This window comes from Delphinus delphis, chromosome 10 (genome assembly GCF_949987515.2).
Source record: "Delphinus delphis chromosome 10, mDelDel1.2, whole genome shotgun sequence".
Taxonomy (NCBI): domain Eukaryota; kingdom Metazoa; phylum Chordata; class Mammalia; order Artiodactyla; family Delphinidae; genus Delphinus; species Delphinus delphis.
Genome location: NC_082692.2, coordinates 3179162 through 3467519, shown reverse-complemented (window position 1 = coordinate 3467519; position 288358 = coordinate 3179162). Strand labels below are relative to the sequence as shown.

The 288358-nt window shown below is 46.7% G+C and overlaps 3 protein-coding genes, 1 long non-coding RNA gene and 1 other non-coding gene across 9 annotated transcripts; 1 reads left to right on the top strand and 4 right to left on the bottom strand.

The window, feature by feature from the left end:
• Positions 1–14699: 14699 nt before the first annotated feature.
• Positions 14700–18492, bottom strand: PPP1R3G (protein phosphatase 1 regulatory subunit 3G). Its single transcript, XM_060023702.2, has one exon. The coding sequence runs from the start codon at positions 18259–18261 to the stop codon at positions 17194–17196; it is 1068 nt and encodes a 355-aa protein (XP_059879685.1). The 5' UTR covers positions 18262–18492; the 3' UTR covers positions 14700–17193.
• Positions 18493–30772: 12280 nt separating this feature from the next.
• RPP40 (ribonuclease P/MRP subunit p40) lies at positions 30773–78405 on the top strand. 4 transcript variants are annotated; one of them, XM_060023700.2, is made up of 11 exons: positions 30773–30809; positions 34795–34925; positions 63925–64127; positions 66761–67056; positions 69586–69730; positions 71015–71083; positions 72392–72487; positions 73742–73867; positions 75933–76131; positions 76260–76394; positions 77468–78405. In XM_060023700.2, the coding sequence occupies exons 4-11, from the start codon at positions 66874–66876 to the stop codon at positions 77664–77666; spliced, it is 1152 nt and encodes a 383-aa protein (XP_059879683.1). In that variant the 5' UTR covers positions 30773–30809; positions 34795–34925; positions 63925–64127; positions 66761–66873; the 3' UTR covers positions 77667–78405. The 4 variants fall into 4 exon arrangements, with proteins under 4 accessions (XP_059879683.1, XP_059879682.1, XP_059879681.1 ...); XM_060023699.2 differs by having other exon boundaries at positions 66667–67056; XM_060023698.2 differs by having other exon boundaries at positions 66450–67056.
• On the bottom strand, positions 31157–35561 carry LOC132432859 (uncharacterized). Its single transcript, XR_009521013.1, has 3 exons — positions 35525–35561; positions 33115–33658; positions 31157–31379 (listed from the first exon to the last, which is right to left on the bottom strand). It is a non-coding gene; the product is annotated as an uncharacterized lncRNA (long non-coding RNA).
• A 16583-nt stretch (positions 78406–94988) lies between the features above and the next one.
• LOC132432987 (U7 small nuclear RNA) lies at positions 94989–95050 on the bottom strand. Its single transcript, XR_009521041.1, has one exon. It is a non-coding gene; the product is annotated as a U7 small nuclear RNA (small nuclear RNA).
• Positions 95051–123923: 28873 nt separating this feature from the next.
• On the bottom strand, positions 123924–277349 carry CDYL (chromodomain Y like). 2 transcript variants are annotated; one of them, XM_060023703.2, is made up of 8 exons: positions 249651–250032; positions 249409–249520; positions 193408–194074; positions 136091–136347; positions 134680–134852; positions 130093–130303; positions 126338–126481; positions 123924–125546 (listed from the first exon to the last, which is right to left on the bottom strand). In XM_060023703.2, exons 1-8 carry the CDS (start codon positions 249770–249772, stop codon positions 125388–125390), a joined length of 1845 nt encoding a protein of 614 aa, XP_059879686.1. In that variant the 5' UTR covers positions 249773–250032; the 3' UTR covers positions 123924–125387. The 2 variants fall into 2 exon arrangements, with proteins under 2 accessions (XP_059879686.1, XP_059879687.1); XM_060023704.1 differs by lacking the exons at positions 249409–249520; positions 249651–250032 and adding an exon at positions 276938–277349.
• Between the last annotated feature and the right edge of the window lie 11009 nt (positions 277350–288358).

Sequence of the window (288358 nt, the reverse complement as noted above, 5' to 3'; positions counted from 1 at the left end):
CCCTCCCACCCCCCGTCGCTCATCTCATCTGTTCAGTGTTGGCTGGGAGCCAGGAGCCGGGGACATACCAGCGACCAAGCCCCGGCCCTGCCTTCAGAGCCCACAGCCTCGCAAGAGGGTTACGTGAGAAAACGGTGGGTCTGCCGAGTGCGACAGATGGGGAAACAGGTGCTGCAGGAGGGGACAGTGAGGGTCGGGGAGGCCTCCCCAGGAAGGGGGCTTTCAGATGAAATGAGAGGCGGGTGGGCTGGGCAGAGGGCAGGGAGAGGAGCTCTCCAGGCAGGAGCGGCAGCACATGCGAAGCCCTGAATCAGGAAAAACAGTGCAACCCAAGGAACTAAAGGAAGCCCAGGATGGCTGGTGGCGAGGCTGGGTCAGGAGGTGGGGACCCGAGGACTGCAAGAAGCTAGTGGGGTTTTTAAGCAGGATCTTGTCTGTATTTTTAAAAGGTCACATTGCTATAGCGGGAATAGGATGCAGGGCGACCAGCTTTTGGTGGGAGAAATGGGGGGGTCAGACTGAACACTTGTAATCCAGGCAAGAGATGGTGGTGACTTCACCGAGGCCGGTGATGTTGGAAACAGTCAGCATCACCCTGAGAAGAACTTGCCTCGGCCAGGGCTCTCCTCCCGGCGGGCAGGAGACACGTGGGGCAGAGACGCCCTGCAGAGCCCCCCAGGCCAGTCTAGCTTAGGTGAGCTGGCTTTAGCCACCCCTTAGCTCTGTGGTCAATAATCAACTACTGTCTAAGGCACTGAGCTTTGGGGTGGTTTGTTATGAAGCAGTGACAAACTAATACAGAGAACTAGTAGAAAACCTTAATTTATTACTTACTCAGGGCCACAGAGCAAACTTTGAAGAGTAGGCAGGCAACCTCAGCCCAAACTGTGGGTCTCCTGTGCAGGGCCGTTTCCACGAGTATCTTCAGGGCACAGGCGTCACGTGTCTTACAGACAGAAGGGCTTGCTAACTACTGGACCCCACTGGGGGGCACATTAGGAACAAAACAGGACGAAAAAAAGAAAGAAAAGAAAATAGAGTCAACAGGACTACCGACTGGGTGGGTGTGAGGTGTACGGGGCGTAAGGGGCACCTGGAGCGCCAGGTTTGGGGCCACGGTGGCTGAGCAGACGTAGGCCACCACCTGAGACAGAACAGGAGGGGACACTGTCTGCGCTTTCTCCCCCTGTTAGGTCCAATCAACTTCAAGTTCAAACAGAAAGTCTAGCGCCTACAAATGTGTCTTCTACCTCCAAATGTTGAAAATATCATTTCTGTAGATTCGTTTTATTTTTTTAAAAAAATCCACTGGAATAAAGCAGCTTGAAAGACCCTTATAAAGAGACTTCCCCTTAGCTCTCTGAAGAACAGATATTCTCCTTCTTTAGGTTAAAGCCTATAGATGTATATCATCATTAGGAACAGGACAAGTAGGGGAAATTTTTCCATATTTAGCAAAAGGTGACACGAGATTAAAAAAACAAAGGGCTGAGGAAAGTTGGTCGACATATTCTGAGAATGTGCTTCCAAGAATGAAACTAAAAGGCACAGTAAAACCTCAGCAGGTACATACAGAAAGTGCGCAAGTACATTTTAGAACAGAAGGGGCTGCTTTCTCATGAGGCACTTCCTGCAAACTGTTGCCCACTTTCTAGATGAAAGGATTGCTCAGGTATTGAGGCCAGGCTACACTTGTAGCAACAGCTGAAGAAATGACAAGCACTCAGAAGGCAGAAGGAGAAAGCGTTTCCTACACCGAGGATCATGTCCTCTGAGCTTGGGACGGTGTCTTCTGAACCCACCACGGTATGGACACAAAGTGCCTTGATAAATATGGTCAGAACCCAGATGACCAAATCTTGATTGCAGACAACCACGGGGACGGTTTGGAGAACATTTTAAAAGTTCTGCCTTCTAAATTGTGCAGTGGCCTCATGACGGTGGTCATCGCCTGACTCAGAAGCCACGGGAAGCAGCCACGCCATCTGGGTCATGGGCACGGACACAGCTAGTGAGGTCGGCAGACAAAGGCGGAACCCTGTGCTGATGCTCATTCTTACAAAGGGAACAGCCCACAAGGACTCGTGCTCCGTGCGTCCCAGGAGCTCGTCTCATGTTTGCTTTGTTACAAGAAAGCTGGAACTTGGTGGAGAAAGCGTGCTTTTCCTCTGAGCATTTGCCCAGGATCTCTATGGACAAAGGTTCACCTCACCCCGAGAACAAATAGGATTTTCCCTTTCCAGTCTGTCTGCAGCCCTTATTAGTCCTTCAGGGACCCTTTCACGAAAACGGCTTCTCGTGCTGAAATCTGTTTGGGGGGTAAGATAGATGCTCGTGCTTTTGCTCAAGGGCAAAGCTTTAAGTCCAAAGACCCTCAAGAGAGAACCCAGAGGAGAACTCTGAGATAAATCTGTCTGTGTTTCTACTTGGAGGGACCACTGCACCGTAAGAGCGACAGCAAAGAAAGTCGGTGCCTTATTGTCTCGAAATTAGACCATGAGCAAGCGTTGACACCAGTGGAGCTGGAATTGAGCTTGTTCTCAGACTCCACATCCCTGTGCTGACCCAAGGGCCGTGTCAGTCATTGGACATGCTGGATGCCCCTTCCAGAGGAGCTGGACTTCCAGGGGTCTAGTCTCGGCAGGAAAACAAATGACTTGCATCCTTTTCCTACTAAAGTGATGAGCTTTCAAAGGAAGTTCAGTGGTACAAAATAGAAACGCTTCCCTCTCATCAGCCAGAAAGTTACGGAGGGTATCACCTAAATGTCAACTAAACATTGTTAAAATATTTCAGTAGAACTTCCCATTAGTTACTAAGTGAATTCATGTGGCTTCATCTGTCTGGAATACAGAGACAGTTCAATAACAGTATAACTGGTTCTTAGTTCTTAAAGGAGTATTTCATTTAGGTGCATATGTGTGGTATACGAGGCACATATAGGCTATATGATGAAGGACTCCAGTATTAACGCTAAGAGTCTTACCAAGATTTGCCAGATAGACTCTTCCACTCACACTTCAAACAGGTAACATATTTAGGATTATTAATTTGCCAAATTTTAACAAGTATTTTCACTTTAAAAACACAGCCTTGAGGGCTTCCCTGGTGGCGCAGTGGTTGAGAGTCCGCCTGCCGATGCAGGGGACGCGGGTTCGTGCCCCGGTCCGGGAAGATCCCACGTGCCGCGGAGTGGCTGGGCCCGTGAGCCATGGCCACTGAGCCTGCGCATCCGGAGCCTGTGCTCCGCAACGGGAGAGGCCACAACAGTGAGAGGCCCGCGTACCGCAAAAAAAAAAAAAAAAAAAACCCCACAGCCTTACACTTCCTAATGGGACTCTACAAACAGAAGCTGATTCAAAGAGGTGAAACAATATATCCGTAACTCAGACTGCAAAAATAAATAAAACAATTCTTTAAAAAAAAAATTTGGAAGACAGGAATATGGTGTGATGGGAGGAATGCAGGTGGTGGGAGGAAAAAAAAAAAGCCACTGGGTGGGACAGCCCGAGACCTGGGAATGCTGTTGCGTTTGTGTTCGAGGGTGAACTGGCCAGACCCCTAATGACCTTTCTAGCTCTAAAAGCTTGCAATTAATCAAAAGGAAAGAAACCATCCTCGAGACCATCTGAAAGCTAGGGGTTTGGTTTGGTTTGGTTTTTGTTTTTCCTTTGGCCACACCGCCGGACTTGCGGGATCTTAGTTCCCTGACCAGGGATCGAACCCGGGCCCCGGCAGTGAACGCGCTGAGTCCCCACCACTGGACCGCCAGGGAAGTCCCTGAGTGCTAGTTTTTGGCACAATTCAGCAAGAAATCTTCAGGATCCGTCCCCAGCTTCATGTGGAACTTTGGTGCTGCCTGGGGTTGGCCAGAACATTCAGCCCAGCCCATGGTCCATAAGAATATGAATTTGGGATTAACTGGACAGTGAAGCCAGCTGGCCCTCTGCAAAGGCACAGGGAACTCATGGATGGGCTGGGGGGCCGGGGGGAGGGGGGCCCTTGGCCCCTCGGAATCCTCACCAGCCACCAGGCCAGTGTCTGACCCAACAAGTGTGTTTCCAGCTTCTTCTGAACGAAAAACTTTTTCTCCCTGGCTTCTGCTGGCTTCTGCGATTCCTAAAGCAGAATTTGGACCCAGCTGAAAAAGAAAGGGACATCTGGCTCCTGCTCACCCAGCAACAACTGTTCCCTCACATGTCTTCCCAACAGGCACAGGCTTAAAAAGAAAGCTCTGAATGCACTCAAGGCAGAGCAAGCAGTTGGGTGGAGGCACATGTGGGCCAGGCGTCCCTGCCCCCGAGAATCTGACTTCATTGTTGGGGGGCCCAACACGTGGACAACAACCAGAAAACGACCAAGTGCTGGCCAAGCCGCAAGAGCAAGAGAGCAGCATATGGGCCAGACAGAACTCACAGAGATCCTGGGGCTGGAATAAGCCTCGGGGGAGAGTGGAGAGTCGGTGCTGGAGGGTGGAGAGCGTATCAGTTAGCGGGCAGGGGGACTTCCCTGGCGGTCCAGTGGTTAGGGCTCTGTGCTTTCACTGCAGGGCCCAGGTTCAATCCCTGGCCAGGGAACCGAGATCCCACAAGCCGCATGGCGCGGCCAAAAAAAGGAAAGAAAAAGGGAGGCAGCACGCCAGTGAGTGTTCACTGGGACGGGGCAAATCCTGGTTCCTCATGGGCTTCCTATGGAGAAAGTAGGGACAGGGCCTCAAGGTCGCCCGAGCTACAGACACCCCAGAAAGTCGTCCCTTCCTTCATCCTCCAGCTCTGCCTCTTCCTCATGGCATCTCTAAACTTCTGTTTCCTCATCTATGAAATGGAGCTGGTCACATCCTGGACGTACAGGGTTGCTGTCAGGATTGTAAACACATAAGGCACGTAAAGTCCTCCTCCTGTGTTTGCTACCGAGTAAGCCAGCAGTAACTGGTAGCCGCTTTATCGTTCATTTAGAAACTGTGTCAGACGCCCTAGGGGATGTACAGATGGACCAGATGTGGAGCCTTCCCTTAATTACAGTACATTTAGCACCGTAGTGAAGATGTGTGTAAATGGCTAAGGGGATAAGTTACCTGGGAGAGTCAGAGATCAGGTAGTGCTGGAAGCGGGGAGGCGGTGAGATACAAAAGGAGAAATTGCTTCCTTCTGAGCCACAGGTTCTGGCTGAGCAGTCTGAGCCTTACTCAGTGAGAGAGGGAGCATTTAAGCAGGGAATGGCGTCTGCAGCAGATTGACTGGACGGCAATGCAGAGAACGCCCGTGAGTGAAGAGCTGGCCAGGAAACTGATGCCATAACGTAGATCTGAGGGGGCTGCAGCCTGGCTGAGGACAGTGGTGGTGTGGACGGGATACAGGGGAAAGAATGAATCCAAGTGACAGGCTTGATGAGAGACTGGAGACACAGAAGAAAGAAGGGAGTGAAGGAACTCCAGTGCTTCAATCCTGAGACGCCGGCAGGGTGGCTGCCCCTCGCTGCGATGCTGAGATTCAGGGCAGCGTTGCAGCCCCTTAAGGCAAACGCACGTCCACACGCACACACTGCACGGCTGGACGTCGACATTTCACATCATCGTGTGTGTGTTTTATTTGCAGTGGGGACACTGGGGTATCCGCTGTCTCACGAGAGCCCTGCCTGCCCCCTCACAGCAGGAATCGGGGGCTCCCAGCAACCATTCTGCATCGTGATCCTTCCCCCACTTCCAGCCACAGCTCATGGAACAGGGATGGACCCCTCACCCACAGTGGACCAAATTTTTTCCCTTAGAAACTCAGCACTGGGAGTGAGAGTTCTGTTTCTACCTGAGCTGTGTGCTGGGACTCAAGTGACAGACTCGGGAGGGACAGAGCAGACTTCGATCTCTCCTGGAGACAGAGGCAAGGAGAAATCCAGTCTGCAGGGAGAGAAGACGGCAGCACACAGAGCAGAGACAGTGAGGCAGAGACCCTCCAGGTTCCAGGAGCGTCGCATGGGCCTCCAGGCCCGGAGAGGCCCAGCTGCCTTTTGGTTGGTTGGTTGGTTGGTTGGTTTATTTTTTGCTGCGTTAGGTCTTCGTTGCTGTGCACGGGCTTTCTCTAGTTGCAGCGAGCGGGGGCTACTCTTCGTTGTGGTGCACGGGCTTCTCATTGCGGTGGCTTCTCGTGTTGCGGAGCACAGGCTCTAGGCACGCGGGGCTCAGTAGTCGTGGTTCGCAGGCTCAGTAGTTGTGGCGCACGGGCCTAGTTGCTCCGCGGCCTTCCTTCCAGGAAGATTCCTTCCGGATCTTCCCGGACCAGGGCTCGAACCTGTGTCCCCTGCATTAGCAGGTGGATTCTTAACCACCAGGGAAGCCCCCCAGCCGCCTTTAGATGCCACAGGAGAGCCCGGGATCCAGCACACCAATGCCCCACTTGCTCAAGATGGCTTGACGTTTCTGTAACTTGCAGTTTGGAACACTGACTAATGCTGTGTTTTATTGAAATATGGGACCTGCAAGAAGTTAGTTCACATTTTTTAGTAGGTAATTTCCCCAGTAAAAAGGGAACTTGGTCCCAGTGTCAGTCCCCCAGAAGAAGCAGGGAACAGGAACTCTGATGACAGGACCGAGGTAGGAGGCAGAGGGAGGTTGCCCTCTTGTCCAGATATGAAGTCTAGCTGTGTAGGGCCGCACCACTGAGAGGCCCAAGGAGGAAAGGAGGAGCAAGGGCACCCTCCTCCCTCTGCTGCGGCCGAGCTGCGGAGACGCGGTCTCTTCTGTGTCTGTGTCTGTTGCAGCAACAGTGGGTCTGGGTCAGTCTCCTGGGTTCAAATCCAAACTCAGCCCCTCTCTCTTTTTTCTTTACTGAATTTTTGTTTTATATTGGTGTATAGTTAATGTACAGTGTTGTGTTGGTTTCAGGTGTGCAGCAAAGTGACTCAGTTATGCATATATGTATATATATCGATTCTTTTCCAGATTCTTTTCCCATATAGGTTATTACAGAGTATTGAGTAGAGTTCCCTGTAGTACACAGTAGGTCCTTGTTGATTATCTATTTTATATATAGTAGTGTGTACAAGTCAATCCCAAACTCCTAATTTATCCCTCCCCCCCGCCCCCCGCCTTTCCCCTTTGGTAACCTTTGGTTTGTTTTCTGTGAGTCTGTTTCTATTTTGTAAATAAGTTCATTTGTATCATTTTTTTAGAGTCCACATGTAAGTGACGTCATACTCTGACTTAGTACGGTCATCTCTAGGTCCATCCATGTTGCTGCAAACGGCACCATTTCATTCTTTTTTATGGCTGAGGAATAGTCCGTCATCTGGATGTAGAAGCCCAGCCTCTTACTCGCTGGGCACATTATCCAACCCCTCCGAGCTCAGCTTCTCCAGCTGTAACATGGGAGTAATGCCCATCTCCTAGAGTTGTGTTGGAGTCTCTGAGGTTCCCTGTAAATGGCACCCAGCCTCCCAACCCAAGTCTTGCGCCATCTAAGAAACAAGGAAAACAAGGTCAGTAGAGACAGAATGTCGTCTTTCTTACTGGTGTGGGCCACAGGGAACAATACTGCCGAGTGTGAGAGTCAGCATGGGTTAAATAAATCCGTTTTCCCAAGGAGACCCTCCCAGCAGGAGAGTACACACGCCCTAGCTGTGGCCTCCCGCCCTCAGACGGATGGGTGACGGATGAGCTCACACACGCAACCAGGATCCGTCGAGCAGGTCACTGTGGGCAGCAGTGAGGGGCGGGCGGGAGGAATCCCTCAGCATCCATCCCTGACTGATGGCTGTTAGGACTGGGTGAAATCTTCTCAGCCAACAGCACCACATCCTGGGGGGATCTAACCAAATCTCAATCAGCCATTCCCCCGCAGCAAGAGGGAGACATAACTGCGGAGCTAGGACACGGCGGGTTTGCGCACCACTGCACTAACGGGCTCTGGGTGTGTGGACCTGGGTCTCCCTCCTCTGTGCCATCCACGCCGTCTCAGACGCTGCGTGAAGATCTCCAGGTGCCGGTCAGGGCTGTAGCACATGTTTCCTGCATCTCAGGGAGCTGTGACGTGGGGCGTGTGGACCTGGGTCTCCCTCCTCTGTGCCGTCCACGCCGTCTCAGACGCTGCGTGAAGATCTCCAGGTGCCGGTCAGGGCTGTAGCACACGTTTCCTGCTTTTGACTGTTACAAACAACACTGCTGTAAACCTCCTGCACGTGTCTCTTGGTGCCCACGTGTACACACTGATGTTCGAGTGTGGAGTTTCTGACCAGGGGGTTATGTGTATGGTCAGCTTCAGTAGATGCCGCCAAACAGGTTTTCACCGTGACAGTCTCACTCGCTGGATGTCTGGACATATTTGCTCGTGAAACGGGTTTGATGTAAAGGGTGGATGGACAGACCAGGCTGTAGGCTGAGAAGCAGCTCCCTGTGGTAGAAGGCAGCAGCCTTTGTCCAAAGACCACCCGCACCCTCCACCACGAGGAAGACCCACCTGAGGGAAGCAGGCAGGGCCACGTGGCCTCCCAGCCCTCCCCTAACAGAGATTCTCACAGCACCCACCGGGGGTGCTGAGCGCCAGAGTTACGGGGCGAAATGGCACTTCCTTAACATGCGTGCAGCTAGCTCGCTGGGGCCCGGAGAGGAAAGGAAGGTGGACGTGTGAGCGCAGACGCAGCTTGGGAGTTGTCCACACACAGCCCCAACCATCCCGGATGCGAGCTTCATGACGGCCATGCCCCGCATGTCTTAATCCCCACATGTCCCAGGGCCACGGCTGTGCCTGCCACGTGGGCAGTGCCCCGTCGACACTTGCAGAGACAGTGAATGGATTCTGTCAAGCTGACTCAGGGCATGCTGGCCACTGCCGGGGGCACGAAAAGAACTAGACACAGTTCCCACACACACACACCCCGTGGAATTCGTAGCCTCTTTATAAGAGAACAGAATGTTGAAAAATGTTTGGAGGACAGGGTGATGGGAGAATCAGCCCCAACAGAGACTGAAAAGGAGCAGCTTGAGGGGAAGGGGGTGAGTCAGGAGTGGGCGGCCACAGAACCAAAACAGGCCACAAAGAATGGGTGTTCAACAATGTCAGACAGCAGTCGACAAACAGGAGGCCCCCAAACGTAGCTGCTTAACACAGGGCAGATGATCTCTGAAGAAGCTGTTGCAAGGAAGCGCAAAGATAGAAGTCAGATGAACGTATGTACATTGTCCGTATATATGTGTAATATACCTGTAATATACATCCCGTCCTGCGAACAGGTACCAAGAACAGTCTGTCAGGTTCGCACAGTGGGAGCCCCTACAATTTGTTCCCCAAGTTAGAAGATTCATTCACTCTTCCTCTATTCAGATGAAGTCAGACGGTTTTCATCCTCAGAACGGAGCCAGTAGAAACCAGCCGGCAGAGGCCAGAGAGAAAGAGGAAGATGCTGAGAACAAGGTGTGTGCTTGGCACTCCACAAATAACTTCCCTTCACGCTCACAGCTATGTGGTAAGGCAAGAATTACTGCCCCCATTTGGCAGACGTGAAAACTCCTGCTCCCTAGGGAAGGGGCGTATCTGAGAGCACACGGCCAGCCGGTGCCGAGCTGTGTCCGCTGCCAGCCTGGCTCACCTGGAGCAGGTGCATCTGTCCCACGTCAGGCCACCTCCCCGGTGGCTAAGCGCGCTTCCCCACTAGCACAGCGCCTCACGACGCTGTACACGCTTCACAATGGCAGGTTTTCTTTTTTAAAAAAAAGTTTAATTGGACGTTGTTGTTGTTAACTTTTTATTTGAAATGGTTTGAAGCTCACAGGAATTTGCAGAAAAGGCAGAGAATTCCCCTATATACTTCACATAGCTTTCCACAGTGATAGTGTCTTCTGTAACCTTAGTACATTATCAAAACCAGGAAATCAAAGCTGGGACAATATTATCAGCTCAGGGTTCTCCAGCCTCAGCACTGAGATTTCAGGACCCCTTTGCTGGGGGCCGTCCTGTGCCTCGTAGGGTGCTGGCAGCACCCCCAGCCTCTGCCCACTAGGTGCCGGTGGCCACCTCGACCCCCCGCCCCCATCCCAGTGTGACCACCAGATACGTCCGCAGACTCAATGACAGCTTTCAAAGTCCCAAATTGCTTTACATTCTTTATTCAAATCAGGACTTTGGGTTCAGCATTTTTTTAGGTGCAACACATACAGAAATATCACCATACAGCAGAGCAGCAAGCAAAATTTCCCAAAAAATCCTTAGAATTGAAAAGACATTTTCAAACCACAAAAATATAATCATCCTTTTAAAAACCAAGGAGAAACACAAGGGCTGTGTTTGGACTACAGTAGTTCTCAGTTTAAATAAACAGTATCAAAAATCACATTCACAGAAATCTGTTACTCACCCCAGACATTCCACGGGGCACATTTCTCAGGCAGATCTCAAAAGGGAGGGTAATGAGGTTATTTTCTCTCACGTTGTTAGAAGGAACTGTACAAAATTCCACATAATCGCATTAAAATATCCTGTCTGGAAGAGTGCCCACTCTTGCCACTGCTGCCTGGCTGATAAAGGACCACTTGGGCCCCCTGGTTCCGGCTCGCGAGGGCAGGCTCTGTGCCCCCAACAGCCATGGTCATCTTGGACCCTGAGATCCGCCCCTACCCCACACAGGGCTGGGAGCCTCTGTCGAGTCAGAGCTGTCACAGGCAGTCCGCTGAGAGAGCTCGGGGATCCCAGACACACCTGGGTGAGCTACATTGCACTTTCAGACCCTGGAGGAGTGACGTGGGTGTTTGGTGATATTGCAATGGCCGTGGACCTCAACCACGCCGGGCTCTGGGCTCACCCGCAGAAGTCAGACCGTCGCTCACAAAGGGAAGGCCTTCACAGAAGCTGGAACTTACTGCCAGACGATGCCCAGCCTCCGCTGTCACCTACAGGTAACACGTCACAGATGTCTGCCAGGGCCCCTCATGCCTGTACCCACAGAGGATGGTGCCGTGCCGATGGCTTCAGAAACCCTTGGCTCTAACAGATTCATCTGGTGAGGTCTCCTGAACCACCTGGATGTGGCAGAGTCGAAAACAAAGGCCCAAGATGCTACGCCTTGGCCTTCACGGCAGCCCAGGTCCGGGCCTCGGGGCAGGGGAGGCTGCCGCAGGCAGGCCCAGGCCCAAAGCAGCGCTTCCTCCCCTGTACCTTCTCCTGGCTCCCTTCTGGTGGGCCGTGCAGGGCAGGGCCGCCCCCAGCTTCAGAACTCAACACCTTACAGCCGTTTTGAAGGTGTTTCCTTGGCCAGAAAATCTACTCTTTCAGGGCAGTCACACCAATAGAGAAATTCATTTTAATGACTATCTGGTCAACAGCAAAGTCCAAAATCACTCAGGATCTGGTAACAAAAGCAACCTCTAGTTCAGATTTGGGAGTCAGGGGGCGGGGAGGTTGGGAGTTAAGCAGGGGACTCACAGATTTTTCTAAATGTGGACTATTTTTTTTCCCAAAAGAACATATTGTGTATTTCATTGTTAAGGACTTGCCTGCAATTTAGTATCCATTTATATCTGTACTTATCCACACTATCGATTTTTAGATATCCCAGGGACCTTCAAACCGAATTCGATTTATATTTCCAATCCTAATACAACAAACAGACTCACTAATTCCAGGGTCGGCGCTTCACCGTGACATGGGCAACACACAGGCTTAGGGGTTTTCTGGCCGAAAAATATAATTTTATAAACAACATGCCTTAAGTCTGTGCGTAAAAACACAACAACTTAACCAGACTGAAAAGGACATACAAATGGAATCCTCTAGGCCATTTAAAGTGGTTCTGAATATAAACACACATTTCCTCTTATATAATGTAAAAATTAGGCAAAGCCTAACTCCCTCCGAGAAAGAGTAACCTCTTCCGCCTACTTAGGGTATACAAGGTCCTGCTTCAGCTGCCCCAGAACAGCCTCCTGATAACGGGTTCTTCACCCAAAGCTGTCCAGAGAGGCGCTGGACCCACAAACACTAGAGAGCCCTGCCAGGGGCCCCTATAAAGACCATGAGTTTCCCATAACCATAAACTTCTTATCTTTTGGAGTGGATGCTTCCTTGACATAACACATGTAGCTATTTGTAGAAAGACCTTCTGTGGGATGTGCTCATGAATTTTTCAACTTGGAGATTAAATGTTCCAAGCTTAGTTCACAAAACCCACCTGCTTTCAATCTTTATTCAGTTCAGATTTTCAGAATGAGTTTCCCGTTCTGGGATACTTCAGGGTGCTGTCGGTTCTCCTGGGGCAGTGACTCGAGCCAACAAGTTTCAGAGAACCTGAGCTGTGCCAACAATATGAACGGGATGAGTAGTTACACTGCTCTAATGTTTTTAAGTGTCTGTAAGTGTCTCTAAAATGCCTTTGCTTTACCAGAGGTGTTTGTGTATCTGAAGATTTTCTGGGTTGAAGTGGCTCTGAACTCATGACCTAAATAGACTTCTGCTCTCCTATTAGATCCACGAGGCACATCTCACTAGCGCGTCTTAAAAGCAAGCCCTTGATCTTCGCCATCTCAAAAACTCTCCATTCAGCCCAAATGTCACTCACTTCTTTCCTTGCCAAAATGTGTCTGCTCACAGAGGGCAAAGCCAAAGAACTAAACTCTACAAGATGCAAATACAACGTGTCCCAAAAAGATTTAAAGGAGTTTAGGTCCTAATGAACCGAAAGTTACAGTGTTAGCTCTCTAGCAACCAGCCCTTGGAGGGTTAACGGACCATTTAGGGCTGCATCCTGACAGCCTCCCCGATCAGAGGGAGTCCAGAGGGGAACAAGGAAACACAGCAGGTCACCTAGTGGAAAGTGTCCATCACTAGTCCCGAGGAGAAGCCAGGGTCAGCCTCTTCCGGGGGTTTCCAGGCACCGGCCCGCTTATCGCCAATAAGGCCAGGATGGCCCTGTAGGAGGACAGGTGGGGTCACGGGGCTGGGCCCAGGTTGTCAGTTTCTGCCCTGCTCCCAGCCCCTTGCCGCTGTGACCGTACAAAACACAACCCCCATCCTGAAGACCGTCCAGGCCTGGCATCACGGGGACTGACCGGGCAAAGCTGGACAGCAAACAGCTCACCATTTGCCAGGGCTGCCTGTTAAGTTACCACATGCCACGGTGCCCTCTTTTAACCTATAAACCCGTGTCCATTGCATGAGCCGAAAAGGCACGTCTGTCAGTTCCATGATGTCACACGAAGGCAAAGCCTGCCAGTTCCTCCTGAAGGCTGTTCCTTGCACTCCTGACACAGTACACATGACACAGACCACAATTCCCCAAGTGCTCCAAGCCACATGCTCCTACGAAACAAGCAAATGAGTCGGGGAATGAGAAAACTTAGCACACTAAAATGTACAAAACCCGTTGGACCAGAAAGCAGAAATATGGACCACTCGTAAAATGACATAGCCAGAGTCCAACACAAATCTCCAAAAATGAAATGAGCAGGTTCTGCGTGGCCCAAAACCCACAGCATCACCGGGGAAGCCCTCCCCGACTCAGGGCAGAAGGAGGGCCCGGGAGGCGAGGGCGCGGCCAGGTGGAAAATGCACTGCGCACCTGTCAGAAGGTTCCCGTCCCTACAGCCCAGGCTCTGGATGACAAATGCCCACTCCCTGGTGCCTCAGGAGAGCTGCCTGAGCTGTGGCCCTGCTGCCTGGACAGAGACACTTGGTGGCCCCAGAGCTCGACCAGCTCCCAGGCTCCACTGCCCACACCCTGGAGCGGGGTCACGTCCTCCCCAGTTAGGTCTTGGAAGCGACTGGTCACCTTGCTTCATAAACCTGGGGCTTATCAGGGGACATTTGTTCCGTACAGAAGGCCACATTTCCAGCCACTGCTTCTGACACGTGTTTGGTTTTTTTTTGTTGTTTTTTTGTTTTTCCACACTACGCAGCTTGCAGGATCTTAGTTCCCACACCAGGGATTGAACCCGCGCCCTCAGCAGTGAAAGCGCAGAGTCCTAACCACTGGACCGCAGGGAATTCTCTTCTGACACTGTTTAGATTGGGACACTTACTTCATTCAACATCCCCTGACCCAGTGATCCATGGACCCCCTTGCTTATAGAGAAGAAACTGGAGTCTGTCTGGTGGAGGTCAGGACCATTAGCTGAGCTAAGCAGAACTTAGTTTTTGATCACTAGAGCCGGGTGAGATGTTGAAGCTATTACATTTTCAAGTAGGATGACTCTCACTTATCAAGTTGATAAATATTACCACAAAAAAGCCAAGCTGCATTGTGGGAATTTTGCTCTGGAGATAAGTGTGTGTGTGTTCATTCCATTCAGGAAATACAGTCGTAAATACTTCCTCAGTATTGCCTCTTCCTTTGAAACTTTTCAAAAACAAACAAAAAGACCTATTTTAACGTCCCTACATTTCTTCACAAAGTGAAGCCTACAATAAAACGTTGGCACTTCATAAAATAAAACTGACACTTAGGAGACTGCCGGTTCCAGGACTTTGAAAGGCTATAACCACATGCAGAAAGACTGGGCTGTTGAAAATATTTTACAAATTTCTGAACCTTAGAAGAGCTTTTCTCCAAGATTTATGGGAGAGCAAAACTAGATTTCCTTTCCTAACAGCCACGTTTGAAGTTCTTACATTATTAAATAAGTACTCTTAAAATTGTTTGAATTCCAAAATATACTTTTGAAAATCAGTAATGGTTTTTATAAGAATAAAATTTTTGCTGTAAATACCTCTTAAAAATCCATTTCTTATTTATTTTATTCTAGATTTAATGGGTTACCATTTTAAAAGATACCAGACAAGAGGCTCTCTATTTTGATCATTATACTGTGTTCCTAATTTAATTTTAAATAATCTAAAACAATTCAAAAGAGTGCATTACTACCATATAAACTAGCATTTCAAACTGTGTTATAGGCCATATACACTATCAGTACTTTTCAACTAAAATGTATTCCTAAGTACATAAGAAAAATACTAAATGTATTTAGGTGTTTTTATTATGCAACAATGTGCTTTTAAAAAGGAAGTGATATACCAGACCCCATACCAGACATAGAATGAAAAGGCTTGATTGTGTTTGTATTTAGTAGCAGAAAAATTATGTAATTCTAATAAATGCTTATTGATTTTTATAAGCACATGTGAATTAGGTAGTGTTTCATCCACGTGACCATTGTTTAGTCCGCTTTACTCCAAGAGTAAATTGTAATTCATTAACTTGATGGCTTTCCACTAAGAAATTAGTACTTAAATTTTTTTCCCATGATCAGTTACCCCTGGCAAACACTGCTGTAGTCAAAAAGGATGTCTACAAACCGGAGTTCAATCTAAATATTCCTATAGCTTGAGACACATCCCATTTTGAAGCATTGACATACCTGGCAGTTTTCTGTAGCCTGATGTGAATTCGGATGGTGCTATATTTTAGCTACCTTGACTTTCTGTTATTTCTTAGAAGTAAGAAGCAGGTAGATGCCCCTCCCCAGTACAGTAATAACTGTACATTTGGTGTCTTAGTGTTTACTGTAACCAACCAAGATTCCTGAGAGTAATGTAACCAGTTTTACCTTTACTCAGAGGAGGTTTACTTCAAGTGACAAATTTTACTAAAAGTTTAACTGATTTATTAAGTATGACTCTCAACATATAGTTTTAAAAAAATACTACTTCTCTAGAGCAGGGGTTGGCAGACTTTCTATGAAGAGCCAGATAGTAAATATTTTAGACTTTGCCATATGGTCTCTGTTGCATCTGCTCAACTCTACTCTTGTAGCAGGAAAGCAATCATGGATAGTATGTGAACGAATGTGCATGGCTGTGTTCCTATAAAACTTTATTTATGGACACTGAAATTTGAATTTCATACAATTCTCATGTGTCACAAAAATAGTATTCTTCTTTTGAATTTTTCCAAATCTTTAAAAAATGTAAAAAACATTCTTAGCTCTCAGGCCCTACAAGCACAGGATTAAGGCTGAATGTGGCCCATGGGCTGATTGTACTAGCCACGTGCTCGAACGTATGAGAACAAAAGACAGACAAGTTACCAAGGCAGGACCAAGGTATGAAGAAATCCAGTCCTCAGGAGGCTCACCAGCCCTGATCTTGGCATCCACAGCCATCAGTAGTGAATGAAGAAGGCCAGCCAGGCTGGTGCCCACCGGACTCGGAGCAGGATTTTCTTGCTGGGCATGCTTCATCATTCAAGCCACTGCTCCCTGCTGTGGCTCCAGGAGGGACAGAAAGCCACCCTTCCATCCCTCATCTCCCCGGCTTGGAGTCCAGCCACCGAGAGTCCGGCGTCTCTGACTGCTAATGGCCCAGGAGTCGAGCAGCTACGATGTGCTTTGCCTACACATCGCGGCTGGAGGCCAAAGACCGGCTCTGACGGCTCACCGCCAAGGCCTGCCCATTATGCCGGCATTTCAACTCACCAAGCATCTTATTTTGCCCGGGGAAAGAACGACTTCTACAAAACACTTTTAAGAACACTCTAGCCCATTATGGGAAATCTGGGCCTTTCCACATCAGACAGGAGGGATGAAAGAAGGGAAATTTGAAAATATTGTTGTTACACCACTTTAAAGTGTAGCATCATCCGCTGAAGAAGACGGCCCGACCGCCAAGGTCTCCCAAACTTCCGGGAGCTGAAATATCAAGTAACAGCCGTGCACGTGACCTTTACTTTTCAAAAGGACATTTGTACGCAAGCGCACGAGTCTCAGCAAACATTTCCCAGATCCCAGGTAAGAGAAAAGGACTGCCCGGCCAAGGCCCCACCTGGTTTTCTCGAGAAACAGGCCGCGGGCTCCCGCGGGCCCGCAGCTCACGCCGTCCCTCGGCGCGAGGCGGCGGGATGCTTCGACCGCTCCCTGAGACCCGAGGGGACGTCCACAGTTAAAGACAAATCCCAAGGGTTTGCAGCCTCGCTCAGGAGTCAGGAGTCTTTTTCGTGGAGAAAGCCACTGCTCGGAATCTTGAGGATTTCTTCCCATTCGACGCGCGGCGAGAACTCCAGAGGCCAAAGCGACGGGAAAGAGGCCGGGAAGGTAGGGCGCTTCGCCGGGTAGGGCTCCGTGCTTGCTGGCGGGTTCTGTCTGGGGCGCGAGCTTGCGGGGAGCAGCTTCTTCTCTCCAGGAGGATGACGCTCCGCAAAGCGTCGCGGCTGCCTGGGCTCCGCGCGCCGTCGGCCCGTTCCCGCGTCCCTGCGAGCGCTGCGGTGCCGAGGACTGCGGGCTCAGCGCGCGTCGGCAGGGCGCACGTAGCGCAGCGTGTAGTTGGCCCCCGAGTTGTTGTCCCAGTACTCGCCCTGGGCGCAGCTGTAGCAGACGGCGAAGTGGACGGCGACGTCCGGAGCGTCCACGTCCTCCCCCTCCTTGAGCTGCAGGCCCGGGGGCAGGCACAGCGCGAAGTGGAAGCGCTCGGCGCTCGGCTCCTCCTCGGCCTGCCCCGGGCCCCACGACGGCGCCTCTGGCGGCAGAGGCTTCCCTGGCTCGGGCCGCAGCTCAGCCGGCACGTCCAGGAAGGAGCGCCACTCGGTGAAGGTGTAGCGCACGGCCACGACGCGCGGCCCCGGGCAGCCCAGCACCCGACCGGAGCCGGTCACCTCCGCGCCCCAGGGTGCCGAGCACTGCACGCGCTCCAGGCACACGCGCTGTCGCCGCAGGCGCTCGTCTGCGGCGCTCGGCCCGGGGAGCTCGAAGAGAGGCTGCAGTCGGGGACGCTGTTCGCGGAGGGGCGCGGCCGCCGCCGCCGCGGCCAGCACGCCCGGGAGCTGCTCCAGGTCTTCGGCGCGCGCCGGGAGGCTGCGCAGGCGAGAGAGCACGGCGGGCGGCACCTGCGGCTCCTCGGCCACGCTGAAGTGCTTCACGCTGGCCAGGCTCAGCCCCAGCGCGTCCGCGAACTGCACCCGCTTCTGGCACTTGGCGCAGCAGCCCGGGCTGTGCGGCGCGTCCTCGGCCTTCTCGCCGCCCTCCGCGCCCGGCCCCGGGGCAGGCGGCCGCTGCCGCTGCAGGAACTTGGCCGCCTGCAGGATCGGGTCGGCGGGCAGAGAGAAGGAGCGCGCGCCGCAGCGGCGGCGGCGACGGCTTTCCAGCAGCTCCTCCTGCTCCCAGGGGGCAGTCTCTTCCTGCGGGGACGGGCCCTCGGCGTCGGAGCTCGGGGTCGCCGACGTGCCGCCGCCGTCCCCGCCACCCTCGGTGCAGAGGACTCCCGGGGCGGGCGGCTCCTCGGCAGGCGGGGGGTCTTCAAAAGGCGCAGGTCCCGGCGCCTCCAAACTTAGCAGCTGCGGCCCCGGGGGTTCCATGACGCCGTCTGACCCCGGGACTTGTTCTCTGGAGACTTGATGCCTGGGGTGGTGGAAAGAGCGCGCAGCGCCCGCCCCGGCCCGAGCGGAGAAGACAGTCCCAGTCGGCAGGCTCCGGGTTTCAGCCGGGGTGCTCAGGCCGGAGCGGGAGAAGGATGCGGGCCGGGCCGGGGCCGGACGCGGCCGCTCGGTGATGCGCCTGCCCGCGGCGCGGGAGGGCCCGGCGCCCGGAGGCGCGGCCGCTGGGCCCGGGCGGGCGGGGTCCGAGGGCTCCGCGGAGAGGGGGGGACGGCGCGGAAGTCGGGGCTCCCTTTCACCCCCTCCCGCCCAGCGGGCCCGCGCCCGCCCTGCCTCCGGAGCTCCGGGGTGAACTCGCGCTCAGCTTCCGTCGTCCTCCAGTCCGCAAAGTTGGCCCCGCGGGTCCCGACGGGCCTGCCCTCTGGAGGGTCGCAGAGGGTCTCCTCCCGGCGGTCGCATCGGCCCAGGAGGTCCCCGGGGCAGACGCACAACTGCGGAAAATCGCTTGCGGGGACAGTCTCTTCCTTCCTTCCCAAGTTCTGGGCTCTCGGAAGCGGGCCCGGCCCGGCCCGGCCCGGCGCGGGGGGCACTCCGACCAGTTGTGGGGCGGAGGCGGTGCGGGGACGCGCGGGGCTGGGGCCGGGGGGGAGGGGGGCCGCCGCCAGCCGAGAGCGACCGGAGGCCATTCGCGCGGGGCCCGGGGGCACGTCCCCGCTCCTCCCCTCGTCCCGCCCGCCGCGCTCCGAGCTCGTGCCCGAGCAGAGGGGCCCGCCGCTCGCCGCCGGCCTTCCAGGGACGCGAACCCGGGGGCGGGGGAGGAGACTGCCCGAAGTGTTTTCTCACTGTTGGTTTTGCTTTGCTTCGTTTCTAGGGCTGACTCCACCTGCCGCTAAGTAGGGGCTTCTCAAGCTCTGGCGCGCGTCAGCGTCATCTGGCGGGGGTGTGCGAGCTCACGGCTGGGCCCTACCCTAGGGCTTCGGAGTCAGTAGGCCCGGGATGGGCCCCAAAGTATATCTACCAAGAACGTCCCCTTGCTGGGATCTTTCGGGCCCGCCCGTGCCCGGCGTGGAATGCCGTGACGGCATCTCAACTTGGGGACTTACAAGAGGCCCCAGATACACCTGGCTTGTCTGCCTGTTGGAACAACATCAAGATTTGGGGAAGAAGATGGCAACTCCCTGGCGGTCCAGTGGTTAGGACTCCGCGCTCTCCCTGCGGAGGTAAGCCGGGAGGTGTGGGGGGAAAAAAAAAGATTTGGGAAAGAAGATCACTGTTTTTACATTAACGTAAACATTGACGTATTATGGAGTGAAGTACAAAATTTGCCAACTATCTTAAGGATGAAATAGGACTTCACAGAGACTGTGAGGTTGTGGTGAGCTTCTTGGGCTCCGACCTCATTGCGGCTGGAGCTGCTCCAGGGCGGGGACAGGAGGGAGCCGAACTTACTTAAGGAGGCCCCCGCTCTCAGGGCCCTCGGGCCGTGGTCGCAGCCCTGTCCCACTCTTGTTTGGTGGGAACGTCGGAGGTCCCACCCTCGGGGCCCTCTCCATATATCTATCGGAGGAGACCAAGGTTAACCAGAAAGCCACACGGGTACAGAGAGAGTCAGCCCCTGCAGCAGATGCTAAGAAGGTGGGATCCGACCTGGTCAGGGAGGCCAGGGAGCCTCTGTGAGGGAGGAGACTGGGGGCAGCAGCAAGGCTGCAGGGGTCACCTTTCAGCCCTACAGAGGCCCTGGGGGAAGGGGAGGGGAATGCGCAAGCGTGGCCGCAGGCGGCACCTCCTTCCAAGATCCTTAAGGCAGCCTCTGACTATTGCAGCCGGCCTGGGGCTGGTACCCACCTTGCTCGCAGGTGTCCCACCCCTCCCCCACGCGGCCGGCCCCCTCCTCCAGAAGAGCTCCTGTCTCATCCGACCCTAGGAGGCGTTCAGGAATGAGCAAGTGACCCAGCCAGTAAGACCGGGGGAGGGCGGGACGTCCAAGGGGAAGCTTCCATCCTTTTGCCAAGAGGGGGTGCGACGGTGCTATAGCGCCCACGACAGTCGAGGCCACCTTGCCAACCGTCAGAGTGTTGCGATTCCTGAGCATGGGAAACACAGGGTCCTTGAGGCGCTCGGGTTTCTCAGTGTGAACGCTACTGGCACTGTGAGCAGGACAGTTCTTTGTTGTGACCGTCCGCTGCAAACAGTCTGAGCCCAAACATCCATGAGCCCTACCCTCAGAACGCCACCAGCAGCCCCAGGAATCGCGACAACGGAGAAATCCGTACCCCTGTTTGCAAACACGCCAGCTTGGGGGGTGGCACGGCCCCTCCGTCACTGAGAACCAAGGAGCTTGGTCTTTGGACCTCCCACCATGTGAGGTTTTAAAAATAAATAAATAAATACAACCTTCTGGTTCCGTCAGCGTGACTGGGCTTTCTGCTGCTTGCAGACCAGTGTCCAAACAGGAAGCCATTATTATCAGAATCTTGAAAGAAAGAGTAAATGGAGCCTCACAGAGGTCAAGGGATGTGCTCTCAACTCATAGGGGATAGAGCGGGATCTGGCTCCAGGTGTCACGCCAGAGCTTGGCCGTTTCCTCCCTGTCTGCTTGCCCTCCAGCCACGTGGAAGTTTCTTTGAACTTTCCTGTTCTGAGTTTTCTCCTTCCCACCAACTTCCCCCAAAAGAACAAAACTGGTTGATTTGTTTGGTTGGGGGGAAAAAGAATGAACGAGCAAAAAAACAAAGGATATTTATGTGGACAAAAACTGATATATACAGAACACATCTCTGTGTATGCCTGGCGTATCTCTGGAAAGATCTTGTCGACAGAGGAATGGCTCTGGGGAGCCGTACCAAGGGACTGGGGGCGAGAGGTGGGAGGGAAACTCTCTTTTCATGGAATTCTTTGTCTCGTGCAGATGTCTTGTGCGCAGCCCTGATGGAGGAATCGTAGCCTGCTGTGACACCACTGTGCACATCTGCTACGTATGCTCCAGACCCCTCACCTGAGATCATGTGACTCCATCTGCTTTCACATCCTCCTGTCTAGTCCCCTTCAGATGACATTTTCTGCACAGCTCCCTTAGGAACCCCCTGGGCTGATGTGAGCCGAGGCAGCAGGGCCCCAGGCCTGCCTGAGACAGGGCAATCCTACCTGGTTTACACACTGGGCTTCGCCAAGCTTTGGTTTGGGCAAAGCATTCCACAGCAGAACCACAATGTCACCATCACCATCCTCACCATCATATTAAACCAGCACTCTAGAGGACGCTCTTCCCTTGAAAGCACCGGTGCTCTCCTCGTTGCCTGGAGTGTCCTGCCCCCCACCTCCACTTACTGAACTTGCCTGGTCTTTAAGGCAATTTCCAAATGTTTGCCTCCTTTGGGACGTTTTTCGGGAGCAGCCCAGTTAGTAATGATGATTTCCGCTCAGAGGCAGATTTATGATGAAACTACAGAAGCTTGAGTATTCTCGGGCCCCTTCTGATGTGTTCACGTAGTCATGCAATGAAATAAAATACATATTTTATGGCAAGATAAGAAAAGTTTAAACATGCATTTTTTTTCTCTGCTCATGTGGGCCTCCTCACTACCCCTTAGAGTGTATTTCGCCCCTGCGGTAACCAGACCTCCTTAGGAGATACCATGCCTCTTAATCTTACAAATCCACTACTTGCTTTGTATATGCAGATCAAGATTGTATAAACTGTAAATAATATATCATTTGACGTATAACCGTTTGTCTCAAAAACTTATAGGACTGTGCTTTGACAGTCCTCAGAGCTTTCTGAAAGACTGTCTCCCCAATTAAAATCGTCAGCTTGGCTTGAATAAAATTTTCCATTTCTTTATTAGATCAACTAACCGTTTTTTTCCTCAACATAGTTTTTTTTCATCGACAATACCATCTTAACAAACAACCATATATATGTAGAGAAGAGACAAGGAAAGGGGGTTTATAGTTTTAGGAGTGGCAAACACAGGAAGATAAATATATGAGAGAAACTCATGGAGGATAAGGGTTGTCTAGTAAGGTTTGTTGTGTAGATTCGTCTGGTGCTGTCTCTGGGCTGATAAGAGCCTGGAATCAATGAGTCTATGAGTTCTCTTCCTCCTGGTATGAGGGAGGGAGACAGCTTCACAAATGGAAATTGCGTCCAGCTTTTAGCCAGATTCGGGGAGGGCAGAGAGGGGTGTTTTTCTTGATTTTCTCAACGTTATGTCTTGATTTTCTTCAGCTCAAAATAATCCTTATGCCAAAGCGGTGGCCTGTTCTGATGCCCTCCAGTGTTCGGTGTGATGCCTTGTCCTTTAGCATGGGCAGGGCCTAGAGATGCCTTCCTACTCAACAGTGATGGGGTGTCGCTTCTGTGATTAGGTCTCTTGCTGGCACTGAAGAAGCCAGCTGCCGTGTTGTGAGATGCTCTGGGAAGGCTCGTGGGGAAAGGAACATTTTTTGATGGTTATCATGTGAAATAGAATTGATCAGAGCCCTGGGGACTTCCCTGGCGGTCCAGTGGTTGAGACTTCGACTTCCAATGCAGGGGGTTCAATCCCTGGTCAGGGAGCTAAGATTCCAGACGCCTCGCAGCCATAAAACTAAAACATAGAACAGAAGCAATAGGGGCTTCCCTGGTGGCGCACTGGTTGGGAGTCCGCCTGCCGATGCAGGGGACGCGGGTTCGTGCCCCGGTCCGGGAAGATCCCACATGCCGCGGAGCGGCTGGGCCCGTGAGCCATGGCCGCTGAGCCTGCGCGTCCGGAGCCTGTGCTCCGCAACGGGAGAGGCCACAGCAGTGAGAGGCCCACATACCGCAAAAAAAAAAAAAAAAAAGCAAAACAGAAGTAATATTGTAACAAATTCAATAAAAACTTTAAAAATGGTCCACATCAAAAAAAAAATGTAAAAAAAATTAAAAAGTTGATCAGAGTCCTGTGTTCGGGGGCACAAACCTATAATACAACTTTTACAGCTGATATATGAAGGAAACTTGAAAGGGATTTTCCAAAATATTCCTACAAAAATATAGGGGGAAAACATGATAGAAGCACTTTAGGCAGTTAAAAAATTATGTTTTCTGGATTTTGTGATGTTTGTGGTATAGGTTAGGTTTTTAATAATTTATACTTCGTTGTTACTTATTTCCTCGTTCTAAATATTCATACTTACCTAATTTTTACTTGTGATTTTGTAATCTTTTTCTTAAAGAAGCCTCCCTTCTCCCCTGTCCACAATTACATGTTCCAGCCTCCATATAACCGGGATCTGCCCTTTTTTTTTTTTCCTAGTTCTGTTTTTATTTAAAATTTCAGGGACTTCCCTGGCGGTCCAGTGGTTAGAACTCCACACTCTCACTGCCGAGGGCCCGGGGTTCAATCCCTGGGCAGGGAACCAAGATTCCACAAGACACACGGCACAGCCAAGAAAACAAAAATACGATTTAGATGTTTTGTTTCTCGTGGATTTTTTTGCACTAATTTGGATTTTTTAAATATTGAATTAACATATTATTTATCTTGATTGCTGAGGTTTTGGTGCCCCTTAAATTTTGTGCCCAAAGCAGGTGCCCATCTTGCCTCACCTGCGTCCTGGCCCTGTTTCTTGGAGGCAGGTGAAGCCTCACCTGCGTCCTGGCCCTGTTTCTTGGAGGCAGGTGAAGCAAAAGCTGAGATACGTTTTCTTCCTCAGCAGCCCATCCTGACTCCTTGGGTTAAGGTTTTAGTTTTGTGTTGGCCACACTGCGTGGCTTGCAGGATCTCGGTTCCCCGAGGAGGGATTGAACCTGGGCCACAGCAGTGATAGCACTGAATCCTAACCATTAGACCACCAGGGAACTCCCGGCTTAAGGTTTAATTTAATGTGGTCCTGAAAAAAAAATCTTTTTAAGTATATATAGCATATGCCTGTACATGCACAGAGTATATTTAAAAAGTTATTTTAATTAATTAATTTATTTATTTTTGGCTGTTGTGTCTTCGTTGCTGCACGCAGGCTTTCTCAAGTTGTGGCGAGCGGGGGCTACTCTTCGTTGCTCTGCGCGGGCTTCTCATCGCGGTGGCTTCTCTTGTTGCAGAGCACGGGCTCTAGACGCAGGGGCTTCAGCAGTTGTGGCTCGTGGGCTCTAGAGTGCAGGCTCAGTAATTGTGGCGCACGGGCTCTAGAGCACAGGCTCAGTAGTTGCAACGCGCGGGCTTAGTTGCTCCGTGGCATGTGGGATCTTCCCGGACCAGGGCTCGAACCCGTGTCCCCTGCATTGGTAGGCGGATTCTCAACCACTGCACCACCAGGGAAGCCCTGAAAAGTTATTTTAAAAACAGTAATACAGCGTGCTTTGTGGGAGGGCAAAGGAAATGACAGGGAGGGAGCTTGCTTTGGAGACTTGCCTTAGAACGTGTATTTTTAAATTTTTAAGGGAAAAATTTCTTAAGATAAATATTTTTTTTCTTATTACAAAAGCAGTACTTATTCACTATGGGAAAATTAGGCAATACAGATAAAGTAGGAAACAGAAAGCATAACCATTCATAATCCCATCACTCAACAAGAATCCTGTTAATATCTTTTCCTATCTGCCCCGTTCGCGTCTGCAAACCCATAGCATCACTGCCTGCTTCGCTGGGATGCTTCTTACCACTTACTGCTTTGGCTGGTTCTGACTTGTTTCCAAATTTTATCTCCAATTAGCACATCTTTGCTTGCAGAACAGGGACTGTGTCTAACTGGTCTTTGTTACTTTCCAGAGTGTAGAATGGGAGGCTTGGTCGGACCTAAAGACCCAAGAGACAGAATAGCTGAGTTCAAACCTCAGCACCATCATTTCTACAAGTTATGTGACCTCTCTGAGCTGCAGTCTCCTCATCTGTAAAATGGGACCAGGTGACTGCCCGTGCAGAGGAAAGAGGGAAAACCCTCGCAGAATGCTTTGCACAGAGCCCACCGTGCTGATGCACAGTAGTTGTTTTCCGTTATTACCTGCTGGCACAACGTCTTCATTCGTTAATTCACCATGTATTTATTGCATGCCTGCTCTGTGCCACACACTTCTCGGTGCCGGGGACACAACAGTCAACCAAATGCGAGGCTCTGCCTCCCGTGAGCTCACATTTTATACATTTATTTATTTTATTTATTTATTTTTGGCTGCGTTGGTCATTGTTGGTGCACGCGGGCTTTTCTCTAGTTGCTGCGAGCTGGAACTACTCTTTGTTGCGGTGCGCGGGCTTCTCATTGCGGTGGCTTCTCTTGTTGTGGAGCATGGTCTCTAGGTGCGCGGGCTTCAGTAGTTGTGGCGCGTGGGCTTGGTAGTTGTGGCTCGCGGGCTCTAGAGCACAGGCTCAGTAGTTGTGGCGCGTGGACTTAGTTGCTCCATGGCATGTGGGATCTCCCCGGGCCAGGGCTCGAACCCGTGTCCCCTGCATTGGCAGGCGAATTCTTAACCACTGCACCACCAGGCAAGTCCCATCACATTTTAATGTTGGGATCGGAGACAAACAACACACAAGTACATGAAATATACATCATCCCTGATAATGATACCTGCTACGCGATATAAATCTTTGCATGTAGTAGTTACTCATTAGACATGTTGGTTGAGTTGATTTCTTTTCCCTACCCTCCCGTCCCACATCTTCTCTCGGTCCCGAGATCCCATTTCCAGTGTGGTTACATAACATGAGGCCTAAACTCTCGAGACGGACAGTTGCAGACATGGCCCTGGGCGTATGCCTGGGAAGGGCTGCAGCACCCAAGAACGAAGCCCAGAGGTCACACGACATCCGTACCTGTGACATCGGGAGACGCCAGCAGGTGTCTTGACGTGCATTTTCCTCTGGGTGATCACACTGTTGTACTCCTAAGTTTGCACTCCTCGGCGATCGATGGTCACTGTTCTGTGAAGTCAGGACAGTAAACAGCGGACTGTGCACCGGGCAGGGTGAGAGGTCGGGAGGCGCTGGCTGGACAGTGTGTATGACCCTGTGTGCCTGTCTCCAGGGGTGTCGCCTGGCCTCGTGTTTCTGCTGCAGGAACCGCCACGTGTTTACCTTTCCTCTGCTCCCTCCTGACCCTGGCGTCCAGGAGCCCAGCTTGGACCTCGCACTGTGTCAGGGCCAACAGACAACACCACTGTAGGGCAAACACCTGCTTGTCAATAGCAGAAGACCGAAGGCCCAGGGTCAAAATGTATGAGCCCAAGCCCAAAGCAGATGGGAGTGTGGAGACCTGGGATCCTTTTCAAAGGGAAATATAAAACCTAGGGTGTATCCTTACACTGTGACAATGTCGGGTTCTTGGATTAAATGCGTGAAAGTTAGATTATTCCTGCCATATGCCCATAACCCAGCATTAACATATTAGTTCACATAAATTTTAAACCTTCATACTATATATTAATATTTAATCATTATGATTCCATTATTATGATGGTTGAAATTCCTCAGCCATCATAATGGACCTTGGGGAATTGGAACAATAATAAAGGAGAGGTAACTGCACTGGAGCCTAAGGTAGAGGGGTGAGTCCCCCAAACCACTGAACGAAGACAAGTAGGTGTGTCATCCAGAGTGAGAGAACTTGGAGCTCGACAGCTAGAGCCCCTGGGTCTCCCCCATGGACCTCTTTGGTCCCAAGGTTGGGACAGAGGATGGACAGGGGAGGTGGGGGGGGGAGACTGGGGAGGCCTTGAGCCCCCGCTTTAGGTTCAAGCATGTGCCAGGCTCTCAGTTGCTGCCGGGCTGGGCAGCAGGGTCACTGCGCATCTGGAGCAGGGCGTGTGATGTCAAAATACTTTCGTAGCAATATTAAGACATTACTTGCCTTTTGCACTTCACAGACATCCGCACTGCACAAAAGCAGTGGTGGGTAAAACCGTGCCAGCATCCTTTAAGAATATCCTAGATAAACCAGTGAAAATTATAAATTTTATTAAATCTCAACACTAGTACCTGACTTTCAATATTCTATGTGACGAAATGGGAAATACGCACAGAGCACTTCTACTACTGACATGTGATGACTGCCCAGAGGAAGAGCACTGGGAAATTGTTGTGAGTTGAACCAGCTGCTTTTTTTCGTGAAACACCATTTTTTCTTAAAAGAATGACATAAACCACGGACATTCACATTTGGGCACGTAGAAGACATTTTCTTAAAAATCGCTGAAGCGAGTCTCTGACTTCAAGGAAAACAACAGAAAGAATGTGTTGCCGATTCTGAAATCTGAACTTTGAAGGAAAAATTGTAATTTGAAATACTTGCATCTACCACGGGATTGACAGCTTCCCAGCACTTGCAGGCTTCTCTGATGAGATCAGCAGTGAAACAAATGTGATTTTTTAAAATTTATTTATTTTATTTATTCATTTTTGGCTGTACTGGGTCTTCATTGCTGCACGCGGGCTTTCTCTAGCTGCGGCGAGCGGGGGCTACTCTTCATTGCGGCGCGCGGGCTTCTCATAGCGGCAGCTTCTCTTGTGGAGCATGGGCTCTAGGCACACGGGCTTCAGTAGTTGTGGCATGTGGGCTCAGTAGTTGTGGCTCACAGGCTCTAGGGCTCAGGCTTAGTAGTTGTGGCGCACGGGCTTAATTGCTCCACGGCGTGTGGGATCTTCCCGGACCAGGGCTTGAACCTGTGTCCCCTGCATTGGCAGGCGGATTCTTAACCACTGCGCCACCAGGGAAGCCCACAAATGTGATTTTTGATAGTGGCTGATGAAAGGTGGTGATGTTTGGAAGAACTGCATTTCTCATTAAATCAATATTTTCCAAACAGGCAATGTATGATGTTACAGAATGGCGTGTGGGCCACTGTATATAAAATAGATGAACAACAAGGATCTACTGTAGAGCACAGGGAACTATATTCAATATCTTGTAATAACCTATACTGGAAAAGAATCTGGGAAAGGAGATATATATGTATATATATATATAATCTGAGTCACCTTGCTGTAACCTTGAAACTAACACAGCGTTGTAAATTAACTATACTTCAATTTTTAAAATGGTGAAAAAAAATTTTTAATTATCGTTATAGGGCACCTCTGTGCTGGAGATCCACGAGAGGAACAAACTCCAGGTCTTCTCAGGGCTCTCCTGAGCCTGCTGGAGATCCACGAGAGGAACAAACTCCAGGTCTTCTCAGGGCTCTTCTGAGCCTGCTGGAGATCCACGAGAGGAACAAACTCCAGGTCTTCTCAGGGCTCTCCTGAGCCTGCTGGAGATCCACGAGAGGAACAAACTCCAGGTCTTCTCAGGGCTCTCCTGAGCCTGCACCCTTCCTAAGGTATGTGCTGGGATTTTCTAGATTTCTCTGTATATGTGGTTTCTTTTGAACGTTTTAGTCCTTTGATGTCTGACTCCCAAAGGGGAAAAAAACCAGAACGTAAAAACAAGCACCAGTTCTTTAAATTCTCTGGAAGTTGTTTCCGCTGGAGGCTGCAGGGTTTGTAGCAAAAACAGTGAAGGCTGCAGCAACGCTGCCCGTCTCTGTGTCTGCACCGCTGTGATCAGAGCAGCAATCCGTGACCATAGCACAGATCCCTGTTATTGGAGCACAGGGTCCTTGCCTACCCCAGCTCCTGCAAGCTGCATGCAACCTGTTCTCAGAAATTGTGCTCAGCTGCTTGCCGGGTTGGGGGGTGGGGGCTGGAGGATACGGAGTGCTACTGTGATAAGAGCTGAAATTGACCAAACTTCACAACTATGAGAAGTGGTCACAGAGTGTGGTTTTCAACCACCAGTTTTTTCCTTTTTAATTTTATTACTATTTTTTTGTTTAAGAATTTTTTATTGAGGTAGCAATGGTTTATAACATTATATAGATGTGTCGAAATTTTTTTGTTTAAAAAAATCGTGATAAAATAAGACACATTAAATTTACCATCCTAACCTTTTTAAAGCGTGCACTTCAGTGGCGTTAAGTACATTCACATTGTTGTGCAACCATCACCCCTAGAACTCTTTTCTTCTTCCCAAACTGAAACTCTTCACTCATTGAACAATAATTCCTCATTCCCCCTGCAACCCAGCTGCTGACAACCACCATTCTCCTTTCTGCATCTATGAATTTGATGACTCTGTGTACTTCCTGTGAGTGGACTCATACTATGACTGGCTTATTTCACTCAGCATAATATCTTCAAGGTTCATCCCTGCTGTAGCTCATGTCAGAATTTCCTTCCTTGGGCTTCCCTGGTGGCGCAGTGGTTAAGAATCCGCCTGCTAATGCAGGGGACACGGGTTGAAGCCCTGGTCCGGGAAGATCCCACATACCGTACAGCAACTAAGCCCGTGCGCCACAACTACTGAACCTGCGCTCTAGAGCCCGCGATCCACAACTACTGAGCCTGCGTGCTGCAACAACTGAAGCCCGCGCGCCTAGAGCCCGTGTTCTGCATGCAAGAGAAGCCACTGCAACGAGAAGCCCGCGCACAGCAACAAAGAGCAGCCCCCGCTCGCCACAGCTAGAGAAAAGCCTGCACGCAGCAACGAAGACCCAACGCAGCCAAAAATAAAATAAATTAAAAGAAGAAAAGAATTTCCTTCCTTTTAAAGGCTGAATAATATTCCATCGTGTGTTTATGCCAAAGTTTGTATTTAAAGGCTGAATAATATTCCATCGTGTGTTTATGCCAAAGTTTGTATATCCATTCATCCACTGATGGACACTAGGGCTGCTTCCACCTTTTGGCTACTGTGAATAACGCTGCTGTGAACATGGGTGGGCAGATCTCTCTGAGATCCTGCTTTTGATCCAAGCTACAGAATTCTGAGGTGCTTCATCACATAGCAGTAGACAGCCAGCACGTTGAGCTGTGATTAGACCTCACCGGCTGAAATGGTGGGAGGATGATGGTTGCTGAAGCAGAGAAGCGCATTGTCTGTGTCAGAGCATGGGGTCCAGCTTTAGAGACTGGTCGCTGACTGGGTGCCACCAGGTCCTCCACTTAGGCGGTGGAAGCTCTCACTTCCCTGGCTGTTCGGTAGAGAGGATGAAGCAGGTTACCGAACAGCAGCAGTTTATAAAAGGATTCATGACTGTCATCAATAAGGAGGAGAGACTACTGAGACTACTCCGTCTGTATTCAGGCTGGACCGGCTGCTAACATGTCCCCTCCACCAGGACGATACTAGAGCCAAGTGTGGAAAATCAGAGGTGATTTGGTCAGGCCAGTGCTGGAGAGTTGAGAACCAAGAATTAAATCAACCTTAGCTTTCTCTCTTCTTTTTCTGTGTGTGGGGGGGGGGGGGCGGGGGGGCGGGGCAAGGGGCTGCGCTGCACGGCTTGCGGGATCTCAGTTCCCAGACCAAGGGTTGAACTTGGGCCACGGCGGTGAAAGCCTGGAATCCTAACCACTGGGCCACCCGGGAACTCCCTCAACCTTGGATTTCATCACAGGCCTGATGGGATGGACTGTCACAGTCGAAGTTCACCAAGGCTGACAAAGGAAAGGAAGGAACTACGGCCACCTTCCTGGAGCAAGTCCAGTGGAGGTCAGCTCCAGGCACCAGGGAGCACCTGGGGATCCTGCTCTGAGGAGGTGAGCCTCACCCTCTTGACGTTGGTAGTGGGGAATGAGAGCTTCCCCAGCTGTTTTTAAAAATAGTGTATTAGGGCTTCCCTGGTGGCACAGTGGTTGAGAGTCCGCCTGCCGATGCAGGGGACACGGGTTCGTGCCCGGGTCTGGGAAGATCCCACATGCCGCGGAGCAGCTGGGCCCGTGAGCCATGGCCGCTGAGCCTGCGCGTCCAGAGCCTGTGCTCCGCAACGGGAGAGGCCACAGTAGTGAGAGGCCCGCGTACCGCAAAAGTAAAAAAATAAATAGTGTATTAATAGAAAATTTGGGTTATACTAAGGCCAACATCAGGAGACAATGGCTATTGAAAAGATGTTTTATAATCACAGCTCCTGAGAGGAGGGGGCGTGCCATGCCATGGGGGGGTGGGGCACACGGAGAAGCACCAGGGTTGGTCAGGAGGCAAGCCTCTATTGTGGTTTCCATGACAACAAGCCAGGGACACTTCCCGCCTCCTCAGACCTTCAGGGTTTGGAGCTGCCCCCATGTTGGCTCTGGTTGTAGCCATCTGGGTTGTTTCGTGGCCAAAGGCCCCTGTGAAAGAGATAACAAAATGAGTGAACTTTCCTTCCTCTTGCTGGACACAGTGACCCAGAGGAGGGAGGAATTAAGTCCTTAAACCAGCGTCATTGCTCCTGGTTTGCAAAGAGAAATGCTGGGAATCCCCAGGGAGTGTCTTCAGCAGGCTGGTTGGGGAGGAGTGTATCCTGATCCACGGGAGGGGGAAGGACGGAGGGGGGCTGAGGGCTGAGGCAGCACCTCTGGGAAGCACGGTAGGACACTTTCCTTCCCAGCAGAGGCCCACAAAGATGAGGCAAGGGAAAAGCACAGTCGTCTGTGTTCACCTCTGGACCTTTCCTCCGGCTCCTGCCACCTCCCACCTCCTGGTTAGATCAGTTCCTGGTCCCTAGGGTCAACTCTGCGCAGAATCCAGGTGCTAAGACAAGAACGTTAGAAACTTACAGAATCCAGAAAGGCTGAGTTGATGGAGTAAACAGACAGAGAGGAGAGGAGGTGGGGCAGGCGGACCCTGTGGACTGGCTATCAGGTGGTCGAGCAAAGCAGAGGTAAGGTCTCCGGGGGCTGTGATGAAGGCTGTGGGGTTGAGGGGCAAGAGGGAGATGAAGAAATATAACTTCCTGGGACTTCCCGGCGGTCCAGTAGTTAGGACTCCGTGCTCCCACGGCAGGGGGCACGGGTTCCATCCCTGGTCCGGGAACTAAGATCCCGCGTGCAGGCACGACCGAAAAAAAAAAGAAGAAATATAATCTTTTATAGATGTCTTCCTGGGTTTTAAGAAAAAAGAATGTTTCCTCTTTAAATTTCTCTCCAGATTTGCACGGCTTTCGGTCCTACTTTTATGTCAGGCTGTTATTTCCTGGAAGGTGACACCATGCCGGGACTGGGCCACGTTGAGGTCCCACGTTTATGTGGGTTACCTTGAATTGAGATGTGTGTTTTCATCAGCTACATCCAGGGATGATTTTGCTGCTGCCCGATTTTTATAGAAAAGCAGAAAAAGCATCCCTGGCTTTCATGTTTTGGGAGAGAGAGAAGCCTGGGTGTGGCCCTAAGGCCCACAGATGCTCTGATTTCATCTCCCTTCCCAAGCGCCCTATTCTGATCTCAGGCTCGGAGGTAAAGTGGGTCTGTTTTCTGAGGGAGCGTCTACGCAATGCCAGACAAACTGGAGGAAAAGTAAACAGTTAACAGAAAGCGGTTTGGTCTCCGGATTGCAGAGCGGTCAGAAGGGGTGGTTCGGCTCACGGTCTATGGTTTATTTCACAGTTTTCCCTTCCCTCAACGGTCTTATCCGAGTGACTGTTTCAGGTTTAAGCAGGGGAACCAGGGCTCTGCAACTTTTCTCAGCCAGAGAGATCTGGGCTTCTTTGTTTTGGAAAGCAGTAATGTCACGCCCAGTGTCACTTACTTCTGGCAAGTGGGACAGCTGATGGATGACTTCAGGACGGGGACCTGAAGCAGGAGAGCGCGAATGGGAAGAAAAACGTGCTGCCGGCGGGCTGCCGCTCTCTGGCGCCTCGGATGGTAAACCTCTGTGGCAAGAGACACCCCCGACCTCCGCCCCCTGCGGCAGTGTAAAGTCAAGAGTAGTGGCTTGCTACTTGTTATTTTTAACTCTGAGGGGACGATTAGGGCCTTGCGAGCTTGTCCCCAGAGGCCCCGGTCCGAGCTGCTGACTCAGAAGACACAGACACACTCCCTCCCGGGGGCAGTAACAGGGCTCCTTAATTGGTTTGAAAAATGGCACCTGGATCCCAACAGCTGCTGCTCTCTGGCTGCGGCGGGGGAGGGAGGAGGACGCCAGCTCCGCTGCAGCCTGCAGAGCCCCGCCTCGGCTTACCCTCACGCACCGCCTTTCCGTTCCTTCTCCGTGTTGTTCATTTCTGGCGCCCCTCCCCCAACGCTCTTTCCGAGCCTGGTCACGTGACCAGGCCTCTGCTCATCCTCTGCGCTGACGCTGCTGGAGGCAGCACTTCCTGCCTGTGCTGCGGGCTGGTAAGTCCTTAGTGAGAGGTTCCTCTTCTGTCCCTCTGGCCCTAGGCAGCCCTCGTCTGCTCGTACCTCGGATGGAAAACTTGCGTCTTATTTTCTCTCGAGCATTTGTCCGTCTGTCCTTAACTGCTCCCTTTGCTGCCTCTGAGTTCCGAAGTGTGCTCACTGTCCGGCAGGGCTCCAGGCGTCCTTCTCGGGAAGCAGGGACACTGGAACACACCGGCCCCCCACGGGTGAGAGCAGGTTCCCCACTCTGGCTGGGAGGAGAGCTGAGTTTTCTTTTGCCTTGGTTTCCTCATCTGTCAATGAAGAGGGTTGGGTTCAATCAATTTGTTCTCAAATTCCTTTTTTCTTTCAGCGGTTTTATTCAAACAAAAACTAGCAGGAAACACATCCTGCAGAGCCCTGTCCACTGAGCTTCACGCCCTCTGTCCCCGGCTGACCCCTCTCCCCTGGGGCTCCGCAGAGCACAGCTCGGAGATCACCAGACTGGACTCTCCCCAAGGCTCCTTTCAGCTCTAACAGGCTGGGATCTTGGGGCTGGAGTTCTCAGGCAGGACCCCAGGAGAGGAGAGGGGTCTGCAGTGGGGCAGCCTGGCCCCTCCCATCTACGTGCTCGGGGACAAGAAAGCGCCGATGACAACTGCTCGTGCTAGTGGCCCCGCAGCCTCTGGCCTCACTTTACCTCAAATCCAGTTGGGGAAACGGATGGGCATTTGCCAGCACCCTGGCCCCCCCTGGGCGGTTGAAGAGGCAGAGGCCACGTGGAGGTTTTTGCACTTTTTTTCAGTACAGTGGAAAGTTGTTGAAAGGTTTTAAATACAGGCTCAGCAAGATCTGATTTACACACTTAAAAGATCTACATGCTTAAAAAGCTCTAGTATTAGGTTGGAAAGTGGATTGCGAGGATAAACCTGATAGCAGGAAAATCTGCAAACGTATTAGTTCATTCATTAGTCTTACTGAGAGATGACAGGATACCCAGGAGAAGGGAACCTCGTGTCTACACAAAAGCCTGCGCAGCAATGTTCAAGCCGCACTGTTCATAATAGCCCAAAAGTGGAAACAACCCTAACGGCCACCAGCTGCCCAATGGATAGACAAAATATGGGGTATCCATATGGTAAAAATTAATGAATGGAAACCTCAGTTAAATAGAGTCGGGAGACCATCCGGGGGAGGTCTCACCCCTGCGTGGACAGCAGAGCCCAAGGGGGAAAGAAGAAAGATTCCCCTTCTTTCTGGCCAAGACTCAGCCAATAAGAAACAGGGGCTCTGTTTACTAAGCCCGCCCACCATCCTCTCCCCTCTATAAAAGCGGCTCCTTCCCTCGCCTCACAGGGCCGCCACGGTTGAAACCTCGAGTTGCAGTTCTCTGCCGATCCCGAGTAAACCCGTCCTTGCTGGGGAATAGCTGGCGGTCTTTTCACTTCAGGTCAACATTTTGGCGACCCATCTGGGAACCAGAGAAGACCCCTGACAGCTCCTGGGCTGCTGAGCAAACAGGTGCGGTGCCCACCTGGAGCTCGTTGTCACTGCTTTTCTCACCGACCCTGGATTTTGAAGGTACATCTTTCTCCTGGGTCCAGCTTCTTTGCGTTTGGAAGCTCTGCAGGTTCTATTCAGGATGGATGTTAAAGTCTGGTCCTTTCCGGTCCAGGCCTTGTTCTGTGTGCACGTACTCATTCGGCACTTCCTGTTCCAACTGGCATAGGCTTGCCTTTTGGGTGGATCCATGGAACGCGGTCTGTTCTAGGGAGCCAGGCTGAGGAGCCTTTGCCCAGGCTCCTCTGGGACCAGACTGTCCCCTTAGAACTGGCCGGTGTTAGGCCTGTGGGCTGTTTGAGCTGTTTTGGCTGTTTGAAAATTAGTCTTGGGAGTTCCCTGGTGGTCTAGTGGTTAGGATTTGGCGCTCTCACTGCCGAGAGCCCGGGTTCAACCCCTGGTCGGGGAACTGAGATCCCGCGAGCCAAGCGGCCAAAAAAAGAAAAGTCACTTACTCCTGCCAAACAAACAAAAAATCACCTCTGAGAAACGGGATCCCAGTTATTCAAATATTTTGAGGGTGCTCGTCTGCGCTACTAACAGCCTCCTGATATCTGTCTGATGTTATGTTTTAAAATCGTGGTCCTTCCTCATTCACTTTTCTAACTAAACGGACTCACCTGACCAAAGGCAATTTAGAATCTCAGCAGCCGTTGTGCGGAACTTCTGAAATCCCCGAACGTTCTTTTCTTAAAACTGAATTGGACAACCACAGTTTTCAAATTTCCAGAACTGACTGGAACACCTACTTCTGTTGGTATTTTGAGGCTTCCACATGTTGTTAGGAGCCTAAAGTTGCCTCTCTGCAAAATAAGATGTTAAGATTAACCGAGGCCAACAGACAATTAAAGCTAAAGTGGTTCCTGAAGCGCAGGCTCTTCCTCGGCGTCTTTGCCTCAGGCGCGGCCCCCCAGCACTGTCTTCCTTCTGCCCTTCTCTGCCGCCCGCCCCTCCTCTACACCCTCAGCTCCCCCCAGACTAATTCTCTTGCCCAACTTCCCTTTTTCTCTGAAATTCTTTCCACTCCCTTTTCCTCTAAACTGGTCAGAACCTGTCCCTTTAAAATTCAGCCTTTTGAGAATTCAGAGGCTAAACCCTTAATTTCTTTTATTTTCTCGCAATAAAGCAGGATTTTTAATACTCATTTTACTGGTGAAGAAACTTAGGCACAGAGAATATTAAAGGTTTTTTTGCCCATACTCAAATAACAGGAACTCTTCGGAGTTACTGCATGAGTGTGAATGCGTGTACGCTAAACCGTAATGAATTACAGAAAGAGTTACCGTGTCTGGGCATTCCCAACAAACGTTATAGGTTGAATTTTTATGGAATGCAGGTGGCGTTTCTGTAGTTGTCTCCTATCTTGAGAGATACTCAGTGGGAGTCACTGCCTGGTGCAACAAGTGTTTATGTCTTTGAAACCCTCGATTTCTTATACTCCCTGGACTAGAGCTGAACTGTGAGCCACAGTCACAGATATTCCTCAAGTAACCAAGGATCCTCACACATTTGCTGAGGGATTTCACACAGTCATTCAAACCTAGCAACCTGGATTCTCCAGCTTATCTCAACCAGTTCATATGCTTGTCAGGGAAGCCAGGCCCAGCATTCAGTTTGCGGCTAATTGGCAGAGTCCTGAAGGATCTCTAGAATTACAACTGGGAGACCTGGCCATTTACTTATATGATCAGACTCAGGCAATCACTCAGTGACTTTATCAGGCCATTCCTAGGACTTTTCCAAAGACTGTTGATGGGAACAAAATTCAGGCTTGCACACAAAAATCTGATGAATCTGTTCATGACTATTACAATCAACTTCAGATTATTTTAAAGGAAAATTCTGGTCTTCTTTAGATGTTGATTCCACCTGGGTAGCTTTTAACTCTGCTTCTTAATGGGCTGAAACAGGACCTTTCCCTTCTAGTAAAAAGCACCAGGATGGAGTGGGAAACCCTCCACTGCAGACTTAGTAAATCTGGCCAACCAGCTGTCTCATGCTGGATGCGTCTCCTCAAAGAAAGGCCGCCAGAAGTCTTAATCTTCAACTGAAGCAAACAAAGGCCCCTAAACAAAACCAAAACCCTCCTAGTTTCTGCTGTTATTGCAAAGAGCCAGGACATTGGGAAAGAGACTGTTACAAATGTAAGTGCTTCAGGCGCCTTCAGCCTTCTAAGGTGCCTTTCCAACATCCTCCTGATTCTGAATGACCCAAGGAACTACAGGGGCTCTTCCCAATCTTCCCTCTTAATTGGCTTGGAGAAACAGTTCTCCAGATTGGGGTTGAATCTCTTCCAGTCCTAACTGACACTGGAGCCAGAGTGCTCAACCCCACTACTACGAAACAGCCCCTGCCTCAGAGTGCTGAAACCGTTCCAATAGTGGGGATCTGTGATGCACCTCAAAAGGTTCCTGTCTCTGAACCTATTCCCTTTTGTTTAGGCCCTTTGAGAGACAGACACGCCTTCTGCTTAGTTCCTCTGCCCCTACCCACTTATGTGCCTGAGATTCCTTAGAGAAGTATCACGGCAGAATTTCTTTCTCCAAAAGGGGGAAATAACTCTAGAACTTGACGGCAGTCATCAAAGCAGCCAACCAGGTGAATTAAATGACCCTTTGACATCTTTTATTTGCTCCACCTCTGTTGGTGCTAGAGCTGATTCTGGAAACACTGATCGTTTGTCCCCTTTGAATCAGCTACCACCCTCCTTGTGGGCAAAATCTCAAACTGATATTGGCAAAATTCACAGCGCACCTCCCATCAAGATTCAAATAGATCCCTCAGAACTTCTTCCTGGAATTACTCAATACTTGTAAGTAAAGAAGCCCTTCAAGTCATACAGCCCATAATGGAAGACTGCAAGGCTCAGTGTCCCCTCTATTAGTCCCTGTAACTTTCCCATTTTACTGGTGAGAAAACCTAAGGGCCGAGGGTGGAGGCTAGTCGAAGCCCTCAGAACAATAAACAACGTTGTTATCCTTCGACACCCTGTGGTCCCTAACCCTCACACTTACTAACGTCCATTCCCACCGGGAGGCATTCTTCACTGTAACTGGCTTATGCAGTGCCTTCTTCAGTATCCCAGCTGAGGAAGCTAGCCAACACTTTTTTGCCTTCACTTGGGAAGAAAAACAACTCACCTGGACAGTAATCCCTCAGGATCTTACTGAGAGCCCTTCTTATCTTTTGCAAATCCTAAAGGTTGATCTGAGTGATACAGAGTTCCCCAGAGGTTCTGCTTTGCTGCAGTACGTGGAATGATTTGCTTCTTCACTTTCCTCAAGCCTCCTCACAGGATGACTGCATCCACTTGCTAAAGCTTTTAGCCTTAAAGGGACATAACGTCGACAAGGAAAACTGCAGTTTCAAAACCAGATTCCATATTTGGGGCATCTGATATCAGAACAAGGGCTAAACCAAGGTCCAGATAGACTTCATCATGTCCTAAGTTTCCCAAAACTAAGTGCCAACTGTGAGGTTTTCTTGGGCTAGTTGGTTATTGCTCTAATTGGATTCCAAATTTCTCTTTTATGGCCAAACTTCTGTATGTTTTACTAAAGAATAACAAGCCTGACCTAATTTTATGGGAAGAATAGGACTACATAGGCTCTAAGGCCTTAAAGGAGAGTTTGATGAACCCACCTGCCCTTGGCCATCACTTTTATCAGGTTCCCTCTTTCCTTTTTGTATGTGAAAAGGAAGGGAATGCCCTTGGGGTGTTTATCCCAAAACACAGAGGCCACCATTGACCCATAGGGCATTATAGCCAGCAACTGCCCTGTAAGGGGGGGGGGGGAAATACCCTCTGTTGCCTGAGGGGCATTACTGCCACTACCCTTTTGATTCTAGAGCTCTCAAAGAAAAGGAATAGAAATTAGTGACAGGTTGGATCTCAGGCATGAGAGAGAGAGGAGTCTGGTTCTTAGGCTCCAGAAGTGTTAGCCTGCGTGGACGGGAGTGCCACTGAGCAGGGCGAGTACAGAAGATGAGAAGCAGATTGAGTGGGAGCCGTGGGGTGAAAGGGGGCGTCTGTGCTGGGAGGGCTCCCTTGAGGTGGGACTTCCACGGGGGGTGTGGCCAGCGGACAGAGGCAGCAGTCTGTCCTGAGATGTAGATGTGGGCGCTGTCACGGAAACAGCCCAGCCCACCATGCTGTCTGGTTCTCCGTGTCTTAGGCACGCAGCTCCCTCCATCCTGAGCACCTTCCCACCTTCTCTGCTCTGATGCCACCTCCATCCTAACCACTCTTCCCCGCCCCTCCCATCCCAGGCAGGGCCCTGTGCTTACATTTACCTATGTTCTGACTACTTGGTACTGATGCTGAGTGGGTTTCAGTCTGTGTCCCCCGCTGGGACAGGGTTCCTAGTACATGGCAGGCAGACAGGCATGTGGTTATTGAACTGGAGTAAAACTTTAGCGTTGGTCCATCCTCTTAACTATTTGCGATTGTTTTCCCCACCGACCCCCGTTTTTAAGCCACAAGACCAGAACCTCATGAGGCATTCCAGGTCTGGACCTATGGTGAGGCGGCACGCGGGAAAGGGCCCAGGAGTGAATTTCACTGGTCTGGTCGCCAGTGTTGGTTCTGCCCTGAGCTCACGGCTTCTCTTTAGGTAGATTATTTTATACATCCTCTAGGACCTAGTGGCTCAGCTATAAAATAAAATAACGCCCGTGACCTAGGTATTCTCTGAGACAGTGCATCTGACAGCTTGCTGTGGTGACAGAGATTCTCCATGTCTGCGCTTCCAGTGTGACACCAATCGCCCCAAGTGCAGCCACTGAGACTGAAATGTGTGTGACTGTGTTGGAAGCTCAGCCCTGAGACCCCTTCCGGCTTGGTGATATCACTTCCTTTGTTGCGCTGTGCATTCAGTCTAATTTTCAAGTTCTGTACATATGAAAATAGAAAAAGATAGGCTGTCTTTTATCAGGTTTTTGTTTGTTCAGCAAAATGTCAACATGTTTATAATATTAACTAATCATAGAGAAAACTTTTTATATAATTAGTTTGAGGAGCTGAGGGACAAACAAAAGGCTGTTCCAGCTGCAGGGCATAGGGAGGTGAGTCAAGGGTCCTGGGAGGAGGGACAGTGCCTTGAACAGACCAGACTTGCCCATGACCCCAGCTCCTGACAGGTGCCATGCAAACAGCCCCACCTGTGCCTCCGCTTCTGCCTGGGGAAGGGAAGGGGGTCCAAGCACTGAGGAGCTGCTGCATCTGCCCACCTATTGGGAGGTGCCAGTTTGGGCACAGACTCACTGCTGTCTATGGACCTGTGGCCCCCCCAGCCCAGAAACGCTGTCGTGGGAGCGGTCCTCGCTAGGGGCCATTTGGCAATGTCTGGAGATGCTTTTGGTTGTCACCAGTTGGGGTAGGGAGTGCCACTGGCTTCTAACGAGTAGAGGCCAGGGGTGCTGCAAACATCATACAATGCACAGGACGGCCCCACAGCAAAGAATGATCCAGATGCCCCGAGTCTCAGTAGTGCTGAGACTGAGGAGCCCTGACTCGTAGCTGTGTGGACTCTAGAAATGCAAAGCTCCGTCACGGCAACTCCTGGATTCCTGCAGCAGAGTGACTTTTGAATAAATGACGTGGTGTATCTTCAGGACAATTTCATCATTTGGTTCTCCTTATTCTGTAGACAAAAGCCAGCAGTTGTTATAGTTTCCTAATATTTACATCACGTTCAATTTTATATGAGCTAGGCAGAGCCCAGATGACATTAAACAATGAAGTGAAAAAAGATCAGTTGCAAAATTTTTTTATTATTTTGATCGATCGCAATCATTTTCTATGAAAGAGATTTTCTCTCTTTGTTCATTGATAATTGTGGCTTTTTCTCCCTACTGGTATATATTGATATATGCATAAATTTGTATATACTTTCAAATGGGCTATAATTTGTTATTCCAACTTGCCTGTTATTTATAAATGTGGTTAGATAATATTCACCAGACAATAATCAGTATTTAATACTTTTATTCAGGAATTTCATGTGTGTTATAAGCCATGAGCAAGATGAGATTCCTGTTTCACGGTGAGGGAAAGCAAAAGCCAGAATGCGGCATAAGTGGTTTCCTCAAAGCTGCAAGAGGATTGAGTTCCAGATATTCAGTATTTCTGTCCCTTGGGTCTCTGTATACAAAACACCTTAGAAAATAATTACTTTTTTGTTTAAACAGCTAAACTTTTCATTTGCTCTGTCTTAAAACTGTGTTTTATTGAGGTATAATTTACATATATTAAAATACACGGTTTGAGTGTTAAAAAACAGAATTCAACTGAGTAAATCTTGAAGATTTTATTGGCTTTATTCCATGATTCATGGACTGGGCATCATTCAATCCAGCAGATAAAAAGGAGCTCTGAGGAGCTGCACAAAATGAGATTTTAAAGGCAGAAGGGAGCGGGAACAAGGAAATTATACCAGGCCAAAAGTACGGTTGCTTATTGTAAGGTTACTTTCCTTTAGGGGATGGCGGGGGTCTATCAGGCAGATGACCTAAGTGGTGCTGGCCAGGTGATTTCTGATTGGTCGAAATTTCATTTCTGGGAGAGGGGGCAACTGTGGTTAAGTCTCTGTTTGGTGATGTGGGGCTTGGCATAAGTAACTCCATTTTGGATCTGTTGTCTGATTTTTAACATGAGTTATGACTTTAAATTTTTTTTTTTTTTTTGTGGTACACGGGCCTCTCACTGCCGTGGCCTCTCCCGTTGCGGAGCACAGGCTCCGGACGCACAGACTCAGCGGCCATGGCTCGTGGGCCCAGCCGCTCCACGGCATGTGGGATCTTCCCAGACCGGGGCACGAACCCGTGTCCCCTGCATCGGCAGGTGGACTCTCAACCACTGCGCCCCCAGGGAAGCCCTGACTCCAAATTTTTTTAAAACTTTTTAGAGCTTGATTTGTTAAATGTACACTGTAAATAGATCTAAGAGGCACAGTTTGGTTGACTATACAGCTCCTTAGTACATGGAGAGGTCAATAGCTGTTCTCATGTCAATAACATCTCACTAATTTTGTCAAATTGAGAAAAAGTACAGTGTGACTTAACAGGAACAGTTTTTTTTTTTTTTTGGCTGTGTTGGGTCTTTGTGGCTGCGCGCGTGCTTTCTCTAGTTGCGGCGAGCGGGGGCTACTCTTCATTGTGGTACACGGGCCTCTCATTGCGGTGGCTTCTCTTGTTGCAGAGCACGGGCTCTAGGAGCACGGGCTTCAGTAGTTGTGGCACACGGGCTCAGTAGTTATGGCTCATGAGCTCTAGAGTGCAGGCTCAGTAGTTGTGGCTCGCAGGCTCTAGAGCACAGGCTCAGTAGTTGTGACGCACGGGCTTAGGTGCTCCACAGCATGTGGGATCTTCCTGGACCAGGGCTCGAACCCGTGTCCCCTGCATTGGTAGGCGGATGCTTAACCACTGCGCCACCAAGGAAGCCCAACAGGAACAATTTTGAATTCAGAATATTTGTTAAAGAAAAGTATTTTATTATTCCTTAGGTATTAGGGTCTCCTGCTACAAAATCACAGTGAGACCTCAAGCAACTCACTTCACTTCTCTGCATCTCGATTTCTTCATCAGGATAGATTAGGGGATTCAACTGCAAGAGCTCGCGGGTCCCTCCTGGCTCGAAAGCGCTGTCCTGCGCGGAGCCCTGACTCAGCACCCTTCCTCCCGGAGCTCTTCCCTCCTGACTCCCGTTGCCCAGCGTCCCCTGGCTCTTCTGCTTCTGCTGCTCTTTCTCCGGCTCTGTCGGGCGCTCCTCTTAAATGTCGGCTTGGACCTGTGATGCTGGAGCTACCCAGTCTTCATGGCGGTAGCAGCTACCTACCTGCTAACCACTGCCCGCTGCCATCTCTGCTTCAGGGTCATGTCACCGGCCAACCGGGTGTGGCACACAGATGCCCACAGGCACGTCCAGCTACTGTGTCCAGCGGGAGTCCCCCCCCCACCCCAAATGCGGCCCCTTCGCCTACTTTCCTTATTTAAGTGAAAAGCACCTGCAGTCATTTCAACCTCAGAGCAGCTCCGAGCGGTGCTGTTGTCCCATCACACAGAAACTGTACACGAGAGGTGAAAGCAGTGAAGTGCAGAGAAATTAGGGAGAGATCTAAGGCAACACGGCAGTGAGCGGTGCATTGGACGTGCGCCCAACGTCTCTGCTCCAAGGCCAGAGCTCTCGCCCCCTGCCCTACGTGCTCTCTTCCCAGCGCAGGAGCCTGGGGGTGGCCCCCAACCCTCAATCCCTCCCTCACCCCCCATGCCCAGCCCCACGCCAGGGCCTGCGGACCAGAATGGCCCTCGGGCAGCTCCTCAGACCTCCCAGCTCATGCTGTGAACAGCTGTCCTTTCTACTGTCTAGCCAGCGCCGTGTGTTTTGTATTTTTGTGCTTTTTGTGGGTGATTTTGCTGTTTAAATGGCCCCCAGGCCTAGGGCTGGAGTCCTGTCCAGTGCCCCTAAGAGCAGGAAGGCTGTGACCTGCCTTATGGGGAAAATGGGTGTGTGAGGTGAGCTTCGATCAGCGTGAGCGGCAATGCTGTTGGCTGTCAGGTCAGGCTGGTGAGTCAGCAGCACAGCACACCACAGAGAGGAAGAGGGGCTTCCCGTAAGGACACTCCTCCAGAAAGCACTAAAGGCAGCGCGTGATGAAGTGACGGAAAAGGTGGAAAGGCGGCTAAACCTGTGGATTCTGAGGTGACAACTGATTAAAAAAATTCGTGGTGAGCATCATCGTGAGGAAAGCCGAAGATGTCCACGGCCACGGGGACACGGCTGTGGGCGTCTGTGTGCCACACCCTTCGGAGCTGGGTGGCTGACTCATGTTCCCAGGTGACCTGGCAGGAACGTGACACCTGCGGATGGAAATACCCGCTGAGTGTCATCCAGGTGAAGGAGCAGGCGGTCCACGCCGCCCCAGGCTTGTTGTTTGAAGACCTGGCGCACGAGCCTAGAGAACACAAACCAGGTTTGGTTGACAAAATGTGACCAGAGGCTCCCAGGAGCCAGACTCCACACTTCCCAGGAGCAGCAGGTCCAGCCTTCACCCTCCAGGAACCAGACTCCACAGTTCGCAGGAGCAGTAGTCCAGCCTTCACCTTCCAGGAACCAGACTCCACACTTCCCAGGAGCAGCAGGTCCAGCCTTCACCCTCCAGGGTTGGCAGCAAGTTCACGGAACACGACTGCGGTACTGAGAGCCGACCGTGCCTCTCACTGTTCCTGCCACGTGGGCTCCAGGCCCGCTGAACTCTTTGTGGTTGCCTGGTGCCCTCTCCTCTCCACCAGGCCACCTAGACTCACCCTGGAGGCTCAGCTCCAGTCATCCCCAGGGGCTCGCTCTGGATCCCACCCTGGAGATGCTCCTCCCCCGGGCTTGTTAACACACCACGTCCACCTCTGTCTCAGCATCATCTCAGCAGGGTGGTCATGCCCGTGTTTGACTGTCTCCCCCACCAGTGTCTAAGCTGCTGCAGGGCGAAGCCCTTTATATACGTGTGTGTGTGTGTGTGTGTGTGTGTGTGTGAGAGAGAGAGAGAGAGAGAGAGAGAGAGAGAGAGAGATGGGCGGCCAAAACCAACAATCAAAGATATTTTTTATGGTGTACTTTTACTTTATTTTTAAAAGTAACACACGCTACCATGCCGTACTTGATTGACTCCATGCTTCTGTGCTCTGGTTCTTAGCACAGAGCCTGGCCCATAGAGAGGATCAGTACATATTCATTGAAAAGAAAAGCATAAAGGTTAACAATATCTATTCATTCTACCTAATTGAAGTTCCCGGGTCATAAATTTTTAATAAACAGATAAAATAGTTTGAAATTAACATATTAAATTAATGGCTTGTTCTCTGAAATATTTAAAATAATTGCTCTGCCCTCTCTTTTCAATTTGAGCTCTGTGTAATAAAATTTTGCTGAGCAAAATAAACTTCAGCTTAATCCAAATGGAATAAGTAGGAGTTTGGAGCAGTCAGTCTGAGTTAGCGAGTTTTTACTGTGCTCAGTATAACTCTGGAATATTGAAGCCAGGGAGGGCTCAACGTACACCTGTGTTAATTAGGCTCTTCCAGGTGAGCTAAGGAAGCTGGAAGGGGAGGAACAGAAACAGCCTCACCAGGCTGTCGGGGCCAGGAAGGAAGGAAGGCTGTCGGTGCACAGCCGGGTCTGGCCTTGGACAGCGCCTCCGGGACTCAGCGACTGGCTGTCTCCCCGTGAGCGGGCATCTGCTGCTCCAGGAGCTGCTGTCGTGGGGACTTGGCTCCTGCAGCCTCTGCTTGGTCATGGGCCGTCCTGACCCGTCACTGCTGCCCCTCTGCTCCTTGCCTCCTTCATGCTCCTGCAGACTGGCAAGTGCTGAGGGTCCCTATAGGTCTCACATTCAGGTCCCCACAAAGAAGGGATGCGATTGCTTCATATAGTTTCTCTCCTTCCTGCCGGGCAGACACCTCGCCCCAGTCCACCTCCTAAGACGGAGGTCATCCTATAAGTTAGCTGCCCGTGGGCCCAGCACCTCCCCTGTGAGCCAGAGTGGTGGGAAGGCACGGCTGCTTCCTCAGAAGGCCTGTGGGCATGCGACGCTCCTCTCTGAGGCCACAGAGGCAGCGCTGACACCTGGAAGGTTAGGTGATCGTTCCAAGGAGCGTCCTTTCAAAGCCCCTGCGGTCCAGGTCTCTGGAGCACATCACCTCCCCAGTTTTGAGAAGACTTGCCTACTTGGCTTGTTTATTTTGAGCTGCTCTAAATGTTTGGGTGAAGCCTTCAGGGATTAACAGACAGATCCCATATATGCAACCTCTAACTGCACCGCCAGTGGGTCCTTTATCAGAATTACTTGTGGATGAACATTAAGGACGTCTGATATCACTGAACACTGGATAAGAGGGTCTGCAACATTCTGCTTATTTTCATTTGTTTTCCTTAATCTAATAAATGAGTTGCTGCTTTAAAAATATATATGTGAGGGACTTCCCTGGTGGCACAGCGGTTAAGAATCCGCCTGCCAGTGCAGGGGACACAGGTTTGAGCCCTGGTCCAGGAAGATCCCACATGCCGCGGAGCAACTAAGCCCGTGCACCACAACTACTGAGCCCACATGCCTGCAGCCCATGCTCTGCAACAAGAGAAGCCACCGCGATGAGAAGCCCGCGCACCACAACGAAGAGTAGCCCCCGCTCGCTGCAACTAGAGACAGCCCGCGCGCAGCAATGAAGACCCGACGCAGCCAAAAATAAATTAATTAAATAAATTAATTTTAAAAACAGAGAGAGAGCTTATAAACCTCGGCCTGTGCCCAGACATTGCACTCATTGGTATCACTTTGTTTAAAGTGGGCAGATTCACACCTCTGAGCCGTCGCCGACTCTGCTTCTGTATGTGACCCAGTTTGTTTACTCTGCTTCCTCATCCCGTCTCCCCCATCCTTGGCCCCTGACGCTTCTCTGTGTAATTAGTAGATACAGCCCCTCCCCACTCCCACCCCAACTGCTCTCAGTGTAGATGGGTCGTGATCCCCACAGTGAGGGTGGGCACCCGGGCTATTGGGCCACAGGGCAGCTCCATGGGGAGAAGAGGCGTCTGACCCCCTGTCCCCCCGGAAGTGAACCAGCAGGCAGAGTCTCCAGGAGGCCACTCGTGTGTCCAGCTCAACCTTGGACCCTGATGGGCTCACAGGCCAAGTGCAGTGTGTGGGCAGCTTCACGCCTGCTCTGGTAGAACGGTTGTGGTGGTCTCAGGAAACACACTTATTATGAAGAAATTAAAATATTTGTCATACTTGTACATTTGTGAGACTGGAAGCCATATTTTACTCTTATATTGCAGTAATCTACCCTCGTATTTAAAATAATGATGATGTCAACCACTATTAAAGTCTGGTAGGTGTTTCTGCAGCTCACTGAGACAGAAAACACTGGGAGACTTGAAGCCCCATCCAGTAGTTATCTCAGGTCAGCCAGGTGCAGTGAGGTTCACAGGATTTTGGTGAATCTGTGACTCTTGATAAGGAAACATCAAAACCTTTACATATGGATTTCTGGATTTCCTTGTTATAATTTTGGGCATAGAAATTACGTGACTTGGTTATGAAAATAAAGGTCACCTAAAAGATCCAGAATATATACATCTCAATTTGTTTAGATTATCGTCTAAAATAAGACATTTAAAAGTATTTTTGAGGAACCTGGGCTCATTGAGAACATGTCCACAGACCTCTGGGAGTTTGAGAATCCTGCTGTCGTTGTTTCAGTGAAAATAATCAAGAGTTCCATCCCTCCCTCCCAGGGTTTGGAGATTCCCATAAAATGCCAGATTGACCCACCAATCTTGATTGGATGGTTAGCCTAACAAATCTATTGTAATGACCAGTTACAAACGTTATCTGAAAGGACTTTCTTCTTGTAGGACACGTTTAACACTTAAAAGATTATACAAAATACTGTCCCTGCTTTCTGATAGCTAGTAATCCTGCTGTCATCACCTACTAAATGTCAAAATTATAATAGTAAAAATCAGAAACAGAGGAAAGGACCATTGTGAAAATAAAATTCAGTTAAAAATTTATACGAAATAAATGAAAATCCCAGCAATGTTTTAAAAACAGAAGTTGACAGTCTGATTCTAAAATCTCTATGAGCTGCAAAGGGCCAGAAAAAGCCAAGACATTGTTAAAGAAGAACAACTAAATAAGAGAAACTACTCCATAGAAGCAAAATGCAATACAAAACTACAGCAATTAGGGCAGTAATAATGAAACAAGAATAAAAAATAGACCTGTAGAAAAGACCAGAGCCCCCAAACCAACCCACACATGTGCCTATATGATATATGACAAAGGAAGTACTGTAGATTAGTGATAAAAATACATTAAAACAAAATAAAGGTGCTGGGTCATTTGGATAGCCACATGTAAAAAGGCAAGTCTTGATATTGATCTTATATCATCCACAAAAATTAATTCCAGAAAATGTAGCTGTTTGTTGGGGGTTTTTTTGGCCACAACATGCAGCTTGTGGGATCTTAGTTCCCCAACCAGGGATCGAACCTGCGCCCCCTGCATTGGAAGTATGGCATCTTAACCACTGGACCGCCAGGGAAGTCCCTGGAAAGAATGTAGCTTTAAATGTGAATGTTAGAAAATAAACTTTCTTAAGATCAATTTTTTTTATGATCTAGAGGTAGGGAAAGAATTCTTAAACAGATCACACACACACAAAAAACAACCCAGCAGCTATATGGGAAGAGATTGATAATTTGTTTCTTTTTTTTTTTAATATTTATTTATTTTGGCTGCACTGGGTCTTCATTGCGGCATGCGGGATCTTTGTTGCAGCATGCGGACTCTTAATTGTGGCATGCATGCAGGATCTAGTTCCCCAACCAGGGATGGAACCCGGGCCCCCTGCATTGGGAGCATGGAGTCTTACCCACTAGACCACCAGGGAAGTCCCCTAGACTGATAATTTGGATCACGCTCAAATTAAAAATTTGTTTATTAAAAGATATCATTAAGAGAGTGAAGAGGCAATCACCAAGTGGGAGTAGATAGAGGCAACACAAAACTGACAAAGGGCTCATGTCCACAATATGTAATGAACTCCTATAAATCAATAAGTAGAAGGCACAATTTAATAGAAAAATGGGTAGAAGACCTGACCATGTAATTTACAAAAGAAGCTATCCAAATGGTCTTCAACTTCCTTAAAAATCATGTAAATTCTAAATCTCACTAAAATCACAGTGAGATTTTATACACACCCTCTAGAACAGCTGAGATTAGAAAGACTGGCAGCAGCAAGTGTTGGGGAGCAGTGGGGTCTCAGTGGCAGCTGGGGGAGTCTACTGTGTTTGGCACTGTGTGGTAGATCTGAAAATCAGCATATCCTAGGACCAGGTATTTCACTCCTGGTGTAACAGAACTGCAGGCCCATGTGCCTCAAAAGACATATGTAAGGATGCAGCAGCATTTGTCATAGAAAAAAAAAAAAACTTGGGAAAAAACTAAATGAGACTCCTGGTTTCCAGCCTGACCTGTCCCTCTTGTCCTCACAACAGGAAAAAAGTGGAACAAACTGAAAATCAATAGCTTTTCTTGGATTCCTCAGAGAACTGAAGTCCAGGGCAAACTGCTACCTCCAAAACTGGGGACAGGGGACTACCAGGAATCGTAGCTCAGCACGGAAGCTAGCACCAGAGCCAGTACTGGAGAAGGAAAATGTTAATTGGCAAGTTGCTGGAGGCTCAGTGCGCACAAGCTTGAAAATTAAAAATTAAGAGAGGCCAGCCTTACGTAAGGCGCCCCACACTTTGGTGAGCCCACCTCCAGGAGCCCCACTGGCTGTTCAGGCTGAGCGTTAGAGAAAAACTCTCTCCTGCTTTCCACGTTTCCACAGGGGAGGGGAGGGGTAGCCCTTTGGAAATAAGCCCAGAGCATTCTGTTCTTTTTTTTTAATTTTTATTGGAGTATAGTTGATTTACAATGTTGCGTTAGTTTCTGGTCTACCGCCAAGTGTATCAGTTATACATATACATATATCCACTCTTTTTTTAATTAATTAATTAATTTATTCATTTTCTTGGCTGTGCCGTGCGGCATGCGGGATCTTAGGTCCCCGACCAGGGATCGAACCTGTGCCCCCTGCAGTGGAAGCAAGGAGTTTTAACCACTGGACCGCCAGGCAAGTCCCTATCCACTCTTTATTAGATTATTTTCCCATATAAATCATTACAGAATATTGAGAAGAGTTCCCTGTGCTATACAGTAGGTCCTTATTAGTTATCTTTTATTTTATTTTTTAAATTTATTTATTTATTTTTGGCTGCGTTGGGTCTTCATTGCTGCGCACGGGCTTTCTCTATTTGTGGCGAGCAGGGGCTACTCTTCGTTGCAGTGTGCGGGCTTCTCATTGCGGTGGCTTCTCTTGTTGCGGAGCACGGGCTCTAGGTGCGTGGGCTTCGGTAGTTGTGGCATGTGGGCTTAGTAGTTGTGGCTCGCAGGCTCTAGAGCACAGGCTCAGTAGTTGTGGCACACAGGCTTAGTTGCTCCGCAGCATGTGGGATTTTCCCAGACCAGGGCTCGAACCTGTGTCCCCTGCATTGGCAGGTGGATTCTTAACCACTGCGCTACCAGGGAAGCCCCTAGTTATCTATTTTATATACAGTGGTGTGCATGTGTCAATCCCAGTCTCCCAATTTATCCCTCCACCACCCCCACTTCCCCCCCAGTAACCAAAAGTTTGTTTTCTACATCTGTGACTCGTGTTTTGTAAATAAGTTCACTTGTACCTTTTTTTTTTAATATAAGCCATATCATAAGCCCTTCCTCAAGGAAACTTTCACCAGAGCCCAACCACCTTGGGAATTACCAGAGCCTCAGAGTCCTGGGGGATGGGAAATGCCCAACTGCAGCCTCCTCTACCCTCCTGTGTCCCCTGAGTGGGGACAGGGGAGTGGAGTGGTCGGCTGAGAAGCACTCTGGCAGGTCACAGCCCTAGGCACAGGCTCACTGCATGGTGAGGTCTGATGGACACCTCACCACCACATCCAAGGGCTCCTGTAGAATCACAGGAGATTATAGTAGGAAGAACTGCAAACCACATTTAAGAAAAAGACTCTAGGAAACCCCAGAGATGATGGGGAGACAAAAACAAGGACACAGGAAATTTCAGCCCCTAACACCTACAACTACAGCAAAGAGCAAACACAGCTTAACTTCTAGCCGTACAAACAGAGCTTCTCACTAAAAGCGTATTTACTTTTACCCAGGACATCATGTCTACCTTTCAACAAAAAGTTGCAAAGTGTACTATACGGCAAAAAACGCAGCTTGAAGAGACAGAGCAGGCGTCAGAGCCAGACTCAGATATGGTGGGAAATTTGGCATTATTGGGCCAGGAATTAAAATAACTATGATTAATAATGGAGATAGTGGACACTTGTGAGAACAGGTGGGTAATGTAAGCAGAGAGATGGAAACTCTAAGAAAGAATCAAAAGAAAATGCTAGAAATCAAGAACAATGTAACAGAAATGAAGAATGCCTTTGATGGGTTCATTATCACCTAGACATGGCAGAGGAAAGAATCAGTGACCCTGAAGATACATCAACAGAAAAGTCCCAAACTGAAAATCGAAGAGAAAAAATGTCACCGAGTCCAAGCTTGCACTGCTCACCGCACGAAAGGTCAATCGATCGAGAGACGAGGTGTTGGGACCACGAATAGTGGCTTTGTTTGGAAAGCCAGCAGACGGGGAATTTCTTCTTTCCTGCAGGCATTCACAGGTGGGCCTGGTCAGGATGTTTCCTGTGAGCTAAACAGTCAGGCACGGGAGGCCAGGTTCCAGGAAATGGGCCATTCTGTATACTTTAAGTTATAGGCAACATCCCTTTAGTAATTAACTTGTAGCAAAAGCAATAGAACCACAAAGGATAAAGTAAAAGAAGCAGGTCTAATATGGAGTCAGAGTTGTTCTTCCCTATTACAAAAAGCAGGAAAGAGAGCAGAATATCCACGAACCGTGGGAGAATTACAAAAGGTGTAACGTACACATGATGGGAACACCAGAAGCAGAAGAGAGAAAGGAACAGAGGAAGTATTTGAAGTAATAAAGGCTGAGAATGTCCCCAAATGAGTGATAAACACCAAACCACAGATTCAGGAAACTCAGAGAACACTGTGCAGGCAAATACCAAAAAGATCTACACCAAGACATACTCTAACCGCAGAAAAATCAAGGACAAAGAAAGTCTTGAAGAAGACAGGAAATGAAGACCTTACCTCTAGTGGGACAAGGTAAAATTCCATCTGTCTCACGAATCATGCAAGCAAAATAGAAAAAACTCACCAACTTAGAATTCTGTATCCAGTGAAATTGTCCTTCAAAAGTAAAGGGGCGGGGCTTCCCTGGTGACGCAGTGGTTGAGAGTCCGCCTGTCGATGCAGGGGACACGGGTTCGTGCCCCGGTCCGGGAAAATCCCACGTGCCGCGGAGCGGCTGGGCCCGTGAGCCATGGCCGCTGAGCCTGCGCGTCCGGAGCCTGTGCTCCGCAACGGGAGAGGCCACAGCAGTGAGAGGCCCGCGTACCGCAAAAAAAAAAAAAAAAAAAGTAAAGGGGAAATAGACATTCTCGGACGCACAACATTGAGGGAGACAACCCCCGACTACTGGAGGACCCGGCAGACTGAGTCAGTGCTGTGCCTGGGCTACACGTGGGAATCGGTCCAGGACGCACCGATGGGCTTGAGCGTGACGAAGTGACGACCACCTGTCCGCTCCTGGGCTACAGGACACCCCAGCTGCAGGGCTGCACCGTCCCCACGAAGCCCCGCCCTCAGCCGACCCACTCACAGCTGCAGTCGTTCCCCGGCCTGTGAGCTTGTGCCCTAAACCTCGGGCTCCACAGCCTCCCGGGCTCAGGGCTGTGGCCTCTGGTTGGTGACACTGTGTCTCTCGAGTGGCCAGTTCGGTCGTGGGAGAGATGAGACAAGCAGCCACGGTGGGCAGCACTTTTCAGAGTTCCTTGTGAATTAACTTGTCTGCAGTCCCCTGAGTCCTTCTCTGCACAAGCAGGGCAGGGCCCCAAGCACAAATTCTACCTGAAGAAAAATGGAGCTGTCCAGAGTGCTGGAATCGCTGAGCATGACGGAGCCCTGTTCAGCTCAGGGGACAGTGCCCTGCAGGCCTGGGGTGCACTAGCGCCCCAGGAGTCACAGCATTAGGAGGAGCCTGATCCAGATCTAACAGGAGGGCGGTGGCTCAGGGCAGCCTCCCTGCTCCCCTCCGCTCCTTACGAGCTGGAGGGCAGACACGGAGTGATGCCTTCGGCCTGAGCTGTCTGTTTAAAAGTCACTTGTTAAAGTGGAAGAGCCCCTTTCCCCTGGCCAGTCCCTTCCTATTTTGTACAAGTTAATTTATCCAAGTCGTTAATATTTTGACTCCTGAGGGAATATTAGGAGCTGGGTACGTAAATACGGATGATAAATATTTGTTAAACAAATGTATTTATTGGGCAGCTACTGTGTGCTTGGATGGTGCTAGAGCTAGAAAGCTGATAAGATACAGTGCTTGTCCTCCAGGAGCAGTAATTAGTGGGAGATTCATTCACAAGTATTTATTACGTGCCAGCACCCAGCAAGTAATAAAGAAGCGTCTCTTTACTTTTAGTTGGTGAATGGTGCAGATGAGTGTAGAGGCTGCGCCCTGAACCCGGCCTGGGGGTTTGGGAGGTTGCGGGGAGTGGAGGGAAGGTGAGGCTTCCTAAAGGAAGTGAGGATTGAGTGCGTGGGTGGGTGGAAGTGAGCTGGCTGAGGAAGGACGGGATAGCAGGGAGCTTCGGAGACCCGGCCCTGACAGAGCAGAATGTACCTGTCAGGAGTGCATTTAGCAGTGAGCTGTGTGCGTGGTGAAAACAGTATTCTGTTCACCTGGAAAGGTAGGTGGAGGTAAGTTCTGCGCTGCTGGGGTCCAGCAGAGGCACACAGCAGCTCCACGTGCCTTCCTGGGTTGCCCGGAACATAGACATTAACTGAGAAGATTTCAGATGCATGAACTCAGTGCTTTCCATAGATGTTCTGTAGGACACAAGGTGCTTGGATATTAATAAGTGCCACGTGATAAATAGGTCCTAGGGTCCAACTGGTTCAGAAGATGCAAATACCCACTGTGAATCTCTAGAGACGGTGAAGCCTTCAATTTTCCAGGTGGTCTGGGGAGATTCTCACCTGAGCCTCTTGAGAAACAAGTGCTCAGAGTACACGCTGGGGATGGCCGTGCCGGCACCCAAGTGGCAGGGATGCTGCGTGGCAGGTCTCGTAGTTCTGAATCTCCCTGAAGATGCACTGTTCCCCAAGATCTGCACAGCTAGAGGCAGGCTGGAGGGAGGTAGCTGCAAAGCACTAATGATGAGAAGACCCGCAAATGGAGAGTGAAAGCAGGTGACCGGTTGACAACTTCAGTGTTACCCACAGCTCCTCTGTTGTGTGCTGGGTGTTGAAAGCCCTTCAGCTCTCAAAGTACCAGCTCTACCTGATGGCTGGAAAGCATCTGCCCTTTCTTCTCGCGTTTCTTTGCATTCTTCTGACCTCTTAAGGCAGTGCAGAGACTGGCATGGCTATTAAAGTCAACAACTATTTTTATAGGTGGAACGTTGGTTGGGAGAAAGGACTTCTTGATTGGAATAGGAAACACTGACTGGCAAGTAATTGTACATCTTTTGGTCCCTCAACACTTGAGAAATTTGTGCTTTCTAAGAATGGTGGTTTTCAGAGGAAAACTAGCTAAATTTTTTAGTGAAAGCTACTTAAGGGTCATTTCTCATCCATATTATAAATGTCAGGGTTATCAGCAAGTGTAGGTCTTTCCTGGAGGATCTGACCCACGCTTGGGCTTCAAAGGGAGGAAAAGGAACAGATTTCTCCTGATTTCATAGAGCATCTGTTCTTGGGTCACCTGTACAAAATCATCGTTGCCCCAATTACTCTTCTGACGTCAGTATTAATTTCAATGTCATGTGATTTGCAGTTTTCATGATGCTCATGTCTTTTTAAGATCCCGTATGAAAAAAGGTTCTTACAGATCACATAGGATTGTGCATCAGTCTCCATGTGTTCTTGCTGAGTTTGTAGACGTCGCCTTTAAGGGACGTCTCTCAGGATGGGGAGGACTTGGACTTGAGCAGAAGGGAGGTAACCGTGTGAGCAAATGGAGGTGGGAGTGTGGGGTGTGTTTGGGGTGGAGTTCTTGTGTTTATTTATCGTTCCCTCTTATCACAATTGATCCCGGCCTCGGTGCCTTGAAGGAGCCAAGGTTAGGACAGTGCAGGGGTGGTGGGTGACAGCATTCAGAAAGGGAAATGCATAGAGAGCAAAGTTTGTACTAACCTTTGTTGTATCTACTTCATCTCCATTAGGTAGATGTCTTCTGCGTTTCGTGTATACTCCAGAATCATTCTTCATCCATATGGAAGTCTGTCGTGTAAATTGCTTAAATTTTGAAAGTTATCCTATCTCTAAAATCAAATCTGGTTGGATGTTGCAACCTCCAGCCACCACCTTTCCTCTCCCGCCTAAGTCTTTCACACGCTCATCCTTAGGAAGTTCTATATCATTTTCCTAAAATCATTAATAAAATGTAATTAAATACTTGCTCAGCTGCTTAAAGATGTGCATTATTGCACCAAAAAATAGAGCTACTCAAAATTTACGATGTGAAGGGAAGTAAAATCTTGCATTATTTTCGATTAACTCTTAGTGTTGAAACCTTGTGTCTCCCATGTGTGAGGTGAAAAATCTGAGAAATTCACTAGTTTTAAAAGTGTCATTTGGGAATTCCCTGGCAGTCCCGTGGTTAGGACTCGGTGCTTGCACTGCTGTGGGCCCAGGTTGAATCCCTGGTCGGGGAACTAAGATCCCACAAGCCACGTGGCACGGCCAAAAAAAAAAAAATGTTATTTAAGGGGGAAGGAAATGAAGGCCTGTGTTGATCTGGGCGTGTGATGATTCACACCTCTCTTTCTGGCTTGCAGTTTGAGGGCTGGGGAGTGATGTTTTTATTCTGGGCAGGTCTCTCTGAGAATAAGCACAGTACGTTAACAAGGCAAGAAAGTCTCAGAATCCCGCTTTCTTCTTCTCCCTTTCTCCAGATGAGCTAATGACTTATCATTCGTGCATTCCTCCTTCACATTTTCCCTCTCTTTGCAGATGCTGTCACAAAGTTCTTCTAACCCCCGCTTCGATAAAGTCAGACTGTTGGCATCCACTCCTGAGATGCCAGCTCACATCTCCCTGACCAGGGCTCAGCCACCACAGCCAATCCCCTGAGCCCCGTGTGCTTGGCCTCTGTCCTCTCAGACTGTCCCCAGGCATAGGGGACAGATCTCAGGCGGGGTGGACCTGAGCTTTGTCCAGAGTCAGACTGCTTGGTGAGGCCACCAGAGAGTTCTGGAAGGTCCCTTGATTGAAGATTTTGTGGTGGGTTTTGTTTGGTTTTTTAAATTTATTTGTTTTTATTTTTGGCTGCATTGGGTCTTCGTTGCTGTGCGCAGGCTTTCTCTAGTTGCAGCGAACGGGGGCTATTCTTCATTGCGGTGCACAGGCTTCTCATCGTCATGGCTTCTAGTGTTGCAGAGCACAGGCTCTAGGCGCACGGGCTTCAGTAGTTGTGGCACAAGGGCTCAGTAGTTGTGGCGTGAGCGCTCAGTAGTTGTGGCTTGCGGGCCCTAGAGCGCAGGCTCAGTAGTTGTGGCGCACGGGTTTAGTTACTCTGCAGCATGTGGGATCTTCCCGGACCGGGGCTCGAACCCGTTGTCTCCTGCATTGGCAGGCAGATTCTTAACCACTGCGCCACCAGGGAAGCCCCTCGTGGTGGGTTTTTCAGCATGCCCTCTAGGCTGAGGTGCTACCCTTTGGGGACATGGACTTTCTCCTTGAATATGGCCAGCACGGTGCCCAGCACGTAACACTGCTCATGAAACAGCATTTCCCTCTTTTTCCTGCAAGGGAGTTCCAGAAAAAGAACCACAAGGAAATTTCAGAAGAGAGACCACAATGTACAATTGAGGTAGATCAGGAATGTTTTGTGGTTGAGGGTGATTTGAACCAAGAATCGAAGCATAGGCACCTTCGTTCACCAGATTCTGTAGTCTCCCTGGTATAGTTCAGGTACTGCTACAGGATAAGAATGTAATAGTGACGAAACAAACACAAGAGTTTGCAGTCTGGTGAGTCAGACAAACCAAATAATTGCGTAAATAAATATAAATTTAATTGGAAAGTGACCTAAATGTCCAGTGAATATGGGGAAGTAAAGTATAACATGTTTTTATATTTTTTTCTTGAAATACAGTTGATTTACAATATTGTGTTAGTTTCAGGAGTAGAGCAGAGTGATTTTTTTGCAGATTATATTCCATTATAGGTTATTACAAGATATTGGGTATATTATAAGATATTGGGTTATTATAAGATATTGGGTATAATTCCCTGTGCTCTACAGTAGATCCTTGTTGTTTATTTTATGCATAGTAGTGTGTTACTGTTAATCCCGTGCTCCTAATTTGCCCCTCCCTTCTCCTTCTCCCCTTTGGTAACCATAAGTTTGTTTCCTATGATAGGACATGTTCTTTGGATTTAATATTATATAGCCGCTGAAATTGTTTCAAAGAATTCTGAAGTGGTTGCAGTAACACTGGTTATTTAAAAAGGGGTGTATGAAAGCATAGAGTGTAATCTCTATTTTACAGAAACACGTGCATGATTGCCTCTGCACGGGAAAGTTGGTTATGGCACATTTTTCTTGTTTCTAGAGGTAGGCTTGTAATGATATAAACTTCCTTCTGAGAACTGCTTTTGCTGCATCCCATACATTTTGGGTCATTGTGTTTCCATTTTTATTTGTCTCCAGGTATTTCTTGATTTCTTCAATGACCCACTCGTTGTTTAGTAGCGTGTTCAGACGCCACACGTTTGTGTTTTTGCAGTTCAAACACACTCTAACCACCCTACATTTCACTCCCCAGGGGAGTCCCAGTTGGCCCCTGCCTCTCGGGGAGGCTCTCCAAGGTCAGGAAGTGGGTCTGACCCAGGCTCCTTTCCGATTACTGCCTCTGCACTGGGACTTGGAGTGTGTGAGGTTTTGCACATGCCCTTTAAGAGGGGAGTCTCTGTTTGCTACAGCCCTTTGGCTCTCCTGAACATAAGCCCCACTGGTTATCAAAATCAGATGTTCTGGGGGCTCATCTTCCCCAAGCAGGAACCCCAGGCTTGGACCCCTTTCTCCTTGGGGAGAACCTCTGCAATTCTGAAAACTGGGGCATGTGTCTGACTATATTGCATCCCCTCCTATCCATCTCACCATGGTTCTTTCTTTATGTCTTTAGTTGTGGGAAATCTTTTCTACTGGTCTTCAGCTCATTCTCATAGATAGTTGCTCTGTAAGTAGTTGTAATTTTGATGTGTCTGTGGGAGGAGGTGAGTTCAAGGTCTTCCTACTCAGCCACCTGGGCCACCCTCTCTGGTGGGTGTCTCAAAATCTGGGGTTTTTTTTCCCCTCCATCAAAGGGGACAGGAATTGTTGACGTACTGCTTTCTAGAGTACTTAAAGCAAATATGTTTCCAGTTTGAATATTACGGCTAATGAAATTACCAGAGTGATGCATTCTTAATTTTGCTCCTTGATGCTAAGTGCACGTGACAGGTCTGCTGAGTGTTGCCCCTTTGCCATCCAGCGGCAGGCGGGGACTCACGGGGACTCGCGTGACCCCAGCTGCTCTGCCTGCCTCCCTGGGAAGGGGCTGCGTTCAGCTGTGTCCTCCCTCCAAGCTTCAGGAGCCCAAGACTCACTCTGTTGCTGAAAAATAGGAACCACAAGCATTTCTGGTGGTTTACTGTAAGGTGCAGTGATCTTCCTACAGCTCAAGGAACAGGTTCTAAAAAACAAGTATCAGGTAGAACAATTTTGCACACATTTTCAGGTTAACCATGAAAAAAAATGTTTACTTGTTTAAGAAAATGCCACGATTTATGCTTTGTGATAAAAATTGTTTAATGATTATTAATTGTCAAGGACCATGACCAAATATTTCCGATATACGCAATGTATGTGATGGACAAATTAGCAACGGAACAATCAGTACTCTAATACAAAAATATCAAGAAGAGGCAGTTTTAAAAAAGAAATTTAAAACTCTAATTAAAATATGAAAAGATTTTAAACATCACTAATAAGAAATAAATATAAAAGCATACATATTAAAGGATCAGATTGGCAGGGATCAAAAAACACAATACTCAGCATCAGGAAGGAACTGGAAATGTGACTTCTTACTATCAGTGGGAATACCCACAGATACATTTCTGTAAGGCTGCTTTCCAAAATATTATGACAACTTAGAAGATGCACATGCTTTTTTGACATGACGGTTACCTTCGTCCAGGATTGCTAAGTACGGCACTATTTATTTCACATGACCATGAGTGGGGAGCTTACTGGGCCTGGTCCCTCTGAGCTGTAACTCACTGGATTCAGGGCTTACATTTAGCCCCAGGGGAAGCCCAAGTTGCTGTGCTGGTGACCGAAAGGACATTTATTCTGGACAGAACGATCGCAGATTCTAGAGCAGGGGCCCTGACATGTTGTCAGAAGGAACACTTTTCACTTCCTTCCATCAGATCACTAACATCTGTGCAGGGCCATCCTGGCAACTCTGCAGATGAAGGCTCACCCACGTGGCTCCCTCTCCAGGGCTCAAACGGCTGCTTTGAAATCTTCCTGCAGATCCTTATCTAGGGCAAATCCCGTTTCTCCACCCTGTCTGGACTAGAGATCGGCTGGGCCTGAGGCTGTGAGGAAACAGCAGGTTCCTCCTTTTCTCACTTCTTTACCACCTTTGTTAAAGCTTTGAGTTCCAGGGACAGCAGCCTTGTCACCCCACTCCGCGTTGGAACCTGGGCCACATGGACACCCCGAGTGTGTCCCGCCCCACCAAGAACGCTGTTTGCTCTGTTGATGTGAATGTGTCTATACACAAGTGCCCTCAGATGCTCAGAGTAGCGAGTGTGGTTATTGTGGTGTGGACTGTGTTGTCACGAGGCAGAATTTGGGCCTGGAGACCTACTTACATACACTTGGCACTGATTTACACACCAGCCCCTGACAATCACTCCAAATACTTGTCTACGAATTCAGCTATATGGTGCAGCCAGCCACCGTTGTAGCCAGATCTGCTATTACGGGCTTCACACATACGAAGTACTGAGTAGATCTGTCAAAACGTAATCGTGATAATAATAAATTAGGGCTTCCCTGGTGGCGCTGTGGTTAAGAATCCGCCTCAGGGGACACGGGTTCCAGCCCTGGTCCGGGAAGACCCCACATGCCGCGGAGCAACTAAACCCGTGCGCCACAGCTACTGAGCCTGCGCTCTAGAGCCCACGAGCCACAACTACCGAGCCCGAGTGCCACAACTACTGAAGCCCACGTGCCTGGAGCCCGTGCTCTGCAACAAGAGAAGCCACCACAATGAGAAGCCCGCAGACAGCAATGAAGACCCAACACAGCCAAAAATAAATAAATAACTTTAAATAAAATAATAAATCAGCTCAGGCAGCTCACAAATACAGCTGCCAGTAGCTGCTCCTTAGCCCTGGTTCCTTGTGCTGGAGCGACGTCTCAGTCAACATTCTCTAGGGAAACTGCCTTTCTAACCCACCGCAGAAAAACAAAGAAGGAAAGGAAACTACCATTTCTTTACTGTCTTTCATCTGGTAGGCGCTGTCCTAGTGCTGCGGTTATTTCCCATTTCTTTCTATTATTTAATGTGAAAGCTGCGTGGTTTGTGTAGTTGGTTGGAGAAGAGAACACACAGGAAGGATCACGGGGATTGTGAAGCCTGCCTGGAGCGCTTGCAGCGCACAGTCTGCACCGCTGCAGTGCAGCTCTTCGCTGACCTGAAACCACAGATACTACTGAACCCTATATATACGTTATGATTTTTTTCCTATACTTACACACCTATGACAAAGTTTAATGTATAAGTTAGGCATGGTAAGAGATTAACAGCAATAACCAATAATAAAATAGAACAATTATAACAGTATACTGTAAAAATGTTACATGGATGTGGTCTCTCTCTCAATATATCTTATCATACTGTACTCACCCTTCTTCTTGTGTCTGGGTGACGAGATGAAGTGAGGTGAATGGCGTAGGCATTGTGACATAGCATTAGGCTACTACTGACCTTCTGACCATATGTCAGAAGGAGGATCGTCTGCTTCCAGTGATCCTGGATTCTCAGCCGTGATGATGTGGATGGTTGGGTGCCGGGAGCAGACGATGTCCATGGCGGGGGAACCCAGGCGGAACAGAGCCGGACAGGAGAGATTTCATCACGTTACCCAGAATGGTGCCCAGTTTAAAACATGAATTTTTTATTCCTGGAATTTTTCACTTAAAATTTTTGGACCGTGCTTGGCCATGGGTAACTGAAACTGCTGAAAGCGAAACCACAGCTAAGCGGCGGGGTGGGGGGGGGGGAACTACTGTACCATTTTCCAATAAAAAGAGTCAGGGTTTCTTGGAGAAAAGGCTAATTCTGGCACTGAGGTGGAAGATACAAGATGAGCCTGGAGCATCTTAATAATGCCAGAAACTAAGAAACTGCTTTTTTAAAAAAAGTATGGAAATGTCAAAAAAAAGCTGACCTGGAAGAGCTCCCAATGGCTCAAACTGGAACAATGTGAGCCAGCATTGGATTATTACCCAGAGGGTGCAGTCGTCACCGGATATGACCGTAGGCGAGATTTGGTCCTGAATGCAAACATTCCCAGGGAAACTTAAAGGAGACACAGTATATTGGCCTCAGATATTTCCTCCAAATATTTATTAGTAACTTTTTATCTTATTTTCTTTAAAAGACCTATGAGTGTTCAAAGCAAAAATTATAACATTGTATCGTGGGGTTTATAACGTGCAGATGGGAGATGTGTGTCAACAGTAGCACAAAGGATACAGAGAGGTTTTTATAATGTCCACGTCTGAAAATAGTACACTCTTAGTTCTAAGTGGATTGTAATATGTGAAAGATGCATATTGTAACCCCTGGAACGACCACTAAAACAATGCAAAGAGGTGTCGCTTAAATGCTAGTAAAGGAATTAAATGGAATACAAAAAGTGTTTGTACAAGCATGCTCATAGACCCTTGGGCCAGAGTAGCCCAAACCAGCAAGTAACCCAAATATCCATACATAGAAAAATGTATCAACAAACTGTGATATGTTTACACAGGAGAATACAACTCAGAACTTAAAGGAGCAAACTACAGGGGCACACACTGCGGATGAATCTATAAACACACTGCTGAGTGAGACAAGCTGGCCGTGACGCATCATTGTAGGATGACAGGCAAAATGAACCCGTGGTGATTGTAGGATGACAGGCAAAATGAACCCGTGGTGAAAAAAAATCACAAGAGCATTTGCTTGTGCGGGGAGGAAAAAATTGCCTGGGAAGGAACTTGAGGGAATTTTCTGGAGGTGATGAAAATATTCTGTTCTTGAAAGGGGTGACGTATACATGGGTGCATTTATTTCTCACAGTTAATGTCTGTGCCTTTCAATGTATGGACCTCTTACCTCATGAAAAAGAAAAACAATTGAAAAAAAAGTGAAGGGTGGGTAGTAGCTTGAGGTATTGATGAAAGAGAAATAGCAGATAATTAGGAGTCACTGAAGCTGGGTGACAGGTCTCTTATAGCATTTTGCTATTCTGTAAATGCTTAAAATTTTCTGTAACAAACTGCTTTTATCAAAAACGGAAATTGGTCTACGGTGTTAGCCGGTGAGATGTTGGTTTCTTCGTGGAGGAGGGAGGGAGAAGTGATGGCGGGGTGTGTCGGGGAGGCCGGAGCGAAGCTGATGTTGCTTTTGGCCACACAAGCGTGTCCACTCTGTAATGACCCATCGAGGTGCCCGTGAATGCTTCCTGCATACGTCTCTGTATGCATGTTACATGCCAATAAAATTTAAATGCTGCATATTTACACAAAAATCCTAACTCAGTGTCTCAGAATAACAGCAGGGTTTTGTCTTGTTTTGAAGCGGGACACGTTCACTGATGGTCTCATCAGACGGATTTTAATATTCCAAAGTATTCACGTCCTAACCCTCAGGTGACCCCTTAGAGTCTTCCAGTTTTTGCCTCCATTTGGTAGGTGGCGTGATTTTTATTTTTTATGATGCGATACTTTTTCCAGAGCAGCTCACCAGGACCACGACTCTTAGCACAGCACCCCGTGCACAGTGGGCACTCAGAACCTGCAGAACTGGGTTGAATCAGGAATAAAACTAGTGGAAGGGATGCCGAGGGTGGTAAGTAGGCTGTGCAGGTGAGGCTGGAAGACCACGACCCAGCAGCGAACGCTTTTACTTGCTGAACCATTTGGAACAAGTTCACCCAAAGATGTGGGTTTAAAGCGATGGTCTTCAGCCTTGACCAGGCCCCGTAATCACCTGAAGAGCCATAAAAAATACCGATGCCCGGGCCTCACTCTAGGGATTCTGATTTAATTGGTCTGTTGCACTCGGGTTTAAGGAATTTTAAAAGCCCTCCAGGTGATGGTCCTGTGCAGCCAGGGGTGAGAACCACTGACTCAGGGCTGTCGAGGCATTAGCTGCAAGTGATTTCCGCGTGTGCTTCGGGGTCTCCGAAAACAGCTTTGCCCTGTTAAAAGCAAAGGACTACTTCTTACTCAGCAGCAGGAGGAAATGTCTTCTTAGCAGATCTATTTCTGTGTCACTTGCTGTCAGAGTCAGAGGTGGTTTTAGACACGATAGTTTGATTTAGTCTGTGTTGAAAATCATAAATAGCCTACAAGTACCTAAAAAAGATGAGAAGAATTTGCCAACATGTGGAGTGCATTATGTATTTTTCAAATTTCTCCTGTGATTAGTAATGAAAACGGTATTGCTGGGGCCTGATTTCCTCAACTCAGCCCTTGGCCATTTCCCCAAGTTGTTCCAAGTCTTTCCAAGACACTTCACCACTCTCTCAAGGGGATTATTCCCAAAGGTGAGGAGTACTAGACACTGAAATCTCTGCACAGTCTGTTCCTACTGCAGAAGTGTCCACCTCCAGAACCTCGAATGACTAGGAAGGCTGCATCAGCAGTGGGTCCAGTGGCAGTGGGTGGGCTCTGAAGACAGGTGGACTTGATTCCCAGTCTCAGCCCAGCCACTCAGTAGCTGTGAGGCTTTGGACAAGTTACTGGGCTTGGAACAGCTGTAGAAACCTCGTTTTCGAGAAGAGGCATCCTTACACCGAGTGCACAAACGGCAGTGATTCTTCATCCCTCCCTGTATCCAAGCCCTTTGAAATGTGATTTTACAGCTGCTCCCACTGAGAGGTAGAATCTGTCCCTCCAAACCTTGCATCAGGGCTGGCCAGTAGAATGCAGTGGGCATGCCAGTGGGCCAGCTTGGGACCTCGGCCTGAAAGGTCTTAGATGCTTCTGCTTTTTCTTTCAGAACCCTGCCGTCTCCATGACAACAAGCCCATGTTAGCCTGCTGGAGGATGAGATACTTCAGGGAGTAGAACCAAGGTGCCCAGTCAACAGCCAGCTCCTCACCAGAAGCAGAGCCCCCTAATCAACCTGCAGCTGACCACACATGCATGAAGGAGCCCAGCTGAGACCAGAAGAATTGTCTCGCTGAGCCCAGCCTGAGCTAGGTGAGTACTGGGGTGGCTTGTTATGCAGCAGTAGCTAACTAATACATACGCCCACTGCAGACAGGATGCCAGGATTCAATGATATGTTCATCACAAGTGACTTGGCAAACAGTAGGCACCCAGTAGGCGCTGGTTTCCCTTTCCCCTTGTTTAAAGTTGGATCTCTTGAGTTATACAGAAATTCTTTTCATCATGTATGCTTGTGATTGGTTCTTAAATGCACTCAGTGCCCCACCTGACAGGAGGAAAGAGGCAACCAGAGTCTGACCACTAGGGCCCAAGGCCAGATTGCAAAATAAGAAGTTTGTCTTTAATCTGTTCCCTCCAAATCTAAACTCTGGAGGTCAAGGTTGTGGACAGATTTGAAGACATTGGGCTGCACCCTCTGGGGGCCCCATCTTCCTTCCTTTGCTGTCTGATCTCTGGAAAGGGGGAACGGGCCCACACCAAGAAGCAGCTGGGACGCAGTGGTTGAGCTTTGGAAGCTTTCTGCTTGCACCCCTCTGCTCCCTCCCTGGACTTGACACCGTCTCTCCCCACCCTGGGTCTGAGGAGAGATGTTGGTAGTGCTTTCAGCTCTAGAAACCAGAAAAGCTGACACAATGGTATGAACAAGCAAGGGCAGATGAGGCCGCAGAGGTTGGCAGGGGCCAGGTTAACTAAACTTTTATTCAACTGCAACGAGAAGCCAGTGACAGGGTTTAAGTGGGGGCGGGGTTTGCATATATCATGTTGTTGACATTTTCCAGAGATCAGTCTGGATGCTGAGTGGAGGATGGACTGTAGGAGGACGAGATGGCTGGGAGGCTGTGACTGGCAGTGGACCAGAAAGAGAGGAAGGTTACCGGCAGTGGTTGTAGGGTGGAGACAGTGGGGAGGGGCTGCAGAGCCATTTCAGTGAAGCATTGTGGAGAAAAGCTGGAATGAAACGGGTTCAGTAGAGAATGTGAGGAGAAGCAGCCCTAATGGAACAGAGAAACAGCGGCAACGCAGAGCGACCTGTGGTCAAAGGAGGTCTGCTTGTTTAATGCACAACACGAAGGCATGTTTGTCCGCTGACAGAAACCACCCAGTGGGGAGGGAGGGGGGGAGGAATGTGATCGGCAAGGGACATTACACACGCAGAACTCTGGGGAGGGAGGCAGAAAGGACTCCTCAGCCCCAAACTGACCTGAAGTTGCAGCTTTCATCTTTGAAATAAATAGGATTTTGGCCTTCTATTTCATAACACAGGACACCCCGCAGATCATATCCTCGTCACGCTTCCCTGTAAGAACACCTCCGAGTTCTCAACACCCAAAATGCACAGCAGCTACTTATCTCGCCATACATTTTCCAGCTGAAGTTCATACGTATAGAATTTACACCAAGCCTTCAAAACTTAATACAATATTTTGGGCTTCCCTGGTGGCGCAGTGGTTGAGAGTCTGCCTGCTGATGCAGGGGACACGGGTTCGTGCCCCGGTCCGGGAAGATCCCACATGCCGCGGAGCGGCTGGGCCCGTGAGCCATGGCCGCTGAGCCTGCACGTCTGGAGCCTGTGCGCCGCAAAGGGAGAGGCCACAAAACTTAATACAATATTTTAACCTAAATGGCATGCTAGAAAAGCTTCATGTTGCTTTCACACGTAATTGATAGACGGTCAGAATCACGCTAGTCACTTTGCAAAGCTTTGGAGCACCAACCAAGGAGACGTACATATTTGATGTTGCTGGTCTGAGAGGCCACTGCTGTTGAATTGTGTGGTGACCAAGAAGCAATGCTTTGGGCTTCCCTGGTGGCGCAGTGGTTGAGAGTCTGCCTGCCGATGCAGGAGACACGGGTTCGTGCCCCGGTCCAAGAAGATCCCACATGCCGCGGAGCGGCTGGGCCCGTAAGCCATGGCCGCTGAGCCTGCGCGTCCGGAGCCTGTGCTCCGCAACGGGAGAGGCCACAACAGTGAGAGGCCCGCGTACCGCGAAAAAAAAAGCAGCAATGCTCTAAGCATTCTACATTCTAATACAATATTTATAAGGTATATCTAGGTGCCATATTGTGATTTAGGAAATCGGTAGTTTTTTGATTAACTTGCTAGTCCTTATCATTTTTCTTATTTAAAATAATGGAAACAGGTTTTCCTTAGAGTATTCACAGAGATAATATGACATCTAAGGCACAGGATACTGACATTAATGGCAGAGGACTTTCCAGTCTGTCTTAGTTTTAGATTTGTAAATACCTTCCAAATTACTTAAGTTCTATTCTTCCAAATCTTATAGTAAAACTGATGCTCCATAAGGTTGTACTACAAATATTCTGCTGTTTTCTGTCCTCTCTGCATAGAATTGGGGCTGTGCATACTCCAGTTTGAGAAGCATGTAGCAGTACGGCCCTTGGAGTTGATCAGAAAACTTAGATGGAAAAACGCATTATCACTATAACCTCCAATAGCAAGAAATTATTAAAATCGGTTCCAAAAGGATATTTTTAAAAGCATCTTGAAAGTGGTTCTGAAGGAGTCTTAAGGAGCCCTGTTAAAGGTATTATGTGTTACCTTTAGACACAAACTTCCTTAACAATTTGGGAAGGAGCAACCTGGGGCCTAGAGGAAGGATTCTGGCAAGAGAACTAATTTCAGGTAGGGTACCTTGTAGGTAACCATCAGCGAGCTTCTGCGTAGGCCCCCCAGAAGCCTAGGCCCGCTCCCAGCACTAGCCCCGCCCCTACCCGGGACCGCCTCAACACGTGCGGCGTGCCTGCACTGCGCATGCCCGCGGGGAAGGGGCGGGGCGAGCCGAACCCTGGCAGGACCTGCGTGGAGAAGACCATGGCCATGCTGTGTCGGCTGCGAGAGGTGCCCCGGCACTTGCTGGTCTGCGAAAAGTCCAACTTCGGCCACGAGAAGTCGCGCCACCGGCACCTCGTGGAGACGCACTATCACAACTACAGGGTGAGTCCACATCCCGGGCCCGCGGACCGCACACCATCCCGCCGGCGGTGGAGGCTTGGGGAAAGCCGCGCTCTGCTCCCCCGCCCTCGGCGCGCGGAGGGGGCGGGGGCCCTCGCCAGGCATGCTGGGAACTGTAGTCTCTAGCCGCTCCGGGCCTGTGGTTTGCCCCGCCTCAGGACTACAAGTCCCAAGATGCGCCGGCGCGGGGCGGTGTTCCGCCTTCGGAGGGAGAAGCAGGTTGGCGTGCGCCTGACAGAGTTCGCCGCGCCCCTGGCCACTTACTCCTGCTACGACCCGCTGCAGGTTGGGTGCGTCCCGGGGAGGGGCGAGGCCGGGACCAGGCCCTGGCGGGTGTGCCCCGCAGCCCGGGACGGACCCGCCCCTTCCCCATCCCGGCTTCCTTCCCCCGCCGCGCGCCGGAGGGTCTTTGCGGAGCCTCGTGCGGAGTCCGGGAAGCTGCTTGCCCTTCTGAACCGCTTATGGGCGCTAGTTTGATACCTGAGAAATCTCCCCCTTTGCCTGCTGCCTTCTGCGTTGTCCAGCCAGAGTGCACCATTTCGGCAGCTTTTGCAGAAATTCGCCGAGGCTTCCCTGCTCGCATGCGCAACTTCAGAGCGATTTTCGCTGTTGCTCCGTGAAAATGTCACCCTCTCGGGCGCCTTTTTCGCGAATGTGGTGGTTGAAGCATCGGTGAGGTTAATTATCAGTTTATCCAGGATCTGCTGAGAGTAGAAGAGAACATTCCTAATTCCCAGGTAGTGTATGCTGGGCGGGCTTCACCAACCCATTTAAGTGGAGAGGGCTTCAGAATAAACCTTACAATGAAAATGCTTTAAGCCTTTTCCACTTTAAATAGACCAGCCTAATCTCAACTCAGGCCTGACTGGCTAGTTTCTCAGACACAATTGGTGACCCTGGTCCTTCAGGGACAAACTGGTGTCCCAGCTTCGGGAGAGTGATTTTTGAAGGTGTGGAGCACCTGGGCGACGTTTGAAACCTGTCAGGTTGATTATCTCTGCTTTGGATGGAAAGCTCATCACAGACAGCAGTCGGGGATGTGTACCTTATCTCTCCCGTCCCATCTGTAGAATTTTTCTATCTGTAAAGTGTAAACATCCAGCAGACTTCTGCTTCCATGTAACCTCTTAATAATTGGTGTCCCTAAATTCCTTATGCCCTAAGGAACAGTTCCTTTGATTCCAGCCTGGTACTAGGATACACAGATCTAGGGATATTCAATTGTACTATATTTCCCTAAAAACTAATTAATGTAGTGATAGGAACGGGACATAAAATATATTGCTCATTTGTAAAAGATGAAACACAAGCAAGGGCTTCCCTGGTGGCACAGTGGTTAAGAATCCACCTGCCAGTGCAGGGGACACAGGTTCAAGCCCTGGTCCGGGAAGATCCCACGTGCCGCGGAGCAGCTAAGCCCGTGCGCCACAGCTACTGAGCCTGCGCTCTAGAGCCCGCGAGCCACAACTACTGAGCCCGTGTGCTACAACTACTGAAGCCTGCACGCCTAGAGCCCGTGCTCTGCAACAAGTCACCGCATGAGAAGCCACACACGGCAACAAAGAGTAGCCCCCGCCCACCGCAACTAGAGAAAGCACGCGTGCAGCAAGGAAGACCCAACGCAGCCAAAAATAAATAAAATTAATTTAAAAAAATTATTTTAAAAAAACCCACAAGCAAGAGCTTCCCATTAAAATTGTTTTGCTCAGGCTTCCCTGGTGGCGCAGTGGTTGAGAGTCCGCCTGCCGATGCAGGGGACACGGGTTCGTGCCCCAGTCCGGGAGGATCCCACATGCCGCGGAGCAGCTGGGCCCGTGAGCCATGGCCGCTGAGCCTGCGCGTCTGGAGCCTGTGCTCCCGCAGCGGGAGAGGCCACAACAGTGAGAGGCCCGCGTACGGGGGGGCGGGGGGGAATTGTTTTGCTCATTCACCTTTCCTGTACTGTAAGCTCGAATACAGAAATGGAAAACTTGAGTTGTCAAATTTCTCTTTTCCTGAGATTAGTAAGTTTTTTTGTTTTGTTATTTTTATTTTTAAAATTTTTATTGGAGCATAGTTGCTTTACAATATCGTGTTAATTTCTACTGTACAGCAAAGTGAGTCAGCTATACGTATACATATAGCCCCTCTTTTTGGATTTCCTTCCCATTTAGGTCACCACAGAGCAGAGCAGAGTTCCCTGTGCTATGCAGTAGGTTCTCATTAGTCATCTATCTTATACATAGTATCAATAGTGTATATATGTCGATCCCCATCTCCCACTCTGAGATTGGTAAGTTAATTTCAGAGTTTTTTTGAAAGCTGTGGAGGAATGGTTAGCAGCCTTCATGATGTATCATCCCTAAAAACCTGGGTGTTGATCTACATGAAAATAAGACTTGTTTAAACTTATAATGGAGTATAATCTGCAAAAATACTGAATCACTATGCTGTACACATGAAACTAATGTAATATTGTAAGTCAGCAATGCTTCAATGAATAAGACTTGTTTCTCTTGCACATTGCAATAGGTTTCCTTTCTGATTCCTGAATGTGGGATACTAGCAAAAGAGCTGAAGGACCTGGTCATGGACTCTGGACCCTATTACTTTGTGAAGGATTTACCTCTTCATGAGTTAATCGCACACGAATTCATCAATACTTTTGTCAAGAAAGGTAAGGAAAGCCGTGTAGTGTCTATGAACGCGGTGAGGTGAGGAAGTCCAGGGAGATCGCATAGCAATACCAGGGTCCTTCTCTTGTTCTGAATAGGACTGCTGGAGATCGCCTGTGTGGTCAGGTGTGTGCATCCCTCCCTCCGTCCCGCAGTAGCTCAGCCGACTCTGTGTGCCCTCATTAGGTGCTGGTTTCTGATTGCGCTGGTCCACAGGTGTTGTGTGGGAGTGTGTCGTATGAGGGTTAATGGAAAGGAAAATCTTCGACCGCTGTGTTCAGATGCGCTGCCATTGGGTGTGTGGCTGCAGAGACAGACCGCTGTTCTCCCCGCAGCCCCCATGACAGCTGTCTGGAGAGGGTGGTCTCCTGGTGCAGCCACAGCTGCTGGCCCCGGAGTCAGGTGCTGATTGGGGTTCAGCATCTTCCGCTTAGACGTTGTGGCTCTCAGCCTCGCCTGCGCACCTCATTCCCATCCGTGTCAGCTGGCTGGATTGGCTTGTTCCAGTTATATCCTAGGAGCCACTTGTTTGAAACTATTTCAGTGTGTCTTTAGGGATCCACCCTCACTACATACATCACTGCACAAGGGCCACTGACATCTTGTCTTTGGTCACACGGACATGATTCCTTTCTTCGGTTCTGAAGCTTGATGCTGGGGGATTCCCTGGCGGTCCAGTGGTTAGGATTCCTCGCTTTCACTGCTGAGGACCTGGGTTCGATCCCTGCTCGGGCAGCTAGGATCCCACAAGCTGTGTGGTGTGGTCAAAAAAAAAAAAAAAGAAGTCTGAGCTATTTTGATAACAGTGTGGACACTGGCCATGGCAGGGACTTTTACATAGCTGACCCGACTTAACCTTGGCAACAATACTATGAAATAGGCCTGCAGCGCCCATTTTACAGGTGAGAAAAATGAGGCTCAGAGAGATTGAGTCGCTTTCTTGACTTCACACAAGTTTGTGGCACATGTTGAGTCTTCATCTGGAACTCTGCCTTTCAGGTGTGTACGCTCACCCGCTTTTCCACTTTGTGCCCCTCTGCCAGCATCCCCGGAGGTGTGTGCTCCATCCTGAGTGCATTTTCTGCTCGTTGGTAGCCAGCTTGCACAGCTAGGCCCTAGGCAGGGGCGTCAACTAGCTGTGCTCGGCCTTGCGTGTCCTCCAGCTTGGCTGAGTGAGCTGGAGCAGTGACCTGGAAGGTTTGTTATCCTGTGAAAATAATCCACTAACTTCTTGCAGGTGTGATTTTTTTCTTGTCTTAATTTCTCCTCTGGGTTTTCTCTTATAGGTGCGTGCTATGCACTAACGTACAACACAAATATTGACGAGGATAATACTGTGGCCCTGCTACCAAACGGTAACCACACTCATTTTTTCTTCTTTCTTAATTTATGGAGGAAACACAAACGGTAAAAAAGAAAGAGTCAAGTCATTCAGATGTGTGTAAAGTGAAAGTCCCCCCTTTCATTCCCGTCCCTCCAAACTCACTGCCATTCTCAGCAGGCATTCTTTTTTTTTTTAAAGAATCAATTTTATTTTTGGCTGCATTGGGTCTTCGTTGCTGCGCGCCGGTTTTCTCTAGTTGCGGCGAGCGGGGGCTACTCTTCATTGCAATGCGCGGGCTTCTCATTGCTGTGGCTTCTCTTGTGGAGCACAGGCTCTAGGCATGCGGGCTTCAGTAGTTGTGGCTTGCGGGCTCAGTAGTTGTGGTGAACGGGATCTAGAGCGCAGGCTCAGTAGGTGTGGCGCATGGGCTTTGTTGCTCTGCAGCACGTGGGGTCTTCCTGGACCAGGGCTCGAACCCGTGTCCCCTGCATTGGCAGGCGGATTCTTAACCCCTGCGCCACCAGGGAAGCCCCTCAGCAGGCACTCTTGTTAGCAGGTAGGTGTTCATTCTTCTAGACATTTTCTATGAATGTATAAACACATACAGGTTCTTTTTTTAAAATATATATATATTATGTCATAGTCCATTGTTTCTCAGTTTGCTTTTTTCCCAGGCTGTATATCCTAGACATCTTTCCCTATTAGTACATACAGTTTTTTGGGGTTTGTGTTGTTTTTTTATTTTATTTATTTTTGGCTGTGTTGGGTCCTGGTTGCTGCGCACAGGCTTTCTCTAGTTGCGGCGAGCCGGGGGCTACTCTTTGTTGCAGTGCGCGGGCTTCTCATTGCAGTGGCTTCTCTTGTTGTGGAGCATGGACTCTAGGCACGCGGGCTTCAGTAGTTGTGGCTCGCGGGCTCTAGAGCGCAGGCTCAGTAGTTGTGGTGCACGCAGGCCCAGTTGCTCCGCAGCATGTGGGATCTTCTTGAACCAGGGCTCAAGCTGTGTCCCCTGCTTTGGCAAGCGGATTCTTAACCACTGCACCACCAGGGAAGCCTAGTACATACAGTTTTAATTTACTCTTTTTAATGTCTTGAAAATATTCCAAAGAAGAAGTATACCATAATTTGTTTACTCTTTCTTTAATAAAAACTTCGATAGTTTCTAGTTTCACTCTAATAAATGATGTCTTTGTACATATAATGTATTATAAATAAGATACATGTATGAATAAATAAGACCCTTGTGTGCACTGGTATTTAACTGCCCAATTTGTCTTGCTTTCTCTTAGCGAACACATGATATTTTTAACATCTCTTATGGGAATTATTTGATTTATAGGGAAATTAATTTTATCACTGGATAAAGACACTTATGAAGAAACTGGACTTCAAGGTCGTCCATCTCAGTATTCTGGCAGGAAGACCATGAAGTTTAGTAAGTATCACGCTCACTCCGTCAGTTTCTAACAAGGTAGTAGTCTTCCTGTAACAATTTGAATTTAAATGTTTGAATTGCCTCTGTTCTCTTTGTTCAGAAGAAGTGTGGCTTTTTCTTGTCTTTAAAACTCCTTACTCCGGGGACTCTCGGGTGGGCATCAGATAGGATGAGATAGATACTGCTGTGCATCTGTTTGTCTTCAGCTGTCGGCTGCATCTTGAAAAGATCACAGACTTGGACGTGTTCCATTAGATACATATGTTTTGGGTCACAAATTCAAAGTGATGAACCCACTTGTTCTTTTTTTTTTAAATTGAAGTATAGTTGATTTACAGTGTGTTAATTACTGCCGTACAGCAAAATGATTCAGTTATACATATATGTACATTCTTTTCCATATTCTTTTCCATTATGGTTTATCACAGGGTATTGAATATAGTTCTTTGTGCTATACAGTAGGACCTTGTTGTTTAACCAGCCTATATATACCAGTTTGCATCTGTTCCAACTTGCTCTTAGTAAAGAATTTCCTTTAATTTTCCCAAGTTTTATGATGACTAGTAGAAATTCACCCATGAATGAAGAGATGTAGTTCTGTTGATGGTCTGGCTTGAACATCAGTAGTTATGGCTGCCACCTCCACAGCTAGGTTAGAGTTGATCTCTGCCCTTGGTCTTTGACTACGAAAAATGTGAATTTAAAACACCTGTTGTGGGACTTCCCTGGTGGTCCAGTGGTTAAGAATCTGCCTGCCAGTGCAGGGGACACAGGCTTGAGCCCTGGTCCGGGAAGATCCCACATGCCGCAGAGCAACTAAGCCCGTGTGCCATGACTACTGAGCCTGCACTCTGGAGCCCGTGAGCCACTGAGCCCACGTGCCTAGAGCCCATGCTCTGCAACAAGACAAGCCACCGCAGTGAGAAGCCCGTGCACCACAACGAAGAGTAGCCCCCACTCACTGCAACTAGAGAAAGCCCACGTGCAGCAACAAAGACCCAACGCAGCCAAAAATAAATAAATTTTAAAAATAAATAAAAAATAAAACACCTGTTGTAATTATCTGTCAATGCCAGAAATGTCCATCAGAGGCAGAGTTTTGGTTTGGGAACCCAAAGGGAGGACAAGAAATACAAATAACTTTTTTTATCCATAAAACTTCTAAAACTCCTGATGTTTTTAATCTAGCATGTTTTGCACAGTGCAAGCTGTGTGTATGTGAATGAACTGTTTATTCCTCTCCATTTTTTTAAGTTGTTTCCATTGATTTGATGGATTTATCCTCTAAACTGGACTCTAAGAAGTATAAAAGAATATCTTGGGCTTTCAAAGAAAAGAAACCATTGAAATTTGATTTTCTTTTGGCGTGGCATCAAACAGGTATGAAAAATAAAGTGTGTAATGATGGAGTGGTTTTGAAATCTAATGGTTAATTAAAGGGGAGTAGTGAGGAGAGAATGGTGATTCACCCCAGTGGTCAGGGATGTTGTGCACGTAGATGGATACAGGTGTCCCCCACTTTTCGAAAGTTCACTTTATGCTCCTTTACTTTTTACAAAAGCAAAAAGTGAAAATAGTGTTCAGCGTGTGTTTTGCAGTGAGCTGCTGTAGAGGCAGTGTGCACCCCAGCAGCGAGAGTGGCACCCCCAGCTCCCTCCCCCAGAACTGCACTCAGCGTCTTAGCCTCTAGCCGGCAGAGCTTTGAACTGTGACTTTGAGTGTTTATTTCATGCATCTGTTAGCAAGATGTGTCTTAAGGTAATTGCTTCTTCGCTTTATGCCATTTCGACTTAATGAGAGGTTTTGTAGGAACACTACTTTGGGATGGGGGGAAACCTGTAAACGTTGTTAAGGAAACTGCTTTGACCCCTCTGGCATCCCTGAGAGCCATAGTCCGGGATCATCTCGGCACGCAGCCGTCTGTCTCCACCTCCTTGGGTTGTGTGTCGATCAGGAGCTCCTGAGGGTGGGGTCTCGGGCAACTAACCTTTGCCCATTTCTCCCTTTCCCTCCTCCAGCTTCCCTCCAACAGCCTTGGCTGGAGTGTTTTAAAATAACACCAGTTATACTGCTAGACACAAACTGCTTATTCGTTATTGCAGGGTAGTAATCAGGCATATCATTAAATGTCAGATTAAATTTGTTGTACCTTTTAATTGATTAGAATAATACATTTAGTTCAGAGTTTCATGTTCACCAAACATTTTAATCGGCTCACAACTACCATGTACCTCGCTCCTTTTAGAAGTGTATCTTTGGCCCAAAACAAGATTAAATGAATCAAATCATCACAATTACAATGGTGTAGTTCTCTCTTGGAGAAGAGGGAAGCCCCTAGGCCCATTTTGGAAATAGGTCCATCTGCTCCTCCTGGGAAGTTCGTGGTCACTGGGTGCTACAGGGTTGCCTGGGTGAGGCCTAGGTCTGTAACACTTGGGTGCTTCTTCTGTGTGTGGTGCAGACACAGAGGGCAGAGAGGCTGACATCTCAGTTGTAGGAAGTCTTTACTGAGGGCCTCCTATGCAGTGGGTTCTGGAGACCACTGTGTTCCTAAGACTCCGAAGTATTTTAAGGGCTTGTCAAGACCTGTGAAGCACCTGAGATTTCATCCGCTTAGCAAGCTCAGAAGTTAGCCAGCACGTTCTCGTGCGCTCTGGCAGGAGACACGAGACCCCTGGGTCAGAGACAGAAAACCTAATGATTCCCAGCAGTAGCAGTGGGCAGAGCACCAGCGTTTGCTCCAGTTCACCAAGTCCTGGTTCCTGCAGGGTGATGCATGGTGGGCAGGGGATGCTGGTGCAAGCAGGGGGTTGCATTACAGGAGGGGAGCCTGGAGCCTAAGGAATTCCGATCTTTTATATTGGGCGGTGAGCCTGCTGACCTTTGCCCTGGAGGGAGGGAGGAGGTGGAGGGAGACATTATTTCTAATACACTGGGCAGTAAGCAGGCCTGCCCTCTGCTCCAAGAGGGCCACTATTTCCGTCTTCCAGGGAAGATCCTTCAGGATACACTGGATCTTACTGGGGTTTAAAGACAAGCTGGACTGAGATTCTGTCTTCAGCTCCTCTTCTGTTTCCTTCTTCGAGAGTGTGCAAATATGCTGCTTTCTCTGTAGAGTTCACTAATTTTATCTAAACATAAGTAATGCTTTGATTAAGTCAGAAGTTTCTTAGTAGAGCAAATGTTGAGACTAGTATGGTTTGAATCTGAAAGCCTTATGATTTTCCAGGAAAAGTGTGACAGAAGATGAATGTTGACAGAACTTTGGCACAAGGAGGCGAAGGCAACTTAAATGATTTTAATTTGAGTAAAGCTTTGTACAACCTCCTCTGGCCTTACTTCATCCTGCCTGCTTCCTGAAACCCTCCAGTGGGAATGGGGTGGACTCAGGGATTCACTGCACTTGTTTACACTATTCAAGTGGCCTTATTTGGTGTGTTTGAAGGTGCGGAAGGATCAACGATGATGTCATACTTTTCTAATTACCGGATTCAGGAGCGTCAGCCAAAAATAGCGCTGAGCACGGTGACAGATCTGCCGTGCCCCGTGCTGCGGAGCGGCGAGCTCAGGGGCGAGCCGGAGGCGGCCTGCAGCGCCCAGGAGCTCTTCGAGTGGCTGGGCGCCGTCTTCAGTAACGCCGAGCTGTGCGTATGAGGGCTGCCGGGTCCTGGAGGGCTTGGGCTGGCTTCTCGTTTTCAGCAGGGGTTTAGTACTTTGAAAGTTGATCGTGTAGTGGATATAGATGCATTTTCTTTCCCTTTTTTGGTTACAGAAATAATGAGCCTGATAATTTCATATCAACCTACTGCTGTCCCCAGCCAAGCACAGTGGTGGCGAGAGCTTACCTGTGTACAATCACTGGTTTCATCCTTCCAGAGAAGATACGTCTTCTGTTGGAACAGCTGTGGTGAGAAAAAAGAACAGCCTTTTTTGCCATTTACGCCTTGCTTGTCTCCGCTAATGATCCAGGTTCCAGGGTCCTCTCACAGCGTGTCCCCCTTTCCCCTTGCTTGGGCTCACGTGCAGTAACGTTATCATCTCACATGATGTAATCATCCCTGGTGATATTGCCAGGTCCTTGTCCTTTGAAAAGAGCGGAGCTTTACTGTGCTTCTTGGGAACAAACTGCTCATTGTTCTTGTTCCGCTCCCCCAGACCATTTCGCTGCAGTTGAAGTTACAGTATCACTTAAGAAAACGGCAGTACTCTGTGGAACACATTATGATCTGTCTTAAATACTGGATTTCTGCAAAGTGCTTCACTTTGAAATGGGTGGGAAAAGGAGCTGACCACCTCTGAATCCAAATCATATCCAAAATCTGCCCTGGCTCTAACATCCGTGAATCGCTGGGCACCGGTAACCTGCCACGGGTTGTATAGAGTAGTACTGGATTTTCATTGTGGGAGGTGTTCTGTAAATAAAATGTTAGGAAGCTCAAAGCCCGTATTGAAAATGAGCACCACGCCTTCTGAGTCTTCGCTTGAAACATGTCTAAGATTTAAGTGTTGAGGGTTTTCCTTTTTATATCCAACATCCTCTTTCACATTTATTAGCTTCGTACTTTTATTTTCCTCAGTAAGAAGGTTGAAGTTTTAAAAATTGGATGGATTTTAAAAAAGAAATTCGATAAATTATTCTGCAGTGTTTCAGTTTACAGAGCCTCTGAAAGCAGCACTGTTCAGGGGAGGGAAACGATTCTTACACACTTGGTGGGGAATTTTTTGTTCTTTCAATCTTATATGCTCTTAGGAACCGCTGAAGTTTGTTGTGTGCGCTGCATGTTGGTGAACCTTTACTGAATTCACAGTATAGCACCAGGAATTTAATTTGTCTCCTAATTTTTATAAATGAAAGCTAAGGTCAAAGCTTCATGGGAGCATCAGAAATACCGCTTATCCTGAATAAGTAAAAAAAAAAAAAAAAAAAATGGGACCGTTCCTAACTCTTCCTGTTTGTTAAGAAGTGTCTGTCTTTTTCAGTCGCTACTTTGACGAACCAAAGTTGGCCCCGTGGGTGACGTTGTCGGTTCAAGGCTTTGCAGACAGCCCTGTTTCCTGGAGAGAGAACGAACACGGTTTTCGAAAAGGAGGAGAACATTTATACAACTTTGTGGTTTTTAGTAATCGGGACTACTGGCTTCAGTTGGCTGTTGGGGCAAATGATGACTGTCCACCATGACAAGCACAGAGTTTAAAGTCGTGTTTGTTTACGTTTATGCTCGTTTTCCGTATTTCTCGGCAGTGTAAGGACTGTGTGTTCACTCAGACTTGGGTGATAAGGACATTTCTCAGATCGGCATCTGTTAGCATCTGCCCTGGACTCGGGCCCATCCTGTGACAGGCTTGCCGTCAGGTGGAAGCTCATAGTTGATTTCTCCCTGTCACTATGAGCCCAGGGCGTGGGCTACTGCGTCGTAACTTGGGCCACGATGGCCAGGGACTGGGGGTTATGGGACCACTGGGTAAGATGTGTGCTGTGATTGTGTATTTCTCACATCATAATAACAAGAAATCCTTAACATCATACTTACCAGAGCCAGTTCCTGCATTAGTGCTGTTCATCTATTACCTCATTTAATTCTCACATCAGTCCTGTGAGGGAACAGAGTGTACATAAGCTACTGAAGTCACCTGCTTGTGGATTCAAGACTTGATCTCAGATCAGCTGGTTCCTGAGTGTGTGCTGAGTGTGTGCTCACTCTCCTGCTTCTGGGTCAGGAGGGATATTTGGATGCTGTATATGCATAAAGAACAAGTTGAATTTTGCAGTAACCTTATAAGGGAAAAGAATCTGAAAAACATATGTGTGTGTGTGTGTGTATATATGTAAAACCGAATCACTGTGCTGTACACCTGAAACTGACATGACATCATAAATCAACTATACTTCAATTTAAAAAAAAAAGTGACTTGCCTGGCAGTATAGTGGTTAGAACTCGTGCTTCCACCGCAGGGGGGCGTGGGTTCGATCCCTGGTTGGGGAACTAAGATCCCACATGCCACACAGCGTGGCCAAAAAATAAAAGTAAAAAACAAAGTTGAAAGAATTTTTTTTCTCCCAGCAATATGGCTGATAAGGACCAACTGAAAACTACTTAAATTTCTGGAATACCTATCAAGAACCATTTTTTAAAATGTTTCAATGAGCTGCAGAATAAGAATTCTCAAAAGCTAAATAATTTATTTGGTCACATGGAATTAAATTAGAAATCAGAAACATCCTTGAAAATCCCCAAGTATTTGGAAACAAAATAACTCACAAGTCAAAGAACAAATCTAAAGAGAAATTAGAAAGTAATTTGAAATGACTTTTAAAAAAACTAGAATTTGTGGGTTCTTGCTAAAGCAGTACTTAGAGGGAAACTTGCAGCATTAAATGCTGCAAGGAAAGGAAGAAAGGAAAACAGGTCTCAAATCAGTGACCTCAGTTTCCACTTTAAGAAACAGTAAAAGAAGAGCAAATTAAATCCAAAGTCAGCAGAAGAAAAGGAATAATAAAGATCAAAGTGGTAACCAATGAAATAAAATAGAGAAAAATTAATCCAAAAGCTTGTTCTTTGGGAGAATCAATAAAATTGATAAATCTCCAGCCAGATTGGTGAGGGGAAAAAAAAGAGACCAATTACCGATACAAGGAATGGGAGAGGTAACGTGACTGAAGATCCCACAGATGTTAAAATAATAGGAACACCTTTATACCAATAAATTCAAGAACGTAGGTGAAATTGACAAATTCCTTGAAAGACACAAATTACCAGAGCTCACTCAAGAAGAAACAGGTAAAACCTTCCTATAACCCCAATGGGATGGCTTCAGTCGTGAGTTTTACCGAACATTTGAAGAAATAATACCAGTTCTACACAAATACTGCCACTCATTCTATGGGGTCAGCATTACCCTGGTAGCAAAATTACCGAGGCATCCTGGCTGGGCAAATACATTGCAAGGAAAGAAAACACTGCAAAACAAACATTCCTCATGAACATAAGTGCAAAAACTAGCAAAAGTTTTAGTAAATTGAAACCTACGATATGGTAAAAAGGTAATATGGCCATGGGATTTATCCTGGGATTGCAGGATTGATTTAACATTCACATAATCATTTCAATCAATACTAGAAACGTATTTAACACAATCCACCATCTAGTCCTGTTAAAAACTCTGGCAAACTGGGAATAAAGGGGACTTCCCCAATCTGATTAAAAGACATCTGCAAAAGCCCTACAGCTAACATCAGACTTAATTGTGAAGGGCTGAATACTTTTCTCCTAACATCAGGAAGAAATCAGGGATATCTCTGCTCATCGTTGTACTGGAGATTCTAGACTGCAGTCAGGCAAGAAACAGAACATCCAGATAGGAAAGAAAAAAATAAGATTGTCCTTTTTTCACAGATGACATGATCATCTATGTAGAAGATTCAGTGGAATCTATAAACAAGATATTAGAACTAATAAGTGAGTTTATCAAGGTTGCAGGATACAAAGCAGTGTACAAAAATCAATTATATTTCTATATGAACAATTAGAAAGGGAAATTAAAAATCATTTACAATAGCATAAAAATACTAGGTAGTTAGGAATAAATGACAAAAAATGTGAAAGACATACACTGAAAACTGTTAAATATTGCTATGATCAATTAAAGAAGACCTAAATAACTTGGGGTATATACTTTGTTCATGGGTCAGAAGACTCAGTATTGTTAAGATGTCATTTCAGGACTTCCCTGGTGAGGCAGGGGTTAAGAATCTGCCTGCCAATGCAGGGGACACGGGTTCGAGCCCTGGTCCAGGAAGATCCCACATGCCGCAGAGCAACTAAGCCCATGCACCACAACTACTGAGCCTGCACTCTAGAGCCTGTGTGCCGCAACTACTGAGCCTGTGCTCTAGAGCCCGCGAGCCACAACTAATGAGCCCATGTGCCACAACTACTGAAGCCCACGCACCTATAGCCCATGCTCTGCAACAAGAGAAGCCATCGCGATGAGAAGCCCGCACACCACAAAGAAGAGTAGCCCTCGCTCGCCACAACTAGAGAAAGCCTGCGTGCAGCAACAAAGACCCAACACAGCCAAAAATAAAAGTAAAATAAAATAAATAAATTTATAAAAAAAGAAAAAGAGATGTCATTCCAAAATACAGATTCAATGTAGATTCAATATAGTCCCAGCAGGCTACTTTCTGTGTGTGTACATAAGTTGACAAGCTGATTCTAAAATTTTTGTAGAACTGCAAAGGACCTAGAGTAGCCTCCAGGGCTGTCTTGGAACTTGACAACACAGCACCAAAAGCCTCCAGCCGCCCCATTCTTTGTCCCTCAGCATGATGTAAACCCAGCCCAAGTAGGAAGTCAGGAGGTGTTTTTCAGTGTGTCCCCCTTGTGATCTGTAAGGGCGCCTGCCAACTGCGAAGAAGTTTCATAATAAGGGACTTAATTGAGGAGGTGCCAGTTGACGTTGGAAATAAGATTTATTGCTGTTAATCCTTTGGAGTAATCCGGGGTTGACTAGCTTTTTTTCAAACTATATATTCCGGTTAATACCATGTTCAACTATTTTCCATATAAAATTAAAAAATAAAAATCTGGTATACAAGAGGGGTTGTAGAAGACTGAGTTGAGGAATTTATGTGAATAGGAAAACAGACTTGTAGATCTTTAGGGAACAAGTGTCAAGAGGTTTCTGGAAAAAAAGAAAGACCTACAAATTACCAAGGCAGTTTTCTTAAGTTTGAAGCAGGGGAAACGGTAACACAGCAACCGACCAAAAAAGCTATGCCAGAACCCTCCCTTTTAAGGAGCTAAGATTGTGCTCAAATTCTTTGTGTGTAATTTACTGGGACTTGGGGACCAGAAAGACCACTGCAAGCATATTCTTCAGAATCCAGATTAGGGGAAAAGTTCTATTCCTTGGGTGCAAAGTTACTGCTATATTCATCTTAATAAATCAAACTAAATGACTTGGCAGGAAGCCAAGTGTGACCCACACATTTCTAAAGAAATGACCAGAGATCGAAGATGATTATTTTCATCTCTTATAATTGAAGAAATATTTGTCTTGTCTTCCTGTTGCCCAAGGTTAGAGTTCTTTTCCTCCTTCTGGTATGTTGTCTCGAAACCCATGTGCCATTTTCACCACAAAGCTCCCTGGATTCTCCAGAGACAGAACTAATAGGAGATATATATATATATACACACACACACACACACACACAGTATTTATATCAATCTTAAATATATGAATACATAGTCATATATAGTATTTATTATATAATATAAATATTTGCATATTGATTATATATAATGAAGATAATTATGTTGTATATTATATATAATATATTGTGTATATACATATTAATAGATATTGTAAATACAGCTCTTCCTTGACTTATGATACTGTTACATCCTGATAAACCCATTACAATTTGAAATTATTTTAAGTCGAAGATGCATTTCATACACCTGACCTGCCAAGCATCATAGCTTAGCCTAGCCTACCTTAAACATGCTCAGGGCACTGACATTAGCCTACAGTCAGGCAAAATTATCTAACACAAAGCCTACTGTATAATACAGTGTTGAATATCTCATGTAATTTATTAAATTCTGTACTGAAAGTGAAACAGAGTGTCTGGGCAGAGGATGGTTGTCCGTGTATCAGTTGTTCATCCTGGTGGTGGCGTGGCCGCCTGGGAGCAGCCCAGCATCACAAGAGAACATCTTACCGTGTGCACATCGCTAGCCCTGGAAAAGATCAAGGTTTCTACTGAATGTGTATCACTTTCACACCATCGTAAAGTTGAAAAATGCTAAGTGGAACCCCGGGGGCACCATCTGCATTTATCATGATGAATTGGCTCATGCAGTGGTGGAGGAGAAGAAGTCCTGCTACAGCTGCCCTCCGTGAGCCGTAGACCCAGGAGAACCGCTGGTGTCGTTCCGTCCAAGTCGGAAGCCCTGGGGACCAGGAGAGCCAATGGTGTGAGTCCCATCCAAGGGCAGAAGACACATGTCCTAGGTCAGCGGTCAGGCAGAGAGAGTAGAATTGTTCCTTTCTCGGCCTTTTTGTTCTGTGCAGGCCCTCAAGGAGCGGAGGAGGCCCACCCACACTGAGGAGGTTAATCTGCTCTGCTGAGTCTGCTGATTCAAATGCTAATCTCATCCAGAAACCCCTTCCCAGACACCCCCAGAAATCACGTTTAGCCATAATATCTGGATACCCCATGATGCAGTCAAGTTGGCACGTCACACTCCATCGTGAGTTACTTTGGTCTGTTGTCATGTTTGTGGAGCCCCTGGTTTCCACTCAGTGGTTACTGGTGCTGAACAGGGAAGAACAAATCTGACTCCATATTGGGTCTGTTTCTTTACCCTTTGTATTCTGTTGCTTTTGCTACAAGTTAATCACCAAAGGGGTTGCTGCCTATAAGCTTAGATTATGCATCATGGCCCATCTCTGGGAACCCTGCCTCCCAGGTCATGAGCATTAAGCTAACGTACCTTTGTTTAGCTCACAGGAAACATCCTGACCAGGCCCACCTGTGAAGGACTGCAGGGAGGAAGAAATGAACACCCCCCCTCTGGAGGCTGATGGGAGCCAGGAAATGCTTGGCTTTGCTCCGTCCCCCTTTTAGTATAAAAGAAGCCTGTGTTCTAACTCAGGGAAGATGGGTCTTTGGGGCACACGGCCACCACCTTCTCAGTCTGCTGACTTTCCAGATGAAGTCTCTCTTTCTCGCCTCAGCAGCTCATCTCTCCGTATCTTGGACGCGGCGACAATGGGGGCTGTGAGAGCAGGACAGAGTGATGACAGATTTCTCCTTTTGAGGAAGAGACACTTCAGGAGGACAACGGTCTCTGCCTGGACCAGCTCTCGGCTCAAGCTGACATGGTAACTATGACAGCTGATGGAGTTGGATGAGCACCCTGAAGATAGCTGGGACCTTCCGGGGAGGAAAGCCTGCAGGGGACCTCCTGGGCTTGGGGCTACACTCCTTCACCCCCTCACCTGCTGGGCCCCAGCTGACCAGTTTGTGAAGCCACTGCCTGGCAGGACACCAGCCGTCTTTGAAAAGATCTTGCTACGAACCATTTTCCTCCAGTGATGAAAGGTAAACTCTTCTCAGGAGAATGCACTGCTTTATAGAAATAACCATTTTCATAAATATAGCCCACGCCCCATCTGTGAACAGCGGCTGGTGCATTACTGCAATGGAGTGACTCTCCTTAGTTTAGGACGGGGAAGACTCGTGGGGAAAAGTGGTTGGACTTGGGGTGGGACTGGATTTCCTTCTTTCTCTTTAACTATCTGTATCAGCTGGCTGAGTGCGAGAAGCTGTCGAAATCCGTCACCATCACCTGAGCCCCGTTAGCAGGTACGGCCTCAGTGAGAAGGTATAAATGGTCAGAAATTCGGGGTCTGGAAATCGGAGCTATCAGTCTTAGCATCTGTGAGCTCTTTCTGAGAAAACAACAGGCACAGAGAAAGGTACTATTCCTGGAGACTTTCTTTGTTTCCCTCAACTAATGAGGAAAGTTGGAGCCCTTTCCTTTTACTGATGAAGCGCTCACATCTGGGTCTTATTTCAGATCACAATTGCCAGCCTCCAGGTATCACGTTCTGTAAATCTTAGTGAGTCTCTCGGCTTTTAGGCCAAAGTGCCTGACAGTCTTCTGGGTGAGGGACCCAGATAAGACTGGAGAGAATGTAGGGCAATCTTTCGGCTTCACAAGCAGCCGGAATTTGTCATGTTTCTTTTAGCCTCTAACGGGCCTCAGTGTCTTTGTTCCTGAGGGAGAGTTGTGGGCATATAACGCCTGCTGAGCTTCCCCAACTTGTCTCTGTGTCTCAGCTGGTAAACTTTGCCCCTGTTTCATTTTGAATCCATTCTGAAGTTCTCAGAATAAAAGTACCAGCCGGTATATTTGATTTCATAATAATAGCCGACATTCACTAAACACTAATTGTGTGTTCAGGCAGGCTAAGCATTCTGTATGCGTTCCATCAGCAAATGCCCGCTAAAGGCTTTTTTAAAAATTGAAGTATAGTGGATTTACAATGTTGTGTTAGTTTCAGGTGTACAGCACAGTGATTCAGTTATACATATATATCTATTTTTCAGATTCTTTCCCCTTGTCGGTTATTACAAAAAATTGAATATAGTTCCCTGTGCTGTACCGTAGGTCCTTGCTGGTTACCTATTTTATATACAGTAGTGTGTATATGTTAATCCCAAACTCCTAATTTATCCCTCCGCCCTTTCCCCTTTGGTAACCATAGTTTGTTTTCTATGTCTGGCCCACTAAAGACTCTTACAGCAGGTGTTACTCACATTCTGCTGATAAGGCTAGAGAAATCTTCCCGAGGCCAGGTAGCTACGTAAGCAGTGAAATCAAAAGTGCGAATTGCGTTTGTGTAGCTGGAGATTTTAAACAAACTCCCTTATTCATGTTTGAGATTTGGGAGGACACAAGGGAACTGCTTCAGTTATCCATCGTGAGGTCACAAATCTCCCCCAGACCTAGTGGCTTATAACAACAGTAATTTATTATTTCTCATGACACTGCCAGTTGACCAGGAGGTCTTGTCTCCCCTGATGGTGAGTTGGCTGGAAGGTCCAACATGGGCTCACTCCCGTGGCCGGCTGTCGGTGCTGGAGGCCAACTGGCGCTCTTAGCTGGACACCTCAGTTCTCTCCTACATGGACCTCTCATGTGGCTGCTTGGGTTTCCTCACAGCAAGGTGGCTGGGCTTTAAGAAGGAACGTTCCAAGAAGACAAGCCCCATTGTGAAAGTGCTTAGGAAAACTTCACTTGCTCACGGCCCATGGGCCAAAGTTGGTCTCGTGGCCTAGCCCTGGGTCAACGTGGGAAGCTTTACAAGGACATGGATCCTGAGAGCTGGGGTTCACTGGGGTGGGGGTCATCAGTAACAGCTGGACTACAGGCATGACGGGATATTATTATTATTATTATTCTGCCTGAAAAGCATCCTTCTTTCCCCTTCAGGCTAATAGCAAAGCTCACCAATTAGCATTTCATGTTGCGTTTACAGCCCTTCGCATATAAGTTCTGAAATTTTGAGCAGTGATGTTTAGGCTGTTAAACTGATCGGTAGTTGGCTAATTCATTTATTAATTTAGTGAGAGTCTAGTGAGAGTTAACTTATTAACACACTTGATAGCTTGTGTAATAATCACAGAACCCTAGCAAGAGGTGTTATTGTCTCTGCTTTACAGGTGAGGAGGTGCAGTCACCTGGCCCAGGTCGCACACCTGGTTCTCAGCAGATCTGGTCAGAGTGTCTGCTGGGCCCCAGAGCCGCGCTCCTTGTTGTGTCCCCCCCCGCCCCCCCCACCCGTGCTGAACACACACTGGGGAGCTGAGGAATCAACAGCACAGGCCGCCTGAAGGCTGCGGGGAGGAGTAAAGATCTTTTAAAAGTGAATCGCAGTTAAGTTGAGGAGGAAGCTCATGGCAGCAAACGTCTGTAGCCTTTGGCTAATTTCTTGCTGATGTGTTAGACTCGTGGGCCTGGTCTTAACCCTTCTGCATCTCTGTTTTTAAAAACAACATATAAAAAGGGACTTCCCTGGCGGTCCAGTGGTTAAGACTCCGCGCTTCCACTGCAGGGGGCGAGGGTGCAGTCCCTGGTCGGGGAACTAAAATCCCACATGCCGTGTAGTGCGGCCAAAAAAATTTGAAAAAAGAACAACTACACATAAAATATACGCAGCATAGGGCTTCCCTGGTGGCGCAGTAGTTGAGAGTCCGCCTGCTGATGCAGGGGACACGGGTTCGTGCCCTGGTCCAGGAAGATCCCACATGCCGCGGAGCGGCTGGGCCCGTGAGCCATGGCCGCTGAGCCAGCGCGTCCGGAGCCTGTGCTCCGCAACGGGAGAGGCCACCACAGTGAGAGGCCCGCGTACAGCAAAAATATACATATATATATATATATATATATATATATACACACGCAGCATAAAATGTACCAGCTTAACCAGTGATAGGCATCCAGCTCAGGGCATTACGTACACGGGCACTGTTGTGTGACCACCACCACTGATCCGCGAACTCTTTCATCACCCCAGATGGAAATGCCTGGCCCTCCAAGACTTCTGAGCAGAAGAATTATTGGTGGCTTTTGAGACTTTATTTGGAAGGGAAGTGCTGGGTAAGTGCCCTTCATCTGGGTGTCCTGGGCTGGTCAGGAATGGGCACCTCAAAATCCCATCAGGTTGCCTCTGGAAGTCTTCCTAAAGTTCAGAGGTGTCCCGTGGGGTTCAAGGTCAGTGAAAAGGAAGCCACGGTCGGGGGTGTCAGGAGGTCGCTGGAGGGAGGTGGTCGTTATGGGCCGAATGGCGTCTCCCAAAATTCACATGTTGAAGTCCTAACTCACCAACTCCACTACCACCACCTGCACCTCAGAAGGTGAATGTGCTTGGAGATTAGGCCTTTAAAGAGGTGATTAAGGTAAAATGATGTCACGTGGCTGGGACCTAAAGCCAGTGGAACTGGCATCCTCGTTAAAAAGGGAAATTAGGACTGACATACACGGAGGGAAGACCCTGTGAGGACACAGGAGACGGCCGTCTACAAGCCCAGGAGAGAGGCCTCGGAGAAACCAGCCCTGTGACACCTTGATCTTGGACGTCTGGGCTCCAGAACTGTGAGCACGTAAATTCTGTGGATTGAGCCACTCCGTCTGGTGGTGCTTTGTTTTGGTCCACGCAGACTAACGTAGTGGGGAAGGACCCTGAGGCTTGGGGGCCGGCAAAGCCGTGGACCTCAGTCCTAAGAGGGGCCGAGGGGGAGGCACCTGGTGGTCACTTGGTGAGCAGTGGTTTCAGGGAAAGCGGTGGAGGTCATTCTTAAACGCTCCTATTGCGTGGTTCACTTGCTCTCAGTCAAAAAACCAGGATGTGATTCCAAAACCTGGATGCAGACCCGGCGGGCCATGGATTTCTGAGAGAGGCGAACTCTGAACTCTGGTTCCCCAGACAAGGACAGAAAGATGGAGCAGTGACTGTCAGCCCTGAGTCTACCAGCTGGGCTGCAGCCCCTCGGATTTTTAAAAAATAATTTAAAATTGTGGCAAAAAAACACAGCATAAAATCTACCTTCTTAACCATTTTTAAGTGTACAGTTCAGTTACGTTCACATTGCTGGGCAGCACATCTCCAGGAAGTCGTCGTCTTGCAAAACGGAAACTGTACCCACTGAACAACAGCTGTCCTTCCCCTCCCACAGCCCCTCAGGTTTTAAAGGGCGAACCCGCTGAGCGTGGAATTCTGCCAGCCGGGAGAGGCTTGGTTTTGGGGCTGCTGAGTGTCCTGGACTTTTCTTCTGTATGTCGTGCGGGTCCACGTGTGATATCTAAGGACCGAGTTCTGACCAGTGCCTGCAGTGAGGGAGATTAAAATCACAGTGGTTTACCTGCAGGCTTCGCTCACTTGGTTCCCAGCAACCCCCACGCGTAGAGACAGGAATGGGGTCCCGGTTCAGCAAGTCTGTGCATCGACTGAGCTTCTCTTTACCTGTCATCCGAGGCCGCAGGCCCCAGGCCCTCGCCCTCACCGGGACCGGAGGCACGTCGCGCTGCCTTCCTGACTCCCAGGAACCTGCCTCGGCGTCAGTGAGACAGAACCTGGCAGCGGCCGAGCGCGGGGCTTGGTCCTTAGCTCACGGTGCAGTCACGCACGCCCGTGTGATGGGGTAAAAACAAAACAAAACGGGGGCCACTTCCCTGGCAATAAATGAAGCAGAGACCCAGTGGCCGCAGGTCTCCGCTTCCCACTCCCGAGGGAAGCGCAATGGGCAGGAGGATGGGGGAGAAAGCGTGTTGGGGATCAGAGCTCCTGGATCAGAGCCCCTCGCAGGGTCGTCTGGCCAGGCCCGTCGTGGGAGGGGTCTCCAGTCCTCAGCGGGGCCATAGGGGAGCAGCCGGGATGGCGGGAGCGAGGGGACCACTGGGCCCTTCTTGGACGCCATCCCAGAAGGTGAGAGTCCCACCTGCTCTTCCAGGGCTGGGCTTTGGCCATCGGGCTCCTGGGATTCGTGGGAGGGAAGTGGACGAATCCACACCTGCCCGGGGATGCACTTCCATCGGCCACTTGTCCGTGGTGTTGGCAGCAACTGGCCGGAACAGACACTCGCGGTGCAGGCCCAGATGCCAGGACGGGTTGTGGGGAAAGCAGCTTCACGTTTCTCCACCCTCTGTAGGTAAAGCAGAGGGCGGGAGGGGAGCCACTTGAAACACCTGAAATATCTGAGGTAGGTTTATGGGTAAAAGTTTCTTTCACAAGATGCAGCTTTTCAAGAGGAAGCAGTTTCTATTCTCACCACGAGGGAGACTTCCCAGCACTTGGGGAAGGTCGTGGTCACCTCCTTGCTGTCCTTTAGTCTAGGAAACTGACAAAGGGGCAGAAGGGGGTTGATTTGTCTGCCGCCTCCTTCCCTAGAGACAGCAAGTTGCCCCTTGGCCTGAACCCAAGGCCTGTGTGACCAATAGCATAGACCCAAGCGAAGCCGGCAGGACAAGAATCGTTCCTGCACGAGCTCGCTTTCAGCCGCGGGGTCGGGGCTGCACCCCCCTTCTCTGGGGCCTTTCAAAGCAGCTACCTTCCTGCCTCAGGCACTTTCGGGAGGAAAGAAATGCATATTTAAAGGAGGCTGAATTTCATGTAAAAACAAGGCACAGGCCCAGCTGTGAGGGCCCAGCCAGAGAGGGAAAACATCCATTTAAATATTTGGTTTGCATCCAAAATCCACTCCGTCGGAGACCTGGCACTCACCACAGTCTGCTGACCTGCCTGAGAAATAATGCAGGCGTTTCTGGAGTGCCTGAGAGGAAGCCTCGACTCCTCGGGACCCCAGAGCCAGAAGCACCCGTCCGGCCCAGGATCCGGTCAGCCAAGTTCAGCCGAAGCCAGAGCTACCCCAGCCGGCGCTTTCGCTGCTCTGTGGCCGGAGCTTCCTCGGTCACAGCCAAGTAGGGCCCTGAGGCTTCAGGGGGTGGGGCAGAGCTTCCCCATTGTTTTCTGATGCTCCCTTTGGATCCCCGAGCAGCAGATTTCTGAGTTTTCCTGCCCAAACCCAAGACCACCTGTGAAGAATCAGCCGCTATGTGCAAAGCCATTCCATTTTGCAACTGCTGTTTTCATTCAGAGTTTTCTGGAATTCCAGCGGCTGCCGCCAGTAGGTTCGTGCCTTTTGTCCTCAGGCTTGAAGGGCACTGGGACCTCTGAGGTGAGGATATGGGGGAGAAGGGCCTGACTGTATCAGAGATCAGGGCAGCACCCCAAAGTGGAGCCTCCCAGACACTCAGCTGCCCCCCAGGGGCCAAGGTACCATTTGTGAAAAAGCAAAGCACGAGAAATGCAAATAATACAAACCTCCTCCCTCCTCCCATGCCTGGCAATTACAGGTGCCCAGTAAATGGCAGCTGAATTGAATTTTTTGTTGGAAAGAACCGCTTCACTGACTGCAAACTCCTTCACCCTCCCTGCAGGGTTCAGGAAGGCTAGGTGACTCGCGCCTCCTAGACAGAGCGCTACCAAGTCCCTGCCACGTGCATTTTAAGAAACATTTTGCTAATCAAGAGTGCTGGAGACATTTTGTCCCCGATATTCAAATATGCGTGTCAAGGAGGAAAGCAAACTCTAGAAGTCTTTTTAAAATATTTATTTATTTTCACTGTGGTAAAATACACAACATAAAACTTTCCATCTTAACCAATTTCAGGTGCACAGTTCAGTGGCATCAGGTACGTCCACACTGCTGTGCACACGTCACCACCATCCACGTGCAGAACCTTTTTCTTCTGGCAAAACTGGAATCCTGTCCCCGTTAAAGCACACACGCCCTCCTCCCCCAGCCCCCCGCCACCACCCTTCTTCTTTCTTCTCAATGAATCTAATGGCTCTGGCAATGTCATATACGCGGAAAGAAAACTTTTTTTTTTAATTTAGAAAAGATCTTGAGGCTAAGGAGAGGATAATCTTTTCAGGCACAAAATCAAAATTTCTGTTAAATCACAGTGACGGAGTCCTGTGGTGCGCCTCCCAGGCGCCAGCCTTTCTCTTGGTCACATGAGAGGCGGGAGTGAGGGTGACCACGGTCTGTGTTTCTGGGGCCTCTGGGCCCTTGTCTCAGAGTCTGAGTCTCTCCGCTGGAGTGCTCTCACCCAGTCCACCTGCTCCACACACGGTGACCCTGTGGCCCTGACCTTTTCCTCCCTCCCTCCGGCCGCATACTGCAAAAGCAAAACAAAACAAAACAAATCCCATCCGTGTTTCCCTGTCACAGGATGGAACTCTAGCTCATTAACTTGGTGCCAAGGCCCTCCAAGACCCCACTGCAGGTCCCTTCGCCTCAGCTCCAAGCTCCACACTCCAGCCCCTCCTGGGACCCTGGGGGCTGCCCGCTCCCCCTGCACTGTCTCACAGTCCTAGGACTCTCTTGTCTGTCCCAACTGCTCTTCTGCTTTTCTGTCATATCCTTTTTTTTTTCTTTTTGCGGTACGCAGCCCTCTCACTGTTGCGGCCTCTCCCGTTGCGGAGCACAGGCTCCGGACGCGCAGGCTCAGCGGCCATGGCTCACGGGCCCAGCCGCTCCACGGCATGTGGGATCTTCCCGGACCGGGGCACGAACCCGTGTCCCCTGCATCGGCAGGCGGACTCTCAACCACTGCGCCACCAGGGAAGCCCCCAGACTGGGTCTTGATGCCTCCATCGCATCCTGGGCGCTCTGGTTACAGTCATGCAGCAGAGCCGTGTACTGAGCAGTTCCTCAGTGCTGGGCGCCTGGCTGACTGACTGGTCTCATTTCATCCTTACAACCCTGGGAGGCGGGTACTGTCTTTGCCCCCAGGTCACAGATGAGGAACTGGAGGGCTATTTGAAGCATTGTCCAGAGCGTTCGTATCATCACCTTGTATTCTAATCTGTTGCTGTAGCTTCCTGCCTTGAGAATAGGAGCCGTATCTAATTTATTTTCGGATCCCCAAGGCTTAGCATTGACCCTGATAAGAAGTAGTTGCTGCATAGAACAGAGCAGAATAGAACAGGACATCTCACCAGGCCAGCTGGCCCAGCAAAAGCAGATGTCTCAGCCTCCGGGCCTGCATTCTGCCCTTGTCCTGCCCAGGGCTGGCCTTACGGGTAAACTCAGAACTGGGGTCCGTATGGGGTCAGTTCTGGCTCTACTAAAGGAACCCTCCCACGATACAAAGCCTCTTTCCTATCGTCTCTAGCAAGCTTTACAGCTGTCTCTTTAACTGGATGAACGCCTTCATTCCATGAGTAAAAGTAAAGATTTAAAAGAAAATATAACCATGTCCCCCCTTTCTCTGCTTGGTATTTCCCAATTTTACCCACTGTTGAATTTGTTGATTTGGAGACTGACCCTTCCCTTTACCCGTGTATTCCAGAATCCACAGTGCTCTGGGTTTGTTTTAAAGCCACGAAGAAAGCGTATATCTTTGAAAGGTGTGTGTATAAACACTACCTGGGAACCAGTGTACTGAAAGCATTTTATTATTTTATATGGTGCATGAAGAGCCAGTGAGGCTAATTACGAGGGTTTGTTTTACATACAGTGCTTCTTAATCAGTAAGAAGCACTATAGGAGTAGGAGGTTTTTACAATAAAGTTAAAAAAAGTGGAAGTGTAATGTACTACAGAAAAGCACAGATAGAGTACAGCCTGATGTCTTGTACGAAGTGAGCATATCTGGATCACCGGCCCCCAGGTCAAGAGATGGAGTATTACCACAGCCCCTCCCGCCAGGCACCCACCTCCGAGCGCTAAGGTAATCGCTCTGCTGACTTCTAACACCGTAGGTTCGTGTTGCCTGGTTTGAACGTCCTTAAATGGAATCATGCAGTACATGCATTCCTCTGACTCTGGCTTCTTTTGCTCAACATTATGCTGGTGAGAGTCATCAGCTATGCACAGCTGTTGTTAATCCGTTTCCATCACTGTAAGAATCCCTTTTACAGATATATTATGATGTATGCATCCACCATTCTGTCGATGGACATTTGAGGCTACTGGAAAGAGCGCTGCTGTAGATGTCCTAGTACACGTCATTGGTGGCAGTCCGTACACACTCCTGTTGGGGCTGTGCCCAGGAGTGGGTTTCTGGGTAGGAGGGTGTGCCCGGCCTCACTGGATGCTGCCAAAGAGTTTTCCAAAGTGGTGGTGCTATTTTACATTCCCACCAGCAGTGGATGAGCGTTTCAGTTACTCCAGATTCTCCCCAGCACTTGGCATGAACGGTCTTTTTCATTTTAGCCATTCGGGTAGGTGTGCATTGATTTCTGGCTGTGGTTTAAATTTGTCTGATGACTTGTGAGGTTGGGCATTTTTTGTATATTTCTTGGCCATTTGCATTTCTTTCTTTTTTTGTGAATTCCCTGCTCTTTTCTTTCTTTAATTAACTTGACTATGTTACTTTACTGTGGTAACATATACATAACATCAAGTTTGTCACTGCTAAGTGTACAGTTCAGTGGTATTAGTATATTCATATTACGCTGTAACCATCACCACCATCCGTTTCCAGCTGTTTGCCTCTTATGCCCTTTTTTCAATTGGGTTGTCAGCCTTTTTCTTATTAACTTGTAGGAATCCTTTACATATCCTGGATACCAGTCCTTTGTCTGTTTTATATATATTATGAATATGCTTCTTCCTCTGAATCACCTTTTCACTCTCTTATGGATGAAAAGAATTCCTAATTTTACAATTGGAAAGCTTCTGCACAGCAAAAGAAATGATCAACCAATGAAAAGGCAACCTATGGAATGGGAGAAAATATCTGCAAAACACACATCTGATAAGGGACTAATATCCAAAATATATAAGGAGGACTTCCCTGGTGGCACAGTGGTTAAGAATCTGCCTGCCAATGCATGGGACACGGGTTCGAGCCCTGGTCCAGGAAGATCCCACATGCTGGGGAGCAACTAAGCCCGTGCGCCACAACTACTGAACCTACGCTCTAGACCCCACGAGCCACAACTACTGAGCCTGCGTGCCACAACTACTGAAGCCCATGCACCTAGAGCCTGTGCTACGCAACAAGAGAAGCCACTGCAAAGAGAAGCCCACACACTGCAACACAGTAGCCTCCGCTCACCACAACCAGAGAAAGCCTGCAAATAGCAATGAAGACCCAACACAGCCAAAAATAAATTAATTAAAAAATATATATATAAGGAACTCATACAACTCAACAGCAGAAGAACAAATAATTCATTTAAAAAATGGGCAGAGAATCTGAATAGACATTTTTTTTCAAAGAAAACATACAGATTCCAACAGGTACAGGGGAAAGAGTGCTCAACATCACTCATTGTCAGGAAATGCAAATTAAAACCACAATGAACTATCACCTCACACCTGTTAGAATGGCTATTATCAAAAGACAAGAGATAACAAGCGCTGGAGAGGGTGTGGAGAAAAGGGAACCCTCCCGCACTGCTGGTGGGAATGTAAATTGGTGTAGCCAATATGGAGAACAGTATGGAGGTTCCTCAAAAAATTTAAATAGAACTACCATATCATCTAGCAATTCTACTTCTCAGTATTTATCTTAAGGAAATAAAAACACTAACTGAAAAAGATATCTGCACCCCCATGTTCATTGCAGCATTATTTACAATAGCCAAGACATGGAAACAACCTAAGTGTCCATCAGTGAATTAATGTGTAAGGAAGATGTCATAAACAAACAAACATACAATGGAATATCATTCAGTCATAAAGAAGGAAACCCTGCCATTTGTAACAACATGGATGGACCCTGCAGGCATGCTAAGTGAAATATGTCAGACAGAGAAAGACAAATACTGCATGATCTCTCTTATACGTGGAATCTAAAAAAAAACAAAACAGCAAAGCCAAGTTCATAGCTACAAGGAACAGATTGGTGGTTGCTAGAGGTGAGGGAGGTGGGTAGTGTGTGGGGAGGAGAAAGGGGTAAAGAGATTCAAAAGGTGCATGTGTCCAGTATAAAATAACTCCTGGGGATGTAATGTGCAGCATGGTGACTACAGTTAGCAATACTGTATTGCATATATGAAAGTTGCTGAGAGACTAGATCTTTAAAGTTCTCATCACAAGGAAAAAAATAACTGTGGTGACGGATGTTAACGTGGTGATCATTTCATAACGTGCATATATCAAATCATTACGCTGTACCATAAGCTTATACAATGTCATATCTCAATCATATCTCAAGCAAACTGGGGGAAAAAAGAAATTTTTATTGATCTTTTCCTTTTGGGTTAGTCTTTTTTGTGTCCTGTTGAAGAAATCCTTACCTGTCTCCTAAGGAGTTTTTAAAATCTGCACATGCCTATTAAGCCCTACTTTGTTTCTTTTCTAAGTGAAAGCAGGTTTATTGAGAGAGATACCCATTCCATAGGCAGAATGTTGTCCGTCTAAGAAGGTGACAGCCGTCAAACCCTACTTTTCTGATGCTTTTTTTTTCCCCTTGGGTTTCCCAGTGTGGACCAGGAAACCTGCTTGACATCTTCTAAAAGAGCTGTAACGCTCTGATGCTTATTTGTGTCAGAAGCGAACTAGGCCTTTCACAGGTGTAATTTCTTATTTTGCGGGAAAACACTATGTTCCTCATCATTAGGCCAAACCCGGGCACGAACCATATGCTGGACCATTTCCACGGCCACCACACGTCCGGACAGCCTTCCTGCATTGGAGGGGGATGGGCCTGGGTACAGCAGGGAGAGAGGCAGGCGGTACCCGTTCCCGGCCCCACCTGCATCCTGCAAGCGTTGGGCGCCGGTGGGAACAGGCGTGATGTCCTCGGGACAGAGCCAAGCCAGAGACATCCTTGTGCAAACAGATTGAGGGTGGAGAAGAATCTGTTTACGCTGACCTGGAGCTCCAGGGGCCGCGTGGACTGGGAAAGGGGTGAAACCGCGGGTGATGAGTCAAACCCATTTCACCTGCCGCCGTTGCTAATCAAGGTCGCTTGAAGACTTGCGTGTTCTCCACGCAGCACGTAGCCTAAAAAAAAAAGATGTTGGCCTGAGTTGTTTTCCAGAATCTTGGAGTCACCTGTGTCTAGTTTGAGCTCAGCTGGTTAAGGCTGGATGGGACCACCGGCCCTCCAGGTGGGCATGCGCGAGTGTCCGCTCGATGACCTCTTGAACGTGCAGAGGCCTGTAGCTTAGTTACGCCTGCGCAGAACCTCGGTTCCGCAGCTTTTTCCAATCACCTTTCCGCACGCTCCCCGCCCTCTACCGCCCGGGCTTCTTTATTCCGCATCCCATAAATACCCCAGCCGCTAGCCTTTCGGGAGGCGCGTCTGAGGTTTGTCCTGCCGTCTCCTCGCCCGGCTGCTGTGTGAGTGACTCCTCGCTTTGCTGCAGGCCTCGGCGCCTCAGCGTCTTGCCTTGCTGCGCCTCGGGCCAGACAGACTTGGTGTAGTAACGGGGGCAGATGGAGGAAAAGGTCTAGCAAGCGGAGGGGCAGAGCTGACGGGATTGAAGCTCCGGGGCAGAAGGGAATGCACATCCTGTTAGCAGCTAAGTGATGCAGGAGTGAGAGGCAGGTTGCAGCGGCCGGCTCCCGACGTCCTCTTGCTGCGGTTGGTGGTTTGGGTGCCAGAACCGGCCGGGAGCCTGCCGGGAAAGGAGGGGAGGGTTGCCGCCACGTGGGCAGAGGCTGGTCGGGCTGGCCTGCAGGTAGGGCTGTTCTGGGGGAGACTCCCGGGAGGTGGCCCCGCACCAGCCTTTTACCTGCATCTGTCTCTTGTTTCTGTCGCTCTTCGGGAATTGAGAATTTTAAACACGCCGCGCAAGGCCCAACCTGCAAAGAGAAAGTACGTTTTTGCCCGCTAGGCTCGGAACTGGTATGAGACGTGGTTGCAAATCTTATTTGTGATAAAAAGCGCATCGGTGGCTTCTGGGGAAGAGGTAGGGTGGGGAGGGGCAGGAAGGCGGGTTACACGGAGGCTCGAGGAAACTTTGCGGTGATGGAGACGGTCACACTTGATTAAGGTGATGATGTCCCCGGCGTACATGCTAAGGGAAATATGTCAGAGAAAGACGAATACTGTATGATCTCACTTATTTGTGGAATCTAAAAGAAAAACAACAAACTAAAGCTGGTGTGAAAACGTATCAAGTCGTACACTTGAAACGTGCCGTTTATTGCGTGTCAATTACCTCCTAACACAGGTGTGGGTAGTTTGCGATGAAGTGGTTCAAGTTACACTCCAGTCACTTGGGTACACGCTTTTCTCCCCAAACCTGCTCCCTTCCAGGAGCTGTAGGTTCTTGCGAGTGTCCTGGTCACAAGAGACCAACACCTAGAGGCTGATTCAGGAGCTTCAGTATGATTGCCGATACCTGCCGACACCGCTTTTATGTGTTAGGATTCCAGGAAGGTCCGAGCCAAGGCGAGGCCTGGCCGGACGTACATGGTAGGAAAGACACAATCCCGCGTCTCCCGCGCACCTCCAGCTACTACGCACGCAGTCGCCGGAGCCTGTGGCTTGAACTTTAAAATCTGCAGGGCCCACGACCAGCATCTCCGTCCTCCTCACAGGTAATGGGATGGTCTTTCTTCCTTCCTGGGAAAATTGGAAATTGAGAGATGGGCGATGGGAGTGAGAACGCTATGGAACGAAGCACACCTGAGTCCCTGGGCAGCTGAGGGCTGGTGCTGCTGTGCTAACCACTTTGACTGAATAAGAATTACAGGTCATTTCTCCTCCAAACTGTGTTTATATGATAGTTTCTCACTCCAGGGTGCTGTAAACTCCAGAGTAATAAAGCTTTCTAGTAACAAAGGAAGTAAGTGGTAACTGTCGCAACTAACAGACTGCTCCTAACAAAAATTTACAGCAAAGTGTAAATCAACGGACTTTTTTTCATTTTACCCAAATCGTGTGGGTCTAGGAGAGTGCTTGGGAGGGTCCCTGATGGGCTGACCTGCCGTGGGGGGTTTGCCCCAGTCTATTTGAGCTGTGCTCTCCATCCTTCTGTTGATTAACAGTTGCTACCAGGCAGCCGGCCCAGGCCTTTGGCAAAGGCTCAGAGGCAGGCAGACGGGTCCCCATGTCAGGATCAGAGCCTCATCAGCGCAGCCCTCAACCATCTGAGCTTCACCCCCAGAGCAAAAGGAGGGAGAATGCTGAGCCCCCAAGCAAGACGCTAGAAAGGTCCCCCCCCATCCCCAAACACCCAGCGGTGGACTCCAGGTGACCAAGGGCCTGAGGTGTGAACTGTCTGCTTCACAGTGAAATCTGAAAAGGTTACGTGGTGTGCCGGTGGCTCATGCCCCAAATGAGGACGTCTAGCCCAGCAAACTGGAGGCCGTTCTAAGGAAGGACCCACTGGAGCCGTGAGTAGGAACGAGGCTGGAACTCGTATTTCTGAGGGCATGGGTTTCCAAATATTCAGGCAGGTGCCCTTTGGGAATCTGGGTGACGTTTCTCAAGATGGGGACAAAAGGGGCATTCCACCCGCAGGTGTATTTCTTAAGAACAGGTTATATACACACTCCTGTAAAATTGAAACCACTTAACGCTAATTTGAGAAGTAAGTTTCTCAGTGGCACCTACTAGAGATAACAAGTGACAGCAAAACCAAAAGGTCGTATGTTCTGTGCTCTTGTTCTGGGTTTTTGTGGCTGCACTGCGTGGCATGTGGGATCTTAGTTCCCTGCCCAGGGATTGAACCACAGCCCTTGGTAGTGGAAGCGCGGAGTCGTAGCCACTGGAGCGCCGGGGAATTCCCTTGTGCATTTGTAACTATCCCTCACCCCCCAAATCGCCTTGGTTCTTGGTTTGGGTAGTGGGAGTGAGATGCCAGGCTGGAGTCAGGAGGGAGGGTGCATATTCCAAATGAGCTTGGTTCCTGAGTTTAAGACGGTGAGTAGCAGAAGTTTATGTAACAAAAGATCTAAAAACTGACTCTGGCTCATGAGCTCTTGACAGCAAGGACACCTGTAACGGCGTATGAGTAACACATGTACAAACGCTTTTAAATTCAAGAGGCAACGTCACGTTCACATCTGTTTCCAGGTAAAATCAAGTCTAGTTCTCAGCTGCTTGTTTGCAGAGGGCGTGAAAATGCAGGTGCTCCTGGCTCCTTCCCCAGCTACATGCACCTGGCCCCTGGGGTGTGCAGAGCCCAGGGGACAGTGTGGGGCAGAGGACCCTGGGGTGTCTGGAGCCCAGGGGACAGTGCGGGGCAGAGCTACGCTCCTGGGTGTGATTTGGTTGCTGACAAATACCTGCTCCTAACCCTTACTAGGGGGTGACCTTAGGGAAATCACGTAACCTCCCTAAGCCTGTTTTCTCACCTGAAAAATGGAATAGGTTGATTCTAATATAATTAGAGATGGCTGAATGATTCCTACTGTAAGTAGTAAACACTCATTATATGAATATACACTATATCACTGTCACTTATAACATTGAGTTGCACCAATGTCCGTTGTACAGGCATAAAACCATCTATGTATCCAGTGCCTTATAAAGTGATGTGTGGTTTTTTGGTTTTTGTTTTTTTTTTGCTTTCTTGTTTGTTTTTGGGGTTTTTTTTTGGCCGCGCAGCATGGCTTGCGGGATCTTAATTCCCCGACCAGGGATCAAACCTGTGCCCCGTGCAGTGGAAGCACCGAGTCCTAACCACTGGACCGCCTGGGAATTCCCCAAAGTGATGTTAAAATGCAGAGAATAAACAGAGGGTCTCTCTCCTCACTGGCTCCAGTGGTGAACGATCCTCAGTTCCCTGGTTCGTGGGTGGCTCTTCAGGGCCACCACAGCTCGGCAGCAGGCTTCCCCAGACTGAACAGGGAGAGGCAGAAAGAGCAAGTCCCAGTATCCCACAGTCTGATCTCAGGAGCGACAACCTGTCACTTCTGCCGTTTTCCACTTGTCTTAAAAAGTGGTTGGGTCCAGTTGCCTCGGAAGAGGAGGGTGTGAGTCCCCAGAGGCGTGATCAGTAGGAGGAAATTTAGAAGTTTCCGTATTCACACTTGGAAACTCGAAAAAATAAAACACAAAACCAGTTACATGACTGAATATCCCACCTCCGTTGAAGACGCAAGAAGGTCAGGTGCTATCCGTTGCGGGGACGTGCCAGCATCTCCCTTGATGGTCTGGCACTTGTCTGTTTTTTGGAGTAGCAACGTCAGTTTTTGCTTTATATGTTGAGGATAGATGAGTAGGTACACACTTGGAATTGTTTTGTCTTTTAGTAGAACTCGCCTGTCATTCCGAAGTAAAGCTTTTTTTCTAACGTGCTTTTTTAACATATTTTGGTGCTAATGCGGCTACACCAGTTGTTTTGAGGCTTTTTGGTTAGTATTTACACAGTATATATTTTCCACGTTACCTTCAACTCTTCAGTTGTAGATGTTTGTAAAGAGCATGTACGTATATCTAGACTTCTTCACACAAGCATTTAGCCTCCCTTCACTTAACATATTAATACTTTGAGCTAAAAGCCACATCAACTATGTTTATTATTTGTCCATTTTCATTATTTTGGATCAATTAAATATTTTCCCACTTTTCCCTATGTTGAGAGGATGTGTACATTTTAAAAAATCGAGAGGGCTTCCCTGGTGGCGCAGTGGTTGAGAGTCCGCCTGCCGCTGCAGGGGACACGGGTTCGTGCCCCGGTCCGGGAAGATCCCACATGCCGTGGAGCGGCTGGGCCCGTGAGCCATGGCCGCTGAGCCTGCACGTCCGGAGCCTGTGTTCCGCAACGGGAGAGGCCACAGCAGTGAGAGGCCTGTGTACTGCAAAAAATAAATAAAATAAAAAATGGAGAATCCAAATACCATAAAATTAACTATTTTAAAGTGTAATATTCAATGGTTTTTAGTATATTCATAAGGTTGTACAAAAATCACTAATTTCAGAACGTTTTCACTCCCCAGTTATAAACCCTGTGCTTGCCAGCAGTCACCCCTCTTGCTCTCGCCCCCCTCGGTCCCTGGCAACTGCCAATCTCCTTTCTGTTTCTATGGACTTGTCTGTTCGGGCATCTCCTCTGAATGGAGTCATGCAGCATGTGGCCTCTTGTGTCCGCTTTTTCCACTTAGTGTGATGCTTTTGAGGCTCAGCCACATTGGGGCGTGTATCAATACTTCATTCCTTTTTATTGCCAACTAGCTTTCCATTACTTGGCTACACCGATTCTGTTTATCCATTCATCTGTTAATGGACATCTCAGTTGTTTCTACTTTTTCACTGTAATGAATAATGGTGCTAAGAACATTTGTGTACAAGTATTTGAGTATTTTTATTTTCTTGGTTATATAATTGGGAATGGAATTGCAGGATTATATAGTAACTCTGTATTTAACTTTTTTTGTGGCACTATCAAGCTATTTTTCCACAGTGGCTGCACCATTTTATATTCCTGCAAGCAGTATAGGTTTCCAGTTTTTCCATATTTTCATCAATGTTGCGTATTTTCCATTTTTTCCATTATAGCCATCCTACTATATTGAAGTGGTATGTGATTATGGTTTTTTAAAAAATGTTTATTTATTTGGCTGTGCTGGGTCTTTAGTTGTGACATGCAGGATCTAGTTTTCTGACCACGGATCGAACTTGGGCCCCCTGCATTGGGAGCATGGAGTCTTAACTGCTGGACCACCAGGGAAGTCCCTCATTAAGTTTTGATTCACATTTCCCTAATGATTAATGATATATTGAATATCTTTTCATGTGCTTACTGGCCATTTGTATATCCTTGGAGAAATGTCTATTCAGATCCTTTGCCCATTTTTAAATTGTGTTGTCTCTTTACTGTTGAATTGTAAGAGTTCTTCATATAATCTGGACACTAGACCCTCATAACATTTATAATTTGCAAAAACTTTCTCTAGTCTGTGAATTGCCTTTTCACTTTCTTGGTAGTGTTATTTGAAGTACAAAGTTAAAAAAAATTTTTTTTTGATGAAGTCCAACTTTTTTCTTTGGTTTTGCTTTTAATGTCATACCTAAAAAATTATTGCCTAATCATGAGATCATGAGAAGTTATACCTATGTCTTCTGAAAGTTTTATATTTGTAGGTCTTAGATTTAGTTTTGTTTTTAATCCATTTTGAGTTTTGTTTATGGTGAGTCCAATTGATGCTTTTGCATGTAGATATGCAGTTGTCCCAGAATCATTTATGAAAAAGACTAGTCTATCCCCATTGAGTGATCTTGGCATCCTTGTTGAAAATCAATTGATTATAGATGTAAGGGTTTACTTCTGGACTCTGTTTTATTCCATTGATCCATATGTCTTTCCTTATGCTAGTACCACACTGTCTTGATTGCTGTAGCCCTGCAGTAAGTTTTGAAATTGGGAAGTGTGAGACCTCCAACTTTGTCTTCACTTTCAAGATTGAATTGGCTATCCTGGATCCCTTGCATTTTCACATGAATTTTAGGACTAGCGCATCCATTTCTGCAAAAAAGGCAGGCAGTTGGAATTTTGGTAGGGATTTCACTGAATCTGTAGACGAATTTAGTTTTGCCAGTTTAACAATGTTAAGTCTCCCAATCCATACGAATGTCTGTTTATTTAGGTCGCCTTTAATTCTTTCAGCAGTGTTTTGTAGTTTCCAGTGCACAGGTCTTGCACTTCTTTGGTTAATTTATTCCTAATAATTTTATTATTTTTGATTCTTTTGTAGATGGAATTGTTTTCTTAATTTCATTTTCAGATTGTTTATTGCTAGCGTATACAATAGCTAGCGATACAATTGACTTTTGTATATTGATCTTGAATCCTGCAACCTTATCTACTCTCTTGGCAACTTACAGATGTACAACACAGCATTAACTATAAGTTGTTGCTGTACATCACATCCCCGTGACTTATTTATTTTATAACTGAAATTCATACCTCTTGATCCCCTTCATCCATTTCACCCACCCCTCCCACCCCCATCTCTGGCAACCACCCGTCTGCTTTCTGTATCTATGAGCTTGGTGGGTTTGTTTTATTTTGAATTTCGCATGTAAGTGAGATCATACAGTGTTCGTCTTTCTCTGACTCATCTCACTTAGCATAATGCTCTCAAGGTTTATCCATATTGTCACAAATGGCAAGATCTCATTGTTTTTTCTGGCTGAGTAATATTCCATTTTTCTTGTGTAATTGTCCTGGCTAGAACCTTCAATAAAATGTTGGATAGAAGTGGCAAGAGCAAACATCTTTGTCTTGTTCCTGATTTTCGGGTGGAAGTTTTCACACTGTTAAGTATGATGTTAGCTATGGTTGGTTCATAGATGCCCTTTATCAAGTTAAGGATATCCCTTCTAGCCCTGTTATTTTTTTTTAATTTTATTTTTTTGGCTGCGTTGGGTCTTCGTTGCTGCGCACGGGCTTTCTCTAGTTGCAGCGAGCAGGGGGCTACTCTTTGTTGTGGTGCATGGGCTTCTCATTGTGGTGGCTTCTCTTGTTTTGGAGCACAGGCTGTAGTGAGTGGGCTTCAGTAGTTGTGGTACGTGGGCTCAGTAGTTGTGGCTCACGGGCACTAGAGCGCAGCAGGCTTGGTAGTTGGGGCGCACAGGCTTAGCTGCTCCACGGCATGTGGGATCTTCCCAGACGAGGGCTTGAACCCATGTCCCCTGCATTGGCAAGGAGGATTCTTAACCACTGAGCCACCAGGGAAGTCCCTATCCCTGTTTGTTGAGTGTTCTTTATTATGATGACTGTCAGATTTTTCAAGTGCTTTTTCTGCATTTGAGATGATCATGTAGTTCTATCCCTCATTTTATCAATATTGTATATCGATTTGTGTGTGTGTGTGTGTTGAACTGAGTTTGCATTCATGAAATAAATCACACTTGGTCACGGTGTGTGATTTTTATATGGTGCCAGATAATTTTGTAGAGAATTTTTGCTCTTATATTAATGTTGATTTGTAGTTTCCTTCTCTTGTGATGTCTTTGTGTGATTTTGGTATTAGGGTAATATTGGCCTCGTACACTAAGTTAAAAAGTGTTCTGTTTCTTGGAAGCATTTACAAAGGAACTGATTCCTCCTTTTTCTTTAATTTTATTTTTTATATAGCAGGTTCTTATTAATCTATTTCATACATATTAGACAATACATGTCAATCCCAATCTCCCAATTCATCCCACCACCCTGCAACCCCACTTTCCCTCCTTGCTGTCAATACGTTTTTTCTCTACATCTGTGTCTCTGTCTCTGCCTTGCAAACCGGTTCATCTGTACTATTTTTCTAGATTCCACATATATATGTTAATGTACGATATTTGTTTTTCTTTTTCTGACTTCACTCTGTATGACAGTCTTTAGGTCTGTCCATGTCTCAATAAATGACTCAATTTCGTTCCTTTTTATGGCTGAGTAATATTCCCTTGTATATATGTGCCACATCTTCTTTATCCATTCATCTGTCGAGGGGTATCTAGGCTGCTTCCATGACCTGGCTATTGTAAATAGTGCTGCCACGAACATTGGGGTGCATGTGTCCTTTTGAATTGCTGTTTTCTCTGGGTATATGCCCAGTAGTGGGATTGCTGGGTCATATGGTAATTCTATTTTTAGTTTAGTTTTTTTTTTCTTTCTTTTTTTTCTTCCGGTATGAGGGCCTCTCACTGTTGTGGCCTCTCCCGTTGCGGAGCACAGGCTCCGGACGCGCAAGCTCAGCGGCCATGGCTCACGGGCCCAGCCGCTCTGCGGCATGTGGGATCTTCCCGGACCGGGGCACGAACCCGTGTCCCCTGCATCGGCAGGCGGACTCTCAACCACTGCTCCACCAGGGAAGCCCTATTTTTAGTTTTTTAAGGAACCTCCATACTGTGCTCCATAGTGGCTGTATCAATTTACATTCCCACCAACACTGCAAGAGGGTTCCCTTTTCTCCACACCCTCTCCAGCATTTGTTGTTGGTAGATTTTCTGATGATGCCCATTCTAACTGGTGTGAGGTGATACCTCATTGTAGTTTTGATTTGCATTTTTCTAATAATTAGTGATGTTGAGTAGGTTTTCATGTGCCTCTGGGCCATCTGTATGTCTTCTTTGGAGAAATGTCTATTTAGGTCTTCTGCCCATTTTCACATTGGGTTGTTTGTCTCTTTAATATTGAGCTGCATGAGCTTCCTTGTATATTTTGGAGATTAATCCTTTGTCCATTGATTTGTTTGCAAATATTTTCTCCTATTCTGAGGGTTGTCTTTTCGTCTTGTTTGTGTTTTCCTTTGCTGTGCAAAAGCTTTGAAGTTTCATTAGGTCCCATTTGTTTGTTTTTATTTCCATTATTCTAGGAGGTGGATCAAAAAAGATCTTGCTGTGATTTATGTCACAGTGTTCTTCCTATGTTTTCCTCTAAGAGTTTTATAGTGTCCGGTCTTACATTTAGGTCTCAAATCCATTTTGAGTTTATTTTTGTGTATGGTGTTAGGGAGTGTTCTAATTTCATTCTTTTACATGTAGCTGTCCAGTTTTCCCATCCCAGCACCACTTATTGAAGAGACTGTCTTTTCTCCATTGTATATCTTTGCTTCCTTTGTCATAGATTAGCTGACCATAGGTGCATGGGTTTATCTCTGGGCTTTCTATCTTGCTCCATTGATCTATGTTTCTGTTTTTGTGCCAGTACCATATTGTCTTGATTACTGTAGCTTTGTAGTATACTCTGAAGTCAGGGAGTCTGATTCCTCCAGCTCTGTTTTTGTCCCTCAAGACTGCTTTGGCTCTTTGGGTTCTTTTGTGTCTCCATACAAATTTTAAGATGATTTGTTCTAGTCCCATAAAAAATGCCATTGGTAATTTGATAGGAATTGCATTGAATCTGTAGATTGCTTTGGGTAGTATAGTCATTTTCACAATATTGATTCTTCCAATCCAAGAACATGGTATATCACTCCATCTGTTGGTATCTTTTTTTTTTTTTTTTTTTTTAGTATTCTACTACTTAGTCTTTTTTTTAACATCTTTATTGGGGTATAATTGCTTTACAATGGTGTGTTAGTTTCTGCTTTATAACAAAGTGAATCAGTTATACATATGTTCCCATATCTCTTCCCTCTTGTGTCTCCCTCCCTCCCACCCTCCCTATCCCACCCCTCCAGGCTGTCACAAAGCACCGAGCCAATATCCCTGTGCCATGCGGCTGCTTCCCACTAGCTATCTACCTTACTGCGTTTGTTAGTGTGTATATGTCCATGCCTCTCTCTAGCCCTGTTATAGCTCACCCTTCTCCCTCCCCATAACCTCAAGTCCGTTCTCTAGGAGGTCTGCGTCTTTATTCCTGCCTTACCCCTAGGTTCTTCATGACATTTTTTTCTTAAATTCCATATATATGTGTTAGCATACAGTATTTGTCTTTTTTTCTGACTTACTTCGCTCTGTATGACAGACTCTAGGTCTATCCACCTCATTACAAATAGCTCAATTTCATTTCTTTTTATGGCTGAGTAATATTCCATTGTATATATGTGCCACATCTTCTTTATCCATTCATCCGATGATGGGCACTTAGGTTGTTTCCATCTCCTGGCTATTGTAAATAGAGCTGCAATGAACATTTTGGTACATGACTCTTTTTGAATTTCGGTTTTCTCAGGGTATATGCCCAGTAGTGGGATTGCTGGGTCATATGGTAGTTCTATTTGTAGTTTTTTAAGGAACCTCCATACTGTTCTCCATAGTGGCTGAACCAATTCACATTCCCACCAGCAGTGCAAGAGTGTTCCCTTTTCTCCACACCCTCTCCAGCATTTATTGTTTCTAGATTTTTTGATGATGGCCATTCTGACTGGTGTGAGATGATATCTCATTGTAGTTTTGATTTGCATTTCTCTAATGATTAATGATGATGAGCATTCTTTCATGTGTTTGTTGGCAGTCTGTATATCTTCTTTGGAGAAATGTCTATTTAGGTCTTCTGCCCATTTTTGGATTGGGTTGTTTGTTTTTTTGTTGTTGAGCTGCATGAGCTGCTTGTAAATTTTGGAGATTAATCCTTTGTCGGTTGCTTCATTGGCAAATATTTTCTCCCATTCTGAGGGTTGTCTTTTGGTCTTGTTTATGGTTTCCTTTGCTGTGCAAAAGCTTTGAAGTTTCATTAGGTCCCATTTGTTTATTTTTGTTTTTATTTCCATTACTCTAGGAGGTGGGTCAAAAGGATCTTGCTGTGATTTATGTCATAGAGTGTTCTGCCTATGTTTTCCTCTAAGAGTTTGATAGTTTCTGGCCTTACATTTAGGTCTTTAATCCATTTTGAGCTTATTTTTGTGTATGGTGTTAGGGAGTGATCTAATCTCATACTTTTACATGTACCTGTCCAGTTTTCCCAGCACCACTTCTTGAAGAGGCTGTTTTTTCTCCACTGTACATTCCTGCCACCTTTATCAAAGATAAGGTGTCCATATGTGCATGGGTTTATCTCTGGGCTTTCTATCCTGTTTCATTGATCTATCTTTCTGTTTTTGTGCCAGTACCATACTGTCTGGATAACTGTAGCTTTGTAGTATAGTCTGAAGTCAGGGAGCCTGATTCCTCCAGTTCCTTTTTTTGTTCTCAAGATTGCTTTGTCTATTCGGGGTCTTTTGTGTTTCCATACAAATTGCAAAATTTTTTGTTCTAGTTCTGTGAAAAATGCCAGTGGTAGTTTGATAGGGATTGCATTGAATCTATAGATTGCTTTGGGTAGTAGAGTCATTTTCACAATGTTGATTCTTTCAATCCAAGAACATGGTATATCTCTCCATCTATTAGTATCATCTTTAATTTCTTTCATCAGTGTCTTATAATTTTCTACATACAGGTCTTTTGTCTCCTTAGGTAGGTTTATTCCTAGATATTTTATTCTTTTTGTTGCAGTGGTAAATGGGAGTGTTTTCTTGATTTCACTTTCAGATTTTTCATCATTAGTATTTAGGAATGCCAGAGATTTCTGTGCATTAATTTTGTATCCTGCCACTTTACCAAATTCATTGATTAGCTCTAGTAGTTTTCTGCTAGCATCTTTAGGATTCTCTATGTATAGGATCATGTCATCTGCAAACAGTGACAGCTTTACTTCTTCTTTTCCGATTTGGATTCCTTTTATTTCCTTTTCTTCTCTGATTGTTGTGGCTAAAACTTCCAAAACTATGTGGAATAAGAGTGGTGAGAGTGGGCAACCTTGTCTTGTTCCTGATCTTAGTGGAAATGCTTTCAGTTTTTCACCATTGAGGATGATGTTTGCTCTGGGCTTGTCATATATGGCCTTTATTATGTTGAGGAAAGTTCCCTCTATGCCTACTTTCTGCAGGGTTTTTTTTTTTTTTTATCATAAATGGGTGTTGAATTTTGTCAGAAGCTTTCTCTGCATCTATTGAGATGATCATATGGTTTTTCTCCTTCAATTGGTTAATATGGTTTATCACATTGATAGATTTGCGTATATTGAAGAATCCTTGCATTCCTGGAATAAACCCCACTTGATCATGGTGTATGATCCTTTTAATGTGCTGTTGGATTCTGTTTGCTAGTATTTTGTTGAGGATTTTTGCATCTATGTTCATCAGTGATATTGGCCTGTAGTTTGTGACATCCTTGTCTGGTTTTGGTATCAAGGTGATGGTGGCCTCGTAGAAGGAGTTTGGGAGTGTTCCTCCCTCTGCTATATTTTGGAAGAGTTTGAGAAGGATAGGTGTTAGCTCTTCTCTAAATGTTTGATAGAATTCGCCTGTGAAGCCATCTGGTCCTGGGCTTTTCTTTGTTGGAAGATTTTTAATCACAGTTTCAATTTCAGTGCTTGTGATTGGTCTGTTCATATTTTCTATTCCTGATTCTGTCTTGGCAGGTTGTGCATTTCTAAGAATTTGTCCATTTCTTCCAGATTGTCCATTTTATTGGCATAGAGTTGCTTGTAGTAATCTCTCATCTCATTTATTTCTGCAGTGTCAGTTGTTACCTCTCCTTTTTCACTTCTAATTCTATTGATTTGAGTCTTCTCCCTTTTTTTCTTGATGAGTCTGGCTAATGGTTTATCAATTTTTTTTATCTTCTCAAAGAACCAGCTTTTAGTTTTATTGATCTTTGCTATTGTTTCCTTCATTTCTTTTTCATTTATTTCTGATCTGATCTTTATGATTTCTTTCCTTCTGCTAGCTTTGGGGTTTTTTTGTTGTTCTTTCTCTAATTGCTTGAGGTGCAAGGTTAGGTTGTTTATTCTAGATGTTTCCTGCTTCTTAAGGTGGGCTTGTATTGCTGTAAACTTCCCCCTTAGAACTGCTTTTGCTGCATCCCACAAGTTTTGGGTCCTTGTGTCTCCATTGTCATTTGTTTCTAGGTATTTTTTGATTTCCTCTTTGATTTCTTCAGTGATCACTTCATTATTAAGTAGTGTATTGTTTAGCCTCCATGTGTTTGTATTTTTTACAGATCTTTTCCTGTAATTGATATGTAGTCTCATGGCGTTGTGGTCAGAAAAGATACTTGATACAATTTCAATTTTCTTAAATTTACCAAGGCTTGACTTGTGACCCAAGATATGATCTATCCTGGAGAATGTTCCATGAGCACTTGAGAAAAATGTGTATTCTGTTGTTTTTGGATGGAGTGTCCTATAAATATCGATTAAGTCCATCTTGTTTAATGTATCATTTAAAGCTTGTGTTTCCTTATTTATTTTCATTTTGGATGATCTGTCCATGGGTGAAAGTGGGGTGTTAAAGTCCCCTACTATGAATGTGTTACTGTCGATTTCCCCTTTTATGGCTGTTAGTATTTGCCTTATGTATTGAGGTGCTCCTATGTTGGGTGCATAAATATTTACAATTGTTATATCTTGGATCGATCCCTTGATCATTATGTAGTGTCCTTCTTTGTCTCTTTTAATAGTCCTTATTTTAAAGTCTATTTTGTCTGATATGAGAATTGCTACTCCAGCTTTCTTTTGGTTTCCATTTGCATGGAATATCTTTTTCCATCCCCTTACTTTCAGTCTGTATGTGTCTCTAGGTCTGAAGTGGGTCTCTTGTAGACAGCATATATATGGGTCTTGTTCTTGTATCCATTCAGCTAATCTGTGTCTTTTGGTGGGAGCATTTAGTCCATTTACATTTAAGGTAATTATTGATATGTATGTTCCTATTCCCATCTTCTAAATTGTTTTGGGTTAGTTATTATAGGTCTTTTCCTTCTCTTGTGTTTCTTGCTTAGAGAAGATCCTTTAGCATTTGTTGTAAAGCTGGTTTGGTGGTGCTGAACTCTCTCAGCTTTTGCTTGTCTGTAAAGGTTTTAATTTCTCCATCAAATCTGAATGAGATCCTTGCTGGGTAGAGTAGTCTTGGCTGCAGGTTTTTCTCCTTCATCACTTTCAGTATGTCCTGCCACTCCCTTCTGGCTTGTAGGGTTTCTGCTGAGAGATCAGCTGTTAACTTTATGGGGATTCCCTTATGTGTTATTTGTTGTTTTTCCCTTGCTGCTTTTAATATGCTTTCTTTGTATTTAATTTTTGACAGTTTGATTAATATGTGTCTTGGCGTATTTCTCCTTGGATTTATCCTGTATGGGACCCTCTGTGCTTCCTGGACTTGATTAACTATTTCCTTTTCCATATTAGGGAAGTTTTCAACTATAATCTCTTCAAATATTTTCTCAGTCCCTTTCTTTTTCTCTTCTTCTTCTGGAACCCCTATAATTCGAATGTTGGTGCATTTAATGTTGTCCCAGAGGTCTCTGAGACTGTCCTCAGTTCTTTTCATTCTTTTTTCTTTATTCTGCTCTGCAGTAGTTATTTCCACTATTTTATCTTTCAGGTCACTTATCCGTTCTTCTGCCTCAGTTATTCTGCTATTGATCCCATCTAGAGTATTTTTAATTTCATTTATTGTGTTGTTCATCATTGTTTGTTTCATCTTTAGTTCTAGGTCCTTGTTAACTGATTCTTGCATTTTGTCCATTCTATCTCCAAGATTTCGGATCATCCTTACTATCGTATTCTGAATTCTTTTTCAGGTAGACTGCCAATTTCCTCTTCATTTGTTAGGTCTGGTGCATTTTTATCTTGCTCCTTTATCTGCTGTGTGTTTTTCTGTCTTCTCATTTTGCTTATCTTACTGTGTTTGGGGTCTCCTTTTTGCAGGCTGCAGGTTCGTAGTTCCTGCTGTTTTTGATGTCTGTCTCCAGTGGCTAAGGTTGGTTCAGTGGGTTGTGTAGGCTTCCTGGTGGAGGGGACTAGTGCCTGTGTTGTGGTGGATGAGGCTGGATCTTGTCTCTCTAGTGGGCAGGTTCATGTCTGGTGGTGTGTTTTGGGGTGTCTGTGGACTTATGATTTTAGGCAGCCTCTCTGCTAATGGGTGGGGTTGTGTTCCTGTTTTGCTAGTTGTTTGACATTGGTTGTCCAGCACTGTGACTTGCTGGTCGTTGAGTGAAGCTGGGTGCTGGTGTTAAGATGGAGGTCTCTGGGAGATTTTCACCGTTTTATATTATGTGGAGCTGGGAGGTCTCTTGTTGACCAGTGTCCTGAAGTTGGCTCTCCTGCCTCAGAGGCAGAGCCCTGACTCCTGGCTGGAGCACCAAGAGCTTTTCATCCACACGGCTCAGAATAAAAGGGAGAAAAAGTAGAGGGAATTAGTAGAAGTATGAGGAAAGAAAGAAGGAAAGGAGGGAAGGAAAGAAGGAAGAAAGAAAGAAAGAAGGCAAGAAGGAAAGAAATGAGGGAGGGAGGAAGGAAGGAGGGAAAAAAGGAAAAAAGAAAGAAGATACAGTAAAAATAAAGTATAATAAAGTTATTGAATTAAAAAATTCTTATTTAGAAAAAAAAGGGACGGATAGAACCTTAGGACAAATGCTGGAAGCAAAGCTATACAGACAAAATCTTACACAGAAGCATACACATACACCCTCACTAAAAGGTAAATGGGGAAAAATCATAAATCTTGCTGTCAGAGCCCACCTCCTCAATTTGGGATGATTCGTTGTCTAAAGGAGGGGAAGGAAGGAAAGAAAGAAAGAAAGAACGAAGGTAAAGTATAATAACGTTATTAAAATTAAAATTGATTATTAAGAAAATTTAAAAAAACCGTGGACGGATAGAACCCTAGGACAAATGGTGGAAGCAAGACTATACAGACAAGATCTCACACAGAAGCATACACATTCACAAAAAGAGGAATAGGGAAAAAAATCATAGATCTTGCTCCCAAAGTCCACTTCCTTAATTTGGGATGATTCGTTGTCTGTTAAGGTATTCCACAGATGCAGGTACATCAGGTTGATTGTGGAGCTTTGATCCGCTGCTCCTGAGGCTGCTGGGAGAGATTTCCCTTTCACTTCTTTGTTCGCACAGTTCTGGGGGTTCAGCTTTGGATTGGGCCCCGCCTCTGTGTGTAGGTCGCCGGAGGGCGTCTGTTCTTCGCTCAGACAGGACGGGGTTAAAGGAGCGGCTGATTCGGGGGCTCTGGCTCACTCAGGCCAGGGGGAGGGAGGGGCACGGAGTGCGGGGCGGGCCTGCGGCGGCAGAGGGCGGCGTGACGTTGCACCAGCCTGAGGCGCGCCGTGCGTTCTCCCCGGGAAGTTGTCCCTGGATCCCGGGACCCTGGCGGTGGCGGGCTGCACAGGCTCCCCGGAAGGGGGGTGTGGAGGGTGACCTGTGCTCGCACACAGGCCCCTCGGTGGCGGCAGCAGCAGTCTTAGCGTCTCCCGCCCGTCTCTGGGGTCCGCGCTTTTAGCCGCGGCTCGCGCCCGTCTCCGGAGTTCCCTCAAGCAGCGTTCTTAAACCCCTCTCCTCACGCACCAGGAAACAACGAGGGAAGAAAAAGTCTCTTGCCTCTTCGGCAGGTCCAGACTTTTCCCCGGACTCCCTCCCGGCCAGCCGTGGTGCACTAACCCCTTCAGGCTATGTTCAAGCCGCCAACCCCAGTCCTCTCCCTGCGCTCCGACCGAAGCCCGAGCCTCAGCTCGCAGCCCCGCCCGCCCCGGCGGGTGAGCAGACAAGCCTCTGCGGCTGGTGAGTGCCGGTCGGCACCGATCCTCTGCGCGGGAATCTCCCCGCTTTGCCTTCCGCACCCGATGCTGTGCTCTCCTCCGCGGCTCCGAAGCTCCCCCCTCCGCCTCCTGCAGTCTCCGCCCGCAAAGGGGCTTCCTAGTGTGTGGAAACTTCCTCCTTCACAGCTCCCTCCCACTGGTGCAGGTGCCGTCCCTATTCTTCTCTGTTTTTTCTTTTTTTCTTTTGCCCTACCCAGGTATGTGGGGAGTTTCTTGCCTTTTGGGAGGTCTGAGGTCTTCTGCCAGCCTTCAGTAGGTGTAATGTAGGAGTTGTTCCATGTGTAGATGTATTTCTGGTGTATCCGTGGGGAGGAAGGTGATCTCCGCGTCTTACTCTTCCGCCATCTTCAAGGTCCCCTGTTGGTATCATCTTTAATTTCTTTCATCAGTGTCTTACAGTTTTCTGCATACAGGTCTTTTGTCTCCTTAGGTAGGTTTATTCCTAGGTATTTTATTCTTTTTGTTGCAATGGTAAATGGGAGTGTTTCCATAATTTCTCTATCATATTTTTCATCATTAGTGTACAGGAATGCAAGAGATCTCTGTGCATTAATTTTGTATCCTGCTACTTTACCAAATTCATTGATTAGCTCTAGTGGTTTTCTGGTAGCATCTTTAGGATTCTCTATGTGTAGTATCATGTCATCTGCAGACAGTGACAATTTTACTTCTTCTTTTCCAATTTGTATTCCTTTTACTTCTCTTTTTCTCCGATTGCCATGGCTAGGACTTCCAAAACTATGTTGAATAACAGTGGTGAGAGTGGATATCCTTGTCTTGTTCCTGATCTTAGAGGAAATGCATTCAGTTTTTCACCATTGAGAATGATGTTTGCTGTGGGTTTGTCATATATGGCCTTTATTATGTTGAGGTAGGTTCCCTCTATGCCCACTTTCTGGAGAGTTTTTTTTTTTTTTTTATCATAAATGGGTGTTGAATTTTGTCAAAAGCTTTTTCTGCATCTGTTAAGATGATCATATGGTTTTTATTCTTCAATTTGTTAATATGGGGTATCACATTGATTTGTGTATGTTGAAGAATCCTTGCATCCCTGGGATAAATCCCACTTGATCGTGGTGTATGATCCTTTTAATGTGTTGTTGGATTTTGTTTGCTAGTATTTTGTTGAGGATTTTTGCATCTATATTCATCAGTGATATTGGTCTGTAAATTTCTTTTTTTGTACTATCTTTGTCTAGCTTTGGTATCAGGGTGATGGTGGCCTTATAGAACGAATTTGGGAGTGTTCCTTCCTCTGCAATTTTTTGGAAGAGTTTGAGAAGGATGGGTATTAGCTCTTCTCTAAATGTTTGATAGAATTCACCTGTGAAGCCATCTGGTCCTGGACTTGTGTTTGGAAGATTTTTAATCACAGTTTCAATTTCATTACTTGTGATTGGTCTGTTCATATTTTGTTTCTTCCTGGTTCAGTCTGGGAAGGCTATACCTTTTAAGAATTTGTCCATTTCTTCTAGGTTGTCCATTTTATTGGCATAGAGATGCTTGTAGTAGTCTCTTAGGATGCAATTCTACAAATACAAAATACAAATTCTATAAATACAAATTCTACAGATACAAATTCTGTGGTGTCTGTTGTAACTTCTTTTTCATTTCTAATTTTATTGATTTGAGTCCTCTCCCTCTTGATGAGTCTGGCTAATGGTTTATCAATTTTGTTTATCTTCTCAAAGAACCAGCTTTTAGTTTTATTGATCTTTGCTATTGTTTTCTTTCTCTTTTATTTCTGCTCTGATCTTTAGGATTTCTTTGCTTCTGCTAACCTTGGGTTTTGTTTGTTCTTCTTTCTCTAGTTCCTTTAGGTGTAAGGTTAGATTGTTTACTTGAGATTTTTCTTGTTTCTTGAGGTAGGCTTGTATAGCTATAAACTTCCATCTTAGAATTGCTTTTGCTGCATCCCATAGGTTTTGGATTGTCGTGTTTTCATTGTCATTTGTCTCTAGGTATTTTTTGATTTCCTCTTTGATTTCTTCAGTGATCTCTTGGTTATTTAGTAACATGTTGTTTAGCCTCCATGTGTTTGTGGTTTTTACATTTTTTTCCCTGTAATTCATTTCTAATCTCATAGCATTGTGGTCAGAAAAGATGCTTGATATGATTTCAATTTTCTTAAATTTACTGAGGCTTGATTTGTCACCCAAGATATGATATGTCCTGGAGAATGTTCTGTGCGCACTTGAGAAGAAAGTGTAATCTGCTGTTTTTGAATGGAATGTCCTATCAATATCAATTAAATCTCTGGTCTATTGTGTCATTTAAAGCTTCTGTTTCCTTATTTATTTTCATTTTGGATGATCTGTCCATTGGTGTGAGGTGTTAAAGTCCCCCACTATTATTGTGCCACTGTCAATTTCCTTTTTTATAGCTGTTAGCAGTTGCTTTATGTATTGAGGTGCTCCTATGTTGGGTGCATATATATTTATAATTGTTATATCTTCTTCTTGGATTGATCCCTTGATCATTATGTAGTGTCCTTCCTTGTCTCTTGTAACATTCTTTATTTGAAAGTCTATTTTATCTGATATGAGTATAGCTACTCCAGCTTTCTTTTGATTTCCATTTGCATGGAATATCTTTCCATCCCCTCACTTTCAGTCTGTATGTGTCCCTAGGTCTGAAGTGGGTCTCTTGTAGTCAGTATATATATGGGTCTTGTTTCTGTATCCATTCAACAAGCCTGTGTCTTTTGGTTGGAGCATTTAATGCATTCACGTTTAAGGTAATTATTGATATGTATGTTCTTATGGCCATTTTCTTAATTGTTTTGCGTTTGTTTTTGTAGGTCCTTTTCTTCTCTTGTGTTTCCTACTTAGAGAGGTTCCTTTAAATTTGTTGTAGAGCTGGTTTGGTGGTGCTGAATTCTCTTAGCTTTTGCTTGTCTGTGAAGCTTTTGATTTCTCCATCGAATCTAAGTGAGATCCTTGCTGGGTAGAGTAATCTTGGTTGTAGGTTCTTCCCTTTCATCACTTTAAGTATTATCATGCCACTCCCTTCTGGCTTGTAGAGTTTCTGCTGAGAAATCAACTGTTTAACCTTATGGGAGTTCCCTTGTATGTTATTTGTCATTTTTCCCTTGCTGCTTTCAATAATTTTACTTTGTCTTTAATTTTTGCCAGTTTGTTTACTATGTGTTGGCGTATTTCTCCTTGGGTTTATCCTGTATGGGACTCGCTGTGCTTCTTGGACCTGGGTGGCTATTTCCTTTCCCATGTTAAGGAAGTTTTCGACTATAATCTCTTCAAATATTTTCTCGGTCCTTTCTCTCTCTCTCCTCCTTCTGGGACCCCTATAATGTGAATGTTGTTGCGTTTAATGTTGTCCCAGAGGTCTCTTAGTCTGTCTTCATTTCTTTTCATTCTTTTTACTTTAGTCTGTTCCGCAGCAGTAAATTCCACCATTCTGTCTTCCAGGTCACTTATCTGTTCTTCTGCCTCAGTTATTCTGCTATTGATTCCTTCTAGTGTAGTTTCCATTTCAGTTATTGTATTGTTCATGTCTGTTTGTTCTTTAATTCTTCTAGGCCTTTTGTTAAACATTTCTTGCAACTTTTTGATCTTTGCCTCCATTCTTTTTCCGAGGTCCTGGCTCATCTTCACTATCATTATTCTGAGTTCTTTTTCTGGAAGGTTGCCTATCTCTACTTCATTAGGTTTTCTGGGGTTTTATCTTGTTCCTTCTTCTGGTACGTAGGTCTCTGCCTTTTCATTTTGTCTGTCTTTCTGTGAATGTGGTACTGATTCCTCCTTAAGTGTTTGATAGAATTCATGAGTGCAGCCATTTGGTCCAGGGCTTTTCTTTGTGGGAAGTTTTTGATTACCGACTCAGTCTCTTTACTTGTTATAGGTGTATTCAAGTTGTCTATCGCTTGAGTCAGTTTCAGCAGTTTGTTTCTTTCTAGGAATTAGCCCGTCTCATGTCACTTACCTAGTTTGTTGGCATACAGTTGCTCATAGTGCTGCCTTATGTTCTTTTTATTTCTGTAAGTTAGGTAGTACTGTTTTCTCTTCTCCTGCTATTAGTATATTTGAGTATTTTTTCCTTAATCAGTCTAATTTTTTCTAAGAACTAACATTTGGTTTCCTTGATTTTTCTCTACTATTTTTATATTCTCCATTTTACTTATTTCTGCTCTAATCTTTTTTTCATTTCCTTCCTTCTGCTTCCTATGGGTTTAGTATGCTCTTTTTTCTAGTTTCTTAAGGTATAATGTTATTGACTTAATATCTGTTTACTTTTCTTTTTAACAGGTGTTTTGTTCTATAATTTATTGAATGTTTTTCACTTTCATTTATCTCTGAATATTTTCTAATTTATCTTGTAAAAGTTTATTCTTTGTTTAGGAATTTAATCTTTTAATGTCCTCATATATTTTACTTTCCTAAATTTGTTATTGGTATCTAATTTCATTCCATTGTGGTTGAAGGACATAGTTTGTATGACTTCAATCCTTTTAAGTTCAGTTTTAGAATATGACATAAAATTTAGGGAAATAGGAATTAATGTTAAAACTCATTACACCTTAGCCTTTGTTTAGTACAGGCATTTGTTTAAAAAAAAAGTCACCTAAGGACATAATATGGCTCTAAGATCAGAAAGTCAACTTTTAGAAAATGTTAGTCTTTCAATCACAGCAAAAAGTAACTTTTAAACCAATGTTCAAATCATCCACTGCCATTTTTACCAAGCAGATATTTGTCTGCATCTTCAGAGACACCATCATAATGTTCCCTGGAGGACAGGGAGTTTTCTGGAATGTTGTCAGCCCTTCCTCTGTTGCCAAGCAGTGAAGCTGTTTATTTTTTTTTATAGAGGGTTGATTTTTTAAAAAACTAATGATTTTTTTTTTTTTGGCTGTGTTGGGTCTTTGTTTCTGTGTGTGGTCTTCCTCTAATTGTGACTAGCGGGGGCTACTCTTTGTCACGGTGCGTGGGCTTCTCATTGCAGTGGCTTCTCTTGTGGAGCATGGGCTCTAGGCACGTGGGCTCAGTAGTTGTGGCTCATGGGCTCTAGAGCACAGGCTCAGTAGTTGTGGCGCATGGGCTTAGTTGCTTCATGGCATGTGGGATCTTGCCAGACCAGGGCTCGAACCCGTGTCCCCTGCATTGGCAGGTGGATTCTTAACCACTGTGCCACCAGGGAAGCCCTGAGGGGTGATATTTTTTTTTCATTTTTTAAATTGAGGTATAGTTGATTTACAGTATTATATAAGTTTCATGTATACGACGTAGTTATTAACAAATTTTAAACCTTTAAATAACTTCACTTATTATAAAATACTGGCTATATTTCCTGCACTGTACAATATATCCTTGTAGTTTATTTTATACAGTTTGTGCCTCTTAATCCCCTACCCGTATCTTGCCCCTCTCCCCACTGGTAACCACTAGTTCTCTACATGTGTGAGTTTCTTTTGTTATATTAACTAATTGTTTTATTTTTTAGATTCCACATATAAGTGATATCCTATAGCATTTGTCTTTCTGTCTTATTTCACTAAGCATAATGACCTCCAAGTTGTTGCAAATGGCAAAATTTCATTCTTTTTATGGCTGAGTAGTAGTCCATTATATGCTGCTACCACATCTTTGTTTATCCGTTCATCTGTTGATGGACACTTAAGTTGCTTTCATATCTTGGCTATTATAAACAATACTGCTGTGAACATTGGAGTGCATGTGTCTTTTCCAGTTAGTGTTTTCCTTTTCTTTGGATCTATACCCAGGAGTGGAATTGCTAGATCATATGGTGGTTCTATTTTTAGTTATTTGAGGAACCTCCATACTTTTTTCTGTGGTGGCTGTACCAATTTACATTCCCACCAGCAGTGTACCAGGGTTCCCTTTTCTCCACATCACATCTTCACCAACATTTGTTATTAGTCTTTTTTTATTTTTGGTTGTGCCACGCGGCATATGAGATCTTAGTTCCCCAACCAAGGATTGTGCCCTCTGCAGTGGAAGTGTGGAGTCTTAACCACTGGACTGCCAGGGAAATCCCTTAATGGTCTTTTTGATGATAGCCATTCTGACAGGTGTGAGATAGCTCATTATGGTTTTGATTTGCATTTTTCTGATTAACAATACTGAGCATCTTATGTGCCTGTTGGTCATCTGTATGTCTTTGGAAAAATGTCTACTCAGGTCTTCTGCCTATGCTTTAAGTTGTTCATATATATATATATATATATATATATACACATATATATTTTGTGTGTGTGGTACACGGGCCTCTCACTGTTGTGGCCTCTCCCATTGCGGAGCCCAGGCTCCGGACGTGCAGGCTTGGCGGCCATGGCTCACGGGCCCAGCCGCTCCGCGGCATGTGGGATCTTCCCGGACCGGGGCATGAACCCGTGTCCCCTGCATCGGCAGGCGGACTCTCAACCACTGCGCCACCAGGGAAGCCCTAAGTTGTTTATATTTTTGATGTTGAGTTGTATGAACTTTTTATGTATTATGGACATTAACCCTTTATCGATCATATCATTTACAAATAATTTCTCATTCCTTTAGGTTGTCTTTTCATTTTGTCAGTGGTTTCCTTTGCTCTGCAAAAGCTTTTAAGTTTATTTAGGTTCCATTTGTTTACTTTTGCTTTTGTTTCCTTTGCCTTAGGAGACAGATGCAAATTGCTATGTTTATGTCAGTGTTCTGCCTGTGTTCTCTTCTAAGAGCTTTATGGTTTGTGATCTTACATTTAGGTCTTCAATCCATTTTGAGTTTATTTTTGTATATGGTGTTAGGAAATGTACTAATTTCATTCTTTTACGTGTAGCTGTCCAGTTTTCCCTGCACCAGTTATGGAAGAGACTGTCTTTCCTCCACTGTATATTGTCTCCTTTGTCATAGGTTAATTGACTGTAAGTGCATGGGTTTATTTCTGGGCTGTCTATTCTGTTCCATTGATCTAGGTGTCTGTTTCTGTGCCAGTACCATACTGTTCTGATTACTACAGCACTGTATAGTCTTAAGTCTATACAATTCTTCCAATTCTGTTCTTTCTCAAGATCGTTTGGGCTATTCAGGGTCTCTTGTGTTTCTATACAAATTTTAAAATTATTTGTTCTAGTTCTGTGAAACATACCATTGGTATTTTGATAGGGATAGCATTGAATATGTAGATTGCCTTGGGTAATTGGTCATTATAACAATATTAATGCTTTAAATCCATGAATATGATGTATCTTTCCATACGTTTGTGTCATCTCCAGTTTTTTTCATCAGTGTCTTATAGTTTTCCGATTACAGGTCTTTAGCTTCCTTAGGTAGGTTTATTACTAGGTATTTTATTCTTTCCTGATGCAATTGTACATGGAATTGTTTCCTTAATTTCTCTTCCTGAGTGTGTATAGAAATTCAACAGATTTCTGTATATTAATTTTGTATTACAAATTTACTGAATTCATTGATGAGTGCTAGTAGTTTTCTGGTGGTGTCCTTAGGATTTTCTGTGTATAGTATCATGTCATCTGCAAACAATGATAATTTAACTCCTTCCTTTCCAATTTGGATTCCTTTTTTTTTCTTGTGTGAGTGCCGTGGCTAGGACTTCCAATACTGTGTTGAATAAAAGTGGCAAGAGTGGGCATCCTTGTCTTGTTCCTGATCTTAGAGAAAATGCTTTCAACATTTTACCACTGAATATAATGTTAGCTGTGGGCTTATCATATATGGCCTTTGTTATGTTGAGGTATGTTCCCTCTATACCCACTTCTGGAGAGTTTTTATCATAAATGGATGTTGAATTGTATCAGGTGCTTTTTCTGCATCTATTGAGATGATCATATGGTTTTTATTCTTTAGCTTAATGTGGTGCATAACATTGATTAATTTGTGGATATCGAAAAATTCTCACATCCCTGGGTTAAATCCCACTTGATCATGGTATGATCCTTTTTTGTGTGTGTGTGTGTGGTACGCGGGCCTCTCACTGCTGTGGCCTCTCCCGTTGCGAAGCACAGGCTCTGGACGTGCAGGCCCAGCGGCCATGGCTCATGGGCCCAGCGACTCTGCGGCATGTGGGATCTTCCCGGACCGGGGCACGAACCTGTGTCCCCTGCATCGGCAGGCGGACTCAACCACTGCACCACCAGGGAAGCCCGGTATGATCCTTTTAATGTAGTTGCATTTGGTTTGCTAATATTTTGTTTAGGATTTTTGCATGTATGTTAATCAGTGATATTGGCATGTAATTTTTTTTTGTGGTATCTTTGTCTGGTTTTGGTATCAAGGTGATGCTGGACTCACAGAATGAGTTCAAAAGTGTTCCTTCCTCTGCAGTTGTTTTGGAATAGTGTGAGGAGGATGGGTGTTAAGTGTTTTTCAATGTGTGGAAGAATTCACCTGTGAGGCCATTTGGTCCTGGACTTTTGTTTGGGAGGCTTTTTAAAAGTTACTGATTCAGTTTCATTACTGGTAATTGGTCTCTTCATATTTTCTGTTTCTTCCTGGTTCAGTCTTGGGAGGTTGTACATTTCTAGGAATTTGTCAATTTCCTCAAGGTTGTCCATTTTATTGGGATATAACTATATAGTATAGTATATACTATAGTTTGTAGTAGTGTCTTATCCTTTGTATTGAAGGGCAGCAGGGCTGCCCTTTACGGTGTAGGTTTACGGTTTCTGTTGTAACTTCTTTTTCATATCTGATCTTCTTGATTTGGGCCCTGTCTTTTTTTTCTTAATGAGTCTGCCTAAAGGTTTATGAATTTTCTTTTCAAAGAACTAGCTCTTAGTTTCACTGATCTTTTCTATTGTTTTTTTCTGTACTTCATTTATTTTTGCTCTAATCTTTATGATTTCTTTCCTTCTGCTAACTTTGGGTTTTCTTTGTTCTTTTTCTAGTTCCTTTAGGTGTAAGGTTAGGTTGAGATTTCTCGTTTCCTGATGTAAGGTTGTATTACTGTGAACTTCCCTCTTAGAGCTGTGACCCATAGATTTTTGGATCATTGTTATTATTTTCATTTGCTAGTGGGCAGAACCAGGGCCCAGCTGGTCCCAGGACAGGTGCTGGTCTGCTGGTTGAGGGGCTTTGGATGTCCTGTGGCTGGGTCTGCCTGCCGGTGGGTGGTCCTGAGGCTTGCTGGTGCGCGGGGCTGGGGATTCTGGGGCTGGTACCCACTGATGGGTAGAGAGGGGCCGAGATGGGCCTTGGGGTCTCTGGCCGCAGGGCCCTGGGTGTCCGTGGTGTAGTGCATGTGTGCTGGTGTGTGGGGCTGGGTCCTGGGCCCTCTGGAGGGGCAGGGCCATGTCCAGGGCTGGCTGTGGGCTCAGGGGGGGGGGTCTTAAGGCAGCTTGTGTGTGAACCCAGTTAGTTGTGTGGCCTGATACACCTCAGTCCTGGTGCCTACAGGCTGGTGTTGAGGGGGAGAGGCTGGGTCCTGAGGCCAGTAAGTTGGAGGGAGATCCAAAGTGTCGCTTGCCGTCACCAGGGTCCTCGTGAGGTTTCGTGTGGTCCGTTAAAAGAGTGAAGTCTATTTCCCGCCCTCTGGGACTCCTGAGAGCCCTGCTGCCCTTCAAAGCCAAATGTCCTGGGGCCTTGTGTTCCTGCCACAGACTCGCAGAGTGAGGAGTCTGATGTGGGGCTCAGACCCTGTATCCTCTGGGAGAATCTCTGCACTTGTAGTGATTCTCACGTCTGTGGGCTGCCCACCTGGGTGATGGGACTCGGCTACGTTGCGACTCTGCCCTTCCTACCCATGTCGCTCGTTCTTTGTATCTTTAGTTGTAGAAGATACTTTCTGGTAGATTCCGGGCTTTTTCATTGACGGTGGTTCTGCAAATAGTTTTGATTTTAGGCCTGCCTGTGAGAGGTGAGCTCAGGGTCTCTCTACTCCACTGTCCTGGCTGACCTCCTTGAGGATGTTTACTTCTGTGTGTTAGCATAGAGATCGCTTGGTGGACTGGTCCAGCTCCTCCAGATGCAGAATAGTTTGTAGACCATCAAGATTATAGGGTGGTAGGTCCAGCCTCTGCTTGAAAAAGCCCTAAATCCCGAGCTGCCAGGCAGCCTCAATCAACCCCCCCTCCACCCACCACTTCCATGCACAGGACTGTGGGCTCACAGGGTGCAGAATGGACTGGATTCTCCAGGCCACCCTCCGGCCCATCCGCACTCCAGGCATAGAAGAGCCAAGCTACTTGTCCTGGGCCAAATACCCTAGATGTTTGAGTCTCAGCCCTGAGGTGCTGATTTAAATGGTTTTGTGGGCATCCAGAGTGTTCCAGGCTCTCCAGATGATTCTAATATGCAACAAAGTCCGGCAACCACCGCTTTGCACTCCCCATGGCCAGTTTCTATCTCAGTTTGGTTTTGGTGAGTCAGGGTGCTGGGGGAGGAGCGGTGGCATCTGGGGAGCATTAGCTGCTCCTGGGCCCAGACACTCACAGGCTCTGTGATGATGAGCAGGCCCTTGGCCCCTCTGAGCCTGTTTCCTCACGTATAAAGCTGAACAAGTGTGCTTCCCTGGTGGTGCAGTGGTTGAGAGTCCGCCTGCCAATGCAGGGGACACGGGTTCGAGCCCTGGTCCGGGAAGATCCCACAGGCTGCGGAGCAACTAAGCCCGTGTGCCACAACTACTGAGCCCATGTGTCACAACTACTGAAGCCCATGTGCTTAGAGCCCATGCTCCGCAACAAGGGAAGCCACTGCAATAAGAGGCCCACGCGCTGCAATGAAGACCCAATGCAGCCCAAAATAAATAAATTAAAAAAAAAAAAGCTAAACAGGTACATGCAATGTCGCAGAGTCACGATGTCACTCAAGTTCTGGGCTTTGCTCCAGGGCCTAAAGGCACTTGGAGGACTGTTTAATCTGCCTGGAGTCTCTCCCTTACCGTGGAGGGCAGGGCCCCCCTGGCACGTTCTGGAGGTCACCAGAGCATCTAGGACAGTAAGGGCAGGGCTGGGGAAAGCTGGTTGCGGAAGGGACAGAAAGGTCAGTGACAAGAGGCCACCAGAGGGGCTGAAGCAGATGAGGGCAGTGACAGACCCAGCAGCCAAGAGCCCCATGCCACACATTGTCCCTCTCGTGATGTGTCACTACTTGGTAGAGCCAGTTCTCTAACACAGTTTCCTTCTTTTGCATCCATTTGTTCGTATTAGTATAAGCCAACTGAAGGACGAGGAGGTTGGACCCCTGAGGTGGCCGGGAGGCAAGCCCCTGGCCCTGGCCCTCTGGGCTCCTGCCGGGCCCAGAGGCTTTCCCCTTCTTCCGCTCTCTGGCCAAGAGGGGCAGTGGGGTGGTCCTAGTCAGCTGCCTTCCACCTGCTTCTGGTTACACTGTGGGCGTGGCTTTCCCGGAAGCTGTCAAGTGTGATACGCCCGCGTGTGTATTTCACAGAAAATGTAAACGTCTCTTGAGGAACTTCAGAAGTGAAGAATTACCAGAGAAACATTTCGAACGTGTTAAGAAATATTAGTTTTATTTAACCAGTTTTCACAGCTGAATATTTATTCTATAAAAACTTTACAGATTGTACAGTTTATATATAGTTCAAACTACTGAACGAAAAAAGTAGGTCCCACAGATGCAAAAATACTGCACCAGCCAATCCATGGTAAAGGCAGATTTACACGCTGTACAGCTCTCCACGAGGCCGGGAGGTGGTCGGTTCTAAGTATAAACTTCAAAACTGTACAAAAATAAGGTTTTGATTTTATTTCATTCTTCATACATTCAATATGATTGCAAGCTCAGAAGCCTACCGAGTGATAGGCCTCTGGAATCAGGAATCAGTCCTCACTCCTGGCGGGAATGCGGACGTCTATTTACACAGGGCACTCTTGGACAGCATCCTGTACTTGGTATATTGTGTAGACATGAAAGCAGAGACCAAGAACATTAAACGTCGATATAAGGTAGTTCTTTCTCTTAAAAAGGAGTTTCTGCATTTAATAGTGTGCCAAAAGAATTTTAACTTATTAAATAAAATATATTCTAAGTGAACCTAAAAATTACACTTTATAAACATAAAAATACTTTATTTTTGGTGTAATACATCAATCTGCAAATAGAAAACCAAAACTGTATATAAAGGAGTTCTCACCCAGTAACAAGAAGCGCTTACACAGTTATTTTTTCAAATGGGTCAGAAAAATTAATTATAAACCCCTATAACTTAGATCATACTTAGCTATTCAGTGATTCGCTAACACTGCAACATAAGCTTTCCCCTAGAGAGAGAGTGGTTTCTTTCTGTTAACTGGGTAAGAATCGGACATATTTAAGAAAGAGGGCAGAATTAACTGATTTCTCAGCGTGAATCCTAGGCGTGTTTTAGTCTGGGGGTATTATTCAGCAGTGGGTGTTTAATCAGAAATACTTATTCTTTTAGGATAAGTCTTCCTTTTGATTGAGAATTTTCCATCTCTGAGGTTTTGTACCTTCCTGGAGACAAGGGCATGCCTCGGATCTTTCCGTATTTCTATTTGGGGTGGGGTGGGGGTGAGGCGGGCTAACACCTCTTTAGATTCTGTTTTCTAGAAGGAAAAAACAAGGAAAACAAACAATATTCCAGACTTTTCTGACACCCAAACCAGGAAAACACACTTCTTTTTTATACAGTACTAGCCAAAGATAACAAAAAGTAGAGCCTCAAAGAGCAGCCCAGAGCTCACAATTTATACTTTTATACTTGTGTGTGTATTAAGTATAAAATAATGACGTTTGGACAAAGGAGCTTTGTAGTTATTTATTTTAAAGTTACAGTACTTAAAAACTCCTTGGTAATAAATAGCTTGGCTGTTTCAAGTCCTGCTCCCAAGCGTGAGCTCCACGTGAACCTGTTTCAGGCTGTGAGGGTGGGTCCGCGCCCCGGGGAGCCCCAGCCGGCCTGCGCGATGCGACTCCAGGGTCGTCTGGGGCAGCCCGGCCGTCAGAACTCGTCGATCTTCCTCTGCAGGTACTTGAGCATGGAGTCCATGCCCTGGGCCGAGCCCCAGATCTTCTTCAGCACCTCGCACTCCCGCTCGTTGGCCTGCTCCAGCTCCAGCTTCATGTTGCAGCGCACCAGGGCCTTGGATTCCTCGAGCACCTGTGCCAGACAATGAGCTGTGATTAGCGGGGACTGTAGCTGCAAGCGCTGGCTCCTCGCTGCCTCCAAGCTTACGGAGGCAGTTAGCAAACCCGACGAGCCACCTGGTAAGAAGGTGACCAGACATCTCACGGTACGTGTCAGGCCCGATATAGGTATAATGTGTATCTCATTCACTGTGGATACTGGACAAATTGTTCACTTCAAAGGGCTGTTAAGCTAATTCACAACAGAGCTGTGCTGCTTTCCACGCCCTGGTCCTGCCCCAGCGGTGTGACCAGGCTTGGGCCTGAGCTACGGCTGTGGGGCCCCTGCCCCCAGCGTGGACCCTGTCCACGCCTGTGATACTCACTGAGAATGCCCGCCCCGGGAGTTTTCTAACCGGAATTTAATTTCGGTAACGAGTTGTGGGAGGCCTGGGACAGCCTAGATGGGAGTTGTGTCAGTATGAAATAACATTTCACCCAATGCAATTTTGTTATAAGACTGTTACCCAGCACACTTATCAAACAAAAACCAAAGTCCACTGAGGGAGAAGTAAGTGCGGTTGTGCGAAAAGGGCTTTGGAAACAGTAAAGAACTTTAGAAACGTTGCTTTTTGCAGACTTGCACAGGACACTGAGGTGACTGACTCTCAGCTTGACCTGCACTCCTCGGCTCCCGGGTATCTGCAGAGGGAGGGCAAGGTCAGCAGCGGCCCGAGCCCAGCCTCCGGTGCCCCCTGTGCGTGCCCTGCAGGGAAAGGTCGCGGTGAGAGCACTGACAGGCGGAAGAGAAGGAACTGGACGTACGACCGGGTTACAGGAGGCGAGCTCCTTAATGCGGACCATGACTTCCTGGGTGAAGGTCCCGGGCCAGAACACCTGGGAGACCAGGCCCTTGCCGCACGCCTCCTGCGCCGTCAGCTTCCGTCCACTGAGCAGCATTTCGTTCGCCTGGAAGGAAGAAAGAGCAGAGGGCGCGTGAGACGCGGGAGGGCACGGCAGGGAGGACACAGCCCGAAAACTCAGCCCTGAAATTTCAGACTGTGCGCGAGTAACACACGGGAGATGCCATCAACAGGGGACGCAACTACCGGCCGGAGAGTTTCAAGATGTAAAAGGCTTATTTTGTGACGTAGAACAGAACCAAGGAATCTAAATTAAAGAAGGTCTCTCTGCTATAGATCTGAAGTTACTGGCATGTCCCTCCCTGCCTGCCGCCGCCCAGTGCCAGCCATTCCCACGTGTGGACTCATTCAGCACACGAACCGGTTTCCCAGGCAACAGGCGTAAGCAAGGCTAATGGCAATTGGTGGTTTTAGGGATTTGCACCAGGCACAGAACTGCTACCCAACGTTTTCTATGTCAGAGAGGCCAACGGTCAGAGCAAGGTTCTAAGGGCAGGGATGTTTCTGCTGCAGGGTAACTCGGCAGCCACGGTTAACATCCACACGGTAAAAATAAACTCTGGGACCTGGATGACCACTTAGTCTGCTTAAGAGGGTCTGACCACAGTTACTTCATGGAAGAAGTTCACATCTGCAGATGTTAAAATCAATTTCATACACACTTTTTTTTAAAACTTGGTCCTGGACTTAGGTCACTTTTCAGGTCTCAACACAAGTATGGGTTTTATCTCATTCGAACGACAGGCTCAGGTACTGCAATAAGGAGAAAGGAGAGAATCTATCTGACAAAGAAACGTCACCCTATTCTGCTGTGACAATTTCCTCTCCGTAGTTTATCCTGAAGACTCATGAAGACTTGACAACGAGCTTCTAGGCTCCGGTAAAACATACTTTTTTCCAAAAGAGGTAAAACCCTTGTTACGAAAGGCCCTGCTGGTACTGAGACGTCTCAGCTGACAGACTGTGCACCTCCTGGAACCCACCGGTGCGGCTGGAAAGCAGATGCCTGCGCATCTACTGGCCTTTCAGCGTAGGGCGGGGAGCCAGGTCCCGTCTCCTAGCCCGTGTTTCTATGCACTCCACTGCATCGTGCAGACAGGACCACAAGCCAGGCACTGAGCGTGGAGCACGTTCTCAAGACCGACGTGAACGCCAGGGTCTGAGCTCGGATGGTGGACGTAGACACTGCCGGCCGTGGGCCGTCTGGAGTGCGAGTGACGGGGCGGGCGTCCTCAGCCCCTCGCCGTCACTTCCTTGAACATCGTTTTCTGCCACGTGGAGGTCACTTACTGCTCCCCCTACCCCGTCTCTCCTTCCCTTTTCTGGACGCTGAGGCCTGGGGCCAGTGACGGCCAGTCGTGAGCTGTCCTTGCTGCCTGGCTTCCTTCACGAGAACCGGCTCGCCCCTACTTGCTGTTACGGGAAAGCCGGCCCCTACTCGGCCTTCCTACTCCAGGTGGGGGGATGCACAGGGCAACGCGGGGCAGGTCTGCACAGACCCCAGAAAGTGCAGTGCCTGGCTGTACGCGGCTCCCCCAGGCAGGCCTGGTATGGGGGGGGGCGGCAGGGGGCATCCACCACGTGAACCTAGTGGCCGGTGCAGCCGCTGTCTCTCTGCAGCTCCAGCCGGACACCAGGGCCAAGCTGGCAGGTCCTGAGGAGCCCAGTCGCTGGCCACGCTGCTCCTCACTCCGGCCTCGGACTGTGCCCTGCCTGCAGGGCCCCGGGGTCCCCGGCCCAGAGACCCTTCCCGTGCCGGCCTGCGGAGCAGCGGGTGGACACGCACCCTGGGAGGACGGGCGCTGGCCTCCGCGTCCCTGTGGGCTGGGAAACAAGGGGCAGAGGCCAGCACGGCCCTGGCAACCCTCCTTCCCCCTGATCTGAAGGGGTGCCGTCTCCCCTCTTCACAGCTCTGGGCGTGGCGGTCCCAGAGGGGCCACAGCTGCCAGCAAGGGTCCCACTGGCCTTCAAGCCACGACTGCTTCCTGGGCAGGCCAGGGGGCCCCCAGAGCCATGCGGTCCTCCCGCCTGACTGCAGCCATCCACGGACCAGGGCAGCAGCTCGGGCCTGGGCACACACAGGGCCCAGCGTCCCCAGCAGGATGGCCACTGAGGGCAGCTGGCGGGGGGCTACAGCAGGAAGGGAGACGAGGGGGAGCGGCCCTGAGACCAGATGTGGCCATGGGTGCTGCGGCTTGTCTCACGTCACTCCTCTTACGTTTCTTTAAACCCTTTAAACGTTCTGTTTGGGAGTGAGTAGACTTACGGAGAGATGATAAAAGCACAGAGAGCTCCTGGGCCCCGTCCCCCAGCTGTCCCTCACGGTAACACCTTACGGAACACCTCGTGATGACCAAAACCAGAAAATCACCATCAACATGATGCTCTTACGACTGAGCCGCGAACTGTCTGCCAATCTTGCCAGGTTTCCCAGCGACGTCCTTTCTCTGACCCAGGCCCCCTGCCCTGAGCCGTCAGGCCCCCTCCAGGCCGCGATGGTTCCTCGGCCTTTCGGTGAGTCGTCTGACCGGGTGCCCTAGAGGGCGCTGTGCAGTGTTTGCGGGCAGTGCCAGCCGCCAGGGCTGCTCCAGTGTTACCTGGGTGCCCAGGACGCCTACTTCTCTCAACTGCACTTACTCTTTTTCCACCATCAATAACGAGCGCATGCAAACATCCTTTTCCTCGTGAGCTGGGGGCCCCTGCCTGAGGCAGCACCCTCTGTCTCGTTGTCCTCTGTGTCTCCCCCAGGAACGGGTGGGGGGGGAGTCCTGCACCCAGGTGCGCGGCCCCGCACACGGGCAGGAGGAGGTGGCGCCCACGGGACAAGGGCGACGGCTGGACACGGCTGTGCTGCCCAGATCTAGCTGCCCGGCTGCTGGAGACGGTCAGCACAGATGCCAGGAGCCCTGGGGACCCTCTGCTGCGGGGTGACACCACAGCCCGAGCTGAGCCACGGCAGCCAGCCACTCCAGCCCACGGCAGGGTGCGTGTCCCAGGCCACAGGTGCCCCAGGGCTCCCTGCGGGGGCGGGGGTGAAGCTCCACAGGGCCTGCCATACAGCTCGGCTCCTGCCGCCGCGTGCTGGCCTCCCCTTCAGCGTCTGTGCCTGCAGCCCCAGGCCAGGACCCCAGCCCGTACCAGATTACGGCTCAAGGAGTGAGGAACGTCAACGTGAACTTTCTACAACCCACAAGCTGCAACACAAACAGACTCTCGTTACGGGTGGATTTAACAGGTAAGACGAAAGCCCCCCAATCCTGGGGGGAAAGGCCCAGCTTTGCTCCTTCGTGCTTTCCCCTAAAAGGGCAGCTTTCAGGTTATGAGGGCAAGAACCTGTTGATTGCAAACTCTGGTTCGTTTGGGTCACACTGGGTGTTTACTACTCGTGGGTATCGGTGTTAATCACGCAGAGACAGAGATTCCTCATGGTAGGAGGGCCTCTTCCCTAAACAGTCTATGAACCAAACCGTGAAAACCTTCCACGAGCTCCTGAACTAAGAGTGTGATTTCATGATTTAAGAACAAGAACTGAATTACAAGTGCATTTGATGCAAAGTGCCCCCAGAATGACACCTTGTCTGTATTTAGAAAAACACTAACCAAACTAGACTTCCGCAGGACGTTTTCTAAGATGATTTTTTAAAAAGAGGTACTCACAGATGCTCCTCCCATAATCCTGGGAAACATCACGGTGGAACAGCCATCTGGACTCTGTCCGAAGGTAGTGTAGGGTGTTTGGAACCAAGCCTTCTCATTGGCCCAAACCACGTCACAGAGAGGCAGGATGGACGCTCCTAGCCCAATGGCTGGGCCATTTACGGCTACAATAATAGGCTTCTTAAACTGAATGAAAGTATTCACGAAGTTTCTAAAATGGAAAATGAATGAGGGAGTTACTCAAAACACTGCATGGTTGAGCAACAGAAAAATCTACTCCTACGGAATTCAGTACACCAAGATGTGATCTCTGGGGGCATCACCGTGACTTGGAATTCGTTGATGGCCTTCTCCCCACTGCCAGGGGCCCTGGCTTTATGTACCGTGTGCTGCCAAGGCTTAATGGTGCCTTGGACACCAGGCCAGGGTGGCTGTCGCCACAGGACCTGTGAATTCTGCGGGAACAACACAGCGGAAGGTGCTCTCGGCTTGGGCTCCAGGGCCAACCTGTCTTCCCCTGACGGCAGGAGCAGCCCAGGAACCACGATAGGCTTCGGAGGACCAGTCCCGCAGCTCTCCCGGAGGAGGCCTGGCGTCACTGCGGTAGCCTGTGCTGGGCAGGGACATGGGGCCTGGGGCCAGGAACCCCAGGGTTCCAGTCCCCAGGTCTGGACTTGGTCTGTGATTTCAGACGGCTTACTGATTAACTCGAAACACAGAAATTTCCTGAGTTTATACAGAACTAGATGGAATGAGTTGGGGGACGTAGGGACAAGAAGCTCACAGGCTCGTGTGAGATGTGAGACCTGACGAGAGCATCACACTGCTGGGAACTGCTGGAGGGTCAGGCTGGGAAGGCGGGCTGCTCTGCTCTTCGGTTCAGGGCCAGATGGTGCATCTCCCTCCCCTGCACGGTCGCGTCGTGTGAAGACTTAACGTGGTGAAGAAAAGGACAAACCCACCCAAAATTAATATAAGATAATGCCTTTAAGGCCAGCTATGTTCTAGATCAGAAGTCCAGAACTCCAAATTCTCAACCTGACGCCCCCCAGCTTTGGGGCCAAAAATACCAGTCTGGGTCCTGCTCCCTACAATTCAGCAATTTAAAAATAAGGCAAATCTGTGCAGATCGTCTCTATCATCTAGTCTCCCCTCCTCCCCAAATACTGACAGGAAGGGTCGTGTCTTTTGGATGGTGGGGGGGGAGGTTTGGAGGGAGTGTGTGTAGGGTGTGTGTGTGCGTGTGGGGGGGAGGGGACCCTAGAGTTTGGCAGCCTGCAGGCCTCACTCTGGGAACTCTTCTCAAAAGCCCCTGCAGTCAGCACAGACCTCAGCCTGCCCCGGGGTCCCCAAAGGTTGGGGGGATTGAGAATTAGGTCACTCGAATGAGCTGCAGAGACTTTTAAATGAGAGCCTGGGGCACTGTTAGGAAGATCACACTGGGTTTTAAGGACGCAGAGAGCCAGACACCCTTTACAATAGGTCCTTGAAATAATCCTAGACCAGTACGTGAAGCTACTTCAGTTCCGCCACTGTTTGAGGATTCTGGGTCAATGAGTCGTGACGGAAATGCATTTTCTATGCTCAGTTACCAACGACCCTTGAGAAGGTAACTGCTGTCTCCCTGGTTTAAAGCAGACGTTTTCCCCGAGTAGCCCCACATTCATCTGCTCACGTGAACAGGGGCAAAGTGGAAGCTCTTTCAGTGCTGACATCTGGAAACCATGGATGGGATGGTAGCTTAACATGAAAGAGGTGATCAAAACAGTGTAATAAAGGGATTCTATAGAGAAACGGTACAAGGAATGAATCCTTCTCATATGTCAGTATAAAAGAAAAAAAATCTGCTTCTAAAGTACATATTGCAAAATCAGGCTGGAGAAATTGGAACTGAATTTTTCCCCCCTAAGAAGATTTTTATTTTTGCTTGGATTGATCATCTAAACCCGGGGCTCTTTCTGGGCGGAGTATGAATTAACCGACTCCCTCTGGAGTGAAGGCCATCGCCCCTTCTTGGAGGACTCCACCACGCCATCTGATGAGCTCTGAGACGCCAGAGCGAGCACGGTCCACAGAGAAACCCCTCTCGTGTGAAAATTAAAAAAAACAAAACCCCCCAAAAACCCCCAACAGAAGTTCACAGAACTGCTTTTCTGTTTTGCAGGAACTTCCCTGAGCCAAGAAGGCTTAGCCACACGGCAGCCAGAGGCAGGAGGCGCCTTCGGGCCCCGGGATGGCTCTCGGGGGCCTGGCAGCCAGGGACCGTCTGTCCACTGCTTTGCGGGACGTAAAGTAAGTGTAGTTTAGAACTTACAATGCATGAACGTTCAAATGTGCTCAATGCAACATACTGAATTTAAACTTCGCTTTCCTCTGGATTGCCTATGAATTGAGTGAAAGGCTGTGCTGGGAACAGCAGGGAAGGAAAGAGATCATATTTGCCACAAAAAGACTCTTAAAACCGAAATTCTCTCCATTCTTTTGAAGTACATTTACTACCCCACAGACCTCACCAAGTTAGAAAATCACCTAAGAACAACAGTCCAGGAATTGTTTTGGGGAAACCAAGAACTGACCTGTTAAGGGCCAGTTCACTGCCATTTCTCAACTGATCTCCCCCTTCACGAGAGTGCCTGGAACGGGAGTGAATGCGGAAGAGGTCAGGTTCCAGGGGACGTTTCCTCTCTGGCTTTGTTCCCTCCCCAAATCTCTGCTCCTCTCGCCTCCTTTTGGGGGGAGGAGGCTCCTGGTCCTTCAGACACAAAGCAGCAGCTACTGGTCCCCACAGACTGCAAAAGCCTAACGTTATAAATTGATCCCTAATAACTGTTTTTATCACTAATGTGCTGAGTATTTTTATTACAATTAATCTGCAAACTGGTTACTGCCATCCCAGCAACGGAATTAGCCCCTACAGATACTTAAGAAGCTAACAGTTCAGACCTGACCTTCCTATTTCCCACCTTTCTTTCGGAAACTCGCTGCGATTGATGTTCTTTGCCCAAAGTTTTAAGGAATTTGAGACGAGACACCACAGAAACAAAAGATACACGTAGTAATAGCTTTTACACACATAAACATGAATTTCAATGCAAATGAGCAAAAGTAAAGGTTAAGTCAATCTGGTGGAACTATTTTTGGATCCTGCCTGAGAGCATTCAGAAAAATTCACATTGACAAAAACATATCATTTAAAGAAGAACTGATTTCCTAAAGCAAGATTCGGCTTTCCCCTAGGATACCAATTCGGCCTTTTGTGGGGAGTGAGGAGAGCCTGGAGTTTCTGAAATGGAGCGGGTGGCTGAAGAAAATAAGCATTTAAAATTACCCAGAAGTTCAACACATGAGACAGCGCTTGATCTATCCTTCCTCTACTTTGTCTAATCCCAACAATACGAGCCTTTGCGCCCGTCAAGGGCAAACCCACCCTGGAGAAGCGGCCCAGAACGTTCATTGGTGGAACTCAGGGAACCGTCTACGGGGGAGTGAGCCAGAACCCTGGCTTCTCACTCAGCAGAGCCCCCAGATCACACAGTCAGGTGGGAAGTCAGTGTGATCTTACGGAGAATACACAGTCACCACCTGAGGCATAAGCATCTGTATTTTAAAAATGAACATTAAGTCCCTATAATTCATCCTGAAAGGGTGGGATGGGTCAATAATTAGGAATATCTACAAGTTATCCTAAAGTTACTGATGACTTGTCAAGGAATTACGTGCATTGATCAAGCAGTTTACTTTGAATAACAAGATGGTCCCGTCTAGTACGCTGCAAGTTTGAAATTATTTAGGAAGCCAGAAGCAATGCTTAATAAAATCAGATTATAAAATTTCAAACTAGTTTTGGAGAAACAACTACCCTACGATAGCCTAAAAAAGAGTAACGAGTAATGTTGGAGAAGATCAACGAACAGATAATGCCTCGTGTACATGCACACGTGTATAGTGTGAGAAAACATTAATTTTGAGAATTATTAAAAATATTCTGAAAGGCCAAGGCAATGCCCGATAGTCCCAAGGTGTGGGGTTCCAGGGCTCCTCTGACGGGCTGTTTGGGGCTGCGCCCATCGGAACCATCTGGGGAGATCTTTTGGAGAGAGATGCCCTGCCTACTCCAGGCCAAGACAGGAAAAAGGCTTCCACCATCCTGCTGTGTGGCTGGAACTCAGGATGAACTTGTGTGTACTGCTTGTACTGAAAAAACCTGCTCGTGTGATGTTATGGAACTAGTGTGTCATAAAGTCCAGCCGATTTAGTTTAGAGTCAAGCAAACGGTAAGTTACCACATGAAAAAGACAGTGTCTTTATCCCAGGGCTGGCGGCAGAGCACACGGAGCGTGGACGGCCGAAGCCCCCGCCACGTGCTACCCTGTGCTCTGCCCCTGGAGTGCCCCCCATCGAGCGTGCTGGGCTCCAGCCAACCTTGACATGCGTCATCTGCTCAAGGCAAGTGGCCCACAGCAGAGACAGAAGGTCTGATCAACTCTGCTACCAGCGAGTCTCAGGGGCGGAGACGCACGCCCTGCTCGCAGGCCCGTCCAGACCCGCCCCACGGGGCCTGGGTCACGCCGGCCCAGGTGTGCGTACCTGATGGCCTCGGCCATCTTCGTGCTCTCTCTCTTCCGGTCGTCCGTCAGGCGCCGGATGAAGTAGATGAAGTCAAGGCCGCAGCAGAAGACGCTGCCCACGGCGCTGAAGAGCACCAGCTTGCTGTCGTCGGCGGCGGCCGTGCTCAGGGCGCTCTGCACTTCCTTCATCACCTGAAAGGCACCGGGAGTCACGGGCGCGAAGGGAACGCTAAGAGCATCTCATTACTGGACCATCTCGATCCACGCAAAGTGCATTTACAGCCTGATACTGTTGCCTGTACCTACCAAGTAACTCACAAGTTTCTTATTTTGTGAAACCAGGGATTGGGAATAATGGGGACAGAGTCTCATCACATAACAAATTACGAACAGAGTATCATAACTAGAGAGATGTGTGAATCTGAGTTACTCAACGGTCCCGTCCTTGCGGCTCTCGGTGGGTGAGTTATGTATTATATCCCCTTGGCATTTCTACAGTGTGGACAGCAGGTGGCGCGTGCAACCAGTCCAAACAAACTACTAGTCTGGTTTCATTCGACACCAGCCTCCGTCCTTGGGACAGAAACCCCAAGTTTAGTGCGTACGGGTACGAGTACAAGCACATCAGCATGGAGGCATTTTAGAAGGGCACACACTACTTAAAATGGTCTCTCTGAGGGACTTACAAATAACCAACGGTCTAACGATGTACCGGGGACCAGCCGCCCTGAGCTGGTCTGTCCCGTGATCCTGGCCAGACACACTAGCTTTCTGTGGTTTTCTCGTCCAGAGAAGGCGTGACCTAGCTGTTCACAAGCAGGAGACAAGAGTGCAGGTTCAAACACTTCCGATTTTAGATACTTCACAGAACTAAGTTTCGAGCCTTTGTGAGCACCAGTCTCCCTCGATCCTGGGAAGCTACCTTTACCGGGTACGATCAGTAACAACTGCACTGGCATCACTGCAGCTGTAAGTTCCACTACGTGGAGTGCTGGGACCGACTGGGAAGGATGGTGAGATATTCAGAAGGCTGGACCTGGGGCTCTTTAATCTTGTCTGAACAGAGAGCTCTGGGACCTGACGAAAGCTACAGGATGGCGTGTGCACACGCTTTACATGTGACTTCAGGGAGGCCCTCCGTCCCCCCCGATGGATGAAGAGCTCCTGGCCGGGAGGTGGAAGCACAGGGGCACCACCGCCACCTCCCTGTTCACAGCCAGAGCCCCGAGCAGGAAGCCGGGTCCTCGCCGGACCACACTGTCCCCACGTATAACGGGGAGCAGGCCTGCCGTGCTGCGCTGGCTTCCACCGTCGGGTGAAACAGCCCGGGGTGGGGATGGGGGATGAGAAAGGGTGCAGGAGAGCAGGGACCGGGCCCCGCAGGCCCAGAGAGACAGGCGGCCCCAAGCAGCCCCAGGGACGGTGCTCACCTCTGGGTTGAGAGAGTTGTTCTCGGACGACTTCGTGGACAGCAGGATGTGGGTGAAGCCGTCCTGCTTCCGGACAACGATATCCCTGTACCTGTAGGCGCTTTCCGTCTGCCTCACGCTGAAACGCAGCCGCTTGTCGAAGGGCTGGTCTCGTCTGTCATCGATGAATTTCCTCTTCCCGGCCGTCACGCCCGTGACTGACGTCTGCAGGTTGGTCGTCCCGTTGGCCGTCAGCGCATCCATGAATGGAGAAGAACCTGCCAGGGGTCCGAAAGCACAGCAGTCGGTGAGGTCTTGCCATCAACTCACCTTTGAATTAGGGAAAAATGCTTGCGACAGATCCAGGATCGACTGTGCTAATTTAAGAAGCTTAAAAAGTAGAACCTTTGGAGAGGATAGGCGTTTGTTTGCCTCCCAAGTCTGACGAGGAAATCACCCTCGCACTGATCCCGCCTAATAAAACAAGAGATGGGAAGGAACGTGCTGAAAAGAAACTGCGAAATTTGAGACTTTTGAGGAACGGAACTGAACTAGAACGGGTCTCATGAAGAGGACGTATTCCGGGCTTGAGAAGTTGAAAGAAAAATGGAAACTGATTCAAAGAAATGTTATTAGAGCCGAGCTATCTGCCATTTTAGCCGAAATTTCTTCTGGATGAAGAGCCGCTCACACAGGCTCACGAAGCAGCCCCGCCCCGTTTCTGCGGCTCGGCCACGCCCTCGGGCCACTCTGTCCTCTGGTCCCGGTTCTACTACAAACAGCCTTTTCAATGGCTGGAGACGGCGCTCTCTCCTGCCACCAAAAGTTAGTCCCGCTGATTCTCCCTCCTCTGTCGGCTGTTCTGTGTCAGCCTGGCTGCTGTGTTTCACTCAGCCTTAAAGACACGGCCTTCCGAACTTGGTGTTTCTTACTACGATAAAGTCAAGGGTTTGATACTTTCTTAGAGTTACCAGGAAATGTCAGGCTAAGGGTTCAAGTGTTGAGGCAAATAATTTGCTCCTATTGGTGTGAAGTGTCTAAATATTATCTAACCTGGTAATGCATGTATAGAGCCTTTGGGTGGAGGAAGAAAGGGAAAGAGATGCAAGGAACTGGATCAGGCTTTACTAATAAAATGAGCAAGGAGAGGAGTTCCCTGAGAAGACCTGGATGAATTACGAGTCAGAAATACTTCCTGCAAAGTGAAAGAAGATAAGCTGGAGACGACTTGTGAATGGATGTTTAGAGAAGTCAGATCATCTCCTGGTTAAACAGGTTGACTTTCATTCGGTTAGTAGAACTACTTTGGAGGTTTTTAGAATTGAAAATAAATTCATTTTTGGGAAAATCTGGGAAAGGTTCTAATACATAAGTGGTACAAGACTCTGAGACTATAAAAAGGTACATGGTACAAGGCCTCCCCCATCAGCCCACGACGCCCTGCCCTCCACAGCCACTGTATCTGGTTTCCAGGTGTCTTACAGTGCCCTACGTGTGTATCGGCAAATAGGAACTTAAGTGCTTCTCTCTCACCCGCCTTTAACACACACAAATGGCAGCACGTTAGACACAGCGTTGTGGATTTCTGTAATGCATTTTACCAGCAATTTTTGATACTACAGATGATGCTGCAACGCATAACCTTGGCTTGTGTTGTCCCTTCCAATGTGCTGGCCAACCTGTAGGATAAGTTTCTAAAGGATCTGTAATGGAAAGAGCTTTTGATGAGCTGTTACCCGTGAGACCGGGCACTGCTGAATCTTTCCGAGGAAGCCAGCAGGGATCCTTTGTTTCTTTTAACCTTCAGCCTCTCCTCTACCAGGTCCCCCCACCCTCCCGTCTGTGTTTACAGCCGTTCTCCAACCTCTTCCACCCTCTGCGCTCTGAGCTGCTCTTCCCAGCACTGCCCTCTCTTCTCAGGCCCGTCACAGCCCCGCCTGGGCTGTCCTTGCTGTCCCCACTTCTCCCTCTGCCCATCGTTCCTCCACCCATCTGCCCTGAGGTGCAGTCTACGCGGACAACTTCTCAGGTGCAGGGAGGAACGGGCCATGGATGAGGCTAAACCACTGAGCCTGGTGCCCAGGAGACGGGGCATCTGCAGGGGAGTGTCACAGGGAACTGTGGTTTTCTCCAGTCACTGCTGAAGTGAAGAGTGAAGAGGCTCCGGAGCCCAGAAGCGGGGCCTGTGGTAAGCGGAGTGGGTGTCCAGAAATGACAGCGGAGCTGAGAAGCAGAAGCAGTGAAGGAGTGGGGGAGCCGCGAGCCTGCCTGGGTGCAGGGAGGTCACGCGCAGGGCCAGGGGGCTGCCCAAGGGGAGGGAGCGGAGCCACGCGACGAGGCTGTGTCAACAGTGGCGTGTGCCACAGAGAGAAGGAGGGGAATGGAGAGGTCGTGGGGTGGGGGGGTGGGGCACGAGGGGCCAATCTTAAACCCGGGAAGTTGTCTCACTGGAGGGCAGAAGCCAGAACGGAGAATTCAATGTACGACAGACAAAAACTGTCACATGCAAAAAACATACCTGTTCAAACCAAGAATCTGTTAAAATGCGGTGGTGAGGGCCCCAGAAGAGCAACTGCAGCTGAGCGGGACCGGTATTTACGGGACCGACAATGATGATTCCCCTGCCTAAAAAGAGGTCCCGTCAGAAATAAGCCCACGCAGAGGCAGGCAGGGAGGCCGCCCGCCCGCCCCGGGTGAAGGCTCACGGGCGGCCCGGCTGGGGCTCCGGCACATTCCGGAGGAGCAGGTTCTCGGGGAGGCGCTTGCTGGTGTGTCTGGACCTTGATGTTACCAACCCTGAGTGAGTTAACAGGTGCTGTGTCAAAGCGGCAGGAATGACCCTGGTGACACGGGGAAGCCCTCTGCGTGCCGGGTGCCCGCCGCCCACCAGGGCGAAGCCGCTGGCTTCGGATCAGCCCTTCCACCGCGACCTGCTCCTGCTTCGCAGGGTAAGTAAAGTCACACATTCCTCAACGCTCCAGGAGTTTCCCTGGTGGCTTCCTTCCGCAAAGGTTTCTAGGCTATGGGTCCATGTAGCCTTGATACGTGAGCTCTGGAAGCAGCTCAGCATACTGGAGGCAGCGCGTCCCCCGGAGCTCTCCGTGGTTCTGCAAATGTAGCCGTGGATTTCCGTTGCCTAACGCCAACCAGCACTGCTGGCTTTGGCCTTCGTGTCCCTGTTAGAGCTCTGCTGATTGCAGAGCCTGTGATCTTGCCAGTGGCTCAACCCCCAAGCCCAATATGAGCCCCACCTGCAGGACCCTGTTCAGGTGGAGAAGTGCTCACGGCAGGGCTGCCCTCAGACTCGCAGGCGCCAGCGCTGGGCCACGCCCCTCGTGACGTGCGTCCCCCTGTTCAGGTCTGTGCTCCCCCAGGGCCTCTGGACTCGCCGTTCCCTCTGCCTAGAACGTTCAGGCCCTAGAGCTCCAGACGGCTGCTTGTTTCTGCTCATCTGAGCGGCAGCTCCTCGGGAAGCCTCGGTCCCCACGCGTGCGGCCCTCCCGGCAGCACCCACGCGGCCCAGTCTGTCTCCCTCGCAGCGAGCCTCACCCGGCTCATCCGGTCTCACCCGACTTTTACTTACGCTCCGCGGCTGGACGTCACCAAGCTCCCCGTCTGTCTCATTCACTGCCGCACCCCCGGTGCTTGGAACACGCGGTCGCCACTGACCAAGCAGATGAGGGGAGGGGACCCCAACGCCCCTTCAGCCCAGCCCCCTGCACCCAGAGGAGGCGGCCTGCAGCCCACCCAGCCTCGTGACAATCGGGGGCAGCAGTGCCACACTTCAGAGCAGAAGCCACTGCTAAGGACTCAACTAAAAGGCAAACACTGAGATTCAGGAAAAGACGTCCTCCACGATGGAAACCATCGTGTGACACGCAGTGTGACCCAGGCTCTGAGGGAAACACAGGAGGCAAAAGCTCCAGGGAACCGGCATGAAATCCAGCTAGGAAAACCTCACTCAGCGTCTCTCCGAAAAACGGTTTTCTTTTAAAACATTCTAAGAGCAAAAAAGATACTCGCAGGGGCCTCCCTGGTGGCGCAGTAGTTAAGAATCGCCTGCCAATGCAGGGGGACACGGGTTCAAGCCCTGGTCCAGGAAGATCCCACATTCTGTGGAGCAACTAAGCCCGTGCGCCACAACTACTGAGCCTGCGCTCTAGAGCCCGCAAGCCACAACTACTGAGCCCATGTGCCACAACTACTGAGCCCATGTGCCACAACTACTGAAGCCCATGTGCCTAGAGCCCGTGCTCCGCAACAAGGGAAGCCACCACAATGAGAAGCCCGCACACCACAACGAAGAGTAGCCCCCGCTCGCCACAACTAGAGAAAGCCCGCGCGCAGCAACGAAGACCCAACGCAGCCAAAAAAAAAGATACTCTCAAACATGTACTGCTAACCTGTTAAAATTCACGGCTTCAAGGGACTTCCCTGGTGGCACAGTGGTTAAGACTCTGTGCTCCCAATGCAGGGGGCCTGGGTTCGATCCCCGGTCAGGGAACTAGATCCCACATGCATGCCGCCACTAAGAGTTTGCATGCTGCAACTAAGGAGCCTGTGAGCCGCAACTAAGACCCGGTGCAACCAAATAAATAAACAAAGTTTTAAAATTCACTGCTTCAAAAAGCATGTCTCTAACGTGAAATGTGCTTCCAACCATGATAGAGAAACGGTGTCTGGATTTCCTCATTGGCCAGTGAGACCCAGAAAACAGAACAAACCACCACATGACCATTTTAGACAACAGGCAGGGCACGACCGTGTTGCCAGCATGAAGGGGGCAGGTGAGCCCAATGACACACTGGGCGTTCTGCCTGGAGGTGACTTCCACGCTGCGGGGAAATGCTGACCTGGGAACGAAGACTGAAGGCGAGGAGGCCCAGGAGGCTGGAAGAAGAAAAGGACCTGGGCCTCCTGGATATTCATGGCCATTACTTTCTTTAGTCTGAAGTCAGAGAGCAAGCACTACAGTGTCTACAGAATTATCCGCCCTCCTTTATGGAGTCTAACGTTTCAAAACGCTGTCATCCACACTCACTGAACCTAATCCTGTTTAATGATATAAAAGCCGACCGTTTTATTCAGATTATTTATATAATCTGCAAACTGAATTCATTAACAGAAAACTCTTCAAATGAACGTGGAACTAAAGGTAGGCTTTAAACATTAGCATCCCTTGTTTCCATAACACATTCAATGACTCCTCTGTAAGTCATTACAAAAGTCTCTGCTGCAACTCCTTCAATTACACTTCCCTGTCCACGGGGATCTCTGGACTTAAAGTTTATAGGCTCACTCTTGGCTGTCTCCATAAGAGACATTAACATATCATCGGTGCTCCTATAATGCTTTGCTCCAACACGACTGATACATCAGGAACGATCTGAGCACCCGGGCACGCAGCACCCACTGTGAGAAAGCGTGGGCTGTGCCTCTGGGCCCCAACCCGGACTTGGTCCCCCCCTTCACCCCCGCTGAGCCCCCTGGACGCTCGCCACCTTGGGCTGTAAGAGGTGACTCCCCAGAGCAGGAGGGCACCCAGCACTGCCTCTGACACTTGGGATACACCTGACCCAATAAATAAGCCTGAGATTTGAGCCCTCGCCACCCGGTCAGCATGCCTCCTGCTTTCTCAGCAGCATCAGCAGGGTGACCCTCGCTGGCTGGTGCCACCCTGGGAGGTGGGTGGCTGGAGGGGAGAGCAGGCTGCCGGGTCACTGTCCTGACTCTTGGCTTAAGACCTGTGGGGTGGGAGCGGGCAGGCAGACCCGTGATCACTGCCCTGCACGCTCACGTCACGTCCGGTCCCTGGCCCCTCCCTGCCCTGCACGCTCACGTCACGTCCGGTCCCTGGCCCCTCCCTGCCCTGCTTTCTCCACCGGCCCGCTTTCCAGTCTTTCACCTCTAGCCTGACCTCCATCAGCCTCACTGCTTCTCTGCCTTCTAGTTTTGACAACACACTGGCTGTGACCAAGGCCACAACCACAAGAGCTCTCCTCAAACCTTTCATGAAAGTATTTTCCCTACAAAACAAGAACCAAAAACAACAACCCCCCCCCCCCCCAAACTTAAATAAAAATGCATCAGGTGAATAACCAAGATTTTCCATAGTCGGGTCTCTTCCATGTCTCTGACATCCCCTCTTGGGAATCAATCAGGTACCACCATCTGCTCCAGGATCCAGGCAGGACCACCTGCGTCCCAGCTTCCTAAGCTGAGCTGGAGCCTCACTGAGCCAGGGCCAGGGCGCTCCACAACCTTGCACCGAGTAGCCACTGGCACAGAATCTGCGCTGGGGAAAACACACTGCGAACAACTCATTCTTTAAAGAGCAAAAGAATGCCTAAGGGTGGAGGGCGTATAAACGCCACTTTAGTGCACGGAGCACAGAATTCCTTGCCACCACGGAACAGCGCATGAACGCTAGAAATACACGGAAGGCAGATGAATGGAAAATAGTGAAATGAACTAGTTAACAAATCTAAGAGTACCTAGAATTAGGAAGCATTCTGAAAACTGACCGGAAAAAGGACACAAGCTATGATTTCATTTGAAATTATTCTGTTAAATAACTAAGTTTCCAGAGGGAACCAATCTAGGAATATTAAGTATGAAAAAGCAATGAGGAGACTTAAAAAGAAAAATAGCATTTTGAGATAAAAGTGGCAATTAATGAGACTATGCAATTTTAAATAAAGTTTAGCTAATTAATTATAATTTCCTAAAACCTATATAAGATTAGCCCCCCAATTAAACCAAAGATTATGAACCAAGAGGTATACAGTAGTGTAATATTTGACAGGAGAAGTGCAATGTTCTGCCGTCCACAGATTCTCAAACTGACTCACAACAGCATCACTGAGCAGCTTAAAAACAAATGCTCCTGGGGCTACATTCCCAACCACCTGGGGTTTCCGGGAGGGGAGCGGGGCCCCTCCCACGTGACTCTGTTGCGCACCGACAGATGCGGCACAACTGCCGTCTGAATAGGACGCTCAGGATTCCCAGAGGGAAAAGCTTAGGTCAGAGGACCAAGACCCGGTTAGCAGGAACAGTTCCTCCCAAGCAGAAGAGGGTCCTTAAAGTCCAAATGACTGAAAGAGACAAATAAGGAAATGAAGAGACAGAATACGTGATACAAGAAGTGATGACCACTGGAGAGATGACAGGGAGATGCTAGAACAGTCAATCAGGGTATCAGAAATGCAGAGAAACTCGAAATACTCAAAGACAGTCAACACGATTGCTTTTCTCCATTGACAAATTTAGCGAGTGAATCAAAGGAGACAGCAGGAACGTCCCTGGTGGCGCAGTGGTTAAGACTCCGTGCTCCCAATGCAGGGGACTGGGGTTCGATCCCTGGGGTTCGATCCCTGGTTGCGGAACTAGATCCCACATGCATGCCGCAACTAAGGAGCCCACATGCTGCAACTGAGACCCGGCGCGGCCAAATAAATAAATATTTGGCGGGGGGAAAAAAAGAGGAGACAGCAAGGGCTCAAGGTCTGGGAACCTGCAGGGAGTCTGGAAGTTGAGACGGATGAGACCACACCTCTGACCTTGTTAAGAGCTGCATTACATTAGAGAAGACAGGCCCACACGTTCACAGCTAAGTAGCCCAATGGTTGTGTTTATAATTTTGTAACTGTTTGCAGTTAATATCATTAAGGAGAGTAAATACTTCCACATCCTGAAGATTTCCACACCTCCCCTCAGAAGGGCTTCCCATTCAGTGACAACCTTTCCTCAGTTTTTCCCTTATTCTTCCCCAAAAGCAAGGGGGTAGATGCCAGCGAGCAATCATACTAGTTTCTGAGGAGGCGATCAGAGGTTGGGACGCGGAGGCCAAGGCAGGACAACGGACACCACAGGCGCATCGGCACTTGGGGTCCTGGCATCTCACTGAATCTGTTCCACAAGATGAAAGCCGAGGTCCAGAGCTCAGCTGCCCTCCTGGGGTCATGGAGCCCCCAACCAGCAGGCCAGGGGGCCGCTTGCAACTCCCCTCCCCCACCTGCCTGTCCTATGAAAACAAACCACAGAGCTATCTGTCACCTTGTAACTCCTGCCACCAGGCCAGGCATGGGGAAGGGGCAGTCTAGTACCCCCGAAACTGCTTCAGCTTAGCTTTGCTTCACACACACACATGCATGTATTTTGCGGGGGAACAAAAGTCCTAAATAAAACATTAGCAAACAGATTTGGGAACATAATTTTTATTATGGTAAAAACACATAAAACTTGCCATTTTAACCACTTCTAAGTGTCCAGTTCAGTGGCGTTAAGCACATCCACACTGCTGTGCAAACATCACCACCGTCCATCCACAGAGCTCTCCACCTTCCGACCCGCAACGCCGACCCCGTGAAACACCAACTCCTCATTCGCCTGGCAGCCACCCTTCTACTTTCTGTGTCCGTGAATTTGATGACTCTAGCGACCGCATGTAAGTAGAATCATATGACATCTGTCCTTCTGGGTCTGGTTTATTTCATTTAGCGCAATGCCTGAGGTTCACCCATGTTGTGTGTAGCCTGTGCAAGAACGTCCTTCTTTTTTAAAGGTGAATAATATTCCATCCCAGTATTTTCTTCTAAAAAACACCACTTTTGTTTATCCATTCATTCCCCAATGGACATTTGGGGTGTTTCCACCTTTTGGGTGTTGTGAACAATGCTGTATGGACATTTGTATTCCTATGAGCGTACAAATACCTGAGTCCCTACTTCCAATTCTTCGGATGTATACCTAGAAGTGGAATTGGTAATTCTGTGGATTCTATACAAATCTGTACATATACAAGTCTGTATCTGTTGATACAGAAAGGGATCATATGGTAATTCTATGTTTAATTTTTTGAAGTTATATTTAGTATTTTCCCAAATTAGCTAGAATGTGTTTAGTTAGAAATTATAATCAAACTCTTGGAGAAGATCTGAATCATGGCCTGGACTGTGATTACTTCCATCTTCTTGCTAAATTTCTTTGGTTTTCCTGGGATACGGAAGCAGAGGAAACAAATGTGGGATGAGTTCATACAATCAAGACGAATCGCACAAGGATTTGTAGCTGATTCCGAGGCTCTTAGTCTAGAGATAAAATCTTCATCAAACACATTATTTGTTTCTCTTTTTATTGCTGGGAATCACTTTCTCCTGGCCAGTCTTGCAGCTTGAAGATACACGTGAGGCCACAGGCTTCCCCAACGGTGGGACCCAGGCCTCCTCAAGCCTGTGCCTTTGGCCCTGAGAACTAGCCTTTTTTTTTTTTTTTTTGGGCTGTGTCTCATGGCATGTGGGATCCTATTTCCCTGACCCGGGATCGAACTCGTGCCCCCTGCAGTGGAAGCAGCACAGAGTCCCAACCACTGGACCGCCAGGGAATTCCCTAGCCTTGCTTTTACTCAGAGGGTTTCCTGATGACATTTTGACAGGAGGAGAGTAAAAGGAGCTTAAAGATTTTTGTTCTTTGGAATAAAAACACTCCAATTAGCAACGTCACCATAAACTATGCAAACGTCTACAGTCTGGCACAACCAGAAACCACTGAGAGTCCCTGCCTGTGTTGTGAAGTTTCCTGGTACAAAGGTCATTCCTCCACAGCCCCGTCATGTATAGAAGAACCCTCTGTCAGCTCCAATCTTCACTGCGAGTTGAGCTGAGCTCCTCAGGAAGCACTAATCCCTAAGAGGATTTGGATTCCTAGATCCAGAAAAGCACAGGAGTCCTCAGTGGACTAAAGGAAATTTAAGCGTCATCTTTACTGAGTTCAACAGAATTGGCAGTAAAGCAGGTGCAAAGCTATTGGCACCAACGATTCAGAATCAAAGTTAGGAACACGGAGGAGATGGAAACCCTTACAAGTGAAGTGTATTCTTTGAAGAGGTTAATGGAAAACTTACAAGTGTGATTCAAGATTTAGTTATAGATGCAAATTCAAGCTATTTAGTTTTACTTATGACAAACTAAAATAAAAAGTTACTAGCAATATAAATCCTATCATTCTAAATAAGCATATCAGGATAAGTTCCCAAAGTAAATCTAATAAGACAGGTGATGCTTTAAATGTAGTGCATTTTATTTCCTCACTAACAGCCTTGAAACTAAGTCAAATATTGGAGAGAAAAAAACCTAGCAAAAACCTTTATACTATGTCACTTTAAGAACAAAAAAAAGGAACAGAAAATGATCAGACCCACATTCCTCTTTAGTGCTGAGAAGAAGGATTAACAAAAAAATATATATATATATAAGAAGGATAACAATAACTACCTACATGGTATGATTCCTCAGCAGTGGAATCTTATTATTCATCATATCTACAAAAATTTTATTTCCCGCAAAAATGATTCTACCTTATTTGACACAGGACTGAATTCTCTCAACATTTTCCTTTTCCTTTTTTAAAGTAATTTTATTTAATTAATTAAGTTGTTTGGTTATTTTTTTGGCTGTGTTGGGTCTTCGTTGCTACGCACAGGCTTTCTCTAGTTGCGGCGAGCGGGCTTCTCATTGTGGTGGCTTCTCTTGTTGCAGAGCACAGGCTCTAGGCGCGCAGGCTTCAGTAGTTGTAGCACATGGTCTCAGAAGCTGTGGCTCGTGGGCTCCAAGGTGCATGGGCTTCAGCAGTTGTGGTGCGCAGGCTCAGTAGTTGTGGTGCATGGGGTTAGTTGCTCCGCGTCATGTGGGATCTTCCCGGACCGGGGAACAAACCCAATCCCCTGCATTGGCAGAGAGATTCTTAACCACTGCACCACCAGGGAAGTCCCTCAACACTTTTCTTTATAATGCTTATTTTGACTTTTAGAACCAACCAGTTTTTGCAACTATTGCTTTAGTAAGAGAACTAATCAATTACAAGCTGATTTCCCCATTTCATTTTAACAGTGCATGCCCATTAATTTCAAGTCCTCCATATTACAGGAAGACACGCTCGTGGTTAGATACATGTAGAGTACAACCAAACTTCTACTCCAAATAAAATTAATTCACAGTCTATATTTATTGTGCTTAGCATAGTCTAAGCTAAAATGTTCAAGTGCTAATTTCCTAGCGCTGGTGCAGGGGCGCCTCACAGAGCGTAAGACTTCAAACCCCTTCTTGGGATGCACATTATCACCCAGAGTAAGGATAAGTTCAAGGTGTTTGCTGATATTCACAGTGAGGTCTTCTTCGGTCTTCCATCTGCAATGTCAACAGCAACAGGCCAGGGATGAAAACCTGTCATCTATACTTTTAATCTTTTCCACGTGCTCCCAGCATAGTCAGTGTCTTACGTATTCAAACGTCAGAGCACTGCAGAGGAGAGTACTCTTAACTTCTTCATGTGAACCGTCACTGTAAAGCAGCCCTCCTTTCCACGCCTCACCTCATCTCTAAATGAGCGACAGCTTAAACCAGAAGAGCACCTGTGTTCATTCCAACTGTGTTCTCAAATGCTGTCATGACTCTCTAGGTTCGTAGTTCCATACCAGTGTATGTTCTAGACCCTGACTGGCAGGAGAGACCACTAGAGCCACGAAGGCAAGGTCTGCTGGAAGCACACCATTCGCCCTCAACAAGATGAAGCGAGGTGACAGCACTGCAGGGAAAAGGAGGTCCTGCGGCCGGTCACTAAAAGCGGAACACAGACTTAGTTCTGGCTTTCTGGAGGCCAGAGCAAGGCTGGAAACCCCAGTAAAAGAAGATTCTAAATTAAAAAAACAAACTTACCGCTTAAGACGACAACCTGCTACTTCTAAGACGCAAGAGAAGTTACTCCCTGAGGGTCTTTGAAAGATCAAGAGACCCACACACACAGACACTCAGCCTCCCCAAACCAGAAGCAACAAAAACCAATAAAGGCAAAGGACAACACACACAGAACAGACTGCAAACTCAGCGGGGTCCCCCAAGTGCATAAAAGCGACGGCTTTCCTAACATTTCCCCACACACGGATTGTTTTCCCTACCTAAACGCAATCTAACATGGAGCCTAAAACGCAAAGCTGATCAAAGCAGAGGTGCTCAGTGGGGAGGGCTGGGGGGCACTCACTGGCCCCTTATCAGCCCTCAGACCAGCCTGGTGCAGACGTGGGGCTGGACGTCCATCCAGACAGCTCACCCAGCAGACGGAGAAACACCAAGCTTCCTTGCATTCAGGAAGCGCCATAAGAAAATGAGAATAAATGATTTTATTTTAAAAGGAAAGAGGCTGCGAGGACTTGAGAGGCGCCTGTCCTCAGAGCTCAGCCGCTGGCCTAGAATGAACCCCCAGAGGAAGGTGAGGTCAGACTGGCGGCAGGAGCAGAGGCTGGCCTGGGGAAAAGAGACGGCCACCTAGAGCTCGCCATCCGCCCTTCCAGACACGCTTTAATTGGACTTTCAGTTAGTTTTCAGACCATGAGAACAAGGTCAAAATTCAACCCAGAGTGAACTTCCAGGAACTGTTCTAAGTATTTGTGATGCTCACTCAGAATTACATTTAGGGGCTTCCCTGGTGGCGCAGTGGTTGAGAGTCCGCCTGCCGATGCAGGGGACGCGGGTTCACGCCCCGGTCCGGGAGGATCCCACATGCCGCGGAGCGGCTGGGCCCGTGAGCCATGGCCGCTGAGCCTGCGCGTCCGGAGCCTGTGCTCCGCAACGGGAGAGGCCGCGGCAGTGAGAGGCCCGCGTACCGCAAAAAAAAAAAAAAAAAAAAAATTACGTTTAGTTCTTTTTGGTCAAGATTTCTTTATCTCGTGACTACTTAAAGGAAATTTACTCACAGGAACATAGAATAGCTTTAAAGTTCAAAAAATCTGGCGTGAAGAATCCTCAGAGAAAAGTATGCAGTTTGTGCTAAAAAGGCAGTTACCCCAAACACGTTTGCGGTTTTATTTTCTCAACAGAATTTAAAATTAATGTCCACACATTGGAAGTTTGAAGCAATCAAGTTAAGCATTCTAATATGAAGAGAAACACATGAGACTAACTTCCAAAATAGCAAAACCCCTACCATCAGGCCCACACAAAGCATGTCCTCTTGAGAGCAGAGTGGTAACATGCTTTCTGCAAGGCAGTTTGACGACTTGTATCAAAAACATTAAAACCTCTGATGAACCCAAATCTAGGAATTAATCTTAGAAAAGTAATCATAGATATCCACTAGAATTTGACCAAATGGAAGTTCTTCAAAAAGAAGTAGGGAGTTTGCTGTAATTAAGGACGGTGTGATTATGCCCCATGACACGGAAAGGTACGCGTGACCTATGAGGAACCAGGCCTGGCACACGGAACAGGGAGGTGTGTTCTTACACACCACACGCGGAGCCCATGTACCATCTTCTTGACCTTTCACCTCCTGACCCCTTTCCTGGTCTCCCAGCTACAAGGTCGATCTGCCCTCTTCCCACTCTGGATGCAGTGGTTCAGCTGTCGGGCTTCAGTGCTGCAGTGAAACGCTTCTGCACCTGAGCAGGCGCTGACCGTCCCGGGAAGGTCAGTGGACCACGCGGCTGGTGGTACGGCCCGGCTCGGGCTCAGCACGGGCGGGGCCCTCTGTGGACCTTGCTCTAAGAAAGCACGTCAGAACCCGCTCCCGTTAAGCACCAACTCTGCAAACGCTTTGCTCTATCATAAACAAAAGCCAATGGGGAAAAGAGATCAACAGCTCAGAACGAAGAACGACCTGTCCGCGGCTGAAAGGTTGGTTAAAGAGCTGGACAAACTACACAGTGGCAACTTTCCTTGAGCTCATCAGAGACCTGAGGTCGTAACTGGCAACCAAATACACTGAAATTCTAGGAAAGACAAGCCTGTCAGTGGAAAGATGGGGTGTGCGGGCTGCGTCATTTGCGGCAGGGGAAGGCAGGGCCTCTAGGAACGAGTAAGAAGCCATCAGCTGAAACTCTCAAGAACTGCTGACAGCTGAGCGTGAGCTCGCAGGACAGTACAGCAGCTCATTCGTGAGACAGACCCAGGCGAAGCGGGAGGTCAGACACAGCCTCACTCACAGCAACACAGGCACAGAGCAAGAGGTCTGCCACCCCCAGGGGAAAGGTATGGAGACTGACCTGCCTGCCCTGACCTCTCAGGCTTCTGGAGAGGGGCAGCAAACACTGTGGGCCCTTAGACCTGAGGGAAGGAGAGTGTGGGGAGAAAACCCCTTTTTACCCCTTGGGTAGGAGAAAGAATCCTGAGAAAGCTCCACCCCCAGGGCTGAGGCACACGGGGCCCAAGACGGAGGTGGCACGGGAACCAAGAGCACCCTGACCCCACTCCCCTTGCAGCTTCCCCACTTCCCACGACCCCAGCCTAGAAAAGAACTGACTAAAAAAATCACCAGCGCTCTGCTCCTAGGGGAGGGGCAACAGCACGTGAGAGAGGTCCTCCCTGACTCAGGCATGGGGACAGCTGAAAGCTGGTGGCAGGGCACACACACTGAGAAGAACCTTCCAGTAACCACAGCAAAGGAAAAGCCAAACCCAGCTCAACCACTGTTGAGCACGACTCAACCTCTGACACCAGCTGCCTGAGAAAAACCACGCCCATTTCTAGGCACAAATACTACTTTTCTTCGACTCTCGTGTTCCATACAAGATGTCTGGCAGTCAATCAAAAATTATGAAATACAGAAAAGATCAAGAAAATAGAATACAACTCATTGTCAAGAAACAAGGCAATCAACGGAATGAGACTCAGAGATGACCCGGGAACGACACTATCATACAGGGATGTTAAAATAACCATGACACATGTAAAAGGAACTAACAGAGAAGGTGACCAACCTGCACTACTAGATGGGGCATTTAAGCAAAGACCCAGAAACTATGAAAAGTCAAATGGTAGAGCTAGAAATAACAAAAAACCCTGGGGAGGGGAAGAATCTGATTTCTAGAGTTGTCACATTTTTCTAAAAAGTCCTGTTTTCAATAACAATAACAAATCAGAAGACACGCAAAGACACAAGAAGGAATGACCCCACACATGGGGGAAAAAGTAGTCAGCAAAACTGTCACTGAGGAGGCCCAGACAAGAATGCACTTTACTACGGTCTTTAATCAGCTATTTCAAATACGTTCAAGAATTAAAGGAAATAATGTCAAAAGAACTAAAGAGAAGTATGAGAACAATATGCCTCACCAAATACTATCAGGAGAAACAGACTACTTAAAGAAACAGAAGTCTCTGAGTTGAAAAGTGTAATAACTGAAACGAAAAATTCCCTACAGCAGTTCAGCAGCAGACTTGGACTGGCGAAAGAAAGGATCACCAACCATGAAGAGAGGTCAGTTGAAATTATCCAGCCTGAGGAACAGAGAAGGAAGAAAAAAAGTAAAACAGAACTTCAGAAACCTCTGGGCCACCATTAAGAACACCAACACACCGTATGGGAGTCCCAAAAGGAGAGGAGATAAAGGGAGAAGAATATTTGAAGAAATAATGACCAAAAGCTTGCAAAATTTGATGGACAACATGAATCTTCATATCCAAGAAGCTCAAGGGACTCCAAACAAAATACATGTAAAGAGAGCCTCATGTAGGCACATCATAAGCAAAATGCTGACAGCCAGACAAAGAGAAGCTTGAAAGCAGCAAGAAGAACCAACACGTCATGTTCCAGGACCCCTGGTAAGATTAACAGCTTATTTCTCAGCAGAAACCGTCGAGGTAAGAAGGCAGCGGAATGAAATATTTAAAGTGCTAAAAGAAAGACTACAGCCAAGAATTCTAAATCCAGCGTAACTACCCCTTGACAATGAAGGAGAAATTAAGACATTCCCAAGTCAAACAAACAAAAAACCAGGGAATCGGTGGCCAGTTGACTTACTTTACAATAAATACTAAAGAGAGTCCTTTAGGCTAAAATGAGAGGACACATTACATAGTAACTTAAGTCCACATGAAGAAATAAAAGACACTGGTAAAGGTAAGTACATAGCTAATTATAAACAACAGAGTAGAGAAGAGGGGAAGATGGTGGAGGAGTAAGACGCAGAGATCACCTTCCTCCCCACAGATACACCAGAAATACATCTACACGTGGAACAACTCCTACAGAACACGCACTGGACGCTGGCAGAAGACCTCAGACCTCCCAAAAGGCAAGAAAGTCCCCACGTACCTGGGTAGGGCAAAAGAAAAAAGAAAAAACAGAGACAAAAGCACAGGGACGGGACCTGCACCAGTGGGAGGGAGCTGTGAAGGAGGAAAGGTTTCCACACACTAGGATCCCCTTCGCGGGCGGAGAGGGCGGGTGGTGGAGGGGGAAGCTTCGGAGCCGCGGAGGAGAGCACAGCCACAGGGGTGCAGAGGGCAAAGCGGAGAGATTCCCGCACAGAGGATCGGTGCCGACCGGCACTCACCAGCCCGAGAGGCTTGTCTGCTCACCCGCCGGGGCGGGCGGGGCTGCGAGAGGAGGCTCGGGCTTCGGTCGGAGCGCAGGGAGAGGACTGGGGTTGGTGGCGTGAACACGGCCTGAAGGCGGTTAGTGCGCCACGGCTGGCCGGGAGGGAGTCCGGGAAAAGGTCTGGAGCTGCCGAAGAGGCAAGAGACTTTTTCTTCCCTCTTTGTTTCCTGGTGCGCGAGGAGAGGGGATTAAGAGCGCCCCTTAAAGGAGCTCCAGAGACGGGCGCGAGCCGCGGCTAACAGCGCGGACCCCAGAGACGGGCAGGAGACGCTAAGGCTGCTGCTGCCACCAAGACGCCTGTGTGCGAGCACAGGTCACTCTCCACACCTCCCTTCCGGGGAGCCTGTGCAGCCCGCCACCGCCAGGGTCCCGGGATCCAGGGACAACTTCCCGGGGAGAACGCACGGCGCGCCTCAGGCTGGTGCAACGTCACGCCGCCCTCTGCCACCGCAGGCCCGCCCCGCACTCCGTGCCCCTCCCTCCCCCTGGCCTGAGTGAGCCAGAGCCCCTGAATCAGCCGCTCCTTTAACCCCGTCCTGTCTGAGCGAAGAACAGACGCCCTCCTGCGACCTACACGCAGAGGCGGGGCCAAGTCCAAAGCTGAGCCCTGGGAGCTGTGAGAACAAAGGAGAAAGGGGAATCTCTCCAGCAGCCTCAGAAGCAGCGGATTAAAGCTCCACAATCAACCTGATGTACCTGCATCTGTGGAATACCTTAACAGACAACGAATCATCCCAAATTGAGGAGGTGGACTTTGAGAGCAAGATTTATTATCTTTCCCTCTTTTCCTCTTTTTGTGAGTGTGTATGTGTATGCTTCTGTGTGAGACACTGTATAGCTTTGCTTCCACCACTTGTCCTAGGGTTCTATCCATCCGTTTTTTTTCTTAATAATTATTTTTTATTCTAAGAACTTTATTATATTTTATCTTACTTTATTTTACTTTATCTTTTTTCTTCCTTTCTTTTTTCCTTCCTCCCTCTCTCCTTCCTTTCTTTCTTCTTCTAAATCTTTCTTTCTACTTTTTCTCCCTTTTATTCTGAGCCGTGTGGATGAAAGGCTCTTGGTGCTGCAGCCAGGAGTCAGTGCTGTGCCTCTGAGGTGGGAAAGCCAACTTCAGGACACTGGTCCACAAGGGACCTCCCAGCTCCACGTAATATCAAACGGCGAAAATCCCCCAGAGATCCCCATCTCAACACCAGCACCCAGCTTCACTCAACGACCAGCAAGCTACACTGCTGGACACCCTATGCCAAACAACTAGCAAGACAGGAACACAACCTCACCCATTAGCAGAGAGGCTGCCTAAAATCATAATAAGTCCACAGACACCCCAAAACACACCACCAGACGTGGACCTGCCCATCAGAAAGACAAGATCCAGCCTCATCCACCAGAACACAGGCACTAGTCCCCAACCACCAGGAAGCCTACACAACCCACTGAACCAACCTTAGCCACTGGGGACAGACACCAAAAACAATGGGAACTACAAACCTGCAGCCTGCAAAAAGAAGAACCCGAACACAGTAAGATAAGCAAAATGAGAAGACAGAGAAACACACAGCAGATGAAGGAGCAAGATAAAAACCCACCAGATCTAACAAATGAACAGGAAATAGGCAGTCTACCTGAAAAAGAATTCAGAATGATAGTAAAGATGATCCAAAATCTTGGAAATAAAATAGACAAAATGCAAGAAACATTTAACAAGGATCTAGAAGAACTAAAGATGAAACAAGCCATGATGAACAACACAATAAATGAAATTAAAAATACTCTAGATGGGATCAATAGCAGAATAACTGAGGCAGAAGAACAGATAAGTGACCTGGAAGATAAAATAGTGGAAATAACTACTGCAGAGCAGAATAAAGAAAAAAGAATGAAAAGAACTGAGGACAGTCTCAGAGACCTCTGGGACAACATTAAATGCACCAACATTCGAATTATAGGGGTTCCAGAAGAAGAAGAGAAAAAGAAAGGGACTGAGAAAATATTTGAAGAGATTATAGTTGAAAACTTCCCTAATATGGAAAAGGAAATAGTTAATCAAGTCCAGTAAGCACAGAGGGTCCCATACAGGATAAATCCAAGGAGAAATACGCCAAGATACATATTAATCAAACTGTCAAAAATTAAATACAAAGAAAACATATTAAAAGCAGCAAGGGAAAAACAACAAACAACACACAAGGGAATCCCCATAAGGTTAACAGCTGATCTTTCAGTAGAAACTCTGCAAGCCAGAAGGGACTGGCAGGACATATATAAAGTGATGAAGGAGAAAAACCTGCAACCAAGATTACTCTAACCCAGCAAGGATCTCATTCAGATTTGACGGAGAAATTAAAACCTTTACACACAAGCAAAAGCTGAGAAATTTCAGCACCACCAAACCAGCATTACAACAAATGCTAAAGGAACTTCTCTAGGCAAGAAACACAAAAGAAGGAAAAGACCTACAATACCAAACCCAAAACAATTAAGAAAATGGGAATAGGAACATACATATCGATAATTACCTTAGATGTAAATGGACTAAATGCTCCCACCAAAAGACACAGATTGGCTGAATGGATACAAAAACAAGACCCATATATATGCTGTCTACAAGAGACCCACTTCAGACCTAGAGACACATACAGACTGAAAGTAAGGGGATGGAAAAAGATATTCCATGCAAATGGAAACCAAAAGAAAGCTGGAGTAGCAATTCTCGTATCAGACAAAACAGACTTTAAAATAAAGACTATTACAAGGGACAAAGAAGGACACTACATAATGATCAAGGGATCGATCCAAGAAGAAGCTATAACAATTGTAAATATTTATGCACCCAACATAGGAGAACCTCAATACATAAGGCAAATACTAACAGCCATAAAAGGGGAAATCGACAGTAACACATTCATAGTAGGGGACTTAAACACCCCACTTTCAGCAACGGACAGACCATCCAAAATGAAAATAAATAAGGAAACACAAGCTTTAAATGATACATTAAAGAAGATGGACTTAATTGATATTTATAGGACATTCCATCCAAAAACAACAGAATACACATTTTTCTCAAGTGATCATGGAACATTCTGCAGGATAGATCATATCTTGGGTCACAAATCAAGCCTTGGTAAATTTAAGAAATTTGAAATTGTATCAAGTATCTTTTCTCACCACAACGCTAGGAGACTAGGTATCAATTACAGGAAAAGATCTGTAAAAAATACAAACACATGGAGGCTAAACAATACACTACTTAATAACGAAGTGATCACTGAAGAAATCAAAGAGGAAATTAAAAAATACCTGGAAACAAATGACAATGGAGACACGACGACCCAAAACCTATGGGATGCAGCAAAAGCAGTTCTAAGAGGGAAGTTTACAGCAATACAATCCTACAGTAAGAAACAGGAAACATCTCGAATAAACAACCTAACCTTGCACCTAAAGCAATTAGAGAAAGAAGAACAAAAACCCCCCAAAGTTAGCAGAAGGAAAGAAATCATAAAAATCAGATCAGAAACAAATGAAAAAGAAATGAAGGAAAAGATAGCAAAGATCAATAAAACTAAAAGCTGGTTCTTCGAGAAGATAAACAAAATTGATAAACCATTAGCCAGACTCATCAAGAAAAAAAGGGAGAAGACTCAAATCAATAGAATCAGAAATGAAAAAGGAGAAGTAACAACTGACACTGCAGAAGTACAGAAGATCAAGAGAGATTACTACAAGCAACTCTATGCCAATAAAATGGACAACCTGGAAGAAATGGACAAATTCTTAGAAATGCACAACCTGCCAAGACAGAATCAGGAAGAAATAGAAAATATGAACAGACCAATCACAAGCACTGAAATTGAAACTGTGATTAAAAATCTTCCAACAAACAAAAGCCCAGGATCAGATGGCCCCACAGGCGAATTCTATCAAACATTTAGAGAAGAGCTAACACCTATCCTTCTCAAACTCTTCCAAAATATAGCAGAGGGAGGAACACTCCCAAACTCATTCTACGAGGCCACCATCACCTTGATACCAAAACCAGACAAGGATGTCACAAAGAAAGAAAACTACAGGCCAATATCACTGATGAACATAGATGCAAAAATCCTCAACAAAATACTAGCAAACAGAATCCAACAGCACATTAAAAGGATCATACACCATGATCAAGTGGGATTTATTCCAGGAATGCAAGGATTCTACAATATATGCAAATCAATCAACGTGATAAACCATCTTAACAAATTGAAGGAGAAAAACCATATGATCATCTCAATAGATGCAGAGAAAGCTTCTGACAAAATTCAACACCCATTTATGATAAAAACCCTGCAGAAAGTAGGCACAGAGGGAACTTTCCTCAACATAATAAAGGACATATATGACAAACCCACAGCCAACATCGTCCTCAATGGTGAAAAACTGAAAGCATTTCCATTAAGATCAGGAACAAGACAAGGTTGCCCACTCTCACCACTCTTATTCAACATAGTTTTGGAAGTTTTAGCCACAGCAATCAGAGAAGAAAAGGAAATAAAAGGAATCCAAATCGGAAAAGAAGAAGTAAAGCTGTCACTGTTTGCAGATGACATGATACTATACATAGAGAATCCTAAAGATGCTACCAGAAAACTACTAGAGCTAATCAATGAATCTGGTAAAGTAGCAGGATACAAAATTAATGCACAGAAATCTCTGGCATTCCTATACACTAGAGATGAAAAATCTGAAAGTGAAATCAAGAAAACACTCCCATTTACCACTGCAACAAAAAGAATAAAATATCTAGGAATAAACCTACCTAGGGAGACAAAAGACCTGTATGCAGAAAACTATAAGACACTGATGAAAGAAATTAAAGATGATACTAATAGATGGAGAGATATACCATGTTCTTGGATTGGAAGAATCAACATTGTGAAAATGACTCTACTACCCAAAGCAATCTACAGATTCAGTGCAATCCCTATCAAACTACCACTGGCATTCTTCACAGAACTAGAACAAAAAATTTCACAATTTGTATGGAAACACAAAAGACCCCGAATAGACAAAGCAATCTTGAGAACGAAAAACGGAGCTGGAGGAATCAGGCTCCCTGACTTCAGACTACACTACAAAGCTACAGTAATCAAGACAGTATGGTACTGGCACAAAAACAGAAAGATAGATCAATGGAACAGGACAGAAAGCCCAGAGATAAACCCACGCACATATGGTCACCTTATCTTTGATAAAGGAGGCAGGAATGTACAGTGGAGAAAGGACAGCCTCTTCAATAAGTGGTGCTGGGAAAACTGGACAAGTACATGTAAAAGTATGAGATTAGATCACTCCCTAACACCATACACAAAAATAAGCTCAAAATGGATTAAAGACCTAAATGTAAGGCCAGAAACTATCAAACTCTTAGAGGAAAACATAGGCAGAACACTCTATGACATAAATCACAGCAAGATCCTTTTTGACCCAGCTCCTAGAGAAATGGAAATAAAAACAAAAATAAACAAATGGGACCTAATGAAACTTCAAAGCTTTTGCACAGCAAAGGAAACCATAAACAAGACCAAAAGACAACCCTGAGAATGGGAGAAAATATTTGCAAATGAAGCAACTGACAAAGGATTAATCTCCAAAATTTATAAGCAGCTCATGCAGCTCAATAACAAAAAAACAAACAACCCAATCCAAAAATGGGCAGAAGACCTAAATAGACATTTCTCCAAAGAAGATGTACAGACTGCCAACAAACACATGAAAGAATGCTCATCATCATTAATCATTAGAGAAATGCAAATCAAAAGTACAATGAGATATCATCTCACACCAGTCAGAATGGCCATCATCAAAAAATTTAGAAACAGTAAATGCTAGAGAGGGTGTGGAGAAAAGGGAACACTCTTGCACTGCCGGTGGGAATGTGAATTGGTACAGCCACTATGGAGAACAGTATGGAGGTTCCTTAAAAAACTACAAATAGAACTACCATATGACCCAGCAATCCCACTACTGGGCATATACCCTGAGAAAACCATAATTCAGAAAGAGTCATGTACCAAAATGTTCATTGCAGCTCTATTTACAATAGCCCGGAGATGGAAACAACCCAAGTGTCCATCATCGGATGAATGGATAAAGCAGATGTGGCACATATATACAATGGAATATTACTCAGCCATAAAAAGAAACGAAATTGAGCTATTTGTAATGAGATGGATAGACCTAGAGTCTGTCATACAGAGTGAAGTCAGTCAGAAAGAGAAAGACAAATACCGTATGCTAACACATATATATGGAACTTAAGAAAAAAAAATTTCATGAAGAACCTAGGGGTAAGACAGGAATAAAGACACAGACCTACTAGAGAATGGACTTGAGGATATGGGGAGGGGGAACGGTAAGCTGTGACAAAGCGAGAGAGTGACATGGACATATATACACTACCAAACGTAAGGTAGACAGCTAGTGGGAAGCAGCCGCATAGCACAGGGAGATCAGCTCGGTGCTTTGTGACCGCCTGGAGGGGTGGGATAGGGAGGGTGGGCGGGAGGGAGATGCAAGAGGGAAGAGATATGGGAACATGTGTATATGTATAACTGGTTCACTTCGTTATAAAGCAGAAACTAACACACCATTGTAAAGCAATTATACTCCAATAAAGCTGTAAAAAAACAAAACAAAAAGAGTAAATTTATTTTGGTTCACAATTCTCTTCTCTTGTCTGATTTTAAAAGATAACTATGCAGTGCAATAATTATAAATCCGTGTTGATGGGTACGTAAAACAAAATGACTGTGTATGACAATAACTGCACAAAGGGGGGGAGGGAATAAAGTTACAGAACAGCAAATTACATAATACTGAACTTAACATTTTCATAGATAAAATGTGAATTGTAATCCCTGGGACAACAACTAAGAGCTAAAATTATACAGCAAAAAGAAACAACAAAGGAATTAAAATGGAACATTAGGAAATACCTATTTAACCTGAATGACAGAAGGCAGTAACAGAGTAATGGAGTGGCTGGGTGGGGGAGGGATAAGGTATCAGTGATTACAAACACTCCGTTTAAAAGGCAGAGATGGGCAGAAGGAATAAAAAGACCTGGTTCAACTGTATTTTGTCTATAAGAGAAACACTTTGGATATAAAGATACGAACAGGGTGAAAGTAAAAGATCAGAAAAGATAGATGGTTCATAAACCACCATCAAAATAGACCTGGAACAGTTACACCATATGAGGCAACACAGACTTCAAAACAAAAGTTACCAAAGAACATTTTATAATAGTAAAAGTGCTAAGTCATGAGGAAGACATGACAATTATAAATATACACGTACCTAACAAGACAGCCCTAAAATGAAGCCAATCAGATAGAACCGAAAGGAGAAACAGACAATTCAACAGTAATAGTTGAAGGCTTCAATATCCAACTTCCAATGTGGATGCTGTGCTAGAGCGAATGGATAGGACTAGGCAGAAGATCGGCACCAAGGGAAGCCCTGAACAGCACTGCAAACCAACTAGACCTAAAAGACATCTACAGAACAACCTACTGCACAACACTGTGACCTCTGAACACAGTGGAATGAAATTAGAAATCAATAACAAAAGGAAATCTCACATTGAAAAAGAAGATCTCAAATTATTAGCCTAAGCATCCTCCCTAAGAAACTGGAAATCAAAAAGTAAACTAAACTCAAAGCAAGCAGAAAGAAGGAAACAATAAAAATGAGAGCAAAAAATCAATGAAGTAGAGACTAGGAAAACAATAGCAAAAATCCAAGAAATCAAAAGTTGCTTCTTTGAAAAAATCAACCAACCTTTCAGACTGACCAGGAAAAAAGAGAACAGTCAAATAATTAGGAATGAAAATGGGAACAGCGTCAGTGACCTTACAGAAATGAAAGGACTATAAGGGGATCCTGTGCCGACAAATTAGATAACCTACATGAAATGCACACATTCCTAGAACGATATAAATTCATGAAACTAAACCCCCCCAAAATAAAAAATACAAATAGACTTATGATAAGAGATTAAATTAGTAATCAAAACACTTCCTGCAAAGAAAAGTTGAGGACCAGAGGGCTTCACTGGTGAATTCTCCCGAACATTTAAAGACTTAAAACTAATACTTTAGGGCTTCCCTGGTGGTGCAGTGGTTAAGAATCCACCTGCCAATGCAGGGGACATGGGTTCGAGCCCTGGTCGGGGAAGATCTCACATGCCGCGAAGCAACTAAGCCCGTGCACTACAACTACTGAGCCTGTGCTCTAGAGCCTGCGAGCCACAACTACTGAGCCCGCGCTCTGCAACAAGAGAAGCCACCGCAGTGAGAAGCCTGCTCTCTGCAACTAGAGAAAGCCCACTTGCAGCAACGAAGACCCAACACAGCCAAAAATAAAATAAATAAAATAAATAAATTTATCAAAAAACAAAAAAACTAATACTTTACAAAGTCTTACAACAGAAAGGGAGAAAACACCTCCACACTCATTCTATGAGACTGCTATTATCCTGATACCAAAACCACATAAAGGTATCACAAGAAAACTACAGACCAATATCGCTTATGAATGTAGATCCAAAATTCCTAACAAAATGTTAGCAAAATGAATCCAACAGCATATACAATGGATTTCTAGGCCATGACCAAGTGGGATTTCTCTCAGGAAGGCAAGGCTGGGTTGATATATAAAAATAAATCAACATAATAAACCACATGAAAAGAATGCAGGATAAACCACATAATCATCTCAATAAATACAGAAAATGTATATGATAAAATCCAACAGCCTTTCAGGATAAAAACACTCAAAAACCTAGGAATAGAGGGGAACTTCCTCTATCTGATTTTTCTATGAAAACTCCTCAGCAAGTATCACACTTAATAGCGAAAGACTGAAAACTTTCCCTCTAAGATCAGGAACAAGACAAAGATGTTCACTCTAGTCACTTCTATTCAACACTGATTGCAGGTTCTAGCCAGGGCTATTAGGAAAAAATGAAACAAAACATTAGAAAGGAAGAAGTAAACGATCTATTTGCAGATGACATAACTGCAATTATAGAAAACCTTAAGGAATATCACAAATATAAACACATTAGAATGAATGAATGAGTTCAGCAAGGTTGCAGGATACAAGATCAATATAGAGAAATCAGTTGTATTTCTATAAAGCAGCAAGAAGAAACTGAAATGAAATTAAGAAAAGTTACATTTACAATAGCATGAAAAAGAATAAAACATGTAGGAATGAATTTAGCCAAAGTGTAAGCTCTGTACACTGAAAATAACAAAACCTCATTGAAGAAATTAAAGACCTAAATAAATGGAGAGAGAGTCCATGTTCGTGTATTGAAAGACTTAATATTGTTACGGTGGCAGTTTTCTCAAAATTGATTTTCTTTTTAAACATCTTTATTGGAGTATAATTGCTTTACAATGTTGTTAGTTTCTGCTTTATAACAAAGTGAATCAGCTATATGTATACGTATATCCCCATATCCCCTCCCTCTTGCGTCTCCCTCCCACCCTCCCTATCCCACCCCTCTAAGTGGTCACAAAGCACTGAGTTGATCTCCCTGTGCTATGCGGCTGCTTCCCACTAGCTAGTGTATATATGTCAATGCCACTCTCTCACTTTGTCCCAGCTTACCCTTTCCCCTCCCACTGTCCTCAAGTCCATCCTCTACATCTGCGTCTTTATTCCTGTCCTGCCCTTAGGTTCATCAGAACCTTTTTTTCTTTGTTTTTTTTTTTAGATTCCATACATATATGTAAGCATACGGTATTTGTTTTTCTCTTTCTGACTTACTTCACTCTGTATGACAGACTGTAGGTCCATCCGCCTCACTACAAATAACTCAATTTCATTTCTTTTTATGGCTGAGTAATATTCCATTGTATGTATGTGCCACATCTTCTTTATCCATTCATCTGTTGATGGACACTTAGGTTGGTTCCATGTCCTGGCTATTGTAAATAGAGCTGCAATGAACATTGTGGTACATGACTCTTTTTGAATTATGGCTTTCTCAGGGTATATACCCAGTAGTGGGATTGCTGGGTCGTATGGTAGTTCTATTTGTAGTTTTTTAAGGAACCTCCATACTGTTCTCCATAGTGGCTGTATCAATTTACATTCCCACCAACAGTGCGAGAGGGTTCCCTTTTCTCCACACCCTCTCCAGAATTTACTGTCTGTAGATTTTTTGATGATGGCCATTCTGACTGGTGTGAGGTGATACCTCATTGTGGTTTTGATTTGCGTTTCTCTAATGATTAGTGATGTTGAGCAACCTTTCATGTGTTTGTTGGCAATCTGTATGTCTTCAAATGTCTGTTTAGGTCTTCCGCCCATTTCTGGATTGGGGTGTTTGTTTTTTTGATATTGAGCTGCATGGGCGGCTTGTATATTTTGGAGATTAATCCTCTGTCAGCTGCTTTGTTTGCAAATATTTTCTCCCATCCTGAGGGTTGCCTTTTCGTCTTGTTTATGGTTCCCTTTGCTGTGCAAAACTTTCAAGTTTCATTAGGTCCCATTTGTTTATTTTTCCAAAATTGATTAACACAACGTTTATCAGAATCCCAGCTCATGTTTTATAGAAATGGACAAGCTGATTCTACAATTCATCTGGAACTGCAAAGAACCCAGACTAGCAAAACCACCTTGAAAAATAAGAACAAAGTAGGACTCACATGTCCTGATTTCAAAACTTACTACAAAGCTTCAGTCATCAAGGCAATGTGGCACTGGCACGTGAAGAGACATAGAGACCAAGGGGAACAGATTCAAGAACCCAGAAATAAACCCATGTCTATGGCAACTGATCTCTGAAAAGGGTACCAAGACCATTCAACGTGGGAAAGACGACTCTTCCATAAATGGTGTTGGGACATCAGGATATCCACATGCAAAAGATTGAAGCTTGATACCTACTGTATACCAGACATAAAAATTAACTCAAAATGGATCAATGACCTAAATGTAAAGGAAAAAACTACAAAATTCTTAGAAGACAGGCAGAAATCTTAGTGACCACGGATTAAGGCATGGGTTTCTTAGTTATGATACTAAGAGCACAATAAACCAAAAATAAATAAATAAATACATTAAATATCATTGAAATTAAAAACTTTTTTGCCTCAAAGGACCCTATCAAGAAGGTAAAAAGACAACCAACAGAATGCGAGGAAATGCTTGCAAATCACGTTTTAGAAGGGTGTAACATCCAAAATATACAATGAGCTCGTACAACTCAACAATAAAAAAATAATGCAACTTAAAAATGGGCAGGGGGCTTCCCTGGTGGCGCAGTGGCTGAGAGTCTGCCTGCCAATGCAGGGGACACGGGTTCGAGCCCTAGTCTGGGAGAATCCCACATGCTGCAGAGCAACTGGGCCCGTGAGCCACAACTACTGAGCCTGCGCGTCTGGAGCCTGTGCTCCGCAACGAGAGGCGGTGACAGTGAGAGGCCTGCGCACCGTGATGAACAGTGGCCCCTGCTCGCCGCATCTGGAGAAAGCCCTCGCACAGAAACGAGGACCCAACACAGCCAAAAATAATAAATTAAAAAAAAGCTGACGCAGCCACAGATAAAATAAAAATAAATTTTAAAAAATGGGCAAAGGATCTGAATAAACGTATCTAGAAAGATATGCAGATGGAAAACAGGCACATGAAAAGATGCTCAACATCATTAGTCATTAGGGAAACACAAACCAAAACCACAACGAGATACTACTTCACACCCACTACGATGGCAATAATGAAAAGGACAGCCTTAATAACAATGACGAGTGTTGGTGAGAATGTGGAGAACCTGGAACGCTCCTACAGTGCTGGTGGGGTACAGAATGGTATAGACGCTTTGGAAAAGCTTTGCAGTTTCTCAAATATTAAACAAAGAGTTACTATATGACCCAGCAATTCCACTCTGAGGGATATAACCAAGAACACTGAAAACACGTCCACACAAGAGCAGGTACGCAAATGTTCACAGCAGCATTGCTCATAGTAGCTAAATGTGGAAGTAACCCAAACGTCCATCAACTTTGGGATGAATAAATAAAATGTGGTGTATTCATACAATGGAGTATTATTCAGTCATAAAAAGGGATGAAGTACTCATTCATGCTATAACATGGATGAACTTTGAAAACATGCTAAGTAAAAAACATAGACACAAAAGCTGCACATTTGTATGAATTTATATGAATTGTTTAGAATAGGCAAATCCATAGAGAAAAGAAGTAAAATTTTTAGTTGCCAGGGGCTGGGAGGAAGGTGGAGAGGAGAGTGACTGCAGTGGGTACAGGGTTTCCTTTGGAAGTGAAGACAATGCTCTGGAATTAAACAAATATAAAATATAAAATCTGAATTGTACAACACTTTCAAAGGGTGAATTTTATGGTATGAGATGTAGATCTCATTTATATTCAATGCAAAAAAAGTACCTACCAAATAATAGAACCTCAGGAGATAGCTGTTGATACAAATAATTAATATAAATGTTTACATTCAAATTATATAAGGTATCACCAGATTAAAAACAGTGAAATTAAAAAAAGTTTTAATAGTCAGATTACTATTACAAGAAGGGAACATTACAGGTCAATGTCTACAGTACGTTAGGCTCTTGTGTCTACAGCACCATTTAGGGAACGAAGTCCAGCCATGTATAAAAAGCATAAAACATCACAAGTAAGTTGGGTGCATTCCAGGAATGCGAGGCTGACTTGGTGTTTGGGGGGAGGGGGTGAGGAAGGAAGAGAACCCAGTGTAACTGAGCTGCTTAAAGAAATAAATAAGAAAGAAAAATCTCAGTAGATGTAAGTAACTCAATATTAACAAATGATAAAATACTTTGCAACACATTAGGAATAGAGTGAAACTCCCTTAACTAGCCATGGTCCTGATTCTTAACTTCTTTGTACCCACACCCTTTGCTGTGGAACTTTACATTTTCCTCCCATTGTGGACTGGCAGACTCTTGCAGCCCTTGAATCCGGAAATAGAGGTTTGAGATGGGCTTTGGACAGGAGCTTGCCCTCTGTGTCCCTGACATCGCTAAAAGAATGCAATCAGATTGGCCGGCTGCAGGAAGAAAGAACCAACCCGAGTCAGTCGGGCTGTTCCAGCTGAGGCCATTCCAGACCCGATGGAGATTCTAAATATTTACCCTCATCTGAAGCACTTACAGGTCAGGCTCCTGAGTCCTTTTCTGGCCCGGCTGCTCACTGGTAGCTACCCCACAGGGCTATCGTGGGGTCAAGTGACTAACGTGTAGAGCACTTACAACAGGTCCGACGTGCCTCGGACACTCGATGGATTCACGCTACAGTTACTACACACACGACATGTCAGCCTGCTCCCTTCAAACCTCCCTTGGAACTGGTGTTATTTCTCATCTTCTCAACTATCTTTCAGTAACAAGTATGTTCGTCTTTTCTAATTCTAGAATTAGAAAAAAGAATAACTTTAAAAAGACTGTTACTGTGGGTTTTTTGTTTGTTTGTTTTGCGGTACGCGGGCCTCTCACCGTTGTGGCCTCTCCCGTTGCGGAGCACAGGCTCTGGACGCGCAGGCTCAGCGGCCATGGCTCACGGGCCCAGCCGCTCCGCGGCACGTGGGATCCTCCCGGACCGGGGCACGGACCCGTGTCCCCTGCATTGGCAGGCGGACTCCCAAACACTGAGCCACCAGGGAAGCCCTCTCACCTTTTTGATAAGAGCCCATTCATGAGGTGGTATCTCACTGTGGTTTTAATTTGCATTTCCCTAGTAATTAGTGATGTTGAACATCTTTTCATGTATCACTTTAATTTTTATCCTTGGGTTACACCTTTTAAAATAAGGATCAACCACCCCTGCTAGAGAAATGGAAATAAAAACAAACAGAAAAAAATGGGACCAAATGAAACTTAAAAGCTTTTGCACAGCAAAGGAAACCATAAACAAGACCAAAAGACAACCCTCAGAATGGGAGAAAATATTTGCAAGTGAAGCAACTGACAAAGAATTAATCTCCAAAATATACAAGCAGCTCAATATCAAAAAAACAAACAACCCAAATCCAAAAATGGGCAGAAGACCTAAATAGACATTTCTCCAAAGAAGATATACAGACTGCCAACAAACACATGAAAGAATGCTCAACATCACTAATCATTAGAGAAATGCAAATCAAAACTACAATGAGGTATCACCTCACACCAGTCAGAATGGCCATCATCAAAAAATCTACAAACAATAAATGCTGGAGAGGGTGTGGAGAAAAGGGTACACTCTTGTACTGCTGGTGGGAATGTAAATTGATATAGCCACTATGGAGAACAGTATGGAGGTTCCTTAAAAAACTACAAATAGAACTACCATATGACCCAGCAATCCCACTACTGGGCATATACCCTGAGAAAACCATAATTCAAAAAGAGTCATGTACCACAATGTTCACTGCAGCTCTATGTACAATAGCCAGGAGGTGGAAACCTAAGTGTCCATCAACAGATGAATGGATAAAGAAGATGTGGTACATATATACAATGGAATATTACTCAGCCATAAAAAGAAACGAAATTGAGTTATTTGTAGTGAGGTGGATGGACCGACAGTCTGTCATACAGAGTGAAGTAAGTCAGAAAGAGAAAAACAAATACTGTATGCTAACACATATATATGGAATCTGAAAAAAAAAAAAGGTTCTGATGAACCTAAGGGCAGGACAGGAATAAAGATGCAGGTGTAGAGTATGGACTTGAGGACAGTGGGAGGGGGAAGGGTAAGTTGGGACAAAGCGAGAGAGTGGCATGGACATATATACACTACCAAACCTAAAAGAGATAGCTAGTGGGAAGCAGCTGCATAGCACAGGCAGATCAGCTTGGTGCTCTGTGACCACCTAGAGGGGTGGGATAGGGAGGGTGGGAGGGAGACGCAAGAGGGAGGGGATATGGGGATATACGTATACATATAGCTGATTCACTTTGTTATACAGCAGAAACTAACACACCATTGTAAAGCAATTATACTCCAATAAAGATGCTTAAAAAATAAATAAGGGTCAAATTTAATACTAGTATGTCCCTCTATAAAAGAGGTAGGTTCTAAGAGAATAGGTCCCGTGGAAGTGTTCAGTGCTTCACAGACTTGTGGATCTTAGACAGGCAGGCAAACCTAGACCTGGAAGGAAGCCCACTCAAGACAACAACTGCCCACCCAACAACCCCAGATGCGTAAACAATAAATGCTATACGCCACTGAGGTTTTGAGATCGTTTTTTACAGCAGTATGGTGATAATGGATAATTGATATGTCCGATACACAGTATTTTTAAACGCTACAGCAACCATTCTTAATGGTGAAATCTTGAAATTTTTCTTCAGAAGATTAGGACAAAGAGAACAACAAACAGAACGTGAAAACAAAAATTTAAATGATACCAATTATAATTTAAACCCCCAAAGGAATCAACTAATGAAAGACATGCAAGGTCTCTACTCAGAAAATCGTAAAACACATGTACTAACTGTAAAGATGCCAATTTCCCTAAATGGTCAGAGTGAATGCAATCTCAATCCAGATCCCAGTGGGGTTCTGTTCTCCTGGGGAGTGAAAACTGAAAGCTGACTCTATACTCTATGTGGACATGGACGTGCAAAGGGCCAAGGGTAAACGAGGCAACTCCTGAACAAGAGCAAGGGGGAGGACCTTCTCTACCAGATACCAGGACTTCAAGTCACTGCAATTAAGACAATGTGTGACTGGCAGGATAACAGAACAGAAACCTGGAGACTGACCTGTATAGAGACAGTCCCTGGGCTTACACCAAAGGCGGTTATGCAGCAGGCGTGGAAGTGGTATAGAACTTGACAGTTACACATCCTCCGAGGCAAATTAGAGATGTCAACATGAAAGCTTCTAGAAGATAACATAAGGGCATGGGGTTGAAGATCAAGAAAAGATTTGTTAAACAGCACAAAAAGCAAAAGCAAGAAAAGATGGATAAATTGGAGTACATTAACAGCTTCTGATCATCAAAACACCATCAGAGAAAAAAAAAATCAATCACAGATTGGGAAAAGGCCTTTCCAACACCCCTGACAGAGGGACTGTCTCAGGGGCTGTGTACAGAGCACGCAGGGCTTGTACGTAGAATACAGAGAGAATTTTTCAAATCACTAAGAATAAGCCATTGGAATATCACTACATGTCCTCTTCCTACAGATGAGAGACTGCAGGGGAAGTGAGGGCAGGGGTCAGAGGTGAGGGCCCTCGTTCTATGACACCAGACTGCACCCCTCCAGGTGAAGGGGTGGTGAGGACACAGGAGGAAAGGACTTGGCGACCAGCCCACGGGCAAGACCAGGGACCTGCAAACAGTGTCCAAGGGCCAAAATCTGGATCAGAACCCAGCTACAATGCCTGATCCCTGCTGTTGGTGGCAACTTTCATGCTCAACAGTACAGCTGGGCATTGTAGCAGAGACTGTCTGGCCCCAAAGCCCACAATACCATCTGGCTCTTTCCAGAAAAAAATGTGCTGACCCCGAAGCTGGAGTGCCCTCCTCTGTCCCTGTATTCGCCTAGTGAGGAACTGAAGAGAGAATTCCCTGGAAGACTTGAAGGGGATCATTGTTCAGCATCAGGCATATTTCAGAGCCGAGAATTATTTTTCAAAGTGTGAATCTGTTTTGTCAGTTGTGCAACCAGACCTTGTGTTCTCTGTTAAAAGCGAGAAGTGTGGCAATGCCACAGAATCACCAAACTACTTAAGACACAGAATCATGGCTTGTGTTTAAAAACTCTTCGCTGCTTGAAAGAAACCACATTTGCTCCGAAACAGATGCCTGTAACTGATCTCTTTTCTTAATCAAAGCAGAGCCAACAAAGTCAGGTGCCGGCAAGGTTGAGGGACGAAGCACCTCCAGCTCGGCAGGTAATTCGGTGGTGCGTACCTTGACGTGATGCTGGCTATACTCTGCACACACGCCTCTCTGAGGGCAGGTATAAAGTTCTCGTTAAGAACAGTCCCCAGTCTCCTCCACAGCCCCGCACCAAGGAAGTCATTCCTTCTGACGCCCCCCACCGCTATTCCTCATTCTTTTTTTTAAAAAAACAATCCAGGCTCCCCTCTGAGTTGTCTCTTTCTTGATTGTATTTGAAACTTCAAAATTAATATCATGATTAAAAACTAATGAAAGCAATGGTAAACTTAGGAGAAAAAAATGTATCTTGAAAACCATGTAATTTTGACTTTGATCATTATCAGTGCCAATACTGGGTCTGCTTATTTTCCACAAACTTAGACAAAAAGAAAAACACAAAACAAACAAAGAAAAAACCTGGCTCACGGGCAGCATTACACAGGCAGTTTTCGAAATCAAATACAATTTTGCTGCTTCTCCCCAACAAGATTCTGATGTCTCCTGGGAATGGAATAACTTCTATGCACTCAAATGATGAAAACTAACTTCATACTCCTCAAGACTCCTATACATCTTCTGGAAAGCTGCTTCTTGTATTTCAGCTTTCTACCCACACTGTATGTATCTTCAGAGCCCTCAGCACCCAGATGTCCATTCCAGCAATCTTACGACACGTCATACCTTCCAAAACACACTGCAGAAGAGCCAGGCTTCCTTTTTGTACACATGGAAGTGAGACAAATCAAATCAGTGATTGCTTACCTCTTGATATTAACAGGCATGTGATCTTTGAAGATACAAAACCACTTCCTGAAAACTGAAACTATGAGTCTGTTTGATGCTTAGAAGAGGCTCTCCCACACTGATTACTAATAAGGACTTCTAAGAAATTAGGTACATGTCAACATACTTTATATAGGTGGCTCTAAAGCCCACTATGACTGGATCCTTTGATGGCAGAGTTCTAAAATCAACAACTTTGATAGATAGACATGGCCACTATGGAAAACCACACGGAGGTTCCTCAAAAATTTTAAAACACAACTACCATATGATCCAGCAATTCCACTTCTAGGTATTTACCTCAAGAAAATAAAAACACTAACTCAAAAAGATACATGCACCCTTGTGTTCACAGCAGCATGGTTTACAATAGCCAAGACAGGGAAACAACCTAAGAGTCTACGGATGAATGGATAAAGAAGATGTGGTACATATATAAAATGGAATACTACTCAGCCATAAAAAGGAGGGAAATCTTGCTGTTTTCAACAACATGGATGGACCTTGAGGGCACTATGCTCACGAAATAAGAGAAGGACAAATACCATACGATCTCTCTTATATGTGGAATCTAAAAATAAACACATACATACATAACCCAGCTCACAGGTACAGAGAACTGATTGGTGGTTACCAGAGACCACGGGTAGAAGGTGGAAGAAATGGGTGAACTGTTTTTGTTTTGTTAAGTTTAAATAAATTGGCTTAAAAAAATACAGCTGACCCTTGAACAACATGGGTTTGAACTGCTCTGGTCCACTTAGATGCAAACTTTTTTTTTTTTTTTTTTTGTGGTACGCGGGCCTCTCACCGCTGTGGCCTCTCCCGTTGCAGAGCACAGGCTCCGGACGCGCAGGCTCAGCGGCCACGGCTCACGGCCCCAGCCGCTCAGCGGCATGTGGGATCTTCCCGGACCGGGGCACGAACCCATGTCCCCTGCATCGGCAGGCGGACTCTCTACCACTGCGCCACCAGGGAAGCCCAGATGCAGACCGTTTTCAATAGTAAAGTCTACAGTATTACACTATCTGCAGTGTAATACCGTAGAATTTACTATTCGCAGATACAGAAGAATCGCGAATATGGAGGAACTGTGGACACAGAGGGCCGAGTACAAGCTACACGTGGATTTTCAACTGTGCAGAGGGTCGGCGCCCCTAACCCCTGTGTTGTTCAAGGATCAACTGTGAATAAAAATAAATATCAACCACCTTGAGCTGCAAATGCGTCTCTGCCACTGTTAGGGTTGAAAAGGTGATTTAATTTTACGTAAGATGTTGTTACGTTAAGGGCACACATCTGAACAATACCTTTAAAACCAGCCAACTGTGGGCCGAGGAGCACGGCAGGCAGCCACCCAGCATCTGTTACTTGATTCCAAAGCCCCCCAGGTCTCACGGCTCCCTCCCCCACACATCTACTCTCCCCCAATTTCACGCCACGCCACGTTTTTGGAAGGGATTATATCGTTTCTACTTCATGGTTTCCAAAACCCCACCAAGTCCTGTACTAAAGGGAAATACCTGCAGTTGAGCCAATTTTTCATTCATAAAACAGAGCAGCACAGTTAACTTGTCATCCTCCGTGGTAACAGGCATCAGGCATAATGCTAAGAGCTTGGAAACAGGAAAATAAAGATAAGCCTCGCTCCTGCCCCACTTCCCTTCTCCTTTACTCCGTCATGGTTTCGTGAAGGCCAGTGCCAGCTGGACTCCGGTGGTGCCCCACATGTATAAACGCCGTGTTGACTGTCGCAGTCTGGCCACCCATGTGTGACATGCTCCCACTTCTTGTATTTCTTGGCTCCCAGGACCAGGGTCTGCTCTGAAACGCGGGCTTCCTGTTTGGGTCGGGGAGGCTCCTGGTGAGCCCCGACCCACCGAGGCAGGCAGACCCCTGCCGTCTTACTCAGAGCGCTTTGGCCCTGGTGGCGGAGGACCTGGCCTCAAGCCTAGTTCTGTCATTTACCAGCTCTGTGACCTCAGACACCTAAGGGGCAGTAGCATTTATAACATTTGCGTCACAGGGAAACTAAGAGTTAAACAACAAAACAAAAGTGATTGAAACCATACAAACGTCAGTAACTATCACCAATATTATTAATAGATGCGCTCTTCTACAGAACAAGGCCAAGGGCAGAGACGTGATGACACAGGTCTGCATGGGCACAACGGACCCCAGCCCACGCCGCCCGTCACTCTGCACACTCCCCACGTGCACAGCATTTCTAGTCCACCTTCCTGTGTGACACAAAGACACTGAAGAGCTGCGTGAGAATCCTTGAAACCATGGACTTACGTACGAACGTGACAATCCGCCGAGAGACACGTTCACTCCTCTTAAAAACCACCCACAGCAACGAACACAAAACCTGCCACCCTGCCGGGCTCAGCTCAGGCTCCTTTGCCACCATGGGAAACTGCTCTGGTTGGGACTTAGGACCTGCTTCTTCCCAACACAGTGACTTTCTTTCGTCACATCAGTGAAATGGAACCTGGGTGCAGCTGTCGCTTGGTTTTTCAAAACGTGAAATCACGAAAAAGGCCGGGCTGGACACCGGCCCTTCGCCCAGGTTCAGGCCAACCTGAAGTGTCCTCAGATCCTCCCAGCAGCGCAGGCGCAGACGCTGACGCGGGCCGCCCCCGCCCCCAGCTGCAGGGCCAGCGCTGCTTCCGTCGCGGCGGGGCTTCATGTCTCGCCGGGGGCTCCCCAGAGGGCGCGGGCTGGCCCGGCGTGCACCTGCGCTAAAGCTCAGGGACCTACGGTCTACGTACAGAAAACCCTGGGGGGCGAGGCTCTCTCCTTGGGAAGGCAGATACCGGAGGCACACCACCGCTGAAAGAAGAGAATTCACTTCTCCACCACCCTTCCGCCCAAGACCACAATGACCCTGCAGGGTCTTTTGATGACACAGAATACGGCTGTCAATTTGTATTATTTGCATAATGAACACTGTACTTCTGCATATGTCATCTGTGAGACGTCTTACCTGGCGCTTTGCTCAACAGAAAGCTTCACAAGACGGCACTTGAGAACAGCTCTCAAATAAACAACCTTAATTAACAAATGAGGAAACGTGTCAGGGATTGCAGCCACAGTGAAGAGACTTATTCACTCAGAGGTGTCTGAAGCTCTGGGGGCGACAGGCCTCCAAAGACACGACCAGGGCTCTCCCAAGTCACTCTCGAGGACAGGCAGAAATGTCTTTCCTCTCGGATGGCCCATGACGCCTGTCCCCATGTCCAGCCACCACTGTCAACAGCCCGGGCCCTGCTGGCCCACCTCCTCCGCAGTCACTGTCCTTGGGGCAGTCAGCAATCAAGGTCAAGATGTGAGACAGTCCACAGGCTTCCGCTCCAACCCCCACTGGAAAGGGGAGGATCCAGCCTCCCCGCCCTGCCCGTCAAAGCCGCACCGGATCCAACTTCAGCTCCTCCGCCGGCACCCCCGGTCCCTTTCTGGGTCAGCAGGATGCTACCCGCCCTCCCTCCCAAGCGGAGCTGCAGATGAGAGAAGACCCTCAAGGCCACATGTGGGTGATGACGGCGTGGAGCTGTCTGAACAAACGAGGAGTGGCCCTGCTATCATCTACCCCAGAAAGGATGGGCTGGATAAAATTCACCCAAACCAAAGCCAACACTTTTTCCTAATGGTCAGGGGAAAAAAAATCTCCAACTTGGAAACAGGATAAAGGATACCCACGTACCATCCCAAAAGCCACAGTGGAGCTCTGTGGGGTGTACCCGAGGGTGCTGGCACTCATGACCTACTATCCAGCAATGATTGAGTATCTTATCACTCCGTCAGGGCAGATGTCAGCTTTAGAAAACTGAGAGCGACAAAAAGGAACAGCGTTGTGGCTCTACGTACAAATGAGGCCTGTTTAGGACAAGAGGCGACAGTCTCACGGCCCGGGGGACATCAACCAGCCTTGTAATTTCCCTTTATTCCGGCGCTCCTCCAGTGCCTCCACGTACTCAATCTCTTGAATTTTCTTTGAACCAACTTGACCATCCTTTGATTGCTTGACTGAGTTAAGTATCTGACATGTATTCATTCTGTATTTATGATTTTACTTTTTGAAAACGATAACTTGACAGGAGACGTCCTGTAGCACCCACCAGTTTAAAGCTAACAACCCTGCACAGTAAATCACTGCAGCTGGGAAGCTGCTTAGACATCACCCAACACTAAACGGATTCTTCCCTAAGACTGTACTTACGTCTAAGGTGGGCTCTTAGGGGCACCATCCGCTATGACACAGAACTTTGCTGCCTTGAGCTCTCGTGTATCTTATGTGTCCACAATAAATGACCCTCACATTTATTGTGAAGAAGGTGGTATGGAGCGATGTTGCTGACTTAGCCAAAATTAAGGATTTTGATGACAACCCACGGGAAAATTCCCTTTTATGTCTCATCACTGTGGCTACCTGCCCTTTTACCGGGCAACGTGTGTGTGCGTGTGTGTGTGCGTGTACACGCGTGTGCCGTCACCGTGGATCTGACTCATTGGTTCCTAGGATGTGCTAAGAGCCTGACGCCAACCTTGTGGTCCAGCGGCATCACTGACGTCACGGTGGGCACCCTCTGCATCACCACACCCTTGGCTTCATCAAGCTTCAGTTTCCACGTGTCTTGATGTCTTCACTTGGGGAAAACCAACCCACCAACTCTGTAGTTCCAGACTGTAATCTGCCTCCAGTCCTTTGTCACGTAAGGTCTGAGAGCGTACAACCCATGAGGAACGGTCCGCTGTTGCCTCCTAGACCTCTGCTCTGCTCTTTCCACCCAGACCATCTCCTGCGGCTGCCGAGCCAATCCTGCTAAGCCTTCAGGCCCACGGAGACGCCTTCTCGCTCTTCACAAAACCAGATGTGCTCTCTCCTAGACCCTCCGGGCCCCTGCGCTAAGCCACTCGAGGCACTGCACATCACTGCGTGTTCCAGCTTCTTCTGTAACTGGGTTGTCCTCATCCTGGCAAACACCAGGCCTTGCGGAACGGAGACTAGCCACGTGTGTGTGTCACCGGCTGGACCTCCTGACACTCAGCACACAGTGTGCAGTGTGCTTATCAATCAAATTGAAGGAAGAAAGGATAAAGGTAAATGGTCATTAAATGCCAAGCATCTGTTCATCACTGAGCAGCTCCTCTGACCAGGAGCACAGAGACAGAACCATGGAGTCTGCCCTAAAGGTACTTCATCTGGGAGGAAGATGGAAAGTCAGAAGCACCATTTAACAAACCTGAGTGCAGGTGGCCACAGCCGGGCACTGTCCAGGTGCTGAAGACACAGGGGTGAATAAACATATGCGGTGCCTGACACCCTGCAACTTACATTAATAAACACACTGAGGGTGCAACTAGGCCATGGGCGTGTGCTGGAAAGTCAGAGAACAGACTGTATTTCAGATGGTGGGGGAAGGAGCGGGGAGGAACTGCCATGTAGGCTGAGACCAGGCAGATAAGGAATCAACCAGGTAAAACATAGAAGTACACGTGCAAAACCCTGCGAAAGGAGAGAAGTTGGCAAATGCTAGCAACTGGAAGAACCCCCTGCATCTGAAACAGAGCAACGAAGAGCCAGCCCTGCAGGTCACAGCTAAGAAGTCTGAATCTCATCTCAACCTTCAGAAGGACGGTACTATATGGATTACAACATCTACAAAAACAACCCCGGTAGCCAAGTGAAAATGAACTGAGAAAAGACAATAAGGAACACGTGGGGTGCCTGGTCTAGGTGGTGGCATGGCCAGAGGCTGGGGAGCAGAGGGACACGGGCACACTTTGGAGTGGAATGAAGGGCCTGGCGGCATGCTGGATGGTCAGGGTGAGGGAGGGGCGGGCCCAGACAGCCCTTGGAGGCAACACTCACTGGGGTGGGGAGCCTGGAGCCCCTGCCAGGATGGAGGGGGCGATGATGAACCCGGAGTCTGCAATGCCCATGACGAAAATGACCACTTTAAGAAGTCCAGGGCTTCCCTGGTGGCGCAGTGGTTGAGAATCTGCCTGCCAATGGAGGGGACACGGGTTCGAGCCCTGGTCTGGGAAGATCCCACATGCCGCGGAGCAACTGGGCCCGTGAGCCATGGCCGCTGAGCCTGCATGTCTGGAGCCTGTGCTCCGCAACAAGAGAAGCCGTAGTAGTGAGAGGCCCGCACACCGCGATGAAGGGTGGCCCTGGCTTGCCACAACTAGAGAAAGCCCTGGCACGGAAATGAAGACCCAACACAGCCAAAAATAAATAAATAAAGCAAACTGTCAACAAGTAAAAATAAATAAACACTATTATATTAAAAAAAAAAAGTCCAGTCCAAGGACAGAGGCGACGACGTGACAAATGACCTTCTCTCCCGCTTGTGCATTCGCGTCCCCGCTTTCTTGGCAGCTTCCTTGAAAAGGTTTCTCTGTCCCACGAAACCACAGCACAAACGTTTTCAGATGGCAGAGGGCACCAGCTCCCGGCTGGGAATCACGAGGAGCGCAGCCTGCATCTGGGAGGGCGATGATCCTGCATGCTCGAACCCTGTACCTCTGTGCACGGGCGGGGACACTCAAACCCACATCTAGGCTAAGCACAGAACCTTTTGTACACTAATCAGGGAAGCAGAACCCAGCAAAGAATAGAGCGTCTAGACAGACACAGGATGGGACCACGTGCCCTGAAGGTGACCTCCAGTTAGTACGTGTCACGGTCTTAATTAACGATGCGCAGCACACTTCTACGTGGATGTAAAAAGCTGCTGGTTGGACGATTTATAGTGAGTCAAAATGTCAAAGGACTACGTGTGGGCTACCTGGAGACCGTGATGGGAAGTAAAGTTTCATTTTTTCAAGGATTGAGGGGAGAAAATGAGGAAAGACAGTGGTAACCCCACAGGCCAGGCACTGTCATTACAATACGTCTAAGTAGCACAAAGTTTTGTGCTTAAGAAAACACAGCCCAGGGACTTCCCTGGTGGCGCAGTGGTTAAGAATCCGCCTGCCAATGCAGGGGACATGGGTTCGAGCCCTGGTCCGGGAAGATCCCACATGCCGCAGAACAACTAAGCCTGTGCGCCACAACTACTGAGCCCGTGTTCTAGAGCCCACGAGCCACAACTACTGAAGCCCACGCGCCTAGAGCCCTCACGCCACAACTACAGAACCTCGTGCGCCACAATTACTGAAGCTCGCGCACCTAGAGCCCGCGCTCTGCAACGAGAAGCCACCACACCGCAACGAAGAGTAGCCCCCGCTCGCCGCAAGCAGAGAAAGCCTGTGCAGCAACAAAGACCCAACGCAGCCAAAAATAAATAAATAAATAAATTTATTAAAAAAAAAAAAAAAAAGGAGGGGCTTCCCTGGTGGTGCAGTGGTTGAGAGTCCGCCTGCCGATGCAGGGGACAGGGGTTCGTGCCCCGGTCTGCGAGAATCCCACATGCCGCGGAGCGGCTGGGCCCGTGGGCCATGGCCGCTGAGCCTGCGTGTCCGGAGCCTGTGCTCCGCGGCGGGAGACGCCGCAGCGGTGAGAGGCCCGCGTACCGCAAAAAACAAAAACAAAAAGAAAGAAAACACAGCCCAGATCCTTGGAGAGCCAGGGCTGAAGGCCAGCTGACCCGTCACTCCGGCCTGCCGTTAGCAGACTACCTCGGGGAGAGAAGCCCCAAAGCCGTGTGAGGCTGGGCCACAGGAGGACAGCTGTTGGAGCCCCGGGGCCGGCCCGCAGTCACCGAGCAGCCAGCTTGAGCTGCAGAGCTGCAGGCTGAGCAAGCCAGCATCTCCTAGAGCACGCTTCTAAGGCAAAGATCTAGCTTTGGCCAGGCACCAGATGAGTGCTTCTCAAACTAGGGTCCAAGGCCGCACTATTCAAGTCTATGAGGTGAAAGCCAAGCTGTGAATACTGTGCTTTCACCCCGGTGACCACCTGCAGGGCCGATGGCCTGCCTGCCGTGGGGCTCACAGGCCCCTTTCCCATCCGGCTGGATCAGGCTGTTGCCAAGGAGCCCCTCTGGCTGCGATGCTTAACCCGCTTCCAGGGCAATGCCGGAGGCGGGACCACACCCACCTTTGCGAGGGACCCAGGTATTCACCGCGCGTGGCTGGGCACGCGTCTGCCCTTTGGAGGGGGCCGCCGGTGCACACTGAAGAGGGCGGCCCAGAGCCCCTGACTGCGGGCAGGCGTGTGCACCTCTTCACTGTGGACCCCCAGGAGGGAGGCCTGGAACACGGAACTCAAGGGCGAGCCAGACTCAGAACTGTGTGCTCACCTTACACAGACCAGAACCACAGGCTGAAAAGCAAGAGATCAAGAGAGAAGGTTTAACCTGACACATCATTTCACAGATGAGGACAAGAGCTACTCAAGGGTCAAGAAGGAAAACTGACCTCAGCACAACAGACTCAAAATACAAAGCAAACACCTGCTCAGTTACATAAACACTGTATAAAAAATAACAGCAATTTCAGAATCCAGCTTTGAACATTAAGACTACATACTTCGAAACTGTACCAGGGCCAAACTCCCATAGTCAGCTTTTCTCTCCGTTCTCCCCCGAATCGGGGAAACAGACACCACAACTGCCGTGGCTTGTTCTGCATTTTCCAACGGCTCCTCTTTTTGCAGCAGGACATCTGGGCGACATCCCAGCTCTCGGGCGGCACCCACCTGACCCACTAGAGCCCCGGGTTCTAACGTGGACCGGATACGCGGTCATGGCTGTGGCTCTGAAGACCCTGCCAGCATCTCCCCAGCCGGCCCAGGACCACACAGGGGCAGACCCCAGGACACCCAGAGTCCCCCTGCTCGTGAAACGCACAGCAGGGGCCCCCCGTGAAAACTGGATTACTCTGCAAGCGGGGCATTTACTGGGGTAACTCCTCCTTCCCCACAGGAAGCCAACAAAGCAAAACTCAGATGCAGACTGTTCACGCCACTCCCGCTCGCGGCTGCCGGCAAGCTGGGGCGACTGGGGCCCATCAGGTGAGGCTGGGCTGCAAAAGCGAAGCACGGAAGTCAACCTTCTGACAGGAGGACGGAATGCTTCCACTCTCCCTCTGAAGTCCACAAGGCAGTGTGAGCGCCAGGCAACGGAGGCGCTGCAGCTGCAGTCACACCCCGCGTAAGACGTCACCCGTCCCAAGGCTGGTGTGGGCTGTGGGCTGTCCTCTTCCTACAACCTTTACACTCGTGCTGTGGCCGGTGAGACCAGAAGCCATGTGAGCAGAGTACTGGCGACACGATAATTAAACAGCATGCGCTTCCGTAATCCCCCGATCATGTTCACGTTATCATAGGATTCCCTCAAAACCAAGATGTCGTGTAACCTTCAGAGCTAATGCCAAGTACAGGAAACAGCTGTCCAGCTTTGCTGAAAGTGTTGTCCGGAGAAGAAACGCTACCATCAGGATGCTGATTTAACTGTATCAGCAAGATCGCAGTCCAGCGCAAGAGCTTCAGGTGGTAACGTGCTACATTTCATGAAAATCACATCACACGTCCGTGGGACGGGTGGACCCACTGGATGAAAGGCGAAACGTTCACCCCCCGTTACCAACATGAAACTTAATGAAAACTGTGGGCAGGCCTCCTCACGTACCACATCTTGTTACTTTGACTTTAAGATTTAATTAGAACCAGTGACTTTTTTTTAAGGCTCCAACCCCTGTAGAGTTGCAGGAATTGCCACGAGAATGACCTAGACATGGTCCTGTGGGCTGGAGAGGAAAGGTCTCCATCGTAAGGGGCCCAGGACAAGTGAGGGGCTTCCAGACACGAGACGTGGTTCAGGCTCCAGGGTCTTTGCCCCCAACCCAGACGGAGCCAAAGCCTTCACTGATTTAATTCTCGAAAACAAACCTTATGACTCCCTTTATTACCTCCAGATAATACAGCGGTTCACCCTCCCACAGGTGGCTCCCAACTGCACGTGCCCTGGATGAAGCACGTGCTGAGATTCTGTCCTCCTTGGTGACAAATCCTGTTTTTCAAAATCGGCGACTAGTTTAGGAGACAATCCAGCTCGTCTCAGGGGACGGGGGAGGCCAGCACCCACACTGGCATCAGATCCCAAGGACTAAGACCTGGGACCGACCCTGACACACGGGCAGGGAGCTGCCAGAGACCAATCAGGATGGTGCCGTCCAGCAGCAAGGATGCCTCAGTGGGCTTCACATTCCTCGTCTGGTCTTGGGGTTGCAGAGGACAGAGCCCACCACGCAGACTCAGGGTAGTCAACCTCCTAATCATGTGAGCCCAGAGTCAGCGAGACCGGGATGCACCAGCACTTCCACAACTGTCCTCACGGGGGCGCACTATCTGCTTGACCCCGTTTGACTTCTGGAATTCAGGTGAGGCTGGCGGTGGGCTGGGACAGTGGTAAAGCCTTAAAAGTGCAGCTGAGGACGGGGTGGGCCCTGACCTCCTGGTGCAGCGGACGACACAGGGGCTGTGAGGTCTGCTGGGGACCCAACGTCTCGCTTCTCGTGTGTGGACTTTGTGATGGTGACCTCAGCACGGAGGCGGGAGAGCTGCGTTTCGCAGTGGCTGACGTGGCCCTAAGACATCTACCTCTTTTCTCCTGACGTAGGAAAGAACTGCCCTCCCCTGGCCCTCCTCGTGTCACCCACACGTAAAAAAGAACTTGAACTGCAGACAGAAATGAGAGATGACTGTGACTGAGATAACTGGCCAGAAAGGGGGCTGTTTTAAGGTATTTTGAGAACTTACTATGTCCCCATTAGAAAATATTTTTAAGCACAAACAACTCTTCACGAATGAAGCGGGAGACAGACGAGACGTCATCATAAAGAAACCTGATTATGACGCGCATCTTCCCAAAGGCGGGGGCTGGAGGCTGGGGGAGTTGTGCCCGGTGAACAGAGGAAGGGGTAGCAAAGCCCCTTGCCTTGAGGAGCACGTACACAGTTCAGAACACAACCTGGAACAAAAAGGTCTTTCCGACGTCTCGGCAGGTCCCGTTTATGGTTCTAGACTGAGGCAGTTACTTTAGCTCCTTATCGCTAGGGGAGATGGGTATTTGCTATAGGAGGGGAACTGCTTTTTTTCTTTTTTCCTGCGGTACGCGGGCCTCTCACTGTTGTGGCCTCTCCCGTTGCAGAGCACAGGCTCCAGATGCGCAGGCTCAGCGGCCACGGCTCACGGGCCCAGCCGCTCCACGGCACGTGGGATCTTCCCGGACCGGGGCACGAACCTGTGTCCCCTACATCGGCAGGCGGACTCTCATCCACTGCGCCACCACGGAAGCCCGGTAACTGCTTTTTAAACAGAGACGGTTTATCTCATTAGGTGTCATCATTTCAGCAAGAGCAGGTCTGCACAAGGGTAAGTTTATTACCATCTCCTTATCGATAGCCTGGTTTACTGCTCTTGCCTTGAGGAACACCGCCTAGACCCCAGGGCTCAACTTTGAACACTGCGGCCTGGAGGTGGCCGTGCTCTGGCTCCATCCGTCCTGGACCAGGGACGGAGCTACTTTTTCTGTCAACCACCGCGCCATTCAACGGAGCCCCGTAGTCAGAAACGAGGGCTCTTTCACCAACAACTGTCCCTCCGGGCTACGCGCCCCTGGAAGTCAGGGGCTGTGTTTTATTGAGCTCTGAACTCCCAGCATCCAGCACGGAGCCTGCGCACAGGAGACGCTCGCCTAGCGTGTGATGAGGACGCATGGAGCTTCCAGGACCCCCCTGCCCCCCGCCCCCGTGTGGAGACAGCTGACCGTCAGCACGGAGCACCTTCAACCAGAAACCATGTCTGAAGCCTAGTGAGACGAACCCAGCACAGCCAGCTCCAGCTTCAGGGCCCACAGCAGCCACGGAGAGGGGGAGGGGCAGGCGAGCCAGGAGCCCCCGGAACCAGGCCCCGGGAGAAAGCACGCAGAAGCCTTCTTCTCCCCGGAGCACCCAGATGATGGCAAGCACTTTACAGCTAGAGGGAGTGCTCTGTCCTCACTGCGTTTGTTTGCTGAAGTTGAATGAATTCTTTAATTAGATTTTTGCCCAGACAAAACAATACTCTATTAATATTCAATAAAATGCTAGTAATGAGAAGCCATGTTAAGATGAACCAGGAAAGAAAATGCTTTTATCCACTCCACACATTCAGCTCCCACCATGAGGCCAGGCAGGTGGTAGAAAAAGTAGGACGGGAGTCTTGGTTCTTACTCCCCAGAAGTCCCCTGTCCACCGGGTACAGCTATGAAGAGGAGGGTGTCACCTCCATTTCAGGGGACCGGAGCTCGGCCTGCTACCTTGGCCCCTGAGTGTGCAGGCAGCAGGGAGTGCCCAGGCATCGGAACCCCAGGCGATGCTCCCAGCACAGCAGCTGCTCCGCGAGGGTCGCCTTGACGGCCCGGCACACCAAACATCCCTCTGCGAACAGGCGCCACGGCGAACAGCCCCGGGGACCGTGCCACTTAAGGGGGGCAGAAGAAGAGCACAGAGGCAACCGAAAAGAGAACGAGAGGTAAAAGGCGAACGGGGAACAGCAGCGCTCCAGAACAAGTATTTTAAAAACAAAGATGCAACAAGCGTTGGCAAGGACGTGGAGAAATGGAAACCCTCATGCACTGCTGGTGGGATGTCAAATGCTGTGGTCCTCAAAAAATCAAAACCAGAATCACCACGTGATGCAGCAATCCCACCTCTGGGTATTTAGCCAAAAGAATTCAAAGCAGGATCTTGAAGAGATGTCTGTACACCCATGTTCATCATGGCATCATTCACAACAGCCAAGAGGTGGAAGCACCCAAGCGTCCATCGACAGATGAATGAAGGAAAAAACACATACATACCATGGAATAGTACGCAGTCTTAAAAAGGAGGAAATTCTGACAGGCTATAACACGGATGAACCTTGAGGACATTACGCTCAGTGAAATAAGGCAGACGCAAAAGGACAAATGCTGTGCGACTGCACTATCTGAGGTCCCTAAAGCAGTCAGTATCATAGAAGCAGACAGTAGGATGGTGTTGCCACAGGCTGGGGGGAGGGGCATCAGTGTTTAGTGGGGACAGAGCGTCACTCTGTAAGAGGAAGAAGTTCTAGAGCTCCGCTGTGTGACAAGGTGAACGTACCTAACATTTCTGAACTACACGCTTAATGATGTCTCAGATGGTAAACTTGGTGTTCATGTGTTTGTTGCCACAGCTGAAAATGAAAACAAAACTAAAAGACGTGATAAGCCGTACGAAACATGTCCTCCGCTCCACATAAAACATTAAAAGGCTGGAGCCCCGACTCCGTGGCTGGGGTGGCCAGAGGTCCGGGTGCCGAGAGCCAGACCGAGGGCAGAGGAGGAAAGGAGAGGACCAAGAATGTGGGCCAAGAGGGAAGCGAGGATCAGGGTGGCAACAAGACCGTTTTTAAGAGATCAAACCCCGAGGAAAAGGGGTTGTGAATCCTGACGTTCTCTATCAGTCCAACGCTGGGACAAGTGCCAGCCATTGCGTCGTGAGGCCCAGTGACGGGTGGATGGGATGAAGTGGGGGACTGGCCGCAGAACGCCGGGCCGGTGCTCTCCCGGGGTCAGAAGTGAGATGTCAGGCCGAGTCCTAGGGTGGGAATAAAGGCATCTGAGGGATGCTGGAGCAGCACCGGGAGGTCGGAGCATCAGTCAGTGACAGGGGAGAAGACACAGACCTGGAGGAAGCTGCCTGGCACCGCGGGCCCCAGAGCCTGGGGGTCAGCACCTCCACCCCAGAGCCGAGGGCAGGAGGCCCGGGGGCAGGAGGCCCGGGGGCAGGAAGGCGGGCGGGACATCCCCTCCCAGGAGGTTGAGGACATCGGGGAATCTGACGAGGACACAGCAATGAACGCTGCTAAGCTGGGGGCAGATGAGAAGGGAGAAGCCAGCTCCACGGCGGAAACGCAGAGAACTGAACGCCAAGGTCATTTCCACCTCGAAAGGACCTGGGCCCGAGGCCCGGGACAGGCTCCACTGGTCTGAAGCTCATTCTGGCGACCCGGGGTTCTGGAAGTGGGTGCATCTCGGGAGAGGCCCAAGTCATTACCTATCAAGTTGCCTCCTGCACATTGTCATACAAAGTGAGATTACTCACTGGTGTTTTAAAAAAGATGTTCTACACCACATTAGCCTACAGATGTTTCCTTCCGTTTTTCCAGCTCGAAGAATCCCCTCTCACTCCATATTTGCACGCGGGCTCCAAACCTGCCCTGGCTCTTGCTTCCTCGACAATCTCTCCCATCTCCCCTGACAGATCTGCTGTTGCTTTTCCACCCACACTCTTTTTAGAAGACAAACACTAAGGGTGAAAGCAGAAGAGACAAAACTTCCTCCGGCAACTTGTCCACTCACATACAAATGTCCATCAAGCACCTGCTCTAAGTAAACAACCGGACCGGACGACACGGAAGGTTCCAGAGGAGACTGAAATGCCTTCACACCCCACCGTCTACAGTGTTATCGAATTTGTCCACCTGTTCTGGATCTTCCCCACCAGACTTTCCTCTCAGAGATTCCTCTAGGGAATCGGCTCTCCTCCACCCAGTCCAGGTTCCCGGGCCACTGCAGACCTCTCCGCCCACAGCGAGGGCATCCTGGGGAACTCGACTCCTAATAAGGGTCTTCCTTCAAGTGGTGCCTGATAACCTGACTTATGAAAATCACCTTCCCTCATGTGTAATTAAAAATGTGACCGACTTCTATCAAATTAGGAGGAGATAAACAGCGGCAGCCCCCAAGACAGGACCGCGAGGGCCACAGCAGGCAGAAGGGCACCCAACTTACGCACAAAGCTAGGAAGTGAAAGGGCAGCTCGGGTCCACTTTCACGGCGAGCAGTCGTGGCGGCCGGCGGGGCGAGGAGGACCATGTCCGCGCGAGAGGGCCACCCAGAGGCCGGAACGGGACAGTCACTGGAGCTGTTACCATTCAATGATCAATATTTAACACACACGATTTTCTGTAACCGAGGAGAGCAGAGTTATATTTTAAATGTACTCAGTAACCTTAAATGTGTCGAGACTCTCGGGGGCTCAGCCCAGCTCCCATCTCTACTGCTCGTCGGCTGGGGTGTTCCCTGGGGAGCCAGACTCTGGGTGAGCTGTTCTCACCCGCTGGAACTTCTGGGAAGGAGGAGACTCTTCTCTGCCCGGTTTGCTGAGAGGGTCGGCACGCCAGCCCTCACCCTCTGAACGAAGCAGAGACAGCCTGTGGTGGGGAGACGGGGTTCTGGGGGTGGCTGGATCCAGCTGTGCCTGGATCCTACTCTGACCCAATGGAGGCATTTTTGTTTGCTTGTTTAAACCGATTTGAGTCATTTCACTCACTGGAGACAGAAAAAATCTCGACTATTACAATACGGTCAGTATTGTGAACCATGCTTATAAAAAGTCCCTTGTCGCCCGTGTGACCCAGAAGAACCAAACAGGAGTCAGGAGCAGGTTCTATCATGGACCCTCCTGTCCCACCAACTCTACCAAATCACTTTCTCTTTCAGAACCAGCCTCGTCTGTAACACGAGATGCTCTGGAAGCAGCAGCAGCAGGTTGGAGAACTTACGACAGAACAAAGGCGACAGAAGGGCAGGCTCGGAGGTGAGGCTGGGTGGGTGTCCACACACAGCTGTGGACAGCTGTCTGTCAAGGATGTCACTGGCGGCATATCCCAGAAGCCCGGCCCCCCGCTGCAGGTGACAGCAATAAGAATACAGGATACAGAAGATGCGTGGGGTTTGGAACAGGTGTTCAGCCCCACTAGTCGGCAGCAACAAGAGCAAAGGTTAAAAAAAAAAAAGAATTTCACCTGAATATGTGGTTGTTCTTCTGCCCGTGTACCACTCAGTTACAAAGTTCAAAAGGAGCAGGAACTGTAGTCAGAAAGGTTCTTTCTTTGCATATGACGACCTAAGGAATCCAAATTCTTTTAAAATTATAAAACTCGAAGTTAATAAAATAACACACTTCGGCATATTCAAACCTGGGCAAGAACCATAAAATTAATGCAAATTAATTTGGGCTGTTCTCTTTAAACTGCTGTAAATATCCCTTAAGGCAGAGACCAGACAGGCCCGTTCATTCCACCCCCTGGCATGGGAGCCAGGAGGACGGGCACACACGGTGGCTCAGACACGAGACGAGTGTGGCCCCCGGGCAAGGGTGACATGCACATTCATGAAGTCTTCACACTTTGGAAGAGCTGAACCGCCCACCCCTCCCTCCACACACCGCCAACACCCCCCGTCCCCGCCCACTGCAAAATAGGCAAAGGCTATAGAAAGGGGACTAAGAAAAATAAATGCAAACCAGCAATTATAACCTGTAAAAACAGAGTTTTCATGTTTTAAAATTAAAACAATGATACCATTTTCTACCTTCTCGTTGGGCAGATTTTTTTTTTTTTTTTTTTTTTTTTTGCGGTACGCGGGCCTCCCACTGTTGTGGCCTCTCCCGTTGTGGAACACAGGCTCCGGACGCGCAGGCTCAGTGGCCTTGGCTCGCGGGCCCAGCCGCTCCGCAGCATGAGGGATCTTCCCGGACCGGGGCACAAACCCGGTGGACTCTCAACCACTGCACCACCAGGGAAGCCCCTGGGCAGATACTTAAAGGTTGATTAAGAACAGATCGATGGGCACCCAGCCTTCAAGCTTGTTTAGAGAGCAATTTGCTAACACCTGAATCTTAGGTCAGTCGTAGCCCTTGCATTTACTCTTGTTCACAGCAGCAAGCGTGCCGCCTCAAATGATGCAGGATAACAGCAGTGTCTATGCACGCACGTACGTGCGGGTATAAATACACACATGCACGGGGCGGAGGGGGAGAGAGCAAATGAGGCAAAACGCAATCGGTGAACATGGATACAACGGTAGACGGGTTTTTCCTGTACTGTCCCCCAACTTCTCCGTAAGTTTGAAATAGCATCAAAAAAACAAATCAAGTTTATGACTTCAAAAGAAGTGAGGTAGAGATGTGAGTCTTAAAATACAAAGTTCTCCAAGACAGGATGTCAAATGAAAAAGACAAATCCAAGAACACTTATGGAGTATGATTCCATAGCGAAGAGTACAGACACCCAGAAAAACGTCTGAAATGACACACGTCAAACTATTAATGTTCCCTCTGGGGAAGGAAATGGTATTCTGAGGGGAGTTGGCGATGGTCAACTTTCCTGTTTCGCTCGATGTACCTGAAAATTACTTGTGTCAAAAATCACAGTATTTCTGGATTACCTGTGTTTAAGACAGGAGGTATGTTACCATTTCTGCTGCTGTAGCATCTATTAAATTTATTCATTTACGGGGGAAAAACTCACGATGCCTATTGTGGTTCTCACCTAAAGGATGAGGCCAGACACAGGCCCCTGCGGGAACACGACACACGATGCCTGAGGCCACTCTAGCGCCTTAAGGGCAGGACCAGGGACACTAAACCAGGGGAGCACCCAGGCCCAGGCGCCACAGTGCCCCCTACCGAGAAGCACTGACATGAAGTCACTGAGGCCGTGCGATAAATAACCACGACATCTCTGAAAGAATGGAGGAGGGCTGTTCACGTGCATCTGAAAAGTACATCCAAGACGCATCATAAAAGTAAAAAAGAAACCTAGCTGGTAGAACCACACGACAAGTATGAGCCCACGGATGTACTGAAAAGATGTACATGTTTGTACAATTTCTGGAAGGAAAGAACTGTCAACAGCAGTTCTCTCTGGGGCGGGCGAGCTTTTACTTTTCCTTTTGTTCTTTTTCTTTTTTTTTGCGGTACGCGGGCCTCTCACTGCTGCGGCCTCTCCCGTTGCGGAGCACATGCTCCGGATGCGCAGGCCCAGCGGCCATGGCTCACGGGCCCAGCCGCCCCGCGGCATGTGGGATCTTCCAGGACAGGGGCACAAACCTGCGTCCCCTGCATCGGCAGGTGGACTCTCAACCACCGCGCCGCCAGGGAAGTCTTTCTGTTCTTTGAGATGTTTTAATTATTTTATGTTTTCCTGTCATTAAAAATGTTTAATTATTAAAGTATTTATTTAAAAATAATTTACAAATGCCTAAAGACAATTTCAAATCAAGATCTCAAGAGCGAACAGGAACTAAATCTGTCTAACTGTAAGAACGTAAAATACACTACAAACACAAGGATTTAGTAGCAGATAGTTCGTTCCCATCTTGCTCTACAAAACCACAAACTTACAAGGGAACACAGCACAGGATGGCCTGAGAACCACCTGGAGGGTGTGCTGAGAGAGAGTCCGGCTCGAGAGGCGGGATGGGGCCCAGGGGTGTGCGTTCCTAGCAGGTGCCCGGGTGCTGACGCTGCTCTGGGCAGCGCACTCCGAGAACCACTGGAATAGGCAGAGACACCAAGACAGTGGAAACGAAGAGAGAAAACCAAACAGTCACAAGGGGTCTGAAGTGGGCTCACTGGGTCAAGGCTGCCCCGAGTCCCAAGCACTCCTGAGCGACCCTAAAACCTCGCAGAGGAGCGAGGAGGCGAGTCTCCCTGAAGCAGAGGTCGGAGCTCGGCAGTCAGGTCGGGTTCCTCCTGCTGGGACTCGGGCTGGTCCAGAGCTGGCTGGGTGACTCCCTAAAATGTCTTAGGCCCGTTGAATGTGTCATGATCACACTTAGTTCATTTTACACAGGATAGGAGATATGATTACAAACGGTGAGCTGATGCTTCAAAGAGAACAGTGATGCTCTGGAAAGTATACACAGCATCCGGGTGAAAGGAATGGTCCCGTCAGGTGTCAGTGAGAAAGTGGGAAGAAAGAAAAATGCTAGGGCTGTGCACCCAGGCAGACTGCTAAGTACCTAAGATCGTGTCCACTTTAAGGAAATCCGAACTGGAAACAGGAGAAGAGGGTTTAAGGGTGTGCGCCACACAAAACCAGTGGGTCCACGTGTAAAGAAAGAGGCTCGCTCTTCAAACGAGTGGCAAGTGAAAGCCCCCCTTTAAAGGCCTGGGCTCCCCATCGGGGCCTGGCAAAGAACCGCCCGTTTATAAGTTTTCAAGTAAAATGATGACGGTCTGTATGTTTTCAGAGACTCCTGGGGGTGACCGACTTCACCCCACAGGCTGCTGCCGCAGGGCAGAAACCTCTTCTCCGTGGGGCCTTGTGCCTGAAACTCCACTGGAATCTGAAGCACATCCAGATTTGGGGGCCGCCGAGCTCAGCTCAGGAAGGAAACGGGGCGACTGCACCGGTCTGCGGGGCCATCTACCGTGTGCTCAGGGCGGGCAAAGCTGAGTGCCCGCGAGCCGCTGGCGGGTCATCTCCCCCCGGGAGACTACGACAAATGACAAACGCTTGTTGGTTTCAAATGGAACTCCTTCGTGGTGAGCCCTCGTACACACGTTTAACTGACGGTCTGCTACAGTGCGGCTTCAAACGTCCTCTTGTCCAGCGGACACTTCCTGCTGGGGCCCCGCTGACCGGCGACTGCCTCTGGGCACTGGTCTCCTGGCCTCCTAACCTCCCCTGGAGGTAAGTTCCGATGTCAGCGCCTACACAGCAAGGGGCCCCAGGGCTCCTCCTGCAGAGGAGCCCTGGACCGGGATCCCCGGCATCACCTGCTTCATATTCTTACTGGGAGGAACTTATGCTGCAGCTTCTCCAAAGAAGCAGCCAACTTTTCCTGAAAATTTCTCCCGGGAGCTTCCTCCAACTGAAATGCTCACGGGGTGGAAGACATGTGGTGTGTTAAGGTATTTCCTCCATCATTTTCCTCCTAAATCTGTTAGCTTTGACTTAAAATCCAGCAGCCAACATGATAACACCGATAAGGTTTAGACCTCATTTCAAAAAAACAGTTTGCTACTAGTATTTTCTCAAATGTCATACTTGTGGAATGGTGATCAACTGTATATTTGAATTCACGAAAGAACAAAGTAACAATGATACAGTTTTTAAAAGCAATTGCTGCTTTTGTAGGATTAGTTCATCAGGCAATTAAAAGAGCATGAAAACAGTAACTTATCAATAAAAAAGAGTGGAAACATAGCTGCATTGCCTACATTTAAAATTTTTTCTATTTCTGAGTGAAGCAATATATCATCTTTTAAACCTCTGTTTCATACTTAAAACAGTCAAAAACCAAACACACATATGGTTAGTCTGTAAAAGTCACTGTGTGTGTGTGTTAAAATTCTCCAGAAACATTTACTCTTTTGGGTAACAGGCATTTAAGTATCTGCCGTGCTTGGTGGCAAAAATATACCCCCTACTCGATTAATGTTTTGAATAGGAGACGGTTCATTTCCCGATGACTCCGCAAGTATCTGCTCCAATTAGTTTTAGAAAAACAAATCAGGGTTCTGGTGCGGCTCTAAAATTACCGTGGAAGGTAGAAACAAACATCTGTGTTAAGAATGTACGAACGTGGACCAACCACCCAAGAGGGCCTCGGTCCTGCTCGTCAGGAAAGAGACACGCTGAAGGCGAGGATGTGGTTTTCCGGAAGGTTCCATGCTCTGGACCACAGACCTTGTCTTTTCAACAGCACCCCCTCTCGTTTAGTGTGACCCAGCGACAGGGCGAAAAGGATGTGTCACACAGCCTCTTCTCCAGCAAGCACTGTCCTACCCATATCACTCCCGCCACACGCAGGCCCTGCTCTGGCCGCAGGGAGGCTCAGCCCTGCAAGACAACATCCCTTCCGAAGCCCACAGTCCAGTGGCAGCAAGAACGAAAGCATCTTCCATGCAGGAGGGTGACAGGAAGCAAAGGCACCCAGTGACCCTGACAAGCGTCTGGGACACCACTGCAAGCCTGGTTCACCACGGCCTTAAAGACATTCCCGAGGGGCTGCCAGACTTGCCGCCATCTAAGTGGCGAGGAGATTCTCGACCTGTATGGGACCGGGGTGGGCAGAAGAGAAGGGTGGTCACAGGGGGCCTTGGAAACGTATGTTACCCTCACCCCAATCAACTACCTCCGCAGAACAAGATAAAATAATTTAAGATTTTACGCTTACACGCCCCCTGTGGTTTTAACCACAGACACCCTTATAGACACCGAAAAAATTCTGAAATGGCTACAAGTGATAAAAAAAAGGAAGTCACCCACTTTTTATTTGAATAGAAGCCACAACCCTCCTTATATACGAAATTGAGGGCTTCTGCTGCGGGCAGCCAACCCTGCAGAACTGTGCTGAGAGCAGAATGTGGGAACCTAAGAGTCAATAGTTTTGAAAATTATGGGTCCCCTCCGGCCAGAAAACGTACGTACACACAAGCTCTGTGGACAATCAAAGGGGAGCCCCAGGACCTGAGGCCCCTGTGCCCCACTCCCAGGACCAAGGCGTCCCAGAGCAGGTAAGCAAACTTCTTCTGTTAAAAGCCAAGCGGCCCACCTTCAGCCTGCAGGCTACAGTCTCGTCACACTGATTCAACTCTGTCCCTGCAGCTGGAAAGCAGCCAGACTGTAGGTGAACGAACGAACGTGCCTGGGTTCCAATAACCCTCTGTGGAACAGAAATCTGAATTTCTTCTATTGTCACAGATCGTGAAATATTATTCCTCTTGATTTTTTCAAACATCAGAAAATGCGACAACCATTCTTAGCTCCTGGGCCACACAGGGCTGGGCCCGCGGGCTGTAGTATGGCAGCTCGGGCCCAGGCCTCATCTGCAGCACCAGAGCCCAGGCGGCACCTGGCCCGAGTGCGTGTGAAGCAGGAGACGTTTCTTTCCCTGGTGAAGGTGGCCGGCAGTGGCGAGGAGAACACAGGGTGGGAACTAAGAGACGTGCTGATTCCCGCCCGGCCCGAGCATCCAGCCTCTTGCGGACCTGACCCCCGTCTGCAGAGTGGAGCCTCCTATCAGCGGGCTGTCGGGCCTCGTCTGCCTCCGAGCCTCTACGCTCCTTCCTCGCGCCGAGGGCAGAGGGCTGTGTCTGTGGGCAAGTCAGCCACACGAGAGGTCAGCTCTGCGGACGTGCTCCAGGCGAAGGCCAAAGGCAGGGCAGAGCAGCGGCGTCGGGGCGAAGCGCGTGTCTGGGAAACGCTGGCGAGAGGCCCCTTTACTGTGCGAAGGGGACCCTGACTTCAGTCACATCCCCCCAAGCCTGCGGGACGCACCACAGCAAGACGGCAGAGCGGTGTCTCAGGGGAACATGTCTCTGGAGGAAAAGGGCGCCCCAGACAAACCAACAGCACTTCTCCTCGTTTCGTATTATTCTAAGCGTGGGCTGAGGGAGATGCGCACAGGTACAGAGTCCGTCCCACTCCTGCAACACGGAGGGCGAGGGGGCACGAGTGACAAAGGGACATGGGAGCGGGTGGCTCTCGGACCAGAGGAAGAGCAGTGTCCACGAGGTGGGGAAGGAGCAGGGCAGAGAAGAGCAGGCGCCCCGATGTGGAGAGAGAGCTGGACAGGCAGGGGAGGGCCGCGGAGAGACTGGGGGCTGCCTGCCCACTAGGTACAGCAGCTGGCGACCAGGGATCGCGCCCCCGTCCAAGAATCACAGCGAATGGACGGGAGCCGCCAAGAGGCGGTGGAGTAGGGGGGCCGGTAAGACAGCAGGCAGGTACCGTGAGGTGAGGCATATGTTAGAGAAGATGTAACAGAATATTCTAGAAGAAGTGGCGGCTCGCCAGGCACACGAAAAGGGCAGGGAAGGTAGCTGTCCGTGCTGATCCCCAGGTGTGCTGTCCTGGGGTCGGGGAGGCCACAGGATGACCACCCAAGCTGCAGCGTCCAGGTCAGGAACAGGGTAAAAGCGGAACAGAAAAGAGCACCCACGCTGAACGGCCTCCTGCTCTGAAAAAGGGACCCGAACAGCGGACTGTCTTAGACCAGTCGAGGTCCCGAAGGCTCTTAGGTCATCAATATCCTCCTTGAAAGGCACTTCCGGTTACTTAGATGGGTTAGCACAACAAGAACCATGACTTCTCATCAATACCGGTCACACTAAGAGAAGTCAGATGGATTCCTAACATGAGACCCGGTGCCTAAGAGATGCATAAAGTAGAAACTAGCTGCAAAAAACCCACCAACCAACCGACCGAACAAAAAACCCAGCCATCACCTACTCAGAGTGGGACACTGTCTAAATCAAGTCAACGTGGGGGTCCAGTCTGCGGACGGCCAATGAAACAGAGACAGCCAGTGCTGACTTCAGACGTCACTGTCAAAGGCTTCAAGGAAAGAAAGCGGGGGCTGGCGAAACCTCTCCAGGGTTCCCGCAGACAGACATCTGTCAGAAGCGGAGCCCGCAGGAGCCCCCGGGCCCACACCGGACTGCCCTCCGGGGCAGGGACCCCACGCCCCTCCAAGACCATCACTCACCTTTCCCGTTCACGGCCAGCCCCGTGGCCATGGCCGCGGTCACGGGGCCGGACACCTGCGGCACCAGCGGGTGTATCCGGGGCCGGCTCCCCATCCGCGCCCGCTCGGCTCCGGGGCCCAGCAGGGCTCCAACCGGCTTTTCGGCCGCCACCTCCGGCGCCACCGTGTCCTCCTGCCCCTGCTCGACGGGGTCCAGTTTCTCGGGGCTCTCGCTCTGGAAGCCGTCCACCGCGGTCCTGCTCTTGATGGGACTCTTGGGCACGAGGATCTTTATGCCTGACTTGGCCAGGTCCATGTTCTTCCGGTTCGAGAGCGACGGGGCCGGGTTCTTCCTGAACTTCTGGCTGGCGGCAAACAGCGGGCTGGCCTTGGGCTCGTGCTCTTTGCCGACCACTAGCGATTTAGGAGAGGCCTTGGAAAAGCTGCTGTTGGTGGACCTGGAAATCTGCTTCCTAGCGTTGTTCGGGGAGGCCCGGTTGGCCCTGGTGAAGGGCCCCTCCCGCTGCTTCTCGGTGTGGCGCCTGTTGAAGTCGTGGATGTACTCCTCGCAGTTTACCAGGTGCTGCTCCGGTTCCCAGGTGTCGTCCTCGCTGTCGTAGCCCTTCCACCGGACCAAATATTCCGTCTTCCCTTTTTTGTTCTTCCTTTTGTCAACGATTCTTTCAACCTGTTTATAGGGGAAAAGAGAAAAGTATAAACGCACTATCTGAAAAATAAGGTGCAAGCGTAATAATAATGGATCATCGAAAATAATAAAAACCGCAACAGGTGATGTACGCGATCGTCTCTTCCCGAGCCAAACGGTCTGAAAACAGAACAGTAACAGAGCATTCGGAGTTTTAGCGATTTCCTTGAAATTAAGTCAAACAAAACGCTAAAATTTCATGCTCAGAATATATGGACGTGTTAGGTAGCTTATTTTTTTGTGATTCAAGAAGGGCTCTCCTTCTATTTTTTATACTGAACGCCGACCACCTGAGCTGGTTTTCACGGTCACAACTGGACCACAGTGCTGGGCATCTCCAGCCTTCTGCCTGGTCATCCTGTCACCAACAGCAGGCGCCCAAGAAACAGCACGGCTGTGGTCCAGGCCGAGCCCTGAGGGTGGCAGCGGCCCGCGCACCGAGGAAACAGGGTCGGTACCGACAGCGTCACTTAGAAGCACTCGGTTAAAATGAAAAAGGTCAGCAGAGGACTTAACGCTTTATTGGTAATAAAATGGTGTAGAATGGTCAGGTTATTTACCTTTAAAACTTGGTTTTAACTAGTGTGAACCAACATCTTTAAAGGAAGATGCTGTCAGTCTTTGAATTTGATGATCAACACATCCCGTATCAAATTTATGAATTTACACAACCTTGGCATGAAACGTACTGTTATTACCGTGACAAATTCCACTGCCTTAATTGACATCCTAAGCGTAGGTGAGAGAGCGTCTATGACTCGTGGGAACGAACCTGTTGCACATAATGTCCCCCAAGTTATTGGGGAAATACAATCTGTGGCTACCTCTCCAGTCAACACAGAAACCACCAGCCTGCTTCCCCAGCGGCAGCAGGTACCTCGTCCCTCGTACGCAGAGGCCTGGGCCACACGGCAGGCAGCTCTTTAACTAAGGAGACAGGGTCTTCTAGGCCGTTATCAGGGTCTTCAGCAAACTTCTGGCAAAGCTACAGGTTAGGCCAGCTGACACAATGGTGTACCTAGTTCCCTAACATGCCAAAGTAGCAGAAGCCGAGTACAGCTGCAGACACTGGAGGGGAGTGTGGAACACCCTACACCCCAGCATCTGCCCTACTGTCGAAATACCCCCCAAACTCGCCAGTATACCTACCTGGGGTGGAGAGAACGAAAGCCCTGAACTACAGAAGAGCCGAAAGTTAAACGCACATGACTGCCTCTGGGCGACAAGGATTAGGGGAAGGAAAGCCAGGTTTCAGCAGAAGGCGGGTCTCACGCCAGGCGGACCCCGCGTCACAGCGGCGTCAGGCCTGCACGGTGGGCCCTTGTGGCCCAGGCTACAGCGCGGGGAGCTTTCAAAGTGATTTCCTCCCATTCCTCTGCTTGTGAAGAGCTGCGTTTAAGGGTGTGAGTATTTCCATTTAAAACACATGTTTCTGGACAATTCCACGCCACTCAATTTCATGGCGGAAATAACTTAAAAGTTTTAGATACAAGCGGTAAAGAGATTCTCTCTTGACAGCTAACAATGTTTTTTAATAGTTGGTTTCTTTCTAAATCAACTTCCACCCCAGCAGCATGAGGGAGGCTGGACCAGGGCGGCCCATCTTCCTTTCGCCCGTTTCCTTCAAGCTGTACAGGGCTCTGGTCAGGGAGGACAGGTCTCCTCCCCGACCCCCGTGAATGGCTGGCGCTCCCTGCAGGCCGGCCCCCCACGGGCTGCACCGCGTGTGCACTCGGCGGCCACACTCCGCTCGGACACTGAGAGGGGCGGGGACGAGGCACGCACAGGAGACCGGGGCTTGGAAGGGGCCACGTGGGGCCCGACCACGCCACTGCACCGCTGGGCACGAGAGCAGCCACAGGCGCCACGGAAACAATACTTCCGAAGTGAGGGTTTTGTCATTTTCACGTGTCCTAAAATAGGGATCTTCCGATTTTCTTCAACTATTTAAAACCTGTGGAAACCATTCTTCCAGCTGGCCTGCAGGTCGCAGCTCACAACCCCACAGTAGACGGGGAAGGAGCAGTGGGCACTCGGGGCGCACGTGCTGCTCTAACTCTCGTGGGGACGTGGCTGCAAGCTGACAACACGTGTGGCTGACACAGGGACACAAACACGAAGTGGTGGGTCTACGAGAGCCACACCGGGCATGGGACACACAGCGTGGGAGGTTCAGGCCCCTCACACCAACCTCACACCATTGTACTGGACACCCTAAACTTACAGCGCTAGAGCCACCTACCCTGCTGTACCAAGTCCCCACTCACCTCCCAGGGGAACCACTCAAGGTCCTAACAACCTGCCTGCCTTCTGCCCAAGGGGGCTGTGACCTTCCTCCTTTCACCCTGGGAAACACCGGGCCACGTGCCACCAAACTGGTGAGCACATCCTCCTGCCCAGAGAAGAGTCGGCCATCAAGGGGGGCCGTGTCTGGCAGCTGAGTCCACACAGGACTGCGTGGTGAGCAGTCAGTCTGTAACCATCTCCATTTCTCCTCGTCGCCAGGCCACAAAGCGGGGAACCATTTACTGCCAGGCCCATGAGCTGGTCCACACAGCGAGCCATCGATCTCCACGGATTTTCCTCATATCTCACCAAGCGACCCGTGAGGCTTTCATCCTCTCCTCTGAGAAAACCACATCCTTGTCAGTTTCCCATCATCCTAAGCGAAACTCAAGAGCCGTGACGTGTCTGTGAGTTCACCCCATCTGCAAGCTATCACGCGAGTCTGCACTGTTTCATAGATGTGGCAAAGGCAAGACCCCTGATCACAGACAGAGGACTCTGTTCCTCAGCAGCTGCAGCAGCCAGAGGACCAGCATCTCCTTGCTCCAGTCCCCACAGGATGACACGGACGGCCAGGTGAGACCCATGCACACAATGGGTGATGTTACAGGACAGGAAGCCAGTCTTTTATGATGGGCCGTGAGCACGCCTGCCCCGACCTCTGGCAGGAGAAACTATGGCTGTCTTCTAAACAAACATCCTTGGACAGCCCTGAAAGATGTTCAAGGGCGGGGGAGCGGGGGCAGAGGGAAGGAGCAACTGGATGAAGGTGATCAAAGGGCACAGACTTCCAGTTATAAAATGAGTAAGTTCCGGCGATGTGCAGCATGGCAACGGTAGTTAACGCTGCTCTATGGTATATCTGAAGTTGCTAAGAAAGCAGACACTAAACGTTCTCATCGCAAGGGAAAAACCACTTCTCTCTCTCTTTCGCTTTTAGTCGTATGAGATGATGGATGTGAACGGTGATCATTTGGCAACATATGGTAAGTCAAGTCGTTATACTGTACACCCTAAACTTACATGGTGCTGTGTGTCAATTATCTATGATAAAACTTGAAGGAAAAAACGATGTTCATGAATTCAGAGTAAATACTGTTAAAAATGAAAATTTCCCAAATGTATCTATAGATACAAGACAATCCCAATAATCATCCCAGCATGATTTTATGTGGAAACTGCTGAGATCTGATCGTTTACGTGGAAAGGCAGCAAACCTGAAGAGCAACCCAGAGCAATCCTGAAGAAGAACTGACTGGAAGACTCGTAGAGCCGTACTTCAAGACCCTCTCCCAAGAACCAAGAGATTCCCAACAGTGTGGTACTCACACAGGACGCACAAGGGCATCAGTGGAATAGAGGAGACAGCGAGCCCAGAAGTAGACCCTCACTTAAACTGGCCACATGATTGAGTGAGTGAGTGATTTTTGGTGACAAAGGCTTCCAAAGCAATCCACTTGCCTTTTCAATAAATACTGCTGGAATACTGGCTATCCATACGTAAAAAAAGTGAACCACAACCTTATCCCAACCTTTACACACAGAAATTAATTCAAGATGTATTTTAGGCCCAATTATAAAAGTTTTTATATGAAGCTTCCACAGCAAAACACAGGACATCATCTTTGTGATTCAGGGGCAGGCAAAGGTTCTTTAGGTCACAAAAAGCAATAACCATGAAAGAAAGAAAATTAATAAATGAGACTTCATCAAAAAACAATGTCGAGAAAACGTATAAACACGCCACAGATTGGGAGATAATATCCATAAAAAGTATCTTCAAGGACTGGTCCCTAAGGCTGATAAAGAATTCCTAGAATTCAATAATGAAAGGACCAAAATGTAATTTAAAAGCAGGCAAAGGATTTAAGCACACAGTCCCAAAAGAAGATAGACAAACGGCCAGTACACACATTAAAAAGTGATGAACATCATTGCTCAGGAGGAAATAAATACACAATGAGATACTACTACATACCCATTAGAATGGCTAAAATGAAAACACACCAGGGATGTACAACGGGCATATTCATACAGTGTTGGTAGGATTTTCAAATGGTACAGCCATTTTGGTAAAAGGTGTGACAGCATTTCATAAAACTAAACAAATAACTACACTATGATGCAGCAATTCCAACCTCATTACTTACCCAAAAGGAATGAAAACATACATCTACAAAAAGACTTGCACAAAACTATTTATAGCAACTCTGTTCATAATGGACCCAAACTAGAAACAGTCCAAGTTTCTGGGCGACTGGACAAACTGTAGTACGTACATATAGTAATCTCAACAAGAAGTCAACTGGTGATACGTACAAACACATGGGTGAGTCTCAAAACATCACACTGAATGAAAAAGCCCTACTCCAAAGACTACTCATTGTATGATTCTGTTTAAATGAAAATTCTTGAACAAGCAAAAAAAAAAAAAAAAACCCACCCCGAACTATTATTGAAAAAATACCCAAAAGCAAAGGTTGGGAGGGAATTAACTGGGAGGGGCATCAGTGAACTTTCTAGCTCAATAAGCCTTTGGGTTGCAAAGGTACATGCTTTTGTTAAGGTTGGCAACCTGTATAGTACTTAAGACCTGTGCAGTGCATCGTTAGAAAATGTTACATCATTAACAAATGATGTATAAACAAACATGGAATTCAAGTTCATGAACTGCATGCTAAATGAAGTTTACTAGGGGGAAGTGTCCTGATGTGGCCACTTACTACAAACTGTGTCAACAAACGAGATGGATGGATGGATGGATGGCAGGATGACAAACGGAAGAATCTGCAGGGGGCCTATGAATGCTCACTGTAAAATCCTTTCGACTTAGATGTTTAAAATTTTCCATAATTAAAAAATGTTGAGGAAAAGTCAATATTTATTCTTGATTTTAAAAACTCAGAAATAAAGAAAGCTACAGTAACTACTAGGAAAAATAAGCAAGTTCAGTAAAGTCACAGGATTAATAGTAGTATTAAATAATTAAAATGAAAATTTTTAAATCTCCATTTACAGTATAATCAAAAAGCAAAATATTAGCGATAAATTTAAGCAAAATGTCTAAAACATCTATGCTGAAAATGACAAAACATGGCTGAGAGAAATTAAAGAATACCTGTAAACCGAAAGAAACAGCATGTTTATATCGGCGCTCAGTTTTATTTAGTTGTCAATTTTTCCTAAATTGATACACAGATGCAACAGAATCCCAATCAAAAATCCCAAAGCTCTTTTTTATAAATTGACAAATTAACTCTAAGGTTTTGTATGTCAAAGTTAAGAATCTAGAATAGCCAAAACAACATTGAAAGAGAAGCACGAAGTTGGAGGGCTTATATTACCTAACTTTAAGACTTACTATAATGGCTAAAATTCAGACAACAAGAGTAAATGCTGACGAGGATGCAGGACTAGTGGAACTCTCATAGACGCTGGTGTGAAACATTACTGAACAGAAACCCCAATTAAATAGAAGACCAGTAGGGGGAGCTCTCACCCCTGTGACAACAGCCAAGCCCAACAGGAAGAAGAAAGACTCCCGTTCTTTCCTGCCAGGACTCAGCCAATGAAAAGTCAGGCTCTGTTTACTAAGCCCGCCCCCTCCCCTGTCCCCTCTATAAAAGTGTCTCCTTCCCTTGCAGTGGGGGGACTTGCACATGGTTGCTTCGTATGAGACCCTGAATTGCAATTCTCTGCTGATCCCGAATAAACCCATCTCTGCTGGAGAAAACCTGGCCGTCTATTTGCTTCGGGTCAACACTGGCGAGTATGGAAAATTGTGTGACAGTTCCTTAAACATACACCTACCTCAGCAATTCTACTCCTAGGTATTTACCCAAGAGAACCGGGAACAAACGTCCACAGAAAGACCTGTACGAGAATGTTCACGGCAGCTTTACCCTAACGGTCAGAGACTGAGTCGGCCCAGGTGTCCATCAACAGGAAAGCAGATGAACAAGATGAAGTATATTCACACCCTGAACTGCTGCCCACAATGAGACAGCACCAGGACTGACCCCTGCAACATGAGTGAATGTTCATCATCACGGCGCTGAGTCAGTGGAACGAGACACAGACCGTACACTACGTGACTCCACTTGTTGGAGGGCCCACCAGAGGCAAAACCAGCCTGTGGTGAGAAATCAGAGCGGGGAGTCTGTGGATGGGGTTGGGGGGCACAAGGAGACTGAAGCGGTGAAAATGCCCCATCTCTGTCAAGATGGTAGTTACAGCACTGAACACATTTGTCAAAACTACCGCACACTTAACATCTATGCACTTTCTGTATGTAAGTCACACCTCACTCAGCAAACTCAACAGAAAAACTCCTAAGCAGCTCTGAGGCTGGAATGAACCAGGGGATGAAGAGATGCTCCTGGCAGATGGACCCTGGCATCTAAACCGGAGCTGGGTCCTCAGAGACCTGCGTCCTCCCTGAGGGCCAAGCTCCCTGCAGCACACGACCCAGTGGTTCCCCTGGCCACAGTGCTGGGGAGCCGAGTGCCAAAGCCGAGCGAGGTGGGCTGGAATGGAAACACGGAGAACGTGTGATAAATGTAAAAACAGGACCAGCACAAAGGAAGACTGACAAGCTGTGGAAAGTATGGACCAAGAGGCTACTCGTCTTACCACATTAAAACCTCTTTTAAAGGTACAATAGAGCAGGGCAAGAACTGTGAGTAAGCAATTCATGATAGAAAGTACAAGCCACCACCACCCCATGAATAAGGTTTAACTCACCAAAGGGAGACACCACTTTCCATCTGGAAGGCTCATGAGGGTGAGGAAACAGCCTGACTACTGAAGGTGGGAGCTGTGTTATGTTATGGAGGGCGATTCAACAAAGAACATTGAAAGGTTTAAAATACTCTTACTCTGTATTCGAGAATTCAGCTGAGGAATAAACTCAAGGAAATAACCGAGTGGATGCTCAAAGACGGTGGCAGGTGCAAATGGAGAGACGGTGCGGAGAAATCCAGGAGCCTGGAGAAGGCACCCGCTCCACTGCTCGAAGCCTCGCTCCCCCTCACACGCGTAACCACAGGCACAGAGTATCAGTTCTGAATCCCTTCAGTAGTGACTGAATTCTGCCCTATTATATGTCCATCAATTTATTCTTGAAGCAGGCTGGTAAAATGAAAGGATAACAAGTTTCAATGGCCATGTTTTCCAAAGTGTTAAACGCTAAGTGAACTTTCTAACCCAAAACAAAAGAGAAATGTTATGATTTAGGTTATCAGCAAATGTGGATTTCCATCTGTCCCATGAAAAATGCACAGAACGGTACCATCGTTATTCCCGTTTCCTCCTTCCATGAGACCGCCAGCTACTCGAGCAGTGATATGCCTCTCGGTATATAAGCAGGAAGGTAGGGAGACGGTATATATTGTTACTGCCTCCCTTCTCAATATGTGACCAGAAATTCTACATGCATACACATTAAATGGATCCTGTTTGCTAAAAGTCCTAACACTCACCCTCTCCATCCACTTTCTCTTACATGACTTAAACAAGTAAAAATGGATTCAAGCTGTTTAAAGGGTAAAAGGCGCTTAGAAATTTCACCAGTAAGTCACATTTCTGGCATTTCGTTCTGAATAAGAGTAGGATGGTATCTGGTACCAATGAAACCACTTGCTTCTTGCATACTTGACAGACAAATCGCAAACAGTCAAATCTATGTATGTGTATTGTATAAACAAGGGTGAATCAGAACTTTTCCCGCACAGCTGCTACAACTGAAAAACTATAAAAACATATTTCATAACAACTATATTTTTCTTTAGATACCTCAAAATAGAAAAAAGCATTTGTTACTTTTCATTGACAACACAAACCAAAAATGCCAAATAGAGAGCTTGAAGAAATAATAAATTCCTGTTCTGAGTCAGAATGCTTTACTGTCTGGCTTTATTAAATGGATGGAGACAAAGATGGAATTGTTCAGGAAGTGAGAACAGATAAACTAGGATTTCTGACTTTGAGAATTTTCTTTTTAGCTCTATTTTCATAACAAAATAGCAAAGTTAGAAGCTACGGTCCTACAGGCAAGGTTCCATATATCTACAATTATAAAAACTTGGCCAACGTATTCACTTTTAAACCTCAGTGTTCCACAAAGAAAGCCAAACCTAAATACCAAGACACGCCAAAATTAAGTTAAACAAGAACGTACCATACCAGGCGCACACGAAAGACGCGGTAAAGTGACGTTTGTGACAGACTTCACCGATGCCGTTTTTTTTTTTTTTTTTTTTTTTTTTTTTTTTTTATTTTTTTTTACCGATGCCGTTTGATGAGAATCTTTCTCATGAATGACAAGCTGACTCACGCAGAGAGTACCTTTGTGTGGAAAACCCCCCAAGTGCTCTGCGAACAGGAATGAGTACATCCACCAGGGGAATAACACCCACTCTGGGGTGAAATGTGGCTGTTCTACAGCCCATGCAAATGCACTTGCACACACAGACTCAGACCGATGGCAAACAAATCATTTAGGAGCCAGGATACAATTGCTTTTGGCCAGAAAATCAAATCTCACCTCCTGCGTGGAGATGCGGGATTGAGGCCACGAAGGTGATCCTCCACCGTCATCTGTCCCAACTCCACGGAGGGACGCTAGGGGGCAGCGCAGAGGCGGAACGGGAACCCATTTCTTCCATGGAAACAGGAACCTTAGGGACAGTGGGAGCCCGAGCAGCGGTGCAGAGTAGTCTTTGTGGGAAAGCGCCGCTTTATTTCCTCCAGATGCCATCTCGGGGAGAACGCTTAGGGCGGAGAGGCACTGCCAAATGCGGTTTCTACACAGAGCCCCGGCGACATGGAGACGGCCATGGAAGTGCTAAGTGGGGTCAGTATGTGCAGACTCTAAGTCTGACGAACCAGCTCGGAGATCTGCCAGGTAGGAAGCTCTGATCGAGACCCTCAGGGTCTCTAAGATGCACCCTGAGAATCCATCTGAAGCAGATGGATGCTAAAACCCAGTTCTGCTAAGCACACTCACCAACTCCACCAATACGTGCCAAGTCCCTGTGACAGGTCAGGTCTCTGCTTTTTCTGAGGTTATAGGAAGAAACAAAAACAGTATTGCTTTCCTCTATTTTGGAAGTTATACTCAAGTGAAAGAAGTCAGACAAATTAATAAATGTGAAACACATTAAATATATGTGATTGCTAAGAAGAGAAAAACCCCAGGAAGAGGACAGGGTAACGGCAGAGAGCTTGGTCAGGAGGAGCTGAGCAAGGACACCCAGAAGGACGTCCAGCCAGAGCGCACGGCTGATCCAAACCCAGAGGGCAGAGGTGAGCCTGGAGTGCGAGAGGAACAGGAGGCAGGCGGGGGCTCGAGTGGAGGTGACAGGGGAAAACGGAAAAGACGAGGTCAAGGAGGCCGGGGGAAGGGGGAGAGTTAAACTGAGTGCCTGTGGCCAAGCTTTATTCAGGGTTTGCTCTCAGTAAGACGGAAGCCGGGCAACGGCTCTGGGCACAAGAATGGTGTCTGCTTTGCATTTCAGAATCACAACTCCAGCGACTTTGTGGAATTAAGAACGGGCAGGCGACTGTGACGACCTCAGCAAGAGGAGGTGTGACTTGGACTCTAGGGTGGTGGAGGTGGAAGACATGCTGAGAAGTGGCTGGATTTGGGGTCTATTTTAACGGGGTGCTGATAAGATTTCCTGATGGACTGAATGCAGGATAGGAGAGAAAAATGAAGAATGAAAGCTAACCAAGATATTTGGCCTGAGTAACTGGAAAGATGGAGTTGACATTTACTGGGATGTGAGAAGATACAAGAGTTCAGTTTCAAACACATTAAGAGGAGACGTGGAAGAGGCCATGTGACTCACACATCTGGAATTTGGGCTAAAGATAGAAATTTGGAATTTGTAGGCATTATAAGTGATTAAATCCATGAGATCATGAAGGGAGTTAAGTATGGATAAAGAGAAGGAGTTTGGGGACTGGGCCCTGAGAGACACAAACATTTAGAAGAGGGAACGAACAGGAGAACCCAGCAGAGACTGCAAAGAGCAGGAGTGACACTGGAGGAGGCCTCGGAAGCAGCGCCCAGAAGCCAGGTGCCCTAAAGGGGGCTCAGTCATTACGTCCAATGATCCTACTAGATCAAATTAGACCCGGAAGAGAGGAAAGAAGAGGCTGACAAATCCTTTCCACTGAAAAAACAACTATAAAACTTGGCAAAGTTGAAGAACAACTACTTCAGGGCCCCAGAATTCCGACAAAAGGCAACCAATAGATGGACAAGCATTTACTCGTGAAAACCCACTGAATTCTGAGTAAGAAGAGAGGAAGCTGGTGACCTTGCTGCCCGGGGCTGTCTCCCACCACGGCTCTGACACACTGGTGGCTCTACCGTTGTGGGGCTGGCCTGGAAGCCTGCAGCTTAGCCGTCAAGGGGACTGACTTGATCTGAAGCAGAGGGCAGAAAGCCCATGCCGGGAACGGGCTGCAGCTCTCCCAGCCAGAGGTTGAGGTCCCAGCAGTGGTGACTGACAGTGGAGGAAACAGGCAGAAATTTATAGGGAGGGCCTGGAAATGAGACAGCCATTGAGGGGAGAGATGACCGCTCCACACACCCCACATACAGTGGACACTCAAGGGGGCTAGCACAGAGCAAACCCACTGCAGCCCTGAAAGCTGTCTGAGCTTTGAATGCAACAGAAACACAAACCCAGTGCAGAGACTGGAAGCCTTATGGGCTCAGGGTGTCTGACCATGACCTCTGACCAAAACTTGACTCACAAACTACACAGACACAGGAGTGACCTCTAGCAAGTCAGGCCGAAAATCAAGGTAAAAACTGGGATGGAGGGAGCTGAGCAGAGCAATCCGTGGCCACACACCTAGGGCCACGAGGTTCCTTGGATTACATCCAGGCAAGTGACTTAAAACACGCACACGCTTGCAAAACAAAAGCAACAACAAAAAACTCAGGGAAAAAGTTAAAATTCTGAAATACACATAAAACACCAGGAAAGTATGAGTCATACTCAGGAAATAAAACAATGAAAACTGTCTCTCAGTTTACTCATAGCTTGGATTTAGCAGAAAAAGACTTCAGGTCAACCCTTACAAATACATTCAAAAAAACTGGATTAAAAAAAAAAAAAGACTCCATGTTTAAAGAATTCAAGGAAAACATGATGAAAATTATTCAAATAGGAAATAACAAAGAAATAGACCCTACCAAAATAGAACAAAAATTCTAGAGGTGAAAAACACAGTAAGTGAAATAAAAAAATTCACTAGATGGACTCAACAGCAGATTCGGGAAGGGAGAAGAATCAGTGAAATTTTCGAGAGGCTGATAGACTTTATCCAAACTGAAGAACAGCGAGAAAAAATATTAAGAGGACATATATAATAAAGAGGACATAAAGAGGGAGAAGGCAGAAAAAAAGATACTTTAAGAAATATGGCTGAAAACATTCCAAATATGATGAAAAGCAATTATTGACAGATTCAAGAAGCTCGACAAAGCCCAATTAATATAAATCCAAGGAGATCCTTAGAGATACAGTTGTTAAACCTTTGGAAGCTAAAGACAGAGAAAATCTTGAAACCAGTAGAAAAATAACAAGTTAACATATACAGGGGAACAACAATACAATTAATGGTTGCCTTTTCATCAGAAACAATGGAAAGTAAAAAGCAGGAGAATGACATATTCAAAGCACTGAAAGAAAACCAACCAAGAATTCTATATCCAGCTAAACTATCCTTTAAAAATGAAGGTAAAATAAAAACATTCCCAAATAAATGATACTGAGAAAACACATGGCCAGCAAAGCTGCCCGATAAAAAACACCAAAGGAAGTTCTCAAGTTAAAAGAAAGTGATTCCAGGCAGTAAATGCAAAAGCAGGGGAAGAAAGGAAGAGCAGTGGGGGCAGTAAATATGTGGGTACACATAAAGACTGGTTGAATATTGTTTCTTTTTCCTTCTCAATTTCTTAAATGAAACAAGATTATACACAGCAAAAATTATAGCACTGTACATGCTTGACAATTTAGATATAATGTGTATAACTATATCACAAAGGAAGGGGGAGAAAAGAGAGATATACTGGAGTAGAGGTGATACATTGACTTGAATTAAGGTAGTATTAACCTGAAGTACCTTGTGATAAATTAAAATGCCTATCATAATCCTTAGAGCAATCACTAAGAAAATAATTCAAATATATCATTTTAAAAAATCACAGAAATTAATATGATAAAGGCAAAAAATGTTTAACATAAAAGAAAGCAGGAAAGAAGAAACAAGAACACAAACGAGATAAACAGAAAACAACTAGCAAACTGACAAAGCAAAACTATTCCAATAATTACATGAGAAATGAAAGAACTAAATACTCCCAACAAAGGGCAGAGAATGGCAGAACAGATTTAACAAAGCAGCTATATGCTCTACAAGAGACTCAAGTTTAGATTCAAAGATACAAATACGATAAGAGTAGAAGGACAGAAAAGATATACCATGCCCAGAGTAGCCACTTGAGAGTGACTATATTCATATTAGACAAGACAGACTTTCAGCCAAGAAATATCATTAGAGACAGAGAGGAACACTCCATAATGATAAAAAGGTCAATATTTCAGGAAGATACAATGACTATAAATGTATGCATATACCTAAAAGAGTCCCAATATATGAAGCAAAACCTGACAGAAATGAAAGGTGAAAGAGACAAGCCTACATTTACAGTTGAAGATTTCAAAACAATACTATCAATAACTGATAGAATAAAACAGAAAATCAGCAATGATATAGAAAACTTGATGGCTATCATCCAACTCACCCTCCCTGACATTTACAGAACACTCCATCCTGTAACAGCAGAATACACATTCTTTTCAAGTGTACACACAACATTTACCACCACAGACCATATTCTAGGCCATAAAACAAGTTTCAGTTAATTTGAAAGGATTCAAGACATACAAAGAGATCCTGACCTAGACACATCATAGTCAAACTATCAAAACCTGAAGACAAAGAGAAAACTTGTTCAATGACCACAAGGAATTAAATTAGAAACCGACAATTTTGAAAAATTTCCAAAACTTGCCATTAAACAACACACTTCTAAGTATTTCCCACTGGAATTCCCTGGAGGTCCAGTGGTTAAGACTCCACGCTTCCACTGCAGGGGGCACGGGCTCGATCCCTGATCAGGGAAGTTTGGCATGCCATGTGGTTTGACAAAAAAAAAAAAAGTTAAATATTTCCCATTGGTCAAAGAAAAAAAGTACAGGAGAAATTAGAAAGCATTTGGAAGTAAATGAAAATGAAAACGTATCAAAATTTATGGGATGCAGTCGAAGTGGTGCTTAGAGGAAATTTTATAGCATTAAACACGTATTCAGAAAAGAAGTAAAGAAGTTAAAAAAAAATCAATAATCTAAGCTTTCCACCTTGGGAAACAAGAACATAAGAGCAAATTAAACCCAAAGCAAGCAGAAGGTAGTAAGTAATGAAGATCTGAGCAGAAATCAATGCAACAGCAAAACAACAAAACCACCCAGAAAAATAATAAAACCAAAAGTTGGTTCTTTGAAAAGATCAACAAACCTGATAAACCGTTAGCTAGCCTGACCACAAAAAGAAGAGAGCACACAAATTATCAACGACAGAAATCAAAGGGGGACATCGCTATCCACGTGGCAGAAATGTAAAGGACAAGGAAGCGGTACGTAACATGAACAACCCTATGCTAACAAATCAGGCAACTCTGATGAAATGGAGACATGCCTAGGAAAATATCAGTTATCACAATGGACCCCAGAAGAAACGGAAAATCTATACAGATTTACAAGTAAACAAATACACTCGGTCATTTAAAGTCCTCCCACAAAGAAAAGTACAGGCTCAGATGGCTTCACTCATGAAACATACAAAATACTTAATGAAGAAAAAAACAATACTATACAAACACTGTCAGAGAATAGGAAAGACCACTTCTCAAATCATTCTGTGAGGCCACTATTACTCTGACAGCAAAGCCAAACAAGGACATCCTAAAAACAAAAGTAAATTTTAAAAAACCCTACAGAACAGTATTTCCCATAAGCACAGACACAAAAATCCCAAGCCAAATTCACCAACATGTAAGTAGGGTTATACCCCATGTCCAAGTAGGATCTCTCCCAAAAATGCAAGGTCGGTGTCACATCTGAAAATCAATTAATGTAACACCTTATTAATATAGACTAAAAGCTACACGACCATCTTGATGGTCACAGATAAAGCATTTGACAAAATATAAATTTATGACCAAAACTCTTAAACTAGAAATAGAAACTTTCTCAACTGGATAAGGAAACCTACAAAACCCTACAGCTACTATCACACTTAGTGTGAAAGGCTGTTCCCCTAAATATCCTAGAAACTATAAGCAAGATGTTAGTTCTCAGCACCCCTACTGACCATCACACTATAGGTTCTACATAGCCCCAAAAGGCAAACACATATAGATCGGAAAGAAAGAAAAACTGTCTTTATTTGCAAATGATATGATGCAGGGAAAAAGTAAGGAATCTACAAAGTAACTGTGAGAACTAATAGGTGGGTTTAGCTACCTTGAAAGATACAAGACCAACATATAAAAATCTTGTATTTCCAAAAGTGAAAATAAGAAATAAGAAAGCAATTCCATTCAACATATCAAAAAGAATAACATACTTGGGAATCAACTTAATGAAAGAAGTTCAAGAGTTTTACACTGAAAACTTCAAAATGTTACTGGATGAAATTAAAGCTCTAAATAAATACGGCCCGTGGGCTTCTGTTTGCAGGAACTGGGTAGATCTGTGAAGTGGTGGGTCCTGACATGCCTGGTTGGGGAGACAACTGGTACTCAGGGTGTGTCCCCACAGGGTAGGCGCTGGGAGAGGAGAGTTTAAGGCTGGGGATTAAGGTGATATGAAAGACTCTCTAATACTTTATAGGCACATACAATGTGGTGTGGGGTTATGGTGCTGCTTGAAATGTGTGACTAGTTGCTAAGTGCAGGGCTACTGATTCTGGAAGAGCAAGCCATGGTGCTCTGCGTCCTTAAATGTTTCTTCAGACCCTTTGTCTCCAGGTGTCTTCTCACGGATCAGATCCACAAGTAACACTCTGCGGCAGAAGAACGCCCCACATCAGTACCAACAGTTAGGGTCACTCAGAAGACAAGCATAAAGCACGCAAGCACAAGTCTGGCAGTAAAACTGGGGAATAACGTCATTCGATTTTATAAAACCAGCATGTTGACACAGGCGCAGAACTTGTCCATTCACTAGCCTTAAATTTTCTCTTTGAGGTGAATTCCTCTGAGTTTGCTTACTTAGTTTGCCAACTTCAGGACCAAAGCCAACAGCACCGTAAGACTGGCTCTTGCTCTAATAGCACAGAGGATATATTCTCAAAGGGACCAAAAGAGAGTCCGAGTATTTTCATTTTCGCTTACGTCCAGGAACCATTCCTGGCTGTGGAACCCTGCTTTCCCATTATCCGCCCCTTAGCCCTCGTACCGACGACGTACTGGCGTATAGCTTTCCGGTTGCAAACAGACTTATACACCCAGCGCTTGCTTTTCAATAATGTTTTAAAGTCTGTATTTCATAAGGAGTATTTTCTACCAGAGAGACTGTCCTTGCTTCATGTGAAAGAAGTGCTTTCTCTGGCCTCCCCAACAGAAACATTTCAATTACACAAAAAAGTAGGGGAAAAAAGAGAGAATTATCTGTATTCTGCTTGACCACCTAGCTAATCAACCCTAACATATTGCCGTAACTGATTTGGGTATTTCTAAATAAAAAAGCAGTAAGATACCGTTGAAACCCACTGAGTACCCCCAGTCTTCAGAGGTAACCACTACTCCAAATGTGATGTTTATCATTCTCACATGTCTTTGAAAAAGTGTACTACCTAACATGTGTGTATAGCTAAGTAACACAGAGTATCATCTCGCATGGTTTCAAACTCTGTAAATTTTCATCAATGTTTTTGAAAGAAATCCATCTTCATACATGTAGATCTAGCTCACTCATTTTAAAGGCTATATAATATTCCACAGCATAAATGATACACTCATCCACTTATCCATTCTCATGCTGATGGACATGAGTTGCTCCCAATTTTTCTCTATTAGAAACAATAATGCTGCAAATATCCTTGTTACTTTGGCTAAATTCAATTTTTTTCTTTATGGCTTTTGGTCTTAATGTCTTGCTTTAAAAAAATCATTCCCTTCCCCAGAATCATATAGTCTTTTACTACACATGGAAATGACTTCTGTACAGTGTGTGGTAGGGAATTTGTTTCTTTCTCACATGGATAACCAAATATCCTAACACCATGACCTAAAGAGCCAATCCTTTCCGTACTAATTTGTAACCTTAATTGTCAATGAACAAGTTTCTACAGATGACTCACACTTTTATGTTCTATTTGCTCCCAACAGCAATATCATACTGTCTATAATTGTTGGCACACAACTGTCTGTAGTTTTCTTATTTTTAAAACACTTTTTGTACCTGTAGATAAGCCATCCTGTTCACTCCAGCTGCTATTGGTCTTAATCATCTTTTCTCATTCTTCATAAATTCTGCCACATTTTGTGTCTTTTCAAAGGATTAACCTTGGGACTTGCATCCTTGCTGGGGGGTTACTTTCTACTCTTGTCTTTATCATCCCTTGTTTCTCTTTGACTTGATTCTGCTGCTTTTAACTTCTACGTTGGGTACTTCACTCGTTCCAAAATTTTTGATAACCATTCATTTCTAGGTGCTCTCTTAATTCCATTATGATTCCTTCATTAAACTATAAGTTATTTAGAAATTTTTCAAATTTTCAAAAAGCACAAAATCAGGAATTCAGCTTCTAATTTAATAAGTTATGATCATAGTAATGACATACCAACAACACCAAGTTATTTGCTGCTTTGCGGCTTACAGTGTGGGTAGTGCTGAACTACGCCTCTTATGTTTCAGAAGAACATATCTTCTTATTAAAGGCAGGGTTTTTAAAGTTCGTGGGCTCAGATAAAACTCTAGCTATGCAAATCTTACCTTCTAATTTATCTTTGTTCAATCTACTAGTTACTTACGGAGGAGTCATTTAACAGTTCTCACTGCCTCTAGACCTGAAATTACATCAGCTTTGTCTTACATATTTTGAAGCTATGTTACCAAAAGCAAACAAGTTTAAGATTACTTTAACTTCACGGAGAATTGTTCTTTTTATCACTATATAATGACCATATTTTGCCTTAAAATTATATATGTATTCAATCTGACAATCTCTGACTTTTAACTGACACATAATCCTTTTTTAATTTATCGTGATTGCAAATATATTTGTACTTACATTTATTTTGACCATGTCATTCTATTTACCCTTGCTTTTTCTTGCTTGTTCTTTTCCCCTTCTCTGATAATTTGTGTGTTTTAGTGGTTACCCTTACAGCTTTAACATGCTTACCTGTCTTATTAAAATCTAAAGTGATTTCCTCCCTCCCCAAAAATAAAAGGACAGAAGAAACCATTACTCCCGATCACCTATCTTCTTGTTGTCGCTACGGATTTTAGGTGTATGTAATTTATTATGACCAAATTTCTCAACATGACTATTACTGCTTTATACAACGGACATGTGTTTACCCATTTCCAGTTTCTTTGCTGACCAATCTTTTTTACTTCATGTCTTTCTGGGTTCAACGTCTTTTTGAAGAGTTTTTTTTTTTTTTTTTTTTTCTGCGGTACGCAGGCCTCTCACTGTTGTGGCCTCTCCCGTTGTGGAGCACAGGCTCCGGACGCGCAGGCTCAGCGGCCATGGCTCACGGGCCCAGCCGCTCCACGGCATGTGGGATCCTCCCGGACCGGGGCACGAACCCGCATCCCCTGCATCGGCAGGCGGACTCTCAACCACTGCGCCACCAGGGAAGCCCTGAAGAGCTCCTTTTGATGGACCTTAGCAACAGTCTCCCATTGGTAAGCATCTCAGCTCCTGTCTGTCTGAAAGCGGCCATTTCGCTTCGTCTCTTGAACGCGATTTCGCATCAGGAGAGATTCGAGGTTGGCAGCCACTTCCTCAGCTCCGTCTCCTGCCTTCAGTGACACTGCCAGAGCCAGCTGTCGGTGTCACCACGGGGCTGTCTTAGGTCACCTGTCTTTGTCCCACTGTGCTTTTAAGACCTTCTCCTTGGCCTTCACTGTTCCACAGTTTATTTCTATGTCTGGACTCAGTTTCACTCAGGTTTTAGTGAGCTTCGATCTGGGGACTTTTTTAAAATCAATAATGATACTTTCTAGCCATTAGCTTTTCCAATACTCCTTTCTCCAGTCTCTCTGTTCTATCTTCTGACTTAAGTTGGACCTTCTCCGGCGGGAGACAAAGCCTCGGGGGCCCACATGAGGCAATGTCCCAACACAGACATTAAAAACCAAGTCAGTCTGAGCTCAGCTTCTGCATTAAACATTTCTTTTACATACCCATAACAACTTGCAAAAGCATACTATTCTCCTGACTAATTCACGGGTTTGTGACACAAAACGGCTTTCTGGGAACGGCTCTGCTTAACCTCACACCCGTGGGAAATACCACTTGCATCAGGAAAGGGCCTCACGAAAGCCGGGCTCACCTGTGGAAGTTGCCACTAAAAGGAACATCGAGCCATGCCCGGTGCTGCTACGTCCCCTGGGAAGCTCATCTTGGTGAGTGTGAAGCTGAGTGACGTTTGCTAATTCAAAAACAACGAGGAAGCGCTTGGCTCTGCTCTTCCTATTTTTGCCAAGAAGTAGGGGAAGATGTTCTTAATAAAGCAGTCCATCTGAAAAGATCTCGTGCTCAAACCATCAGCTGCTGATGAGCTGGGAGGAGCTGCCAGGTCTTTAGCACCAAGTCAAACCAGAGAGCTGCCACAGATGATCTCAAAAATTACTGCTGCAGAATTTCTCTTTGAAGCTATAAATGATGAAATGGTCTAGGAATTATAAACTAAGGATGAGCACATTAAACAACTGTCCTGAAGGGAAAACTCTGCATACGGAGCATGCTGCGGGATGGCAGACACTCGAATGTATTAACAGAACGCCTGGGGGGCAGGGTAGGAGACACTTTGGGATCCTTGTTCATTAGACCATGTTTACAGCTCTAAGCTGACTTTGTTGCACGGCATACTGTTTTAATGGATATAACACTTATTATTTACTGTGTTTTTTTTTTTTTCCCTTTTTGCGGTACGCAGGCCTCTCACTGCTGCGGCCTCTCCCGTTGTGGAGCACAGGCTCTGGACGTGCAGGCTCAGCGGCCATGGCTCACGGGCCCAGCCGCTCCGCGGCATGTGGGATCCTCCCAGACCGGGGCACGAACCCGTGTCCCCTGCATCGGCAGGTGGACTCTCAACCACTGCGCCACCAGGGAAGCCCTTACTGTGGGTTTTATGTTTATGTGGCTATAGAGTAAAATAATTAGGGTGAGCTGTCACCAGGAGGAGCTGGTGTCTTATTCATGGACCGGCTTAAGGCCTGCTGTACAGGCTTAAATCAAAATCAGAGTCAACTCCTCCTCAAAAGCCCCAACACATCAACACTTAACATTTCTTTCAAAGCTGGTACATACGGACCGTACCAGTGGATCAGATGTAATTACAGAGAAGGAGGACTTTCTACTTTTCACCCTGTACTGCTTTGTTTGTTTAACACGAGATGTTGGGCTTCCCTGGTGGCGCAGTGGTTAAGAGTCCGCCTGCCAAGGCAGGGGACATGGGTTCGAGCCCTGGTGCGGGAAGATCCCACATACCGCGGAGCAACGAAGCCCCTGCGCCACAACTACTGAGCCTGCGCTCTACAGCCCACGAGCCACAACTACTGAAGCCCGCGCGCCTAGAGCCCATGCTCCGCAACGAGAGAAGCCACCGCAGTGAGAAGCCCCTGCTCACCGCAACTAGAGAAAGCCCGTGCACGGCAACAAAGACCCAACACAGCCAGAAAAAAAAAAAAAAAAATTAAAATAAACATGAGATGCTAAAACAACAAAAGACCAGGCACACACAGACCTGCTTGGTAACTCACTGAGGGCTGGCGACACACCAACCCTCAATAAGGAGTTCTGGGCCACCTCCTCCCCAGCACTAGCCTGGCCCTGAGACAACTACACCAGGCCAGCCCCATGTGCACCTCTGTGCCTCACTGAGGGCTGGCTATCCAGCACTCTGATCATTTCTTGCTCCTGGTTACTTTCTTGTTTATTACCAGGGCTCTGAATTTCTAAGAATGCTGTTGTGATTTAACAGCGAATATATACTTTGTGTTGGCTGCTGGATTTGAAGGAGATGGTCAAGATAACCAGATTCGCAGGGCCTTGCGACCCAGGTGCTTAAAGGTTTGTAAGTACAGAAGTAGAACTGCTTGGGGATGAATCAGCACCAGAGAGCCACTCTGTGCTCAGCAGATCAAACCCAACTTCACAGTTCTCGAGGACACCAAGTTTTCAAGAAGCACCCCTATAAAATTTAAAATACCTTCATAATATATTAATATAATTTAAAATACCTTCAACACAATATAGCAGTAGGTCTACTAATGAAAACATATCTTTAGACATCACATTACACAAAGCATGGGCTACGTCTTAAGGTGTAGGTGTCCACTTCCTACCCTCCAAGTCTCCTCCCATGACTCGAGAAGAGCTAGGCCTGATGCACTGGTCCTCGAAGGCATCTGAAGTAGGGGAGAAGAGCTCAGCTCCGTTACACGGGTGACCACAAAACCCACCTAGGGCTGGGCCACGCACCAACCCTCAGTAAGGAGTTCTGGGGCCGCCTCCTCCCCCCGGCACAGCCTGGCCTGAGACAACTAGGCCAGCGCCACGTGCACCTCTGTGCCTCTCAGGCCCAGCGCACACCTTGAGGATGCCCATCAACGTATCACTGGGCAAGCTGTAAACAGAACTAGAAGGAATACGCACGTGCTCCCAGAACACTTCGCTAACAGCGCTGCATTTTCCACGAGTACTTGTATGTTTTAAGTTGTTTTATATTTTTAGATCCTCTGCATCAGAGAAACAAAAAACTGCTGTTAATGAATCAGTCCCCCTCTCTCTACTATTCCGATTCTCGGTAACAAGCTCCTAGCTGGAAACTCAGGACCCACATGCTAACACCTGCATGCTACAGTACCATGAGCCACTAACACAGGCCCCAACACAGCACTGGGGGGGGGGCGGGGGGCGGAAGAGGGAGGTCAAGAGAGGCGATGAAAATCGTAAGCCATCACACACGAAAGCTGTGGTCCCAAAGAAGAAGAAACAGGAAGCGTGAACTTGTTTATGAAGCTTCTTATAAATTATGTCTGTGCCCACAGAAGTTCTCCCGTCAGCCTGGCCCCGAGCCGGCCATCCAGAACTTGTTTGCTACCCACAGTCAGTGTGCGGTGTTGAGAGGAACAGGGAAGCCGGACACGGAAGGAGTGGTGCTCACGGCGGTCACTCTTATTCAGCAAACTTACGTTTTAAAAGCTCTGGAACTAACAAAACTCTCTCCTGAACAAGGCGAGAGGCGGAGAGGCCCTAAAGTGCAAGTTTGCAGAACCAGTGCTAATCAAAGTAACCTTATTATCTGATAGCGACATCCACAGTAAAACTGTCCTTTTTGTAATAATCCCAGAACAGGCGGCCACCATGAAATCAAGCTCCCCTTCCAGGAAGCATGAGTGTGGTAAAGGGGCAGGAGAGCTCTGGCGACCAGCACCGGCTCTGCCAGGGACGGTGGCAGGTACGTGACCCCACCCATGTCCTCATCTGCAACGCGACTGAGGGGCTGAGAAGGGTAAACCGAGTGTATCCCACAGCGAGCAAGGCGCCCAGAGCACTGCAGACCTGCGATACACGACAGCCAGGGACCCAGGGGGACCAGAACCCGGGAAAGACTAAAGTGGAAGCACTCAGCTCACAGGACTGAGCTCACATCTGCAAGAGAATCACTCTGACATCATAAAAGGGAATAGGTTTGCTCCAGAAACAGACTCACAGACACAGAAAACAAAATTATGGGTACCAAAGGGGAGGGGTGGGGGCAGGGTAAATGAGGACTTTGGGATTAACAGATACACACTATTGTACATAAAACAGATACTCAACAAGGACCTACCGTACAGCACAGGGAACTATATTTAATGTCTTGTAGTAACCTTTAACGGAAAGGAATCTGAAAAAATACATGTATGTATAACTGACTCACTTTGCTGTACGCCTGAAACTAACCTTGTAAATCAACAATACTTCAACTAAAAAAAAAAAGTCTGTTCCACTGAACACGCTTTCTACTGTGAGACTCACTGCAAACATCATGAAACGGACACCATTAAAAGTATAACAAGACACTACAGCAGCCATCAAACCAAACAAAAACCTTACCACAAACGACGCTTGAGGAGACGCTTGAGGAAACAACGTTATCAGTAAAGTGTGTACAAATGGACTCTAACTGGAGGACTGCTCTGAAGGTCCTGTAACAGATGATGACTCGGGAACATGCCCAGAAGGGTCTAAGGACAGCAAGTAACTGACAGGTAACACACTATTAATACATAGTTGGGAATTAGCACGTGCCCAGTGCTTCTTTGGCAATGGCTATTCAAGTTCTTTACACGTATTAACTCATTTAAGTCTTCCAAAATGCTGCAGGATAAATCGTATCTATTACCCCTTTTTACAGAGGCAGTGAGCAATCCTAATTCAAACCCAGGCAGCCAGTCTAAACTCCCCACCTTCATGCTGACTTCAGTCTATATATAAACGCTGAGAGAATTACAGCATATCCTTGAATTTAAAACAAAAGAAAACAAAAAAAAGCAGGTCACAGAAAAACATGCATGTTTACACACTCCAACAAGGGGGGTGGTCCACAGACGGTGGCGTGCGCCCCTTGGGCTCCAGGTGGTCTTGGCGGCCTACTCGGTCCTCAGGCTCAGCAGGGTAGCTGGCAACAGTGGCACCTGCCCCCAAGGGTCGCTGAGAGAGGGAACTGATGTGCGTGGGTATGAAGCATGTTGGTGCCTAGACTTATATTAGCCATTATTACATACAAAAGGAGATAATAGGGAAGAAGGATCGATGAAACAAACAGTGGTTTGGGTCTGACTCAGGTTTTATTTGAGTTTCCCATCCTCAATGTAACTTACTCACTGCTTGAATTTCCTATGTAAGCATGGTTTTTCTTTTTCTGTTTATTTACTTTATTTTATTTTATTTGGTTGCACTGGGCCTTAGCTGCAGCTTGCTGGCTCCTTAGTTACAGCACGTGGGCTCCTTAGTTGTGGCTCACCAGCTCCTTAGTTGTGGCATGAGAACTCTTAGTTGCGGCATGCATGTGGGATCTAGTTCCCTGACCAGGGATCCCCTGCATTGGGAGCTCGGAGTCTTATCCACTGCGCCACCAGGGAAGTCCCAAGCATGGTTTTCTTAAATACAAAAATCAAAGCTATTTCTATCTGAGGGAAGAATAAAGTCTCACTTTGGACAAGAAGCTTATTTTGAGATAACAGGAGTCAGCAAAGACAGTGAAGGAGGGTCCCAGTTGAAATTTTTGCACTAAAAATCAGCACAATTTAGACGGTCAGGAAGAGCAGTGAAAGATGCAAGGAACCTTGACCTGGTGCAAAATGCACGAGAGTTAAGTAGTCGGGACGAGATGATTCGGGAAGTGGACAAAGCTCTGGAGTGGATGGATACAAATCCACATCTTTGGATCACACTGCTTCACCGGACAGGTGGGCTCTCTTCTAAACAGGCATGATGAGAAGTATCGACAGAAGCCAACTGACTCTCTTCGGAGAGATTCAAGTTCAAGGGGAAGCAGCAACTCAGACTTGCCGTGAAGTCAGAGGAAGGGCTCGGGACAACCTCAATTCAACAGGACTTTCTGAGAAGCAAATGGCAAGAAAGAAAATTCTTGAATCCAATGACAGATTTTACTGAAATGGATGGAAGGCATCAATAAATAAGTGAAATTTGGCACACAAGTCACCCCCCAGGATTTACCAATCATGAGACTTTGAGAGCATTCGTCCATATCAAATGGGCAACACAAAATGTCTGAACGTGCTGCCCTGTTTTAAAGGAACTTCAAGGGCCAACAATGCTGCAGAGAAGGTCTAAGGTTTGCTAAAGGGAGAGTTAGCAGGGAAGGGTGGGGACCAGAAAGAGTTAAAAGTCCACTGGACCTGTTTTTCAAGCATCTTTAGCCCAAGTAAATAAGTCCTCCCCGGAGTAAGGTTTACAACAGCTTTTAAATTAAGTATCTAGATTCATATATGTGTAACTACTTTATACATACAAAATTTTACCATGATAAATTTGAATACTTCTTAGATACTACTGGGGAGAAGAATGTTTCTTTTTGAGTATGAAATTTTACTTTTCTAAAGTTCTGGAGATGGAGGGTAGCGATGGCTGCATAACAACGTGAATGTACTTAAGGTCACTGAACCGTACGCTTAAAAATGGTCAAGATGGGGCTTCCCTGGTGGCGCAGTGGTTGAGAGTCCGCCTGCCGATGCATGGGACGCGGGTTCGTGCCCCGGTCCAGGAAGATCCCACATGCCGCGGAGCGGCTGGGCCCGTGAGCCATGGCCGCTGAGCCTGCGCATCCGGAGCCCATGCGCCGCAACGGTAGAGGCCACAGCAGTGAGAGGCCCGCGTACCGCAAAAAAAAAAAAAAAAAAAACCAACTATGTCTGAACAGGACACACTCCAATACTGAACCTGACCACGATAAAGCAAGCGTTCTAAATCCTGGCGACTCTGCACGCTGGGAGTTCTATTTTTTTAATTGCAGGTGGAGACTCGTTACTGCGTCGTAAAGTCAATTCCGCTAGATGACCTTCTATAACATAAAACAGAACAGACGGTGTTGCCTATAGTAGGGTTAATGTTCTTTGAAACTTTATGTTTTATATACTTAAATATGTGGAAGTAGGTTGTAACGTAAAATATATTTCTACTAACTCTGGGTTGTGGTCAAGAAAACCTTTGAGAAAAAGGGTCCACAAAGAGCTTTCAGGAGGCTCTATGACGTCCCTGGCCCTCCCCCTGCCCCAAGGGAAAAGAAGCTTTGTGGAGAAATTCTGGGGGCACACGTGTATCATCTTCTCGGTGGAGAGCCCATGGCTTTTTGGTAGATTCCAGAAGGGATCCATGGCTTAAATAGGTTAAAAACTGCTGACATAAGAGGGCACTGATAGAGAAAAAAGTAAATTCTCTTTTACTTTACATCAAAGGGTTCGATATTGGGCTTTCAGTGGTACTTTCTTGAGAATCCATTACGAATCAATTAATTTATATAAACCATTCTTCAATCTGTGTAGTTAATCCAAAATCCTAAGCTTCATATCCATGAAATCATTACTTTCTTTCATTTAATCTTAAACCAACCTTGCCTGGACACAGACTAGGTCTAGAATTCCAGTATTTGGTCAATAAGCTCCCATTTACCCTCTCTACGTATTTTATGGTTGCCACCAGGTCTGGTCAAGTTCCTGTCCATTACCGAGGGCCTCACTGAACTTACCCGTCCCTTAATCTTCGCTAGCTCTTAAGACAAGGGACCAAGAGTATGGGCCAAACGTAAGTCAGTGTAGGGGAGCTTCAGGCTTACATCCCTCCCTGCTCCCGACACCCGGAGGCCATGCGGACCGGGGCTGGGGGGAAGGGAAGGGGCGTTGACAGTCTGCCTGGTGCTGTCGCCGACGGCGCAGAACTTCAGTGCGTAAATGCTACAGGGGACAAGCCCCCACCTGCCGGTCCTGGAACCTCTTTCTACTCAGCCGGCCACGAGACTATCCAGCCTTTTAGCCCCGGTGCTTAGCCGCTCACCGTTAGACAACACTGACCACATCGGAAGACGTGGCGGACTTATTCCGCCTCCATCAATGCTTCTAAAATGACGGCACGTGCGGGCAACTCCCAGCCAAGGGCCCCCGCACCCACCTTCACCAGCTGAAACGATTCATTAGGGGCCTACGGGGCGCGCAGCTCTTTGTATCAGGAAGAACCTTCGAGTTAAAACTATGAGATCTGGTGGAGTAAACAGACAAGCAGCAAAGCTATAGAAAATCACATAAATAGGATGAGGGAACCGGGGATGCCGACTTTTTAGGAAAACTGGGATGACAAAGAAAACTGGCTTGAAGATGAGCCCTGAGCTATGCCCTGCAGGATGGCCATCACCTGAACTGAATCAGAGCCCAAGCGACCACCCCAGTGAGGAGAACCAGAGATTAATGTGCTCACGCCTGTGTCGAGGGCCTTATGTGCGGAGCACCGGTGCTGGGGGTGAATAACACCTTATTTGCTGGTTGGAAGAACTGGGCCACAGAGACGGGCTTCAGCCTGGGGGATACTTCAGGCGTCAGGGACACCTTGCACCGGGAACCAGGAACCAGTCCCAGGAGATGCCCATCTGTGCAGAGTTTAAAAAAAATAAAAACAAAAGTGGGAGGGGGATTCCAGGGAACAGAAACAAGGCACGCGAGTGCGTGTCACACGGGGGCTCTGAGCACTGCTGGCTGTTCGGTTCTGCACCCACAGAGCTGGGGTCGGGGGAGGCCGAGGGCCGGCTCGTGGGACAAACCCTGAAGGGCCAGCATGACATGCACAAGGGGCTGGACTTCACCCTGTACGCAACAGTGGTATTTACCTCTTTTTCTCTCTCCCCCTCCCTCTCCCCTCTCCCTCTCTTATTTAGGAAAGATCCCTCAGGCAGGAACACGGATCCTGGAAAGAGAAAGGCAGGAGGCAGAGTCAACGCAGCAGCAGCAGCGTAGAAGGGCCTGGAGCAAGGAGGTGGTCAGCTGATCAGAAACCCGGCTCAAGGGACACTGCAGAGCCTTCCCTGGTGCTCCGGGTGGGGCGGGCACACCGACCGACTCCATTAGTCACACGCGCTCCAGCGCTGGAAGCCTGCATTCCGACGCAGGCTCTGTCATGTACCAGGGGCTCTGGAGAAGGCACGTTACCGTCTATTAACCTCTCTGAGCTTTGGTGCTCATTCCACAGAGGAAAATGAAAGTACCCATCCTCGGGGCTGGATGAAGTTTGGATGTGGTAACACTTTTAAAGTACGAAGCAGCATCTGACAGTAAGGGCGCAGTGATGCTCGTCCATACGTAGTACTGCCGTCAGTTATACGGGGAAGGACAGGGTGGCCTGGGCCACCTTACTGAGCCAAAGTGCAAAGAACTCAAATGCGGGGGTGTGGGCAGATGTCAAAGGAACAACGGAACCCGCCAGGAATGTGCCCACTGGCTAAAAACTGAACAATCCAAACAAAAAGAATGACTGCCTTGGAATCGTTCAGTAGGAAATCAAAAGCCCACAACGATACACACAAAAAAATATAAAATCCTCACTTGTCATCAAGGAAAGTAACCTTTATACCAAACCTAAACTTTGAAAATTGCTGCGAAGAATTAAGCCCTGCCTCTCTAGGAGGAACTGTAGTTCACCCCAGTTGATGAGAGCAAGCTCTTCTTTACAAAATAATTCAACTTACTAAATATGGAAGAAATGACAGAAAAATCATCATATTGCAACGCCCGCTGAAGATTCAGCAAGGACCATCAGTGAACGCTGAATTCTCATGTTGAAACATGGAAACAGGATTTCCGCGTGTGCCGTGTCGCCCGCCAGGTTCCCTACTAAGAGAGGGGAATGCATCATCCCTTCACGGCGAAGACCCCACAAGCCACGCCGTGCAGCTCAGCACCACCAGTGGGACCACCTGCCACCGGGGGCCGGTGACAGGACGCAAGACCACAGAGCAGCGAGCCTTCAACCCAAACCTCCAACCCCCAGGAAGTGCAAGGAACGATTAGATTAATCCAGGATGTGAGACATTCAACAAGACATTGGGCCGGTCACTTCGAAACATCGAATTAGGATGCATAGAGTAGGGGCTCTCGAGGGAAGGGCATCAGACAGCACCTGGTGACCATCAGAGTCAGTGTCACCATCACCAGAGCTCAGAAGTCCAAGCTCATCTCAGTCACTGGCGCTTTCAGACCCTCTGCCCTGGAGTTGGATCATTCCCCGCCCCCCGCCCCCCAGCCATTTGACTGTTGGTCTCTCGTGGTTAAATATAAAGAATGACGGCCACAGGCTTGTGTTGAAACAAGGCTGAGGAGGCCTGACTACGGGCAGAAACACATCCGCAGGCCTGTCGGTACCAGCGACACCCAGAGGGTCTTTCACCGAGAGGCGGGCGGGTGCACATCTGTGAAGGCAGCGAAGAGTTACAGGGGACCGCTGCCCCCTGCTGGGCCCTAGGGGCGGGTGTGCACACGATCTCTGTGCTCCTACCACCCCAAAGACCCTTAACCAAAGATGACCCCCCAGACCCTAGCTTCTTGCGCCCACCAAGCAGGAGGAAGTGCATGGGTCTTAGCTGCCACAGTGAAGACAGTGCGAGGGCCTACTCCTCCCACCTCACCCCACCCCAGGGAGAACCAAACCTTCCCAGAGCAGGGACTCTCCAGTACAATAAAGTGCTTGTGCGTCGTCTTAAGAAACCTTCAGCTAATTCATCCACGTCAGTGACGACAGCTAATGATAACCAGGCCCTGCAGGTGTCTGTGTGCCGAGCAATGGGTTAGGTCTTCACATCAGTCACCTCACTTGAGCCCCACACCCCACACTATGATACCCATTTCACAGATGAGAAAAGTAAAGGCACCCGGAACCGAGCGACTTGCCCAAGGTTATGGAATTAGCAGCAGAGCTCGCAGCGCGGGGGCCCACATCACGTTCCAACAAGGACGATGTCCTCTGTTTCAAGTCACCCTGCAAGAGCTGTGCCCACCCAAGTGGGTGCCGTCACTGTCCCCACGGGTGACCTCCTCAAACGGAAGGTCAACATTAGCTTGTGTCAGTGAGTGGACAGCGCCTGTGGCCCAAAGATGAAACCACAAACCCCAGTCACTCTTAACCAGCCACAGACCCCGGGACTCAGTTTAACTAGTCATGGTGACAACGCTTGAGACAAATTACTTTCCCCCAATAATCAGAAGCTTTTGTTTTCTAAATCTGCAGGATTTTCTGCTCATTAGTTCAATTAAGAACTCTGCACTGCTTATTAATGCAAATTACTCCTTTTTTTCAAATAATACTTTAACCCCCGAAAATTTTTATTAAATATCCAAATATTGGTATCCCTCTCACTCCACGCTCCCAAACGGAGGACCACGCACCTCATTCACCAGTCAGCATTCCCCCAACTTAGCTAAACCCCAGTGTGTGGTTTTCACAGTCTAACTGCTCTCAGTTATCAAATGACATGTTTCTATTTCCGGATCTGTACAGTCGTCGCAAAATTTATTGTATTCAGTGGTCTCACTGAACACCATTATAAATTTAGAGCTACAGAATTTTTATAAGGAATTCCACGGATACTTTAAGAACTGATACAGGGCAAAAGAAACGACTATTTCCAGTGGTCCTGAGACCACTAATGAGAAAATCAAACCACACTGAGCTTCCTATCACAACCTTTACTAAAACACAAACTTTCTTACTAAAATACAAACCTTTCTGGTTAACTGACCAAAGGCCACCAAACTCAGTTTTTAAATAAAACATACAGCACTTGTAAGAGGTACTGAGCTACATCTTCAATTACACCGCGACCAGGAGGGCAGAGCTGGTTCTGTTTAAAACCCAGATACCTCCCTCGGGCCCAGCACGACACGTTCAGTAAGTGTCTCCTGAGTTCATCGAGGCACAGCTCAAAATGATGGCATTCAGCTGCAGCCTGACTGTGAAGGTTCAAGGAGCTAAAACTAAAAAAAGCTAATACTCATCACTGTATGCACTACTTATAAGGCCTTTTTACTAGTAATATTCCTGTTCCCCACACAACCCTGTGAAGCAGTCTGAACGTGTGTTATGTTCACCAACTTATTCATGAGAACACAGGTTCCAGAATTAAACCACTGACCTGAAGTCACCCAGCTGACATGCTCCGTGCAGCGGCCGAGCTGGGACAGGCCCTGTCTCCCCACGTCCCAGTCCTGGGCCCTCTCCCTGCTCCTGTTCTCTCCTGCGCCCGCAGCACCGGCTCCCGCCCGTCGTGCCATGTTTTTTTCCTTCTTGATCTTGTTGAGTCTACACGTGAGCTTCACCAGGGCGAGGAGTGCATGTGTTTTGTTTCCTGCTGCATCTGCTGAACCGTTCAGGGCCTGGCACACAGCAAGTACAAAATAAATAGGAATTATCTAACCACTTAAACTTGGGGGGGGAGGGACTCTGTTCTGACATGACTAATTTTACCACTTCGGGGAAATTTTATATGAAAAATAAAAAATAAATTAAATGGACGAAGTCCTTTGAACAGTGAAGTTTACGTTCAGAAGCACTGAAGGGAGAAAGAAAATAAGATCCCTTAAGAAGAAAAAATAACAGTTATTTAAATGATTGCCACAAATCAACTAATAAGTAACATACCAAGCAGAGAGCACTTAAGATTAAGAATCTTTGAAAAAAACATACTACATAAATATTATGCTGTTTAGTACTGACCTTACTTTCTGTAACTTCTGTTTATAATTCTGTTAACCTCAAAAAGCACCTGGCAGATAATCACTAATGTATGCTTCCATAAAGACTCGTTTTGCCAAAAATTAGTATTAACCTGTTTTAGTAACTGGCCAGTCACTACACACTTTTAACAAGCTTCAATACCATGACGAAGCCCCCTTGCCCACAACTGTTGTTTCTAAGAAACACTAACACTTGACTACGGGAATTTAAAGGAGAGATTGTGGACTAAAGCAAAAAGTTTTATACAGATGTCCCCAAATAATCAGGACACTCTTAAATAAGACCGATTTTCTAAGGGAAACATGATTAAATCTAAAATTTATTAATAAAAAGTACTGACGCAAATTAATGACAACTGGAGCCTGATAAAGTACTGACTTTTAAAATCTTTGCTATTACACAAGAAATGTTTAGGAAAATTAGTCAAATATTATTAACAAAGTAAACAATAAGCTTCAAATATCCTATATATGCAATCATCTTCTGCCCTTTGCCTCTATCACCTTCAAAAAGAACAGACCATCGCAGTTCTGGGCACATATCCTGAGAAACTTCGAATATGAAAGCACCCCAATGTTCATATCAGCACTATTTACAATAGCAAGACATGGATACAACCTAAATGTCCATCAACAGATGAATGGATAAAGATGCAGTTTATACAAACAATGGAATATTATTCAGCCATAAAAAAGAATGAAATAATGCCATTTTTAGCAACATGCATGGACCCAGAGATAGTCATACGAAGTAAGTCAGACAGAGAAAGACAAATACTACATGATATGACTTACATGTGGAATCTAAAATATGACACAAATGAACTTACCTATGAAACAGAAACCAACTCACAGACATAGAGAACAGACTTATGGCTGCCAAGGGGGAGGGGTGGGGAGAAATGGATTGAGAGTTGGGGATGAGCAGATGTAAACTATTATATATAGGACAGATAAACAAGGTCCTAACTGTATAGCGCAGAGAACTATATTCAATATCCTGTAATAAATCATAATGGAAAGGAATATGAAAAAGAATATACACGTATAAATGAATCACTATCCTGTACAGCAGACATTAATACATTGTAAATCAACTATATTTCAGCAGGATAAATTAAAAAAAAAAAAGCAGACCGACCTGCACCGGTGGCCTAAGGGGCTTCACAGGGAAGCCTTAAAGAGACCATCTCAAACTGTCATCCATGCAGTTAAGGCTTAAGACCCTCAACACTGAGCACATCCTAAAGAATCAAGTAAAGACTAAGACACACATCCCATCGGGAAGCTATAAACAGCCACACAACTAAAACTGTCCTGTTCTATGACTTCTCCAAGAATTCTTTTCCTGATCAAAACATCTGCTTTTTCACTGAATTCAAAGAAAAATGCAGGTCAGCTGCTCACGATGTAGATTCCTTCCTGCCTGTAAGACCTTCACTGTCATCATTTTAAACAAGAAAGCGGTGATTTGTTCTTACATGCTTGCTCATTCATGTATCTGTCAAAACCAGAACATTTCCAGATCCTAACAGGGGGCATAAATCTGGCTCTGGGTACTAGCAACCGATTTGAAATCGACTGTCTGTTAAAGGATATCAAAGGTAATTCTGACTATGTTAAAGTTATCACAGACGCTCCAATTTCTGTAAAAATCTGTTACAGGAAAAATGTAAAGCATCAAAGAACCAATCTGCTGTACTTGAGCTTCACCCTAAAGTTCATTCATTCATTCACTAAACGAACACTGAGGGCCTACTATTTGTCAGGCACTGTTCTAGCCTTGGGGGTGTTACATGTGGGCTCCCCTGCCCCCCACCCCCCAAATCCTGCTCCTGCCTTACAGAGGTTACTTTCTTCTGGAAAAAGCCTGCCAAATTTCAAAGAATCATAGGTGATTACAGTTAAATTTTATTAAATTTCATTATTTATAAACAAAAGAATTAAACAAGTAACAGAATTTTTAACACTGGTCATTAACCAGACCTCTCCCAGGTCTTAAGTCAAAGTGTGAGGCATGTCCACAGGCAAGAACTCTCAGAAAAGCTTTAGCAGATCTTTCTAAACATCCTTACAGCAATCCCGACGTGCAGAAAAAACCTGAGAACTCCTGCCGACAGTTCCTGATTCCACCCCCAGAGAGCTGGAGGTTCCCGTATCTTCCAGGTTATAGAAAGATACAGTTACTATTTTCTTCTACCGGAGTAAAATTGCTTTACAACGTTGTGTTAGTTTCTGCTGTACAATGAAGTGAATCAGCTATATGTACACCTATATCCCCTCCCTCTTGGACCTCCCTCCCACCTCCCCAATCCCACACATCTGGGTCGTCACAGAGCACCGAGCTGCACTCCCTGTGCTATACAGCAGGTTCCCACTAGCTATCTATTTTACACATGGTAGTGTATCTATGTCAAACCTAATCCCAACTCGTCCCACCCTCCCCTTCCCCCCAAGTCCACATATCCGTTCTCTACATCTGCGTTCCTGCCCTACAAATAGCTTCATCTCTACCATTTTTCTAGATTCCACGTATATACGTTAACATACGGTATTTTTCTCTTCCTACCTTACTTCACTCTGTATGACAGACTCTAGGTCCATCCACATCTCTATAAATGACCCAATTTCGTTCCTTTATACAGCCGAGTAATATTCCACTGTATATATGTACCATATCCTCTTTATCTATTCATCTATCATTGGAAATTTAGGTTGTTTCCACACCCTGGCTATTGTAAATAGTGCTGCAATGAACACTGGGGTACACGTGTCCTTATGAACTATGGCTTTCTCAGGGTATATGCCCAGTAGTGGGATTGCTGGGTCATATGGTAGGTTCTATTTTTAGTTTTTTAAGGAACCTCCATACTGTTCTCCATAGTGGCTATATCAATTTACATTCCCACCAGCAGTGCAAGAGGGTTCCCTTTTCTCCACACCCCCTCCAGCATTTATTGTTTGTAGATTTTTTGATGACGGACATTCTTACTGGTGTGAGGTGATACCTCATTGTAGTTTTGATTTGCATTTCTCTAATGATTAGTGATGTTGAGCATCCTTTCATGTGTTTGTTGGCAGTCTGTATATCTTCTTTGGAGAAATGTCTATTTAGGTCTTCTGCCCATTTTTGGATTGCGTTGTTTGTTTTATTGATATTGAGCTGCATGAGCTGCTTGTAAATTTTGGAGATTAATTCTTCGTCAGTTGCTTTGTTTGCAAATATTTTCTCCCATTCTGAGGGTTGTCTTTTCGTCTTGTTTATAGTTTCCTTTGCTGGGCAAAAGCTTTTAAGTTTCATTAGGGCCCATTTGTTTATTTTTATTTCCATTCCTCTAGGAGGTGGGTCAAAAAGGATCTTGCTGTGATTTATGTCATAGAGTGTTCTGCCTACGTTTTCCTCTAAGAGTTTTATAGTGTCCAGTCTTACATTTAGGTCTTTAATCCATTTTGAGTTTATTTTTGTGTATGGTGTTAGGGAGTGTTCTAATTTCATTCTTTTACACGTAGCTGTCCAGTTTTCGCAGCACCACTTATTGAAGAGGCTGTCTTTTCTCCATTGTATATTCTTGCCTCCTTTATCAAAGATAAGGTGACCATGTGTGCGTGGGTCTATCTCTGGGGCTTTCTATCCTGTTCCGTTGATCTATATTTCTGTTTCTGTGACAGTACCATACTGTCTTGATTACTGTAGCTTTGTAGTATGGTTTGAAGTCGGGGAGCCTGTTTCCTCCAGCTCTGTTTTTCTTTCTCAAGATTGCTTTGTCTATTTGGGGTCTTTTGTGTTTCCCGCCACTCTTATTCAACATAGTTGAGCTATTCAACAGTTTTGGAAGTTCTAGCCACGGCTATTGTATTTTAAAATAAAGCAGTGGCTGTGAATGTTTAAGGGGGTGTTTTTTGGTCTGCTCTAAAGCACAATTTTTAAGACTGAAATTAAAAATCACCACACTGATTAATCTTGGGGAAAAGAAGTTTTAAAGGCAGAACTTGATGTATACAATGAACTTCATATAGTGACCACACAAATCCCACTTTCACTCTTAACTTTTTCAGCTCATGACAAGAGGAAAATGGAAAGATCCTTACCTTGAATTTTCTACCTATAAGCATCACTAAACAGTCGCCATGAGTTTCAGGTGTCAGGTTAAGAACACAAAAGTGATTTGAGACCTAGACCCCACTATCACAAGATGCTCAGTCTATAACAGCCTCTTGGCTGATGGAAAAATGTGGAAAAAAGACATTCTGGTCCACTCAACAGGACGTGCAAAAGCTGGGTGGCATCAGACTGTGAAACTGGAGAGGGAATGGTACCTAATGAACTAATGAGATGGGTATTTCCATGTGCTAGTGTCTTCCCAAGACTTACTGACTCTCCATCTCTGGGACAGGAACCAGAAATCTGCAACTGCCCTCACACACACAGGATGCTGGTGCACACGGTCACTGAAGGACCACTAGTGATTCATGGGTAGTCAAGGCTGGGTTTCAAGCACGGGATGGATGTGACAGACTAGGGTCTTATCAGCTCGCCAGGCAGGGTTGTGTACAAGTAGAGCGGGGAGTGGAAATGAGGAGAGTAACCTACGTGGATGTGAGCCGTGGCTAAAACCTATTAGGAAGCTACTCTGCTGACCAAACTGGGAAATGGAAAGGGAAGTTACAGAAAAGCTTAATTTTATGGATTTAAGGGGATAAGCACTGTCCTGGTTTGACTAAGACAGTCTTGACTCACACCTGCTGTCTCAATGTCCAATCTGGTCTCACACGCGTCCTTTTCTCATTTTTTTTTTGTTTGTTTTGTTTTGTTTTTTTTGCGTACGCGGGCCTCTCACCGCTGTGGCCCCTCCCGTTGCGGAGCACAGGCTCCGGACGCGCAGGCTCAGCAGCCATGGCTCATGGGCCCAGCTGCTCCGCGGCATGTGGGATCTTCCCGGACCGGGGCACGAACCCGCGTCCCCTGCATCGGCAGGCGGACTCTCAACCACTGCACCACCAGGGAAGCCTCCCTTTTCTCATTTTTAACTAAGTATTATGGTTCACCATCACATTAACATAAGCCAGTTTCAGTTTGATAAACCTCTACTTTGTATATCTTGCTTCTGCCACAATTCACTGTCATGTGCAAGACACACGTGCAGTGAACAGAGTTCTCGTTTTAACCGTGTGGTTAAATCGGAAAGTCAACCAGCAATAAACCACCAATTTTCCAGACCCTTTCCATTGCTGAATTCTATCAAACATTAAAAGTAGAATTTGCAGGACTTGCCTGGTGGTGCAGTGGTTAAGAATCCACCTCCCAATGCAGGGGACATGGGTTCGAGCCCTGGTCCAGGAAGATCCCACATGACACGGAGCAACTAAGCCCGTGTGTCACAACTACTGAGTCTGCACTCTAGAGCCTGTGAGCCACAACTACTGAGCCCATGTGCCACAACTACTGAGCCTGCACTCTAGAGCCCTCGAGCCACAACTACTGAGCCCACGTGCTGCAACTACTGAAGCCTGTGCACCTAGAGCCCGTGCTCTGCAACGAGAGAAGCCACCGCAATGAGAAGCCCGCGCACCGCAACGAAGAGCAGCCCCTGCTCACTGCCGCCAGAGAAAGCCCGCACGTAGCAACGGAGACCCAACGCAGCCAAAAATCAATCAATCAATTTATATATATATATATATATATATATATATATATATAAAAGAAAAGTAGAATTAGCTCCAAACCTTCTCCAATTCTTCCCCCAAACATAAGAGGAATACTTCCTCATTCATTCTGTGAGGCATGAGCTATCAAAGCCAGATAAAGACGTCACAACAGAACTACCCACCTGTATCTCTTACAAATACTGAAGCAAAAATCCTCAACAAAATACAGTAGATTCTCAACAATCACAGCAGCTATGTTTTGCAGAGGTGCTGTAAATACTGAGTGAGTGAATTCTGAACCACTGCCCTACAGGAAGCATATGCACACCCCCCCACCCCTCACAGAGATTACAGTGTGCAATCCTAAAACAACCTATCCTGATAGATTTTGTTCTCTTTATAACAGAGGCAGTGGGATCCAGAAGTGTTAGGGACTTGCCCGAAACGACCCCACCAAGTGCCAGAGTTGAGATGCGAAGCGGCTCCGCAGTCCCAGCTTCCTGCACAGTGTTGCGCTGGCCCCTGCGTTTCCACCCTTGGTCATCTCTGCGTGAGCGCTGAAACGAGAAGGCAGCGTCTCCTGGGTCGACTTCAGCTGGGAAGGTGCGTGTCAGGTGACACCACTCTCAGCACGTCCATGAATAACCATGAAAGCACCACAGTGTTCACTTGGGGGTTACAGATAAATTTCAGCATGTAGGACAATTCACAAACATGGAATCCACAAATGAGGATCAACTGTGATACCAAACTGAACCCAGCAGCATATTAAAGGGATTGCGTATCATGACCAAGCATGATTTATCCCAGAAACGCAAGGGTGGTTCCACATAAGAAAATCAATGTAAAAACAGAACTACCATATGATCCAGCAATCCCACTCCTGAGCATATATCCAGAGAAAACCATAATCTGAAAAGACACGTGCACCACAATGTTCACTGCAGCACTATTTACAACAGCCAAGACACGGAAGCAACCTAAGTGTCCATCGACAGAGGAATGGATAAAGAAGATGTGGTACATATATATACAATGGAATATTACTCAGCCATAAAAAAGAATGAAATAATGCCATTTACAGCAACATGGATGGACCCAGAGATTATCATACTAACTGAAGTCGGTCAAACAGAGAAAGACAAATATCAAGATATCACTCATATGTGGGATCTAAGTTTTGAAAAATGATGCAAATGAACTTATTTACAAAACAGAAACAGACTTACAGATATCAAAAACAAACTTACGGTTACCAAAGGGGAAACGTGGAGGGGAGGGACAAATCAGGAACTTGGGATGAACATACACACACTACTATGTATAAGATAGATAACCAACAAGGACCTACAGTATAGAGCAGGGAACGCTCCTCAATATTGTGATAACCTATATGAGAAAAGAATCTAAAAAAGAATGAACATATGTATATGTATAACCAAATCACTCTGCTGTACACCTGAAACTAACACAACATTGTAAATCAACTATACGCCAATAAAATTAAACAAGCACAAAAAGAAAATCAACGTAATACACCACACTAACAAAACAAAGGAAAAACAAGATCATCTCAATCAGCGCAGAAAAGGCACTGATAAAATCCAATACCCTTTCATGATGAAAACACTGAACAAACTAGGAACAGAACTTCCGCAACACGATACAAGGCATTTATGAAAAACCCACAGTTAGCATCATACTTAATGGTGAAAGACGGAAGGTTTCAGGGACGAGACAAGGATGCCCCACTTTCACCACTGCTATTCAACGTTGCGCTGAAGTTCTAGCCAGAACAGCTGGACAATAGAAATAAATAAAAAGCATCCAAATTAAAAGGAATTAGTAAAGCTAACACTATTCACAGATGACATGATCTTGTATATAGAAAATATATATAAAGAATTCACAAGAAAGCTACTAATGCAAACAAATTCAACAAAGTTTCAGGACAAAGGATAAACACACAAATATCAGTGTGTTTCTATACACCCAGCAATGGATACTAGCCAAACTGCATTAATCTACAGATTCAATGTAATCTCTATCAAAATTCTAAAAGCACTTTTTGCGGAAATGGAAAAGCTGATTCTCAAATTCATGTGGAATTGCAAGGGCCCCGAGAGAGTCAAAACAATCTTGAAATAGAACAAAGTTAGAAGGCTCATGCTTCCCAATTTCAAAACTTAATACAATGCTGTGATAATCAAAACGCTGTGGTACTGGCCTAAGGGTAAACATACAGACCAACAGAGTCCAACTGAGACTCCAGAAATAAACCTATATGTCTATGACCAACTGATTTTTGACAAAGATGCCCAAGTCCAATCAATGGGGAAAGAACAGTCTCTTCAACAAATGGTTCTGGGACAGCTGGATATCCACAAGAAAAAGAATGAAATTGGAAACTCATCTCACACCATATACAAAACTCAACTCAAAATGGATCAACAATCAATATAAGAATGAAAACCATAAAACTCTTAAAAGAAAACCTAGGAATAAATCTTTCTGACATTGGACTCAGTAATGGATTTTTAGCCATGACACCAAACACACAGGCACCAGAAGAAAAAAATGATAAACTGGACTTCAATTTTACAACTGTCTTTCAAAGGACACCGTCAAGAGAATGAAAAGACAGCCTACAGAACAGGAGAAAATATCTGCAAATCATGTATGTGATAAGGGTTTAATATCCAGAATACATAAAGAATGCTTACAACTCAACAACAGCCCAATGAAAAAAAATGGGCAAAGGACTAGACGTTTCTCCAAAAATATACAAATGGCTAATAAACACATGAAGAGATGCTTAACATCATTAGTCATTAAGAAAATGCAAATCAAAACCACAGGATACCACTTCACACCTACGAGGATGACTATGCTTTAAAAAAAAAAAAAAGGGAAAGTAAGTGTTGGTGAATGTTGCTGACTGGAATGTAAAATGGAGTAACTTCTATGTAAAACAGTTTGGTGGTTAAACATAGTTAAACACAGAAGTACCATATGACCCAACAACGGCCCACCTTACAATCCGTACCATCCACTCCTAGATATACAGGTTCCCCCCGCTCTCCGAAAACAGAGCATTCCTAGGAAACCCTTCATAAGCTGAAATGGTGTAAGGTGAAGAAGCAATTGTCTTAGGATACGTCTTGCTAACAGATGCACAAAATAAATCGAGATGAAGCACAGATGCTCAAAGACACAGTCCAAAGCTTTGGTGGTCTGACGCTGAGTGCAGTTCTGGGGGAAGGAGTTTGCGGGGCCACTCCTGCTGCTGGGGTGCCCACTGCCTCTATGGCAGCTCGCTGCAAGACACACACGCGGAACACTTTGCTTTTCACCTTTTTTCAGAAAAGCAAAAATCCTCTTCCAATTTCTCTCAGCTAGTGAAAACAGATACTAACGTAGGTCTTTTGTAAAAGCAAACAGGCGTAAGGGAAACTTTTGAAAAGTGGGGGATGGCTGTATACCCAAAATAATTGAAAAGAGGGACTCACACAGACCCTTATATGTTAATGTTCACCGTGGCATTATTTACAGTAGCCAAAATGTGGAAATAACCCACATGCCCACTAACAGACGAATGGATGAATAAAGTATACGCTGGAGTATTATTCAGCCCTGAAAAGGAACACAGTTCTTACACACACCACAACGTGGATAAACCTTGGAAACTATGCTAAGAGAAGGAAGTCAGACACAAAAGGACAAAGATTATATGATTCCACTTATATAAATACCCAGAATAGGAAAAGTCAGAGACAAAAAGTAGAACAGTGGTTTCCGGGGGCTGGGGGAAGACAAGAATGAGGCGTTATTCTTAACCATCACAGAGTTTCTGTTTGGGGTGATGAAGAGTTTTGGTAGCAGACAGTGGTGACGGTTGTACAACACTGAATTCACGCCACTGAGCGGCACACTCAAAATGGCTGTAAGAGCAAACTTTATGTTCTACGTATTTTATCAGTATAAAGAAAAAAAAGTATAGACAGACTGGACACGACGCCCAATCAAGATTCCTGAACCTGGAATCTCCACGCTCTCAGCGCACTCTCAGCAGCGACAGACCAAAAGTTACTCCTAGAAGTTGGCAGCATACATGCGCTATGTACATATACGTATTATGTATACGTGTACATAACTGGGAAATGGCATTGGGACTGCTCTCTGAATATTCTTTCTGTTACACTTATCACGGATAAGATTAAGTGATTAAGAATCTTAAAGGTAAAGGTCATCATACAAATATGAATACTAGTGGGAACTTATGAAATCTACTCTGTTTATACAGAAGAGTAAACTCAAAATGTTAACATTTATTAAGGACAGATGCCGAATCCTTCTGTCTCTACTTTCTACAGAGATGGGGAAGGACGCCAGCTGTCCATAATCCTGAAACTCCAAAGCCTACACTATCATCTTCATTGCAGGAAGAGCTTCTCACATGTGAACACAGACGTCCACGTCAGGGCACGGGCATGGTGAGGCACAGCTTCATGGACTGTCATGTTCTGCAAGGACATTGGCTCGTTTAAGCCATCCAGGTTCATCCTTCCACTGCAGCTTTCCACAGGTAAGACGAAACGAACTCCCTCGAGTGCACAAAAGTAGAGCTTTGGGGCTACAGATCGGTGAAAGTATGTGGGAGTCTTTTTGTTATCTGCGTGATCTGGATATCATTTGAAAGATGAAAATATTTTTGCACGTTAAGAGAACTTGAACGACATGAAACAGGTTTTGTTTTCCACACTGGACAGCAGCAATGAGCAGCTAAGGGACGGCCCGCACTGTCTGAATACCACCCAAATAACTGGACACGTTCTGAACAGTTTGTGGAGAAGGGCTTCTGGTGCTTCCTTGAAACCGAAGTCACTTTCATCACCTAAACTAGGAATTCCTGACATTCAACCTTATCAAGTGAAATGGTGAAATATATCTTTTCCACTTTCAACTATGTGCATGTGAACTGACTCTGTTCACATAAAATTATAAGACTATTAATCAACCACCCAACCAACCAATCAATCAGTAGTGTTACTGGCACAAACTCATTCTAGCTCACTAAGGAGCATAAAGCATCCTTATCCCTTTATTACTGACTGATTAGAAACAACTATATTCCCACTGACGAACATTCAGGTGTACATTTTTGTAAATCAATTTGCTACAGTTATTGCATTCTTTTCCCCAAACTAATACTGTTGCTATACTGTTTAAGCTAAACGAGCCTTCCATTTATGGCAGTAATAGTTTACTTTTAAAAGAGAAGGTAAGCTAATTTAAAGAAAACATTAACAGTATGGGCGATACTGTTCTTGATATTGCAAAAATCAAGAACTTAAGTTTGGGAATTTATGGTATGGCAGTGATTACCTAATAGAAAAGGGAGATGGCGTATTTTAATCTATATAATCCCAAAGGAGTGTGCTTTATTAAGTTTTGTAAAATTTTAAGAACACATGGAACCCCAAGGAATGCTTTTACATAAAGAATTCCTCTGTGACAGTGTTCATCACCTCCCCTCCGATGTGCACGCTGCACTTCCGGAACCTTCACTCGGCGCATGGAGGCACCAGAACCCACTGGATGAAAAGGTGAGACGGAGGTCAACAGTGATAAAGAAATGAGAATCTACATGACATCGTTAATGAGATAAGAAAAATCGAAAGTGAGATGAGAACAAATGAACTTATTTACAAAAGCAGAAACACTCTCAGACATAGAAAGCAAATTTATGGTTACCAAAGGGGAAAGGGGGGAGGGATAAATTAGGAGTTTGGGATTAACAGGTGCACACTACCATGTATAAAATAGATAAACAACAAGGACCTACCGTTTAGCATAGGGAACTATATTCATTATCTTGTAACAACCTATAAGGGAAGAGAATATGAAGAAGGATATATATAACTGAATCACTTTGCTGTACACCTGAAACTAACACAACGTTGTAAATCAACTATACTTCAATAAAATAATTTTTAGATTGTTTTAAAAGTGAGATAAGAAAATTTAAAAACTGCTTCTACTGCTATTGATACTACTCTGTGCTAAGAGCTGAAGAAGATGTATATAAAACAGTTCTCAGGGACTTCCCTGGTGGTGCAGCGGTTAAGACTGCGCTCCCAATGCAGGGGGCCCGGGTTTGATCCCTGGTCAGGAAACTGGATCCCACATGCATGCCGCAACTAAGAGTTCTCATGCCACAACTAAGGAGCCCGTGAGCCGCAACTAAGGAGCCCGCCTGCTGCAAATAAGACCCGGCACAACCAAATAAATAAACATTAAAACAAAACAAACAAACAAAAAAGACAGTTCTCACTGTGGGCTTCACATTCCAGCAGTGAGGCAAGGCCTTGCGGATTATTTATTTACTTCTACAGATTTCAAGCTGTTCTGTTACTCCAGTTCCTCAGTATATTCCAAGCCTGCCTCTGTATCCTACTGTTTACCAAACTTTTATGCTCACAGGTGTCTGAAGGACGGTTTCCATCCATGCAGGTAAGGTACGCAGCCATCCCGTGGACCTGGGTCCCAGTCCCTGCCAATGCCACCCCGCCACCCCAGGAACTGGTGGTTTAACTGATCTTGTCTTCCTGCATGTAGCTCCTCAAAGCTTCCCTGCCTACGCAGCCTCTCCTTAAACACGGCCTGATGGGGGAGAACAGAATGCACGTGCTCGAGAGGGGATGGCAACGAAGGTCAGATTCCCTCCTTTCCCTCACCAGCTGAACCTCAGGACCCGGGAAGGCTGATGCCACCAGAGAGGGTTCAGCAGAGCACACCCGCCAGAGGAACCTGTCACCCGGGGCGCAGGCTGGGTGTAGAACACTGACTTAGTAACTGAATCACAGCCAAGTCACAGGGCTCTGAGAAGGGAACACCTCGGCTTTGGGGTCGTCCTCTGGTGATACTCCGTCCTTAACATCTTCTGTTTGACCCTCCAAAGAGTAAACTGGGTAAATTTAGTCATCACTTTCAAGTCATGGAGCTGTACTCAGGGCCCTGAAACAGCAGGGAAAGTGCTACGGCTTGGTAACTTCTGACCTACCGATACTTGTTGGGAGTGTTTCCGCACTGCTAGGGAAAACCTACTATAGGGTCTTTACACAGACCGTGGGGCTCCAAGAGCTTTCTGAGCACCTGTACGACTGCAAGGACCAACCACCAGGGGGCGCAAGAGGGGAGTGGATTGTGATCAGTCTACCCCCCACCCCCAACTCTTCATCTAGGCAGCCCCTTCCTCCCCCGTCTCTTTGCTGCTCAGCCTTCCTTAATGCCCCGGTCCTGCCCAATCACCACCACACCTTCCCCCACCAGCAGCTGGTCCTTTCCCGTAACCTGGGTTTCTCAACTGTAGCACTGTTGGCTTCTTGGGCTGGAGGACTCGTCACGTGGTGATGCCCGTCCTGGCCACTGCAGGACGTTTAGCAGCATCTCTGGCTTCCACCCACGAGATGCCGGGAGCACAGCCCCCAACCCGGGCACGACAATCAACAGTGTCTCCATACGTTACCAAATGTCCCCTGGAGAGCAAACCTGATCCACCTCCCTCCCGGAAAACCACTGCCTTAAATACCCGACACCCGATTATAAGGCAAAAAGAGAAATAAGCAGCAGAGATCAAGGAAGAAACGGCATCAGAAGTAAATTCTGACACGCAGGTTGTTATCTGTAAGTTTCAGCCACCTCAACCCCTCGTGACGTCGTCGTGAAGATACCTGTAAAGTGATGAACCAGGTCCAGCAAACAGCAAGTTCCCACCACCTGCAGGTTATTGATAAATCAGAGAGAAATGGGGCAGAAGCCACAACCATCTGCTAGACACCTTGGTTAAGTGGACGTCCCAGGAGCTGGGCTCGGGTCCCCGCCTGACCAGCGTGACTCTGGGCAAACCCCTCGACCTCCCTGCTTCAGAGTCAGCCATGTGTCCGACGGTGAACAGGGAGAAGATGAGGTCATCTTCCAGCCTGCACACTGAGGTTGTCTAAAGTCATCTTTGCAAAGGATGCTCTAGGTGATTAAAAGTTATAAGTACTTCTATGTATTTCTATGACTCGACTATAAACAAAGCACTACCAAATCTCAAAATACGACTGAGATTTACTGTAAAACACTAAATCCAACACACACAAATAACACCTCTGCTTAAACAAAATTCTGTAGAGCTATACACAAAAAAACCAGAAAACCCTAAAAAAATCATCCAGGTAGTACTTGATTATCAAGGTATACATAGATTTAGATTTAAGGACAATACTCAAACTCCCAGCACTCCTTTTCCTGGAGGTTTGGGGGAAGCGTTCCCAATTCGTAGGGACCGACACAGAGAATGCGGCAGCCACACAGCACGCTCGGTAACCGTCACCACAATGTGGGACTTAAAGGCAGGAGGAGATCAGTCCCTTGGGAAAAATAAAAATAAAAACAAACATAGTCCCTGAGCCTCTGTTCCCGCCACCTGGTGAGAGGATGACAGTCAAGGTAACATGGTTTTCAAACCTGTGATTGCAATGCTAACAGCCTGTGGTAAGAGTTGGCTCTGATACCTTCCCAGCTAAGTGTTTTTACTAAGGACTACAAGTCCTTCAGGAGGAAGAAGGAAAGTGAGTGTGGCGATAAAAGCCCCCAGATAAAGTAGGAGAAACAGGGAGCCAGTGAAAGAAAGATCCGCTTACTCATGGAAGACAAACAAATTAGTGCTCAGGGTCCGTAAACCCGCTGGGTCTCGCAAACATGCCTCCAACCTTCAGTTTATGCTGGAGAAAGAGAGATTCCCCCACCAGAGCCCCGCAAGGACAGACACGGCCGCCCAGCTCAGATGCACACCGTACACACATCAATACGGTGCACAGGAGCATGGTCTCACACCTCCTTCAAAGGCTTCAGAAATCCCTCCATTCCTAGGAACAAATGATCTTTCTTAGAAAGGTTTATCGATATCATTTATATCACCCCCTCCTTTTCTTGATGTTTTCTATTTTAAATGTGAATTTTTAGCTACTACACTACTCAAGGAGATAAAGGCTGAGAAAATGGAACTTCAGGAGTAGGCTTCAAGTTACCGATACTTAAATAAACATTGTTAATATAAAGAAGATACTCTTTCAAAGTTCCTTTCGAGGAACGCTTTGTCCCAGGAAATGGGACACAGATAAATCCGCCTCGGGTTGGTTTAGCACAGCGGTCCAGAAGAGACCCTAGTACACACGGTCCAGAAGAGACCCTGGTACGCACGGAAATTTAAACTTCGGTAAATGGGCACGACGAGTCATAAATAATCCTGGAAATACCGCCTAACTGACTGTGAGATTCAGACTGTGAAGAAACAACACAGGGCAAAATAATTCCCCACACATAAATTATACATTTAAAGGCTTAAAATGATAAAAATGCTAACTCTGTATTTGGGAATGCACTGTTCAAATTGTAAAGAGAAAAGACCAACGGACCCGATTACATTTTAAAAAGTAAAACTCAGATAAATAAAAAGCACAGAGGTACAAAGAAAATAAACAAAGAAATAAGTAAATACATTTGCCACAAAGGGTGAAAAATACATTTGCCACGTTAATATAAAGAGTTTAAAAAGAGTTAACAGAAAGTGATTTTTTGAAATCTAACTACAACAGGGCTAACAAACATTTCAAAGCCACTTAGCTACGAAACTCAAATTAAAAGATAACACTTTTCCATCTGTGAGCTATGTTTCTAATTTTCTTTGGTGTATAACACCCCATGCAGGGAAGGAAACACTGGGGTGACCTTGGTGGGAGTGAATAGTTGACTCCAATAAAAGCTAAATTGTTCATTGCTTCTGATCCAGTAATTTCACCGTATATAAAAGTTTTTGAAAAACCCTCTTAATAGGGGGAGGGTGATCAGAGAGTGGGTCATGATATTATTATAACTGTGTAACTGTAATTAGATATCTTTAGGGAAAGAGCACACAGTTCTATGCTTGAGTATTAGAAAGGTTCTTATCTTGTAATAACCTATAATGGAAAAGCATCAACAAAAAGGAATAGAGATGTATACATATATATATATGTATACATGTAAAACCGAATCACTGTGCTGTACACCTGAAACTAACACGGTATTGTAAATCACCTATACTTCAGTTAAAAAAAAAGGCTCTAGTTGAAACTGGGTGGTTCTCATGGACTCCTGGTTACACCATATGTGACATCCTCTTTTTTATGTACCGCTACGCCCGTGGTTTGTAAAAAGCAGGACACAAATCTGTAACGCCAGCCATACTGAACGTGGATGTATGCGACCTGGGTGTGGGCACGGCGGGGATGAATGCCACCTGGGTGTGCGCGTGTCGCGTGGTGGGAACCCTGAGCGGTCCATCCCAGATCTACGCTGTCTCTGCTGGTTACTGCTTTCTCACCACAGTCATGCGGGCAGGCTAACTTTTTGCTCACTGAGAAATGAAGGTGTAACTGCTTCTCCCGTAACAATATTTGCAAAGCACTTGAAACAGTAAGTAGCACACGAAATAATAAATCTTGGGTAATTATTAATTTCTCAGGGATCTTCATATTTTTACCTTTGTGAAATGTAAAACACAGCCCCTTTACTACGTACAAAATCCAAAATAAAACTCTTAAAAGGAACCGACATACCCAAAAATACCCAAGAGAATTTAGACCGAAAAGAACCAAGTTGAGAGAGACCTGCCCACCAGATTATCACGACATACCACACCTCGATCATCATGAAAACCCTGTGATGCTGCTGCAGAACAGATCAAGTATTCAGTGGAGCTCAACAGAAAGTTCAGAAATTTATGGAAATTTTCTATATGCTACTTGGTAGCATTTTCAAGTGGGAAATTCAATAGTGTTGGGACAACCGGCTATTTCATAGGAAAAAAATTTCAAGTTCAATCTCTACGTCCCCAATCTGTAAACAATAATATTCCTGGCTATTTCACAAGAAAAAAATTTCAAGTTCAATCTCTACGTCCCCAATCTGTAAACGATAATATTCCCCAATAGGATAAACTAAATAAAACGATGAAATTTCTAGAAAAAAATACAGGAGGGTGTTTATAATGTCAACGTACAAAAAGGACTTCTTAACCAAGACACAGAAGTCAGCAGTCATTAAAAAAAAATAAAAGAGAGAGAGAGAGAGCTATCAAAATAAAAACATCCTGTAGAGCAAAAGATACGTATTTTTAAAAGTTACAACTGGTAGCAGACAAGGGCAAAGCACTGTTAACACAGGACTGCTGCTTACAGCACGAAGAGCGCCTACGGACTGATAAAACATTAGCATGAGCATGCCTCGAAAAGAAAAAGAATTAAAATGACCAAAGAAAGAAGAAAAACACAGGCGATCTCACTATGAAGACAAGTGTGTACCAATTTTCGTCCGTTAGATTAGCAAAACTGAAAGGCTGATAATGACCAGTGTCGATACAAATACAGGAACACAGACATTCCATCCGAGTGCAAACAAGCAGATTATCTGGAAGGCAGTCTAGTCATGCACACGAGTGTTAAATGTGTAAACTTTCTGCCCCAGTAGTCTACCTGAAAAACTGTAAATAACCTAAATGTCCACAAAGAAACGGCTAAATAAGTTACAGTCTATCCATACTAAGGACTAAAAACCAGACGCTCTCAAGAGATCGGGCAGGTGACCACGTAACCATACATAAAACATACTTAAATTCAAGAAGAAAAAGCAACATAGCCAGATTTATATGAACTTCTAGTGAACATTTAAAAGTCCTATCTCTCAATACATACAGACGCACATACGTGTGCACGTATGTTCCGAAAGGTCACGTGGAGGCTGAAGAAACAAGAACCCCTCTTTCCCAGGTGTGATTATGTGTTATTACTGGGATCTCAGTGGGCACTACCGAAACTCGAGTCCCTCCTGACAGGCTACAAACTGACCTTGAGATTGAGGACGCGGTGCGCCGCGTCACAGGCAGGAAAACTGGGAACGCTGGTGACGCGCGGGGCTGAGAGCGGCCACCAAGCCTGGCTGGATCCCTTCTCCACACGCGTTCATGCCAACTCCACACGCCGACAGGAGCCCACAGGGCTGACCTGTGGGCCCTCTTCTCAACCCCAAATCTGTCTGTTTACTCTTACAACTGTAAACCCTCGCAGCTATCTGAGGTAGAAGCTCCTCAAGTTACAAGTTCCTGTGCCTACCTTGGTTAGCTGTGCACATAGCAACACGGCAGTCAAACCTCCGTCCAGTTTCCTTTTCTGAGAGGTCCAAGTCATTTACTTAAAGCTTGTTTCTTTCCTCAGGATTTCGACTCTAAAATAATTTACTAAATATAAAAACAGTTGTTTACACAAAGTTTAAGAAAACTTATTACTCCAAAATTTTCGGGAAATATGTTTTGTTCCCAAAAGTTTGCTAAGAATAATTTTAACTAAAAGTGGAAATGAAAATAATGTGAGTGCTACACAGACCTGCCAGAAGTTACTGCTCATTGCTATTAGAAATAAAAAAATACATCACAGGGTTTCCCTGGTGGCGCAGTGGTTGGGAGTCCGCCTGCCGATGCAGGGGACACGGGTTCGTGCCCCGGTCCGGGAAGATCCCACATGCCACGGAGCGGCTGGGCCCGTGAGCCATGGCCGCTGAGCCTGCGCGTCTGGAGCCTGTGCTCCGCAACGGGAGAGGCCACAGCAGTGAGAGGCCCGCGTACCGCAAAAAAAAAATACATCACAGCACCAACAATTCTGAGAGGGAAACTTTAAGACAAACTCCACCAACAAAAAATCAAGAAACAAATAAATACATTCTAAAAACAACTGATACCCAAACCAAACCAGAACAGCCCAAAGGGGGTGGGGGGAAAGGTGGGTTAATCTCACTTACAGAAGAGATTTACACTTCCTTAACAAATAAGGGAGCAAACTGAATCCATCAGGGGCAGAAGAATAAGGGTGACCAAGGGGAGAGGGGTGTCCCAAGAGCAGCAGGAGAACTTGGTATGAGAACAGCCGTCCCTGCCATCAGATACAGGAGAAGCAGGACGATGTGACAGATGCTGGAAAAGCACGCCAGCAAATTAGAGCTCGTTCACGATTTTAGCGAGTAATAAAGACCTCTTAGCCTAAAAAATTGCACAGGAGAATATCTACTGCAAGGTATTTCCACAAACCATCATACTCTAACAGCGACGTATTAGAAGCACTCCCGGTGAGCAAAGAGGACGACAGCAGTGTTACCTGTCCCGCTGCCACTACTCAGCACTGCCCAGGAAGCCCTCAGCCCACCTTAGATGAGAAAATGAAATCCATGTATAAATACTGGGGGGGGGGGGGGAAGTATAAAAGCGTAATTACTCAGAAAATCCGGGTGATCTGATAATTAAAACGATTAGTGTCTAGCAAAAGAGCCAGGTACAAGATTAACATACCAAGGAACGCCGGTGATTCTCCTACAGGCTGTCCATCGACGAAAAAACAACGTTTTAAGACATCCCATTCATATTAGCAAGAAACATGACCTAAGAATAAGCCTAACAGAAAATAAACAAAACCACCACACACACATAAATGCACGTACACGAACAACTGTAAAGCTTTACTGAAGGACTTACGGCTAAAATAAAGAGAAACACCATGTTCAGGAATAGACAGCAGAAGACTCCAACTTCTAATCCAAATTAATCTAGGCGCTCAATACAATCTCCCGCCATGAAAACTCCAACAGAACTTTTCACAAAACTCGACAGGCTGACTTTCAATTTCCTATAGAAGACAAGTGTGAAATTTCTTCAAAAGCCATTGTAATTTTGAATCCCAAGAAAGATGGGACTTGAGGTGAAAACATATCAAGCTGCAGTAATTAAAACAATGTTACAAAAAATAAAGGACATGCAAACTGGCCCCCAAAACAACATCAAATTGATACGACTACTCTGCAGGGCAATTTTAAATTAAAAATGCGCACACCCTTCCATCCAGTTATTTCCCAGGTGCGCGTACGTACGACACGGCACCCTGGGGAGCTCACTGCGAAGCCGGGTGTCTCAGAAGAACGAAGGGCTGCAAACAAGCTCAGGGCTCCTCAAGGAGGAAACGATGGGTGACCCGAAGGGCGGCAGAGAGGGAAGGTCAGGGAGACGGGCCTACCGGACACCACGGCGGAGAGACCGTTCGGCGCTTCTAGGGCATCTTGCTGATGGACAGAAGTGACAGCACCAGACCCCTGGTGCAAATGTGAAGCACACACTGGCAGCGCTTTCTACACTCATCATCGTTACATATACAAAATCGCACGGAACAGAAACCTGAGGGTCCTGTTAAAAGGCAGGTCCTGGCTCCAGGGTCGAGGCGCCTGCATCTCTAACGGGCTCCACGAGATGCTGACGCTGTGAGTCCGTGGACCACTGAGCGGAGCGAGGGCACACGGATGCTCTGAACGTTCCCGAGGACGCTGATGCCAGGGGTTACTGAGCTGGGAAGGGGGCGGGGATGGGGAACCAGGAACGAGATTGTGAGCAGGGGTAAAAGGGGGCTTCGGCCTTATTTATAATGTGGTCATTTACTGTCTGAGAACAATGAGGTTAAGTGCTGTGTAATTAAAAGCTGGGTTTAAAGCACCCACACAGACCACTTCAGCGTGTACAGTTACTGGATCCTAGGGACCTCGCGGTGGTAAGTTCACAGGGCAGGTCAACACCGGCCGCTCTGCTCCTCGCACGATGCTCGTAACTGGCCAGATGAGCAGCCGGCGAGGGAAGTTAACTGTTAAGCGGATGGTGACAGCCCATCCCTACCGCAGAGGCGCTCCTCCAAACGTTATTGTAAATCAGGTGTTCTGTAGTGAGGTGGATGGACCTAGAGTCTGTCATACAGAGTGAAGTAAGTCAGACAGAGAAAGACAAATACCGTACGCTAACACATATATATGAATTTAAGAAGAAACAAATGGTCATGGAGGACCTAGGGGTAAGACAGCAATAAAGACGCAGACCCACTAGAGAATGGACTTGAGGACATGGGGAGGGGGAAGGGTAAGCTGGGACGAAGTGAGAGAGTGGCATGGACATATACACACTACCAAACGTAAAACAGATAGCTAGTGGGAAGCAGCCGCATAGCACAGGGAGATCAGCTCGGTGCTCTGTGACCACCTAGAGGGGTGGGATAGGGAGGGTGGGAGGGAGGGAGACGTAAGAGGGGAGAGATATGGGGACATATGTATATGTATAACTGATTCACTTTGTTATGAAGCAGAAACTAACACACCATTGTAAAGCAATTATACTCCAGTCAAGATGTTAAAAAGATAAATAAATCAGGTGTTCTGTTTCTTTTGAAATTTTTTTAAGTCTAGTCAGCTTATTAAAAATAAACAACTGCTATTTTTATCTGAAGTAGCATCTACGCAACATAAGTCAGGCGTTTTTCGCATGGCCTACCGTCCTTCGTCTCTACTGAATATTCCTGCTCCTTAATCCTTCCAGAGGAAATCCTCCGTAACTACGGAAGAGTTAACGAGCACGCAGCAAGGCCCCTTCTATAATGACAACAGGAAAATGTCTCCAGGCCCGGCCCTGGCAAGTGAGGGGACCTGAACCCGAAGCTCCACGAACGGCAGGTAAACCGGCCTCTCCGGCCGGCCTCTCGGGAGACGGTGTGGGGCAGCCGCCGCCCCACTGTGCGCCGAGGAGCCACCTCACTGCTCACTGGAGGAGCTCTCTGCACAACCAGAGGTACGCAAGTGGCCACTCAGGTTAGCACTGGGACTTGTCGATTTCATTCCACACTAGGGCCAAGAGAGACTTTGGTGGAAATGCATTCGTGAACTCGTAATAAATTAACTGGGGGAGAAGTCTCAAGTCTAGTGGTGAATCACCCTGTACAGACACGGCAATGATGAAATCTGAAAGAAACTCTGACTTACTCAACTGGTCCTGGTCGCAGTCACAGTCATTAAAGGGTGCTATGAGGATCGAACTTCAAAAGCAGCACCTCTGAAAAGGCAGAAGATACTTTCTTTCTTTAAACTTACTCATCCTAGCGGAGAAATCATCTGGGAACTGACCCTTGAGCTGAGCGTTGCTGAGTAGTTGTTAGAAAGTGTTCACTGCCAACAGGGTACGGCAGAGGGTGAGCAACTGTGTGTGTGTGTGTCTGTGTGTGAGAGAGAATGAGAGCATCAGCCCAGGGGGCAAGAGGGAGTCATGAAGCAGAAACAAACCCCACAAAGTCAAGACAGGGAGGGGGGCATGCAACAAAGTATCACCGGGGATGACAGCCCTACCCCACAAAAAAACTCTTAAAAATTGAAGGACATAGAACCAAAATCTGATAGAAAAGTGGGAAAAGTAATCTGAACAGGCAATTCACACAAAAAGATATAAAAATATCAAGATGTCACGAAAAGACACAAAACAGATCAAACATACGAAAACATACTGAAACTCACTATTAGAGAAATTCAAGTTAAAAACAGAGATAACATCTATCAAACTAGGGGAAAGGATGACAACAGGTACACTCAGTTGGTGAGACTGTGGGGAATCGGCCATTCTCATACCCTGACCCTGGGGGTGCAAACTGGGACAACCTTCCTGAGAGTCCGGCCAGAGCTGACGAAACTACGCCTGCGCTCCTGAGCCAGCAACACCCCACCTCCAGGGGCCCCCCGCTGAAGGCAGACCCCGAACAGCATAAACCCACACACGCGCGCGGTTACTCGCTGCAGCACTGACTTTGGGTGCGAAATGCTGGACGCATTCTAAACGCCACACAGGACAGTGGTTTTATAAACTACGGTGCACCCACAGTGTTGCTCCCGTGCAGCTATTTCTAAAACGAGGATGACCTGTATGATTCGCGGTGATTCCCTAGACTGACTGGTAAGTGAAAAACGCAAGGCAGAGCGTGGATAACATGCTAGTCTTCTGGCAAGAAAGAAAAGGATGCAGGAAAATACACAGGTATCTGATTTGTACCAAAAACAAAAAAAAACCCTGAAGGACAAACCAGAAACTAAAGAGCCTGGCCACCCACAGAGGGTGGGGGGAAAGGAGTGGAGAGCATGATGCGGGAACGGGGCAGTGGGGATGAGGTGCGACGGGCGCTGTGTGGGCACCTCTCTGTACAGCCCTCACTGCTAGAGCCTAATGTTTTACACGTCCCCCAAACAGACAATGAACTACTGATGGGATGTGGGGTAACCCAAATGGAACACAAGCTGTAACAAGTGAACCTACCTGTACTACAAATGATCAACCACCCAGGCGGAGGCGGAAGGAAAAGGTAACTTTGGAACACACTGTTTTACTGGGACTCCGAACGGCGAAAGACAAAAAGAACCGTACACAAAAACTACGGAGTCTAGGAGTCGGCAAACTACTTCTACAAAGGGCCAGACAGTCAATATCTTCAGCTCTGCTGGCCATATGGTCTCTGTTGCAACTACTGAAGTCTGCCACTGAACTGAGCAAGGACCACAGGCAACACAGAAACAAATGGGCACGTGTGTTCCAATAAAACTTTATTCACAAAAACAGGAAGTGGGCCAGATTTGGCCCGTAGGCCAGAGTCCACTGGTGCCTGACCTGGTTTAGTAAAGCTGTTCTCAGAGGGTTCCCGTTAGCAATTCTGAAACCACACGTATGTGCACACAAGAGTTGAGCAGACGTATAACAGACAATGAGGACCAGATTTCTCACCGTTGGAGACAGAAGTTGCAAATAAGGAAAGAAGCACAGTTAGAACGAATAGCATGCTGTTGGGCTGGAAATGGAGGTTATCACATGAACCCTTGTTCTGTCAGTACAGACACAGAACGACATAAAGATGTGTAGGTATGTGTGGGCAAGTACACGAACACACATGTATTTCCACAGCTGTCCACGAGGAGGGTCCAGATGCAATGACACGTCGGTGGCAATGAGCACGCCCAGTGGCCAGATCTGGGCTTCTAACTGCCATGCTCCAATGACACTAAGCGGGGCTCTTTGGAGAGGTGGCTGATTCCACGGCTGGGGCAGGGAAAATTCAAGATGAGCCCTGAGCCTGCTGTGGTGGCTGAAAATAAAGACATGCTCCAAAGAGGGGGTGGGGAACTTCACAAAAGGACACGGGAGTTTCCAGTGGCCAAAGCTAGAGCCACCTGATTAACAAAATAAGGGTATGAGATTATAACCCACCGAATTTTCTTAAACTGTGATTCCATAAAGATATAAATCACTGAATGAGTGAATATACAGGGAAGAAGCGACAGCTCTTCCTTACAGAAAAACTCCAATAAAGAAATGGAAGAAAAGCAGAAGCCACTATCAGGTAAACTCCTGCAGACAAGACTCACCAATGGAATGTTAGAGTGACTGGGAGAAAGCTGAAGGAGAAAAAATGTATTTGGATTGTCTAAAAGTCATCTCCCCCGAGATACATATTAATTACAAAGCGGGGAAACCCGGCAGACACGGCTTCAACCAAGTGATGGAGATTACGTCAGCAACAGTGAGGTAACATCCCACACCCCTCCTCCTGGTGTGATGCCTTGAGAAGGTGTTACGGGCTGAACTGTGTCCTCCAAAACCCGTATGTTGAAGTCCTAAGCCCCAACACCTCAGAAAGTGACTGTATTTGGAAACGAGGCCTTTAAAGACGTAATTAAGTTAAAATGAGGGTGTTGGAGTGGTCCTGATGCAATGTGACTGGGGTCATTACAGGAGGAGGAAATCTGGACAGACACCGGGATGTGCGTGCACAGAGGGATGACCCTGTGAGGACACAGGGTGGAGGCGGCACCTACCGGCCAAGGAGAGAGGCCTCGGGAGAACCAGCCCTGCCGCCATCTTGATCTTGGACATCCAGCCTCCAGGCTGGGAGGGAATAAAGGTCTGCGGCACTCTGTTACGGCGGTCCTGGCAGATTAACACAGAAGGCCACTGCATCACTTCCATGGAATTCTTGCCCAAAGGGGTACTAACCTGAATCTCATCATGAAAAAACACAGGAAAGTCCAACTTAGGGCCATTCTAGAAAACAACTCACAGATGCTCTTCAGAAGTGTCTGGGTGATACAAGGAAAAGATGGAGGATCTGTCACAGATCAGAGGAGACGCCGGCGACGTGACCACTGAATGCAGCGCTGCACCCTGAACAGAAAAGGACATGAGTGGGGACACGTACGGCCTGAGGAGGGTCTGCACTTTGTCCCCACGGTAATTCCCTGATGTTGACAACAGTGCTGCGGTGACAAAGTCGGGTGGAGGGCAAACAAGAACTCTTTCCCATTTCTGCAACTTTCCTGTATCATTTCCTTTATTCTTCCCAAATAAAAAAGTTAAAAGCTTTGGTGTTTTAATTGTGACAGCCACTGAGCTATTTCAGTAGGGGAACGCTGGAACAGTTTTAAATTTTACAACGATCACCCTGGGAGCAACACGAACTGTCTCTCAGTTACAAACGACTTGGTCCCCTTTTGTGACCCTAGAGCTGGACCACCGCCCTACCCCGGCCGACCTGAGGTCAGGCTTTGCCAGCAGAGGGCGCTGGAGGGTCGCCGCCAGGAGCGTTCCTTCCTTCTCCCTCCTCCTGGAGTGTGGCCGGGTCAGCGTGCCCGGCAGGTCGGCCCCACCTCTTGTCCCTCCCGTGCAACCTGAGGGCTGGTGTGTGCAGTTGCTGCTTTGTGTGCAGGAGTCTTCGCTGAGCCCACCAGCTCGCACCTCCTGACACCTCTTGATGTGAAACGCCCCCGGCCCCCAACAACCGGCGGGTGGCTCTTCGCGGCACAGTAACCCAGCCCGACGCACACACGTCCCGCCTCGCCTTCCTGGCTGGTCACACCCACCACCGTCCAGTCGCCTTTAACCAACCAGACACCGTCACTGCCAAGAGAGCGAGATGAACACGAGCTATTACGCTCAGGGTGGGGAATTTCCAAAAGTAAAGCAAACTTTACTCATCAGGTTAGAGGAAAAGAAGCTAATTCACTCGCTGATTATTCCCATTCAAAAGCACCGTCTAGTCTAGCCTAATTTTTTGTCCAGTGTGCAAATTTAATTTAACCCTTATTCTAGCATTGTTAACCGTGGAGCTCCTAGGAACAATTCCTCCCTCTTTTATCGGATTCAAAACAAATGTAACTAAACTCAATGCACAAAACTGTGTCAGATGTGCAGAAACTAACTGCAGAATGAAGAGGAAACAAGGGGAAAAAAGTAGAAAAAGTACAAGAATGGAGAGTAACCTGGAATACACAAGATAAAGGTACAGAAATGCAACAAATATTTATACTAAACGGGCCAACAGTTCTACAGAATTTTCTGATTTTGTGTTTTCATTTAAGTGATGAACTAAAAAAAATAATCCAATCATTAAGTCTAATTACTACTCTTCTTAAGGGTTAATTTGCCACTGAAAGACATCGTCTACAACTGGTGTGGGATGGAGAATGTATTTAGGGAGGAGCCGAAGATCTTTCCCCCTTTCAACAGCCACTTGTGTGAGTGTCAAGTCTAAGAAACACGCTAGAAAAAGACCAGAGGGAGGGCTATTTTGCTGTTCACAGGGGCGGGGAGAGAGTAACGCTAAGACTAATCATGGAGAGAACATAAAAATCTGAGCAGATGCAACAGCCTGAGCCATCGCTTCCTCCCGGGAGGGGGCGGCAGGTGTCAGGGACCAGAGCCCTCGGACCGCTGACCAGGAGAAGCATGACGGGGTGACCAAGGTCTGTGTTTGCAACACGAATTGCTCTTAAAGGGGGTGATTACCACCCGCCTTGCAGGGATGGGAGGAGAGCTGAGCGAAGGTCCTAGAGTCTTGCACTTCGTCATAATTCAACAGTAGCCTCTCTTAGTCTCACCTACTGTATCCTCGTGTGTAGAATCGGAAGAGGGTGGATCAGGCAATATTACTGCCCAGGACCTTTCTCACTGTAATAGTCTATGAGTCTATGAAATGTAGGGAGCGACCTGTGTTCTCCTAGGACTAACAACACGAGTGTTACACTGTTTTCTCTCCCCTTTATCTAAACCTGACAGTCTCTAAGTGACTGAAAACCCAAGCTCCACAAAAATTATGCGGCTTACTTATGCTGGTTTCCTAAGGAGATGATGGCAAACTCTTAGAACATGCACAGAGAACAAAGGCATTTCAAACACCAAAAAGGTTAAGAGAGCAAAGAAAGCATGCTAAGCAACAAGAAAGACAAGTCATGGAAAAAGAGACAAGTTTCAAGAAAAAGAAATGAAATTTTCATTTTCACCAGTATGGTGGACAAAATACAGTAACAAGTCCTTCTAGTACAATAAACATAGAAACACAAAGCTAAGTTAAGATATTTTTAAAATACTTTTTAAAATGCATCACTCACAAGCTGGCAAGTAGGAAAATCTTTAAGAATATAAAGATGAAAACTCAACAACGGAGCAAGAGAAGCACCATCTGAAGCCAGATGATGCCCTACTGATGCTCTCAAGGTCAGGGGACAAAGCCCGTGAGGTGGGACGTGAGGACAGAGACCCACACGTAGGGACGAGATGCCAGGCTTCACTCACAAGCAGAGGGGTGACCAGGGAACAGAGTAAGGAAACGCGTCTGTCTTCACTGACCTTGGCTGTAGGAGGGAGCTGGTGAGAGAATGGGAGAGAATCCTCACCCACATTCCAGCCTTAGAAGCAGAATAAAGGCCCTGCCTCCTCTCAAGACCAGAGGAACTAAGGGAGCACAGGGACAGCAGGAGGTTGTCAACTTCCCCAATGCCCTAAAAATATCAGAATCTTCAGCAGGAGCCAAGAAACCCCAAACCACAGGAAAAGTCACCAAAAGCCGCAAGACTCAGATGTACCAGGATCTGTGCAGGAGGGAAGCCACGGGGCATCTGACGGATGGAAGCAGGAGAACGCCAACACCATCGGCGGGTCCCACCGGAGAACAGAGCAGGCCCGCGAGAGCGTCTGCCAGAAGCAGCAGGAACCTCTGCACACTCAACCCACAGGTGAGCATGGAGTCCAGAGTCGGGTCTCAGTGGTCTGGAGCTGTCTAGGCCTTAAGAGTTCTTGAGACCAACCAGGCAAAGCTCCTTTCCGCTCACGAAAAATGCTGGAAATAGACTACAAATTGAGCAGGAGAGGACAGCTGGGGCAATGGACAGAGGAGCTTTCAGCCAGGTGAAAGCTGAAGGGTGAGGATGGCAGGACAGAGCCACGAAGGACAAGGCCATGTGTCAAAACGACAGAAGAGGGAGCTCTGGAGCTGTGCCCTGAGAAAACCTCTCCTGACCCGCCCCCTTCCTAATGAACAGAGACTAATTTCAGATAAAAACGAACAACAGAAAAAGGATGGTGGTTGAATCTCATACAAACGTATTGCAAGCAAAAAAAAAAAAGGTGAATAGGACGATCCTACAAGCAATGAAAGCACACAGGAAGACAGGAAGACATGCTCTTGAAACAGATAAGCTGCTCCCTAATACTTCAAAACACAAACCAAGAGTCAATTCTCTGTAATGGCGGGAAGACTGAACGGGTCATGAGAACACACACAGATAACATTTATGAAAAATCAATTGAAAAAAAAAACAAACGAACTACCTAAACACAGCGCTTACAAAAGCCAGGGAAAGGGTTAAATCTCACAAACTACAACCCTAAGGTGTAAGAACTGCTTCCTGGCTTGAGGGCACTGCCCAACCCCCAAAGCTATGGCTGCAAAATTAGTGGCTGGAAAAAACAGAGCCTTACCAGCTAAAGGTGCCGGGTATCAGAGTTCAGAGCTGGGGAAGCAACCAGAAATTTAGAGTTTTCAGACAGCACCAGAACTGCAGAAGAAGCGACACTCCAATTCAGAGCACAAAATGCTGATACCCCTGGCTGACAGCTGAACCACATATGCTCAAAGGAAACCACCAGCGGCCTGGGGAAAACGCAGTCAGTGAGAAATCTTTTGAAAGAGGAACATGAAGCCAAATCTATGAATGTGATGCCCTTTCGCAGCTGTGCTCGGGACGCACAGGGACGCAGAAGGCTCTAAACGTCAGAGTGCAAAGCCCAACGCTGGCAGATCAGCTAGAACCCAGAGAAATCCTCAGAAGAGACAAGAACAGGGAGAAGGAAAGTCCATTTCTACTGAGATGCTTGGCCAACTTCCAAATCTTACAGGCACAGGGCGCCAGAGTAAAGAAACATCAGTGGAAAGACAAAAGAACAGAGCAGATATATATAAGCAGACACCTATCACAGTAAAAACGAAATTTATAGTTTGACTCCAAGCATTTAACTGTCTGCTACAATAAAACCCCAATAATCCTCAGAAGAACACAAGAGTCCAGGGTCATCACAACATGTCCAGTTTTCAACCAGACAAGCAAAACCACAGTGAAGTCTGACCCGTACGCAAGTAAGAAGACAGTCAACAGAAGCTGACTCCAGGTGAGCTCGGATGCTGGATTTAAGAGACTTCAAAGCAGCCAACAAACAGTTCAACGAATTTGGAAAATATGCTCAAACGATTGAAAGAAAATATGATAGCAGTGAGTAAACAAATACAGCAATGTCAACAGAGAAACAAATGAACAAACAGTAAAATGAACTCAGTAGATTAGCTAAACAACAAATTGATGCTTTCTTCTAACAGCTGTAATGAACTTGAATATAGAAGAATCTGAAAAAAAGAAAGAAAAAGAGACGGTCGAAAGATGAATAGAATTTTCAATGATGTGTGACAACAGGAAGCAGCACACTAACTGGAATCCCAGAAGAGAAAGGAAAAAATTTTCTGAAGACACAACATCTGAAAAATCCCCCAATGCTCAACATACCTTAAGCAGAATAAAAACAAATAAAACGACTAAGACACATCTTAGTCACACTGCTAAAAGCCAAAGATAAAATCTTGAAATCAGCCAAAGAAAAATGATGTATTATACACAGGAAAACAAAAACAATAATGATAAGAACATAAACTGACTTCTCATTAAGAAACTATGGAAGTCTGAAGACACTGGGACCAAATATTCAAATTGCTGAAGAAGGAAAACAAAACAAAACAAAAACCCTGTCAACCAAGAATTCTAGTATCCAGCAAAACTATTCTTTAAAATTGAGGGTGAAATGAGGACATTTTCAAATAGAAAACCATTTATCTATCACCAGCGGATCTGACTACAGGAAATGCTAAAGAAAGTTCTTGAGTCTGAATGGAAATCACACGACATGGCAACTTAAGTTTACAGGAAGAAATAAAGCCAGAAACAGTCATTATGTAGGTACAGTAGGTCCTCTGTATTCGCAGGTTCCACATCCATGGATTCAACCAATAGTGGATTGAAAATATTCAGGGAAAAAAATTTCCAGAAAGTTCCAAAAGGTAAAACTTAAATTTGCCACACACTGGCCACCATTTACATAGCATTTACACTGTATTAGATATAAGTCATCTAAGAGATGATTTAAAGACGATGTGCACAGGTTATATGCAAGTACTACACCATTTTATATGAGAAACTTGAGCATATGCAGATTTGGGTATCCACATGGGGTCCTGCAACCAATCCCATGTGGATACTAAGGGATGACTATATACGTAATACACAATTTCTTAGCCATTATAAAAGATGACAGCTTAAAGCAAAAATTACAACACTACTGATGAGTTTACAAGGTATATCAATGTAATACTGAAGATAAGAGAGAGAAATGAAAATATACTACAGAACAAACTATTTAGATGAAATACATATGACAATACTACTAAAGGTAAAAGGCGGGAAACTGAAATATACTATTGAAGAAATTCTGGGTTTTACCTGAGGTGATTCAATACCAATGCTAAGTAGATTGGGATAAAGCTAAAATGCATCTTGCAATTCCTAGAGAGCAACCGCCCTCCCCCTGCCCCCAAAAAAGCAAAGCAATATAGCTAGAAAACCAACATCAAAATTAAAGTGAGAATTTTAAACTTTGACTAACATGAAAACCAAAATAAGGAAGAAAAAAGACAAACAAAAATCTCTTCCTAAAAAAGTGCAAAATGGTAGACCTAAAATACAACCATACCAATAATTACTTTAAATGTAAACAGACTAAACGTTCTAATCAAAAGGCAAAGACTGGTAAATTTTTTTTTTTTAAGCAAGAACCAACTACATTCTAGTTTCAAAAGCAGCACTTTATAAAGACAGAAACAAACTAAAAGGCTGAATAAATATATACCAAGGCTGGAATGGATATATTAATATAAAACAAAATAGACTTCAAGAAGTATTACTACAGACAAAAAGGGACATTTCACAATGATGTTAAAAGATCAACAGAACACTATATTGGTATACTTATACCAATATAATAAATACACACACGTAATGACAGTGCATCAAAATGTGTGAAACAAAAACAGAAGAGAGACAAATGCATTTTCATAGTTGGATATCCTAACATACCCCTCGATAATCGTTCAAACCAGATTTTTAGAAACAGTACAAATACAGGAGACCCAAATAACAGCATTAACCCTAACTTAGCTGATATTTATGAAACATTCCACTGATAACTGAAGAATTATATAAACTTTTTAAGTGCACAGAGAACATTCACCAAGATGGATCAAATACTGTGCCACAAAACATGTCTAAAGAGATTCCAAAAAAATAAATCTAGAGAAAATGTTTTGACTACAATGGAATTTAAAGATCAAAATTAAAACATCTAGTGAAACCTAACATACCTGAAAATTAAACAACCTAATTCTAAACAACCCATGGGTCAAAGAAATCACAAGGGAAATTAAAAAATATTTTGAACTAGATTAAAATGAAAGCACATCGGGCTTCCCTGGTGGCGCAGTGGTTGAGAGTCCGCCTGCCGATGCAGGGGACACGGGTTCGTGCCCCCGTCCGGGAAGATCCCACATGCCGTAGAGCGGCTGGGCCCGTGAGCCATGGCCGCTGAGCCCGTGAGCCATGGCCGCTGAGCCTGCACGTCCGGAGCCTGTGCTCCGCAACAGGAGAGGCCACAGCAGTGAGAGGCCCGCGTACTGCAAAAAAATAAAAAATAAATAAAATGAAAGCATATCAAATTTTGCAGGATATACCAAAGAAGGGCTTGAAGGAAATTTATAGCATTACATGTTCTTATTAGGAAGCAAGAAAACTCTTAAATCAATGACCTAAACTTCCACCTTATAAAACTAAAAAGAAAAGCAAATTAAATCAAAATGAGATGAATAATAAACAATTATCTGCCAATGAATCCAACACTTTAAAGTAAATTCCTTTAAAGACACAACACCAAAACTCAAGAAGAAATACCAATTCTGAATAACTTCATATCCATTAAAGATAGTGAATTCATAACCTAACTCAACAGAAGAAAATTTCAGTACCAGATGGCTTCACTGATAAATTCTAGTAAACATTCATGAAGGAATCAAAACCAATTTCAGAAAGTGAGAGAGGGGAATGCTTCCTAACTCCTTTATGAGACCAGCATAATTCTTGACAGGAAACAGAAGAGAAAATTATAGACCCATTTACCTTATGAACACAGAGACAACAATTCCTCAAGGCATTAACATAGATTAAAAGGACCAAACATCCTCAGATCAAAAGTACATCATATCCACACTTAGACCCACTGTAGTAAAACTGCAGAACTGTCAAGGGTAAGAAATCTTAAACTACCAGAAACTCAGATGACTTATAAAGAGGGGCGGATTTTTTTCATCAGCTGCAAAGCTAATAAATCTTAATTGTCAACCAATAAAATGTATACCCAGCTAAAAAGCCATTAACAATATAATAGTAAGATTACCTTTAGACATATAAATATCAAGAATTTATTATCTCAAATCCTAACTAAAATAATCAAAGATGTAATGAAATCTACTCCTAAATATATACTCAAGAGAATTGAAAGTATATGCACACATAAACACTTCTGTATAAATGTCCTATAAATGTTCTATATAAATGCAACATTACTCATAACACACACCAAAATAGAAACAACTCAAATATCCATCAATCAATGAATAGTCAAAATGTGGTCTAGTCACAAAATGGAATATTATTCAGCCATAAAAAGAAGTAATGCACTGACACACTCTACAACGTGGATGATCCCTGAAAACAGGCTAAATTATTAGCATTATCAGAAAAGAAGTCAGACACAAAGACCACATACTGTATAATTCCATGTAAGTGAAATTCATAGAGAAAGTAGATTTAGTGCTTGCCAGGGGTGCAGGGTTACAGGGGCGGGGACTGACAGTCAATGGGTAAGGAGTTTCTTTCTGAGGTGCGGAAATGTTCCAAAATTAGATAACGGTAAAAGTACAATTTTGTAAACATATTAAAAACCACGGAACTGTATCCTTTAAAAAGAGGAATTCTAGGCCTTCCCTGGTGGCGCAGTGGTTGAGAGTCCGCCTGCCGATGCAGGGGACACGGGGTCGTGCCCCGGTCTGGGAAGATCCCACGTGCCGCGGAGCGGCTGGGCCCGTGAGCCATGGCCACTGAGCCTGCGCCGTCCGGAGCCTGTGCTCCGCAACGGGAGAGGCCACAGCAGTGAGAGGCCCGCGTACCGCAAAAAAAAAAAAAAAAAAAAAAGAGGAATTCTATGGTATCCAAATCATATCTCAAAAAAGAAAATAGAAAAGCAAAGAAAGTAAGGTGCAATTCAGGAGCAAAAGTCAGCCCACATAGAATGAAAGGGATAAGTGAAATGGCGTTCAAATGTAAAGTTAGAAAATTTAAATAACCTGTGATTTAAAAAAAAATTGTTGGTTTATTTCTGAAAGATAAAACAAATACTAGAAAATAATCTTGACCTAGTGGAGGTGAGGTTGGAGATTTCAGTGAAGAATTAATAGTGACTATGCCCTTGTTATGTCCTCAAGGAAGACATATAAAAATTAACTATTAAATACATATCCCATTTCTGGTACATTAAAAAGAATAGAAATATTCTCAATGAGCATAAGACACAGGGAGTAGATACACTCAAAAGGTAAATAACACATACGTCCCTGTCACATTTCAGAAGAAATCACTGAATGATTTGATCACTCAGATTAATAGTTAAGCAGAATCTAAAGAAATTAATGGCAACCACAAGGTCAGACAAAGAATCTATATCATCCAACCAGCAAAAGAATACCCAATCCATACAGAAAAATCTCTCAGACCAACAGACAATTGAAAAATAAATAAGAAAAGGATAAACAGCAAAGATGAACTCTAAATCCAAAAATAAACCCTTTTACAAGATCACAAGAGAAAACCTCCAGAATTAAGGTTTCATGAAGACCATTCTCTGGCCATGGGATAACTCAATTAGAAGATACATAGTAAAGAAAAAGATTTTCACCTTAAAAATATTTAAATTTAAGTACTCAAAAACAAAAAGACAAAATCCTTGTGGCTGTAAATTTTTTTAATACATTTTGGATTTTAAAACATATGAATAAATATCCTAAACAAAAAAATAAGTGAATTTATTTTTAATAAACAGAAAAATCTAAAGATAGTTTTAAAAAATAAAGCAAACGTATACGATGTGGCTAAAGCTGTACTTACAAGGTAATTGCACAGCCTTCACTAAGGAACAAGATGCGCTGTTCAACTCAGTAAGCTCGGAAAAGAGCCAGATAACGTCAAGAGGGCGGAAGGAAATAAAGAGCAAGAAATAAAGTAGAAAGCAAAGATATAAAGCATCAGTAAAATAAAAAACTGATTCTGACAAAGAATCAAATGAGATAAAATATCTGTAAGGAAAAAGGCACAAAAAACCAAAAGGCGGGCTTCCCTGGTGGCGCAGTGGATGAGAGTCCGCCTGCCGATCCAGGGGACACGGGTTCGTGCCCCGGTCCGGGAAGATCCCACATGCCGTGGAGCGGCTGGGCCCGTGAGCCATGGCCGCTCAGCCTGCACATCCGGAGCCTGTGCTCCACAACGGGAGAGGCCGCAGCAGTGAGAGGCCCGCGTACCGCAAAAAAAAAAAAAAAAAGAAAACCAAAAGGCATGTTAAAGGTATATAATCATAGATCCAGTACAGGTTTTTAAATATCCTAAAATACTCTAATATAAAAAACTTTAGGCCACAATTGACTTAAGAAATAGAAAACACCGATAAAGAAACACAAGGTAATTCTCTAATGAATAATCAAATAGCTCGTCTCCTATCTTAAAAGGAAACAGAAGTCCAGAAGATTTTATAGGCAGGTGAAACAAAATCTTCAAAAACAGAAAATCAAAACACAGAAAATCCAGGGATTCTGCAACTGTTCCAGAGTAGGAAAAAATATTAAGTTGGTTACCTTTTCAAGTGACTATTATAAGCCTGATTATGAAAAGAATTTAACAATGTACGTAATAACACACTGTGACTAAGTAGGGTTTATCCCAGAAATGCAAGGATGGCTTAACATCAGATGATATATTAATATACTACATTAAAATATTAAAAGGAAAGAGGGGGTCAAATGACAATCTCTAATGAATGCAGAAAGCACATCCCATACAATTCGTTAACCGTTCAGGATTAAGAACTCCTCACATGCTAGAAATAAGAGAACTTTAACCAGAAATAACAGAACTTTAACTTTAAAACAGTATCTTAGCAGGACTTCCCTGGTGGTCCAGTGGGTAAGACTCTGCGCTCCCAATGCAGGGGCCCAGGTTCGATCCCTGGTCAGGGAACTAGGTCCCACATGCTGCAACTAAGGCGTGGCACAGCCAAAAATAAATATTTTTTAAACAAAGGTACTTTAGCAACTATCTACAACTTTTACTTAATAATAAAATTTTATAGAACTTTCAGAATTAAAAATAAAATAAGAATGCCTGGGGGCTTCCCTGGTGGCGCAGTGGTTAAGAACCCGCCTGCCAATGCAGGAGACATGGGTTCGAGCCCTGGTCCGCGAAGATCCCACATGCCGCGGAGCAGCTAAGCCCGTGTGCCACAACTACTGAGCCTGCGCTCTGGAGCCCGCGAGCCACAACTACTGAGCCCGTGTGCCACAACTACTGAAGCCTGCGCACCTATAGTCCGTGCTCCACAACAAGAGAAGCCACCACAACGAAGAGGAGCCCTCGCTCGCCACAACTACGGAAAACCCGCGCACAGCAACGAAGACCTAACGCAGCCAAAAAATAGATAAAATAAATAAATTTTTTAAAAAAATCCTTGTTGTTAGTAACTGATATTCAACATCGTACCAAATGGTCCCAGCCAAAGTGATAAAGTAACAGGTACGAATTTGAAGAGGAAGAAAAATATAATCTCCCCTATTTGCACAAGATATAGCTATCTACATATAAACCCAAAAGAATCTATGAATTTTCAACCAAGATAGTTTGACAAGGTTGCTAGATATAGACATGAAGCATAAACAGCCTTCCTGTGCACAAGTATTAACTAGTTAGAAAATATAACTTTAAAGAGATCTCTCTAACAAGAGCAACAAGAAACTATAGTTTCTAGGAATAAATCTAAGAAAGACTGAAAAACTTTAAAAAAGTGCGTAGCAAAACATACCGAAGAACCAAAAGGTGGGGAGAGGGGGAGAGGATCCCATTCGAGCTCCTGCCCGGCCTCCCTCTCTCTCCTGATTCATTAATTTCCCCTTCCTATTAGCTTTCTCCCAGCGTCACACAACATACTATAATTTTCCCTATCTTAAAGCAAACAAACTTTAGAGCCTACCTCGCCCTCCTGGTTCCCTTTTCGAAAAAACCGGTCCTGGGAACTGCCTACAGTCATCACCCCCAATTCCTCTTTTCCCATGCTCTCACGAGCCCACGTCCGGTGGAGCCCCTGGACGCCCCCAAGCAGCTGCTGCCGTATCTAGTGGTCAATTCTAGGTCCCCACGACAGCACCGAACACTGAGTCGTTCCCCCCTTGAAATGTTCTTCACCTGCTTCCAGCGCACCACTCTCCCTTGCTATTTTCCTGGCCACGCCTCTTCTTTTACTGCATCTTCATCTCAGGTTCTATATAAGAACGTCCCCACGATCTAACCTTCACATCTCTTCTCTACCTACACTCAGTCCCTGGATGACTCCCTCCTTCCCCGGCTTTAGAAACCATGCACATACAGACATCTCCTGCCGAAGCATATGCCCTAAACTCTGAACTTTTAGACCCTGCCTGCCCACACCGCCACCTGATGTCTAAAAGGCATCTCGAACTTAACACGTCTAAAGCCCAACTCCTACTTATCCACCCCCCCCAGCCCTCCCCCGCGATAAAAACCAAAGCTGAGCCCTAAGCAGTTACACCTGTCTGAATAATTGGCCAATCCCATTCTTCTAGTGACTCGAGCCTGAAAACCCCACGTTCTTTCCATTTCTTCTCCTTCCGTCACATCCAATATCCAATCTACACGTAAATCCTGCCCAGCCCCACCTTCAAAACAGACCCCAAGTGCAGTCACTCCTCACTACTCCATCATCCCGCCACCCGGGGTTTCAAACACCAACACCTTTTGCCCGAGTTATTCTGCCAGCCTCCTGACCAATCTCCCAGCTTCCTTCCTAGTCCTGCCACGGTTTGTTCTCCATATAGCATCCAGCACAACCCTTTAAAAATTTTAATTTGATTATGTCACTCCTCCAATGGCTTTCCATCTCAGTAAAAATACAACTCAGAGTATTCAGCACATCTACAAAGGGCCTGCCTAGATCCCACTACCACCCTGACCTCAGGTACCATCCCTCTCTGTTTCCAGATGCACCAGCCTCCTTGCTGCTGCCCAAGCTCGCTAAGAACATGCCAGCCTCTGGGGGCATTCCTTTGCTTTCAAGTCCCAAATGTCACCTTATCAATGAGGCTTTCTCTGACAATTTATATAAAACTCACCCACACCCCAAGCCACTAGCTGTATCCCACTTAGCCTGCTGCCACCGCTAGAATCTAAGCTCCTTGGGCAGGACTCTTATCTGTCAGCTCCACTGCTGCATCTCCAGTGCCCCAGAGTAACCCATGAACGCAATACAGCATCAACCCAAGCCCAATGTGGAAGCAGAAGAACGCACCCCCAAGAACAGCTGAGCCATCTTTCAGAAAAAGAGAACAAGATCGAGATACCTGGCAGGGCACTTATTACAAAGCCATACTGATGACAACAGTGTGTGCTGCGTGACCAAGAAAAGACAAACAGAGAAACACCAGGTGAGAAGAAGAAACTGACCCACACGCGTAAACGAAAACTTCACGTATGGCAGAGGGGCAAACGGGAAGGGGAGAGGGCGACTAGTTTAATAAATGGTGACGGCAGATTATCCAGTGGAAAAACAAGTCAGATCCCAACTTCATACCAGAAAAACAAACGGCAGGTTTTTGCTACCATTAGAAGCAAAACTTTTGGATGAAAAGATAGAAGATAATGATCTTGGTGTAGGAAGGACTTCCTCAACGAGAAACAAAATGAGGAAAATAAGACTGCACTAGGGCTTCCCTGGTGGCGCAGTGGTTGAGAGTCCGCCTGCCGATGCAGGGACACGGGTTCGTGCCCCGGTTTGGGAAGATCCCACATGCCGCGGAGCGGCTGGGCCCGTGAGCCATGGCCGCTGAGCCTGCACGTCCGGAGCCTGTGCTCCGCAGCGGGAGAGGCCACAACAGTGAGAGGCCCGCGTACCACAAAAAAAAAAAAAAAAAATAAGACTGCACTAAAAGGTAAATTTTCATTAATTTGGTGGGTGAAATATGTAATTGTGTTACAGATTTTAAAATCTTTAATGAAGAATGAGGACACCACACAGATGAGAAAACATTTGCAAGATGAATAACAAAGATTAGCATCGATTACAAAGAACTCCAAAAATCAAGAAAAAAAGCAAAAGAAAAATGGACCAATAAATAAAAAAGGTTTTTATAGGACACTCCACAATTCCTTCAGTGCTAACTTCTATGTGTCTTCTGTGAAACAGCATGGATATAATTCTATTTTTATGAAATAACTGTGAGCTGTATAATCCACTCTTCTACCATTATTTATGCACAAAGCTGTCCCGAATGATGGGCCTTGGCTTGTGGTGGCTAATCTGGGTGCTAGAGCAGTGGATGACTTCTTGTTCTTTTCTGACTTCCATTTTCTTTCCTCGATAAACATGCATGTAGGGCCTTTACATACAAAACGCGAGTAAGGTGATGAGACCATGAAATTCAAAGCACTTGCCTGCCAAGCGGATGTCAGCTGGTTCAAGGAGTGACATTAAAAGGCTGAACTCTTTACTTCAAAGAGGCTGCTGAAAACAAAACATTCTCAGAATTCTCCTCTCTCAGGATTGCGCGCACAGTCTTTTTTTGAATATCCCCCATGGTGCCAAAAATTCACAAAAATGAATTTGGGAATGAACCAGGGTAATTCAAAACTATACAGTCTAGTGAGTTGATGATACGGTTGTACATCAAATATGGTTTCCCACAAACAAAACGAAGTGTCCTGATAAAGAGCCCATCAACAGGCCTCGGGTTTGCTCCCTCTGCATCTCACTGATTCTCAAACTTCCTACTTTCTACTTGCTAAATCTACTCGACCCTGAGAAATCAGTTATATGATGAACGATGCTACTGGTGACAAAAACAACAGGCTGGTTTCTTTGACACTGACGCTTCCTTGGTTCTTTAGAATGGTAATGCTGGCTACTGCAAGTCAGACTTTTAATGTTTGTACTGGACACGTCTTTCCCTTTAATATATTCTCCAAACATGTTTTTTTTGGTTTTATTTTTGGTTTTTATTTATTTTTGGCTGTGTGGGGTCTTCGTTGCTGCGCGCTGGCTGTCTCTAGTTGCAGCGAGCACGGGGCTACTCTTCGTTGCGGTGCGCGAGCTTCTCGTTGCGGTGGGCGGGCTTCTCGTTGCGGTGGCTTCTCTTGTTGCAAAGCACAGGCTGTAGGCGTGCGGGCTTCAGTAGTTGTGGCACACGGGCTCAGTAGTTGTGGCTCACGGGCTTAGTTGCTCCATGGCATGTGGGATCTTCCCAGACCAGGGCTCAAACCCGTGTCCCCTGCATTGGCAGGCGGATGCTTAACCACTGCGCAACCAGGGAAGCTCCCAAACATGTTTTAGTTTGTTCTATTTCTTAAAGAAAAAAAATCATAGTAAATGTCAAATCATCATTTATATTCATCATCTTTGTGGAAACTTTCCAAATCTCTTTTGGATGAAATTTTGACAAATGGAATCTCTGATCTTTCTTCTCTTTTCATCAATGTTTTGTGCTTCATTATAGCCACCTGTGTAACCTAAAGCCTTTGGTGACAGTCAAAAACTGTTATCTGTGTTGACGCATTAAGTTCACGGTTCCTTGCGAACTTGCCTGATCTCAGACGAAGCTGATTCATTTTCTACCCTGTAATTAGTCACTCATTTTTAGGTTCATACAAAAGATTTCTAGGCTGCTGTGCACAGGAAACCTACTGGCTACCTGAAAATTACAGGGAATTACTGTGAGCTCCCACAAGCTACAGGAGAAAATGTCACTGTTTTAGTCACATCTTCTCTATGTCTGCTTAGTGATCCCAAGGATGGAGACCATGGAAGAAAAGGCAGATGAGGATCCTGCTTGTTTCTGTAACTGAACTACCATCATCTGTTAACTTACACCACGAAGAGCTTAAGAAACCCTTCTAACTCTAGCAAGAACAATCAGGGGGGTGTTTTTTCTTTTCCTCTGGTTAAGGTGTTAGTGTGCGTCTTATAGAAGAGCATCTTGAACCCCTGAGCATTAACCCTAACCCACCGAGGTAATGCCTCCTGGACTCTGAGAACGCTTTATAAAGCATGTGAAAGGTCACCTACATATACTCAAATACACTATTGTCACATCATTACTCATTGCTCCCCAAAACTTAAAAAGGTGTTTTTAAGGTTTAAGCAACCTTCATGTTTAAAAGGTATGGTCACAAACTTGCTGCAGGAAATTTTTCTAACGCCATGTTTAACAGACTCATAAATCACTTGAGGACGTTTACTAAATAGCTCCTCAGTAACTCTTGCTAACATATATGCTAACAGAAATCGAAAACAGGAGGAGAGTAAATCTTCCTACATGTTTGTTGCTCTTTTGTATCACTACTAACGTCTTACATATAATGTACAAGCAAACACCCGACTGGACGATGTGTCCGTCCTAAACTGATGATGAAGTTCAGCAGGGGTGAGAAATCCATTTTCTACCAAAGACAAACGAGCTACAGGGAAAGGGGAGGGAGGACGAATACAAGAGTAGCTTAGTTTATAGATAGAAAGTTGATTTGTTTTGGAAAGACAGAAGGATTCTACTGTTTGCTTGGTTTTTTTCATTAAACTTTTGAGAATAGTTCAATTCCATATCATATGACGGAGGGCATCAAACAGGCGGTGGGGGTGGGATGAGACGAGCAGCAGAGGAGCGCGAGGTGGAAAAGACAGCAACAGAATCTCACTTCCCCAGCCCAGAGTTAGAGAGGAACGAAAATGCGAGACAGATAGAGAAAACAAACAAAACTTTTCGATCATTAACCCTACAACCATCTTAGGGGCCGGAAGCCTGTGATACACACATCTCCTCAGAGGCCGACAAGCCCCTGCACGCGGCTCTCAAGACCCTTTCTCCATAGGCAGCAGGTGCTTTAGTTTGAATCTCTGGAGTTCGTGCCCCGGGGATTCAGAGGTGCCCGAGGCCGGCCAGGTCACAGAGCTGGGCCAGCAAGAAAGCCTGCGGGGAGGTGTGGCCCCCGGCATCTTCCCCGACCCGGGATGCTACTAAGGCTAGAAGCCTAACTGAAAACCAAAGGAGCTTCCGACAAGGGGTGATGCCTCACTATTCCTGCAGCAAAAGGGAGAGCAGCCTTCACTTCCGCTGGGCCTCCACATGGCTTCAGAGAGCACCCAGGGCTCTAGCTGACCTCACGTGGCCCGGCGATGGCGCCCGGCACGGGGCAGCTCCTCCAGGAGGGTGGAGGGCACAGCCAGATCCCTCCTCCCCGAGAGTGGTCCTCACAGGTGGGCGTGGGAGCGGCGCCCGGTAGGATGGCAGGATCCCAGAGAAACACGGTCACACTGCAGAGAGGTGGAAGGTGGCGCAAACACTGAAGGGATGGGAATTTCCACCTCGGTTTTGTTCCCAACCCCGTCCCCCAGCTGGGGAATGAGATGCGAGTCAGGGGGCAGCAAGAGCTCTCAGCTGCCTGCGGGGCCACACGAGCATCCTGACTCTCTCCAGGGTCCCTCCTCCAGCACTCAGGGGGCACGCTTCCCCGAGGGGAGCTCCACTCTAGAGAAAGCTTCTTAAAAAGTTAACTGAACTCCAAGACACGACCCTCTACTGCAGCAGAAATCAGCCAAGCAAAGGGCTCGAGGGCTTAGCTTTCCTTTCTGTGGGATCGGGCCCGCGACACTTGTACTTGGGAACAGCCCTTCCCGCACCCCACCCAGCCACGGGTGGTTCCGGCCTTTTTCTCTCCCAGGTCATCCTCTGGACAGAGCTCGGGGGGCGCTGCTGTGAAGCTGCCCACTCACCACCACAGCCTCTCTCCTGTCGACCTTGAGCCGGTTCCTGGGTTAGCGGAACCTCCCACCAAGGTGAACGCACGCGCACACCCACACACATGCGCACGCGCAGTGACAAGATCGCATTTCCACCATCTTTCGCTCTTCCTACAAAATCATCGCAGCCTCATCATGTGTAATCGGAGCCAACCTGGACCTACTCAGGAGGTACTGTTTCCCCTGGGAATACACTTTTCAATCTGTGCCTGTCAATTTAATAAAAACGTTCTCAGAAAGCTCATTTATGAGCTGAAGCCAGTGGTGCCAAATGGTGGCACGTAAAATAATTCTGGAGACTTCTTCTGGAAGAGGCGATACACGTCCTGTTCTAGGTAGCACCCCTGCCACTACACACACGCCTCTCCTTCCTTAAAAATGATCACAAAATAGCCCTTTACCTGGTGCTCTGAGTTCAAAAGCACACCTGCACGAGGGAGGGAAGTCAGAGGACAAAGCCGGGGGCCCATTACGCTGGCCGAGAGCTGGAGAGCAGGCTGAGCGCCACCGCAGGTGTCGGAGGTGTCAGGCAGCCCGGGGAGTTCCCTCTGAAACGTACAGATGAAAGGCAAGGTGAGCCAACGGGGCAGCCGGACGCTCCTTCCCAGAGCTTTGAGCACCAGAGCAACAAGCCAGCAGAGAAGCCGGGTCCAGAGACCAAATGGGATGAAGGAAGAAGCCTCGGCTCAAAGGGCACCTGGCGGAGGACAGAAATCAAGTTGGAGGGACCAAGCTGGATGAGGGGACAGGAAATCCGGGAGGGAGAGAGGAATGAAGGATGGAGATGCCTGGAAGACAGGACGTTTTCTAGGGGCTCTGGCCCAGCCCGTGGGTCAGGAGGAGCGGGAAGCAGACAGGCCCCTCCACGTGTTCCCATGACCGACCAAGGACCAGTATCACCGCTCTGCTAAGCAGAGAAGCAGGCGGCAGACCCGGGATAAAAACAGCTCCTGCACCTTCTCTTCAACTCCCAGCAGTGAGACGCCTTCAGCTAGAAAATAAATCTCTTTCAACTTCAATGGTAAAAACAACAACTGAAACAAGGTTTTTCAAAATTTTTCATCCATAACACAATTCAAATATTCTCATTTACATTTCGGCAAATCACCTAATCCTTCCTTTACCCGGCGTCATCATGGAAGATGACAGGGCAAGTCCCTGCTCTTAACCCGGCAGGGGGAGGGGGACATACCCAGCAGTGGATGAAGAATTGTACGAAGACACCAACTTCCTGAAGCATCAACCTGACCCAAAGATTCACGGAGAAGTGTTAACTGGTAGTCACTCTTAAAACACTGCGTGTCAAACCAAAGATCATTCTCTGCAGTACACGGTTAGCTCCACAGAGGTTTTAGGGTACCAGGAGGATTCAGAAACAGGCCAGGCTGTAACCGCCCCCACTCCCCCCTCCATCCCACTACAAGTACACTTGCTCTCTCTCCTCTGGAAACTCTGGAAAACCATAAAATTAAACTGAGCTTTGCCACTTACATCCTAAAACTTTTTACAAATCATTTTTGATAGCTCTTTTCAACATACTGGTTTCCACTTTGTGAACATGCCCTGCCCTTCACAAGCCTGAGGGGGCTCAGGAGCCCCCATTCTCCATGACCTGGAGGTGCCGTCCCCAGCTTCCCAGTTCAGCTCATCTCACAAGCAAACTTACTAATGTCAGCTCACCTCCCTGCGGCGGCTCCCTTTCCCTTACCAGATATCTGCTTCTAACAAGCTAAGTAAGGAAGCCGTATACTCCAAGCACGTCATGCCGAAAATACAGGCAAACGGTCTCCAAGAGAGACCCAGAGTGTTCAGTGCGTATGGGGTGTGACAACTTTTTACAGCCAAGAGGACTTTTTCTGTCTTGGTTCTCACATATTCTGAACAGCTGAAGCTTCCAGATCAGTTACATGCTAAGATAAGACATGCTTCTGCCTGCAACTCTGGGATGCGCTGAAATCCTAAACAGTAACCTACTGATGAAAAATGTTAACATTGTAACCAGAGACATTCATGACCTGCAACCAACACTGGGGGGCTTCATCCAACAGACACTGGAAACTACCAACCTCCTGAGGATGTCCCATGGCAGAGACTGTTATAAATGGAGAGAGACAAAGAGTAAAGACATTTCCTAAGTGTACTGAGCTGACTTCTCCAACTAGAGAACACTATTGTTAGACATCCCCCCCACCCCACTTTTCACCAGCGGGTAAACGTAAAAAATGCTGTGGCCAACAGTTCAAATACTCTTTCCAGGAACACAAGTTTCCTCCAAATTATTTGTATCAAGTTTAGAAATAACTTTCCTCCAAAACACCATATGGCTTTTCAAACAAGATACCTAAATGCACAATTCTCACATATATGGTATAATTTCAAATAATGCAACTCCAGTCACTATAATATTTGTATTTCAGCTGAAAGTCAGCAATTACTGACTGCTCACCACATTCACGTCCTCAGATTAGGCACTTACAACCAACCAAAAAATAGGCAGCCAACCTTTCCAGGAGAAAATATATGTCATATTATTTAATACCTAGAAAAAGTAATAAAGAAGCAAGTACAAATTATTATAATGCAAAACAAAGAGGAAATTAGTCACATGGAGTTTGAAGGGGAGGATTCCTGCTAACAGTGAACTCTGATGAGGTCCTGAATGAGGACCGACACTGAGGCTGGCAAGCTGGGGAAACCACCATGTACTGAAAAAACGGCAACACAAAGGGACAGAGGAGGGATGGGGTGTGTAGGTGTGGACCAAGCTAGGCCAACAACTGTGGCTTCACTAGCCCAGACCAACAGGCCAACCTCAGGCAAAGGCAAAGGCCAACCTCAGGCAAAGGGAAGTTAGACAAGATATGCCTATATATCAGGGTGGGCAGAACGAAGATGTGGAACATTCTGCTTCAGAAGCATTTGTTTTAACTATTATATCCATTTTCATCAACAGTTCCCTTGACATCTAGTTTACACTCTCAGTATCTTTAGGTAAATCTCAAGCGTCGGCTCAAGCCCTTGATCCCTAGTCACGATACCACAAATTCCAATTCAATACGTTTCTTCAGATTCTGGCAAGAAAAAAGCAAACAAGGTTCCAAAGGGCACTGTCACTGCAAAATAACAGATCTTCAGTAAAATGTAATTCTTAGCACATCGTCGGGCTTGCAGGAAGCAAGGAAAATACACAAATGTCCCAGTAACTCCTCCAATCCAACCATAATGAATGAGACGATCATAAAAACAGACAAACATCAAAGATGAAGAAAGCAAGCCACAGACTAACAGGCTGGGGGCAGGGGTACCCAGAATACTTAGAAGTAAAAAAATACAATTGTTGAAATTAAGAACTCAATGGATGAATTAAAGAGTGGATTAGACACAGCTCGGTAGCGAACTAGAAGTGAGATCCAAGGAAATACCCAGAACGCAAACAAAACAGAAACAAGGAAAGGGCAACAAGAGGGCGAGGAGGAGGAGACGGAATAAGCGCCTCCTTGGAATTCCCGAGGGAGAGCGCAGAAGCACAGCGGGATCTGATGGTGGTAAGATGGCCAGCAGTCCTTTACGACTGGCAAGGCACAAACCCACAAGAGAAGCACAACATATACCAAGATTATTAATAAAAAGAAAGCCACACAGAGATACACTGTAACAGGACTAGAGGACACCAAAGTCAAAGAGAGGATCCCAAGGCCACCAGAGACAGAAGACAGACCTCCACACGGACAGCGTCCCCAAGAATAACGGGGAAGCCAGAGGACAACGGAGCGATAGCTTCAAAATGCCGAACAGAAATAACCAAGTAACTACTTTTATTTGGAATCAAGTCTATTTTTCAAAACTGAGGGCAAAAGAAAGGCATTTCCAGGTAATCAAAAAACTAGAGACCTTTCCCCCAACAACCCCTCCCTAAAGAAATCTCTAAAGGATATACTTAAGGAAAAAAAAAAAGAATCCCAGAAGGAAGTTCTGAGATAGAAGACTGATGATCAAAGAAACTGGTAAAGACACAGGCAAAGCTGAAGAAACACTGTCCGTATGCAACAACAGCGCTCTACTTCGCGAGGGTTTTGCACGGATGATGATTAACACTGGAAAATAACAGCATGTAAATTCAGGGCTGGGTCAGGTTCAAAGTATCTCAAGTCCTTGCACTGTCAGAAGCGGAGCTAAAGTATTAACTTCAGGCTTTATGTATGTAAAATCTCAAGAGCAGCCACTTAAAAGACTACAATTAGCATCTTCCAAACCCGATCGGCGAGGTCTGAACACAGTTTCACCGTAGGCTCTGGCTGAAGCAGAACTGAGTTCGGCAAAAACAATGTCAAAGTCATCAATGAAGGGTGGTGAAACCCAAGTCTTAGCTCAAAGGTCTCAAGAACAAGTTTAATACTTTGGGGGGGGGTCATAGATTCCCCCTGAGAAACAGAGGAAAGCTGCTGGTCCTCTCCCCCCCAAAAAAACACTCTTATTACTTGAACAAATTTTCACACCAAAGCAAAAGACTTTTCCCAGACTCCCCAGAGAACACGGGCCTCCCAGGCCTTGACCAGCTTAAAAAGCTGGAGAGAATTAAGTTGGTGTGGGAAACAGTACAGTTGGAAGTTCCCCCATCCTCGCATTAAAACCACATATGTGGATCAAGGACTAAGTGTTGGGCGTCATGTTTGGGGGAGGGGAAACCGGAAGTAAGTCATTCATTTAATTCACTCTTTCATTAAAATGTATTGAATAATTCAACAATTATGCAACTATTGAAAATGTGAACTGTAGAAAAAAGGTCCTAGTTTTAAAAACTGTACGCGCCAATCTTACAATCTGGTGGACAAATACGCCATACGATGAAGACAGCAAACAGACATTCCAGAAACAGCCCTGATACCTAACTACCGGGTGTTTTTAATGCTCCCTTCCTGGAATGACTCAGTTAAACACCGGCAACGGTCAACGGGCCGCAAAGGACTTGTCTGGTCCACCTGGAGCTCAACTTCTTCAAAGGCACATCCCGACCCCCTCAGTGTTGTCGCAAACAGACCAGTGCAGTCCAGAGCCTCCTAACTCCACCCACATTCCAGAAAGAAGCTTTCTGAAGCGGAGATCCCTGTCTCCAACCAAACACTGAAAACTACAAGCTCGTGGTCTGGGCCCCAGAATCTGCATGTATTCTATCTTAACAGAACCCGCAATGATGCTACGTGCCTATAGATACACACAATATACAAACGATGACTCCTTATTCGCAGAAACTCGACTTAGACCGGCTCTGTGCAGCTCAAATACTCAGAACTGAATGAAGTATTTCCAATACACCATGAAAATACATTCAATAGTTAAAATCATTATAGAGCACGAGAAAAAGATTAAATGATTCTTAGGTATCACAGCAAGAAGAGAAAAACTTATTCGAGTACACAGGACCTGGAAGCAAATTCAAAGGAAAAGCACAGGTGATGTCTCCACACTCCTGCTCAGGCAGGAGTATTCTCCATAATTCACATTTAAGAGAGTGTGTTAATGTTCAACACACACACACACACACACGTGACTATTACCACACAATCAATCCCAGCAGTCAAATAACGCTTTCTGCTTTCTTATTTGGGGGGGATCTCAACCTCAAGAGCCAGCTAACCACACACGGCAGATGCTGGTCCGTCTTGACCCAACAGTCACGGGGTCTCCTCATCTTCGTGACCAGCATCTGGACCACATGTGCGGATCTGACTTACAACTAAAATTCCTGCGGTGCGCGGGAGAGGTGCAATCTCGTCCCAAAGTAAAGGAGAAAGATTCAAAAGACTTAACTTTCCCCCAAATCCTGATTATCCTTCCAAACCAATCAACTTGAAGACACGTTTTATGAGCCAGGTATCATTTCATTCTTAAAAGCTCACTTCCATTTTTGATTGCCTGAAACATGCATGTGTTGGATAAATATTTTCTCAGAAGGCCAAGACGAGAGCACTGGGATCTTCCTGAATTTTAAATTAAGCGACTACAGTAGTTCTCAGGGGGGAAAAAAACCCACCCCCGCTGAGAAAAAGGAATGATTAAGATAAACAAGAACGCTGCTTTCATTGTTATGAGATTCCTTTCTCAAAGCACATGGACTCACTCTTCTGGTGGTTATTTGGCCACTAGATAAATTAAGATCCTTTTGATCTTTTCTCTCCTTCGGTGATATAATCAATATAATCAAAGGAAAAAAGGTTTGGTTTCAGGGTTTGAGCGCGGTGTGGTTTTTTCTTTTCCTTTAAGAATGGAAAATAAAGATGTTTCATAGGGTAAACGTAACCACTTAACACCTGGCTATAGCGTTTTATCAACTCTAAACTGCTTTGACATGCTAATGTCATTCAGGCTTCACAATTCTTTGAAGCAGTGATTATCATTCCCATTGTACAGATGAGGGAGTTCAGAAGAGACAGTTACTTAAGACTTACAGCTCTTCCCTTCCCAACATAGAAGGGGAAGAGTGCAATCCACAACGTCTGGCTCTAAGTCTAGAGCTAGGATTGGAGCTAGAAGGCCTTTAACTACTGCATGTCCCACCGCCATGCGCCCAAAACCCCAGGAGAAAACTCAGGTCCAGAACAGCTGGTCATCTAAAGCAGAGACTAGCAAACGAAGACCTGGAGGACAAATCCAGCCCACTGCCTGCTTTTGTGGAATCCATGGGCTAAGACGTTTTTCACATTTTTAAGTGATTTTTTTTAAAAGAGGAAGACTATTTTATCACATGTAAAAATGACATGGAATTTGAATTTCACCGTCCATAAACAGTTCTACTGGAGCATGGCGCTCGCTCCTCTAGGGCATGGCCGATGGCTGCTTCTGGGCGACAAAAGCAAAGCTCAGCAGTGGTAACAGACTGCCTGGCCTGGGAGGTCTCAAGTATTAATAACTATTTGGTCCCTTACGTAAAGTTCGTGGACCCCTGATGTAAAGGATGCGTGTCTTTTTGCGAAGACTAGAAAGTTCATAGCATGGGTAAATTTAAAAAACCTGTCTTCCCTGACCCCAGCTGCTGGAGATGCAGGGGGTAAACCAATCCTGTCCTTCAACGAACAGTAGTTCTTCCAATTTGGGAGGGTGACGCTCCAGCCCATCTTCTCTAGGCTCTGTTCCCTTATTTTTTTATTCACAAGGCACAGTTACAATAAGCACTTAAACATTTACTATCACCACATACCAGGAACCATGCTAAGCGTTGGAGATCTCATTTCTTTTTAGGTGAGAAAACAAAGGCTTCGCAGTCAGGTAACTCGCCCAAGTTCACGGGGCTGAGGCAGACCCGTGCTCTTACCATGCCAAGTTACTTCAAAAAGCAAAACTTTGAACCTCCTCCTCTGCCAGTATATCCCTCTGGAATTGTGGAGTTGGAGGCCAAACATGAAACTTCTCCTTCGATTTAGGCAGAACTGGACGAAACCAGGCAACTCATGCCCCAGGACCTGGCTACTAACCTACCTTAGTGTTCCCGCCCCCCAGACAGGCTGCCAGTCAGTGCTTACTGACAACTACTATCATTTCTGCCTCACAAGTAATACCGCCTTGATTACAACAGTACAATTCTGTACCTTTAGAAGCAAAACCAGGCCTCCAGGAGGCATGTTAGATCAGGTAGAACACAATAATAACCACCACTTTCTAAGCGTTCTCTCTGGGAACCACAGGTATGCTTTACATGTTTTTTTCATTTAAACGTCACAGCTCTATGAGGTTAGCTTTGATCCCAATTTTACAGGTGAGGACACTGAGCTTTCAACGTTAATTTGCTCAAGGTGGCAGGGTTGGATTTCAATACCTAGGTTTCCTGACTCCAAATCCAGGCTCTCAATCGCTATGCAGAACTTTCAAATATCAACTTTCAATCCTCATATATAGTCACAGTGTTGCCTACAAGTAAAGGATAAGTGAGAAAATTCACCTTGAAATATACTGACCACACTATTTACTGTCACCTCAACTCTACTAACACTTTTTTCCAAAACTAAAACTCAGAATCAAGAGTTCAATTGTGCAGGTGTGTCATTTTTCTGCAATGTACTTAGTTCCTCCAACAGATGCTCTTTGAGGGCATGCACCATTCCCGTCCCTCATCCCTCCCTAGCTCCCGACAGAACCTCCATAGGGTAGGCATTCAATAACACACTGAATGAACACAAACTCTGTACAAAATGTGACTTATAAATGGATGCTGCCGGGAGAAGGGAAAACCTGAAGATATACAGTAAGCAGAGAAAGAACTAAATTTAGTTCATAATGCACTGGTGGTAAAAGTGTTGTCTTCAGAATTTTTTACACATGAGATACAACCTATGTATAAGGTGCTACCCTCACCCATACACTAATGGAACAAGTTGACTTGTTATGTATTTATAATCACAAAAATGAATGACGAGTGAATACTCAAGCCTCAACTCTCAAAAAGTAGTCTAATGTAGAAACCAAAATCCCTCATGCTCTCACACTATGTACTTTCCCAACTGCGTGCCTTAGCCTCTACTTCTGGGCCTTTCCCAAACACAACACTTTCCTTCCTAGACGGGAAGCTTCTTGAGAACAGGGGGTGTTTTTTTTCCCTTTAGTACCCAAATGACCCAAGATAGTATCTTGAATACAGTAGGGCACAGCTAATGTGTGAAATGGTTGAACAGAATGGAACATTCTCAGGGCCAGCTAAGGTACACTGACCACGTACAATGTAAGGGCAGGCCAACAACCTTACCACTGATTCTCCAGAAGGCGGCCTCCTCCTGAGAACTTTTGCGAACACTTGCTTTTAAAACAACAGAAACTTGCTTTATAAAAAAGCAACAAGAAGTTGCTAGAAGGCTATGACTGTTGGCAACAGAGCTCCATTCTGTGCCAACGGCGATAACATATCCACAAGAGAAGACCCCTCAGAAGGCTCACCTGGTCCTTATTAAGGGTTCACAGGGGCCAAGGGGCTCTACTCTTTACAGACGCTTCCTTAAGACCTAAACACCCAGGTCCCTAAACGCATCCAAAAGGTAAATCAAGAGTATGCATAAGTTTTAGTCTCTTACGAAGACCTATTTACAAATACTTATGCGCAACAGAAGAACCATTTGTCCAAAAGAACAGAGAGCCTTCCAAGCTTCTCTACTCCCAGGAAGTCGACTTCGCAACACGTCAAGAAGTTCCATCGAGGCGCACAAAATGTGCCTCAAAACCCAAACTGATATTCGCACCACTTGAAGTCGAAGCTGGCGGACCGATCGCCCACAACTCAGAGTTCCGAGGGTGCCCTTTCTCACTCGCACCGCTGCGGCGCAAATGAATGACGGTGTATCAGCGTTAAATTTAAATTTCCTGGCTCCGGCCACAATGCTAACCTAATTAAAGCATGTGGTCAACGCGTAGCCTTCTCGGTGCGATGTTGTGCATCGCTCAGACCAGCAGCAGAGTCGGGAGACAGTTGCACCCTTCCTCTCGCCCCCCCCAAAACCGGAGGCAAACCCTCCCCAGAGCGCTCCGCCGAACGGCCAGGAAAGCGCCCCCGCGCCGCCCACGGACCCCGCCCGGCGGCGCCGCGGGCTCCGCACCCACCGCCTCGCCGCGGGCACTTTGGCTCCGTCCGAGCAAGTCGCTCGCGTCAGCGCTCCTGCCCCGCGGCCGGGACCCCCGGCCCCGCAACTCGGGCGCCGCCGCCGGGCCGGGGCGCACGCGCTTCCGTCCAGTAAACTGCGGCCGGGGGGGAGGGGGCGGCGGGCCGGCCGTCGGGCGGGGGCCGGGCGGGGCGGCGGGGCGGCGGGCCGGGGGGAGGGGAGGTACCTCGTACAGCTCCTCGGAGGCCATGGTGGGCGGTGGAGCGGGGGGCGCGGGGCAGGGCCGGCGAGACGCCGCGCAGCCGGCGGCCGACACTTTGTTTCAGTTGGGTCCCTGCGTGGCCTGCGCTTCCTGCTCCGCTCGGCTCCGGCGCCGGTCGGGCGCGGACCGGCGCTCACTCCTGCCGGTGCGGGCCGCCGGCCGGGTTGTGCGCAGGAGCAGCTGCGCAACGCGCCCTCCGCGCCGCGCTCACTCCCCGGCGGGCCGGCTCGGGCTCAGGCTCATCGCGCCGCCGCGGGGCCGGGCCGGGCTGGGGCGGGCGCGGCGGCGGTGCACGGCGGCGCGCTGGCTCCGCGGCTCCCCCTCTCCGGTGTAGTGCAAAAAGCTTCCTACTTGCGACCGAAAAACCTGCCCCGGCTACTGAGCATGCCCAGTGCGGCCGCCCGGCCCGGCCGAGCCGCGCTCCCGCGCTCCGGGTTTTCGTGCCGCCCGCGCGGGGGGGCGGGGCGGCCGGCGGGCGGGACAGCCGAGGGGAGCGGTGGGCCGCGCTCCGGGCGCGGCGGGCGGCCGCGGGGAGCCGGCCGGCAGGAAGGGGAGGAGCCTGGGCTGTGGGCGGGGCCGCGGGAGGCGGGGCCGGGGCTGTGGGCGGGGCCCGGCTCGCCCCAGTGTCCTCCGGAGGTACGGCCGCGCCGCGCCGCTGCCCGCGCGCCCGCCTCGACGTGGGGACCGGGCCCGGGGCGGGAGGGCGGAGGACGGCGACGCGCACAGGGGCAGCCACCGGCAGGCCCGACGTTGGGCAGTGGGCTGCGGGGGCCGCGCCGGCCCGCGTCCGCAGCCCGCCGCCCCGACGGCAGCGATGCGCAGCCTCCCTGCGGAGCGCGCGGAGCCCCCGCCCCCGCGCGCCCGCCGCGTCGCCTGTCCGGGCCCGGCCAGCCAGCGGAGGGCCGGCGGCGTGGCCAGGTGGAGCCCCCGCCGCACCACGTGCCCGCCTCCCCCGCGGCCGGCGCCAAGACCCGGAGCCGGAGCGCGCGCCCGCGTGGGGCCCGGCGCGCTCGGCACGCGAGCTCGGCGGCAGGCCGGGGGTGGGAGCCGGGGCGGGAGCCCGGCGCAGTCGAGGGCGGCGCGAGGGCGCGGCCGCCTTCGCTCGGCCCGCAGTTTCCCCCGCGCTGGGCCTCCCTGTTCCTCTCGGAGCGTCCGCCTCCTCCGAAGAGCAGCTGGGAGGAGGGGCCGGAATCCGGGCTCCAGGGAGGTCTGGGTTCCAATGCAACGAAGCTGTCAGTGGTGGTTCTCCTTGGGGAGGAACGGCGTGGACAAGCAGGCGACCGGCCCTCCCGGGGCCACAGCGATGGTCAGGCCCTTCCTTCGCCTGGCAGGGCAGAGGGGCAATATGGGGCCGGCCCGCATGGCTAGCTCGCGGGGCACACCTGCCAGGACACTGGACGTTTACCCATCCGTGCGGAATGAGGAAGGGGCTGCCTGGCCCGACCGCCCCAAACAGCCGGCAACTCCGAACCTTCCTGCGCACAGAGCGGACCTTCTCTGCGGGGCACTGCAGAGACCCTGTCTCACGTTGTCCCCCAGCCCTAGGCCTGGAAGCCCCCGCCAAACCCTCATGTCTCCCGGAGCATCCTCCGCTGCCACCCCGTTCCTGGTGCTCCCTCTGGCTCCAATTCGAAACGAGCCCCTAGAAACCAGGCTCCTGCCACCAGTTTTCTTCCGAAAACCCAATTCGATGGTGCCCCGTACGCACAGTTTAGTAACCACGAGGCTTTTCACCCACCCCGCTGAGCTTCCTGCCCTCTCCAGGCCCACGAACAAGCGCAACGCTTGCCCTTAAGTCACTTCAAGTCGAATCACCATTGTCTTCACGCCGGCGCTTCTGCCTGCGATTCCCTCTGCCTGGAATGCCCCCTTTCTACTCTAAACTCCTGCTCCGACGTCACCTCCAAAGCAAAGCCTCCTGACTTCCAGGGCAAAATTAGTCACTCCCTCCCCAGCCACTGAGGCGCGCTCCACTGCGGAGCTTTCCTCGGTATACTCAGTTCTCTACACTCTTCCCTCCCATTTCTACGCGATGACCTTCCCCAGATCTCGTCTTCCAATTCGACTCTCCAGCCCGCCACACCACTCTCTACCTACAAAATAAGGTTTCATTCAGTGAGTTGGAATTCCGGTGTCCACAGCAAAGCCCCTGACGCATGATATACCTCCGATTCCCAGATGCTTCGACAAGAGAATCACAAAATAAAGTCCTCACCTCCTCAACCCGTCCAGGCGCCCTCTCTGATGGCCCAGCCAGTTCTCTCTGCCCTCCTCCAAACATTAGCGCTTCTTAACACATTATTTGCTGCATCTGCTTCTCGTCTCTCTGGCACACAAATTCATCAGCCTAAGTTGTAAGCTCCTTGAAGGCAAGGACGAGAAGTTTGTATAACCTACAAGTCTCAAAGCAATGACTGCTCAGTACTGCAAGTGCTCACAGGCTTGCAAGAGGTGGTTCAAAGTCACACAAGCACAATACAACATGAGTAAGAAAAAAGGGATCCTCAGTATAAAACGAACAGACACATCTCACCTAGAAACCTATATACAACCCTAGACGGATGTAAATATAAAGTCCCCACTGTTACCAAGGGGAGGGGAGGAAAACAGGAGGATGTAAAGACAACCACAGCTCTACTCAGACACTGAGCTAGTACATTGGCTATATATACAATCCTAACCTAAGGAGACTTCCCTCATTGTGGAAAAAAAGGGAGGGGGTATTACAGCATAAAAAAAGGTAACTCCAAAAAGTCAATGTACACGGACCTTTAATCCTGATGACCTGGGTTATCCATGCTGCTGTGATTAGCTGTCACCATCAGGAGGAACGGCGGGGTAGAAGTCAGCTGCGTAACAAAGCAGGGGCAAGCCATTCTCCCAAGCACAGGTCTACCTTCTCCTCCAGTGATTAGTCGGTTTCCATCTTAATTAAGAGCAAGGCAGAGGAGACCTGTACTAAGGTACTCAACTAGTGACTGAGAACTTGAGGTCAGCTGTCCGCTGTGTTCCTCTCATCCCCCCTCTGCACCTAAAACACCCACTGGTTTATTTAATGCTGTTTTGCTTATGTATATATTTCACCTCGTTAGTTCGATTTGTCTTACTTTTAAGCAAATTCCACTCTCTTCCCTCACTTTTTAAATATAAACAACGTTTTATCAGTGCTCAGAAGCAAATTATGTCCAAGATTGTTTAATGGCTTTGAATTTATACCACTTTTCATGAAATAGTGAAGTTTTGCAGTAGTTACCATGACCACGTGTGTGGGTGCTGTGAAAGTACTTTGAGAATAAAAGTGCAATCACATCCCCTAAACACATCAAGGAAGACATCTTTCAGCACAACAGTTTGTACTAGTAAAATATACAAATCTTAAAGATTATAGAAATGGTTGAGAAGCAAGATGATGGACACATGCGATTAAAATACACATATACTCGTTCTAAGCTTTGGTTCTTACCTGATCTGAGTTAGTGGCGGAGACCAATGTGCACCAGTTTACTCCTTTTCCAAATGTATTTGAACGATTGGTATTCGACAATCGGTACCACTCAAGATAAGACTCTTCAGATCAGGAGTTAGAGCCATTCCACGTCTCGGCAGAACAATGACTAATATCTTAAATTAAAGGTTCTTTCCTTTCCCCACTCAACAGCCCAACCAATCACTTCTTCAATGTTCCCAAGAATCTGCATTTCATCTACATTTGAATCCCAAGGCTCCTGAAAGGAGATGGGGGATGGGACTGGAAAGACAAAAGAAACGGAAAATCTAGCAACTCCTGCTCGCAGAGTCAAAGGCATTTTAAGGTTGGGTGACTGTGGAAAAGGGCCGATAACAATCCCCTCCAGCAGTTCTGCGCCCCAAAGCGTAATCTGTCTTGGCTACCTCCACCAAAACCTAAAATTTAACTGCAGTTTTTATCAAGAAGTAACCCGTTTGTTTCTTTGTGCACACTTGAGGCCAAAGAAAAGTTAAATACCATTCTTGTTATAGAGCGGTCACTTCATAAATCTTGGGGAAATTGCTATCTTAATCACTTACTCGAAAGAAAGTAAGAAAACTTCAGGCGTGACAAAGCAAAAGAGAGAAGCACAGAAAGCCAGTCGTAAGGTGAATTCGGGTGCTAGGCCCTTCTCCAAATTAGGAGCCAAACAGTTCTTCCTTCCCTGAAAGCTTGAATTGGATACCAATACCCCCTTCTTTTCAAGACAACCAACAACCTCTGATTCATTTCAGCTGCTGCTTCCTTCCCCGGCCAAGTCGTCAATTTCCCCATTTCAACCGCCACCTCTCCCTGCCTGCATCCATCTTGGTCCCAGGTATTATTCTCTCTTCTGTGTGGAAGCAAGTACCTGATCCAGCTGCCACACTGCTGTTTCCTGGCCAAACACTATGACGATGTAACCTCTTTGCCCGAGTGACAGCAGTTCTGAGACTTCTTCACATTCGAGTTCACCAATTTCCTCTTAGGCTGAGGGAGGTTCCACCACTGGCAAAACCTCATCCATTTACAATTAAGGATAATTTTCTTTCTCAACTAGATTTAGTGTTTAACTGCAACTCCTTTTTCTCTTTAGCTGACGGTGATTCTACCCAAAGAATCCTTGTAATATGTCTCTGTTGTACCTTCCTTTGACAGAAACAATCAAGACTAATGAAATTTTTCATTTGTAACTTTATACATTGTTCCACCTTCTGGAAGGAGAAAAATAACCAAAATTCATAAAGAGTAAATAGCCTTGAGACACTGCCATGACAGTCGGTTGACTTTATACCAGGGCAGTAACTACGTCATTGTGGATTCCTGAAAAAAACATCAGATGTAACTGTCCCTTGAATTACTGTAATGGGTCATTATGTGTGTCACTCGAGTGAGACCATCCCAGTAACCTCATTACCTTCTGGACTTTTCTAGAGAGAAAGAGATTATCAATCAGAGCAAGTGGGCAGGAGATGAGAGCAGACATTCTGGCTGGTAGCACCAGGTGCACAGAAATCAATGGAACCCAGAATATGCCCAGGACCACAGCAGGTGGAGGTTGAAACCTAAAGCAAAGAATAAATGAATCTGAAAATAAAGCTTGAACCACACCAGCATATGGAAACAGGTACTGGGGCTTGATTGTTTTCAATCGCTAGTATTGCTCAGTGCAGAGGTTCTCAAGTTGTGGCCCCCAGACCAGTAGCAACAGCTTCACCTTGAAACTTATTAGGAGCACAAATTCTCTACCCCCACCCACCTACTAGCACCCAACAGTCTGTTTAACAAGTTCACCAGGTGATTCTGATGCACACTGAAGTTTGAGAAGCACAGGTTTAGAAGAGTTTTGTTTCTTTGTGGTGGTGGTTTATTTTTTTAATTGAGTTACAGATTTCAAACCAGTAGTGGATCTTTACATTATTTTAGTAGCTCTTGATTAGCATTTTTTAAGTGAGACAGGGTGGAATGGATAGAATGGAATGAACTTGGGAAAAAAATCAGAGTGCCTCCATCACTCCACTAGCGTGGAACTACTGCTTCCATTAAATACACACATATTTTTTAATATATATATGTATATATATACACACACATGCATACATATACACACACACATACATACACATGCATATTATTATACACTAGGTCGTAATGTAAAAGACATTTCTTACATTTTGATCAAGACCAAAAAATTTGAAAACCACTGATTGGGAGATGGGTAACAAACCCCTGCAAAGTTGGATTGCTAATTATATATGAATGGTATTGCCAAAGTGCTCTAAAACCATTTTCTTAAATGGCTTAATGATCCTTTTTTTTGCAGTACAAATTATTTCTCCATAAATGCTACAAACGTGTTTAGACCAGGCTCCTTTCTGAATTATCACATATTCTAGATTAATCTATTTTGAACCAAAGAGGATTTATAGTATATATTTTAGACCTTTTCTTTCCGAAGAATGTAAAAGCTTTTCCAAAGAATATCTGTAACTGACTGTGCAAAGGGAATGCAGTTTAATTTGGTAAACAGCAACATTTAAAAAATGAATAAACAAATAAAAAGTACTTGCCCTGTGCCAGGAACTGTTATAAGCACTTTACAAATATTAGCCTCTTTAATTCAACAGCACCTAATAAAAATTATAGCTAACATTTACAAAGAACCCTCAGTAATCACATCTATCCATAAATCACCTTTTGGAATAGGCACAATGATTGTCCCACTCCTAGTAAGTGGGGACGCTAAAATTTACACTCAGGTCCAGGTAACTCTAGGGTCTGAGCTCTGAACTATTGTTATAGTCCTTCATTCATTCGTTCATTCAATAAATATTTATTGACCACTTATTGTGTGCCAGGCTCCTTGCTAATTAATGTATATACAATCATCCCTGGTCTCAGGCAGCTAATAATCTATTGCAATAGACAGGCATTAAATTATCAGGTAAAAAGTCACAGTTATAAGTCAAATCAAGGAAAATTGCAGGCAGCTGTGAGCACATGTGACCTGGCCATGAGTCTGATCTGCTGCTTCCCCAAAGACAGTGTCCATCACCCCATGGACACTCTAGACATGTTTGGGCACTAGCAGAGCAGGATCATTGAAAAATTATTTTCAAATAATTCAATATCCAAAAAAAAACACATCGAAATAGCCATCATGGGAGAAAGCAACATTTTGACTTCCCTGCAATTGCTTTATAGTTTAGCATTTAAAAAATGAAATATTAGACATTCTAAATGATATCAAGAATAATAAAACAAAAGCCTGTGTACCCACTCCCCAGCTTAAGAATATTTCCATACGCTAGCCAATACTTGAAGACACTGGAATAATTTATGGAAGGTGGGGAAGATACCATATTCTGTTAGTATTTAGGGCTTGTTTAGTTGTTGCTTTTTATAATGAATTTAGATTTACAGAAAAATCGCAAAGATAGTATAGAGATGCCCATATATCCCTCAGAATTTCCCCTAGTATTAATGCCTCACGTTAGTATGGTACACTTGTCACAATTAATGAGCCAACACGGATACATTATTATTAACTAGTCTTCATTTCGATCTCCTTAGTTTTTACCTAATGTCCATTTTCTGTTCCAGGATCTCATTCCGGACACTGCGTTACATTTAGTGATTATATTCCCTTAGGTTCCTCTCCGCTGTGACAATTTCTCAGATTTTCCTTGTTTTTGATGACCTTGGTAGTTTTGAAGAGTATTGGTGGGAGATTTTGTAGAATGTCCCTCAAATGGGATTTGTCTGTGGTTCTTCTCACCATTAGTTTGGAGAGGAAGACCGCAGAAGTAAAGCGCCTTTCTCATCACATCAAAGGTACTGACTACCCACATGGCTGTCACTGCTAATGCTAACCTTGAAGGCCTGGCTGAAGGAGCACTTGGCAGGCTTCTCCACTGAAGTCACTACCCCCAGACCGCCCTTTCTATTCTAGACTGTTTGGGAAGTTGTGTTGTGCAAAACACACTTAAGGTGTGAGGACCTGTACTCCTGCTCTTTGAGGACAGAGTATCTACAAAAATTGTTTGGAATTTTGCACAGATCTGTCTCTTCTCCCACACTTATTAATTATTCAATCATTTCTATTAATATGAACTCACAGATATTTATCTTGTATTTCGGATTATAATCCATGCTTCTTTACTTATTGTGTTACTCTGATTGTTCCAGCTTTGGCCACTGGGAGCTCTTTTGGGCTCCTGTACCTGAGCATTGTGGGGGGCGGGTGGGGCGGATGTGTATGTGTGTGTGTGAGTACTTCTTTACTTTCTGACATTATTAGCTGCTCCAGGCTCATCTTGTATACGTTCTGCCCCAGTTCTAGAACCAGCCAGGTCTCCAAGTAGCCCTGCCTCCTCTTATTTAAAAATCATATTAAAAGCGAGTTCTGGGTACTAGTTGTGCTTGTTGTTACTGGGACTTCTTCGGTTTTTGATTAGGTCGTAACTAAGCTAGTGAGCTAAAATCTAAAGGATGAACTAGGTAAGAGGATGATGGAGATGGTCCCAGGCTGAGGGAAGAATGTGTGCAAAGCCCTAGATGTGGAAGGAGCACATCTCTGAGAACCTGAAAGGAGCTAGTGGGGCTGGAATGCAGAGAACAGGAAGAGGGACATAAAATGGAATTAGGAGACAGGCAAGTCTGGTGGGTCATGAAAATGTCCTGGGTTTCTTGAGCAATGATCTGATCTGTATTTTCAAAAAGCTTGACTCTATGAAGAACAGATGGTTGGGGCAAAGTAGTCAGGGAATTATTACACTATTGCCTTAACTTCAATGCTTATTTTTTAGATATCAAATTATTTCCAAATAAATTTTTGGTGCATACTTTGCTGACGTCAAGCATACTCAGCATGCCCGTGAGGTGATGGACAACGCCTTTAGGACCTCCAATGCAACCCTGAGTAGAAGTGGTGATAGTGGACATCTTTTCTTGATTTTAATTACAAAAGGAAACTTTCACTATTAAGAATGCTATTTGCTAAAGAAATTTTATAGGCATCTTTAATCTTTAATCAGATTAGGGAAATTCCTTTCTAATACTAATTTTCTAAACTTTTAAAATTAAATTGTGAATGGATATTGAATTTTGTCATCTATTGAAGTGACCATATGATTTCATTCCTTCATTTTGTAAATATGTTGGCTTACATTCATTATTTTAATTTTAAATCAATCTTCCCTTTCTGGAATAAACCAAAATTTTGGTTTGGTTGCATTGTGCTCTTTATAAATTGCTAAAATTGTTATGCTAATAATGTGTTTAGGATTTTGAATCTATGTTCATGAGAAAGATTGGCCTGAAATTGTCTTTTCACATGTTCTTGTCAGGTTTTGATATCCAGGTTATACATATCTCATAAGAGGAGCTGGCATACACTTTCTCCTTTCCAATTTTTAGTTTGTGTATAAATGCCATTATTTCTTCCTTTATTATCTGTATGTATTTGCTTGTAAAGTCATCTGGTCCTGGAGCATTCTTGTTGAAAGGCTTTAAGCTATAGATTCAAATTGATTAATGAAGGAATATTCAGGTTTTCTATTTCTTCCTATGTCAATTTATCCATTTTATTGAAATTTTCAAATTTAATGGAACAAAGTTGTTCAGAAAATTTTAATATTGGTAGGGTCTGTAGTAGTGCCCCATTTTTCATGTTTCAAATTTTGTGTGACTTCTCTCCTTTTATCAGCCTTGCCAGGGCTATATTAATTTATTAGTCTTTTGAAAATACCAACTTTGGACTTTGTTGATTCTCTGTTTTGGAAATGTCTACTCTATTTCATTATGCTCTTACATTATTATCTCCTTTTCACTTTGGGTTTTATTTGTTGTTATTTTTCTAATTTCTTTAAATGCCTCTGTTCATCGACTTTTAGTCTTTCCAAATGAATATATTTAAACCTATAAATTCCTCTGCATCCCAAAAGTCTTGGTATTTTACATTTTCATTATCATCTAGTTCAAAATAAATTTCCATTTCCATTGTGGTTTCTTCTTTGACATATGAATTATTAGAAGCATGTTTTTAATCTCAAACTATAGAATTTTTCTACTCTTTTTGTTGTTTTTATTTGATTTCTGGTTTAATGGCATTGTAGTCAAAGAACATAATCTGTAGAATTTCAATCCTTTGAAATTTGTTGAGACTTATGTCCCAAACATGCTCAAATTTTATTAATATTCTATATGGTACTTCAAAAGATTGTGTATTTTGCAGATTGTGTATATGCAGTGTTATTTATATATATAATTTATATTATATGATTTATTATATGAATCATATACTAATATATAAATTATATTTTATCTTAATTATAAACAATAAATTTGGATATATTAATATGTTATAATAAAGTTTATATATAAATATATATTCAAGTTTAGTATTTATGTTATTCAAATCATCTCTCAGGATAGGTGTGTTAAAATTTCCCAATATGATTGTGAATTTGTTTATGTCTTTTTAGTCTAGTTAGTTTATGCTTTACATGTTTCAAAGCTATTTATTAGGTACATACAAGTTTAAAGTGTTATATCTACCAGCTAAATGAAGCATTTTGTCATTATAAAGATACTAATCATGCTTTTGACTTTACATCTACTTTGGCTGGTATTAAGATACCTATAACCAACTTTTAAAAAATTTATGTTTGTATGATAGATAAATCTTTCTCCATCTTTGTATTTTTAAACTTTCTCGATCCTTATGTTTTAAATATGTCTCTTATAAGTAGCAATTTTGTCTTTAAATTCAGTATGACAATCTTTGTCTTTTAATTGGGGTATTTAGTCCATTTACATTTACGGTAATTAATAATATGTGTAGTTTTGATTCTACCATATTATTTAGTTTCTCTATTTATCCTGCCTATTCTATGTTTTTTTTTCATTGATTTGTTTCAGATTGAGAACTTTAAAAATAATTATTCTATCTTTTTTCTCTTTCTTACCTTGCAAGTCATATGTCCTTTTACAAATTATATAGTGGTAACCCTAGAAATTATAACATATGTCTTTCTCTTAAATAAGTGTAATATTAATAATTTTAGTTTTTTCCTGGACAACACAATAACCTAAGAAAACTTTACACATTTATTCCATGACCTACTGAGCCATGTCCCAATACTATTTATTCCATGTTAATCCTTATTGTTGTTTTATATCTTAATTCTCTATCTTACATGCCAAAAGTCATTATAATTATTGATTTATATAGCCAACATTTATTTAGATTCACCCAACATATTTAACCTTTTTTATTGCCCTTCATTTTTTACTGTATTTCTAATCTTCTGTCTGGAATCATTTTCCTTCTGCTTGAAGAACAATTAGTATTTTATTTATTGAAGACTGCTGCTGATGAATTCTCTCATTTTTGTTTGTCTGAAAATGTCTATTTTACCTTTTTATGGAAGGCTATGTCACTTAGTATAGAATTCCAGGTTGGCAATTTTCTTTTTAATTAAATCATCAAGCTTTCCCCACAGCATTATTAAGATATAATTGACAGGGACTTACCTGGTGGTCCAGTGGTTAACACTCCATGCTCCCAATGCAGGGGGCCCGGGTCTGATCCCTGGTCAGGGAACTAGATCCCACACGCTGCAGCTAAAGATCCCACATGCGGCAACTAAAAGATCCGGCATGCTGCAACTAAAGATCCCGGACGTGGCGATGGAGATCCTGCGTGCCACAACTAAGACCCGGTGCAGCCAAATAAATCAATAAAATAAACAAATATTTTTTAAAAAGATATAATTGACATATAATATTGTATAGATTTAAGGTGTACGACGTGGTGATTTGATACATACATATTGCAAAGTGATTACCACTATAAGGTTAGTTGACCCCTCCGTCGCCTCTCATAAATACAATTT

What these genes read in the sequence shown, in the direction of transcription:
- CDYL (XM_060023703.2), bottom strand. Translation starts at nt 249,772, where the DNA reads ATGTCCTTTTCTGTTCAGGGTGCAGCGCTGCATTCAGTGGTCACGTCG. An exon ending in GCTGGCCGTGAACGGGAAAG is followed by an intron (nt 136,348 to 193,407) that starts GTGAGTGATGGT and finishes GACCCCTGGCAG; the next exon opens with GTTCTTCTCCATTCATGGAT. An exon ending in ACAACTCTCTCAACCCAGAG is followed by an intron (nt 134,853 to 136,090) that starts GTGAGCACCGTC and finishes GGTGCCTTTCAG; the next exon opens with GTGATGAAGGAAGTGCAGAG.
- RPP40 (XM_060023700.2), top strand. Translation starts at nt 66,874, where the DNA reads ATGCCCGCGGGGAAGGGGCGGGGCGAGCCGAACCCTGGCAGGACCTGC. An exon ending in CAATACTTTTGTCAAGAAAG is followed by an intron (nt 69,731 to 71,014) that starts GTAAGGAAAGCC and finishes TTTCTCTTATAG; the next exon opens with GTGCGTGCTATGCACTAACG. An exon ending in TTTGGCGTGGCATCAAACAG is followed by an intron (nt 73,868 to 75,932) that starts GTATGAAAAATA and finishes GTGTGTTTGAAG; the next exon opens with GTGCGGAAGGATCAACGATG.
- PPP1R3G (XM_060023702.2), bottom strand. Translation starts at nt 18,261, where the DNA reads ATGGAACCCCCGGGGCCGCAGCTGCTAAGTTTGGAGGCGCCGGGACCT.